At 38.9% G+C, this 259931-nt stretch overlaps 13 protein-coding genes and 2 long non-coding RNA genes across 46 annotated transcripts; 8 read left to right on the top strand and 7 right to left on the bottom strand.

The window, feature by feature from the left end:
• The first annotated feature begins 21717 nt into the window (after positions 1-21717).
• LOC101737430 (transmembrane protein 205) lies at positions 21718-52807 on the top strand. Its single transcript, XM_004923811.5, has 5 exons — positions 21718-22637; positions 41408-41577; positions 44960-45123; positions 50386-50508; positions 50844-52807. The coding sequence occupies exons 1-5, from the start codon at positions 22399-22401 to the stop codon at positions 51003-51005; spliced, it is 858 nt and encodes a 285-aa protein (XP_004923868.1). The 5' UTR covers positions 21718-22398; the 3' UTR covers positions 51006-52807.
• LOC134198970 (uncharacterized) lies at positions 27409-28347 on the bottom strand. The gene is made up of 2 exons (XR_009973277.1): positions 28268-28347; positions 27409-27849 (listed from the first exon to the last, which is right to left on the bottom strand). It is a non-coding gene; the product is annotated as an uncharacterized LOC134198970 (long non-coding RNA).
• Positions 52808-56227: 3420 nt separating the features above from the next.
• Positions 56228-62010, top strand: LOC101737571 (protein adenylyltransferase Fic). The gene is given in 4 exon segments (XM_012688463.4): positions 56228-57420; positions 57834-58031; positions 59451-59565; positions 59568-62010. Coding segments are annotated over 4 exon segments (1422 nt in total). The 5' UTR covers positions 56228-56389; the 3' UTR covers positions 59646-62010.
• A 2450-nt stretch (positions 62011-64460) lies between these two features.
• On the bottom strand, positions 64461-115537 carry MCAK (kinesin-like protein a). Of its 5 annotated transcripts, XM_038010798.2 has the most exons (17): positions 115397-115537; positions 90103-90296; positions 88739-88843; positions 83387-83423; positions 73076-73245; positions 72550-72666; positions 71912-72133; positions 71344-71523; positions 71129-71274; positions 70713-70824; positions 70266-70400; positions 70008-70163; positions 69779-69932; positions 69360-69585; positions 69162-69270; positions 68906-69080; positions 64461-66430 (listed from the first exon to the last, which is right to left on the bottom strand). In XM_038010798.2, exons 1-17 carry the CDS (start codon positions 115455-115457, stop codon positions 66300-66302), a joined length of 2430 nt encoding a protein of 809 aa, XP_037866726.1. In that variant the 5' UTR covers positions 115458-115537; the 3' UTR covers positions 64461-66299.
• Positions 92723-93760, top strand: LOC134198969 (uncharacterized). Its single transcript, XR_009973276.1, has 2 exons — positions 92723-92948; positions 93501-93760. It is a non-coding gene; the product is annotated as an uncharacterized LOC134198969 (long non-coding RNA).
• Positions 115538-115954: 417 nt separating the features above from the next.
• LOC101737714 (bifunctional arginine demethylase and lysyl-hydroxylase PSR) lies at positions 115955-120353 on the top strand. The gene is made up of 3 exons (XM_004923812.5): positions 115955-117219; positions 117659-118362; positions 119868-120353. Exons 1-3 carry the CDS (start codon positions 117147-117149, stop codon positions 120249-120251), a joined length of 1161 nt encoding a protein of 386 aa, XP_004923869.1. The 5' UTR covers positions 115955-117146; the 3' UTR covers positions 120252-120353.
• Positions 120354-132502: 12149 nt separating this feature from the next.
• LOC100134927 (cytochrome c oxidase subunit Va) lies at positions 132503-133718 on the top strand. Its single transcript, NM_001113272.1, is given in 2 exon segments — positions 132503-132685; positions 133248-133718. Coding segments are annotated over 2 exon segments (456 nt in total). The 5' UTR covers positions 132503-132551; the 3' UTR covers positions 133570-133718.
• A 3151-nt stretch (positions 133719-136869) lies between these two features.
• Positions 136870-141034, bottom strand: LOC119628534 (uncharacterized). The gene is made up of 3 exons (XM_038011053.1): positions 139333-141034; positions 138249-139117; positions 136870-136887 (listed from the first exon to the last, which is right to left on the bottom strand). Exons 1-3 carry the CDS (start codon positions 141032-141034, stop codon positions 136870-136872), a joined length of 2589 nt encoding a protein of 862 aa, XP_037866981.1.
• A 1242-nt stretch (positions 141035-142276) lies between these two features.
• On the bottom strand, positions 142277-161494 carry LOC101738034 (DNA-binding protein Ewg). Of its 23 annotated transcripts, none has more exons than XM_062668839.1 (13): positions 161361-161494; positions 158992-159155; positions 158275-158428; positions 157490-157614; positions 156815-156988; positions 154600-154762; positions 154162-154274; positions 153963-154079; positions 152935-153054; positions 152263-152385; positions 151538-151792; positions 147942-148076; positions 142277-147020 (listed from the first exon to the last, which is right to left on the bottom strand). In XM_062668839.1, the coding sequence occupies exons 2-13, from the start codon at positions 159085-159087 to the stop codon at positions 146961-146963; spliced, it is 1635 nt and encodes a 544-aa protein (XP_062524823.1). In that variant the 5' UTR covers positions 159088-159155; positions 161361-161494; the 3' UTR covers positions 142277-146960. The 23 variants fall into 23 exon arrangements, with proteins under 23 accessions (XP_062524823.1, XP_062524827.1, XP_062524825.1 ...); XM_062668843.1 differs by having other exon boundaries at positions 154600-154738; XM_062668841.1 differs by having other exon boundaries at positions 157490-157605.
• Positions 161495-161977: 483 nt separating this feature from the next.
• LOC100101152 (ubiquinone biosynthesis protein COQ7-like protein) lies at positions 161978-168854 on the top strand (the record flags this gene model as incomplete). Its single annotated transcript, NM_001099608.1, is given in 5 exon segments — positions 161978-162030; positions 162148-162534; positions 166375-166455; positions 167608-167836; positions 168130-168854. Coding segments are annotated over 4 exon segments (591 nt in total). The 3' UTR covers positions 168408-168854.
• On the bottom strand, positions 163448-183917 carry LOC692919 (Wnt inhibitory factor 1 precursor). Of its 3 annotated transcripts, XM_038010823.2 has the most exons (9): positions 183748-183917; positions 178060-178217; positions 177205-177444; positions 176378-176521; positions 171582-171623; positions 170707-170907; positions 165795-165890; positions 164659-164841; positions 163448-163658 (listed from the first exon to the last, which is right to left on the bottom strand). In XM_038010823.2, the coding sequence occupies exons 2-9, from the start codon at positions 178214-178216 to the stop codon at positions 163618-163620; spliced, it is 1104 nt and encodes a 367-aa protein (XP_037866751.1). In that variant the 5' UTR covers position 178217; positions 183748-183917; the 3' UTR covers positions 163448-163617.
• A 5018-nt stretch (positions 183918-188935) lies between these two features.
• LOC101742959 (neuroglian) lies at positions 188936-233302 on the bottom strand. 4 transcript variants are annotated; one of them, XM_038010862.2, is made up of 16 exons: positions 233122-233302; positions 232651-232740; positions 231306-231432; positions 222967-223581; positions 222441-222631; positions 211267-211542; positions 199764-199905; positions 197875-198002; positions 197186-197467; positions 196771-196993; positions 196547-196691; positions 196280-196441; positions 195006-195978; positions 194335-194545; positions 193719-193816; positions 188936-192122 (listed from the first exon to the last, which is right to left on the bottom strand). In XM_038010862.2, the coding sequence occupies exons 2-16, from the start codon at positions 232706-232708 to the stop codon at positions 191983-191985; spliced, it is 3771 nt and encodes a 1256-aa protein (XP_037866790.1). In that variant the 5' UTR covers positions 232709-232740; positions 233122-233302; the 3' UTR covers positions 188936-191982. The 4 variants fall into 4 exon arrangements, with proteins under 4 accessions (XP_037866790.1, XP_037866791.1, XP_037866792.1 ...); XM_038010863.2 differs by having other exon boundaries at positions 194335-194542; XM_038010864.2 differs by lacking the exon at positions 188936-192122 and adding an exon at positions 192505-193394.
• Positions 233303-234578: 1276 nt separating this feature from the next.
• Positions 234579-236551, top strand: LOC101738294 (uncharacterized). The gene is made up of 2 exons (XM_004923816.3): positions 234579-234749; positions 235514-236551. The coding sequence occupies exons 1-2, from the start codon at positions 234746-234748 to the stop codon at positions 236527-236529; spliced, it is 1020 nt and encodes a 339-aa protein (XP_004923873.2). The 5' UTR covers positions 234579-234745; the 3' UTR covers positions 236530-236551.
• LOC101738160 (scm-like with four MBT domains protein 2) lies at positions 236540-247454 on the bottom strand. The gene is made up of 7 exons (XM_004923815.5): positions 247107-247454; positions 245453-245863; positions 242036-242158; positions 241087-241215; positions 239985-240847; positions 237246-237430; positions 236540-237161 (listed from the first exon to the last, which is right to left on the bottom strand). Exons 1-7 carry the CDS (start codon positions 247179-247181, stop codon positions 236596-236598), a joined length of 2352 nt encoding a protein of 783 aa, XP_004923872.1. The 5' UTR covers positions 247182-247454; the 3' UTR covers positions 236540-236595.
• Positions 247455-248933: 1479 nt separating this feature from the next.
• Positions 248934-253308, top strand: LOC101738431 (CSC1-like protein 1). Its single transcript, XM_038011087.2, has one exon. It carries the CDS (start codon positions 249328-249330, stop codon positions 251563-251565), a length of 2238 nt encoding a protein of 745 aa, XP_037867015.1. The 5' UTR covers positions 248934-249327; the 3' UTR covers positions 251566-253308.
• The last annotated feature ends 6623 nt before the right edge of the window (positions 253309-259931 follow it).

Genomic DNA, 259931 nt, shown 5'->3' with positions numbered 1-259931 from the left:
TGGGCTCCTGTAACCACTTAACACCAGGTGGACTGTGAGCTCGTCCACCCATCTAAGCAGTAGAAAAAAAAACTTGAACGCCACTATAAAATAATACACGAGGAAATGTTTGTCTCCCTTCTGAGTACGTTGCGCGCACGCCAGAGCTTGAGATTTGTTTTAGTTACGGTCCATACAGTGCACTCAATCGAAATTCGATTATATATGGAAGGCGAACTATGTACACCCTCTAACCACCTAATGAACAATAACGTCTAAGCTTAAAAATTTAGTGAATTACGCTCACGTGTCGACCAGTGGGTGATGGATGGCGACACGTGGATGGTGAGGAAATCGCCGGACTTCCGTCTACGCATTAGGACTGATCTGTGAAGTATGTCGAGGTTAAACCGCTTAAAATCCTTTATCATTCAACAAACCTCATCCGAGCCCCGGATGACACAGAACTCAATCGATGCAGACGGAGCCAAGTTATCAATAAAGACAAGAAAAAACATCTTGGGCAGTGTTTATCCAGATCAAGACGTCTACTAGCTCTATATTCTCACTACGTTGCTGTGCAAGATCACGTTCACTTTCTTATTGATAGTTGTATAAAACTAAACTTTATTTCTTTTCAACTATGTATTTGCTGTTCCTTGCTCTTTTAGCAAAATCACTATATCTAAGAATGTCATTTCTTTTATTGTATATGCTATGAAAGAGCAAGATATAATAAATAAATAAAAAATAAAAACACGGCCCTCAGTATTGAGGAAACAGAAGCGAGAAGAAGAAGAAAGGTAAAGAAAGACACGAAGCCGAAACAAGCAGAAAAGAACATTGATTTATCAAATGAAAAAAATACAGTCAAACCTGGGTAAGTGAGAACTGGATAAGTAAGAAAACTCTATAAGTGAGAGTAATAGCAAGGACCCGTCATTTTAAGCTCCCAAAACCTCTATTAGCGAGAAACAGAAACCTCTGTAAGAGAGAGTCGTTTTTTCCTCATGGACCTCCGTAAGTGAGACTGGTACCTATCTATACCTCTATAAGCGACAGCCGAGCTTTATTTATTTATTTATATTATTTAGGAGGAACAAATGACAAAACAAATCACAAATTTAACATCTGCTATTTTATGACTCATTTTTAACTTTCGTGGAACTTCTTATCATTGTTTTTGTATTGTTTTCTCGTGAATATTGAACCTATTCTATTTCGTGGAACTAAATAACGTTGTTATTTTATCGTATTCTTTTATTGCATTATTTTCGAATGGACACGTGTGCCTGTGTACCATTCTGTTTGTCGGACTTACTCAGTTTATCGTTAATCAATTGCGAAGGAAAGTTCTGTTCTGCATCATGTAAAAACGGAAAATTAAAGTACTGTCATTAAAGTCATAAACTTAAAATAGTGAATGCATTTGAATGCGGATAATCGCGAATCGAAATTCAGAGTGAGCATTAGCGAGAAACTCGGGTTAGTGAGAAACCTCTATAAGCGAGAATGAGATTGTGCTCCCTTCAACTCTCGCTTATCCAGGTTTGACTGTATATACAGAGAACTAGCAATATAAAACGAAGCTAGTAGCCGCCTCCGTGTTCGTTCCAGGCGTCATGCGTCAGTTGTACTTTAATTATATTAATTGTGATATTTCGTCGGCTTATTGCAAGAAGTCATTAAGTGACATATTCATTATTTTGGGAAAACGGCATTTTAGTTGGAATTAGTTAGTGGTTATGTTGATTAGCCCATATTATCCTTCATACGTAACTACAGTGAGAAAAACTAAATGTTTTGGATTGCTTAATATGTATATTAATTAAAACAAGTGAGGGTCGGTAATCATATAACATTATATATTATTTATAAACTAAAACTAAAAGTTAATGACTTCTTGCTACTGTAAGTCGGTTTTATATGTGAATTAATTATTTCTTAAATTAAAATAAACCAACAAAATACTTATCAAACCTTATTGAAATAAACAAAAACGAATAATAACATAATAATCAAAAACATTTTTTTCATAACAGTTGACGTAAGAACTTGCAATAGCTAATATTGCCAAGTACTCACGACAACTTCGCAGTCTCAAAAGTTGTACATAATTTTATTTTTATTTTATTGCTTAGATGGGTGTACGAGTTCACAGCTCACCTGGTATTGAGTGGTTACTGGAGCCCATTGACATCTACAATGTAAATTCTCCACCCACCTTGAGATATAAGTTCTAAGGTATCAGTATGGTCACAACGCTGCCCCACCTATACAAAGGAGGGCCATTTGGATTGTTGATAATCCCATTCTCACGTATCTTTTGGAACCTGTGGGTCTGCGGAGAACTTCGGTTCCCTCTGTATTTTGTACCGTATGTTCCATGGGGAGTGCTCTGAGGAATTGTTCGAGATGATACCAGCATCTCGTTTTTACCATCGCACCGCCCGCCACCGGAGTAGAGTTCATCCATACTATCTGGAGCCACTGCGGTCATCCGCAGTGCGTTTCCAGAGATATTTTTTGCCACGTACCATCCGGCTATGGAATGAGCTCCCCTCCACGGTGTTTCCCGAGCGCTATGACATGTCCTTCTTCAAACGAGGCTTGTGGAGAGTATTAAACGGTAGGCAGCGGCTTGGCTCTGCCTCTGGCATTGCTGAAGTCCATGGGCGACGGTAAACACTCACCATCAGGTGGACCGTATGCACGCCTGCCTACAAGGGCAATAAAAATAAACCCTTGAAGCCGAAACGCATTTCTGCTTCACGGCAGAAATAGGCGGGGTTGTGGTACCCACCCGTACGGACTCACAAGAGGTCCTACCACCAGTAATTACGCAAATTATAATAATGCGAGTTTATTACACGATGTTATTCCTTCACCGTGGAAGTAGATCGTGTACATATTTTGTTAAGTACGTATTTCATCAGAAAAATTGGTACCCGCCTGCGGGATTCGAACCCCGGTGCATCGCTAGATACGAATGCACCGGACGTCTTATCTTTTAGGCCACGACGACTTAAATAATAAACTAAAAATAATTTTCTTCTCCCTGTTAGTCAATCACTCATGTATTCATTCAATCATGTATTTTTTAATGAAAATTAGGAACTGAGCTTAAACACTATACAAAAACATAAAACAAATAAAAAAGATCTAGGTTAAAAAAATCTGTATCAGAGGTTTCTTCTTCAGGAAGATAATTCTTTATCAGGTATATTATTATACCAATGGTGTAGCTCTGCAGGCTAGGTCTTTAAAATTGGAAACGTAGTCATACCTATATTGAACAATTTTAAGTCGGTTTTTCCAAGCTTGAAGCATTTAACCTTCAAACACTGTAGTCCTACAGTGTCAATTGACTTATTAAACATTAATTTGTTTCTTAACTCTTTTAGGCTCAAGATATCAGAGTGGCTCATTACTATAGGTTCATACGGCGTCTTTGCTGTTTTTTTCTTTTTTAGCTTTCTGTTCGATCTAGCCAATCTTAAAACATTACAGAGGTCTATCATAGAAAAAATTGGCATAAGACACATTTGATTCTCGATAGAACTATGCATATTATCGACCTCCATATTATGTGTGTGGCCCAATTCTAAATACTTACGTTCAACTACCTCAAGGTGGGTAACCTGAACTAAGTATAGCATTAAGCATAACAGAAACTGATTACGTTCTTGCATCAGCTCGCTGAGTTTCTCGCCGGGTCTTCTCAGCGGGTTGCGATTCCGATCCGGTAGTAGATTCATTCACGAAGCAGCTGTTCTTGAGTTGTTAGGTCTTCTTCGGAGGCGCACGGACAGCTGTTAGCAAATCCCACCCCTCTTGGCTGAGCCTTTGCTAGCCCACATGTCCTGGTGAATCTGGAAAGGCCTCCGGGCCACCAGTAATCCTTCAATCCTAAAAAAATATAAAAAAGCCTGTCTGGTGTTACAGTGATTACTGCAGCTCATAGAGATCCAACGTGAAAGCCACCACCCATCTTGAGACCCGAAATCTAAATCTAAATTGTTCCGTATGCTGCTTCGCTTCGATGATGGTACCAACTCGTACGGGCTTGCCATACGCCATATCAACCATCCTATCAGTAAATACAAGTTGGCAATCGTAGTCCACTGGTATGATTCTCAGATAACGATGTTGCCCGTTCTCCAATGTATCATTTAACATCTTCTACACCCGTGGAAAGAATGATGCTATTGTAGGTCAGGTGTTTGCTTGCTAGGTTGTGCGAAGGTTGTTCAGAACTTCAATTGCTCCAACATCTTGCTTCCTCATCCTTGTTTGAAACATTTATTTCGTTGCAATTTGTCAGAAATCATTAACTTGTATAACAGGCGTGGTAATCAATGTATCTCGCCGCAAACTGAGCGAGCGAGGCAGTACTCTTTCGTCCCGCGCAAACCCGGGTGAGGGTTCACCCGCGTTCGTCGGTTTCGTCTTATGCCCCGTGTTTCCTAGACAAGCTGTTTTGTCGCATTTCACCAAACGCTATTAATTATAACTCACTAAACTACAACCGAGGAACCACGTAGCCTGCAAGAAGTTACTATGTTCTTTTAATCGATGTTAACTTATTAAAATCATGCCATCAACAAAATGGAAAAAATAAGGAAAAAGAATAAATGATTTTATGGAAATCTTAATATTATGATTTATATTATATTAATATCGATAAAAATCATTAAGATTACTTATTGTGCATTTGTGATGAAATGATTCATTACAGAAACTAACTAAATGTAAATAATGAATTTTATCGAAATGCAATTTTAAGCTATATTATACTACACTGTTTTGATAAAATTAATTAGATGCTGAAAATGAGTTCTGTAATGTAATGTATGCTGTTTTCAAATAATTATCCATTTAATAAAAATAACTAGTGCTGCTTAGTGAGTTTTTGTAAATGCCTGACTTCCAAAGTTGCAATTATCAATTTTCGACCAAAGACGTAACGGCTAAAATTGGCCAGCTAGAAATTAGTGTGTTTTTGCATTTTGTAGAATATGCAAAAATGAGCCCATTATAGATCAAAACGCATTTAGTGATTTTTTGCAGTTAATGAGTTCTTGCAATAAGCCGACGATTTATTATTGGTATTATATATTGCAACATTGAAGTGGCAGTGGGCAGGACACATTGCTCGCAGAACGGATGGCCGTTGGGATCAGAAAGTTCTTCAGTGGCGACCGCGTACTGCAAAGCGTAGCGTGGGTAAGCCGCCCACAAGATGGGCCGACGATCTATTAAGGTTCGCGGGGATCCGCTGGATGCAGGCAGCGCAGGACCGGTCTTTGTCCGGTCCGGCGGGGCTTGGGGGACGCCTGTGTCCAGCAGTGGACGTCCATGGGCTGATAAGAAGAAGAAAGAAGAATTGTGTTATACATATATCGTAAAAGCATTAAAATTTTACCTGTATGAATTTTAATTTAAGTTGTATATAATTATATAATAGTTAAATTTTTATTATTTTTATAATTTAATCTAAGATTTTACAGCTGCAAAACGGTACAACCCGTGCGGGATCAAAATACGCCTTAACACCTGAAAACTTATTAAATCAAATAAATAGATACTTACTGGTGATAGGACCTCTTGTGAGTCCGCACGGGTAGGTACCACCTCCCTGCCTATTTCAGCCGTGAAGCAGTAATGCGTTTCGGTTTGAAGGGTGGGGCAGCCGTTGTAACTGTACTGAGACCTTAGAACTTGTATCTCAAGGTGCGTGGCGCATTTACGTTGTCAATGTCTATGGGCTCCAGTAACCACTTAACACCAGGTGGGCTGTGAGCTCGTCCACTCATCTAAGCAAAAAAAAAAAGAAGATACATATAGCTGACCTTAACACAGCTATTACACATACCGTAATATATAAACTCACTTTGTATGGATTACTATTTAGGTAAGACGTGATCCACGTGTAACTTCTCTTGACCATATTTAGATCTAGACTAGACTTATTGTAAATAAGATCCGGAATTTGGCATGTTTATAGTTCAATCCTAGTCTATCTGAGTAGTTTTAAAACGATAAAACCGATCCTGAATCAGTTCCTCTGTGCGGCGCCAGCCTAGAATGGCACTACTGTACTCCGTCTGTTTCCATATGTATCGCACAAGATGACTAAGGATTCACCGAAGAATAGGCAACGGCATTCCTTGAGTATTTCACCAACAAACTGTGAGCATATTGATTAATCAGAAGACACATCCGAACTCCACTTAACACCAGGTGGGCTGTGAGCTCGTCCACCTATCTAAGCAATAAAAAAAAAACTCGGCCTCCTCGAGCCACTACCACAACTCTTTAGCAGTAATGTTATTACTTCCTATTTTTACAGGGCAATCATAGCACGGTCCGCTCCGTATTAGACTCCAACTTGTTGCTCTACTATGAGACATTTGTTTTGTGGTGTCTATGGACTCCGGTGACAATACGCTCATCTGGCCAGAATGGCTATTAATGGTGGACATCGGTTTGGTGTCCTCAACATTCTGATGCCCATATGCGACGTTAACTACTTACCATGAGATGGACCGTATGCTCATCTTCTTATAACGGCAAAAATGCGTGCGGACTCCAGCCTTAGATACTTTCGCTGATTGAACTTTCAAATGAGCGCTAAAAACACATTAGTGACGTCAATACTATGCGAGAATGAGTGGTGGGTACTTCCCCATGCGCTAATCGGAATACCTATCAGGATATGAGAATTTTTATACATAAAACTCATATCGTTTAAATTTTATTGTAGTGTTTATTTAATCAGCTACTTTAAACGTTTTGACAAATATTTGTAACAGTTTGTTAGCTCGCGTCGAGACGTCATAACGCCGATGTCTCAATTATGTATAACTAGGTGACCCGGCGAACTTTGTTCCGCCCATGGAGTTAATAAGTACCTACAACTGGAGTGCTGTCTGATGCCGAGAAATCGGTCTCGAAAGAGAATACTTTTTGGTCGCGGTGTCCTTGTCTAATGTGGTGACCATATAAAATTTATTTATAGGATAAAATTATACACATGCATCAGTTTTGAATTTACCTTAAGTAATTCTGTGTAACCCTATGTAAATACAAAACACGTGCTTGCAACGTTTTATTTATGTAAATTCAATTCTAAACATTGCTTCGTCGTCATGGTGCCTTTTTTCGACGTTTTTTTTTGGAAGTTGCTGCGTTGTCGAAAATCTAGCACTGAGTTTTATTACAAACATCATTACCTCAGTGCTATTACTTAAACTTCCTCAAACTCATGTTTAACGTCCGAATACTCAACCGCGACTTAAATATTATGTTGAACTTAATTACGCAATTCCTACTTTAGTGTACTGGCTAAGTGGGCCGTGCAAATTAATATTTGACACACTGAGTGAGACACTGCAACACACATGGTCTGCGCGTATCGGGTGCTCTTTTCCTACATTCACATCTTCAATTGATTTAAAATTACTTGTATTTTTACTTCTGTGCTATTATCATGACACGTGTATATTAAGTCTACTAGTTACATTTTATGAAATAAAACACAATGGGTAATAAAATGAAATGAACTGAAATTCATTTATTTGTTATATGTAAACAATTAAATAACTCTTAAATGACAAGTCAATACACATAACACAATACACATAGTACTTGATCTCTATTTACAAAATATTGGTTATATTATTATTATTAAGTTCAGTAAATTTTCTGTAATCTTATAATATAACATTTCCTCTATTTATTTTTAAGTAAATTCTTTTTTTTCAACGAAATACATAATTTATTTTAATCAATATCTAAGTGGACCATGAGTATCATTAAAATTTCGCAATTTAAATTTCAATTCAATTAAAAATCGCCATTTTTCTTTAATAAATCTAAAATCGACTTTATATTTACAATCACTATTTCACGACTTTTAAGTTTTTGTTTCAATACCTTAACATCTTGTCGTAATTTTGCTTTTCTCGGGGTATTTTTTATTTCTTGCGTTTGAGTACTTGATTCTTCTTGTTTGACCTTTTTAAAGGACATTTTCCAGAAATTCCAAAGTCATATTTACTAGAAGATCCTCCTCGTTCGCTTAACGTCAGGCAAATGATATACATGCTTGCGTGCGACGCTATTCAATACAATAAAAAAAGTTCAAGAAATACCACGTGATGGCTCTTATAATATGAAAAATACATTGCAAAATTATAGTTTTCACGATTGTTTTTTCAAATTTAGTATATGACATAGATTAAGTACAATTTACAAGACAAATGGTATTAAATATTATAATGAGAAAATATATCTCACATTTTAAAAATATATGCTCACACTAGTAAAAATTTATCAATGAATCTGACATATGGAAGGATATTCCACAAACTGGAGAGGATTCTCGCTTAAAACCACTTATATTAAAAGTGTTCACCATGATTACACGGAAACTTTCACGATTTTCGAAAAAAAAACAAGCCACAAGCTGTATCAGTGCCATTTTAACTTCGCACTACAAACGTAAATAGACGCCATTTTTCTTTTAATCCATTCATAGCTCTTTTTCGGTGATGCCAACAATTAATCTGGCTTCCCACCAAATTCAACATGAAAACCATCAGAAATCTACGTACCTACCATAAAATTTTCCATTAAACAGAGTTCTTATTAATATAGAACAATATTTTTTTTGTTAATGAGCTTTATTAATATATGATGTTCTATTAAAAATCAATATATATCATATAATCAATACTTCTTATATAATTTATTTTAATAAATTGTCATCATCAGAAAATAAATTCACCATAACTTTGTACGTTTATGTTGAACCAATTTAATTTTTGACGTTGATGGAAATTCTAAATTGTCGCAATATTTTCTAGTTAAGTTTAAGTCACATCGTTTAAATAATATGTATTTAGATATATTATTGTCATAAAATGTTTAAAATCCTGTAAAGTGGATTGATTTTAACCTTTTCAATAATTTTCAACAACGCCCAAGCTACTAAAAAATCCACTAACCACTAAAAGCCATTTTTGATAACTAAGACGGGGGTCCAAATTCCGAGATTTTATGGAAAATCCTCTAAGCTAGCAACACTGCTTTTTGTTTGTAAAATGTGCGAGAGGGACACCACCACTTAATAATCATTCTCTTTTCAGACCGTTTTTCCTTACATCTTTTGCTATTTAAAAATAAACTTTAAGCCATAGAGATAAAGTATATTTTTAGTTTTTATGTCAAACGAAGTAAGCACTCCAGTTAGAATAGTAACTCTATGGTTCCGCCTTAGAGGCAATAAATGAGCAGACTTTTGATCAAGGTCAATTTTTTATTTGGATTATTAATGTACATTAAAAAAGCAAGTATTTTAATGATTCTTTATTGGCCATGTCTTTTAGTTATTATTATTATATTTTCTTGTTCTTCTTCAGTCTTTTCACTCGCAAAGTTTCAAATCCTAGTTGCATTACGGTTTCGTCGGAACGATTTGATCGTGTTGGTCGCGGCATGGCTTTCTTAATGATTACCTATCTCGGCACAATAAGCTAATCGAAACTCGAAATAAACACATCAACCAGTCAACTTCAAAATTCTACTATAATTAACCATAAATTACATTACGTTTAGCTGTCAGTTGCGTTTTGTTATACTACATTTTATGTCACATCCCACAGAAACGTGATAAAAAGTATCCTATGTAAAAAGTAATCCTACGGCCGTCTGGTGTAATGGTAAGTGACATGGTCACTACACAAGGGGGTCGCAGGCTCGAATCCCGCCAAGGGAAGGTATTTGTATGATAAATATAAATGTCTTTTCCAGGGTTATGGATGTCTCTTAAATATATGTATGTGTATAATAAAAATCTTACATTTATTTCCGTTATCTGGTACCTGTAACACAAGTTCTTTACGAACTTATCACGGGACCAGTTAACGTGGTGTGATTGTTAGTAAATATTTATTTAGTTATTTTATTTATGTCCTTTTCCTGATCCTAAGCTATCTCCTCACCAATTTTCAGCCAAATCAGTTCAGCCGTTCTTGAGTTATAAATAGTGTAACTAACACGACTTTCTTTTATATATACATATATAGATATCTACGATGTAACAACAAGTGTCCTGTCATACACAACACTAAGCACAAAATTATTATTATTATAGCCTTGACATTCGAGCTATCTGCGATTTGTGAGACTGAAATATCTACTGACTCCTAAGCTTACAAACTCTTACAAATATCTCCGAAAAGATAATGCTCCATCACAGTTGAAAGTCTAGCGGGGATAGAATAGACTTAATACAAATCATTCGAGATTCCCGATATATGTACGTAAATGTATTGTGGTGTGTTCAGTTGATGGTCTGTCTTTTTTCCAAGTTATTTGTTGGATTGGGCGACGCAAAAATTGCGTCCAGCATTGGTTAATAAAAAAAGAACTGATTGGTTTTCTACAATATTGAGTCACCGCTCTCCCTCCATAAACGCTTACTGTATAAGGTTCTATAACCTGACTCCTGAGGATGTATAGCAGCATCCCCTGCTCGTGCCTGCGGGTTCCAGTGAGACTTGAACTCATCAACACAACTAAAGCAATTATCGATGTGTAGTTTACGAGTCACGCCTACTATTAAAAAGAATTACGTGCAATACACATTCTAAAGATATTGTTCCTTTTTTTCTACTTAAGAATATTTCCTTTGAGGTAAACTTTTGTTATTGACGTACTTAACAAAAGACTTGTCTATTGTCATTGTAATTATTCTCCATGTTTGTTTGGTTTTTCAGTCAATATCCAATTTATAGGCAAAACGCACTCGAACACGGTACCGCGTGTCCTTCGACACGAGTACACGGCGGCGCGGCGGCTCGGCTATCAGGCCACGCTCCCATTAATGAAGTAAATTATTTTTGGCTTCAAATGTTATTTATAATAGTACTATATCCTACTTAGAGTTTATGTTAGGGATAGTTTCCTTTCCATCTCTTTCTCATTTTCGCTTTGAACTGTTCATACAGTAAGAAGAATATCACTCGCGTCCAGACAGTGATGGTCGTGAAGACATAACGAGACAAGATGATTCGTTTTGTAAGTGGAACGACTTCAATTTCTTCATGGGCTGTGTGCGCGATCGTGGAGTGTTTCGTAATAGATATATACATATTGCTAAAGATATCGAATAGATAGTTCTTCTTCTTCCTAGTCGGATACTCTTGGCAGATTAGTTGTGGCTGTCGATTGACAGGGTTGGGTCTCGTCGTAGCCGCTCGCTTCCAAGGCGATGTTCCTCTATTGGAGGCGGCTGTAGGTAGTTATGATTGTATAAATGTATGTACCTTGATTTGAAATAATAATACTGTTGCAGTTGTCGCTCGTGGCGCGGCGGTACGCGTGCCTTATCGACCGGTACGTAACACTCTGTCTTCTGTATTTTAAGTCATACGCCAGATTTCATGTCAGTGCTGGCGACAGGTACAACAGCATGAGCCACATTTAAATCAATAATTGGTTAACTGGGCATTAGTATCGACTAAATATAGGAAATATGGTGACGTGATTAAACTGAGCTGGACACCTATAACTTCCATAAGCATAGTAATATAATTGAAGTTATACTGCCAATAGCATGTAATATTTACACCGTAAGCTATTGACGCCTATACCCATAATCATACTAACAAATGACGGCAGTAGTTTAGAACAAACAGTAAAAGCGGATCGCGTGACAAATGCGCTCAATCGATTCGTCATGAGTTTTTGTTTAACCTCGAGACCAAGTCACGGTGATCACAGGCAGCCACACAACTGCGTCTAGGCCAGCTGCTTGCAATCTCATAAACAATCTCATATCTCACTCTAAATACTTCTATAACATGTTATTTGGGTCCAAATACACAGCTCTCCTTTTCCTTGACAGACTTCATTTTGATTTTCAATAAGAATGTTCAATAACATCCAAATTGAAATAAATGTTTTTAAATTTTTTGTTGTTTATGAATATCCTACACTCGGGTGCAATGAAATCGCACATCTGTACATTTTTTGAAAAATATTATTTACTTCTTTTTATTTAAAAAAATACATATATTTTTTAACATAGGGTTAAAGGTTAGTTCAATACCTATTCAATGATACCATATAAGTGGAGATAAGGTTACTTTCTTGAGGAAAATAAAATACAACAACAATTTAATCTTTATTACAAAATGATTACTCAACTAAACCGTTTAAAATTTGGGGATTAATAAAAAAAAAACACAAAAAATACTGAAAAATCATTTATTAGTAACAAGTATTGCCCCCTCTTGCCCGAATTACAGCTTCACACCGATTCCCCATCGACTCTATCAAGTTTCTGATAAAGTCTTGTGGCATGGCGTCCCATTCCTCTTAGAACGCATTTTGTAGCTCCTGGAGATTAGCTGGAGCACTATTTCGACCTCTAATTTTTCTTTTTAATTCGTCCCACAAGTGTTCAATCGGATTAAGGTCCGGGCTCCGAGCTGGCCACTCCATCACGGGTACATTTACTTCTTGTAAGTATTGTCTCACTATCGCAGCGGTATGAGGTCTTGCATTGTCATGCATAAAAAGGAAGTTACTTCCAATTAAACGGCCAAATGGTACGACATGTTCTTGTAGAACTTCCTCTATGTATCGTTGAGATGTTAGACCTCTTGTTTGTCGCCTAATATTGACCCAACGATGAAGACAAGCTCTGTTTTTCGTTCGAGTGAGATACCTCCCCAGAACATACACGAACCACCGCCGTATGCTACACGTTCTGTGATGCAACATTGGGAAAATCGCTCTGAGCGCCTTCTGTAGACCCTTCCACGTCCATCATTATCATGAAGACACATTCTGGACTCGTCTGAGAACAGGACTGCTTTCCACTGGTCGGCTGTCCAGTTGACGTGTTCTTGTGCGAATCGAAAACGAGCCCGGCGGTGAGCTGGCGTCAATTTAGGGCCATTTGCTGGCCTATGCGCAGTCAAACCACTTTCGGCAAGTCTCCTTCTGACTGTCCACCTGCTGACTACCACTTCACGCACCTGTTGAAGCTGCTGTGCAAGTTCAACGGCAGTCAAACGACGATTTCGCAACGCTGTCGTTACAAGAAATCTGTTGTCGCGCTGTGTTGTAGCTCTTGCTCGACCAGATCCTCGTCGCCTTTCAAAGCCACCAGTCTCCCGATAGCGCTGGTACACACGACGAACTGAATATCGGCTGATATTCAGTTGTCGAGCTACAGCACTCTGGTTCTGGCCCGCTTCAATTAGAGCGACGACTTGAGGGGCTTTTTCCGGAGTAGTATCCATCTTTTTCAGACAAATGCAATTGGAGTCACTAGAGGTCTTATCAGGTTAAGCGTTGGCTTGCAACTGATGACGTTTTACACAAAACATGCCTTTTTATACCTGCAGTTGGTCTTGCAAACTGCAGTGAGTGTAACGTAATGTTACAACTGAAATTGTCTGCAAAATAAAAAGATAAAAAAAAAACCTTAAAACAAAAGTATTAATGTTCAAAGCAGTTATTTTATCGACTGTACCGCTGAGGTGAGAACAATAGTTCCCACCTCCCCCCGAGACGTAGGTTCGGCTGGCGCAGACACTGCGCAGCCGCCGGCAGTCGTCACTAGACTTCCTTATTAGTCTTACGTTTGTATTCGAGTTCAGTTAAAGTTCGTTTTCAAACCTAGACGACTTACCTACAAATAATTTATTTAAAAAATATATTTAGTACAGCAATATCGTGTGCTGTTTAATATTAACACGATTAAAATAAACGGATTCGACCCCGCTTTTAGGGGTTCATGCCTTGCTGCCTTTCACGCTTCTTGCTTCGCTTGATAATCTGCGTCTGTGCTGAAAAGGTCATCTCCGCACAGTAACCCGTACCCTGGTGATCTAGCCAGCCCAGGAAACCTCCAGGAGTCCAGACGTGGTGCTTCAGCGGGTCAACCCACGTCCGTTGGCTGCCGGAATTCAGGAGGGTAACCTACAGAGGGAGAGTCAGATCGGCCGTACAACCACACCCTACAAATTTGTGTGCTCAACTGCCTGTTTTTTTTTTTGTAATATATATTCTTTTAACTGAGACACTAGTTTTTTTCTTTTTTTTTAAAGGAAAGACTAAGCAGTTGTCGCACTGGCGCCCTTTACGTGGTTATATCTGACTTTGCCTCTCGAGTCAAGTGGTTGCAGATTATACGTGTGTGTGTGTGTCCTTTTGTTTAACATTATTGTGTTGTGACTGTCCTAAGTGTTGTACAAATCGTCGTACTGTACATGTCCTATATTGTGTTATTTTTGTGTACCTACATTTTTAGTTTATGATACTCTTACAAACCTAACGTTTTTATTTAAGATTTGTTTCAAGCAAAAATAGGTACAATCAAAATCAAAAGTGTTAATTTTAGTTAATTTAAAATTTAATTAAACAAAAAGCTTGTTTTTTTGTATTAATACAATCCAGACGATTTTTTAATTTAAATAGTACATGTATATTTTTGCTTTATTTGCATTCTTCTGGATTTTTTATTATTTAGCCCTAGACGTTTTATTGGTGCGAACTTTGTAACAGAACGGAGTTTTTTTTTCTTAACTATATTCCTTTATTTTATTCGTATGCCATTTCGGGCTAACCCTGAGGCATCACTATGGTTTTTACGATAAAATTTTTATCCCTACAAAAAATTGTACTGGAAAACAGGCTCCAAAAAACTAAATTTGCAGAATTGTAGCAAACCATTGTCCCTGGAACATGTAAAGATACACCGTACCAGCCAGGATGAATGGAAGAATTGGTTAAAAACAATTAGTTTATTTTTTAATGGCTACAAGGTTGCTTCAATTCTGCATACAAAACCAATTAACGATAAAAGACCCTATGTTAATATTAAGATACACGATTTGACAGTTTCCGGCCTTTTGGATTCAGGCTCAGCGGTTACTATTTTAGGCAACAATGCTCATAGTGCATTAGTTAGTCGTGGGCTGGAGTTGTGTACTGATGATAAATTGACTATTATTGCAGCTGGTGGACAAAATCTTAAAAGTATAGGCTATATTAATATGCCAGTGCATTTCGAAAACCAGTTCCATATTATTCAGAGTCACGTAGTTCCAGAAGTTCAATCATCGCTTATTTTAGGGATTGACTTTTGGCACACATTTAAAATTTGCCCGAAGTACTTAAGTTTTCTTCATTTCCCCGGCCCTCCATTGGCTAATTTAGATGTTGGTAGCCCAACCAATTTTTTGCGCTCGTATGAATATTTGGACGAATCACAAAAGGCCGTCGTTGACAATATTACCAAGCAGTTTGAAGAAATATCTTTTGAGCGCAAAGGACTTGGACGCACAAACTTAATTACTCACCACATCGACACGGGGAATTCTCCTCCTGTGAGACAGCGCTACTATAGGCTACGCTATATTCACCAGAAAAACAGAGAATCCTAGTCGAGCAAGTAGACGAAATGCTCCAGCTTGATGTAGTTGAGCCTTGTGAGAGTGCCTGGCAATCCCCGGTATTGTTAGTCACTAAAAAAGATGGTCAGCCACGGTTTTGCTTAGATAGTAGGAAGCTAAACTCTGTTACGAAACGTGACGCTTATAACTTACCTTACATATCGGAGATATTGGACAACTTGCGAGACGCGCGCTATCTTAGCAGTATTGACTTATCAAAGGCTTTCTGGCAATTACCAATAGCACTCGAAGATAGGGACAAGACGGCATTTTACGTTCCGGGACGAGGGACGTTACGGTTCAAGACTACACCGTTTGGTTTGACCAATGCGCCTTCTACGCAACAGCGGTTAGTCGATTTATTGTTTGGCAACATGGATCACAAGGCGTTCGCATATTTAGATGATGTGATAATAGTAAGTAGCACGTTTGATGAGCATGTTAGTCTTCTTCTTCGCGTGTTAGACAAACTGCGCCATGCTAATCTAACAATTAATTTAGAAAAGTGTGAATTTTTTCGAAGTAAACTTAAATATTTAGGCTATGTGGTCGACGCGAATGGTTTGCGGACTGATCCGGATAAAGTTACAGCCATTCTAAATTACCCAACTCCTACATGTCGTAAGGACTTGAAACGGTTCCTAGGCACGGCAACATGGTACCGGAGATTTGTCCCAAACTTTAGCACTATCGCAGGGCCGCTTAATAGGTTGACATCGAACAAAAAATCAACACATCCCTTCCAGTGGACAGATGAGGCCGACACTGCGTTCAAAAAACTTAAGGAATCTTTGGTCTCGGCACCTGTTCTCTCCTGCCCAAATTATGATCTGCCTTTCGAAGTCCATACAGATGCAAGTAACTATGGGATAGGTGGTATGCTCACACAAACTATTGACGGGAAAGAGCACCCTATAGCGTATATGAGTAAGTCCTTATCGGGGGCCGAAAAGAATTATAGCATTACCGAACGTGAGACCTTAGCTGTTCTCGTGGCTCTCGAGCACTGGCGTTGCTATCTGGAGAACGGAAAGACATTCACGGTTTACACAGACCACAGCGCACTTAAGTGGTTCCTTTCCTTGAACAATCCTACGGGTAGGCTTGCACGTTGGGGAGTTCGATTATCGTCGTTTGATTTTGAAATCAAACACCGCCGCGGTGTAGACAATGTGATTCCCGACGCTTTGTCTAGAGCTGTCCCGGTCACTACTATCACTACTGCTAAATCACTCACGACTTCTAGTGATGATTGGTATAAGACCCTTTATAATAATTGTTTGACCCAGCCTGTACATTATCCAAATTATCATATCAAAAATGACGCTCTTTTCCGTTGTAGTAAGAATAAGTGTTATCTGACAAATGAATTTTCGTGGAAAGAGGTAGTTCCTTCAGAACTTAGAAACACTGTCATTGCTGAGAATCATAGTGAGCCAACTGCTGGTCATTTGGGTATTTTTAAGACCTACAGACGTATCGCCCTTAGATATTATTGGCCAGGCATGTATCGAGACGTAGCAAATTTTGTAGGTTCATGTTCCACTTGTCTCAAGTACAAAATTCAAAACCATGCTACTCTAGGAGAAATGGGTCGCCCCAAGCAGTGCTCTCGACCGTATCAGATGTTATCGATTGATTTAATGGGTCCCTTGCCTGTGACTCGAAAACAAAATTGCCATATTCTAGTGATAACTTGCTGTTTTTCGAAATTTTGTCACATTTATCCAATTAAAAAGGCAACTTCAGACATTATAGTCCGAATTTTAGAAGAGCAAATTTTCCTCGTTCATGGTGTGCCTCAAACAATTTTTCTCGATAATGGCTCTCAGTTCATTAGTAGTCATACAAATGCACTATTCAAAAAGTATAACATACCAAACGTATTTTTCACGCCAAAATATACCCCCCAGGTGAATACCGTAGAGCGGTATAATAAAACAATTATTACTTGTATTTCTACGTTTGTTGAGAGCGATCATCGGTCATGGGATACTTTTATTCCTAGTGTCCAGTTTGCCATTAATAATTCGGTTAACGAGGCTACTGGTTTCACTCCGTCATTTCTTGTCTTTGGCAGAGAACTAGTAGTATGTGGCTCTCATTATACTGATATTGATTTGGGTGATCAAGTTTTGTTTCTACCTCGAGATGTGTATGCCGAAAACCTAGGGTGTTTGAGCTCCATCTTCGATCAAGTTCAGAAATCTCTATATCACGCACACGTAAAAAACACTGCTAACTATAATTTACGCAGAAAGCCTTTTGAATTTAATGTAGGAGATACTGTTTATAAACGCGCTTACGTCCTGAGTGACAAAGATAAGTATTTTAGTAAGAAGTTAGCACCGAAATATATCAAGTGCAAAGTTGTCGAAAAACTCTCGCCACTTGTCTACGTCCTAGAAGACATGTCGGGTAAAAACATAGGCACTTGGCATATTAAAGACTTGAAAATATTAGGACAACACTCATAGTTGTTACGTTTCGTTTTTGTTGCCCATGCCCATTAAAATCTTTTTTTACATTTCTTGCAAAAAGTCGTAAGCCGATAAGACTTATGACTTTCGTTATGCTATGGAGTCTTATAATTATGCATATTATTTGATTTATTTTGACTGTTGGTGAAGTATGAAAGGTTGTGTGAAAGGTGATTGTAAGAAATTGATACACGCTTGAAAATTGCGGATTTTAATTTTAAGATTAAAATCCTTATGCGCGACGGGGGGTAATGTAACGTAATGTTACAACTGAAATTGTCTGCAAAATAAAAAGATAAAAAAAAAACCTTAAAACAAAAGTATTAATGTTCAAAGCAGTTATTTTACCGCTGAGGTGAGAACAATAGTTCCCACCTCCCCCCGAGACGTAGGTTCGGCTGGCGCAGACACTGCGCAGCCGCCGGCAGTCGTCACTAGACTTCCTTATTAGTCTTACGTTTGTATTCGAGTTCAGTTAAAGTTCGTTTTCAAACCTAGACGACTTACCTACAAATAATTTATTTAAAAAATATATTTAGTACAGCAATATCGTGTGCTGTTTAATATTAACACGATTAAAATAAACGGATTCGACCCCGCTTTTAGGGGTTCATGCCTTGCTGCCTTTCACGCTTCTTGCTTCGCTTGATAATCTGCGTCTGTGCTGAAAAGGTCATCTCCGCACAGTAACCCGTACCCTGGTGATCTAGCCAGCCCAGGAAACCTCCAGGAGTCCAGACGTGGTGCTTCAGCGGGTCAACCCACGTCCGTTGGCTGCCGGAATTCAGGAGGGTAACCTACAGAGGGAGAGTCAGATCGGCCGTACAACCACACCCTACAAATTTGTGTGCTCAACTGCCTGTTTTTTTTTTTGTAATATATATTCTTTTAACTGAGACACTAGTTTTTTTCTTTTTTTTTAAAGGAAAGACTAAGCAGTTGTCGCATGAGTTGAGGGAGCAATTTTTGGAGTTTGCTGTTGTCGTTTTGTTTCAGCAGGCAGGTAAACTTATCATGTCTTATGTGGTATCATTGAATAGGTATTGAACTATCCTTTAACCTTATGTTAAAAAATATATGTATTTTTTTAAATAAAAAGAAGTAAATAATATTTTTCAAAAAATGTACAGATGTGCGATTTCATTGCACCCGAGTGTAGTTCCCTTAAACTATACACTGAAACAGTGAACAACGCGCCTTAATAATTTTGTTGAAGAGGACTATTAACAAGATGATCTCACCAATACCATTTGCACCACGGGATTTGGCCAGGTTAGATCCGTTCCAAGTGTAGAACAGGAAAGGGATAGGCACTAAAATAAAAGATTTTTATTGCATAAATAAGGTGAAAGAACTGCTAGCCCATGGCCCATCAGGTTTTCAGGGGTTTAACGGATCCCACAAACACCAGAACGTGAATTCCGCCGCCCACCTTAAGATATGAGACCGAAATCTAAGCTGCTACTGTTAGTCTGTCTCGGTGACAGTTGTAACTAATTGTAGTATCCGGATTTCTCGTTCCACACTAAATCGACACGTAAAAGAGGCAGGCTATGTCACTGGACAACGGCTATGCCAGCGAACGAGCAAATAATAACGTTAGAGGAAGATTTGTATATATGATAGATGTAGACATGCATGTATTTGCTAGATAAAAACAAGACAAACTCGCCCATGCTTGTGTTTATGATTTAAGCTGTTTAGTCCTCGCTGCGAAGTCAGCGTGAAACGTTAGTAGGAAGTATAATATCCCGAGCGGATAGCAATTTGACTAATTCATCCCCCGAGATGTAATCTCTATTGTTCTAGAGCATTGCACGGGACTACGTGACCGGGGGACAGTAGACCGGCTATTTTTGTAACTGATCCAACGGGAAGTAACGAAGGCGACTTCTTCGGAGTTCTAATTAGTTCAAAACGAATGATTAACTATCGTTCAATGCGGGTGATATTTTTAGAAACTAAACTTATTGTTTTTCCTTGACGTTGGATTTCTTGCAACACTCTATCTTTTATGCGGTTTTATTTAGATTGACCTATCGACCTTTGTCAACTGTCAATAACACTGGCTCAAATCAAAGAATTAGCTTGAGTTCATGGTGGATTTCTTTTCTTAATTGTATAGATGGTCGAACGAACTCATGACCCACCTCGAGATGCGTTTCCACAGTTAGAACACGAGACTGCACCCACTACGTAGTTACTGATCAGTAGTCTCGCAGACTAGGACAGACATTACGAGGACGTGCTTTTTTTTATTGCTTAGATGGGTGGACGAGCTCGCAGCCCATCTGGTGTTAAGTGGTTACTGAAGCCCATAGACATCTACAACGCAATTGCGCCACCCACCTTGAGATATAAGCTCTAAAGTCTTAAGTATAGTTACAACTGCTGCCCCACCCTTCAAACCGAAACGCATTACTGCTTCACGGCAGAAATAGGCAGAATGGTGGTACCTACCCGCGCGGACTCACAAGAAGTCCTAAATTCAGTTAGTCAGTAAATGGTCAGTAAATTAATTTATTAAAGCACTTGCGCGCCCTACAGACGTTAAAATTAAAATTACCGAGAGAATAAAATACAATTGCAACGTCTCCCACAGGATCTGATCAGTCAGGTTATTTCGGAGAAGAAGTACCTACTGTACCAAGTCAAACTAGTTATCTGTATGTATAGATACAATTGTAGAACCCTGCCGGTGTGCGCGCGTCATGGAAGAACTATCTAAACTAGGTAGGTAACTAAACATCACGTACCAACATCTTCCTTATTCCGAAGCGAAGCAGTCATATAGTTATACTGTGAGATTTGGACTTCATAAATAAGTCCCAAGGTAGTTGGTGACACTCACAACTATGGACTTTGGTAAAAAATATTAAAGCAAATTCAAACATTGCTTCATCGCGCGTAAAACCAGGTAATTTACTTAGACCAAAGCAAATTGTTAAAACTGTCATAAAACGAAACAAACAAACATAAATACAAGTTAATTACATTTCAAATGTATCGGAAACAAATATTTGAGTGGAGTATGTACGCACCCGCATGAGCCGCGACGGAGTAAAGTACAATCTATTTATGGCGACTAATTATTAACTTTATTAATATGAAAGTCGAATCAGCAGAAATTATTAAATTTCTTTTTTAAAAACTACAACTATATACCAGTGTTGCTAACTCAGTACCGAGACATCGTTTGTACACGATATTTTACATTTTTACACGTAGATTATTATTGTAAATAAGCATTAATACTCCGAAGCTTTTAATTTTCTTGCAATTACTTAAAACGAGCATACGTACTGCTATGAGGATACTTGAGAAAGGTTTTTAAAAAAAGGATATTTAATAATACAAAATATAATTTTAGAGACAACCGTCTAGTTAGGATATTGAAATGGAACTGAAGTGGGAAGGTAGGGCCGGCGAGACGCTAGGATAGGAATATGCTGACACTACAGGATATGGAATGGGTTGGCATTAATGTATACGGGGAACCTTCGTAACAGTACGAAATGAGACGAAGCCTACAGGAGAGTGAGCTCATTGCGCTATAATGTTGAGACACAAACAAACACAATCAGGGTATTCAATAAGCATATAAGGGTTTTCACTCAAGGGTATTTAATAAACAATAGCCATCATACTTATGGATAAATCGCTTCAGGAAGCAACTCGTAGAACTTTACAATTTTGGAAGAGCAGATTTCAAATGAGTATAAGCGTACGGCTGGTATTGACAGTGCCCATGATTGCCGGCCAGCCCTTGACAAAAGCTCGTCTCGTATGGTCGTCTGTCTTTCATATAAAAAACCTCCATATTGTAATATTAATATATTTTCACTAAAACCAAATTGTATTAAATGCCATTTAAAAGAAACACGTGCGAAGCTTCGTCACGTTCCATTCCGGTACGAAATTCAAAAGGTTATAAGCCGTGATCTCTCGTCTTAAAATTTACAAGAAATAATGACCAAAACTTTAAGGAAAATAAAGTCCAATACAACTTCCCCAAAAGAAAAACGAAACGATAATTTATTTTTTAGAACACGTTGATCCTTCGAACCCAATACGACGTCACTAACCTCTCACGTACCTACGTGGAAACATTAAGAAGGAGTTGTACAGGCTTACTTTCCCATATCTTAGTTTGGATTCCAAGCAAGCGAATCGTGAAGCGCAAAGCGAACATAATTATACAATCTGTATAAACAGTCCATAATACGTCATTATTTACGAATAAGTGTCCTAAAAATATTACTGAGAACCGCTAAACACACATACACAATATAATCACGTAACTCGAGGTGATTCCTGCAGTATTTTCATAGAATGCGTTCGTTATCTGAGGCGCCGCGGGCTCGGTGGTGGGGATGCGATTTCCACGTTTTATATACACGTTCGAGTCCCGCCGTCGTTCACACGTATAGTATACGCGATCGCGTACGGACGTATTGAATAGAATGTGTAATATGTGTACTCGCGACGTAACGCTGGAGGCTCCTACGCCACCGAAAGTGTCACGTACTTTAGAGCGAATGAAGTTGAAACATAATATCACCACAGACCCTGTCAACGAGGAGAAGCAGAGAGAGGTGGAGTACCAGCCGGACCTCCTGGCCGTGTCCACTCAGTACACGAAAATTGCTTATGATGTCTTCAAACAGGCTGTCGTGAGACTACAAGAGTCGAAGGCATACGTGTGAGTATCTTTCCTTTTGTCGAACGCAACTAAACCGCGACTGTGCACAATCGATTGAATTGCAATCAGTTTTATAATTGCCACGTGAAGTTTTATATGCTTACTTTCTTTAACATTTGTTTGCTTTAATAATATTTGCCGCAATGTACTACAAGTAAGGTTACCACACGCCGCAGCAATGGAGAAACGAACGTGTGCAATTATATGCGGTTTTCATCGGACATAAGTCAATTTCATCAAAACAATGAGAATAACGAGAAAACACGCTCATAATATATTCATCACTAGGTTCTTACGCAGATGAAAAATTCTAATCTGATAAAGAAAACCTTGGTGATGATCAACCAATACAATGCGCCAGGACCTACGCAGACACTGCCTTTCAACTACTTCTAATCATATTATTTGTACATTTGAACGTAACGACAACAATTCAATGATTTTGGACCAGGACCTTTGTTAAGTCTTCGTAAGAAGTAAGAAAAGTGTGTTCATACAGACTCAAAATTTTAAAAAGCTTCATGTTCATGGCATACGAAAAGAGACAGTCAAACGAGAAAACAAACAGGTTAATGTAATGACCTCACGTGTCTGTACGCACCGCCAACTACTTATATGGCATTTCCAAGTAAGAAAAAAAAAGTAATAATATGTAAAAAGCTTTTAGGTTAAAAAATGTACCTGTATTTGTATTAACCGATGAAAGCACAATCACACAAATACACGATAATTAATTTTTTATTCAAAACCGGTATTTAAATTGAGAAACTTAATATAAATTCAAAAAACGTACAGTATTTTTTTTATTACTCCGCATGCTGCCACGACATGATCCAATACGTAACTATATTATTAAAGTTTAAGTTTCCTGTTCGTCTAGAAGTGTAGAGTTTATAAAAATTCAAAAATACCGAAGGATTCCACAGCTATCGTAAACATTTTACGTAATATACAAAATCAAACAAATAAATAAATAAAAAAGTTTTCTGGGAACCTGGATTAACTTTTTTAAGACCTAATATCTGTGAAGAATCAGTACGCCGTTTGCCTCCCTCTTTTGCCCAGTTAGTTGTATCGAGCCCAATCATTACTATTTCACTGTTTTCAGAATTTTAAGGTACTGCAAAAATATACAAAGTAGGACTAACTAGTAGAACAGCCTCCCAAAGGCTATAAAATTAGATGCAAGGGTGTGACGATATCATTATATGATTAGTGATTCAACAACTAAATATTTGTATTGTGCTCATTTTTCCAATTCCTGTTTCTTATCAAACTCTCCCCGGTACAGTCGCGGGTGGTTCGCCCATCACACGTTTAATTAACAAAATCTATTAATTTCTGAAAGATTGTGAATAGTGATTTGTGAACACACTTTTCGTTACGCACAACCCTTTATCACTTATTAAGCGTTTAGCGTATTTCATTAAAGCTGATTTATTTTGGTTCACAACACCAACGGTTGGACAAGTTCTGTCAAGCGTCTTTTTTTTTTTTTTTTTTATTGCTTAGATGGATGGACGAGCTCACAGCCCACCTGGTGTTAAGTGGTTACTGGAGCCCATAGACATCTACAACGTAAATGCGCCACCCACCTCGAGATATAAGTTCTAAGGTCTCAGTATAGTTACAACGGCTACCCCACCCTTCGAACCGAAACGCATTACTGCTTCACGGCGGAAATAGGCGGGGTGGTGGTACCTACCCGTGCGGACTCACAAGCGTCTTTTTACAAGGTTGATATCCAAGTCTCACCTACAACTAACGGACTTATGATATAGCTTTATGATATAGGTAGGATAATTTAATGTTCATTCATCACCGGTCGACTAAATAATCTAAGATTCCAGCCTAGTAATCTAAGACTAGTATAGTAACTAGCAGTATACTGCGAGAGCGTATTTTAGCTGCAACAATCATATTAATTTCTTCTTCAATTCTACAACTAAGATTAGGTTCCCACTTGATCACCGGCATACATATGATTGATTAAAGTAGATGGGTTCCGCGCTCGGGGTCTCACTCGGAGAAAACATACATTGTAAAAAAAAGCTCTCCTACTTTAGATACCGAACACCTGCAGATGCACAATATACCCTACTGTCAGTCGAGTTAGAAAGTCCTGTCTACTCGTACTCCAACTGGAAACTTATCGGCTCGTAGCAGCACCGAGTGGCCTTTAGTTTCTTTCGTTTTATTCGTGCTGTTAATCAAACCGTTAATAATTGTAATAATTGTTCACAATTGTACACATAATAATTGCGTCAAACTTTTTAGTTCAGCTAGTTTAGTTAGTACCAGCTGACGTTCTTATGTTGTTAGCACAAGTGGACAAATGCACTAACAGTCCAATGGGTGACCCAATCTGTCGATGTGGCTGTCAGCCATTAGCAGTTCTCAGACACTCAACTTTTCTAAAATGTACACAACTTGATACATCTCGAAGTCTCAATTACTTTGGGGTCAAGAGTATCCCACGCCGTGTAATGGAACGCCATTACTTTGCGGCAAGAATATATGTGTGGGTTGTACCAACCCGCGCAGACTGACAAAACTACACTTTGAGACGTAGGCTCAAGACCGTAATATTATTATATTATTTCTGAAAAGACTAAATCTAGATTATCTATGTCAAGCCGTGACGAGGTCAGCTGTCTGCACGTCACGGTTTTATCTGTGACCTCGGCTACCAATCGCCCGACGAAAGTAAATCCGGATGGAAGTCGGCGGGAACGTTGGTTTAATGCCGGACATGGATTAGAACTGTTTTATTTTATACTTAAAGAAAATTTCCTTTTCTTACCCTTGTTACATACAAAGCAGGGTCGGCGCGGTTAATCCTCTTATCATGATGCATGGGAATTTGGTAACTATTACGACCATGGGGCTACCTGACGTCAACCTTCCTTAGGCTGTATGTCCACATAATAATATCCATTGCAACATGCCATAAGCACTGACTTCTTCGTTTGGTATTTCTTATAAAAGAATAAACTGCCAATAATAAATTTGAATCATAATCTGCTATTGAGGAGTGATAGATATTCCATTAAAATTGTGTTATCGGTAAAGTGATATGTTAATTAATATTATTAACATCGATGGTCTAAAACAGAAGAGAACTAACTCAATAAACCATTACAAGCATTATAAATTACAAGCGTTACATGTAATCGTGATTTTTTTTTGCCGAATCCCAAACATGTGCCCTATTTATGAAAAGTAACGTGTAATCAGACACCAACGGTACAATATCACTTAGATAGCAATATGTAAAGCTCGCTTACTGTATACGATATAGAATTCAAATTATCCTTCTTCATTACAATAGCTTCATCGAAGACATCCCAAAAAATAGCGATCCACAACCTGTCCGCCATCGCAACGTATCTAATATAAAGCGAGAATTTTAGCAATTTATTATCTAGAACATCGATATGACCTATTTAATGCCCACATTCGTATATATTAACACATCGCTGTTAATTAAAACAAATTGCCTATAACATTCGGGTGTGAAGACGCATCAATTTTAATTATTGCATATGAAGGGGGTCGCCCCAAACAATTTATATTAATTCCGGGGGACCCGTGGAGTTCTTAACAAAAGGTTTCAATTTGATCGAAACTATGATTGGTGTTACATTATATATACGAAGGAATTCATTATATTAGTAGCCTCTTTAAACGTAATTAGACGCTATTACATAACGTTACTTAAAAGAACAGTCGATCAGAGGAGTTTTAAAGGAATAGATAATCAAATTGTGTATCTCACTGTGTCATTGCAACTATGTACAGGCTAGGATGATGTGACCAGGGTGCAAGCAGGGTGGGACTAATGACACTTCGACCTCATATGTCTCAATGTGGGTGGCGACAATCGCATCGTAACGTCTATAGACTTCAGAACCCACTTAACACTACATAGGCCATGCTAATATAGATGCTAAACCAAAAAAATAATAATACTGTTTTCGACGCGCTTTTCTTCGAAGCAATTGCCGTGTAAGCTTCTTAGGCTATGTACTTTCTTTTTCCTAAGAAGTTAAGGTACGTTGGGTCGAGACACGACAGACACATTGATCGTTAAATTGTGACTATATCTTTTGTAGCAAATGTAAAACTATCACAACATAGTGACAAATTGTTTCTCTCTTTATAATTACAATACCTACCATTAAATACATTTTAATTGACGTTACATTGTATTCACGTATGTACATTTATCTAAATACGTGTTGTAACTTACCGCAGATAAGTTGTCGCCACTCTGACGTGTGCTATTTCAATCAACTTCTAAGTTAGAAGACAGACAATGCAACGACATGAACTTATCTTAATAACATTATTTACAGTTTCCTTTATTCGTATTAGGACTGATAGACTTCTGGTTCGGCGGCAACACGAACGCCTCTCAATCAACAGGGAGCAGTTTTCAAATGGAGCGCGCATCCTGTTTGTATCTAATGTAAAGTGCATCGTCATCTGTTATTTGTGCCTAATAGCGCGCGCTGAGAAAGACATGCGGGTGTCGAAACATTTGAAAAATAACTTTAATTGTATTGCCGATCTATCAGATCGGATTAAAAACATCTTTGTATTAGTCGACATCCATATTATATATTGCCGTTCCCTCCTCCCGAACTAGTCTTCTGTGAAAACAATTTCTATAAAACATTAAGGAAAGTTTTGGCTACATCTGTATGTTTTACTATTGTTTCACGGACGTAGAGCGTTTCGATTAGAAAAATGCGAAATAAATAAGTAATTTTCGTGTATTTAGAATGACTTTTATTACTTGTAATATAAAAAAACAAAAGCATATGTCGCCGGTGGAGAAAGATCAAACACCAAACTATCTATAAATTAAAAAAGCACCGTGACAACGAGGCCGACCATCACAGAGTGACTCTTAAACCCGATTCAACTACAAATCTCTGTTTATAACAACCAAAGTGACCTAATTGAGTTATCTTCACGTGATTGTCTCACATTTTCGCACATCCTAAAGACTTGCCAGCAAATATTTTGACTACACTCCAAGACTATTCGGTTCATGCAAAAAATATAATGCGTAATGTTGGTTTTGCACGTACCTAATTGTTTATATTTACGTTGCTTTTTATTTGTATCTTTCTCCACACATCGAGTATATTTAGAAGTCTGTCGACGACACGACTGCCGGTCCCAGTTGAAACTCAACATGTAGCTGAAATAAAATGTCATGTATCCAAAACATTCTCAAGAAAACTAGGAAACTTTCAAAACAGTTCTGATAAACTGTTTGTAAAAAAGGAAAGAATATGCATTCTGGGCTGTCTCACTAGTACAATCTTTACTCGCATAAAAGGAGAAACAATCTTAATTGTTTCTCGCCTTTATGTAATTCGGACTGAAACAAGAACAAGTTTTAACAATGGCTATTTTAGACTAGAACTAACTCTACAAATCTGAAAATTACACAGTTTTGTGCTTTCAAGAACTCTTCTTTCATTTATAGTTACAATTTATAATTCAGTTCAGTTATAAATTATCTATTCAAGGTCCATTGCCCACAGCCGCATTAGATACGATTTGATGGCCCATTTGGTGTAATGTAAATATAAGACCGGCACTTATTAACTTACCTGTAATTAAATACATAAAATGAAACATGTCTGCTTCGTGCAAACGCCGGCTGTAAAATGACCAAACGAGTGCAAATTTCAACGGAAACAGTCATTAAACTAACTATTTATATACGTTTTATCGAGCAATCAATACAATTCCTTTAAATGAGTTTTTACTGCTTTTTCCCAGCACATTCTTCGCCTGCAATATTAAAAGCGGTTGATTTTATAAAAAGCCACCGCCACAAAACTTGTAATGGTTGCGTCATCTGCCTCAACAGAAACTTCTAGATTGCTTTATAAATCGATAATTTCATATCGTTCACTTTATTTGAAATATTTTTCTTCTTCTGAACTTTATCCTGTCTAAGTAGTCTAAGGGACAGCCAAACATGTATTGCTCGTCCACTCTTCTCTCTCTGTACCAATATTTAAATAGTACTCTCATATATCTGATTGATGTAATATTCACCAACACCTTTTTATCCACCTTCAAATGTAATTAATTTTTTTCACCAATAACATTATTTTACTCTATGATTAGTCAATAGTCAGTATCCAAATGAGGTATCCAGTTAGTTGTTATCAATTATTAAGGGATGTCCGTGGTGTTTCGAAGTTTCCTGCTCGTTTCATTAAATAAGTTAATTATAATTTTTTTGTTTTTTTTATACCTATGGTATTCTTTTTTTATCGTGAGAATAAGCAGCACGAGCCATTCCTCATTCACACTCCACCATACCATTGAAATGCGTCTTATCGTGATACAACAAAGGTTATTTTTCTATGGCCATCACATTGTGTTTTTCATAACAAATGCACCGATCTTCTAAACATTGTAAAGAGGTACGTGCATTCGAACACGTTTACATATGCTCGTGGATCGAACACCTGGGAAATTCTACTGCGTTCGGGATGCGTTCTCGGTATGAAAGGAGAGCGGTGGAGCGGAAGCTTTCTTACCAGGACGGGTGGACTCAGCCCAAAATGGTCCTATTAGCTCAAGGCAGCTACATCGACAAAGTATCACTAGATATTAAAGAGTTAGACATTCTTCATGGAAAATTACAATTTTACACAGTAAATGTTAACTATTTGAGTTAAAGCAATAATTGACGTGACTATAGTGATTGCACTCAGTGCAACCGTGTCCTCATTGACATAGAGGAATATTGAATTCGAAGTCAATAAACAGTTAAATGTTTTGAATAGAAAATTCTAGAAATAATAAGAAAAAGGAAAAATATACTACATCGCATTTCAAGATAAGATCATTACTGATTAAGATGCTGTGACGTCAATTAGAGACTGGCCTCATGATAGATCTGCAGATGTACACACAGATTGTTCCTACTTCAACTGATAAAGTATCAAAATTTAAAGGAAAAGACTTAGTTCTCATATTATTTTCTTATATTATACGCGTATTGATTTACTAAGTAAAGTTAATTACTAACTGAACCCAAGATTTACACAATCGTTAATCGAATACGTTTATCGGAATTTCGACCTCATTTCTCAAGGTGGATAAGTGATATTCATGTGATATTCATTCATTATGGCATTATGAATAAAAAATCGTGTGCCAATCTTCCCTAATAAAAATACATCAATGGCTAGTCTATATAAATAAATAAAAATGTTTTTTTATCAATAGTTTAAATTTTTTAAATTAATTATTAAAAAAATATATGTGCCTTTGTGTATTCATTCTACTCTTCATAATTGCTGAGGATTTTTCAAAATATAATAGTTTTTTTTTAAATAGGCTTGTTTGTGTGTTTATAAATTTTTATCATATTTTGTCTTGTTCAAATTTCAAGTTCTCTTTTGTATAAATTCTGTAAAATATGTTAGTTATCTTAAAATTGAAAGGCCTCCCGTATCAGAGATCGATCTCTTGTTAGACAGATGCGACCTTCAAATCTGCTCAGAATCAAAAGAGATTATCACCTTTTTATACGTCATTTACTGATAACACGAGATTTAAACAATTTTAATTCAAAATCGAAAGCACTGATAGCATAATTGGGTTATTGTTTTAATTATCAAGCCACATAACAGGGTTATGCCTTTTATAATTATATTTTCCAAGCTCAATACGACGCAAGCCGGTGTTATACATGAGCCACCCCCGGCATAGCGGTGCAACGTCTCTCATTACGTATAACGTTCAATCAATTTTGAAGGTCATGTTGTGACTAAAATGTGTTCACGAATACTCACAGCCAGCAGCCTTTTAATAACATATTTGTTTTGCAATTGATATGAAGCCCACAGCCACGCGCCCTACAAACGAGTAATGATGTCCATGTGATTGCATATCTTTATTTTGATTAAGTCGCGAGCTGAGTCAGATCACGAAGGGTATTTTTTCAATGATTAAAAATAAACATGGATTACTTTGATAAGCATCAAGAAAAACATGTTTGGTAAATACACAACACACAAGAAATGGAAGAGAAAGAACCGTGTGCTGGATTATTACAGTCTGTATCCATTTTTTTTTAAGACTTTGTGGAGTGGACGAGCTCTCAGCCCACCTGGTGTTAAGTGGTTACTGAAGCCCATAGACATTTACAACGTAAATGCGCCACCCACTTTGAGATGTAAGCTCTAAGGTCTCAACATAGTTACAACGGCTGCCCCACTTTTCAAACTGAAACGCATTTCTGCTTCACGGCAGAAATAGGCAGGGTGGTGGTACATACCCGTGCGGACTCACAAGACGTCCTACCACCAGTAACATTACATTTTTATAAACTGAAATGAATGTCTAGAATGCTACCTATAAGTGTTGTAGTATTACGTAGTGCTTAGGATTCGTGTACTAAACAACCAGTTACAAATGCCCTAGTAACTAGTGGGGACCCTACCGCGGTGTGCCGGTCCTTTAACACGACATATCCGTTTCTCTATCAGGCGGTCTGAGGCGAGATGGATTGCGTCTACGATTTGTGTCCGACAAAACTTTATATACATATATCATAATCGCCCACGATTTTTCTTGCCGACTTCTCGTAGCTAATGGAGGACTTAACTTTCCATCTATAACTATCAGATTCAAAGGCCTCAATATTAAAAAAATATCTGAATCGAGATGTGAGACCTTGTAATAACTATCCGTATTTCAATATATGTTTTACATTCAATTTCGTATGGAACAGACACAGCCATGCAATCATTTACAAATTTGTGGAGAGGGCGGATCTTAGAACTTGAAGTCCATGGGCTCATTTGAATTCCACGCATCATGAGTCATGGGAACAATCAGCTAAGACTAAACTACATATATAATATTTATGTCAAGTCCATAACCAAATTGCGTCTGTGTAGAAAGAATACGTTCCTTGAGTTGAAGTCAGTTCATAAACAGCCTTGAATCTGAACACGAAGGGGTTGTGGTTGAACAAACTTTAGTCAAACAATACGCTCTCACTGCCTCAGACATTTATTTACAGCATTCCTCGTTAAATTAGCAAAGGTATAAGTGCAAATGTGTCGTTACACTGTGAATCCCACACGAGTTGGCGCGACCTCACTACATATTGTTTCACGAACAGTATTTTGAAGATTTTATTTTATTATTTCAGTACGAAGTGAAGCGAGGTGCGTGGTTTTAAATAGCAGATTCTTTTATCTTTTCCTTTACTGTAACGTCTACCTTAGTGGAATAATTAAGAAAGAGAGTAAATTAACCCGTAGACACAGCCCATTGAGTTTGTCGCCGAATCTTCTCAGTGGGTCGGGATTCTGATCCGGTGGTAGATTCTGTGAAGCACTGCTCTTGCTAGGGCTAGTGTTAGCAACACCTCCTGGTTTGAGCCCCGAGAGCTCACCTACATGCTAGGGTAACGCTGATATAGCCTCTCAACGCTAGCATAGGCAGGAAAAAATTACCTATAATGTGCCTGCGAAATTGATTATATTTGTCTATCATTTATTTTCTATGCGTATATTTATATTAAAGTCGAAAAGAGGCCGTACATTACGTCATTTGTTGCCAAAGTGTTATAATACCAGGAACGATCCCTACAAATAGCATTAAAAGTAAACCATATTTTGAGTGTCTTCAAAGTTTATTTTTGTTTACTTAAACATTTAATTGGATTATTACGAAGACAATTTTAGACTTAAAGCATTCACAATATTTATATTTTCAGTTCGATCCCAATGTGTTAGTCATCATGAAATTAAATATAGGTGCTCATATTAGTGAGTTATTACAGTTTAATTTTTTCAGTTAAAACGAATCTTCCGTGTTTTTATTGGCACTGGTTTATAACTTCTGGAACGAATATCATCAATATCCAGGTGTTTGTAATAATAGTTGCAAATAGATATAAAAAATAAATGCGACACAAACAGAAGCCTTTGAATTAAGGAAAGACCTTTTTGAAATTAATTAAGAAACCATTCAATACATTAGCATGAAATTCAACAAAAAGAATTAGTCGTTAAGTTGTTCTCTTACAAACAGTATATGAATCGGTTCCTGATTTATATTCAATTAACGAGAACAAAATAAAGAAAAATAAATAAAAATCTTATTGCTAAATATTTTTTACCAAAAAAAGGTGAGCTGACAAGGACTGTAGTCACATTAACGAAAATATCACATTTTCATCTGTTCTTTTCGACTCCTGCAGAATTTTCGATAAATCGGATCGAAAAATCGTTAATTTCAGAAATCGAATAAGCATGTCTATGCCCCGGACCTAGTATCAGGTGGACCCTGAGCCCGTTCGCATTCGTAGTCAGTAACAATCACACAGGTCAAGCTAACAAATCATGTGGCCTTATAAATTTCCGTCTAATGGAAAATTTCCTGTGTCCTAAACATCGATGGTGATAAGCGACCGTGTTAAGGACCAGCCGCGACGTGTCCGACGGACGAACTGATAAGAGATAAGATTTTAGTAGGCCGGACGCCCGCGATGATAATGCGGTAGACTCTGGAATACTCGAACCTCCTAGCTGCGTAAAAGGAGGAACAACAAATCAACACATAGGTACTTTCATATGCATTTTAGATCATATCGTTTGTATTGGATGCTTAACGAAGAAGTCGATAACTAATATATCAATGTTAACGAGTTTCTTTTGATGGCAAACAAGGCAACGTTGTCACGTGCCTGCCGACTGCCAAGTATTTCCCTAATTAATGCTGAATGAACTGTTGCAACGCTTAGATTAGATTAGATCGCACTTTACTTCACACGAAAGTTTACTTTAGAAGCGCGTGTTTTCCAATTGATACACAAGGACAAGTGAGTTCTCAACGCCCCTGCCACCCCCTGTTGGAAGGTAGGCACAGGCGCCGCCACGCTTACTGCGATTTGAACAATACGAACAATATAAAAATACTGCAAACGAAATCGATGTCAGAATTATCAGAAAATGTTAAGAATGATTTCTGATATTATTTTGAAGGTGGTTTCAAAATAATTTTGTTCACTGCGTAACTGAAGCTATGTTTTTTTATTTATTGCTTAGATAGGTTGACGAGCTCACAGCCTACCCGCTGTTAAGTGGTTACTGGAGCCCATAGACATCTACAACGGAAATGCGCCACCCACCTTGAGATATAAGTTCCAAGGTCTCAAGTATAGTTACAGCGGATGCCCCACCCTTCAAAGTGAAACGCATTACCTACTGCTTCACGGCAGAAATAGCCAGGGTGGTGATACCTACCCGTGCAGACTCACAAGAGGTCCTACCACCAGTAAAAATGTAAGACCATTGTAGACACGACATAGTAACATGCTATAAGTATTAAATTAATAGTAATCAACGTTTCTTTAGTTCCGAAAGTAAAATGATATCATACTAGTTTTTAGCAAAATGACGTGATAGTAAGTTTCGTTATTTTGAAATGTCATGGACATAATAATATATTTTTTAAAAGATTACGTAAATTATAAAAACGAAAAGTTTTAATAACATAGTATTAGATGCAAGCTAAGACCTATACTTTACATAATAAAAATGATGACGATTGCGAAATTAACACAATGATCAGGGTGTAAGAAGAAACTTAAAACCTACATACTTAGCTCAGCTTTGTAAGAAATCGCTTGGGTCTTTTCTGTATGAGTAAATATAAATAAAATAGACCTAATCAAAATATCACAGTGTAGAGTCATTCTCATATATTCTCGTTAACAAGTACCTGTCTACTAGTCTCATACGTAAAGTGGACATTTCTGAAAATAACAGACGGTACGAGCTAAAAAACTAAAAGTGACATCTTTTACATTTTAATTTTATCATGATCATGATAAAATCAAAAAAATAAAATAAATAAAATCATCATTTTAATTTTATACAACAATGTAACTTAACTTTATGGGGGACCATTACACGGCGAAGATGTTTACCCGAGCGAGCGTTGCTCGGCACAGCGATGGTGGTGATGTTATTGAATTTAATTTCGAAAGAAAAATATTTAGATAATAAGTAATTAGTTTGGGTGGAGCGGGTAGACTCTGTAAGCACAGGAATGATCCATTGGAAAAATATAGGTATATTTCCTGGTGACTTTCGCATTTTCTGTGATTATTTGGCAGCCTATTAACTATATACTAATACTAGTAATGACACGCATGAAGGATTCTGTAACAATTTTCTGCCAGTAAACACTAACCAGAAAACGCAATGATTAAAATGTCGGCTTGATTTAATTGAACAAATTGTTAACTCAACACGCTTTCTTTCAAGGTTGAAAGACAAATTTTGATTAAAAACTAGTTAATCAACGATGTAACGGCAGGTGAGCCGCGATGACGTGACGCAGCACGTCACGGCGCCAACACAAGGTCACGCGGCGACGGTGTATCTCTGCACTTACTCGAAAGTCATGCTAAAATAACGTTGCCTTTTTTATGTATAGCTGCACATTTAGACACCAGCACGGAGGCGACAAAGTCTCCTTATTGGCGCTCGGGCTAGCTGACAAACAGAGACCTGGTTGTCTTCTCCTCTTCCACCGTGGCTAAAAGTAACTAATTTCAATATTAGTTTTTCCCACGATTAAGTGTTACACTGCTATTTTACGCCGTATTCATTTAGCTTTCTTCTCCTGCCTAATCGCTGGGTAGATGAGGCCACGGGCTCAGCTTGAGAGAATTGCTAACGCTGACTCTAGCAAGAGCAGTCCTTCGTTGAATCTACCACTGGAGTCGCGACCCACACACGTTAGTTTGTAACGCCGATACCTTCATCGTATTCGACGAGAACACTGACCGGGACTTTTTGCTTTTATTTTTGCTGTTGGTAATTTTTGTCATACAAATTAACAATACAGACTGTCTCTTTACGATATAAACCTATGGAAGCAACTAAAATGTTCTAAAAGAATATACATCGAGGTAGTTATCAACCATAATAATAATATATAATAAATCTAGAGTAAATACAATTATGTTAATCCTAGCGTGTGGACTGACGCAAGTTCGTATATTACGTCAATGCAGGTTATTTTAGGGTTGGCAATAGAAAGAAAAATGAAAGTGTTATTATATTCACAACTCTGGCTACGTTTTAGGCTGGTCAGAGAAATAAGTAAGTTAGATTTATATATTAAAATAAATTATAAGGGATGTTAAATATTTAATTAAAACTTGATATTTTTTTTAATACATATATTATTTTAAACGTTTCAAATACTCGAAAGTATTTGTTCGTGGACGACTGATTGGAGTGAGGAGGAAAGCGCGGGATGAGGCCGTATAAGTAAATTAGTATAATCACGCTTACGACTCGGGGAAACCGCAAAAAGTACTAAATTTAACACACGCATTCAAAGTGTCAGATTTTATAAAACCAACACAAAGTTAGCCTTGTTTTAAGGGCTCAAGCGCATTGAGATAAGTAGAGTGAGATACCAGTACCTTCGACTCTTGTCTCATGGTTCGACATTCACGTGGTGGGATACAGACGCCGCATGTCTGTATCCCACCACGGCTGCACAGGGTACCGGGCGGGCAATGAGCTGTTCATTCGCCCATCTAAGCGAACATTACACAACAGGCAGACAACGGAATGCACTCTGCGACTAATTCTCTGAGGATTTTGTTGTCTTCCTGGTCTACTGAACGACATTCCTCAAGTGCAATTGAGTCTGTCTGCAATTGAGTATTTAAAACCATTTGAATGTGCAAACTGCTTGCCATGTTTAGTCAGCATTAAAAAACACCCCAAGGCGGATGCACAATATCAGCACCCAGTATCATCGCCGCCCTCTTACCGTCCGGTTTTTGTCGTCCGGTCGTTTTCCGGTTTTGCGGTCGGCGACGATGCCGAAATAATTTAAGAGTTCAAGTTCAATGGCCTCCAGGACCGTATTTAGTGGCGCTTTCCACATGTCCTGCTCGAAGCGGTAAGGTTAATGTAGATGTGTAGTCCAATGTGTCCAGCAGTAAAGATAAATTATAGTGAAGATGAAAGTTCGGTGAACATAGCTAATAATAAATTGAATAATTACTTACTTATAATATGTTATCAAACTGTGAACAGCATCAAAGTTAGCTAGAAAGCTCAAAATATCACAATTATGCTGCGGGCGATTCTCTGAATACGTACGTAATCTTATTTGTGCGAACTTGAACGCATTGATTACAAAAACTCGTATTGTTTTCAACAAACACTTGAATGAATTATTCATTTATTTGGATTGCATTATGTTACCTGATCCGCGTGATCTTTTTGTTCTGACGAATACATTTAGGTTTATTTGTGACGCGGCGACTTTCATTTAAAATATTATTTACCGATTTTGAATCACTATTTTGAGATTTAGAGACAAGTCTCATAAAATCGATACCTTTTTTCACGACAATAAATTACACTACAGGTTTTTACATTTTTCTAATACATGAACATATAATATAATAATTTGTTTCATCTGGAAGCTACGCCGCGCGAGGTTCCCAATCGTACGTTCCTTTCCACTTTTCTCGTTTGTCATCTGATCATGTGATAAATAATCTCAATGACTTTACTGCTGCTACCGCTATTCGATGTCAACCAATTAACGAAATGAAGCTAAGATTAATCACTTTGCTTACCGCCTATTAATTGTACCACTCGTGCTTCATTCGGGACGCCGCGCCGCCGTTGATGTTCCCTTGAGAACTTGAAATTTCTGGTTAATGATTACAATTAATTATTTAACGGTAAGCGGTATATATATAGCTTGAAACATGCGATGAGAAGAACGTCATCCCGCTCTTCAAAGTGAGATGTACTATTCATTTATATCTTCGAAAATAGGCAGTACTGTGGCACAAACGCGTATAGAAGCAACACACAACACTATTACATTGCGACGGATTTTAGCAAGATTACGGTGCACTTGAGGTTAAGGAAATGCCAGTGGCTCCACAAGCACAACGGAATATAAAGATGGCATCTAAAAATGCGAGTACATTGCGATGAACCACATTATCTGCGTCGCCAACACACGTTTGAGAACTATTAGAGAATTTAAGGACCGATTATCGCATTTTGCGTGTTGAACGAGAAGTACTCTAAGGAGTTTTTTGAAATGATCCGTCATATTTTAATCTCCTTGTAAAATACCCCTACAGTAAGAATATTATAGCATTATTTATTAGATTCCGTTTAAAGGAATAATGTTATATTTTTTATAGTTAACAGTTAATACAAAATGGTAATTTTGAGAATAAGCCTCTTCTAGCATTGTCATTCTTACTTGGATAAATATCCTATTGTTATCGATAAAACCAAAAATAGATGCATTATCTTTATGATCTGTAGATTTAATCTGACTTCAAGTACCTGTTTGCTATTTTAAGAAAATGCTAAAAGAAAAATATTACACTACGACAGTGTCATGCGGTCTCATGCGTGCCCCCCGGCCAAGCAGTTGCATATTCAAGATAGAATACGTAATACTATGCATGTTTCTGAAAATCATACTCCTATTTCTAATCTCTATTATTATGCTAGCAACTTATAAGGTGTGTTGACTGTGTGGGTCACAAAGAAAAAAAAACAATATAATCTAATCAAAAACCTTCCTATTTAATGTTGAAATCGGTAAAAATTTGACCTCACCGAGAGATCATTACGAAAACTGATTAACATTCACACCAAGCCTGATCAGTGTAATGAGAGTTCTAGAGGTCATTCGCTACGCAACGGTTCTATTCTACGTCTCTTGACAGCAAGGAGATCTCAACATATCCAGTGAGCTCTCTGAGATGAGAGCAGAATTTATTGAACAGATTATGTGTTGGTAAAAGTATCTACACGCATTGGATAATTGTACTGCACAATATTGACAAGCGGTATACGCACGCAGTAATATTGTTCCAGGTAATAGTCTAGTCACCTCAACGTGCCCACGTGAGACTTAGCACGTCGTCCAACTCCAGCCGATAAGAGCCGACGTTCGCGGCCTACTGATAAAAAGAAATCGTTGCGTAATTCTCGTAAACGTTTCGCGCAATGTGGAGAAATTATTCACGTTTTGAGGCACGCGCTCTGGCTCAGTCCATGCACGCCGACACATGCACACAGGCACATGCAATGTCCTAAAATAGCTTCAATGAAGTATTAAGATTGATTTATCTGCTCTGTATTTTATCGGTCGATACCTGTTCTATACTAATACTAGCGACTCGCCCTCGCTTGACTTGTTGAACTTTCTTATAAACCAATGGGATATTTGCAGCACGTAATCTATCAATACTATGTAAAACGCCATAAGGTAACATTAGAAAATGGAATATGGTGGTTAAGTTTTCTTAAACTTTCTAATTTTCCGCGTAATTTTCTTATTTTTTTTATAGAACATTCTCCTGGCAATAACAAAAAAAAACAAAAAAAAATCCAATTCGTTGCCGGCGTTCAAAAGTTGTGTGCGTACGTACATACATCACGCAGATTCATTTTTATATATATAGATTTCGACATCGTTTTTGAGAGATATTAAATAAAACAAAAGATTTTAATGAAATTCAACATCGTAACAGTTGTTCCACCAGTACGTCGCTGCCGGGCCGTGGTCCAAACCTTGGACAAGTACAGTAATGTAGTCACTATTGACTCACACGACAAAGGAACCAATTCATTAAGCTCAACTTGACTAGAGCGCGCACGAGTTGTGCAAATTGCTGCTAGATCACCACTAACATTGATATCAATACGAACTTATCCCAGAATGATGCGTTTACTAATATAATCCACAACAATGAACCAACAAAAATCGATTTTAAACAATGTATGCACATAAGTACGTACTATAACAATCAGTGGGCGTGTCGGCTTTAAACAACAATCAAATTGCGATAGTAAATGACTGATTTCAACTGATGTTTGTCGCACGTCATCAGACACAATCGGAGCGGGATAAACAAGTTTAAAATCGGTTGCCATCGACGTGACTGAAATGTTTTCGTCATACTCTTTCCTTGAATTATATTTTTTGTTTGTACATATTTAAAAAATTACGAATTCAGTTAGATTCAAAATTAGATAAAATGATTAAAGAGATATTAATTCGCTAACTAAAGCACCACAGTAGTAGTCAATAGAATTCGTACATATTATATGCTCCTGGCGACCCCCCTCACTCAGTATCCTCGTGGATTAATATTCGAGCTGGGCCATTAATCTAGTCTCTTTCTTAGGCTCTACTTTAATTATTAATTCATATGTATTTATTATCGTCATAGCGACTAAAACTAAAACATAAACGAATTAGTGCTTAGTTGTGCAAGTAATGTGATACTGGTAAAAACGACCGACGCCACATATTATGTAACTACCACCAATATAATTTGAAATTGGTTACAGTTTTATCACTTTAATCATAATCATCACTATAATAACTCATCTACATTTTTAAGTCTCAAAATCTTATTTTTATCGGAACTTCTAAGCTTCGGGTTCTTGGCTCGGCAGGAATGTGAATGCATCTCAAGCAATTGTCATAAGTTTCAGAAAAGTCTAGGGCACGGAAATGTTAAATTTTCAAAACCATTTCTAGATTTTGTAAATGTTTTAAATGTATTGAAAAGCTTCATGATTGTCAGAAGGGAGAGGCTGTTGCTACGACACATTTAAACAGTGATTAACTAAGTTAAGGTAAACTGCTTAGCAAAATAGAATATCCTCGGAGCACAAACACACGCAGATGGTAACGCGGTGAGTACATGACGCGCCTGAGTACACATTACACTGTACCACGCCAGGTGCCCGTGTCGGCAAATATTGAATAATGCACAGTGTGTTAACAAGACGTTCTACAGTTTCATTGCAAATTCACGACTACCGACCAGACGTGACCTCGCATGACGCCAACCGCCGATAACACATCCAATCCTAGCAGTAATTTTTTTTTTTTTTTTTTTATTGCTTAGATGGGTGGACGAGCTCACAGCCCACCTGGTGTTAAGTGGTTACTGGAGCCCATAGACATCCACAACGTAAATGCGCCACCCACCTTGAGATACAAGTTCTAAGGTCTCAAGTATAGTTACAACGGCTGCCCCACCCTTCAAACCGAAACGCATCACCGCTTCACGGCAGAAATAGGCAGGGTGGTGGTACCCATCCGCGCGGACTCACAAGAGGTCCTACCACCAGTAATTACGCAAATTATAATTTTGCGGGTTTCATTTTTATTACACGATGTTATTCCTTCACCGTGGAAGTCAATCGTGAACATTTGTTAGGTACGTATTTAAATCTTCCAACCCTAATAGTACGATGACGTAGCTTGTGACATGACTATTGTTCACATGGACGGTCAAACTATTCTTTACGCTGGCTTGAACTTCTGATACTAGACAGATTTTCGAGTATAGTTGTCGTAGGAAAATCATTGTAATGACCGGTCACCGCCCTCGTCGAATCCGTCGCTTGCGACGAAGGGCTCGACGAGCGAACTAACCCATAGACACAGCCCACATTCTCGCCGGATCTTCTCAGTGGGTCGCGTTTCCGATCCGGTGGTAGATTCTGCGAAGCACGGCTCTTACTAGGGTCAGTTTTAGCATCACTCCGGTTTGAGCCCGGTGAGCTCACCTACTAGTTATGGTTACGCTGAAATAGCTCAAGGCTATCAGCTTAGGTAGAAAAAAAAATTGTAATGAAACGGTAAATAACATTTAGATATTTTGTGAACAGTATAGCGACACGGACATCGCAGCCGTTCCACGTGGCGCTGGCGCTGCTGGTGCTGCTGGCGTGGATGAGCCGGCCCGGCTCAGCTAGTAACGTCCGCGGCTGGAGGGCGCTGTACGTGGGGGCCGTGGCCACTCACCTCGGAGCTCAGATATGGATGACGCTTGTGTCCGGTTAGTATCTTTATTTCTTCTAACAAATAGTTTTTGTCTGTTTGTCATTGTGTTTGTTACACTCTGTGCACAACGCCAAAACAAACTGAATTTTCACTTACATATTCAGATTAAGTAATTAGTCTGATGTTTGTTTTATTGTGATCAATTCATAAAAACCAAATATGCTGTAATTAGAAAGTCACTTGATAATACAATCCGCGTCTTAATTTACATGTTATCCTGCATACGAATATAAGTACCAGAATCGCTTTACAGAAAAAGCAAAGCACATCCAAGTTTCCACTTAAGTAATGTTTATATCACAAAAATATCTGTTTTTGTATATTAATTACAGACGTTCACTAAATACCAGTGAACGCCTGTTAATATCACTAAACACAACGTAATTTAAGTCAATCTCCCGGTTACTGTGGCGTATAGATGGCGGTCCTCCGCTACGGGAAACAAACGCTGACTTAAAAATGTTTAAATTAACACAAAAACATGTTGCGATCTAGTTAAGCTGCTTTCTTCAATTACATATTCGTAATCAGCTTACGCATTTACGTGTGTATGTCTGTGTGTGTGTGTGATTAGGTATGCCCTCACTGTAGTCTATAAGTTATAAGTGAGAGTTTTTTATGGTGCTGGTTTAGAGATCTTCAAACGATTTTGCTACTTTGTATTACACGGTAGCTTTATGTGTTTCATTTCTAACATAACTAGCGTTGAGTTACCTAAGTACAAATTATTGAAGGGAGAAATAGCGAGTGCTTATGAATTAAATTGATGGATAGGCTCAAATATAAGTGAAAAAAGTAGCAAGTCTTTTTTCTATATCATACACGTTTGAACAACCCACGGACATCCCGGTGTTGAATGCTTACAAGATCTCAGAGATTATTAGAGAGATTAATCAGAGAGAATATTGTGAGTGCCACCATTCATATTAAACAGCTGAAAGAAAATCCAAAAAAAACAATATTAATAATTTGTGGTTTTGACAAGTTATTAAAATTTAATATCATTCGCCGAACTACTCCGCCGTATAGGGTTGCACGCTTCGTGTTGATTGCGTGTTGGACGCGACGACGTCGTTACGAGATGTGAAGTTCTCAGTAAAATTCGTCCGACCTGGGAGCCGTTCAAAACGGGTTTAAAATATTGGAAATTGTATTGTGACAAGAGTAGCGTGAGGCAAACAATAACGTGGACACACACTAGAACAAACACGAACATATTTGATCAATTCTATTCATGTGTCGACTTATTATTTTATTAGATTATGGTAGAGTTAACATTGTTATTTGTATTTTGACATTCAACAAGTGTGTCATACTGACATCTAAGTTGAAATAAATTATTTTGAATTTGAATTAATGTTAGGTATTCGTGAAGGGAAATTCAAAAATATTATTCACGAATAACAGAATACGTTTTACTACACTTCATGTCTGTCACTGTCTCGACGGGCGTTATGTTTGTGTATATCTGTACTCAAAATTGTTCATTCCAATTACCAGCATGTGTTTTTTATTGCTTAGATGGGTGGACGAGCTCACAGCCCACCTGCTGTTAAGTAGTAACTGGAGCCCATAGACATCTACGACGTAAATGTGCCACTCACCTTCAACCATTTTCAAAAAGTCACGCGTAGATAACGAGAATAGCTCACAGAATGACTTGGCATCCACGGGTGGCCTATCACTAAGCGCCCCACACTGTTAACTGTATGCACGAAGATTTCAAATTTATAAATAAAATATGTCCACATTAATTATTTAATTATAATTTGATTAAAATATGCGTATTTTTATGAGTTGTTCTGTATGATGAGATACAAATAGACTTTCCATTACCATCGTCGAGGCCAATCAAACCACCAAAATCAATACATCACGTGTTTGATGGTGAAATACCATTTAAAAATCGGTCAAAATTGAACTTAAAGAGTCTTTACATTCTCACATGTAGTTAAATTTCGAGTTCAGAACGTGAGTAAAGTCAGGTGGGCCACGACCGGCTCCAGTCTGCCCAGATACATCCATAAACAACATTTAAAGCAGTCTGAATAATAGGAATTATAACCCAGATACAATATAAATACAGACATGTTTTATCTGTCTAATTACAACACCATATTAAAGGACACCGCTAGCAGATGCATTGTTCCAGATACGTCCACAATAAACACATGTTTATTTACATTTAAGTACTTTTAATTGCCTCGGTTTACCCAAAAAGTCCAAAGATCTATTAAATGAGACTTAGAGTTTAACATTGTGTGTTTTAGTTCTTAATATGAGATTATAGTACATTATCAACTTAAATGGAATGTAGTTAAGTTTAGTTGCCCTTAAGGCTTGTCATAAATTAGTAACATTTAAATATGGGTTCAATTTCCCTGATACTCATAAAATATTCGTTACTTAACATAAAATATTAAAAACTAAATTTTATTTTCAATTGAAGCAAATCTTCGATTTAATTTCTAGAACATTATGACAATAACTTTAGAAACTCTTTATCTTAGAACATCAAAAACGGTGTACTTGACGAATTTAAGAATTAAAACCTTTCTTTTTAAAAGTAAATTATGTTTGACTTCATTTCGAGTACTCTACAATTATTTTTAAAATTCTTTTCGTAATTTACAGAGCATCTAAAGTGAGCTATGACATGAATCATTGCCGCGTTGCGTGCCAACCACCAAATCCAACCGAACATTTGGAATGACGTAAAACAAATTAGTACATAGCAGAATAATGATATAATTGCATGTAATTGTATTTCGGATGCACGTACTCGACATAAGGCGACCGTTTTCTTTTAATTGGAACCAAACAAGTACGTTTGTTGTACGGTTGAGTTTTTGTTTTTAAATTAATGATTTGAGAATTTACTTTTTGCTCTAAACGATAACCGCCGCACAACAACATGTCGATATCGGGTTTTACCGCAAAAATATATTGCTAAATTGTTTTGGTCTCGCAATAGGTGCTCTGTGAATACATTCGCCCTCCGCGGGTCATATTAATAACAGTTGTAGATACTGGGTCAAATTCAATGGACGATAATGGTCTTGGACGTAATACGCGCGGTACTGACACACTATGACCTAGAAATATAGAACTCATAGACAGTATGAGGTCCCAGACGCATAGACACCAATATGTTTTCTATTTTATACGCAAAACAATCATGTGTTCTGATTTGATAATTGTGACAAGACTACAGCCTTCCTTCTCCTCCAAGCCGGAGCGCACGAACTTTGCGGCAGAAAGTGGTAAAAAAAACATATGGGCACATGGAAACCTATTATCTTACTGGTATTAATCCAGGCCCAGCACCAAGAAAATAAGCCTCAGCACCAATAACCAATAAAACTGTTTATCTCCAGGTATCGTCCTATACTTCTCCCTTCCGAGACACGAGTTCGGCCGCGTGCAGACCATCCTGTTCCCTATCTACTACGCGTTCAACGCCTGCATGAGCTTGCTGGGACTCCTGGCGTACCTCCGCACACAGTGCCTTACGGAATTCGAGAACACCTCATGGATACAGGTCAGTTTCTTGCTTACGTTATGTGGACCTCAGCTACGGTCACCCCGAGAGCTGCGGCCAAGATCTTATGTTCATACTGTCTAAACTGTAAAAACAGTTTGCCGTTGCACTGAAAAAACAAAGACTTTAATCATGTCTCGAGGGGGGTGGCGGCATTCGCGTTGCTGATGTCTATGGGCCCCGATAACCATTTAATACCAGGTAAGTTGTTCGAGGCATACCTTCCGCGTCTAAAACGGCTCGCAACATACGTCTTCATACATTTCAAATTGTCGTATTGTCAATCGGGATGTTGCTTATTATAATATCATTGGACTGAAGTGTACACACGAGGTATAAAAATAAAAAAACTTTCCAAAATAGCGTAAAGCAAGCACTTAATGCATTTAAGTGCATTTGTTACGTCATCAGAATTTATTGTACAAAGCGAAAAGTTCACGGCTTCACTTCACGCACTTTATATACCATTTTGAACACTGGCAACAAGTCATTTGCCAGTATCTCAATATTAATGCCTTCGATCCGCTAATATCTACTAAAGGTTATAAGATGAGGTACGGGAACAGATCGCCAAAGCGACACTCGTTACGTTTACTGTTATTAAAATTTATTAAAGCGTCGTCGAGATTTATGCAGGTACATATGAAGTCTTAAATGTTAGCGTGTAATGAAGGTAGCGCGCGCATGGCTCTGACGACTTCCGACAAACTAATATCATCATAATATAACAACATATTAATCCCGTAAAAAAACATAAATTCGTGTAATTACGGAACCCAGAACATATGTACGTAAATCCGCACAAATAGTTTGCATCGTCCTCTTCATTTCTGCCGCACAGCATTCATTTAACACTGGAGGGGCTGTGAAACCGCTCACTGTGCTATTGTAATTAAAACAATAGAGATAAGCAGTAGGAAATAATATATCATAGAAACATTTAATGTGCAATCAGGGACGTTTTCTATGTGGCCCTTCCATTTGTCATAACGGCAGTAAATAAATAAGTGCACGCTGTGTACGAGGTCATTTTCTTTTTCGTGATCAGCACCTGATAAGCCTTCAGAACGAAGTCGAAGTACTTTCCGGAACGACGCCAAGATAATAACACCAAAGTTCGCCTGTCTCTATCAATCATGATAACAACAGTAATCTGTTGTTGTTCGCGCCAATACTGTAAATAAGAAATTGAGTACAAAGGTATTCAATCAAAAACAATAGACTGTTTTTCATATACAATATCTTGTTGATTTACTTTCACTAACGTATACTCAAATAACAATCTCATCTCAAAGTTTTTTGGTTTGCGTTCTGTCTTAATGTTTCCTTCTCCATCTGTTCCCCTGCCGTCTCCTGCGGTATGAGCCCCTGTTCAATTCAGTTCACACCGCACATTTCACATCTATTTATGCATCGGATATTCCGATCGTGGACAAGCAGGATCGTGTGTGCCTCATGCATGACATTACCATGGACATCAGAACATGAATATCGCCACTTCTCTTCAGGCATGAGGTTAGGCTCCTAATGTAACAACTGTCCTAGTCTTCGGAGCGTTACCCACAATTGGCTGGCGGCAAAAATAGGTAGAATTGGAAGTTTATAAAGCGAAACTAACTTTTACGCGATATAAAAAGAGCAAAATTGCAATGCTGTATCTTTGCAAAACTGTAAATTACAATAATTACAGGCGCGCCGGCTCTGAACTTATCAAAAAAACTACGATCACTGAATGAGAACGCTACCGAACAAAATAATAACTTGTGGCGTTTATTAAACAAACGACATTCGCCTTTATTCGGTGCAGGCTATATTGCTGATTTCCTTGTCACCAGATGGTACTAACGGCTTTACATTTCGTGTGTACAGTGCTGCAGGGTCTGAGATGGAGATCATATCGAATGATTCGGAATGAAATACGGTTAACAACCTGTTCAATTATGGCGCGATTTTTTTTTTATTTACCAGTAATGAAACAGAAATGTCGTAATGATCTACAGCATTGTGCTTACACATTAATGACTTTTACAATCCAAGCGACATGAGCGACAACACTCCACGTGTTGCTAAGACTTGTACGAGATTATATGGAGACTTTTAAATTCATACTCAATTTCGAAAAATAGTAATAGATAAAATATTAAGGATATATATTTGCAGACCTGTGGTATCCAGTGTATCTCTCGTGCCCTTTACAAAACTAAACAGTTGCCAATGTGGTCTCCAACGATTTCTAAATACCTAGGGATACTACTGACTTCTTTTTTATAGTTTAAATACAAAACTAAAAGTTTGGCAAAAGTAAAGAAAATAAAATAAACTCAATATTCAACGGTACAAGTTTATAGAAATTATAGTTTAGAAGTGACCCAGCAAAAACCTGAATATCGCTAACGATTTTGCATTAAATATGTGCAATCTCGGAACGATGACATTCGTGGTAGAAGAACACCTCTGTTGCACTTTCCCTGAAGATTTTATGTACTTTTGAGCATAAATTAAGATCATTTTCTCAAAGGTACAAAAATCTAAAACACAATATGTAGTTCCGCCTATATACAATTAAAGCGTTAAAAATTTAATTTCTCGTAACGAATTATATCGTTGTATTCCAAAAACAATTGCAATTCTCACTAAAATATTTACTAAGTAAAATAAAATTTAACAACCGGATCCGATTCTAACAAACATAATAGCCATTAATCAAAAATAGCCTTTGCCAAATGAATATAAAAAGTAAGTTCAAGGTCTTTAATTTTGATAAGTTAATATTTAAAAAATCTGTCTGTCTATGACCACCATTATTATATATATCGCCTTCCTTCCAGGGTTATAGGTGGAACTCTTCGATCACTTTTTTATTTATTCTAATAGATTTCAATACGTAGAATGTGTGTTCAATATCAGTACCAATTGGTGTTATCAAAATAGTGCCTCGTTATCGGCAGAAAACTAATGCCATGGTTTCAAAAGAACAAGCTTATTGTGAAATAAACAGCAATAAGTCATCGTTTCACGTATAAAACGATAAAACAACTAAGCAAACACACAAACGACTAATGATTGCGAAAATTCATTGCGATTGTAAAAGGAACGTGCAGCCTTCATAGAGACGCTGAAATAATCAGGGTTACTGTTTGTAAAAAATATCTCATTATATTTATTAACAAAATTGCATTGTAAACTTGTGATGACTATTTAATATCGGCAGCCGCTTCGCTTGTTTTGTTTTTGACACATTTGTCTGAAATTTAACAGTAACATAGAATACAATCTCAATGAGAAAGTTTGTTTTGTAAACTAAAAATAACCCATTCAGGTCTATTCCTACTTTTGTGAAAATATAATAAAGTATGCTCGCAATAATTGAAAAGTTGAATGTTTTAGTAATGTCCTTAATATATGGACGTTGTTAAGTAGAGGAACTCATGTCCCACCTATTGCTAAGTGGTTACCGTTGTCTACCAGCCGAATGCCGCTACCGACCTCACAACACAAAGTCGATGTTTCAATGTCATCGGAATATGCGTTCAAGATTAATTATGGTAACTTTGTCGTTTTGAGATTTAAGGCTATACATAGATTTAAGGTGCGACAAGACAAGACAGAAAAAGCACAAATTTAAAGTGTCACAGGTTCTGAAATATGGTAGAATTACAGAAGAGATTATATAAAGCTAAGGTAATTAAATAAATCCATCATTTGCCTACAAACGCTATACATCTCTTTTAAAATCATTGTACGAGACCGTTGAACTAGAAACCTTCAGCTCGACGGCTGAACTCTGGCCAGGGGCACTCGTCGATAGAAATTCGAAAGTAGCTTGACTGGAACAGTTCTTAACACTTAGTAAGCTTTGTCATACATTTTTCTTAACTTAAAAGGTTATCTCGTAATAAATGTCATTACAAAGGCTTAACCAAATTTACTTTCCAGAAAGGCCCATGCAACTTTTTGCAGAATAAAAAACAAATAAAAAATTGTTTTTTATTTTTGAACAGAATTACACAGTCTTACAAGCGGAACAAGAACTTATTCTTACTAAAGTTTGTGTATCCTTGAACTCCCAAATTCAATATACCTATCCAAAACATCGTAACTAATAAACAACTAATGCAAATATACAATAAAAAAATCTTACAAGCAAGTAATTCTTTAGTTAATATTTTAACTGGAAATCATATTCATCGACTCGCTATGAACAAACTATTGATTCGAAGACCACATTATTGGTTGGATCTTTCATTTACATACAACAGGGTCGCGTTGAAGGTTCTTTAACTAATAATAGGATTTACTTAAATTACATATTATTAAAATTTAATCGTACTTAAATTTTAATGTCAATCGGAAATAATAATAATTATTCATTTTGTTAGTTTAGGTCATCATCAAAAATAAAAACGGTTTTAATATTATAGAAACAGATAAACAGATAGATACATCAATGGACGTATGTGAGCACGGGTACATCATCATACCTAATAAATAAGCAGACTACCCTTTTGTTACTAATTGAACTTTTACTTTTTTACAATTTACCAATGTCTAAAATGTAATCACAAATAAAACAATAATGTTGTTAGAACGAGAAAAGTTATAAAAAAGAGTAAAATGGAACTGCAATCTATTATTATCTTAATAAACGGCAACGTCATTAAACTAAATATGAATTAAACAAAAAAGTGTAGGGATCTTTCATGAGAATAGTCCTCCAACGGATAAGTAATAATAATAGTAACAGTAATAGTATCCAACAGGTTGATATAGATATACTTTTAGGACTTCCTCGCCTCCAATTTTGAGTACATAATTGTACATGTTTGTGTAAGGAGGCTGTTTCACTACGCGGTCAGTTTCTAAGCTAGGATATATTATTATTATATCCCAACGCAAAAACCTCTCGATTACACGTCACAACTCTAAACGGTTGAAAACCTCATTTGACTGAAATGGTAAATTGAAGCGCGCTCTAAGATAAAAGCTTTCTATTGCTTCTGTTGGCTCATTAAATGTTATTGTGAACTTCCCCAACACAGAGGAAAAGTCAAACGGGTTTCTTTGCTCAAGGACTGCCGTATCTGTCCGTATATATAAATAGCTCATTGAAACTTACGATTAATGGGCAATTACTGAGCACGCGAACGAGATTTCCAACTCGTGGCCATTATGAGAGTCACTCACTACATTGATATTTCATCAAACTTTGCTAGTATCAAATCTCTAAACGACCTAACAATGTATGTTTTCCTTTTGTTACAGCTAGCACTACTGTTAGCAGTATTCAGTATAGAGGCTTACGTGAGACTGCGGCTAGTGCGGCCCATGCTCCGCGCCAAGCACGTCAAGACACAGATGGAGGAGTCTGCTGGAGGTGGCCAGGAAGTGAGTACTACTACCCTTCTAGGTTATTTTTATTACACTTGTAGACTCCACGCGGCCGATCTCATTTAAAACTGTTACCAGAACTTCACAAATGATAGAGACGCAGCTGTCCTTGAAACACGAGGATCAAGCCTTAATTACATTGGAATAACGACAATCCCTCCATCCAAACCAGAATTCAAGATCGCTTTGCATCAGAAACAAACTAAATGGTGGTGCGAGACGCCGCTTATTGTAAATAAAATATAGCATTTTTATAGAAATAAACCCGAGACTCTTATCGATAGAATTCTTCAACATTTCATTAAAGCATTTTCTTATTGTTATTGTTTCAGGTGGGACGCCTGATATTAGGCGAGCTTGCTCACTGTCCTCGCTACATCCGCGTGTTGAAGACCTTCCGCGCCTACCACTCCTCTATAGCCATGGGCACCATGATATCGCTTGGCTGCTCACTGTATTCCACTATGATCATAGTCGATTCCATGTGCCAATGATCGGCGCGGGTTCGACAACACATTGACGTTTCTATGACAGTCTGTCAAAATGAATTAGCGTTTTTTGGATTTGCAATATTCAACCGCCTATAATTCATTGAAAGTCATTTGATGAAAGCATTATGCAATTATAGGGAATGTAGGAAAGTAATGTTTACACGTCTTTTGATACATTAGTATTTATTATTTTATATCTGATTACATTTGAAGTAACAATGGATGTGCCGTAAGAAAACAGTTGACATTCAGTAAAACCATTAATTGCAGAACTAATAAATAATAAATATATTTGTTTTGATTAAAGCTAAGCTGTTTAAAATTAAATTCCTTTTATAACATAACTTTGCAACGACTTGCAGTTATGACATTCGCGGCCCACAATCAGGCTGTGCACATCTTGTCTTTCTAAGATGAAATATTATAAAAATATTATTAAAAAAAACGATGAGACAAACATGGGTATAAAATGAAATATGAGGCGCTGGTCGCATGTTTTGTTTCTATGAGAAACGCAAGAGCTATTCGAATTGTACAGACAGTAGAATAGTCGACTTACTATAACAATCGAATAATATTAATATTTAGTAAGTAGGGAGTAGGCTCTAGGTAATTTTTAAGGTGAACAATCGTTTAAAACTACATAAGCCGTAGTTTCAAAATTAAGGCATTTATTAGTTTCCAGACGTGAATGGTAACACCATAAACCAATATAAATGTAATAAACTGCATTGCCTATTTCAAGCTGCTTGATTACGATGAAACTCATGTTGTATGCTCTCTAATTTCCTGCATTACTACCATAGTAATAAATATTAAGTGTAGTTTTAATTTAGCGAAGTAATTCTATGGCATTCGTCAGGCAAAAATCGCATCTTGAACGCAGGAAATTACGAGGCAAGCAACAAGCGCCGACTATCGAACCGTTCTAGGACTCTTTATTTTACTATATTACACTGTCGACTTATTACGCTCGATTGAAACTTATTAAACTAAATACATTTTGTAATTTATATGACCAATCTAAGTTTTTCGTTATTGGGAAGGACACCAGTTTCAGGCCATCAAAATGGGTCAAAAAAATCCCTGAGAAATCCCGATAAAAAATTGTACAATGCATGAGAAACAAGAATACTTATTTTCAATTAATTTCACGAAAATCAAAAATATGGAGTGTAAATACTAAGTTAACTTGAGTTGACATTTTAAAATATTAATATATCGGTGCTTGAATGTCTGATGTGATTGTTTGTCTAGTCATTTTCGTCGGCGGTTATAGAGTACATACTGCACTAACCGTTCCAACCGTTAGTGAAACTGACTTCATCTGTTTTTTCGTCAATAAAAAATAGCCAATTTAATTTTCTTCAAGACACAATAGATTCAACAAGATTCAAATAAAATAGAAAACCGATATGTTTCTACTACTTTTTGTATGCAATTCTTTCGAAGAAGTGCAAACTATTTTTCAATGAAAAAAACATTTGATCTCAGCAAGTCAAGCAGCTACCGCCATTGTCAGAGGCGTTGCTATGTGTAAAATAAAATAACACTTGTCATTGATTTAACACTTTTGCCACTATTTAATTAAATGAGTTATTTATATTTATAACTATGTATTAATTAGAATAAAAACGTAAGTAACTAATTAAATAGCTAGGTAAATAATCTTTTTCGTATATTTATAAACGATCTGAATGCTACATAATCCATGAGCAAAATTTATTTATTTTTATGTGACACATGCAATTGACGAGTATGGTACGGCGTGATGTGAAACTACAAAAATAAAAAAGTAAAATGAACTGATTTTGATTTATTTTCTATTCCTCTATCATAATATAATATAGTATTAGTTAATATTTAATGATGTGATAGTAGATTTGAATTACATATGTAATGTTGTGATATTACATATGAGTATTGGGGGGCAATAATGGATTCGCATTGTAATATTGTGAAACGCTGGACGAAATAATTTAACATCAAAATTGTAATAAAATATTTTTGAAACACAGCGTGCAATGCCAAAATTGAAATCCAAAAATCTTGTACTTTTTCTTGAAATTAAAATGAAAAGTATCTACATATTTATTCTTATTATTACCACACAGAAAGAAAAGCAAAGATTAAAAAGCGAGAAAGAAAAAAAATTGTCCGAGATTGGTAAATAATATCAGCATGACTGTTTGAAATCTTTTTAATTTCATCTTTTTTTTTATTGCTTAGATGAGTGTACGAGCTCACGGCCCACCTGGTGTTAAGTGGTTACTGGAGCCCATAAACATCCACAACGTAAATGCCGCCACCCGCCTTGAGATATGAGCTTTATGGTATCAGTATAGTTACAACGGCTGCCCCACCCTTCAAACCGAAACGCATTACGCTTCACGGCAGAAATAGGCAGGGTGGTGGTACCTACCCGTGCGGACTCACGCAAATTATAATTTTGCGGGTTTAATTTTTATTACACGATGTTATGAAGTACGTATTTCATTAGAAAAATTTATACTCGCCTGTGGTACCTATTCGAAAACCGGCGCATCGATCAACGCGAATGCACCGGACGTCTTATCCTTTAGGCCACGACGACTTCCTGTCCATCGGCTTGTACGTTACAAGCAATATAGACTAAAACTATATAACAATACTATTAGTGCTCTTTAGGAACAACAATGGTGCTTTGAGATTCGTTTTTAAAGGGACGTGTTAAAGGGACTCATAAGCTATCCTAGTGTTCGCTCACGCGGCCCTTACACACATTAACTCTCTCCAGGTCATGCAATCCCGTTTCTGCAGGATAGCCGTCCGAGCACCGTGGTATGCGAGGAACGTAGATCTTCACGACGACCTAAATCTAGAACCGATACGTAAATATCTCAAGGAAGCGACAGAACGCTAATTTGAAGAAGCGGCATGGCACAATAACCCTATTATCGTGGCCACCGCAAACTACATACCCGACCCAGGCGACGAGGCAACGCAAAGTCACTGTCTCTCGAACCATGTCTTGCCGGATCCCCCGGATCCACTTTCAGTACTTTTAGTCTCCTCAAGCATTCCGTTCTCGTCGATCTCGAGCGAACTAACCCATAGACATAGCCCACTGAGTTTCTCGCCAGATCTTCTTAGTGGGTCGCGATTCCAATCTGGTGGCAGATTCTGCGAAGCACTGCTCTTGCTAGGGCTAGTCTTAGCAATTCTTTCAAGTTGAGCTCATCTACCGGTCTGCGTGAAGTTGGAATAGCCCCAAGTTTTTTTATGATTGAAGGATTACTGATGGCCCAGAGGCCTTTCCAGTTTCACCAGGACAGATGGGCGAGCAAAGGCTCAGCCAGAAGGGGTGGGATTTTCTAAAAGCTGCCCGAGCGCCTCCGAAGGAGACCTAACAACTCAAGAGCAACTGCTACGCGAACGAATCTATTACCGGATCGGAAACGCGACCCATTGATAAGATCCGGTGAGAAACTCAGCGGTCTGATGCATTGGTTAGGTTGCACGTCGACCTCTTTGTCGAGCTGATGGCGTCTAATGCAAAGCTTATTGGATCTGACCCAAGCTACCAACGATTAGATAGGAAAAAAGAAGAAGAGTATAATGAGGTTATTAATTTAGAAAACAAAAATGACATTTAAATCATAGATTAAACACTTATATCGTACTCAGGTTAAATGAATGGGTGATATCGATGAAGGTAGGGAGAGTAGAGGTAAAGAGAACCGTCTCCGTGTCTAAAAAGTGTCCGTTAAAATCTGCTAAATAAGGGCGGCGCTACAGTAGCAACCGGGTAAATTTGAAAAAAGGCGCTGAGCGTTATTAGAATAAGATAGAGAAATAAAAAAGGACGAAAGAACTGTAAGCACTACAAAATCACAAAAAGTATATTATTTAAAGCTGATAAGATAATGCAATCGATGTCTCCACGTTTTACCACAGCAATAGTTTTAGGTTAATTGACAAAATTAATAGGTTGGGAAAAGTCTTTTCGCATTATAGTAGGAACTTGTAATAAAATCTTTTGGCTATACTATTTGTATATGGCTGTTTTTGGTATCATTAAAAGTTTAAATTTTAAAAAAGATAATTCCAAATTTAAATTAGGAAAATGTGTGATTTTTATTTATTTTTCGTACTGTCAAGATGAGTGAATCTAATGAAGAAATTCGATACATTTTAAAAAAAATTGATTTTTGATGTCAAAGATGCACGTCGTTCTGGTCGCCCTATAACGGATAAACTGGATGCCATTTTTGAAAAAGTGGAGCAAGATCAGCATATCTGTAGTTACGACGTAGCTGAAGAACTGGGAATTGACCACAAAACAGTTTTGGCGCATTTGAAAAAAAAACTGGGTACACAAAAAAGCTCGATATCTGGGTACCTCACGAGCTCACTGAAAGAAACCTAATGAACCGTGTACTCATTTGTGATTCTTTATTACGACGTAATGAAACCGAACCATTTTCGAAGAAGCTGATAGCTGGTAATGAAAAGTGGATCACGTACGACAAGAACGTGCGAAAAAGGTCGTGGTCAAAGGCCGGTCAGGCTTCACAGACTGTCGCGAAACCCGGGTTAACTCGCAACAAAGTGATGCTGTGTATGTGGTGGGATTGGAAAGGCATTATTCATTATGAGCTGATACCACCAGGCAGGGCCATCGATTCTGAGCTCTACTGCGAACAACTGATGAGATTAAAGCAAGAAGTTGAGAAAAAGCGGCCGGAATTAATCAACAGAAAGGGTGTGGTTTTTCATCATGATAACGCTAGACCTCACATATATTTAGCCACTCAGCAAAAATAAAGAGAGCTTGGCTGGGAGGTGTTAATGCATCCGCCATACAGTCCTGACTTTGCCTTCAGATTTCCACCTGTTTCGGTCTGTTCAGAATTCTTAGAGCACGTCATTCATATTTTCAATTTATTAATAATAAAACAACAACTAGTCAATATTTAAGAAATGTATCATTTACTTTCTTAAATTACTCAATACTTTAAAAAAAAAAAAATCCAACAATTTTTTTTAATCAATGCCCATTATGTGTTAAAACGGCAGTCCCACCCTCCAAATGACTGCTCCTCGGGCAGAATTGGTGAGGTAGGGGTACCTACCGTGCGCGCTCTCGAGACCCCATACGCTCAATAATTTAATATTGTTATTGTAATTCTTTAGAACAGCGTAGAATGGAGTGTTCAAACAGCTGATTTTCAATTAAATGTCAGTAGAAGTGTCAATTTAACAAAATTGTCAACAATGCCCTTACGTGGTGCACTGGTATTTGGGTTTAGAAATAATATTGCGTATCGCAATGAAATCTAAATGTTTCGATATGATTAATGAAACACAGATGTTAACATCAGTTTCATGTTACAGTGATTACGGCCATGTTGTACTTAGGTAAAACGAGCGAAGGCGAAAAAATGAAGTGTTCGTGCAAAAATGAAATATTCACCAAAATGATAGTGGATAAGTGCAGGACCGTAGTCATACTCTCTAGTATGGTGTGTACACTAGCTGTTGTTATATCTTTACACAAATTATTAACTTATGACATTAGAATTACCAAACCATTTTCCCCTATACCAGAAGGGCTGTACGGGAACTACTTAGAACCAATTTCAGATGAGAATCCCGTACCTATAGTACCTAAGGCACAAGATAAAGCTCGGGATGCGGAAGCTGTGGTGTCTTTAAATGCTGCATTAGAAATGAAGAAACATGGAAAGTCCGACAAAGCATTAAAATTATTTCAACATGCATTCGCTCTGTCACCAAAACATGCAGATATTTTAAATCACTATGGAGAGTTCTTAGAAGATACTAAAAAAGATATAGTAAAAGCAGACCAGCTTTATACATTAGCTTTAACTAATTACCCTGATCACACTGGTGCTTTAACGAACAGACAAAGAACAGCCAGCATTGTTGAAAACTTAGACAGAGAAATGTTGAGGAAAATTGATGATAAAAGAGATGCACTATCTTCAATACCAGAAAACAATTCAGCATTACGAAGAGCAAAAAAGGAGGCATATTTCCAACATATTTATCACACAGTAGCCATAGAAGGTAATACAATGACATTGCAACAAACAAGAAGTATTCTAGAGACTCGGATTGCTATATCGGGCAAAAGCATAGATGAGCACAATGAAATTCTAGGCTTAGATGCAGCAATGAAGTACATAAATTCTACACTTCTGTACAGATTACGAGACATAACCATGGGTGATATTCTTGAGATTCATAAGAGGGTGTTAGGGCATGTAGACCCAGTGGAAGGAGGGAACTTCCGCAGAACACAGGTGTATGTTGGTGGTCACATTCCACCTGGCCCCTTAGAGATCCAAGGCCTAATGATACAGTTTATGGAATGGCTTAACTCTGAAGATGCTTTGGATTTACATCCAGTAAGGTATGTTGATACTGATCAGACTATTAAAATGTTATATTAGAAATTGGGAATGTTTCTGGATGAACTGTTAAAATTTTATATTGATTTAAATTACCAGCTAAGATTTTCAAAATAAAATTTTAATGTGAAAAGTGAAAACAAGATTAATTCTATCACAAATGAATATGCTTAAATCTTTAAAACTACGCAACGGATTTTGATGCGGTTTTTTTTTTAAAGATAGAGTGATTGAAGAGGAAGGTTTATATGTATAATAACATCCATTAAATAGTGGAGAAATACTGTTATTTTTGAGGTTTCTAATCTAATGTCGTAAATAATCAATAATAAAATTTCATGTTTCCGAATCGAAACGAGGATGGGTCGCTAGTATAGTATAAAATGAACAATATGGAGTTCACTATGAATTCCAGGTACGCAGCCCTGGCGCACTACAAACTAGTGCACATCCACCCGTTCGTGGACGGCAACGGACGCACGTCGCGGCTCCTCATGAACCTGCTGCTGATGCAGGCCGGATACCCCCCCGTCATCATCGCGAAACAACACCGCCACCTTTACTACCAGCATTTGCAGACCGCTAACGAGGGAGATGTTAGACCTTTTGTTAGGTAACTGTATCTTTTGTTTAAAAAAATATTATTTTATATTATGTCGTAATTTATATATATTATTTTATTTTTATTGCCTCTGTGGGCAGACAAGCATACGGCCCACCTGTTGGTAAGTGTTACCCTGAGGGTAAGTCAGCAATGTCAGGGACAAAGCCAAGCCGCTGCCTACCATTAGAGCAAGTTGTTTCCTCATTTCACAGCAAATACAGGCTTTTCAGGGCCCATGCGGTGTTAAGTCGTTTCGGACCGTTCCGTTGTACAGTAGAACTGAGCCGCACACGACACGCCCTACCACCAGTGATTACGCAAATTTATAAATTTTGCGCACTCTGTTTTTATTACACGATCCCAATAAAAATTCTTTATCGTGCAATTTCCAATCGTGAACATGTATTGAGTATGACGGCATTTTTGTAAAAAAAATTGATAGCTCCAGGGGTACTTGTATCTACTTCCTGTAGGTAGCGGCCTCCCCCCGGTGAAGGTCAAGGGGCAACCTGAGGGGGTGAGGCCGCGCGGCGCGCTACCAGCACTCTAGCGCGCTGCCGTGGAGTGAATAGAGCGACCGGTCGACGGTGTATCGCGTCCCGACCCGGCAGGCTGGTTCTGGTCCAGCGGGGTATTCCGGGACACCAGCGGCACCGTCTGGGCGGCCCGACGGGCTGCCGTACCGAGACAGCCGACGTTTCAGAGCCTTCGATTCGCCTCGAAGGCTCCGTCGGCTGGGCGTCCTTGGGGTGAGCCGCGCCGTCTGGTTGTAGTGTTGACCGCGGTAGCCCCCCTACCTCATCCGGGTTCTGACCTCGGAGGGGATCGGACGTCGGGTGTAAGAGTGCAGGGGAGTCGTTTAGTGGGTGGCCCCGCGGTCTGCTCACAACACCATGCAGATCGTTGAGTCTCACATACCCCGCGCGCCCCTTTTGCGCGGGGTCCTCGTAGGAGGTACGGCCCTCTAACCGAAAAAAAAAAAAAGGGGATACTTGTATCTACTTATCCTTTACGCCACAACGCTTGGCACAAGACTTTTATTTAAAACTCTTCACGTTTAATATCTCTATTAAACTATAGATATACGGTGGGGAGGTACAAACCCTTGATAATGTTTTAGCGAGTCATAAATATAATAAAAGTAATGTTGCGTTTTTCACTATCATTGTATTTTCGACTTTTCGAATGCTTTACAGTTTTGGCGGCAACGGACGACAGTTTATGAGTAAAATACACGGTACCTAAAACGTTGATTATAAAAATCACAAAGCAGTGGAAGAAAGACGATGTCCTGCTGAAAACACACTTTTCTACATTCACCATGATGATCTGCATCCCTCTGAATCTTCGCCAGGAATGAAGATTCATGTATATTCATTTATTCAATATTACCTCCTTCGGTCGTAAAGTTATATTTCTTTTTTCCAGGTTTATAGCACAATCAACAGAGCGAACTCTAAACCTGTACCTGTGGGCGACCAGCGAGTTCTCCCACACGGTCCCGGCCATCGGCAAACCTCATATACTTACCGAAGATGAATTCGACGATACAATTCTCTGACACCGGATCCAACAGAAGTACAGAACAGAATTGAAAATATCCTCAAGAGAAATGAATTTTGAACGAAACTTAACAGATTTATGTAAGGTTGGGGGGCCATACTTGGCGTAGCGGCTTGAAGACAATTTCTAATACAAACGATTCACCGGTTAGTTACAATGATGATGATGATGAATGATCAAACGAACCATCGTTTCGTTGGTGCATCTCTAACTGAACGTAATGCTTTATTACATTACGACATTAATGAAGACTTATGGCGTAAAGGAGTGCGCGTGAAATAATGTTTTTAAGTTAAATCCGTCTCTGAAGTTAATGTGTCGCCAAATACTATTTAAGATCGAACTAATTAAATTAAAAAATAAATTATCTAGCCACCCATCAACGCGCGCTGCGTGAGTTGCGTGACATGATTTCCCGCTTAGTCTAATACTCCTTTCTCGGTTTCAGAAACACTTAGCTTTTACCCTGTCCTGTTTGTTACAAAACTTTAAAATAATTTAATTCGGAGCATATTTAAGTATAACGCGCACTACCTATGTGCAGTTTGTTAAAGATAGCGATATTTTCCACATCGCCAGGTTGATTTTTCGAAAAGAACCTCATCGCAGAGACCTTTCGCGCGTATCGCGACTTGTATGACAACCTACAGTAACCATATAGCACAAAGATATATAATACTTGTGCTTGATATGCAAAGGAAATTTACAGAAATGATTTCCTAAAAATGTCAGTTTCGTTGACAAGTGTAAAATATTTTTGTCAGACGTGTGCGCAGAGCCTTCTCGGTTTGTAAAAAACTACCTACTTATTACCTACATCATCTGTATTGCGTAATCATTTTAAATAGTTCGCATAATATTTCTTATATTATTCTATAAAGATAAAAAAATGTATCTAAGTAGTATTATTAGTACAATGGCTTCCACGACCCACAGTTGAATAAAAAACAACACAATAAGGCTGAATTACTACTAAAATTTGTATTACTCTTTTATATTTTGGACACATTTAGTAGTTTACAGCACACGTGGTAAATGATTATCCAAGATAAATCTTTAACAGAACACGAATGTTTTAAAATAGTGGAAATATGTATGTAGTGTATGTGTTTAATCAATGGATGAAATATTATTTATTTTGAGTGCATCTGATCACTACGCTGAGATTGTATTTTGTTGAATGTGATAAAAGTTAAAAAAAATATTAACTCTGTCGTACAAAATAAAGTAAACTAATTCCAGATAAGTTTGAATGTAAATTGATTTTTTAATGTTTATATTTTGACAGCAAAATGCGTGTCACAAATCAGCCTTTCTAAAGTTTATTTTCAATTTGTACAACAGACGTTGAGTAGCTAGGACCTATTTATTGAATTTGATTGTTCCGATCATGTCTGTACAATATCACAGTACTAAATTAATTATATACACATACTAACAATCAATTAATTATAATTGCATTTATTTAGTCAGTCGTGATTGGATTCAATCCGTCGGTTCCTTGTGATGATTATGTAAAATTAACACTAATTTATTTAACATTATATTTAAGACTAAGTTTATGCCGCGGTTGAACTCGCATTAAACTTGGAATAAATACCTAATGGAATGTTGTAATGGGAGCTCACCTCACATTGGTCGTATTTGATTCTAAAATGTGGTTTTATTCTCTTTGTTTCCCACTATTTTAGCAAGATAAAATGAAAATATTAGTAGTTATGCTTTTAAACCGACAGACGGGTACACCCAAATTCCAATATACGACTCGACCAAGCTAAGTTTGCACCTCGCTGGAATGCGGCGATCCGCCCGTTTCCCCGCTCACCTTCCCGCGATCGCCCTGTCGCGTCAGTACGGTTAGCATCTTTGTCATACGAGTTTTCGTTTCCCTATCTGTTGAATTTTAAATTTTTTAACTGTTCTTAATAGGTTTTTTGTTGAAGTTTAGTTATATAATTGGACTATTTTTGTTAAGTTTTTGTTGAACTGTTGTTACTGAACGCTTAACGTTCATTTTTTTTTAATTCGAGAGGATTGTTGTGGGCAACATAAATGAAAGGAAAGGTGATACACAGTGAAGGGAGATACATAATCTTGAAAAAGAAACATAAAGGAAAATTATTACTGAGCAATTAGGATACAAAAATGTGCAAGAACGCCCGGGTGGTCTTAATACAAAAACCCGACATCGCTATATTCTAAACTACCTATGTATAATATATTGTTAAAAACAATAAATGCAAAGTAAAATCTAACATTTGTTTACATTTTTAAAGTCATAGCGAATCCTTTTTTCAGACCGTACCTAAGCGATAGTGTGACGTAATCGATGCGGGGTGCAAACTTAGCTTGGTCGAGTTGTACCTATGTAAACGTTTGTTTCGTACAAATTTTAAACCAAATAATATAAAACATCTTAATAGTTCCCGATGTTTTTTTTTGTCATCGATTAGGGGGATTGTCTAGTTAGATCTAGTCAGAGATAGTTCAGTTATCACAAGGAAAGAATTGAAATTATGAGTCCATAATATTTTTCTTCGAAAATGATACCGATTCGAGACTAGAAGCGAGAAAAGTAGCTCTTGAATGTCCTTTATTTCAAAGTAAGTAAAGGATGAGAATTGTTAATGTCATTTATTTTATTTATGGAAGTAGTCCACGGTTCACCCTCTCTTAGTACAGTTATTAAAACCATACCCCGCTCACTTCCTTTTTGTTTTTTGAATCCGTTTATTGTTGTAGCCCAGAGCACGCGCCCGATGTACTCGCATCAAAAGAAACCAGTATTAAGTGTTTAAATCCCGCAGATCTATTATTTTTATGGAAATATAAATGCATCTACCTGTGTTCACGAACGCGTTACACAATAAATCATCGTGAGAATATCCGGAATTCTGTTATGCAAATAAAAACCACAAAATTTACTAAGTCGTGCGCTGAATGCACTGTAAGCTCGCCCGGGTGGGTCCACGGTGTCCGTTGTTGCCGCGACGCGCTCGTGTGCTCGGGTTGACGGGTGGACTTGGACAGCCTTTCGACAATACAGTGCATACTTCGACCTCATGTGTCAAGGTGGACATTTATGTCGTGATGTCTATGGATTCCTATGGCCACTTTATGCCAGGTGGGGTATGAACTATTTCATCCAACAGACAGAACTAACATCAGAGTAGATTGCGTCGCCCTCTTTTACCTCAAATTAATTTAATCCTCTAAATGAATAATGAGTTTACAACCCTATATCGAGTGGTCAATTTCTGCCCCGAACGCTTAACTGCTTAGAATAAACAATATATTACTGGCCCGTGGGTTCTCACAATACCCTCTGCCGCCTCCAAACTCGATCGTCTTATTGTTTAAGAATAACTGTTAACTTAATTGTCAAACCACAACCAAATACTACCTCACACGAATATACGTTACATACCACTACAGTCCCAAAACGTGATGTATTTATGAATATTCAACCTTCCCCCAAAAAATAAGGTGTAATATTTTAACGCCTTCACGGATTAAGTCTGGGATGTCCAGATTACTTATGCCGCGAAACCACCACTACGTATTGTAGTTTGGGTCATTGATAAAATTAGCAGCACCTTTCAATCATAATACTTCTAATTTGAAGGCACAGGCAGGTCCATTCAAAAGTATGTTGATTGAATCAAATAAAAAACAAATATTTTATTTCAAAGAAAATGAACAAAGGAAAAGAAAACAACATAACAATTTCGATTAATTTATTACAATGTGCGATGTTAAAATATATTTATTTATTACAATAAAGCATTTCAACTAGACAACACGCCGCGCCGACTTCGAATTGTCCTTTTAACCTGATATTTTCTATACAGAATAATTGTATTCCACGCGAAATCATTACGCTTTAATCGAACTGCATAGGAAAAATAATTATACCTTAAAGCTGCATACATAAATATCATAATCGCATATCTAAAACCAAACACCGATTTTGGTCGAGGCTTCACACAGTAGAATTTTGTAGAATCGTTTACTATAAAGTCACTTTAGCTAAGTACCGTATACATTCACCTCGGTGTTAGTTATAAATTCAAGAAAAGCGCGCGTAAAATGATATTAAAATGGAATTAAACTTCAATTTGTTTAATTCATATAAATGCCACGCACTCGTATCAAAGGCTGTCTTCTTAGTTTCTTTTTGACATATCCGATTTCAAGTCTCCATTTAAAGATTGTGTATCTTGTCATTAAGGCCATAAGAACGCATTTCTGTGCATTCTAACTTTAATTTGATCACAGATCTGTACAAATCTATCAGGATAAAATTTACTTACATAAAATAAATTATTATCATATTCTCGTGGATTAACCGGGCCTTTCTCCTGATACAAAGATTTACTATTAATTACCCTTTTCTATTAAAATAACTCCAAACGCTATTAAAAAAAAAAATTACATTTAAAACTTCACATACATAATATAAGCTGTTTTTTGTTTAAATTACAGCGTTTCGAAGTTTTTCGTAGACTTTTCCTCTAATTTCGATTTGTTAAATAGTCAAAATCGATCAGGTCATTCAACTATCGATTTAAATTATCGGCAATGTCGCAATTTCCGCCTCGTTCACTAATCTTTTATATGATTAAACACTCGGATTATGATCTCACACTTTACGGACGGCATCTGAGGCCACAACTGTGACTCGTTACTTTGGAAAATGTACAGATATATAAATGCGAGATTGATACGTAACAGTACGTCATGTTTTATCGTGACTGAAAGGTTTGTCTCGATATGTTGATTCACTCTATTGAAGTGCTGAAGTACAAAAAACTTGTAAAAGCTAGACCAGAAGAAACTAGACTAGTGCAGCACCAGAGCGCAGATAAACCACAGTTTTGTCAAGTTAATTTTTATTTTACAAAAAATATTATTCACGTAAACATTTTTAAATTAACTTTGTTAAGGTTACATAGGAATTTCGCGCGTTTTTTTTTGACAACTACCATTCTATATTCCATTACCAGACAATTTGTGTTTTTTGACATCAAACATCGAATTATTACGATTAAATTTGTAAAATGGAATATTAAATGATAGTTTACAGCAAGTATGGCGTACCTCCGAGCATTTCGCCCCTGATATTAATCATAAGTTAACAAAAACTATTACACGGCAATGACAACATTTAATAGCTGAATAAAAAGTTGAACTGAAAATAAATTAGAAAATTATATTAATAGTAAGTATTTAATCGCAAGCTGAGGCAGCGAGCTGGCGCCGCCCGGGCGCGGCACGAGCTGGCGCCGCCCGGGCGCGACACGAGCTGGCGCCGCCCGGGCGCGGCACGAGCCCACAGCGATCGCTACAAGCGTCATTATTCTCGTTCGCTAACAAAATATATCACAACACAATACAAAAAAAAAATAAAGAGAAAAAAAATTAAAAATATTGACTTGAAAAAACTTATAGTTACATAAACATAGTCTTTTTGAGTCGTTTTTACTATTTTTATTAATTAATATCATAGTGTGTAAGGGAAGAATAATATTAATGAACAATTTTACGATTTTTTTTATGACAATGATGCAAATGATTAGCAAATTATGTGAATCTGTGTATAGACATTTATTTCTATGAGTGTTCGTGTGACCGCCCAGTCTGCAGCCAGAGAAAGACAACGATCCGCATTGTTCTCGTGTCATCTCTTTCTATGATTGACATAGCATTATTTTACGTCAAAATTAACTTATCTGACCTTGGATTCCGTTCAGCATAAAACTATATTTTTATTCCATGTACGTCTAAATCAACACAAAAAAAAACATGCAAAGAATATGTACCGTGGCATATCTACCTTTCTCTCTGTAGAAAACAAGGCGGGAAACGAAATGGTATTTGAGCGAGAGTTTGCTTCCACAAAAACTATTCCAACGGTACAATTTCACTACGATATAGATTACTTCCTCTTTGAAAAATTTACTCGTATTAATTACAAATATGGCCGGAAGATTTCAATAACTTCCACGTTAATGGACGCGCGTCTCCGAGTTATCGAATCGACATGGAATGTGAGTATCTCTTAATTTAATCGTCGATATATGAGAGACGAAAATTTACCTCAAACTCTATCTTTTGGCTCAAACCTTACAACCCGACCGGAGCTCCAAGGCGCGTGCGGTCGGTTCATTTACATTCGACTCAATACGCACGTTGCTGCACTACACAATGCCTGCGGTCACCGACCCCGCAGTGCCCTCACACTCTAAATATACATAAGGTCCAGATGCGAGACGGTTTTTGTTCCTCGAAGCGCGGAAGCTGCTCATCGTTCATCTAAATAATGAGTTGGAGCTCGCATCGGTCGCGGCGCCCTCGCGTGTTCTCGACAAAGTCTCTGACCTCGTGTTGTTGAGCACCGGACATTTTCACGTTAAATGTTTTCATTAGTAAAATATGTACTTAATTACCGATAGCTTCATACGTCAATATTCGATATAAAATATCGATAAACGTGACAGATGACAACGGTACTGCCCAAACATACGTATTACAATTAGATTCAATTTCAATTCTGTGGTTTAAGGCTGCGCCGGTACTGATGACCGACGCAACAAACTTTTAAGTTGTCAAAATCGATTAATCGTCTGAATAGTCACCCACAGTCGATACTGCGAGACAAGATCGTCGCCGGTACATAATATATTACAGAGCGGCTAGTGGTGGCGGCGCCCGCTAGTTGTGTATGCGGCGCGAGATGTGCTCCTCGCGCGTGAGCTTGGTGCGGAACTCTGCCACCAGGTCGCGGGACTGCGCCAGCACGGCCAGCTGCTCGTTCAGCAGCTCCTCCCACTGCGTCGCGTACGCTGCACACACACACACATCGTCAGCACGCGCACGTCAGCACACACACGTCAGCACGCGCCCGTCAGCACGCGCTCGCACTGAGCACTCGGAAGAAGCACCACTACGTTTTAATTACCAAAAATACGGACCCGCGGGTGGGCCACGTAATGTTGAACACACAAGCGAACTCGTACGATGGCTAATCCAAGTAAACATTCCTATAATATTCTCGAAAAACGTATTCGATTACTGAAAACATTTGTTCCGAGCCGATGTGTGAGGTTTAAATCGCCTTAGTAGTCGCCGCTTCATAATATAATGTGAAATAGCAGTAATATACAGAGTGCACCGCCCTGAAGTTGGGAATATTGTGTCGCCAATATTTAGAGTGGTGTACGTACAGATCTGTACATAAACAATTAACTACTATTTTTTCATGGGTATCTGAATTAAATTTCTTTTGTCTAGTGCAGGGGTTCCCGAACATATTATGTCTACTGCCCACTTTGACAATAAATTATGTTTTAGCGCCCCCATTTTTTCACCTACTTAAAAATCACAATAGCGAGAGCTCAGTCGATGTCTAAGAGTCCTTCTGAAATGACAAATCGCCTCCGAAGCCTCTACACAACGCCCCTTTTGTTTCTGGGGCTCTTACCGCCCCTCTTTAGGCCTGCAGCGCCCACAAGGGGGCGTTATGAAAATATTGATACTATAATTACTTGATTGATTAAATTGTGGCTTGATTAGTTAATATCCATTGTGGAACACCCTGTATATTGTAATGGTGGAAGAGTTCCCCAGAGCACCAGCCACAACGGTTCAAGAACGAATCGACGACAAACATTGATCTTTATTTTTCATCATAGTACCATCAACGTACAACAGATGGCGCATTAATAGTTTCAGAAACCGATTTTTTTTAATACAACTATATAGGCCGCACTGGCGAACAACAAAGGCGAGTTGAAACCAATCCTTTGTAAGGATTTTTTTGGGGTAAGTTCGGATTTTTTCCTTCTTTTATTTTCAATAATTAAAACCTAGTGGTGAATAAAAACCACACATTGTACGTGTGTGATTCAATTAATATGAAAAGCAGTTTTAAACCGTCTCCTGCGTGCAAGCGTGTTACCCAAAACATCGACATGTGAATGGTTATTAAAATTGTAACGCAACGAATATACTCATCATTACCTATTCAATTTATGTATGTGTTTACACGAATACGACTTCAAGTACAAAATTTCACACAACTGTTGTACATGCACTCAAGTGTTGCACTTGCACTCAACAGTAGCACATGCACTCAACTGTAACTCATGCACTCAACTGTAGCACATGCACTCAACAGTAGCACATGCACTCAACTGTAACACATGCACTCAACTGTAGCACATTCCCTCAACTGTAGCACATGCACTCAACTGCAGCACATACTCAACTGTAGCACATTCACTCAACTGTAGCACATTTACTCAACTGTAGCACATTCACTCAACTGTAGCACATTCACTCAACTGTAGCACATTTACTCAACTGTAGCACATTCACTCAACTGTAGCACACGCACATGCACTCAACTGTAGCACATTCACTCAACTGTAACACATTCACTCAACTGTAGCACATGCACATGCACTCAACTGTAGCACATGCACATGCACTCAACTGTAGTACATGCACAGAGAAGAATTGTGTTGTTTACTGATGTTCGAGATTGGTATTCGTTGCGTCACTCTCAGTTAGGATTTTCTCGAGTTTACTCAGACAATATATATTGTAAATGAAAAGTAAAATTGTAACTATGTATATAATTTCCATAATTATAGTACAGAAAATAAATTTCCGTGAATAAAAATTATGGTATTTATTTCCATGGTGTATTTACTTTTGCGATTTAATAAGTGGGTTTCCAAATAAGACTTGTGTAATATTACACTACAATATAGATTAATTACTCTAGTCCTCGAGTAACTCAATTGATAAAACGAGGTGAAAGTTTGTATAATTTCTTTTGATTTTAAAATTCAGTTTTTAATTAAATTGAAACAAGATGTTTGCGCGACAAGTTCTGTTCATTTGAGAACCCGCCCTTGGATCGCAAGAGGTCGGACACGGCAGTAGCGCGTTAGTGGGGAGCGGATGACGTCACACCTAGAGTCCTAAGAGCGGCGCCGCCGTAGCTCGCTCGGAACCGAACCCGCTTCCTGCGTCCCGGCGCGCCTGCACACGTCCACCACTCATACAAGCTAGAGGCCACACTGACCTCGGAGGGTCGGTTTGTGTTGCGAACATAAAATTGTGAAGTCATTGACACAGTAAAAGCTTCTCGACCACGAACGGCACAGCGTCTGAGGCCTCGAGGCAACGAGCGCCAAGCTCGGCTGCTCGGCGAGCTTGGCGTCGAGTGACTTTTAAATCTCATAAATACTTATAACACTTTAATAAATAATCACGTATTGTTCTCGTTACGTGGTCGTGCGAGTACGTACCGTCCTGGTCGTAGTCCACGTCCCTGGTGATGGCGAGCAGATGGTTGGCGCGGAGCAGCGCGTGGTGCATGTAGTCGGACACGGCCTTGTGGTTGTCCAGGACCTCCTCCTCCGCGCGCTGCAGCTCGTCGATGGCTTCGTGGAAGGTGTACATCTCGGCCGACATGTCGCCCTCCTGCGGACCAACGGCGGCGCGGTTAGTGGGTAGTGGGGCGGGGGGCAGGGCGCCGGGGGGCGCGGGGGGGGCCGCACGTACGTTGAGGGAGCGCAGGTGCGCCAGGTCGTCCCGCGCGGGCGGCATGTCCACGTCGGGCGGCGGAGACTCGCCGCGCCGGGACGGGTCCATGGTGCCGAGCTCCTTCACCCTGTAACGTGAGCACACGTGCGTTAGCCGCGCGCCGCACCGCCGCGGGGGGGTGCGGGGTGCGGGGCGCGGGGGTCACGGCGGGCGCACCTGTCGGCGTATCGGAGCGTGTTGAGGCTGTGCTCGCAGGAGGCCATGGCCGGCGAGATCATGGCGATCATGCAGGTGCGAGACTTGTCCCCGATGAAGCTGTCTCGCAGGACCTGCGTGAGCTTGGACACGCGGAAGGGCAGGTGGTTGTTGCCCTTCATGCCCAGCGCGCGGATGCACTCCTTCAGTGCCAGGAGGGACTTGTTGATCTCCGCGCTTTCCATTCCTGCGAATTTAATGGCGTTTACAATTTTATTCCGTATTCAGATATTAAAAATGTCGTACAATGAGAAATTAACAAAATAAACGCATAATAACATTACAGCAATGTTTGCGTTGAGTCATGCTGGACTCGAGTATATCTGTTCTGACAAAGCGCTCATTAGCTAAGAGTGAGTAGTGTGTGGCGTGGCACTGACTGGTCTGTCGGTTGGCGGAGGAGGTGTCGGCGCCGCGCTCGTTGCCCGCCAGGTCGATGAGCGAGAACTTCCCGTGCACGCGGTGCATGCCCGGGGACCGCACCACGATCTGGAACACGGCGTGCGAGCGCGACGAGTTGGAGTTGGCCGACGTCTGCAACAGGAGGCGGGGTCAGCGCGCGTCGCGGGGCGCGGGGCGCGGGGGGCGGGGCCGCGGGGGACGGGGTACCTGGCCGGAGGTCCGGGCGGCGTTGCCGTGCTGGATGAGCTTGAGCACCTCGTCGACGTTGTCCACCACCTTCTCGGTGAGGCCCACGATCTGCACTTGCTGCTTGCCGTCCTCCAACACCCTCAGCTTGGCCTTGTCCGCTAGCAGGTCGAACACCTGGAGACAAGCTCACTTCTAGAAGTCGCGCCAACCCAACAAGATCCCGTGTGACAGAGGGCGCGACAGAGGGCGGGACAGAGGGCGCACGGAGGGGCGTACCTTCCCGGAGTAGATCTCGAAGAAGGAGGCGGACACGATGAGGTTGAGCGGCTTGTACTTGGGGGCGCGCAGGTAGGTGAACACGTCGCGCGCCGCCATGGCGTATATGCCCTTCTTGCAGTCCTGGGTCTTGCCCTGGAATGGTAGCAAATCATGTTATATTAACTCATTACGGTTTTAATGTACATGTTGCAGAAAAATCTTTGAAAAGGATCCCAAATCAAAAATATATTTTCATTTATGCCGAACTGGCCACCTCGCCAGATATCAACATTTTAACGTTTAAAAGCTAAAAAATACCCTTTATCAACAAATTGAACTCAAATTATGTATTAAATAATTAATCATTGTTTTACCGATTTTAAAAGTAATGTAACTTGTGAAAATTTCGTTGAACGACCAAACTAAGAAAAGCAGGTTAAAATGCAAATGAATACGTTTAGAGACCTGGAAGTCTCCGCCCATGGTGTGCGTCTTGCCGGAGCCGGTCTGTCCGTACGCGAAGCAGGTGGCCATGCCGCCCTCGAAGATGGTCGCCACCAGCGGCTTGGCCGTGTACCTGCGGACGCGCGCCTCATTGTGACTCATTGTGTTTGCGACAATCTTTTCCCCTTAACCAAACTCGTGTCGGATGATCTCGACAAAGAACTACACCCTATATTATTTTATCAACAATGACTACAAATTAAGAAGGCCAGTTCTTGATGATTAAATTAATATTTTCAAAGTTCGTTACATCATTTTAACGAACCGAATGTCACAGAAACGGTCACGTATCAGGACGTGATGTTGTAATGGATTTGATTGTTGGCAGTACGGACCCGCCTCGCGAGGCGGGCAAGGGCGGCCCCCCCGAAGCTTACTTGTAAACAATTTCGTTAGTGCAGGAGTCGTCGAACGCGTAGTCAAATCGAAACTTTTGATTTTCTAAATACTTCGTGAGGTCCACTTTGTTCTTGGGCTCGTGGACTATCATCTGGTCCTTGGTGGGGACGCTGATCACGTCCACCTGGAAATGTGACAGGGTCATTAGCGGCCGCACCAACTCGTCACCCCCGAATGAGATAATCAGTCGTACCTCTTTCTTATTAAGCTCCTTCTTGTTGAGCGGCCTCTTCCGCACGCAGACCGTGATCTGGTGGTCCTCGACGGGCTCGGTGCCGGTGAGCGGCCTGAACTCGATGCTGTTCTGGTACTCCCGGATCATCGCCAGGAACTCCCAGTTCGGGTTGCCAGGGTCCAGGTTCATGAGGGCTTCCTGGTTATTTCAGTTATTCAACTATACAAATATTATAAGATTAATGATGTCAAGCTCACATCTTGTCCCATGTACAAACATTCAACACGATATGAGCCCAATTTTGAATGATTTTATATATTCACTCTTGTATGAACTAGGTAGGACTAATCAATGAAGTTCAATACATGTTGTGTGTGCTGATCAGGAGGGTATCGCTCATATACTCGTGCGTACAATGCGGCGTTATTACAATCATTTTTCTTACGCGCATTCAATTCCGATAAAGACAAGATGGATTCAAAGATAAAGCCATTAGGAAGATTTACCACATTATCAGTGTCGTCGTAAAATCCCTGCAGACTTCGCAGCCACTCTAAAATGCATTACCAGACGAGCACCCAAGTACCTTTTCTTCCTTAAGTTCCGCTTGCCTCTGCCTTCTCTTCTCCCTGTTCTCCTTGAGCCGCTCGACCTCCTTGACGACGTTGGAGCGCCGCACCGCGCCGGACGTGACGCCGGACGTGACGCCGGATGTGACGGCGGACGTGACGGCGGAGGTGGCGCCGGCGGGCACGGACGCGGTGGACGCGACGCCGGCCGCCCTACTGGAAATACCCGAACCTGAAAACTAAGTCCACAAGTTCCCCGTGAGTATCACTGCAAGTGGTTCTCGAACGTCCTAATAAAACTAGAGCCATATAAATGTTAGTGGCTTCAAATATAGGTCACGGAACGGAAGCGTAGTTGTTTGCCAAAAAATTCGTTGTAAAGGACATTTTTGAAACGTATAAAGGAATTTTGGGGAGGAGAAGGTAGTTAACGAGGATCTTTCAGTCACACAAAAGAAACGTAGAAAGTATAATATCCTACTCATTTAAGACAGTATAGTATATTCACCGCTCGTCAAACGATTTTGAAACTTTGTCTACTTTTTATAATTTACGTGATTATTTATTATAATCGCATAATTAAATTGTACACAGTACCTACATATTAACTAAATATAACAGTTCCTATCTACAACAATAAAATATTCAAAGGAACCTCCTTCAAATTTTGAGTACGTCGTTGAGACAGTAAATACGGCAGTTGAGGCGGTTGAGACACTACTGCTGCACTCGGAGTACTACCGGCGCGCATTCGACCGCCCGATGAAGGAGGCTAGGAAGGATATAGGAAATACTGGATAATAGGATTATTACTGGTGGTAGGACCTCTTGTGAATCCGGAACGCGGGTAGGTACAACCACCCTACCTATTACTGCCGTGAAGCAGTAATGCTCAAGGTGGGTGGCGCATTTACGTTGTAGATGTCTATGGACTTCAGTAACCATTTAAGACCAGATGGGCTGTGAGCTCGTCCACTCATCTACGCAATAAAAAAAAGTTGAAGAACTATAGGTAAAGGATGTTTTAAGAAGGTGGTCAACAAAAAGGTCGGATTCTACATACGATTCGAATAGGACAAGTTGAAATCATCTCGCTGCACGTAAGCGGTATGAATCAAGGTGGAGTATTGACAAGATAGTATCCTTGACAGAAGCTAGTACCAATTGAGAGGGTATGTCACCTGCTGTGTGATTCTGGAACTGGGCGGCGGCTGCTGTGGCGGCAGCTGTGCCGGGGGTACATTCTCGACGCCGCGCCGCCCCGTCGTGTCGCCGCCGTGACCGTTTGTGTAGGCGCCGCCCACATTCGACACCCGCATCTGATTGTTCCGCGTCACCCTGGTCACGGGCGCTGTCAATACATATCGACATACAGCAAAACTGTCTCAGCAGCAAGTGCCTATAGCGGGTATTTGTCACCGCACTCGGTGTGATATGTACGCAATGTCAAATGGGTTTACGGTTTGCAGTTTGTTACTGAAACACTCCTTAACTGATGCACATACATGAGATTACAATCTGGCTCCTCTACCCAACTAAGAAAAACAAAGCACACCAACAACCTTGCAAAAATTATATATCTACTTGAATTTATATTATCAATGAACTTAACCAAAATCGGTGCAATAATACCAAAACCCAAAACAGTCGAAATTTTGCTACAAACAAAACTAAAATAAATGTTTTTAATCAGAAAGCATTAAGATTATATAGGCAAAACCACTGTAATTGCCTTAAAGACATAAATATATAATAATATCCTTATAGAGCCCATGAATCATAACTTAACAAACATATTACAAAAAAAGATCGTAACTCGGTACACGTGATAAAATGAAATTTCTAAAGCGCTGTGTGAGAAAGAGAGATATATCTTCAATCCTCTTTGCGACAGAAATCGTTACACGAAACTAGACTCTAGTCGCACCCAAAGAGTTTTACTTCAAAACAGACACAAAAAGTGCGAAAGATAAGCAAAATAAACTTCTCAGGTATAATGGCCCAGTAATATAGCATTTGTCTCTTACGTGATTTTGATTTATTTTTGTCATCGACATCTTCAGGTGCTTCTCTTGAATTATCAAATGCCTCCACCGGAAGATCCGTATCGGCGTCCGCGACCCGTCTCCTCCAACGTAACCACGAGCAGCACATTTTCTCGGTTATAAGCTCATTATTTCGTTAGATTCAATATTTGGAACGGCAGCGTGCGTTGGCGCAAGGCTAGTCTGCGGTGGCCATATTAGGATCTCTTTAAGTACATACGACAATCAACCGTGACGCGCGCAACCGACCAAATGACGATGTGTGTCTAACCAACAAATGACGATCGAAATCCTCCTTTTTACCATCTTGCACCGGGTATCCCAAACAACAGAACCAAGCCAACTGTATTATAACGACGCCAGAAACAAGACTGGAAAATGAAATGAAACACGCGTAAATCGAGTGAGCAGCTAAACCAATCGAGCTAAATTGGAAAATAATGGTCGACGATTTAGTGACACGGAAAAGAGACGCCTTTGTCCCTCCCATGAAAAATTTATGAACGTGTGACGTCACTCGCAACGACTTCAATCGATAGGTTCTGACGGTTCATTGGTTCCAACTGAACTTGACAATGATACACATGTGGAATAAAACATAGCGTTTATTCAGTTTTGTTTGACAATAAAGATGAGAGAGAGAGAGAGAGAGAGAGAGAGAGAGAGAGAGAGAGAGAGAGCTTCTGAAACGAATCGACTGACCTATTGAATAATGTAGATATAGGTAATGCCTTCTAGAATTGACTAGCGTACAATTGAGTCGCGCACTAAACACCGAAAACCCAGTATTTTTAAAGTTAATTCAGAATGACAAAGATAAATGTGGCACAAGATAATTATTTTATTTTATTATGAAACTCACAAAACCTTTCTAGAGGATCGGATATACAATCTCGATATGAGCCTACATTTACTGCATTGTCATAATTTATTTGCTGTTCTAGTATTATCAAAACCCTATACAAATAACTCTTTTGTCAAATGTTTTCATATAATAATAACAAAGACGTTAAATATGAAATAACACGCCAACCTAAAACCTTACTAATGTAAACCATAAACATCATTTATGTAAATCAGAGCATGCTAACAATGTCTTAATATACATCAATTTATAAATAGCCTTGTGTTTTAATATGTAAACTACTATATTTCGACGGGCGAGCTTCTCCTGACTGATGTAGGTAAGCTGTCCATGACCTACGCCATAATTTTTACTGGTAGTAGGATGTGACGTGCGCTCGCCGGCGTGAATACAATACGTTTCTGTCTCATTCTTCACGGAGTTAATACTATTTTGGCAACATTATAGAAAATCCTTTTCCTCTTATTCTATATCTCCTGCTTCCAAACATCTAACTGGGTCGCCCCTCATATAAGAGTCTAAGCGACTCTAAACACCCGTCGGGACATGGCAGAGTACCGTCTAAGCATGACGCTTGGCCACTTCACCCCGCGAATCGTGGACTAGCAGTAACTGTCCAAAGCCCGCCTGAATCACATCCCAAGGCTACTTTCCGTCGTACCGGAAACCAGTGTCTTACGCGAACGCCGAGACCACCCTATCGCACCTTCCATACAAGGCAGTATTGGTATAGTGCAGTGAAGCCATGAGGTCGAAGTCTTCTCGAACTCTCTAAGCGATGTGCTGAGATCAGATCCTTCGCCTCCCTATTACACTCGTGCTAGGACGCGGTGCACCACAGGAGAGACGGCCACATCATCACCCCGTCATCAGTCCGCTAATAAAAGGTCGGTAGAATAGGCGTTACTCAATCACGCTCAGAGCTCAGAGCACACAATGCACAATTCTAGGAGCGATGCAAAGCGCGAGAAACGAGTCACATATTGTGTAACCCGCGCTGCTGTCGCATAACAACCGTTCTCTTGACAACGGTTGTTACTAATGTAATGATCAATCAGCTTGTGTATACAACGGTATGGACGTGAGACAAGAACACACTTGCTTATAATATTTATAACTTAAACTTTGTGAATAATTGAAACCTTCTGGTTTGAATGATAATTGCACAAATAAAGTACCTAAATATGGTTTATTAAGATGATTTATTAAGATTCATAATAATTGTTTTACTTCCTATAATAATAATTGAAAATGGTGTAACTATCATAGTAGGAGTTCAATGATATATTGTGATCGAGGCTGACTGTTGGCTAGTTTTAGCGGATCCGCCTATTAACTGACTATTTTGTCTACATTCGTATGGTTTTTCAAGACGACACTTTTTTCTTCAGTTTCAATACAAGATATCAAATAAGAATGCTGAGACACGAAATCAATTGATAGCCTTGCGTGTCGGTAATCACATATATTTTAGAACCCGTAATCGTCACGAAACACTATCAACGTATAATAACACAGTCGTTCGATCAGTAGAACATCGCTACGGTACAGGTTTGCGATTTATGAATGTAATTGGTCGGAACTTGTACATATGAGAGCTTATACCTTAAATTGTCTGGCTGGCTTAAACTGGATTCAGGCTTTTGACAAATATCTCCTGCTCTATGATAGCTATTGTTACAGAGCTACTAAGCAACTTTTCGTTTTAATCTAAAATAAGAGATCGTTTAGTGTATCTTAACACATACTTATTACTGATGGTAGGACTTCTTGTGAGTCCGCACAGGTATATACCACACCACCCCGCCTATTTCTGCCATGAAGCAGTTATGCGTTTCGGTTTGAAGGGTGGGGCAGCCCTTGTAACTATACCGAGACCTTAGAACTTATATCTCAAGGTGGGTGGTGCATTTACGTTGTAGATGTCTATAGGCTCCAGTAAGCACTTAACACCAGGTGGGCTGTAAGCTCGTCCCCCCATCTAAGCAATAAAAAAATAGATAAAGAAAACTTGAAAACGAATATTGAAAAATAGTACATTGTGCACCAAGGAGGGTGTAGGACATTTCCTCCCGCGTGTAAAATGATGAGATGTCCTACTTTTTTCCCGCGGTGCACGTACTATTTTTTCTTCTACTAGGCCGAAAGTTCGTGGAGTACTGAGTTGGGGTCCAGGGGCGGAACCCTGGCGGGGGGTAGGGGGGGAGGCGTATCCCCCCCATATACTCATAAAAAAACAATTTAACTGTTTTTTAATTTTTAAATAAACTGCTACTAATTGAATAAGAACTGTCTGATGAACCCATCTTTGTTTAATACTTCACTATTACATTTTATTGCCTTTTGTTTTCACTTTTACACTAAACACAATATTGCAAATTACCCGAGCACAACAATGGCGGAGAATTTTAGATGCGTGAGAGCATACGTAGACACTAACGCGCATGTACACTTGTGAGTATCCAGGGAGGAAAACCGAACTTTCGCCATAGGTAGGAGAAAAATGAGCTTTTTCATTTATCGTGTAAGTACTTAATTCTCTACAAAACAAATTGAGTTTACGGTCGAATTGCGTTACATAGAGATAAGTTCGATTATTATCTTAGTTAGTTTGATCCCTCTCTTGTTTAGAATAAAATTCGAAATAAAAAAAAAAAAAAAAACCCGAGAGAATTTCAACTTCAATCATAAAAACCTAGCACTACAAACGTACCTAGGTTTGTCTGTTAAAGTAATATTAGATCAGACATACTTAACCCATTAACCTATCCGACGTAAATTAGGACTGAAACTAATTCCAATTAGCTAAACCAGCCGCTCGTAATGAGATTATCTCCGGTGGTGGGTCCCACGGTGTTCACGGCCTTATAATTCCAGTGAACCATAATAATTCCGATTTAGAGTTTATATCCCAAAGTGGACAGAGCTATTATCTTGTCTATGGACTTAAGTCCATGCGAGACGTGAGCTATTGATTCACGCCAGCAGAAATGATCTGGTTCTTGAGTGAACTATTTAGCGAATGATTTGTTTTTGCGCACAATTACAGAGCACTCACCACCCTAATAGGCAAATGTTAATGCCACCGAGGATGTGACTTCATGCCGCCAACATGATTTCAGCAACTAACGCAGTGAAATTAAAATGCGCCACAACTCATATCTAACAATTCCCCAAACTATAAAATCGAGGAATAGTTTTTTAAAGTTAAGTCCCGTAAAAGATCTCCGAGGGGTCAGGCAAGGTCATTGTGCTTCACCCACACTGCTTGATTCACCGGTACGTTATCCTCATACCTCTTCAACACAATAAAGTAACTTATATTATTAATAACTCTAATGTAAACGTGCACACAATGCACGTGGGAAGAATGCTGGACGAACATTGTTCTTACAAACTTCAACTCATGCGTGCAATGAACTAAACTGAATTCCTAAATCATGAAATTTGTTCACCTCTTAGATTATACAGGTTTTGTTTTGTATTGTTATTGTATAAACGAGTGAACGTGCTTACAGCCCATTTATTATTAAGTGGTTACCGGAGCTCATGGATATCACAATATGAATACCGCCACCCTCCTCGAGAGACGAAATCGAAATCTGCATTATAGATTACGGCGGCTATCTTGGCCTTCAAAGTGTAGTTCGCATTACGGTTCCCCGGCTGAAGCAAACAGAGCAGTGGTATCAGCGCGTACGGGCTCACATGACCAATTGACAAATAATTGCCCAAATTTTATACTTTTTTACGTTTACCCATGATGAGGTTCCTTGTCTAATACCCCTATGTGCTTCTGCCATGTTTCATCAAACTTTTAATGTAGACCTCTCCTCGGACTTTTGGCGACGTTACGAAAGGTCAATAAGGCTTCATTCACTGTTCGACGAAAACAAATTTCAATGGTTCAAGGTTGAAAATTTAAAAGCACCCTTCAATATACTCGTATTTTCAACAATGACAAGTAAAATTCGTTTACAATGTAAATGCCACAACAATCCTTTTAAACGGTAATCTGAAGCATATATTTACGAAGGTATTCAATTAAGAAAGTGTCGATGATTTCCTCAATCTACATAATAATACTTTAGAAGAGTTTCCGAAAACGACAAACTTTCCTGGATATTCATCATGCATTAATTAAATGCATCTGGAATTCAGTATCCGGGAAAAGACAGATGGTCTCTAAATTCTGTAAAAATTACTTTTTCATTTAGCGACAACATCTAAATCTACAAAAGTCTCATACGATCACGTGATCAAGCAGACATAAATTATTCACAAAAGATCGATACCGCTAGAAGCAAAGGTGCGAAATCTTTGAAAAAATTAACATGATCATCCTGATCTCTTGAAATTACATGAAGGAATTCATTGTTAAACTTCAAAGTATGCAGTATTAGCAATATTCAGGAGACTCTGGGAGCCTCAAGTTAGCCTTACTCAATTTGCCAGTCGAGTTTGCCACTTACAGCCTAAGCTTCCTCGTCGCGGCTTCAAATCCATTTGAGGACAACGCTCGTACAAAACCGGCATTGTCCACTAAAATAGCAATTAAAACTTAAAATCGAAGCACTCAATCGTGACCATTAGCGTTGCTGTTATTAATAACAAACGGTGCCAGCCTATGTGGTGCGCGGCCGAACGATCACTGTCCATTCGCACCGAGCCCACCCACTCTCGAGCCGGGCTTCCACGCCGAAATGCGAGCGTTGCGTTGCGAGTACGTTGTTCGCTTTACAACCCAGGGGTAGGGCCTAGCGTGCTATGCGATTCGGGCCAAGCCAAAACCAGGAAACCAGTAATTTTTATTGCAATACTTTAAAATACCATACGCTTCATAACGTTACCTAATGCCTGGGTTTATGACCCAGGAGAAAACTAAAGTCAACAAAAACAGACCGAACAGAGCTTGTTTTTAAAAAGAGATATTGATTGTCAGGAAGAACTCTTCGTTTTCAATGCACAACAGCGTATAAAAGCTATTGGACAAACAGGTGTTTGTTCGATATGGACTTAAGGTTTGAGGCTGCATGAAACCGAAGAACAACAAAATAACATAGAGATTACAGAACAAAGCTCAGGACTATAGACTTCGCTATCAGCAAACGGCGATAAAATATAGCGCCTCCAAATGACAAACATTGTGTGTGAGAAAAATTAAAAAAATTAACCTACTTAACATTTTCAATCAAACATTTTAGTTCTTTTAAGACCACCGAGAAATTGAAAACAGTAAGAATAATTCAATATAGTCAAGTTCATGGACGCATTCTTAAAAGCTGCAGATTACAGGGCAGTTCAAATCACAAGAAAGCTTAATAACGCGAAGATTAAAGATAAACAATCTTAACACTTTTTTAAAAAGCCTATTTGGACTTAATGGAATGGAATTCGGTTCGGCCCAACTATGAACTATTTATCATTGCGTCGTAGTGGAATTCCAGCTTTACGGAGTCAACATAGCCGTTCCATGTAAAATTCAAACCCCCGAATGTCGGACGGTATCGTGTGTGTTTTATAAACGTGCGTGGTTCAATTATATCGCCATTATCACGAGCTCACTACTTGGAAATTGGGATACAAATCATGTTTGTGAGTTATTTGTTTTAGCAACTTATTACGACCAGCTGTTTATTGACAGTAAAATAGAGTGACAATTTATTTTGTTCAACAGCATAGATTAGTACCGCATTTCATACAATTTGCTCATTTGCCAGTGGGAGCTAAAATAAACATGAGTAATGCATTACGAGGTTCTGCTGGGAAGGCATACATCAGCGGTACGGATACAAACTCGGACATCCGTTTCCCGAAGAAATATAACATTCTATTCAGAAGGTTAAAGGTCAGAACGTTCTAGTTAAAGACACAATGCGGGCGGACAGCTTTAAAGTACTCGAAGAAAATCTTGTACCGATTTCAGTTTAATTTAACTAGTCGGTTCAGTTTCAGAAGAGAAGAGAGAAGAAAGAGAAGTTCTTCTGAAACTGAACCGACATGAAATTAATTAATAAAACCTTTCATACTAAACGACCCGAAAAGCTAGGCTCTTCTTGTGTTACGAATACGTAGTACATATGTAATACATGCTATGTACTAAACCAGACAAACAAGACGACAACATGTACATTTGGACCTCGAATGCAAATGGAGAGGCTTATGTCCAACAGTGGACTGCTATAGGCTTATGATGAAGATGAACCCCGAATCGAATGTCTTCAGTTCGGAACGCAAACGGGACTTCAATATCATTGGTTACGATTGGCGGTGTTGTATTATATATAGAGCATTCGAACAACGCCTTACCAAATGGTTACTGAGGAACTCAATCTAGTGTCCGGACTTAGCGTGCGATAAGCCGTGTGTGTCATTGCCGGTTGAACCTGATCCGTTACTATGTGGAACGAGCATCGACGACAGAGAAGCATTGCAATACGTGCCAATACGAAATTGCGTAATGAACTCGGAAGTTCCGAGAGCGACCGCACGAGAATGTATCAGAGCACGCGAGGGTACAATTCAATCATTTGAGGACTTTCAACACCACGTGTTGTAGATAGTTCAATAAGCGGTTGTATTAGATTATAAATATTTTAATGACGCCTTTAAGTTCAAAGTTTTAACTTAGACCAAGAAGGCCGCCTATTGATTCAGGTACGATGAACCAGCTTTTATTCAATACCCACGTTTTTATGATTTTTTTATTTTTATTGCTTAGATGAGTGGACGAGCTCACAGCCCACCTGGTGTTAAGTGGTTACTGGAGCCCATGGACATCTACAACGTAAATGCGCCACTCACCTTGAGATATTAGTTCTAAAATCTCAGTATAGTTACAACGGCTGTCCCACTCTTCAAACCGAAACACATTACTGCTTCACGACAGAAATAGGCAGGGCGGTGGTACCTACCCGCGCGGACTCACGAGAGGTCCTACCACCAGTAACAAATTCAATGTATTTAATTCACAGACGCTGTCTTGAAATATTGTACCATTAGGGTCTTATCTAAAACTAGGTGTAACATAGAAACAATTTACTGCATTGCGGTTTTCATTTCATTCGGTCTGTAAGCACGTTTGGTGTCTGGCTACTGACTGAAATAATAAAATTAAGACAAAAGCTGAATCTTGCTATCTTCAAAGAGCTTAGCACGATTGCCGCCGATTCGCGTGATCGTCCGCCTACATAGACTAAACAATCGGTCTGAGGTGGTTGACCTCTCGCAGTGCATAATTATATGAACTCCAACACGTAGTAGCCGGAGGTAAATAAAGTCAGATCAGTCTGCTCGTGACCTCATGGATACCCTTTATCATCACATCTTGCGATGATAAAGGGTATCCTTCGAACGTGTTCTTATTCAGTGCTTTCATTTTATAAAACACTCGAACGTTTTCAAATTTCAGTTAATAGGGATCAGATTTTTTTTTAAATAAGATTTAAGCTGATGGTGCAAATGAAGTATGCGACTAAGAAGAAGAAGATTTAAGGTATAAAGCGGAATGAATTTCTCTCACCACCCACTATAACGGAACGCCGTTGCTACCATCACCGCAACCCCCATAAAATATAAGGTAATGTGTATTTGTACAGAGCCTGTAGCCTCATGCGACGATTACAGATGTGATACTCAATAAGTCTCTGTTCCGAGACTGATTCTTAGGTGTATCTATTCAGCATAGAGGACATTTTTTAAGCGCTCAAAGAGGTAGATATGACTACCGTCTTTCTCTGATGACTCACTGATATTCCAAACCTACGTAAACTCAAATAGACATTGCTCGTCCGTCTGGTACGAGCTCTTCAACACAAAGCCCAAAACAAAAAGGCGAAGTAATACATTTCTATTAGTTTCCCTCTCTATCGCAGTCTCACTGACAGAAAATCGATCGCGTTTGGCGAGCAAGTCGCTCGAAACATTATCTAAATATTATGATTCATGGACTGTCTCTTGGACATATACTATACACGTGCGTTCTTTTTTTGCATTTTGCTTTTGTTTTTCTAGCACAAACGAAAACGATTTTATTGATTTAATAACCAGCCATGTAATCCATATAAGAAGCAGCCAATGTTCTAGTTTGAGCGGTGGGTCATATGAAATACAATTAAGTCTTCCACCTCATGTCTCAAGATGAGTGCCGGCTTTCTTGTTATAATTTCTTGGGGGTTTCTCTAACCACTCAACAGGTCGGTCGTGAGCTCGCATTCAGCCCTTCATGCAATAAATAAATAATGGGCACTTTACTAAAACTCGTAAATTTAGATCGTACAAATAAAATTTCATCCATTTATCGTTTATTGCTTAGATGCTTGGATGAGCTCACGGCCCACCTGGTATTTAGTGGTTACCGGAGCCTACCAACATCAATAATGTAAATGCCGTCACCCGCCTTGAGACATGAATTCTAAAATAATATTAATGAATGTTTGTACGTTCTTTCTACTATTTATTATTACTATTAGTTTACTATTTATGGACCGAAAATAAAACAACTACTTTAATCTCGGAAAAACTACGCGGTTAGAGTCGCGGGGCACACCTAGATAATTTTAATATAAAATCCAAAAGCTTACCTTTGGTCGCAACGGGTATGGACTGCCGCGTCATATCCTAAAACAGAAAAATATATAATTAAATTCAAAGCTACAAACATGAACACAAATACTGATGTATTTCAAAACAAACGAAGCATATGTTACAAAAGGTAATGTTATTGTTTACATGAGAAATGTTGAAGCATAAACATGACATGGACTTCCAATCCAACTCCCGCGGTATGCGTTTGGAATTGACAGATTTTTTAGACGCGATCAAATGTTGCAGTTCATTGCTTGATCTCTAGAAACACAAGCAAATTCTTTACGACAAATCTTATGTAAACAACTATGAACTAAACTGTATTAAAACTATGTACATAAAAGCTCATTATTGAAGTTCAGGATGGTGCTGATATCTATAAAAGGACAGAACTATCTACACGACTGCGAAGAAAGAAACAATGAAGATACATGTTTTATGTTAGCCTCCTAAACAGAAATGTGTCCAGAGTTATGTGCTAATGTTTTATTGAGCTCTCAGCAAACCCAGTATAGAACATACTAGCATCTTAATATTTACATTTTATTCATTTATTAAAATTACTAAAAAAAAATTAGAAAAATATGCGCGGGGCCGCTCGTTGGTGACTAAGAATCATCATACATATAAGCAGATAGTTCTTAAGGCACAGACACCCGTTACGCAGCCAGCCACGCTGTTGATAGCTAACAAAAAGGTAAGCAAGCAACCACAGAGGTGAGAGGTCACATATTTTTATTTCTTGTACGGTTGCTAATTTCCCGCTTCGAGCCGTAACTCGTTAAACATTAAAATAAATCTAGATTAAACATCGGAAATCGTGGGCGATTAACTACAGAGCCATTCATCTCGGTTAAATGTTTTGGAAACATTTCCTTAATCTCTTCCGCTAGGGACGAGACAATTTTCGATAATTTACGCCGTCGGGAGAGTTTCGTAAACGAGGGAGAGGGCTGTGAAGAAATGGTGGAAAGAGTTAAGAGATCAATATGATTAATAAAAACTTTTTTCTTATCCGGGTGAGCACAACTGGCTTCCAAGTACTAAGCGTGGTCCCTTGAGTGTTGATAAGTATCTGTTAATTGTAAGGTCGTGATGAGAGACTACGCGGTTTAATAATGTCGCTCTTTCATTGCTCTCGAAGAAAACGAATGGACTGTTAGCTCGATGATAGTTTCGTATCGCCTTCGTGGATCCAAATAGTATCAGGACCTAAACGAGGTGACTGCCTACTGCAAAGTCCTATTACTTTTTATGTCAAGAAGGACAATATGTTATAGCACAGACAGATATTTCCAAATTTAAATAGTAGTAAAAAGGTAAAAATGACTAGTGAAGTACTGTACGAAACATAGTTTCTAACTAATATTAAGTAATCTTCTATATATAACGGAAAAGCACATTCACATGAGTTCATGATTTTAAGCCCACTAGCAATTTCACGCTAAGATCAACACGCGTACTTGATAATTTTACAAAAAACATTCTTCTTATTTTGATTTTCCGGCACATATTTAATTGAACAGACATTAATGACCTGCATTAGTCGTGTGCCTACGATCTATGTTACTTACTGACGAATATCTTAGTCAGTCAGGAATCTGAACAAATAAAAAACAGCACATTGGACGTGCGCCAAATTACCGAACCCCTGGTGCGTTATAAAATTAAAACGATCATCACAATATTATTATAAGGTAAGACGAACATGACCTGTGGGCTTATTGCGAGTTTTTTAACGTTCTCGATCGCGTAAAAGTCAATTCAATTTTATATGCAGTTGGAACGTTTGCCTACGTTTGCCGCTAGGGGCGCTGTTCCAACTGCATATAAATTTAAGTTAACTTTTACACTATCGAGAACGTTAAAAAACTCGCACTAAGCACACAGTTCGTGGTCTTGTGGGTAGCACGGCCGGTGTACTTATGCCGAGTTATGAGATTGTTGGTTCAAAATTCCGATCTTATTTATAACTAACTGACTCTGGAGACAAACCCTCTTTATAATAGTCAACGAGGTCAAAGGTACGAGAGTGCGATCCTGCCTCTGCTAACGACTAGCATATTTTACCATCACAACAGTAATATAATCACCGTCTTATCAATCTCAGACCTATCAGTTCCATGAAAGTTTGATGACGTCAATCGATCGTGAAGATCGTAAAACTAACTCAAATCAAACTACACTGATTGATACTCGTTGAAAAACCTTACCTAGTAATGTATAGGTGAGACTTAAAAAACTCATAACATCTTGACCTAAGCCAAGGCAAGTGAATACTTCATCAAAAGGAATATTTGGTACTACTAGTCCATAACCACACTAAGTCAATAAGTACGTAGTACAGGCAAAATAAAAAAATTCTTGGAAAAATAAACAATGATAATGAATTACTGTTAAAGGCGCGAAAAAAAAAAACACGCGAAATTAATTAAAATCCAATATAAAGCGGTATCCCACACGAGTATGCAAATCCACAAAGCGATGAATGCGCGGAAGCAAGTTCATTACATACAACAACGTGCAAAACAGGGACCGATCAAGGTGAAAATGTTGAAGTGTGGGTTTTGACCACCCTATCCTTTCAATTAAAATTTAATATTAATTTAATATTAAATAGAACCCTTATAATGAGTAGGTATTTCACAAAAGTTTCAATTAGAAATTCCTACTAAAAATGGATACAATTTTAAACTTATCACGACTTTAGAGCCTCGCGAGCCTCTTAAGGCTATGGTTTAGGATCTATATCTGCTCGTAACGTCACCTAGTTAGAATGTGGAAGGCTCAAAATTTTAAATATTTAATTTAATTCTAATACTGTTTTTGGTCACAATAAATTGATACATTGCAAATCCCCGACCAAAAGCAGTTTTCACAGGGCTTACGTTGCCAAATGAGCTGTAAATAAATACTTTTAACAAACTTAAAGGTTCTAGAGTCGCTGTGGCCTAAAGAATATTTATTACGTCTAGTGTGATAGTCGAGCCGTAAGACTATGCCGGAGTTCAAATCCAATCAACAACTATTTCCAATTAAATACGTAATTTATTAATGTTCACGAATGACTTCCACGACGAAGGAATAACATAGGGTAAAAAAAATCACACCAGCAAAAATTTTAATTTATGTAATTGCGTTTATTATTATTTTAAGTAAATTCTACATAAGCAATACCACAATAAAATATTGATATACTCTAGTTGGGTAGCAGCATTCAGATGGTGATGTCTATGGGCTCCAGTAAAAACTTAACATCAGATGGGACGTGAGCTCGTTCACCTGTCCACACAATTTTAAAACAATCCCATTCTTAGTAATCGAGGACAAATAGTACATTAGGCACGTAACTGCAAGACAAAAAGTGAAATTATGTAGAGTAAGTACGTTTCCAGACTCGTAAGTTTGGCTTCCTCAATGAGAATCAAGCAGGACAAAGGCTTGGCCTAGCAAGAGCGATTTAAATTAATCTTGCCCTATTCTTACTATCATCATTAGCTATTTCGTTATCAACGCTACGTATAAACACGAACAGTGCCCCCATTCTCTAACAACTGAATACGTCTCTGTGTCGTTCTATTTCAACGGAGCGGGTTGAACAGCCACTAATGTTTACACGAGTGACTCAGCCGAGCTACGTACGCGACGCAGGTTCAATGCTGTCGCGACTTCAAAATAACGGCGATTTGTCTATTTTTAACCAATTTCAAATAAGTGGTACAGTGTTTCAGGACGTTGTTTGTTAGGTCTACTGTGTAATTGAGTGACCGTCATTTAAATTCTATTTCAAAACCTTGTAGGTACGATAGCATTGGCTTCCGTCTTATTAATTACCTTAGTTAGTTAAACCGCTTAGTTTAAACGGAATCTACATTCGTAGGCCATATAAGAAGAAATCTTTCTAGCTTTTGACATTTGAACAATGGTTTTGCAAACGTTCAGTTCTTTTGTGTGACTCAGTTTTGATGTATACTTATATAATATTATTATTATATATTATGTTTTCCTCAAATTCTTAATGTTATCGGCTCGTTGCGCTAGGGGTCAGTGACACTGGCATATTTAATATTTAATTTCGGATTTTATTTCATTCGGAGACAAATTCATGATACTTCTCAACATTGGAGACGCAAGGTCAGATAGCTCGTTCAGAATTATACTTTTGAATCTGAATATTACTATTTTAAAAAATAGGGATTTGTAAGTGATCAAAATATCTACATAATACATTAATATAGGGTCTCTAAACATATGTGATTTAGCAATAGATACCAACTTTTGCTTCTTGTGTCGGGAGTGCTCTGTATTTATGAATTCGTTTTTTTTTATATATGTGTTTCTTGCACACACAAGTACGTGACATAGGAACCCAATAGCTCAGGGCCGATGTGGAACGTAATTTTGTTCTTTATCCGTTAATCTAAAAGCATAGATGGTAGGAGCGGCACACGACTGGCCTGCTACTTATGTTGTCACCGGAGCCCAAGAGCACCAGTGTGGATGTCGCCACCAATTGAGATACAATCGAAGTCTTCATGGCACTGTGACGTCGGTGCCAGAAACGGCCAGGACGGTGATAGGCGGACTCCCTACCCACCATTTGTCATGATGTCATTACTACGGACGCATGAGAAGGCCGGAGACACATTACCATACCACACTGTACATTCTGATAAATAGTCAGACAGACCAATATCATCTGTAGTTGTCGGTCGTGTCGTAATTCCCTGGGTTCATAATGGTATTACATATTTGTATTTAAGCTCAACACTAAACATTCCCGTGGTACATCTTTTCCAATAATTACATGACATTTCGAAACACATGCATTTACCGAGAAAAAGCTTGTCCAAAAATCGATACAATAAATTACACCGAAATAGGCAATCTCAATGGGGTCATTTGCGTTTTTCTTTGGCGAGAAATAAAATATCGGCTAAAAGAAGCGTCGTCGCCCGACGTCGTGGGAAGGTGATTCATCGCGGACATGATGTCACTGATGATGTCCAAATCAAGCTTTATTCGTAAACAGGTGAACACAAACGGAGATCGAATGATGGCGGCATCGATCGGAAACGAATAGACTGCGTTGCAAATGTAATACAGCACAATACAAACACTAAATGGACCGTGGTTTTGTCAGGGGCACGACGAGCGACCGTAACCGATCGCCATCGTCGATCAGTGACAAAAGCACGTTCCACAAAAACACCATAACAAGCCGAACGTGTGCAAATCATAGATCGTGGAGCAAAACAACCGAAAAATGTGAAAGAAAATAAAATGTCGGTCCGCTCCGGGGCGTCGACGTGCGTATGTATGCGTGGAACGTGCGTGAGGGTGAGTACCGATCGTGAGTTGCGCACGGGCAGCGTGTGGCCGGAGTCTCCCGCCTCGCCCTCGCCGCCCTCCTGCAGGAACCCGCCGTCGTCCGAAGAGGAGCCCGACGGATCCTTCGTCAAATACACACGTGCCGGTCATACATCATGGTTACTGTGCTGCACTTACTCAATTTGTATCGGGACACTTGATCGCTCCGTCGATTTCCATCCGTCTAGTTCGTAATGAAAGTGAAACTGAAATGCTGGTGTTATGAAAATCGATAACCGGCGTGCGTCACAGGTGGGCACACAGGTGGAAGGTCGTTCACAACTATCTATCAGTCATTGTCATTGAGCGGCGTCCACTACTTGCTGTCCACGCACTAGACTCGGAGCGTGCCCGGCGGCCTCATCGATTAGTCTTGTCAACTAGCTGCAACATGTGCTTAACGTTGCGCGTCAGCAAACAGCAGCGTCGCCTTGGTAACCAAACTATTTAATAACAATAAACAAGCTCTAACTACAGTGCTTCTAGGTGATCACCTGCCAACTGATGATGTAAGGGAACATGTCTACATTTTCTCCGATGATTTTGCGGTGGCCGAGACTTGATAGTGTCGAGTTTCTAACCACACCACGCACGATTGATCGCTATATGACCGGCTCCGATGCTGACGTCATGATTAAAAATATAAAGCTGATGAGCGGTAACCGGGGCGCCACAAACAAAGCGCACATTCGTCTAACGTGATACTAGAGGTGCAACTGTAGCGTGGCGTCGATTAGCAACGTTCTTAGCGACCCAAACAATGAGAGTGATCGCGGCTTGGTACGCGTTCGACTCGCACTCGCGAATCGATAATGGCTTTCGATTTTTCACTAAAATTCGAAATCGATTAATATTAATCGTGAAAGCGAGCATAGATTCTGCAGTTATATCATTTTCAGCTTTCCGAGGGTCATCCTTATCGATGGACGAATTTATTGAGCTAGGTTCCGATGCGCCAATCAAACCGAGATCCAGTGAATGCGAGGTTGTTCTTTAATCAAAATGAATGCATAACCTACATGCTAACTGATTACTTTATAAATAATAAACGTATACGAATGAGGTAATGTTTTCAAGAACAAAAGATTGGCGTAGGTACGCACTATCTTAGTCGGCATCTCCGTAATGAAATCATGTATCTGGACAAATGACTCACTTATAATTTATAAACTAAACGACTTTTAAATTGATAAATCGGCATCCTACGTAGCAGCAATGCACATTGCGTGCGGCCATCGACTCTAAATCGTTGTACTTTGAACATAATCTACTACTACATCGCACTAGTTGTAAATGTTAACTAATCGGTACCAAGGTATCATAAATGGAAAAGCTAACAGACCCTGGCTAGTTTGTTGGGCATCGGCTGCAGGTGCGGAGTGTGGTGCCGCGGCCCACTCGCCAGTTCAGGGTTCAGCGCTAGGATGGCATCTATCTCGATCTCCTTGCCCTTGGTCTCGCCGCGCTCGAACCATTCCACAGCAACTGAGCGCGTCTCCAAGTTAACTGAGGCCACGATCGCAGAATGGACCCGACCTGAAACATTACATTTTACTATCATTAACATTGTAAATATATTACGTACACATACAGATTTGCTAATGCAAGCCGATAATCTTTTTAGCCAGTTTAAACTGGTCATTATATATGACGAGTAAGTCACAGTAGACAGTAAATGATTTAATGCACCTTTATGCACTTCGACAAAAGATATCGCACACTTAAACCAGGAAAGCATGACTATTTTGTAGCTAAAATATACAAGACAGCGTTACTAGCTTCGTATTAAAATAACGAGCAGAGCAAATTGGGTTGATAATAATTAGTTGTAGTAAATTGAGATAGATATAAATCAGGGTTACTGATAAGAACATGCACAGTATAGCACATCAAGGTGAAACGGCCCCCGGGACCTTGCATTTCCGTGCGGAATGTGTGGACAGAGAATAATATGCGGCTGTGACCTTCCGTGAACACTGTTCTTCATTCGTCTTTAGTTTTGTTTGAGCAGCCGTCACAATAGCAAATAGATAAGCAGCCGCCACAATAGCAAAAAGATAGAAAGTAAATCAATTCAGGGTCTTATATAGTTTCTTTTTTGTTATTTTAATCGAAGTATTTTTTCGTTATTTGTAGATAATTCTTGCCAGAACTCTGCCAATGGCGGTCCCAAGCCCGGATTGGAAAAGAGGAGGGTTGAGTTGGAGTTCGACCTTTCCACCGTAAAACGTCAACGCCGAATGTCTGGCGGCGGTTAATTAGCCGAACCCAAATAAGGCTTCAGCGGCCTTGAAGAGCTAAATCACTTCCAAAAGCACTGCCGTGGTAGGACGTGGGAACCCACCATGTGTATTTTTCCAAGAAAGCCTCATGAGGCCACGACCCTCAGGATTGAGGACTATCGACGCAAGGAGGAGGAGATAATTCTTGTAAAAATGAGGACAAATTCTAATGATTCTATTACCGCGTGTTCTCTTAGACGGCTGCGGGAATAACATCGTGAAATTAACAAAAACCGCAAATTTATTATTAATTTGCATTTTTTCTGGAAATTCATATTGTGGATACACAAATAGCACATACAGTTAGGTTCCATCACAGTCTTTTACTATAATGAAGCAAGAATTCGTTTTAATTCAAAGAGTAGGACAGTGGTTGAATTAAGACTTCCAGCTAAAGTCTCAAGACGAATGGCAGTATTCATGTCCAGGTAACCACTTCACACCAGGTGTGTTGTGAAAAGTCAAGTCAAAGCAAATGATGACGATAATAGCGTGGTTCAAACGTTTATCTACTGCAGGTGATTTATCTACCGCAGATTGTATTCTTGTATGCGACATTATTTGATTTTATTTGGTATTTTAGGTCAATGAGTATTTGGCGGACTTGGCTTTCTGCCGAGAGATCATATCTATCTAATATTCTCAATGATATTTTAAGTATTTTGAGATTCGTAGAATTTAACAAAAGTACATATACGTCAGTTTAAAATCGTGTTTATTGCACTTCTGAATACTTTCGTTGTCGCAACGAAGCGCATGTTTACCATATTATTTACTTTTATGTCATCGATTTATCGGTGATAGGTTGTAGAGAGTTCACGAATAAAACTAGTATGCTAAACCTAGTCGTATTCCTGCAGTGCGGTTTGCAGAGTCAAGTCAGAACCGTTGTATTACCGATTTTTGATGCTGCACAAATAAGTCCAGATTTGAAAAGTAAAAGACAAAAGACATTATTCTAATATTGAGCCGTAAAGCTTAGGCTGATGATTTTTAGGTAATCAGACATAATTTGGAAATTAAGACGGTGCCAAGATTTTTTTAATTGCCTCACACAATATAATTCAATACGTTCAATAAGTTTCGCCACTGCGAGTCTCCAGTACAATACGGATATCCCCCAAAATCACTTTCCGAAGGTCATTTACAACCGATTATACCGCTAGCAAAATTCATATGTTTTGGGACAAACGTTAAAAAATACAAAATCCATTGTCCTTTTTTGGGCCTATCTATTCGCCAATATTCTCGAAGTATTCTGGCTTCAAATTGTTAGTGAACTTTTTTTTTTTTTATTGCTTAGATGGGTGGACGAGCTCACAGCCCACCTGGTGTTAAGTGGTTACTGGAGCCCATAGACATCCACAACGTAAATGCGCCACCCACCTTGAGATACAAGTTCTAAGGTCTCAAGTATAGTTACGACGGCTGCCCCACCCTTCAAACCGAAACGCATTACTGCTTCACGGCAGAAATAGGCAGGGTGGTGGTACCCACCTGCGCGGACTCACAAGAGGTCCTACCACCAGTAATTACGCAAATTATAATTTTGCGGGTTTCATTTTTTTATTACACGATGTTATTCCTTCACCGTGGAAGTCAATCGTGAACATTTGTTGAGTACGTATTTCATTAGAAAAATTGGTACCCGCCTGCGGGATCCGAACACCGGTGCATCCACGGAATAGATAAATAAGGTTGGAATGGTAATGTAGGCGGGGCAAGCGTGCCACAGTTATGATAGAACAAACATAACTCGACCGATTCTTTCATTCACCGCGTTTAGTGCGCTTCGGACTACTTGGCGAACAGATCTCCGCTTTATAGTGCCGTGTTGTGCAATTATAACTTGTAAAACAAAAAATCAGACCTCAAGTATAGAGCGAGGAGGTATATCTTTCGATCGGTAAGTCGAAATTACCATTTAATTACAATATTATTTGTCTAAAACATAAAAATATACTGAGCATTATGAAATTCCAAACATTAACAATATTATTGCAGCAAGTTATAAATAGCATACATTGCGCGATGTGTACTCGCCCAATGAACGCAATGACCAAGTCAGCTTCCAATGTACTACATGCATTGCGTTCTCTACACTTCAATCTTTGAAATTTCGGCCTTTGCCCTGATTGGCCGTGCAGTTTGTCGATAGTGAGGTGACCATGTGGTAAAATCATCGACAGAATTCTCGACTATATTTACATTTGACATGGATAATTTTTGCATTATTTTATATTTAATTAATGATACCTAGTATATTCTGAGTGAGACGTATTTTGAGTAAAATAAATATGTATTATTATTATTGAATTATTATCATTGAATTAAAGTGAAGGTATAATATAAAGGGACATGTAGACCTCTAATTTACGGGTATTTACTATATTGTCTAAGACGTATTAAAATCTAAGTAAAATGCTATTTGACTTATGCAGTAAATTAAAAATTTTAGGTTTCCTAAAGAACCTAACGCCAGGGAACAATGGATTGACGTGACAGGTAGAGGAAACTGGAGACAAAGACGAGTACTATTTGCTCTAAACATTTTACTGAAAATGATTTTATCATAAAAAAAATCAGAATACACTTAGTTTTGAAAAATTCATTCGCAATTAATAGCAAGCGCCAACTGCTTAACAAATACGTTTTATTCCAGCGACAGTGACTATTTGTAATTAATAAAAGTAAAATAGTTTTTTTTTTCAATATTTATTTCATGTTTCATTTTCTCCATTCATTCATCAGATAATTTATCGATAAAGAATATCGATTTTATCAAGCACTAGCGTGTATGAACATTTTTATTGCCTTTTTGCGTGTGTGAGTGTGTATGCCTACGGGTGTTTTGTGCTAGTTTGCGAACGAATATCTGTCCTGAGATTTATGTGTGGGTGTTTTTGTTGTGTGCGAAATACTTGTAATCACAGTGTGTGTATGTGTACAAATTAAAATAGTGGGGATGAAGCGGCGACACTGGTTCTAATACAAAATTAGAGCAAAGGCCTTTCCAACCTTATTTATCTATTCCGTGGGTGCATCGCTTCAACACGAATGCACCGGACGTCTTATCCGTTAGGCCACGACGACTACTAAACTCAAAGCTTCAACGAACTTGCTAACATGCGCCCTAGCAAGAGCAGTGATTCATTAAAATCACTCACTGAGAAGATCCGGAGAGACACTCAGTGGGTTGTTGCTATCCAATTCCTCCTGCTCTTTCAGCAAGTATCAGAACAATAAAAAAAGTTAAAATTATGACTGCTGTACCGTTAAAAATTATAAAATATGTTAAATATATTCTGATCATACGTGACTAGCAATTCACAAAGCAGTCGTATTTGAACAATTGCATCGCAACGAAATGTTATTAGAACGATGTATGAAATGTTAGTAAAACATATACATATACACAATTTATATCCATTGAATATTATATTTGTATTTGCACTTAACTCAAGAATTCAGGATAAGTTACTAAGGTCTGGCGGCTGGCTATATTTCAAACAATAAAATCTTAACGCGTGCCCAAACAAATGATTACCGCTGCAACTTATGTAAGGAAAACAGAAAACAAAGTTACGTGTCCATTGACAATATCTTGATTCGAAAATAATCGTTTTGCGTCTTCACTGACTACTTTGTTAGTCTCACATATGTAGTTGGATTTTTCCGTCAAATAATAAATCGTTCATCCGAAAATGGCCAAGAAAACGCGTAGTCATGGTAATATTTCATGTTGAAAAAGCGAAATGATCTAGCATTTTGCTGGGGATGTTCTACATATTAAAACCAAGGGACTAGTGAACCATTAGCAGTGATATGCAAATCCTATCTCCTTCAGAATAAAACATTTAGTATTCATTAAATACAGTGAACTTAATGATGTTTTTTCCTCATAATTGGAACGAAATCAGGTCGTGAACTGGGTGGCGCTACGCCAAACCATGGAACTTTTTTTTCAAAAGTGGTTTTTTTTGCTCATCAGTTTTTTTGCTGTAAATGCCGACTAGCGGTCCCAGTGCGCTGGTATAATACTTAGACAATGCTACTGCCTATTCTCCGGTAGTTTTCCATGTCGCTATTTATGATACCCACGCGAAGGGAGCTCATTGTGCTTTGTTATCACTTTTTCGAAAATGGTAATTGATTGTTATAACAGATAAAATAATGTTAATCTTCATATCACCAGTACCGATTTTTCTCAGACAGAAATAAAATAGAAATAACCCAGGACCATTTTTATAGCTTCTGTCCACAGCTTGCGACCTGTACCATCGTATTGTAACAATCAATACGCAAGGGTAACCCGTCGTCTATCAGAACAAGTCCAAAAAAACCATTACAATTAAAACCAATTTATATGCAATATGTTGACGTCATTAACGCAATCCTTGCGCCGATTCATATATGTAATTATTTGCTATCATTTCGCAACACGACTCCAAACGTACAATAAAATTTCAAAACTAAAACAATTTTTGGTGTTGGTTCTTACGAAAATTTCGCCTTGAATAACGGTTTAACGATTAAAAACACTATTCATTTCAGAAAATCAGATGTCGTAATGAAAGAAACCATCAAAGGATATCGGTGTGGACCTGTTAACAACATTGAGATAAATTGAAAGTTTCACTTTGTAACGCTTTTGGAAATTAAGAAACTTCAATAAATTATAAATGAACCATCTAAAGTAAATACTATATTTCCTATCATTTTAGAAACATCCGCGGGTTGCCTAAAAATCTTTAGAATTAATATCGAGCTAAGATAGGATTGAAACAAACTCAGAAAGCTTAAAACTAAGTAAATGGCGTAGGCACAGCTTAAAGTCTATACTTAATCGGTACTTTGGAAGTATTGACGTAGTACTAATACACCAATAATAATTCGAGAACCCATAATCCTGTGCTATCATGTTACGACCGAAACCGAATTAATGTGATGGTATCGTAAGCCACGGGTGGGTACCACCTTCCAGCCGCAAAGCACTCAAGCGGTCCGGCTTAAACTATAGGATATCAGTCACACAATAAAAATGAGACTTCGATTTCATATGACACGGTGGAAGGCAGCACACCATGCGAAAATACGGATTGGTCATGTTATTTTCTTCATTACTTTTTTATACGTTTAAAATAATTTTTGAACCTTCCAAAATTTAATTTCATTTAATCAGAATTCCGATTCAGATTTCAAACATTGTAAAAAAAAAGCATTTTACAAAAAAAAAATCTGAAGTGTTTAGGTTCGATATTTTACTAATTGCTAAATGATAACGATGAGTCAACATTTTAGGTCGCCGTCTTTCGCAGTACACATATACTTATTATAATGTTCTGATTAATTAATTCCTTCACATGCATACATTATGATAATGATATCAGTTTATTGATACAAAACGTTGTATTCGATCAATTAATTTCAATGATAGAAAATAACTCAACTACTGCGAAGTTCGACTTCGATTGTGACGTCACAATACAGTACTGCACGTCAATTACGAAAATGTTTTTTTTTATCGCAATGTAAATGTATCGAGTCCTCAATACGAAAACGGATCATTACATTAGATGGTAGTACTCGGTAGCCAGCCAGCCTTCGAGATTTACGTTAGTGTATGTCAAAACAATTTTCTTACTCTCGATTATGAGTAAAGTTTCGAGTTTCGAGAACGTGACTATTCAATTGCGAAACGATAGTAAGTAAATTCATTCGCGCTGCTGAAATTATTTCTTTTTACGGCCGGTAGGGGGCGTTGTTTAAATCCTATACATTTTTTTCTCGATAGCGATACGAATACTTTTTCGATAGTCATTCGTGCTCGCCCCTCATACGTGAACGTTCGCACACTTCGGGATGTTCTACTCAGAATCATATCTATTCATGAACTGTATTTGACACGGTATTGAAGCTGAATCAGCGACAAATTTTAGACTGACAACTTCAAAGCCAAAAAAGCTTTGTGACTAACATTTGTAAGCTCATCTGCCTAGGTTCCTAAAATAAACATAGTATTCTACTATATTAAAATAAGATGTGTAATAAGATACACCCGGCATGTGGACGTCTCAATAAACCTTAAGTACGCGCGTGGCGTTCTTGATGTGGTTCCGAACCATCATAATATTCAAAATAGGTATGTTAAAAATATGGTTTACCCCTGTATTTCTTACAACAGGACATTAAAAAAGACATATTCAGCCAATTCAAAATTAATAATTCGATGACTACATCTTCATGGCCAAAAAATAAGGCCAATTGGACAGCAGGAAAATTGTGTAGAACTCCACTTCCAACAGTCAGGAAATAATACACAGATTGCAGTAGTTTACTTAATTCTGTATTGCTTTATTTGTAACTCCACTTTTACAATCTTTAGACATCTGCTCACTACCCAATACACTGATTTCTGTCCCGTTTTTCAGACGACGACCCCACTACTGGCATTGCTACCACCAACAGTGTTGCTATTTGGCAATCCGAAAATTGCCTTAACTTTAACATGATAAATTTTATTTTAATTATTTTACAACAAACCTTACAATTGTTACATGAAAAATGAGACCCGCTAAATTTATTCCGAACTTAGTTATTACTGCGTGAATCATATCATAAGGTGCTCCCGCAACAGCTATGTGCAATTTGAGAAGCAATTATATTTAGAGAATTTGCGAAAAATATTAGTATATGGAAGCCGGATGCGGCAAACGGCAACTTGAAGAGCATTGACAGGGCTGGATTTCATTTACAAAGAAACATCAGACCCGTGGCTCGCTGCCAAATATTTACTTATGTGACTTGACCGGTTTCGTAGACCTATATATATACTGAGCGATTCATACAATAAAGAGATCAAGTAACATTGGAAGGTTCCACGACACCGTCCACTTACCTAGATCTATATTTACTAGACGTTTCTTAAAGTAGAAAGTTCAAACAACAGTGGTATTGTATGCGGTAACAACTTTATTCGGACGGGTGGTGCGCGTGTCATTGACCTGTTAACGCACCGCCGCTGAGCTAATTATAAATTGGTTTCCTTTCCTTATGTGACCGACACGCGGGAGAAGTGCAGGCGAAATTTGTCCAAAGTTTTCTAATAAATGGCTAAGATCAGTTTAAGTAAGCAAAAAATGTGTACGTTATGTTTATATACTGAGCTCGATGTTATTCGGTCATGTTTATTCATTAATCAATTAAAAATATTTTACAGGACTAGGGATCAAAATATTGATATTGAACAACGAATCGGTACATTTTAAAAAAACAACCCTATTTCAGCAGCCAATACCCTATCCCTTGTCAGAGATCACTTTTTAAATTTTTGTACAATAATAACAGATTTTACTGTAGGTACCTACCAATTCTGATGCAACATATACTACTCTCTTCTCTAAATAACATATAAAAGAGTCGGTATTTGCCTGTCTGTTTCTCCGCTCACTTCTCTTAAATCAGAACCAGCCCTGAGTTTCTCGCTGGATCTTCTCAGTGAGTATAGATTCCGATCCGATCTCTTGCTACCCAAGCAGTGTTAGCAATTCTCTTAGATCAAGCCCATGAGCACCTTATCGGTCTGTGAGTTGTCGGAATAGCTCCTTAGGCTACCAAGGATTAAGTAGGGACAATCTTAAACTATGCAAGCGATTTCGATACATTTTTCACTAGTAAGATAAACGAGGTTGTATGTGTATGTGACGTGACGTGTACAAACTATGACGGTGTTATCACAAAGAAGATGTTTTCATATATTTTCACTGTAGTCGACAACATGTTATCATTTAAAACTATATTATCACGACGTAACTACGGGGCGTATAATATAACGACACTTAATAAATTAATTACACAGTAAAAGTAGAAAACGCATTTGTAAGTTCCCAGGGTCAAGTTCACAATAGGAGAGAACCGAGCAGATGGTCTTATGGTTAGAAGTAAGTACACATATTCGCTCAGACATTTATAGTACACGATACAAAATTACAAATAACCGCGTAATTTGACTGCATTCTTTTCTTTATAAAGCACAAATGCATTCTATCTTTTTTTTATCGCTTGGATGTGTGGACGAGCTCACAGCCCACCTGATGTTAAGTGGTTACCGAAGTCCATAGACATCTACAATATAAATGCCGCCACCCACCTTAAGACATGAGTTGTAGGGCCTCACTGTTAAACAGTACAACGGCTGCCCCACCTTTCAAACCGAAATCCATTACTGCTTCACGGCAGGAATAGGCAGGGTGGTGGTACTTACCCGTGCAGATTTACAAGACATCCTACCACCAGTAATTACGCTAATTATAATTTTGCGGGTTTGATTTTTATTACACGATGTTATTCCTTCACCGTGGAAGTCAATCGTGAACATTTGTTGAGTACGTATTTACGAGTACGTACGAGAAATATACGAATAAAAATAATGAAGAACAGATCTAATTTATGAATATACTAGCTGACCCGGCAGACTTCGTAGTGCCTCAATCGATAAATAAAAGACCTAAACTTTTATATAGAATAAACTTAAAACAAACAAAAGGAATCCGTCCGACGGGGGACACGTCAAAGGGAAAACAAAATTGTTATTTTTATTTAATTCCGAGAATTTTCATATTTTTATACCTTTTAAACCTTCTCTGGACTTCCACAACTAATTCAAGACCAAAATTAGCCAAATCGGTCAAGCCGTTTTCATGTTATGTCGTGACAACGGAAAACGGGTTTCATTTTTATATATATAGATAGATTTAATAAAAAAATTACATCTATGACTGGTCTTTTAAAAAATGAGGTTTGAGGTAAATGCTTTGCTATTACCCTACCATTGCTGAAGTCCGTGAGCGATCACGTCCACTAATTATCAGATGTGCTCACAAAATCAGATCAAAAAGAATCAGAATTATAATAGTTTGATAATATGAACTTGATTAAAAAATAGAAATACCTGCATTAAATAATAATAGCCGACGAAACATTTGCGGTTTACATTCAATACTACGAAAAACCTTGATACATATAACACTAACTGTTACTAATATTAAGCAATTCATGTTCTAATTACATATTTGTACTCATTTAAGAGCAGAATCAAAACCTGAACGCGCCTTCACGCATAGACGAAATATGAATTTTCTATTTAATTATATGCATACAATTTTTGTTTTTGACCTAACTTGGGCAATATGTGTAATAATTCAAATTCAAATTCAAATTCAAAATCATTTATTTCAACTTGGATGTCATCAAAAACACACTTGTTGAATGTCAAAATGTAAAAGAAAATGTTAACTCTACCACCGGTTCCAAAAAAGCCACAGTCCTGAGAAGAACCGGCGAAACAAACTCAGCGGGCTTTTTTATGTATTTTCTCAACTATTTTCTTCTTTTTTTTTTTTTAAACAAGAAAACATATTTACAGTATACAAAAAGACAAGTCAAAAAAATACAATTCAAATAAATAATAATAATAATGAAAAATGAAAAGGCCAGGAGCGAACGCCTCATTCCCACGTAGTGCCATCTAGTAAAAAATCCTTAACTTTATAATATGCCTTGTTGCACAAACGTTCCTTGACAGTTTTCTTAAATCTATGAACAGGTAGTAGTTGAACGTTTTGTGGGATCTTGTTGAAAAGTTGTACACCCAGCCCCCTGAAAGAGTTGCTTATTTTCTTAATTCGAGCCGCCGGTAACGCAAGCCTATGTTTGTTCCTAGTGTTCACATTATGCAAATCGCAGACTCTGGGGAATTCTACAATGTTTTTACGCACGTACAATAAATTTTCAAAAATGTATTGGGACGCTAAAGTTAGAATTTTGATTTCCTTAAACTTGTCCCTCAAGGATAGGAATAGGTTGGGGAAAGTCTTTTCGCATTATAGTATGTATGAACTCGTAATAAAATCTCTTTGGCTATACTATTTGCATCTGGCTGGTTTTGGTATCATTAAAAGTTTAAGTTATAAAGAACATAATTCCAAATTCAAATTAGGAAAATGTGTGATTTTTATTTATTTTGCGTACTGTCAAGATGAGTGAATCTAATGACGAAATTCGATATATTTAACAATTTTACTACAAAAAAGGTAAAAATGCAGAGCAAGGCGCGAAAAAAAAATTGCTATGTTTATGGACCTACTGCAGTCTGTAAGAGTAGCACAAATTTGGTTTAACGTTTTCAATTCGGAAATTTTGATGTCAAGGATGCACGTCGCTCTGATCACCGTATTACAAATAAAATGGAAGCCATTTTTGAAAAAGTGGAGTAAGATCGGCATATGAGTAGTTACGACGTTGCTGAAGAACTAGGAATTGTACACAAAACAGTTTTGGCACATTTGAAAAAAACTTGGTACACAAAAAAGCTCGATATCTGTGTACCTCACGAGCTCACTGAAAGAAACCTAATGAACCGTGTACTCATTTGTGATTCTTTATTACGACGTAATGAAACCGAACCATTTTTGAAGAAGCTGATAACTGGTGATGAAAAGTGGATCTCGTACGACAAGAACGTGCGAAAAAGGTCGTGGTCAAAGGCCGGTCAGGCTTCACAGACTGTGGCGAAAGCCGGGTTAACTTGCAACAAGGTGATGCTGTGTGTGTAATGGGATTGGAAGGACATTATTCATTATGAGCTGTTACCACCAGGCAGCATCGTCGATTCTGAACTCTACTGCGAACAACTGATGAGATTAAAGCAAGAAGTTGAGAGAAAACGGTTGGAATTAATCAACAGAAGGGTTTTTCATCATGATAACGCTAGACCTCACACATATTTAGCCACTCAGCAAAAATTAAGAGAGCTTGGTTGGGAGTTGTTAATGCATCCGCCGTATGGTCCTGACCTTGCACCTGCAGATTTCCACCTGTTTCGGTCTCTTCAGAATTCTTTAGGTAGTGTCAGGTTAACATCACGAGAGGACCAATTGTCGCGGTATTTTGATCAAAAGCCCCAAAATTTCTATAGCAATGGGATCATGTCCCAACCTATAAGATGGCAAAAAGTTATCAAAATGGTACCTAGATACTTTAGTTAAATGTAAATAAACTATTTTAAAAAATGTGAATTTTCTTAAAAAATGCGAAGAAACTTTTTCCCCAACCTATTATTATGTTCCATTTCTATTGAAGGAGTAGTGCACATCTGAGTGCCGGTCATACAACATAAGCTATTGACAAATATGTGGCTAACTGACCACATTCTTCTTTGGTCGATGAGAAACTTTTTAACTAGAAGTGGACTTATTAAGGATGAAACCAGTGTGCTTAGTACGAGCTTTTTAACTTCCCGATCACGTACAAGTTTGTATGGAGTTAGAACAGCGCCGCTAGCCGCAAACGTTGTTGAAACGTTGTTGTGCCGATGAGTAGGTTACATAAGATACGAAATTCATTCGGGTGTTTGTCTGTGCGCCTGTACAACAAAATTCCACAAGATGTTCAGAACCTACATATACATAGGTTTAAGAAAACTGTTAAAGAACATCTGTGCAATAAAGCTTACTATAAAGTCAATGATTATCTAGAAGATTGCACAAAGTGGGAATGAGTTGCTCGCTCCGGGCATTTCAATATTGTAGTAATTGTTACGTTATAATACTCATTGTAAAAAACTCATATTTAAAAAAAATAATGTAATATTAAAAAATTTATAAATAATAATTTATTAAAAAAAAAAAAAAAAAACATGCCCGCTGAGTTTCTTGCCAATTCTTCTCAGGACGGAGGCTAGTTCTTGTGAATTGGCGGTAGTTCTTTTGACGTTCAACAAGTATGTACTTTCATTTATGTTGAATAAAAAATTTTTTGATTTGATTTGATTTGATTTGATTTGAAAAGGCTGTTCCAACTCCATACAAATTTAAGTTAACTTTAACGTGATCGAGGAGTTAAAAAACTCGCACTGAGCACACTGGTTATTCCGTCTAACCCTTACGTAGCGTATTAAGGGACAAACTCTGCTCGTTCTGCGACAGCCTGCTACTAACGACAATATATCCGACGATTAGCTTACGACCTTCAAACGCACGAGAAGAAATTTATCACGAAAATATAATATTATAAATAACGTAATCGCGAAACCTGTCGCGTGTAATATCGTGCATTGAGGCAGCGCCGAAGGTTGCGCAAGTTACCGAACGCGTTCGTGAGTCACAGCCGAGTGCGACCAGACGAGATTCTCCCGCACACACTACTCGATGCACTTTAATTTTAAACACGAGAACTTGGCGGCACATGGTCACCCTCTTCAGACTGTGAATTTTTTGACTGAAGCCTTCTTTAAGACGTAAAGTAGGTAGGTTCTTTGTAGGAATATCGGGTTGCAGGAGAAAAAAGGGTAACATTTTAAAACTGCTGCTTAGTCAAGATATGTATTTTATAATCTATTTTTTTGCCCTTGTAGGCAGACGAGCATACGATCCACCTGATGGTGAGTGGTTACCGTCGCCCGTGGTCGTCAGGGGCCGGAGGCAGAGCAAAGCCGCTGCCTACTGTAGCGGCTACTACTGCCTATATGTAGACTGTCTCTCAATGTCCTTTACAGTCCTTGTCATGTCTTTAATTGTCAATATTAAATTATTCACAAAAATCCATCCGCCTTTACTTTAACCACTTTTTACTGAACTCAACCACCAGGGTTGCTTACAGTTATACACTAAAACAAAACTTATTAATTTGAAGAAAAAACAATGTTTTTATTTTACATTAGCATTGTTTCGTCATAAATATATAGACAGCTTCAGTATTTATTAGGTATATTGGCGGCGAATGTGACATCATGGGAATTTCCTACTAAGTAACATTCTTCCAATAAATATGGTGACGAAAGATATACAATATTTATAGAAATTACTAAATATATTAATTCAATAGTTTGTTGACAGCGAGGATGAATGATTCAATGCGTTATCATGTTGATAAAATTACAGATAAAATTATTTGAGAACGAAACCAATGTTATTGTTATTAATGTTGAATTATGATTGCAATACCCAGTCTTAATAAAAAGGAAGTCTGATATGAATCATAGATTGTGAGACATAGTATGTTAATAGTGAGTTTGCTGATAAGATACTTCAGTGTTTACTTTCAAATACAATTTTCGAACGCTTGTAACTATACTTGAGACCTTAGAACTTATATCACAAGGTGGGTGGCGCATTAACGTTGTAGATGTCTATGGGCTCCAGTAACCACTTAACACCAGGTGGACTGTGAGCTCGTCCACCCATCTAAGCAATAAAAAATAAAATAAAAAAACGCTTTGATCTTTGTATGTAACTCAAAAAGATAATTCTACGATCCCAAGCAGTGAGCTGTTTAATATTCGTATCATATGAATAGTTTTCATGGTTAAGCTATGCGTATAATAAGGAGTCATCCCGACTACGAGGATTTTAAAGTAATTCGAAAAGTCTCAAATAATAAATGCAATATTAAAATGTAAAAGCAATCATAATTACGTTTGCAACCCGTGAAAAGCGAACTAAATACTAAAATCAATATTTTTAAAGTTAATAAATCAATTAGTTTAAAATTGAATATAAAGTCTGTACCAAGAGGTAAGCATGGCACAGTGAAACCGATGACATCAGTCGGCACAACCACTAGGGCGCCCACGTGTCGCCCACAACCTACAACAGAGCCTTGCAAGACCGTGTACGCGGGATAGCAAACTGTGAGCTTTAATCCTTTATAAGACATTCTAAAACATTTAGCTAAATGAAGCTGATCAAGACAGGGCATCATACATGAATTTGAAAATGGCATTTCATACTAAAAAGAATTACGAACATGCTAAATCCCAAAAGTGCAGCTTCGCAATCGAAGAGCACGCAAGTTACCGGGTCGCTAGCGCAATTCAATCGATGAAGCTGTCCTCCTTGACGTATCCGTAAACGCATTGTTAAGTCAAGAAGTGGGAATGAAGGCGATCAACAAACTCAATTTATGCTTGTTGTCGCGTCAAGAAAACCAGCGAACGTTGACCAAAAGTAGTTGATATCGCCATTTTTATTATCAGGAATAAATATAAAACATATTAGAATGAATAAATAACAGAAATAATATCAGGAAATATCAGAAAACTGTTCGGTTAATGTTTACAAATAGAGCAATTTCGTAGAAGGTAACGTCTGTAGATGAAATTTCGATCTATTATTAAAACACATTAATAACTATCACGAAATGAAAACGCCTTAACAAATCTAAAAATGATATTTGTTTTCAAATAAATCTAGCTAACAAGGTAAGAAAACGATGAATCAACTGTCGCGAATTTACTGAACGTTATGTTAATTGGTACCGCAAATGATCACTGCCAATTGAGGATAACTACAGGCGAGTCGACGAACTGACCGCCACATACGTCACTGAGCCGACGGGCACAATGCTGATCATAAATAAACTTTTAACGGAAAATCCTCGATAACATGTACGAAGTAGTAGTCTCTTAGCCGACGTGTTGACATGGTGAATGGCCCGAGTGACTATTCGTTTTACCAACTTCTCTTCTCTGAGCACAAGCTAAGCCGGAATTACATATTTGTCAAGTTCTAAAGATACGAATCCTTGCGATTGATTTGTGCATATTAACACGCACTATGCCAAAGACGTTCTGCGTTACTAGGAGCAATATCGATTGGTGACAAGGCATATCAGCGAACGAAAGGGCTTTCAGTATGGTTAGGTAAATGGCCTAGTCATACATTTACTTTTACTACCCAATTTCATTCTGGAAAAAAGTGAAAAGATCTCACCAAGAAACACTGTCCAAATGAAAGTCCAGATATCGCTAACACATCCAAATATTACATTTTTAAACACAGCTATGTATCGTAACATTGTTCTGGTCGAAACACTATCATAGCATCGGCTATAAAGACGAGACAACTACGGAACGGATACGGGCGGTCACCTACCACGTGGGAGTCGAAGGCCTCTTGGACCTTGTTAGACTCGAAAAATATCGTATGTAAGAAACTGCTGAGTATTAGGATAAGACAACACAAACAGAATTCGTGAACCAGGTTTGGATATTTTATCAAAACTTTGAAAACCGCAAACAAATCAAATTTAACGTAGATACACTATTGATACAAAACTTCTAGGAGATGTCCTCGTTAATGGCGCTGTCAGTCGCTCAAATCAGAGCCACTATTTATCTGTCCGCCAGTATGACCTAAATATTTTAATTATAAAAAAATGTATTATACATATACTAGTATTACAACTATAGACTATATGTCGCGGCGAGCCAGCATTATCTTTGCGTTTTGATAAAAATATTCAAATCTGGTTCACGAATTCTGTATCGAGATATCTAAACCTGAAGCCAAATTTCGGATTTGAGTTCTGCGATTGTGTGATGAGTATACCAAACGAAAGCATTAAATTTATTATCACAGATTGTAAGCAACCTATTAGTTAAACTATTCGACGTACTTCTAGTATATCTACGACCTACTTGTGAACAGACAAACAAAGTTGCCCGCTGTATCGGTAACAATAGTACGTGGAATCAACCTAATAACCCAAAATAGTCGCTCCAATTTAATTCACCACTATTATTGAATCGAAATAGCTTCCGATGTGACTAATGATTTATATGGTACAATAACGGCAACCAACGCGGCTTTACAAACATTTTTTGTGTGAGGAGGGGTTATAATCGATTCTCAGCTATACAGGATGTTTTTAAATTTATATTTTCATGAAATAACAACACTGAATAATCGCAAGTTTTATAATTAAATTTACATCCAAATCGTTATCTCTACTAAGAAACAGTAACTTTAATAGTTCACGGGTTGGGCGTGCAGCTGCCCAATGCCTCACCTGCCCCGCCGCCTCCTTCTGCGAGATGGTGCACTCGCAGAAGTCGAGCATAGCCTTCCAGGATTACTATACCTTGATAGATTCTTGTGAAAATTGCTAAAGTGATTCTTTTCTATTATAGTATAACAATCGGTCTTATAAGATTTTGTCTCATAAGAATTGGTTAGATTAAATACCTTAAAACTTTAACACGAGTAGGTGGACGACAAACTTGCTTTATTTCTGTCGCGTGTCATTTTGTAGTTTGCGGATCTCCGGTAACCGTTTAAAACAGTGTTATAGTTTTGACTGATCAATTAATGTAGTGTCAAATATTTTAAAATTACCATATAAATTAATGGATAAATACGCAAAAAACGTAGATGAGAAGTTGCGCCTGCTGTTAAGAAATGCTTTGTCGTATTAATAGGGCAAGTCTATAAAATAATCTAGACTCCTACACGACAATGACGTCATCGAGAAATCGAAAGTGCGCACCGGCATATACTGTGCTATTTATGTATACATAAAATTTATTTCGTAACTCGCAGTTAAACAAGACTAGATACATTTATAGCTGGTGTAGTGTGGTGTATATACAGCTCGCATTCATAGTACCACCGCTCTGCCTCTCTTCTCTGCAGTGATGCGTTGCGTTTTGAAGGGTGACACGACGGTTAAGCCATACAATTCGAATAGAAAATCCGCGTAAGAGTAACTCTTGTTTAGGTTTTGATAATACTATTTTCGGTATTTCATATTCTAAACGCCTACCCGAACTAGAGTAGTTGCCTTATTTTAATTAATATATGAAGATTGCGTAGCCCATGTAGTCTACCGTCGCTGTCAAACCAAAATCTGTTATGTGCAAAAACTCTATTTTGAATTAACGAGTAAAAACATGTTCGTATAAAATTTTATATGAAGGTGAATTTTTAAGAACTATATCAAATGAAAGCTATATATAAATATTAAAGCGATAGACACATAACAGTCTTTTTATACGGTAGATAGATAGGGCTGTGAACTATACGAAAAGATCAAAAAGTATAAGAAAAATCTCAAAAAGTGCACATAGCAGATTTTGGTTTGACAACGACGCTATGTATTATAGAATCATTATTGTCGTTTTTTTCTTTATACAAAAGCGAAGTATCGGTTTCTTGTTGTCTGACAATTTGATCGGTCCCTAACAATTTTTTGAGGTACAATGAGCGACTTTATTTATTAGCTCAATTGCACAGAGGAGCTTGCAAGTCGCCAGCCTGGTGCTTGGCAGTTGCTGGAGCCCTAAGAGGCCGTGATTGCAATAACAAATGTAAGCTGTTTTACCCATTTGCAATAATTTTGTTAAAAAAACAGAAACATCATTATAAATCGATATCAATTCGCTGATAATCACATACGTAATCGATTTTGAAGTGTCGATACATCGTTTAGTTAACAGTCAGGCCTCATACGTCGCCCACGTGGTCATGACGCAACGTTTAAGGTCGCACACGCTAACTGGTCCTACATGTTTGTAAACGAAATGATAAACGAATAGTTCGAGAAGCTGAGTGTAAAATATAACAAACTAATTGTTAGCACTATTGTAGAGTTAACACAACATAATCACTCTCCGTTTTAAAACATCACAAATAATTCAACATTTAACTTCTGTAGCGGAAGTAACAGACAGACTCTTAATTTATCTCTTTTTTTTTTTTTTTTTGCCTTAATGCAGTTTACTATTAGGGGCCGCGGTACGCGAGGAATGGCGACGTCTGGTGAAACGCACCACCACCCGAAGTGATGACCACGACCACTCTGCCAAGAGTGAATACGATTGAGAAGAAGAATTGGTCTACTCTACGAGGATATAAAAGCTCTCAATTGAAAAACCACACGCCCTGCTCACAAATCATCAGAAACACTATACTATAGCACTTCAGCTTAGCTCATCTCTCAAATTGCTCCCTAACATAATCTTAAACGACAGACAGAGGCCACGTAAGTCATCCTATGTGAATTCCATTTTTTCAATGGATTTTAATTTACTTATATGGGTAACCGAGCTCACGGCCCACCTGGTATAAGTAAGTGGTTACCGGAGCCCGTAGACATCTACAACTAAGTCGCGCCACCTACCTTGAGAGATGAGTTCTAAGGTCTCAGTTTTTACTGTAAAACGGCTGTCCCGCCCTTTGAACCGAAACCCATTACTACTTCACGGCAGAAATAGGCAGGGTGGTGGTACCTACCCGTGCCCTAAAAACGATATTTTATAAGCTGCCTATTTTAACAAAAGATTAACCAGGCCAGGTTATTTTATTGAAGTATGTATAGAAGACAATGCGAAAGTATTACGAAGCGTCGCGTCGAACGCGTGACGAGAACGCCGTGAGTCATCAGAGAGCGGGTTCCCTGGCTCCGACCGCACCAACCGACGAACCGACCGACGCGACGGACTTACATTTCAAAAGTTCATATTGAGAGTAAACGCGTGTTGTCTTTTGTACTTATACGAGAAAATTAATGGGCTGATTTATGTTTTATGTTTGATGTCTTGTTATGGCACTTTTTAAGACTACTTTTTTGTTCCTCTATTTATTGTTGACTTAACGTGAACATATTCGTATTTATATTCTGTAATTGAGGGAGTACTATTTTATCTTTGGGCAATATTTTAATATGAAATGTTGGAAAAATCAAATAAATAATTGGACGAACAGTCATAAGAAATAGAAGCGAGAATTTCCCTTTTTATCAGTTCCCGTTTATCCGGCAAATTTAATACATTTTACAACTTAAACAAAACTGTTGAAAACGTCTCCGTTAAGTGGTATGTTCAGACCGAGCTGCAGTTTTCTCCGCGCTTCGTTCGAGGAGTCGCGCAAAATGCGGGGCTCGACTAGTTTCACGAAACCGATTCCCGCTTCATTGTTGAGAATATCGCCCATTGCGACCACACTGCTAACTCGCCGCGCTCTCCCACCCCTTTCTATTACTGCTTATAAGAAAAACTATAAGCAACGGCCCCGTCCAGATACTTGCTTTATTTTCCTATTTTTTACTACCTATTTTCTATTCCTATTTTGCTCCTGTTAGTGTCAACACGTGTTTGGAGCCCGCGCCTCCATGGTGCTATTCGTCCTCACTGTGCCGCGAACGATCACATATTCTCATCTAAAGGATGGAGCAGCCGTCCGACAATAAACCTGAGAATTCTAGAGCAGCATTCACGTTGTAATGTGATCATATTATCAAGTGTTTTAGCCATTGGTATTATATTATACCACCGGTGTATGTACGTAGATAGACTCTCGATAGATGACGTAACCTTGGTGTAACAGTTCCGTGGGCGACAAACGACTGATCCAAACATGTACCAAAGCAGGAAGTAGTTTCGCGAACGCAGAAACAATATATCGCTGGTATTTACGCTAGTTCACGTAATAAAGATTTCGATAAACAATACGTAGACCATTTACCTCGGCTTTGCCTAAAGCTCACATGGGTTTATGCTGCCCATTTCAATCTCCAATGATAATTTCAAACTTCAGCTGCAAATGCAATCGATAAGACAACATAAAATATATGTAAGTAGAGGATTTCCGAAGCGGTCACTGTTATCTGGCATTGAATCATTGTACTTAATCAGATGTACACACTGATTCCAATAATTTTGATCATTACTTTTTGACATTTAATAAAAGCGTACGCGCAATCTGTACCACACGGCTTCATTTTTTTTAATTTGTGTTACAGCTGAATCGTCTCAAGTAAATGATGTTTCATAAAAACACTAAACTAATATATCTTAATGGATACTTTGAAAACGTGAAAGAGAATTGTAAGAAGAGTGGAAAGTTATCTGATTAACCAGATGAACCAGATAATTGGTCACCGGATTGACAGAGAAACATTATGTAGTCTCCGAGTAGAATATGAGTGCCTGAAAAATATTTTAAATTGATCGCATTTTTAGCAACCTATATTAATATGTTCCTAAGGCTAAACGATCCTTTCGATACATGATAAGTCCGCGCAATCAATCAATTATCTGCGTATAATATAAACTAGTTTCTAATAAAAACGCGCTCATTGAACTTCGCTACATAATAACTGTTAAACATATTTCCTACATTTTTTTCCTTATCTAATCGTTGGTAGCTGTTCGAACTTCGAGTGGACCGGCAGGTGAGCTCACGGACTCAATTTGAGACACTGATGGTGCACCAGACGGATTTTTTTTTTTTATTATTGCTTAGACGAGCTCACAGCCCACCTGGGGTTAAGTGGTTACTGGAGCCCATAGACATCTACAACGTAAATGGGCCACCCACCTTGAGATATAAGTTCTTAGGTCTCAGTATAGTTACAACGGCTACCCCACCCTTCAAACTGAAACGCATTACTGCTTCACGGCAGAAATAGGCGGGGTGGTGGTGGCGGACTCACAAGAGATCCTACCACCAGTAATTACGCAAATTATAATTTTGCGGTTTTGATTTTTATTACACGATGTTATTCCTACACGTGGGATAACGCGCGTAATCCCGGATCAAGGCGTTCCTAAATTTTAGCAGATTCCTCAGCTCGGAGGGCAATCTGATGCGGTGGAAGAAGTCTTCCACATTCTTACTGGTGGTAGGACCTCTTATGAGTCCGCACCACCACCCCGCCTATTTCTGCCGTGAAGCAGTAATGCTTCAGTTTGAAGGGTGGGGCAGCCGTTGTAACTATACTGAGACCTTAGAACCTATATCTCAAGTTGGGTGGCGCATTTTATGTTGTAGATGTCTATGGGCTCCAGTAACCACTTAATACCAGGTGGGCTGTGAGCTCGTCCACCCATCTAAGCAATAAAATAAAAAATAAACATCTTGGTGAGACGCATTATCTATCGCGGTGGGCAAGTGATTTGTCAGGATGTCTATAGATTCGACGGTGACCTGAGAGGACGTCTGCTAAGCTGTTGCTCAGTCTCTGCCAATTCAACATGGTCCTCGAGACTGGGTCTGGGATGTAAGGACGACCGAGCTGCATGACAGGTCGGTGGTCGGAATTGATTTCCTACCAGCAAAGATCACGCATACATAGCTTGTTTATTAATTGATGTGTATTGCAATATATATTTGATCATTGCTGTGATGTGGTGCAGTTAATAGATTCCGGAGCGTAAAGTAATAGGAATGCGGGGGTGTAGCGATATGCTTGTGTTGCCTTGATCCTAACTAGCCTGTTAAGAAATTACATAAAATATTTTTACAAGGAAGTGAATGGATTATTGACAGTATTTTTAGGAATAAATAGGTAATGCCTACCCCTCACAACGATTTGATAACAACATCATACAGGCACATTACCCCGAAAGATTATGGTAAAATCTAAAAAATACAGAACTGCAGCGTCATGCGCTTGAAGAGCCTGAACCAGAGCCGTATTCGTGGTGTACGCACGGAGGTCGAACCGCGTTCCTTATATGGTAGCGACTGACGAACGATGCAAGGTCGTTAACAAAGCCGAAATAAAGTTACTTAAAATTTATATTTTAACTGTATTTAAATTGTAAAATTAATAGTTAACTTATTTAAATTTTGATATTGAGTAACTTATGGATGGTTAAAATAGCATATTTACTGTGGCGGGTAGCCATCATACAACGCAATATAATTGACAGATGCCTGAATCTCGCTTACGACATTTTCAAGATAAAGCGCATATATACAAGTTCCGAACAACAACATTAGGACCGTCGGTCTACCGAGCAATATCACCCGCACGGTGGAAGATCTTCCCTTTGTCGTATATCCCTACATTTACAATGTCCAATTTCAAGCTCTTAAAAGACATATAAGAAAAATAAATATGAGTCCTTTTGTAATAGGCCATTTATTATTTTTATAAGTTTATCGTGAAAGAAGAAAATGCAGTAATTTGAATGAAACTTACGCATCAAGATTCTTCAAAATTACACAATTCCAATAGGCCGTCGACCCAAAGCCCATATCAGCCACAAACACAAAAGAAAACCCCTCGAAATTACATCAAGCGCAGCTTCATGGGTCTCTTTACTGGGAGCCATTCCCCTCCCTTGAATTCAGAATTTGAACACGGAACGAAACCTCTGTAATTGAGAGGAACACAATTCCGCAATATGCATGCAGCCAGTCATGCAACTCATACAGCCGTTTCAACTGTCAATTCACGAATGTATATAAAAGACCAAATACATCTCTCCATGGTCTCCCAGCAAGTTTTTTCAACAAATTAATTGCTGTTACATCTTTTGAGCAGGGAATCACAAGCTACACTTTTTCGCCCGGACTTGAATCCCCTGTTCTCATGAATCAGGTCATCCCAATGTGGTAGATTTGCAATACCACCCAAAATCACCATCAAGTCCAACTCAAGGCAGTGCAATTATTTCGATTTCAGTATGAATTTATTTAAGCTATTTAATTAAATTAAACCTCACTATCCTGACCCTTTCTAAAAATATACCTAAGGGCATCATTTAGAAAGTGGGTAAATCACACTATTCAACACTGGAGTGAAGTTGACCCCTATTATCTGAAAATGCTGTGTCCTAGTGTAATTAATAAATTTAAATAACAAAAGAAATAATTCCCCTCCTAGCTACAGAATCCCTAAGATAATGAAGGCCTAATCTTTGATCCAGTTCAAGTATTGCATTGGTCAGGCATGGATAATAACAATCGCTTGCAATCTGATGAACCATAGACATGTCTTCAAAAGAACTGAAGTGATTTGAACTTTTATTTAAATATTTTTTTTATTCAAGATTATTTTTATTATTTTAAGATTATAAGATTATAAGATTATTTTATTTAAGGTTTTATTCATAATTTATATTAAATTCAGTGAGTGTAATATAATAATGGCAATAGTTAATGTAATATGTATATTATTTACATGTAATTTTCTGTGTTTTTAACCAGCTGCAATACAATAACCTATATTTTTCACAGACCCAAGAAATAAGTAGTGATTGCTAAATCTTTAATTTTCAATTAATTTAAAATTATAGTAAAATTTTTATATCTATGCATATGTAATTGTGACCCTTAACTGAATGATTCAGCAACACAGAACTTAATCTGCTGAATCTAGAAACTGGTAACTATAGTAGTCAATGCCTTTTATGTTGGAGGCATCTACTAAGAAAGGATTTTTTAAAATGTATTGTACAGAACTTTGCAGGTAAGAATCACAAAATTTCTTACATTGATTGGGGTTAGAGATAAATATCACATATATTTATGTATATCGTTTACTACTAAGAAGGCGAATTAGAGATTAACAAATTTAGAAAAGAATATTATATGTAATACATAAATATTGGTGTAATGTACTTTCAGCACAACATCAGGATTCAGCCACTAGTACCTTAAATGTATGAGAATTACTTGTCTGTCTTAATGGAGTATTATTATTAATTTGTAACTAAATCTGAAAACATAATGAAACATAGCAATTGACTATACTAGTGATAATAAAATACCATATCTAATAATGTGCTGGGTGGATATTCTCACAGACCACTGGTGGTAAGTGGTTACTAGAACCCTACATCATCATGTGACTATAACCCAATGGCTGTCTTAATCCTCAAACTAGAACTAATGATTATTTCTCAGCAGAAACTGTTGGGATGATGGCTTACCTATATGTGATCATAATATGGCCTCCCACCAGTACTGAACTCTCCAATAGTACAAATTGTGTGTAGGCTCAAACACTTTCTCTTAATAAAAACTATGGTGTTTTACATATATTTCTTTATTTTGGCATTTAATGATCTTGTTGTTCGTAAGCTTTTTAGTTACCTGCTTTATCAAGGACATCTTGCTTTTATACATTCTATATCACACATTACAATTTAAATAATAATAATTTAATATCCATATTGTAGTAACCTACAGTTTATATTTTAATACTGTGCATACACTTTATTATATGAATAAGTTATCCTTTTCTTTGATTTAGCTTTATATTATTTTTTAAATTATATTATTCTAGGTCTTGATAATGAATTGTATTGTTTGATAAATCTGAATTATAAAAATGTGTTCAATGGTTACTTAGAAATTTTGGCGAAATGACCTGTAGAGTATATAGTGTGCCTACATGAGTCAATGCCATCATCTGACTTATTCTAGAAAATTTACAGTTTAAAGGGCGGGTGAGTCTTGACCCACCAACCTCATGTTACAAGGTGTGCGGTGGTATTAGTGATATGATAAACACATGAAGCCAAGCAGGCAGTGCACTTTGAAAATTACTGAGATACAATGCATTCGGAAAGTCATAAAAGTGGTCAAAATATTTCAAAACTAACCATATATATCTAGGCTTCGCCAATCATACAACGCTCCGCTTTCCCTTTCAATACTTCAAACGATCTAGATTATGAATAACTAAATACTAATTTAATATACAATTGTCCGCTTTTATGAAGTAGTGTATCAAAAAAACAAGACAATAACCGTTAAGACTTAGAAATCCACGTATATCACTCACCATCTGTTCTTTTAATGTTGATGTTGATACCGGAGCGAATTCTAACTGTGCCGTCATCCATTATCGAACACGTTTATGCACCACATACACTATTAAACATTATTTGTAATTAAATAGCGTCCAAAACTAGCTCCAACACGTTAAATTGTTATACATGAAAACCGGTGAAAATTACAAAATAAATTCCTACACCCAGATTGACAGTTATATCAAGCTAGCTGCATACTTCAGACTAGTTCAGACTGGAACGTTTGAAATTTGTTTCACTGCGGTGTCAATTAAACTACTTTTGATCAAGACCACGGTAAAAACTAATATTAAAATTTTAATGGTATTGTTTTATGCTAATACTTTTAAAAGGAACATAAATTACTTAATTTATTTCAAACTAAATTTGGTGGTTAAAAAGTATAAAGAATCAGCAGTTTGCTCACTAGGAATCGACCACAGAGAATACGTTTTTTCGTAATTATCCAATCGAAATCTCATAGTACGTACCTACCTACCTATAATCTATAAAAATTAAATATACATATAGCCTGTTGTCAGCTGTTGTCGTTGTCTCCAACGGCAAACATATGTCAAAATGAATTTATTTTTAATATTTGACGCTCATTGACTCCTGGACCTTGTAGGTAGACATTTTTGTGTAAAAATCATAGAAAGAACATCAATAAAACGACAGGGATTTGAACACTGCGACTTCAACAAACTAGTTTAAAGAGTACGACAGGTGAGTTTTCGTTTATCACGTTTATTATTTACGTCTACATTTTTTGTTGAAGTATTGTTGAAGTTTTCAATATTTTTTTGATCTACATGAGAAATAATTAGACAGTATAAACGCACTTGTTAACAAAACGCTAGTAAATACGGCCATTGCCAGCTAACTGACAAAACCGACGCATGCGCAATGTGGGGGTGAGGTGATGGTTTGCTTATTAGATATAAAATAATTAATAATTGGGAATTTAATTGTTTTTTATGATCGAAAAATCACTAACAGTTGTCGAACAAACGATAATTGATTAAAGTTAATTAATCTGAGCGATAAAAATAAAGATATCTAGTAAAGGAGGCCAACTGAAGGATGATTTCACTTGTTTCCTCCTCCTCCTCGAGTCGTGTTCCTCATGTCTGAGGGTCGTGACCACCATCACCCATGAGCTTCAATCTTAGGATCTTTTTCCACTTTCCCCTGTCCACGGCGTCATGCAGCGCGCTGTACACTGTACTGTGTGATTTGTTTTATTTTGTCTATTTAGTGTTTTTTCAGGTTTAAATGTGTAATAACGGTGGTTTATTAACTGTTTAATATCTGTGAAAGTTCACAAATGTGGGAAAATGAAACAAAGCCGCTGGACATAACTTCTTGAGATCCTCCAAAAAGTCCACTGAAAAAATCTCAGTAAATGACCACCATTTTACTGAGATTATATTTCATCCCATGTCATCTCGTCATTTAATTTCATCCCAGTTGATTCATGTTTCAAATTAATCATATTTGTTGCATTTCACTCCATTTTATAATTTTTCATAAAAATAAGAATAAAAACTAAAATAAGACAGGACTTAAAGACCTTAGTTACCAGGTCATAAAATCCCTTGAAAAATAATCTCTAATCTATTCTCTCTGTACTCTGTGTACATAGCCCTCTCAATCTAAAGATAATCGCTGCTTAAATTCTTCAACTAGTACTTATTTGAACAGCAAACCAATTAATAAATTATACTAAAACTTGCTCATAGAATGGACAGTGAATATAAACTGTCTCACAAAACTAAGAAACGAATTAAAGAAGCGAAAAGAAAAGCCAGACCCGGTATGTGTTGATTACCACATAATGTAAATTATGAATTAGTACATATTTAAAATGGAAACTTAGAATTGTAACTTCAGCACCTACATAATATTTCAAATCCAAGCTTCACCTATTATTTTGTTTTTGTTTATAATCATGGATTCGAGAACAATCTCTAGAAAGTTTGTAACAACGGCCCTGAAATTAATATGCACTGCTTTTTACACATTGAATCGTAATAAGTCATGTAAAATCCTTTCTATGCACTTAAAACATAGGTAATAAAAAAAGGTCCGCTGGAAAAATTCAACATTCTTATTAATGGTACTACAGGATGCAGACAAATTACACTGCCATGTTTGAATAATGTTTCATCAAGGATTGCTATGATGGTTATCTGTTTAATTATGCTTATACATTGATAAAGGCAAAACAATAACAGTTTAAATTTCAATTTCAGAATTAGTCGATAAACATCAGTGGACCATACTAAAATACCACAACAACTTTACTGAGTTCCTCCAGTGCAAGGACAATGTTGACCGAATTAGTGCTATTCAAGTCACACCTGAAGAATTCATTGAGAAATATGAGAAAATATATAAACCTGTAGTCATAACTGATGTGCAAACTAACTGGAAAGCAAATTACAAGTGGACTTTAGACCGACTTGTTAAAAAATATCGGAATCAAAAATTCAAGTGTGGTGAAGACAATGATGGCTATAGTGTTAAGATGAAAATGAAGTATTATGTAGAATATATGAGAACCACCATTGATGATAGTCCACTGTATATTTTTGATAGCAGTTTTGGGGAGCACCCAAGAAGAAAAAAACTCCTAGAGGACTATGACGTTCCTTTATATTTTAGGGATGATTTGTTTAAATATTGTGGTGAAGAGAGGAGACCACCTTATCGCTGGTTTGTCATGGGTCCCCAAAGATCTGGTACTGGGATTCATATTGATCCTTTAGGGACTAGTGCTTGGAATGCTTTAGTTTTTGGACATAAAAGATGGTGCCTGTTCCCAACTCAGACTCCAAGGGAAATGATTAAAGTGACAGGGGCTATGGGGGGAAAACAAAGGGACGAAGCTATAACATGGTTTAAATTAATTTATCCAAAGACTCAGTTGGACACTTGGCCGAAAGAGTATCAACCGGTTAGTGTTACTACACAGTTATAATCAGACTATAATTTTCACAAAACAAATTAAATTATGTATGTAATGTATGGTAGTAGGAGGTTTGAAGGGTGGGGCAGCCTTTATAACTATACTTGAGACCTTAGAACTTATGTCTCAAGGTTGGTGGTGCATTTGCGTTGTGGATGTCTATGGGTTCCAGTAACCACTTAACACCAGGTGGGCTGTGAGCTCGTCCACCCATCTAAGCAATAAAAAAAAAGAGTAGTTGTGGGTTTTTAACACTTTATCAATTGCCAGCCATCAACTTTTGATTGCCATTGTTCATAGATTTTTTGCCTATAAATTGGCTCTCGACTACTTTCTTTAGATATTAACTGTATTTTGTTATTTTAGTAGCTGTATGCCAACCTCTCCTCACATAGTGTTCAAAATTAATAAAAAAGTAAACCTCTGTATTCAGTGTAACCATCTACTATTTAAACCTTTAATATGAGCAAGTGGTCTTAGTTCTGTAAACTATACTTGGGTTGGATGCTTTATTTCTTGAAGTTATGAATATATTTTTCGGATAAAGGCTATCTAAAGGAAGTCAGCTAGCCAACTAGGATCAATATTGGTCAATATTACTTTTTACTCAATAGTGAGTAATATGAATGTAGCACTGACAACCTACATTAGTAGATGACTTTCAAGTATTAAACTTATAGTCCCCATTGGTGTGATTCTCAAGCACCCTCTTGCTGCCATCCCTGCTAGCCTCTAGAAACGCCATAGTATTTCCTGGGTATATCCCACATACAATACACAGAGTACATTGTGGATTTTGTCCATTAGACTATCTGGCTATAGCAAATAATATCTAACTATCATTGTGCTACAGAGGGGTTTTAAGGGAGCCTTGTTGATTTTTTTATCTAGATGGCTGCTTACACATTAGGGATGAGAAAATCCCTAAAAATATCTATAACTCCCCATTGGTGCAGTTAATGGCCCACCTCATTTAATCGCTAGTGGCAACTTAAAGAGCAAGGGTATTCAGTGGGCATCATCCTCCAGTTCAGAGTCCATGCTAGGAAAAAATCTTTCTCATTGTCTGTCTTTTGAAACCATCTGGCTTTAGTAATAAGACCAGTTTATGATTAGGTTGTGCACTCAGGATAATTTTCATTTTGCTTATCTTACTAAAAGCTCTGTCTGAAACTTCCGGGCTGGAAAGTCTGTCAATTTAATTTAAAATGCTCCATGTCAAGTTATTTAATTTAAAATGCTCCATGTCAAGTTAACTTAAAATTAGAAAAATGTCAAATCCGATGCTTACTGTGAGAGCTTAACAATTGTAATAAATCATTTTCTTTCATTATTTAATTAAGCCTTTTTAAGAACACTTATCCATGCAAAACGATGCAATACAGATATTGAGTTTATTGGTCAATTAGAATAGCTTGTGAATGATATGAAATGTTGCTTAAAACATTTTCTTTTATATAATTTGAATGGCTTATTTTTCATTTTATATTCAGGTGGAGATACTTCAAAGACCTGGGGATACGGTGTTTGTGCCTGGAGGCTGGTGGCATGTGGTCTTGAACTTAGATGACACAGTAGCCATCACCCAAAACTTCTGCAGTCGCACCAACTTCCCGGTAGTGTGGCATAAGTCCGTCCGAGGTCGACCAAAGCTCTCCAAAAAATGGCTCAAGGTCTTGGAAGCCAAAGAACCTGATTTATATAAGATAGCAAGCAGTGTTGACGTCAACCAGAGTACTGGAGTGGCTTCAGACAGTTCATCTAACAGCAGTTCTTCAAGCAGTGATAGTGACACTAGCTCTTCAGATAGTTCAGAAGAAGATAGCGGCCAGGAAAGCATCACTGCCCACAAGAAAAAGCGGAGAAAGAAGCTTTGAGTATACGAAAACAATTACTAACTTCATCAGAACCAGACCTAATCATTTAATTAGTTAATCACAGAAGTGTTGATCTTTGCAAAATTATATGTATACTAATTATTTCATTAGCTTTTAATTATTTTTTTATTGCTTGTATGTGTGTACGAGCTCACAGGCCACCTGGTGTTAAGTGGTTACTGGAGCCCATAGACATCTACAACGTAAATGCGCCACACATCTACAACGTAAATGCGCCACACATCTTGAGATATCAGTTCTGAAGTCTCAGTATAGTTACAATGACTGCCCCACCATTCAAACCGAAACGCATTACTGCTTCACGGCAGAAATTGGCAGGGCGGTGGTACCTACCCGTGCGGACACATAGGTCCTACCACCAGTAATTACGCAAATTATAATTTTGTGGGTTTGATTTTTATTACACGATGTTATTCCTTCACCGTGGAAGTCAATCGTGAACATTTGTTAATTACGTATTTCATTAGAAAAATTGGTACCCGCCTGCGGGATTCGAACACCGTTGCATCGCTACACACGAATGCACCGGACGTCTTATCCTTTAGGCCACGACGACTTACAAGACATTTTAAACTGTGGTGATTGTGTGGCTCTTAACTGACTCGTTTGTTGGCAGGATGCCGGGTATACTTTCGGCAACAGTAAGTTGATGCTTAAAACTACATTATTATGGAATATTTTTTAAACCAATTGAAGGTATTACTTCTTCAGAGTACTATTAATATTCCGACGTATTTCTATGAAATTCTATTTCTACTGCAGTGGCTGGAAAAAAGAACATTCATTAATCTAGTGATACTTGATAAACAGTAGACGATGCTAATTTAAAAATACCTTGGTTTTAAAAGTAGAAGACCATAATCGCAAGCAATGCACAGTAACAAACAAATGTAAAAGGTGCAATTGACACAAAAGCAACATCTGAATGTGAACATATACAGGAGACATTGAATTTACATGTACTCTGCAGAAGTCTATTGGGTTCTGGACAAAATACTTATAGGCACTCGAGTATACCGCCCCCCTGATATTAAGTAGTCACTCTCACTCATGGACATCAGGAATGCCGAGGACACGGCTCGGCCGCTGCGTGCTGTACTCCATCACGTCTACAAAACGATATTGTATGCCCCACTCCACTATCCACAGTACTATAACGCAGTAGTTTTTCGCTTCGCCTTAGAACACTTCTAATAGTCAGGGCTGAGCTCTAAACCACCTGGCCCACTCTCTGGCTTGGTGCCTGACACGTGACTGTTTTCGTGAGACCATGATGTATATTTGTCCCTAGTTTCGTTACCGCTGTTGGCTGCCAGACGTCCCTCGGTCGACCGGTTCGGGTGTAACGTTACCAAAGATGCTGCACCGTATTAATTGCAGATTATTAATATGCACTAAATGATTTTTTGGATGAAGTTGTTAGGTACTGGTGGCTCTTTTAGCGCTATAAGTGGGCGATGCTCGTTAATAAAGGCTCGGGTGCCTGTCCGATGAAGGGCAGCTGCGCTGTAGATTGAAGATCTGAAAAGATCCGGTGGGAACCTGCGGGCTGGTGCTAAAGACTAAGTGTCAAACTCTTCGATGAGTGTGACCCTGAACTGATGAGCTTTCGCTTACCATAAGTTCTGTTATGGTGAGGGTAGACCTATCAAAAGAAGCGCTAATTCTTCGTAGACGACAACTTTGATCGTAATATTGAAAACAAAATTTACAATTTGATCATTCATTTTAATTTTATGTTAATTTAAGTTTCATAGTTTCCGATCGTGGCGCATACGACAATACTGACAATTTATAAAATCTAAAATTACTTAAATAAAGTCGATGAATACCTTTTGTAGGTATTCTTTTTTTTTTAAGCCTATGCTGATAGCCTTGAGAGGCTATTTCAGCTTACCCTAGCGTGTGTAGGTGAGCTCACGGGGCTCAAACCCAAGAGTTGCTAACACTGACCCTAGCAAGAGCAGTGCTTCGCAGAATCTACCACCGGATCGAAAACGCGACCCTCTGAGAAGATCCGGCGAGAAACTCAGTGGGCACGTAGGTATTCCTTACTAAGGAATGAACATTTTTATAATTAAATATGATAATGTAAAATACTTGTACATAGAACACGATAGTGCCTCGTTTTTAGTATTTATAATACAAACATTGATCATTTTATAATGTACCTAATATTAATAGGTTTAAATGAATAATCGAAGCTCTATAGTAAATACATTTAAAAATAATAATTAATATGCAAACATGTCACGCACACCGTCAGTCTTCATAGGGGCCTATAAATCTCCGATAACTGTGTGCGATGTGAACCAGACCGTTTAGCAGACAGCTAAGTACTTCCTCAGTTTGTACAAACTTTTGGAGCTCAGACTGCACCACCTGCCGGCTGTGATCGTTGGATCCCTTAGTCGCTGGGATACAGTACAGTGCCGTTGGTGGACTCGATCAGAACGAAGTTCGAAGATCAAGATTAAAGAATCGATCGTATTGCAAACATGAAACAAAAATAATCACACTTTCGCGGCTGAATTAGGCGGGACTATGTTTCTCCACTAACGGCAGCTGGTGCGAACTCGCATGAGACAATACAAATACAATCGATAATTGTCAACTTGTAACTTATTCTTAAAATTCTGCATTTAATCTTAAGGAGATATGCACTGGCTCAAAAGATCAGTGTTATACCCGAGCAATTCGTTTCCTAAATTATAATCGGGAATCATTGTATAATGTTTTCTAAACAGTGAATACTGTTGGAACCATTATTGAACCTAATGTGTACACCACTGCAGCGGGGATTTTTTTTAAATATTCCCAACGTGTTGACAAATAATACATGTTACAATAAAAATAGCACTTATTTCAATAGTGCTTAAAGGGCTGTCATCATTCAATGTTACCCATAAAACCAATGTACCAAGAGTTTGAAGGAAATAGATTCTCAAGGAATAAACCCCAATAAAACAATCTTATTAAAATAATAATGCAATATAATTATTTTTAAATGCTCTTGAATTACAATATAATATAGTGGGCAGGCATTGTTTTATATTGTTGATTTAAATTTGAATTAAATTTGCTCATAACTCATTTGATATCAGAAACACAGCTCCATCTTGAGATCAAAATAGTAAATAATTTCTGACTTAGTCTCCCAGATAGTGCTTCTAGCCTTACAAATATCCATGAGCAAATGTTATCACCACTAGGTGTTCCATTTGCTTTTTGGTCCCCAAAAACAATTAAAAATAGGTCTCCTTGTCTCCCAGCATAGCAATGTATCTGTTGATTAAACCAGTAGACATAAACAGAATAGTGATGTCAAACGGTGTGGCCCAAACAAGCAAAAAGCAACAAGATTGTAATATCTGTTTGTAGTCTGAATTGAGCTTTCAACTTTATTAGAACTAGCTGTTTTGCTAGCTAATACTAGGAGAGCACCATTTGCACTATAACAGTGATGAAATAACAACCATTACTGAATATGTGACATAATTGTGAATTTATGCTATCTAGTATCTATGCTGTGAGGTTCAAGTGTCTTTCTGAAGAATATGTCTTGAGGCTTTGAATGCAACATATTGTTTAAAATGAACTGAGCTTTAAGATATCCAATCGCTGTGTAACTTATAGTATTCTGTTTCATTACTTTACGAAATAGCTTTGGAAGAAGCATATTCTTTATTTGGCACAATTGTAATTTAAACATACAATCTGGGTGCACACTGCTTATTATAGTTTGTACTTTTGTAATGATCTTTTCTAATTTTTTAGAAACTAAAATAGTGACAGGTGGTCCGAATGTCATAAATATCTTGAAAAGTTCCAAAGATATTTCATCTTCCTTGTTCGTCTTGAGTGGTCTGATCAAGATGTAATTCGAATTAGTTTCCACATAAAATAGTAGAAATGGAAACTCATTATTATATAACTGCACATTAAAGATTGAAATTGTCCAAATATTGTCATTTTGTTTTTCGGAGTACAGGGATGTCTCGTCTTGAGTGCACACATTACAGCTCTTTAATAATGTTCTAATGCTGAGTAAAGGGACGGAATACTTTCTTGTTTTCATTTTTATGGCACGAACGTCACCATGGTCAGTTTGAATATGTGCTTGTACAATGACATCAAAACATTGTTCAGCAGATAACACTATTTTTACTCTCCTGCTGCGTTTGTGAAACAAAATTGTTTGGCAATTCTCATTTCGCAATTCGTATTTATCTGACGTTATTTCCTTATTTTTAAGTCGTTCAATAAATAGGTTTAACGACTCGGTAGAGTATAGAGGGGGTTTCCCTTTGATCTCCTTAGCAATTTTCTGTGAGATAAAATACATGTACTGGATTTTCACTTTTTCATAATCAAAATTAACAGAACAATTCGAGTTTGGTCTAAGCGTAAGTTTTTCAGATAATATGGCGTTATTTATTGATATGTTTTGCATGGTTTAAATAAACTTCATAAGTTTTATAAAGAATTAACTTCCTGTGGTGGTAATTATTTTAGTGCTAGAAAATTTTGCTCTCTTTTATTTATTTGATAATAATAGAAGACGACTATGATTTATAAACGTTATTTAGTGTTTGAACCAGCATATATATTAAAGGTAAGTCTCAGTTGTTATTGATTTTAATGTATTTGATTAAATAAAAATACATGTAAAAATCTGTTGTTTTTGGGGATATTGGGGACGTCTTAGGTACAAATAACAACGAAAAAGGGGTCAATTGGGATGAGAATACGTGAAATGGAAACGACCTAAGTATAAATAGGTACAGGTTTGTAGGGTTGTCTATGTAGTTATAACAATATTTTTTAAATTTGTTGGTAAAAATCTGGTTTATCGAAGCGAAATTGGGAATAAGTCTTTAGTTGAAATAGATAAGCAATTTAATATAAGTAAGTCGATTTTGCAGAGACATGTAACAAGATCAATGAAATCTCAAGGTGGACAAAAATGTCTAAGTAATACATAATAAAATATTTAATATTTGTTCAGAGTGGGGGTATTCATCTGATTAATCCATGGAATAACCGACACGCCTAATCTCTTAACCCAGATAGAAATATCAGCACTGTCGATTGCACCTATAATTGAGGTGATGTCTGCCATGTACTTTTGTCAGTTTTTCAATTTTTTTTATTGATGATCACTTTGTTGGTGCAATTAAATAAATAAATTAATTAAAACTATATATAAATATAAAAGTAGTGCCAACCCTAGCAAATTTCTCATTTCGTCCCAATTAACCGCAATTTTCGGGTAAATAGGGATTACACCTATTTTTGCATTTTTTGCTTAAACTGGAATGCTAGTTGCATTATTTTAAATTAGACAACAAAGATGCCCCCAAGACTCAAACATTTTGATCCTGATATAGCATTATATACATCAACAACTACCTTAAAATTGCTCATAAAGTTGGAATTTGTCCCTAATCGCCCCATTTTACGGTACCCTACTTAAATTAATTTAGGGTACGGTACAAGCCAAACAAATTAATAACCATCAACAAACATTAGGTATTTTTCAAGGGATTTTATCACCTGGTAACTAAGACCTTTAGTCATATTTTAATTTATATTCTTATTTTTATGAAAAATGACAGTATGTAGTGAAATGAAATGAGATGATATGGGATGAAATATAATCTCAGTAAAATGGTGGTCATTTACTGAGACTTTTTGTAGGATCTCGAGAAGTTACGTCCAGCGACTTTGTTTTATTTTCCCACATTTGTTGTGCACTTTCGCAGATACTAAATAGTTAATAAACCACCTTTATTACACATTTAAACCTGAAGAAACACTAAATAGACAAAAAACAAATTGCACAACTTCACTCCTCGCATTCCCGCCAAAAAGGCAACAAACATTAAAATTAAGTACCGGTAAAATGGGGCGATTAGGGACAAACTCCAACTTTATGACCAATTTTAAGGTAGTTGTTGATGTATATAATGCTATATCAGGATCAAAATTATTGAGTCTCGGGGGCATCTTTGTTGTCCAATTTAAAACTATGCAACTAGCATTCCAGTTTAAGCAAAAAAAGCAAAAATAGGTGTAATCCCTATTTACCCGGAACATGTGGTTAATTGGGACGAAATGAAAAATTTGCTAGGGCTGGCACTACTTGGTTTTAATTTATTTATTAATTTAGTTGTACCAACAAAGTGATCATCAATAAAAAACATTGAAAAACTGACAAAAGCACATGGCAAATGTCACCTCAATTATAGGTGCAATCGATTTTCTTATGTTTAATTTATATTTACTTGGGAAATGATCCGCGATAGATTTGTCCTGTAAGTTGCGAGACAATTAAAAAAAACATCTATTTCATCACTTAAAATTAGTTCAGCGCAATCGCACAAATCCGAATGAACATTGACGGAGACCATGCTACCGTGGACATTATTGTAGTCCCAAACGATTCTGTATATGGGAGAGTAAGTACCTAAATTCGAACGAGTGGGCTTTCTTATAAACGGTTTATATTTCTTCGTTCTTGGTAAGTACTTAGGGGCTGATATTTTTATCTGGGTTAAGAGATTAGGTGTGTCGGTTAATCCATGGATTAATCAGATGAATACCCCCACTCTGAACAAATATTAAATATTTTATTATGTATTGCTTAGACACTTTTGTCCACCTTGAGATTTCATTGTTCTTGTTACATGTCTGTGCAAAATCGACTTACTTATATTAAATTGCTTAGCTATTTCAACTAAAAACTTATTCCCAATTTCATAGGCTTCTATTGCTGTTTTTAATATTAAGGGATCATATCTCATAAAAGGCTTTGCACTCTTTGATACGTACACGCGAGGCATATCTAAAAATAGAAAACAATATCTAACTGATAATATAAATATTTACCAAACAATAAAATAACACATTGATAATTTTTAATAAAAGTTCTAGACAAAAACATCATGAATAAACCAGATTATTACCAACAAATTAAAAAAATATTGTTATAACTATATAGACAACCCTACAAACTTGTACCTATTTATACTTATGTCGTTTCCATTTCACGTATTTTCATCCCAATTAAACCCTTTTTCGTTGTTATTTGTACCTAATGCGTCCCCAATATCCCCAAAAACAACAGATTTTTACATGTATTTTTATTTTATCAAATACATTAAAACCAATAACAACTGAGACTTACCTTTAATATATATTGTGGGTGACTCACATGTATTTATTTATTTTATAATATTTTATATACTGTCGTCCGATGTTCCTGTACTCCGGCGCAACATACCAAAACTTCCCGATTCCGACCCGGATCCAAAACCAGATCCAGGGCCTCCATACCAGCAGACGACTCGATCGGGGAGGAAAGTACGCTTTCCCGATTATTATCGACCTAAGTAGGTCTCTGGAGGGGAGTGTTGTAGGTGTTTCTACTATATTTATGTATTTTAGTTCATATTATTTATTAATTTACATTGCACACCTACTCAATATTTAATATTATTTACACAAGCATAGTCGGGCATAACCGCTAGTATGCAGCAAAGACCCCGACTATGTATAACTACGTACGTACTGGTCGTCGCCTGCGCCACGACTCGGCCGCCGCTCGCGGCCAGTCGGGTTTGATCACAGAACACTATTACTTCTAGCGATTTGATCAACGCCACGCTAAGACTGTGTCACTCCTCGACTTACGCGTACTCTTTTGCTTCGTTACGATTTATTGCTTTCGTCTATTTTGTATTATTGTGTTTGAACTTACTACCGCTTTATCTGTGCCTTCTGTACTCCGTAATTTCTCCTTCTGAATATTGCTATACTATCTGTGATTGGAAATAAACTGTCCATCCAATTACGGACTCGTTATTGTGCCGCCCGGCACTGGTGACCTTACAACCACCATCAACGACAACTAAATATATGATGGTTCAAACACTAAACAAAGTTTATAAATCACAGTCGTCTTCTATTATTATCAAATAAATAAAAGAGAGCAAAGTTTCTAGCACTAAAATAATTACGACCACTCACGGAAGATTTTACAACGCATATAAAACTAATATTGAGCGTCGAAAGATTTTCCCGGTTTTTTCCCGATTCGCCTCTCAATCCCTAATCGCCCCATTTTACGGTACCTATCGTAGGTATTTAACCAGTCCATAGATAAGAATTAAAATTTTCTAAGGTTATAAAGTTGTCAAACGACAACTTTTTAACCTCTCTATTACACCGGTCACTCACATGCGCACGAATACGCAGCAAACCCGCAAGTGTGGGACGACATTTGCAAATGATTATGCAAAGATTTCGCTGCATTCGTGGTTTTCCAAGTTGTGTCGGTTTTTTAACAGACATCAAAGCGCGCGAACCTCGAACCTTCGCGTAATCTCCCACACATTCGCTTGCCCAGTTGCGCCGACGATTGCGAAGGTAACGGACGTATCGCCATTTTCATAGTTCGTGACGTCTACTGTGTAGCGTATCTTCATCAAAAGAAATCCCATAAAAACAGCATGGCTATTAATGATGTCTGGGAAAGAATTCAAAACTCTTTTTCTCTTCAATGTTCTATTGACGAATTAAAAAGGAGGAGACATTCATGAGACATTTATAAACAAGTGTAGGAGAAAGCGCAAACGGGTTCGCAAATTGAGTACCGAACCCATTTGCACAGCCACTAAGTTTGCGAATGAATGTTTAACGGCCCTTCACATGCGCGCAAACATTCGTACAATGTACGAATATTTGCGCGCATGTCAGTGGCCGGCATTACAATCTATTTTTTTTTTTTGTTGCTGACTAAAGTCCGTAACACACTACCGCAACGCACCTCAAGGTAGGTGCACTGCACCATTTGAATCACTCTCACTTGAAAGTGATTCAAATTTTAAACTTATCAAGAGATCCCGTGATAAAACAAAAACCTTCAGAACATTTATTTAATTACAAACTTCATTCCTTGTGACTTCCTCTTGTGACTTAATTTAACGAATTTACAATAGTTTTTTTACTTGCTACGGGATAAAACTATTTTATTTAAATAGTTCCGAAGAGAGATTTTGTCGGTATCCTTTTTCCCGAAATATCATTTCATTTTCATTCATTTTCAAAAATCATTTTATTAAGAGATAGCGACCCGCCCTCGCTTCACTTCGGAAACATAAAAACACAAATGAAACCAAAAAAAAAAAAAAAAAAGTAGCCTATGTTCATCAGGGACAATATCGGCTTCTGATGGAAAAATAATTTTTCAAATCGGTCCAGTAGTTTCGGAGCCTATTCGAAACAAACAAACAAACAAATCTTTCCTCTTTATAATATTAGTATAGATATAGATATTTATGATTAGTGTCATGATTCATGATCACAGATCAATAGATTCCGGATTTTCGATCGATTTTTCGGATGAGTGCTCCATAATGAATTTAAATATATATATTTTAGATAATATTTTGGGGCATCGACTTTCTTGAGACCCTATAAAATATGTTTTAATTATTATTTTTGTATGTTTTAAGCGGGGTAGCATGATAAAATAAGAAATTTTATATAAACGATTGTTTGTTGTTATTAAATCGATATTAAAGTCAATAAATAATGTACAACCCAAAACAGACGGCTGAACTGACGTGACAATGACATTTGGTGCGCCATGTTTAGCGAATTTTCGGCCTCATTAGACATTTACGTAGATATTCTATATTCTATAGATTTCTATATTCATGTTTCATTTTATGTAGGCACTGAAATACTGTTATATTGTTTTCCTGCGAGTTACAGTGCTGAGTAAGAACGAGATAAATACCTAGTCAGGTCATAAATTCTGTCACATGTTTAATGTAAAATAATTGAAACAAGTTTATTCGTTATGTAACCATTCATATACCAAAATGAACTTAACAAAACATAGATTCTTATGACACTAAAGTTTATTCAATATGACCTCCGTGATTTTGAATACAGGCCTTCAATCTGCGCGGCCAGTCGTCTATCGCAGCACGAACGAGGTCCATGTCAATATCGGCTGCTGCCTTAATCAAGGATGTCTTGAGTGACTCCAAATTGGGATGAGGCTTTGAGCACGCCTTTTCCTCCAAGTGTTGCCATATCTTGTAATCTAACGGATTCAAATCTGGACTGGAGGAGGGCCAGTCTTCGTGCCGGATGAAGTCGATTTCACGCGCCGCCAGCCAGTCTTGTGTGCTCTTCGCTCTATGAGCTGGCGCCGAATCTTGTTGGAATACCCAGTGCCTGTTATTGAACATGGTATGAGAAACAGGTTCCACAAGGTTCGTCAGGACTGTATTTTGATACACAACTGCATTCGTTTTTACACCTTTCTCACAAAAATGTACCTCTGTTAAGCCCCAATAAGAAACTCCCAACCATACCATGAGCGAGGATGGAAAATGACCTCGTTGGACACGCGGAATACGGTTGCTCGCTTCTTCACTACTGTGTGCGTACACCTTATCATTTTGTTTGTTGTAGCTCTCTTCTATAGTAAAAATTTTTTCATCCGAAAAAAGAATTTCCCGATTTTTTTTTTCCCCGCGTACCGCTTCAACAAAGCGCGGCATCTCTTCAGTCTCAGGTCCATTAGACGAGCATTCAAACGATGTCCTGTTTTTCTTCGATATGCCCGAAGCCCTAAGTCTTCATTTAACACCCTTTTCACCGTGGTTCTGCTTAACCCCATCTGAAGGGCCAACAGCTTCTGCTTACGTTTGGGATTTCTTTGAATTCGCGCCTTCACAGCTTTTATCACTGCTGGAGTCCTAACAGACCGAGGGCGACCACTTCTTGACCTGTCATCTACACTAGAGTCTTCATTGTATCGTTTGATGGTACGATAAATGAATCTTTTGGTTATATTCAAAATTTTCAGTATGTTAAAAATTTTAATTGGCGCGTAACCGCAACGATGCAACGCAATAACTGCAACACGGTCTTCTTTTAAGCATCCACTCCATATTTAAAAATGAGTAAAATTCTAAAAGTATACATTTTTATTTTCTTGAACAATTCGAAAATCGAATTCATTAAACTTTTTTGTGGCCAGCATTCTAAAAGAAAAGTTTTTACTGTGTGACAATACTTATGACCTGACTAGGTATATGTTTATGTGTGTGCCTTCAAAATGGGTGCTATTTATATAAGCAATTGTACGAATAGAACAATATGTCGTGTCCTACTATATAAATCTATGGGCCGCACCGATACTAATTAACTCCATGGCCGCACCCTTCTCAAACATAAGTGTATAATCTATGTTCACAAATATTAAGTGTAGATATAATCTGGCTCACTGAATTTGGCCTACATTTTTGGTTTTCGGATTTTTTTAATTTTTTTATTATTTGTTCGTTAATGTTCGAACGTAAAAATAATTTGTTCGTCTTTTATTTATTTATAATTGTAACGTGCGGAACCGAAATATAATAAAAAATCCTCGCACGCTAAGCGGAACCCAAAAGTGTCGACCAACGCCGCGCGACCGACGCGACACCTGCGCGGGATGCGTAAAAATGGAGTCAGTGAGTTTCGAAAAATTTGAATAACGCGCATGCGCCGGTCGCTGCACAAAATTATTTAATTTAAAACTATCATACCTTGTTGTACCTTAAGTTGAAACGATTAAATAAATGATTAACATTAAATAATTAATTAAACAAAATTAAATGATCACCCTTAAGTTGGCCCCGTTTACTGGACATCTTTATTTTTATCGCTTAGATTAATTTATTTTGATCAACTATCGTTTGTTCAACGACTATTGGTGATTGTTCGATCATAAAAGCAATTAAATTCCCAATTAATAATTAATTTATATCTAATAAGCAAACCATCACCTTTTACTGGTGGTAGGACCTCTTGTGAGTCCGCACGGGTAGGTACCACCCCCCCGCCTATCTCTGCCGTGAAGCAGTAATGCGTTTCGGTTTGAAGGGTGGGGCAGCCGTGAGACCTTAGAACTTATATCTCAAGGTGGGTGGCGCATTTACGTTGTAGATGTCTATGGGCTCCAGTAACCACTTAATATCAAGTGGGCTGTGAGCTCGTCTACACATTTAAGCAACAACAAAAAACGCCTACGTTGCGCATTAAAAATAAAAAAAATGCGAAAATGAAAAAAAAGGGGGCCAAATTCAGTAAGCCATATAATCTACCAGGCTATAAACTCCAAAAAAACGTGTATAATCTATGCACTGGGCAGCCATTTGTAATATTTCCCATTCGTTGCCAATTGATTGAGTACAAAAAAAATATTTGGCGAAAATGTTGAAATCCGCATCAGGTGCGTTTGCAAATGTCCTTAAAAGATCATTAGTTCCTGCCGTGAAGGTCAGCGCCGTATCTGTACGGAGATCACACGGAGGTCCAGTGGAAAGTGATGAAGAATTCGATAACAGGTTAGTAGATAGTTCGATACTAGTCATTATGTAATTGCAACTGCAAAATAGAAAAATGGAGTTAGCTCTATTATTTACATGATTATACTAACAGAAAGAAACATCACCGTTAAATAGTTAATAGAATAGAAGTCAACTTGTAAACAAAAAATGTCCATTGCTTAACAAATGTATGCTAAAAGGGCTCCAATGTTCACAAAAGTAAGTAGAAATAAATCCTGCTCCAGTTTTGCCCTTATACAAAACTTGTCATGTTTATGCCTGACCAAACGAGTGTGTCGAATTATTAGAAAACCATCCATATTAGTTTTTTTAAGCATACAGTATCATTTATGATAAATTCGTTACTTGAAAATTACAAACCTTAAATAAAAAAGTATAATTGAAAATGTAACTAATTTTCACACTTCATACAGTTGTTCAATACTGAAGATCACAATCTCTTCATGCTTCACTTGAAAACTCATAAAATTTGAGAATGAATAGTAAAACAATTATCAATTATGTCTATAATTATCTATGATTTAAAAACTGAAAATGCAATATGAACATTGTCTTACAGATATGAAGCATATTTCAACAGAAAAGACATTGATGGTTGGGAAATCCGCAAAGGAATGAATGACCTCTGTGGTATGGATCTCGTTCCCGACCCAAAGATTATCAAAGCTGCCCTTCATGCATGCAGACGAGTCAATGATTATGCCCTTGCAGTCAGGTTTATAGAAGCCTGCAAAGACAAATGTGGAAACAAAGTGAATGAAATCTACCCATACATCATTCAAGAGATCAAGCCTACTCTCACCGAACTGGGTATTGACACACCTGAGGAGCTTGGCTACGATAAGCCAGAACTCGCTTTAGAAAGTGTTTACCACATGTAAAGCTGTTGACTTATGCTGTAGTAAAATTAAAAAATAGTTTTTTGTTGTTAACTTTTATTTTACATTTGTGTTATAAAGAGCAGAGTATTCCAGAGCTACCGCTTTAAACAACTATTCTGATGTAGAAATACACTTACATTGGATTGGTATATTTTGGGTTTTATTGTGACTTCCTGTATCTCTTTATGAAATTATATTATTATCAAATCAAATCAAATCAAAAATTTTTTATTCAACATAAATGAAAGTACATACTTGTTGAACGTCAAAAGAACTACCGCCAATTCACAAGAACTAGCCTCCGTCCTGAGAAGAATTGGCAAGAAACTCAGCGGGCATGTTTTTTTTTTTTTTTAATAAGCAATTATTATTTATTAATTTTTTAATATTACATTTTTTTTAAAATATGAGTTTTTTACAATGAGTATTAAGTATAACGTAACAATTACTACAATATTGAAATGCCCGGAGCGAGCAACTCATTCCCACTTTGTGCAATCTTCTAGATAATCATTGACTTTATAGTAAGCTTTATTGCACAGATGTTCTTTAACAGTTTTCTTAAACCTATGTATATGTAGGTTCTGAACATCTTGTGGGATTTTGTTGTACAGGCGCACAGACAAACACCCGAATGAATTTCGTATCTTATGTAACCTACTCATCGGCACAACAAGCTTGTGTTTGTTCCTAGTATTTCTATTATGTATGTCCGACTGTTTAGGAAACTCCTCAATATGTTTACGAACATACATCAAATTTTCAAAAATGTACTGGGATGGCATAGTGAGAACTTTAATTTCTTTAAATTTCTCCCTCAGGGATTCCCTTGAGTGCATGTTATAAATAGCGCGTATAGCTCTTTTCTGCAGAATAAATATCGTTTCTACATCGGCCGCATTGCCCCATAGCAAAATGCCATAGGACATGACACTGTGGAAGTAACTAAAGTAAACTAAACGAGCCGTGTCCGCGTTTGTTAACATTCTAATTTTTTTTACTGCGTATGCTGCAGAGCTGAGCTTACTCGCCAATTTATGAATATGAGGTCCCCATTGCAGTTTGGAGTCCACTGTTATACCAAGAAATACGGTTGACTCAACAAGCTCCAATGATTCCTCAGAAACAATTATATCACTTTCCACTTGTCTCACATTTAAAGATGGTTTAATACATTTTAAAGTAAATTTAATACATTTAGTTTTCTTACTATTCAATAATAGGTTATTGATACGGAACCAATGAACCACACACGAAATCGCATCATTCACTTCGTCATAGACTTGTAATTGTCGTTTAATTTTAAATAATAAAGATGTATCATCTGCGAATAATACGACCTCGTGTCGGGACTCAATAAAACTAGGTAAATCGTTTATATATATTAGAAATAAAAAAGGACCCAAAATGGAACCCTGAGGTACACCCATTTTCAACAAGGTACCTGAGGATCTATTACCTTTCACATCTACTGTTTGTATCCGTTCTGATAAATAGGAAGTAATAAGTTCCAATGCACCATCCCTAATACCATAGTGATGTAGTTTCCTCACCAATGTTTCATGTTCAACACAGTCAAATGCTTTGGATAAGTCACAGAAAATTCCAAGACAATCATGTGATTCCTCCCAAGATTTAAAAATATTTTTGACTAGATAAGCACCTGCATCAGTTGTAGAGCGACCCCTGGTAAACCCGAATTGTTTATTATGAAGCAGGTTATTTGAATTAAAATGTTCTAAAAGTTGTGTCAAAATTATTTTTTCAAAGATTTTACTCAACGTAGGGAGTACTGAAATAGGTCTATAGTTAGAGGGGTCATCAGTACTACCAGATTTAAAAAGAGGAATCACTTTACTATGTTTCATTAAGTCAGGAAATACACCACACCTAATACAATCATTAAAAATGCTAACAAGATGAGAAGCAATAATGTCTATTACAGACTTCAAAATCTTTACTGATATTCCCCACAAGTCAGCTGTATTTTTTACATTAAGGCTATTAAAACTTTTTATAATATTGCTTGAATTAATTTGCTTAAATTTAAAAATTTTATTACATTTGTTGACATGTCTATGCAATAATATTTCAGCTGCTGTGGGGGATGAATTTAGAGAAGTGGTAGTTGAAACTGGAATGTCAGAGAAAAACTTTTCAAAAGCATTAGCCACATCTTCATGACTAGTTACCAATTTATCATCTATTTTTAATGAGAATTCTTGGTGGCTATTTCTGACTTTTCCACTTTCTCTACCAATGATGTTCCAAGTCATCTTTATCTTGTCAGGGGCATTTTTTATTAAATCACTTAAATGTAAAGATTTTGCCGCTAAACAAACATATATTTAAAAGGCTTTATAATAAAATGAAAGTGCTATCCCAAAGAAAAACTTACCATCTCTATGTTATAGATTACTAAATTACTCAGGTTACAGATAACTATGTAACTTTAAACAGTTATATCATTTTTAAATATAAAAACAAGCCATATTAGCCCCTAAGGCTACCAGCGAATAGGTAGGTAAAGAGGAATAAAAATGAAGTAGCCAATTTGACAATTCAACTTAAATTTTGAATCCAGAACGTAGGCTTGTTTGCTCAATTTTGTTAAGCTTCCAATTTTCCAAGCAAATAGTAAATAAAAATTAAACCCATAAAATTCATAAGATTGCTTATTAGTCAATTAGTCAATAGCCCTGGAAGGCAGACGATCATAATAATCACCTTATAGTATAGTCAGATGCTCATACCCAATGCTAGGGAATTCTGGGCCACTAGTTACTGCATAAGACTTATTAAAAACGCGTTTGAAGAAGGATGTTTTAAAGTGTTAAGGAGACTAGAAGAGTCAATTCCAGAGCAAAGAGGTAAGTAAGTGGCTGTAGTTGAAACTGGGCGTGCGTCGGAAAACCCGGTGTACGTCACCAGACCGAAAGATGCGGTCGAATTTTAAATGATTTGTATAGAGACTGCTCCGCCGTTCAAACAGCAAAGTGTTAGTTTCCGCAATGGAAATAGGCAGGATGACGACATATTCTGTCGCCTATTTCTGCCGTGAAGCAGTAATGCGTTTCGATTTGAAGGGCGGGGCAGCCATTGTAACTATACTGAAAACTTAGAACTTATATCTCAAGGTGGGTGGCGCATGTACGTTGTAGATATCTATGGGCTCCAGTAATTGCTTAACACAAGGTGGGCTGTGAGATCGTTCACCCACCTAAGCAATAAAAAAAAACTGCCTGTGCGAGTCTACAATACGGTTTACTACCAGAAATTTTAAAAGGGAAGCCTGTGCAATCAGGACAGGGCTGACATCTGTAAGATTTAAATCGTATTTGTACGACTTTTTGCAAATAGTACGCGAGTACGATAGAAGCATCGGAATCGTACTAAAAACGTACGATTTTTTTTACATTCAATCCATTGTAACATTATTTTATGCAAACAGTTCTGGCAGCAATTTTGTAACAAATCCTTTGAAGACAAGTATCCAAAACCGTAAAATCTTAAAACTCTTTTGACAGAATATTAAAATAATGAACGTTGGTAATATTGCCCAGAGTTTCGGGGAAGCCCCTTTTATTCTAATTTCCATACATGAAAGACTTCGATCAATAATACTACTAGATTCGCGATTAGCGCTTCAAAAGCGGCCCGAAAAATAAGACCACAAATAAATTTGTGGTCTTATTTCAAATTAGTATGGTCCAATCATAGCCAACACTAAGACGTCAAAACGCTGCAATGCGCGTTCAAAAACTGAGTAAAAAACCACCGTAACACCAAGGTTTTGGAAGGAATATCTTTTTTTGGTAAATTTATATTATTAAGTGTTTTTCATAAAATAATAAACACAATTATATTGTAAATAAAACACAATTTACGAATATTGTAATTGTTTGGCCAATGTTTGCAACAAGGCACCAACTATTGTAACAAACATCACCTATTCTTGGACAGGGAATGCATAGAGTAGTTTTGTTATTTTATAATGTTATTTTTGTTTGTAGATTTCCTAGTAGCCCCTTGTCGCTGTGCACAATGGATATATATTGTCGCGAAAGAAAGAGGAGAAGAAATATAGAACTCTTATGAAAATTCTAGAATTGTTCAATGGTGGTGGCAAATCAATGCAAAAAAGTATTAAAAAAAGTTTATATGTATGTGTAAATATTTTAAGCGTATATGCTGAAAAGGATTTGTTTTCTGGGGGAAACGAACACAGCCATAAAATAAGCCTAAATTAAACTGATTATAGAAAAAATCATTGATATAAGATTACATTATATTTGTAAAAAAGAAACCGCTCATATAAAAATGACTTCTAAAAGACAGCTTTATAACAAACTGAATCTGTTTAAAGGTAATTAAACCTCCCTCCTCCTTCAGTCGATCGCTCATTGCTGAGCATCGTGATGCGCCCGCCTGTGACCTTTTTTTGTAATTTGTAGCCACTTATGTCGGTCTGTGGCACAGTGAAGTGCGTGGCTCAGTCTCATGTCCAGACACTCAGACACTTGGTCACTCCATCTTTTTCGGCTACGACCTCTGGATCGTCTTCCATCCACTTTACCCGTCACTATGAGTCTCTCCAGGTTGTCAGAGGGTTTTCTTGCTATATGACCAAAGTATTGGAGCACTCTATATAGACATTTGGTGGATAGCCTCTGGTCAACTTTTAGCTCGTTGAGGATGGAAGCGTTCGTCCGGAAAGCCGTCCAAGGGATGCGTAACATGCGCCGCCAGCACCACATCTCAAACGCGTCTATGCGTCGCCTGTCAGACTCTTTCAAGATCCAGGTCTCAGCCCCATACAAAAAGATTAAGAAAACGAGCGTCTCAACAATTTGCACTTTCGTTTTCTTGAGTATGTTTCGATCTCTCCATATTTTGTTTAGCTGGCTCATAGCGGATTTGGCCATTCCGATGCGTCGCCTTATTTCGGTTTCCGATCCACCTCTATTGGAAATAATCGAGCCGAGGTACACGAAAGTCTTGACGATGTCGTATTGGCCAAGAATATTATTCTCGTTAAGAGTGACGTATTTATCCACGATCATGATCTTTGTTTTGGGCTGGTTGATCTTTAGTCCCATTTCCTCGCTAACTATAACCAGACGTCGCAGCAGCTCCTCCATTTCCTTTTCTGATGACGCCACTAATGTGGTATCATCAGCGTATCGTAAGTTCGAGATCTTTACGCCCCCAACTGTGGCGCCACCATCCCACTCCTCTAGGGTTTTGCGCATTATGTATTCGCCATAGATGTTAAAAAGTATGGGCGAGACAATGCAACCCTGGCGCACTCCTTTCTCAAATCGGAACTCTCTTGATTGTGCTGGGCCGATCCGTACCGATCCCCGTCCCGACAGGTACAGGGCTCTCATCAGCTGAATCAGATGCATGGGAACGCCCATGTCCTTAAGCACGTACCATAAATGCTTCCAACTAACGCAGTCAAAGGCTTTTTGGTAGTCGACGAAGCATAGAACGGCCGGGATGTTATACTCATAGCACTTTCTATGATAAGCCTTACGTTGAGTATCTGTTCGCGAGTACCCTTTCCCTTAACAAATCCTGCTTGTTCTTGTGGAATTTGCCAGTCTAGGAAGTGTCTAAGCCTTGAGTTAATGACATGCAGCAGTACTTTGCTAGTGTGTGATATCAGGGCAATCGTTCTATAGTTGTCACACCTCCTGGTAGAGCCTTTTTTGTGTAATGGCAGTATCGCAGAGTGAGTCCAATCCTTCGGCCATTCACAGCTTCGCCATATTGAGTTGCATAAGTCTACAAGTTTCGCAACTCCCTTCTCTCCGAGGCCCTTCAAAACTTCGGCGGTAATATTATCGATGCCGACTGCCTTATTTGGTTTCAATTTTCCAATAGCGGCAGTTACTTCTGTGTATAGAATATCCGGCTCCAGCTCCATGTTGTGTATATTGCATCCTTCCAGAGAATCAGAACCATCCATAGCGTGCTCAAGATGATACAAATCAGCGCAATATTCACTCCATCTCTCTGCAACTTTATCGATCTCCGTGATGATTTCCCCATCTCTATTCTCAATTGCCCACGACTGAGCGTTAAACTGTCGTGTTAATAGTCTTACTTTTTTAAAAAGATCCGCTGTTTGATATTTTTGCGCGTGTTGTTGTACTTCTGCACAAATACTCGTGAAGAAGCAGTTTTTGTCCTTCCTACAAAGTCTTTGGATGTCTTTGCACAAACTTCTGTACGTTGCCTTTTCGGCGGGTGTTGTAAGACCATTTGCTTTGAGTTTCCTTCTTTCATCAATGATGGTCCAGGTATCCTCACTGATCCAGCCTCTCTTTTTACCTTGTGGTTTCCGTCGCTGTTTGACACATTCAACAGCTTCGCTGATATGTCTTTTAAAGACCAGCCACTGCTGTTCAGTTGTGCGCTCCGCTACGTCTTCTGTCCCTAGAGTGGACTCTGTTATATGCTGGAAGTATTCTATCTCCCCGCTTGAAAGTCTTAATGGCTTTTTTGGTGGCTGTCTAGGTGATTTAAGACGGACGCGCACCTCCGCCATCAGCAGTTGATGGTCGCTACCGCAGTCTGCACCGGGTAGGGTCTTGGTGTTAATTATGCTCGATCTCCATCTTTGGTCAACAGTTATAAAATCTATTTGATTCCGGTACCGGTCACCTGGCGATTTCCATGTGTATAGTCGGCGTTTGTGATGCTGAAAAAATGTGTTGGTGATTGCGAGGCTGTTTCCGACGCAGAACTCCAGGAATCGTTCACCTCTATCGTTACGCGTTCCGAGTCCATAGTGCCCCACAGTTTTCCGCAGATGATCGTCTCTGCTAGTGTCGCCAATTTTCGCATTCCAGTCACCCTGGACGAAAAGCATTTCACGGCGTGGTAAAGCATTAATGCAGTCTTCCAGTGTTCCATAAAAACTGTCGATTTCTTCTTCTGAAGACTGAGCCGTTGGTGCATATACTTGGACAATATTTATAGGTAGCGGATTTCCTCTAAGTTTAATAGTCATAATACGATCACTGATAGCGTTGTATCCAAGGACCGCATATTTAAACGTCTGTGAAACTATGATGGCCACCCCGTTCTGGCTTTTACTTTCGTGACCTGAGAAGTAGAATGTATTTCCTTCCGCCATTGTGAAGTATCCTGAGCCCTTGACATGTGTTTCTGACAGTCCAAGTATAGTCAACCGACGAGTGATCATCTCCTTTTCGACGATTTCCAGTTTTCCCTCCTGTACTAGACCTCTTACATTCCATGCTCCAATTCGGTGTGGATGTCGGGTCGGAAGCTTTCTCTTATGGTCATCAGTAGCATTTGCAGTCGTCCGGGCCTGATGCCGAGCCCGTACGGTGCCTTCGGTAGCCAATTTCACACGCGATGACCCGGGTATCACCGAGCGCCGATTGTCAGTCGGATCATCCGACCTCGCATATTCATTTACTGTACTCATCATTTAAGGTCGGGACATTCTCTAGGGAGATAGTCGTAGTGGTTTCCCCTTGCCTTCTACGCCAGGTTTTTTTGAAGATTTTTAGTTCTTCTAGGCTACAGGGGCCTCTCCAAAGTGAGTTTCCCCAGTTTGGGGGTCGGGTTATCAGAGTCCGCCGCCCGAAACTCGGCGTTGTCAAGCTCGTTTTGCACCACCCGGAGGACACGTGCAGGGTATTGAAGGTATTTCCTGCGGACGCGAGCGACTCCATCCTCCATTATTCACATCCACATAAACCTACATTATTGTTTTAATTACTTCTGTATAAAGAATACGTGGAAAACATGTTTCGTGTTTCCTTTCATATTTTTTTTACTCTATTCAATTTTATTTTTTATCACCTATTTGTTGTAATAGCGGCAAAGTAAAATATTATCTACTACTTTTTTGAATCGGTCAAAAATAGTTGCGACCATACAAAACAAACCTAAAACAAATATGTATATTCTGCAACTCTATGTCTTTCAATACTTACTGTGTTCTGAGCATTGAAATGTAATACCAAGAACTACCTCTAGTTCCACAATACAATAAGCACGAAATTTTAAACAAATATTTTTAACCTTATAAATTAGGCTTTAAGTATCATTTTAGAATAAATATTTTTGTACTGATGACTTTTTATGTTCAAGTGACATTTTAAATGTATTCCATAATATTCTTTTTCTGACGAAAGGACCTAAATACATATATTTTGCAATGGTAATTAAACTTTATGTTTAAGTATTAAGGTTTATAATCAACTGAAGTCGTTAACATTATTAAACTTTTTTCTAAGAAATGAAGATGTTTTCGTGTCTGCAAACGTGGCCACTGGAGCGTCTTATTTTTGTTCCTGATCCGTAATCTAGTACTATTATTGATCGAAGATGAAAGAAGACTTTCCTTCGAAATAAATAGAGACCATATTTGTTTAACTTTATTTTAATTATTCCTGTAGCTGGAACGAGTACGACGAATGATGATCTATTTCAATCTTGTTGTTTGTATGTACCTGTGTAAATATCTATGTATCATTTATTTTTAGAATTTTCCTTAGGCGTACGACTTTTTTTGCGCTGTGGTATGATTGCGGCATTTTTTCACCTGGCACCACCGAATCAGGTTAAGTACTCAAGTGGACTCAACCACAACCTCAAGCAAGTAAGAAAGTTATCTAAATTAATAATAGCTTATCATGAACAGTGAAAATAATAAAAAACATGATGTACATAAATATTTTAATAATTGCCATATTCACACAATCATACCGTTATATACACTCACAAACTATATTACTTAACAACAAAATTGTGCTTTTAATTATTTCTTGCATTCAAACATGAATTCTTTGGTAGTATTTAAATAAACAAAAACAGAGCAGGGACAGTAAAAACAAAAAAGAAGTAACTAAAGCTATCGCAGAAATAGTATCATAAACAAAAAATATACAGTTTATTAACATGACCTCGCTAGTTTTTGTACTTCTCTATAAATGTTTAAACCATTGACTAGTATCGATTGTTACAATTTAAAATTTATCTTAACGTTAAACGTGAAATTGAAACCTATCCTAATAACGACATTTTCTTATTTAGCTTTGAATTCAGGAAGTATTTTTAAAGACTTATCTATATTCAAATAAGTTATATTAAACATTAAGCTTTGATGCTACCATTTTTGTTTTAGATTGAGGAATGCTCTTTGTCAAATTCTACATAATATTGCTTTTTAAATCCCATCAACAATGTCAACGTCCTAGTGAATCGTAACCTACGTATAAGGATTTAAAATATACATATTTGTGTATATTTACAATTACAATTTCTTTCTTTTAAAATTATTAATCTCTATTTTCTTATATTAAGAATCCAATACGAACCAACGAGATATTTTCGCTATAACTACTTTTGACATAACGGCCTCAATCCGTAATAATCACTTGCATCGAATCCTGACATTATCTGTATTAAACACGAATGCGATTCCTAGGTTGTATCAATAGCATGGAGTTACTATTCTAGTTGTAGGTACTTATTAACTCCATGATCAATAGCAAGAAAAAAAAAATCACCATTACTACTTGTAAGCAAGCGAATCATTGTCTAAATTTAACCCATTACCGAATATGAAACTGAAATTTGAGCGCCACAGAATCCTATGTTTATTTAATGAATGCGTAATGTGAAACCTTAGACAAATCAATTTATGTCAAGAGGTGAAATAATATTCACAATTTATACAACTTATGTAACACACTCAGTACATACATATAATGGAAATTAGTTTCCATCATATCCCTTTCCTCCACTCACTTCTTCCATTACAAAAGTTACAATAAACAAACATGTCAGGATCGATTTTCTAAATTTGATGAGTTTCAAAAAACTGCGTCCGAGGCCGAACCCTGATATCGACTTTTGACAGACCTTTTTTGTTTTATTTTATTGCTTAGTTGGGTGAACGAGCTCACAGCCCACCCGGTGTTAAGTGATTGCTGGAGCCCATAGACATCTACAACGTAAATGCGCCACCCACCTTGAGATATAAGTTCTAAGGTCTCAGTATAGTTACAGGGGCTGCCCCACCCTTCAAACCGAAACGCATTACTGCTTCACGGCAGAAATAGTCAGGATGGTGGTACCTACCCGTGCGGACTCACAAGAGATCCTACCATTTTAAAACAAATCTTCCGTAATTCGAGCTCACTACGAGAAGCATCTTAGAATACGTTCCTAATTACAAATTCACATGTATATGTCGAGATGTCATAACTACTTACTTTCTATTGCTTCGTTGCGAGCCCGAATAAAAAAAGGATAATGAACTAATAAATACTCCACAGAGTCAGTCTGGGTAACTTTTAATGCTGTTGATAACAATTTTATTATATTTAGTGTGAATTATAATCGCAAGAGCTCGAAACGCATGTTTTAATGCGTGATTCCTGATGTTCAACACATGATCTAACGCACGCATTAAACAAAATCCCACCAAACATTTAAAATCAATGGAAGCGCATTCAACGCCTCGCGGTATAGTAAATCGGAACGTAAAAACGTATTTAAAATTATTTTGTAGCAAAGTGAAAATAATGTTTTTGAGCTCGTGTCATATTATTAAAATAGTTGGCGTCTGGAACGTCTATGTAACTTTATTGATCTTATCCTTCATAGTTCTGAACTATGTTATCTGTCAACTTTTCAAAAGTGTCTTTTGACAATTCCTATTTCGTACTAACAATCAGAAGTGTCAGTGTCAACCGCAAGAACTATAGTTACCCAGACTGACCGTATTTCAATTATAATTAAAGAATTTACGCACATTCCACGTACCAGACAACAATTTAATGATTTGAAATCCACGAAACCTTATGCGGTACACAGAAGTGTTAAATTACTATCTATCTATAAGTACCTATAAATACGAAAAAAACTAATTTCCAATAAATATTTCTATTTGTATATTTTACTATGTATCGTGTCTACTCTCGACTTACGGACTAGATTCGTTCGACAAGACTAGATAAAGTACTCACTAACAAACTCGACGACAAATCAATTACAAAACCAACAACTTATAACAAACACTTAAATAAAAGGAATGTTTTTTTTAATTGATAATGGTATAATTTATTTCTAAAAGTTATACTCTATCTGGCATTTTGACAAAACTACTTGTCACTGTAAGATTTAAAGGTCGCGTTTTTTTTTTTTTTTTGTAATTAAATACTCTTATTAAACTCAATATTATACCTTTGCTAGGATTTCACAGTCTTCACAGCAGGTGTAAGTAGACTTTTAATCAGCATATTCCATAGCACCAGACAGCATAATCTCAGGAGAGTGTACATTAATTTTTTTCCTTTCAACCTAATATTTTGACGCTTTTATATACAAAAATCGTAGACTTGTGTGCTCTTAGTACGAGTTTTTTAACCTTCGCGATAGCGTAAAAGCTAACTCAAATTTGTGTGGAGTTGGAACTTTTGCCGCTAGGGGCGCTGTTCGAACTGCATACAAATTTGAGTTAACTTTTACGCTATCGAGAACGTTAAAAAACTCGCACAATGGTATGGTGCATGAAAAAGTATTAAAGCGTAAAAGTGACAAATTCCATTAACTCAATTAATTAAAGTCACGCCTTGCGAGTATAACTATTAAAGTAAATATTTAAATACGCCATTTTACCAATATTATGTACGGCACTTCCAATACACACTAGCGAATCGCGGTAATATCCAATATAATCTACCTAATAATATGATTCGCATATAAAATCAGCCAATAAATAAAACAGCATTTAAAATTTATAAAATAAATACGGGTTTAGCTATTCGTATATTGCACATTTCATTAAAATAATAAAATAAATACCTAGAGTTTATTTTACCGTTCGATTTTGAAATGAAATCCATTTAATGGAAAAATATTGCTACTATTTATTATTTATTTATTGGATTGTCATGACGCGAGTCGGGTATCGTTTCCAGCTTTCTTAGTGTACAGCGACCACCTCGCTCAACAATATCGATGGCTGACACAAGACTAATTAATAAACTCTCCGATACAAATGTACACGTTGCGCTCTCCAACGAGATATGGGCTGTGACCGCTGGGGCACTCCGACCCTATCTATTCTGTAAGCTTGGTCTACCACTTCATATCACAGGACAGCAATACGTTTTAGCGGATATTACAATCATACACACACAAGTGTTGCCGACCTGCACCGGTGTACTGAACAATATTTGCTTAAAACTCGAGATGTTTGATTAAAATATTTTTTAGGGGTTTGGTTGGTTAATAAATTAACTTTTATTCATCAGTTAAACGGCCGCAAACGTTATAAAGTAAAGCGGGTTGCCTTTTGTATATAAATGTGCCCCTGCTCTCTACTTGGATAATGCGACACTAAGTAAGTAGAAGTAGTAACTAGTAGAAGTAAGAAAATACACCATATATGTTAGTGGACACGGCGTGAGCGTGCCTGGGGCCGATGGATACGCTCGCGAGGGGTCGTCCAAGTGTTAGAATTCCTTCAGAGGCGCTCGAGCAGCTGTTAGCCAAAGGTTGAGCCCTCGAATCTAGCGATTCGTCCCAGTGAAACTAATACACCTTCTGGGCGACCAGAAATTTCTCTATCCCAAAAGAAACGCTCGGGGCAAACCAGTCGATAAGTGATTATTCATCATCATTTGATCTGTATGTCTACTGTTACGATAGATTGTGTTTAGTCACTTTTGGGTAAAACCAAATAAAGCAATGCGTACATGTATCACCAGTTAATTTTCATTTGTTTCTATAATAAACTGAGTCCGATTTGGGAGATCGTACTAGAGAGCAATCGAGGCACATTCAAATCACTCGGAATCGTCCGGTTCTTATTTCGTCATTGGCTTAAATCAATTAATTGTAAACATTTGCAATTATTGTCAACGGCGACGTATTGTATGGCGGTACCAGTTATTTCAATTACTACGGATGAAAACAGGCGTTTTAAAAAGAACTAATTGAACCTGTCGGTAATAACGATTTGTTTATATGCAGTTCATCTCCACGTCAGAGACGAAGGACGGGATTTTGTTTATTCCATTTTTTCATTTTCGTGTTAGAATGTACGGCGAACAGGTCACAGTTTCGGGTTAACTATTTGTTAAAGTAAATAATGACTTATGAATTAATTAATTTTAGCAAAACGTGACAATTATTATAACCTCTTAGCTCTGATGTCAACAATCCGCCATTAGTTCGTGCAGCCAGTGTTTATAAATATGTCGCTCTGCCGTCAGCCACTAGTTGGGTCGGTGCGTAGTGGAGTGCGGGGCGCGGTAATACGGGGCGGAGCACGCGAGGGCGGAGCGCTAGGTGCGAGAGTCAGGTGGCGGAGTCCCCACCAAACGCATCAGCTACGAGTCTGCCACCACCGCCTCCCGCTCAGCCTTTACCTGTTGCTGTCGACAATAAGTCTGCGCTATTATTGCACATCGTACGGCAGTGAAACCAACAAACAGGCTTAGTGCAGAATCCACCGGGATATAAAAAAAACGTGACAAAAAAATCAAATATTAATACAAGAGTCGAGTCGCCGCGTTTCATGTGGCGACTCGGAGAATCATGTGCAACGTCCTTAATTTTATTAAACTACAGTAAAAGCGCCATATTCGCTATTTCACTATTCGCAGATTAAAAACATGCGACCCCATTCTTACGTTCGGGGATCTAATCGGTACCTACAGTACATACACATGGATACAAAGGAAGTAGGTGTCCGCAAGTTGGATAATCCAACCGAATATCCTTTGTATGCGCGTCGTCGAATGTCGTCGTTGGCTAATAAAAAATAGACCTTATTACAACTACCTACTGCCTAAAGTATGTAGTTATATGATGACGCCGGTGGCGCGGTGTATTGATTCCGCCTTTGACACAAGCCGCCTTTGCCTTCAAACAATAAAAGGAATCTTCATCCCCTATAATCCCATTTACGTAAATTACAATTTCATATTCACGGTTTCTACAGTCGCGGCATATTTACGGAACATAAATAGCCTGCGAATAAAGAGCTTTACTGTAGTCAACAAAAAAAAGCTCAATTGCGTTTCTAAAATTGTTCTCTTTTGTACAAAATTAGTAGTTTAGTATATAAAATTTAATTTTGTTTAAGTCGCCTAATAGTTCCAGTACTACCAACGGTTAGTTTGGGAGGATCGAGTCAGGCCCTGCGCCGGCTGGCGTCACGTCACCTCAAGTCGAGCACGGAGGGCCACGATCCCCATCGAATACCTTTTCGTTTTGCGGTCACTTTTCTCTTCGTTTACTTTATTTTAAGCTCGGAGCTCAACGCGAGATTACAGATTGTTTGTCATTTAATAAATAGAAATAGTTACCATATGTTTGGTGAGGACGGTGGCGTCCTTGAGACTGAGGACCTGCAGCACCTGCGTGTCTCCGTTCTGCAGCATGACCTGCGCCACGCCGCCGCCCAGCGACAGCGCCTCCAGCGTATCGCCGCCCTGCTCCACCTGCCCGGGTAGCAAAGCTTCACCAAGCTGGACACGCACAACACGTGCCAGTCTGCACTATATGCGCATTGTTCACGAGTGCTCACGCTGCACGTAACGGTGTTGCATACGGCCACGACCCTTGCACATGAGCTCTATTGTTATTCAGACATTTCATTTCTATACTTTAAAGATCGTATGGGTGAATTGTTTTATGTTATCCCCTTTGTGTACACTTCCCTTCAAATTGTTTTCATTATTGTATTCATTGGAGATTCATTATGTACAGCTTTTACTTAGATAGTTCTCAGGTGTACCTTAAAATGTGTAATAAATCATGAAGTACCGTCAGTGCTAAGGACGTTCCTGATATTTCGAGTTAAGGACTACCGGCTAGGTAGCCGCGGGCTCTTCGAAGACTACACCTCAAATTTTGAAGTTCAGAGTTACGGTGATTTTTGAAGTAAAACTTCTTTAAGCGCGTTGAGTAAAATTTTACTTGCGACAGATTCATTCGTTACGGCTAGAGAGAAAAGATACAATTTAGGACAAGTGAGAGTGAGAAAATAGATAGAGCGTCTCGCGAACCACTCGACAGTGAAGGGAAACAACAAAGCGAGCTAATTCATTTTCCTTATTTACAGCGTTCCCTATTACAAGAGAAATTTCATTTAATAATGAAAAATTGAGAATACCACATTACTACACCGCAAAAGAAGTTTCATTTCTTTCACGTGCACTAAGTTGCGCGCGCACCATTGTTTTGAGTTTAATGGCTGGTGTCTGTACTTGAGGTTTCGCCACTCATCATGATCCGTTTCTCTCACAATGTAAGGTGATCACATTGAAATTTACATTTAAGTTCCGTAAAAAGTTTTTTTTTAATTTATGATAATATTCACCAATTAAATGATTTCCCACAATATACTCTCAGATCAGTACAGCAGGACTATCGCAATGCTAAAACAAACCTACAAACACGTGCAAATAGCCAAATTATAAACAAAGCGCGCTGCGTGCGACACACGAACACACACACAAACTATAATCATAATAATAAAATAATGTATTACCTTTTACATAGAAAACACTTAGCGTTTTCAAATAAATAAAAGCTAAATAAGAAAAAAGGCAAGAGGAGGTGGCTAATGCTGTTGGAAGTGGCTGGCTCAGTTCGTTCCCTACAAACTGCAAGCTACAAACAACAAACAAAAAACAACACAAACGTAGATCAGCGTTTATTGGTCGCGTTACACGCACACATGCAAACGTAATAAGCTCTAGCAACACCCGGGAAGTTATACGAGACGTGTCGGCGCTGTCCACGGACTCGGCGGCGGCAATGTATCTACATAAAACTTGATTAGGGATAAAGCTCCGCGGCTCCAGCGGCGAGTATGTGACGCGGTGGTAGAGGGGCGGGGGGTTGGGGGAGCGGCGCGGGGCCGGGGTGGGGCGGGGGGCGTGGCGGCCGCCGTCGAGTCCGCTCGGGCATCTCGTTAATTCCCGAGCGTAAATAACAACACAACAAATAAAAATAAAACAGATGACTTTTACAAAACATTTCATACACGCAACATAACAATATTATTTGTTCAACGATATTTAAAAATAAATAAAAAGTCGAATGCTAGCGCCACTACAAACTAAACTTTGAACAAATTTTATGGCAATTTATTGACAAGCAATACTTGGATGTTCAATTTAAAAAAAATATAATCTCTATATTGACTGCACCGGCTGTGGGGGTTGGTGATGTGTATAGTTTCTGCAGATTTTTTTAGATCTTTTAAACTGAACAACAGTTTCATTGTTGGTCCCTCAGGTTCCGGGGCCTGACTTAATTTCCACAGTTGACATCTACAACATGAACGAAGTCCACCATGTCTACGGAATGTTTAACAATAATTTAAAAAAATGGTGAATCAGTCTGCTTTTGGTACAGTGCACGCTGACAGTCAAACATCCAAATATTGACAAAACACACAAAAACATTTGGCACAATCACAAACAGCTAATTAAAACATAACGTGGGGTAAATTTAAAATATTGTCAATAAAACTTTTAAACTAAAATTTAGATTTGATTATATATATAATTCATCACAAATATAACAAATTTAAGAGTATATTGTGTATGAGGTCCTAATTCATTTTTTAATTGAACTTTTTTATATAATTCAGCAGTACTATATTTAATTATTTGGTCCTTGCCAAACAATTCCTACCCCTGCTCTGATGCTGGTGATACCAGCATCCTACCCGCGTTGACCCCGTGGATAAAGCACATTATACAAGACCGGCCCCCTCGTAGGACACTTCCAATGTTATCCAAGTTCGTATCGAGCCCAGCGGTGTACATTAACATTTGAAGAGAGAGCAGCAGTCTCTAATGAGTTAGTTTCCCCGGCGGGTCTCCCACCAGCGACGCTGCACCCCACAGATAATCAGACAAGAAGTGAACGTGCGACATTGCATGTCTCGTGCGTTTCACTTTTATTACCATCTTTGAACTAATATCTCAAAGTAGATGGCGGCATTTACATTGTAGATGTCTATGGGCTCCTGTAACCACTTAACAGCAGGTGAGCTATGAGCTCGTCCACCCATCTATGCATTAAAAAAATGTCGCTATAATTATATATCTATATTATCAACACATTTAAATATATAAAAAACAAAACATAACAAAATTAAAAATATAATATTGTCTATTCTATTAATATATTATGCTTTAATAAATTTAAGGTACGTAGTGTCCAACACTAGTTTCTTTATGGATTTATTCATTACTTAAGTAATTTGATTTAAAAATAAAGTGTTATTTGGCAACGTTATACTTTGGGATCGGGTTTGTTTGAGATCCTAATTATATTATTTATTAATCGATTATGATTTTATTTTATTTTTAGTATTATCGATTGAATATTAAATAGTTGAACTATTTTTATAATTTACTACAGCGACCTCTGGCGGTGTATCACCTGGCGAACCCAACGCTTTGGGTTCACATATTGCACCAGTTCGCTCCGATAGGAAACAATAACATTTATTTTGCAGACTTTCAAAATAATTATTTTCTTATTGAATCTTAGTGCATTGGTGCTCTACCAATTGATATGTAGCGTCGGTACGTATGGTTACCAATTTATTACAAATGGCACGTCCGTTGCATTGCACATTGTTTTAATGGTAAAAGTGTCTTGTTTGTCTTCGCTACCAGGACGTAATTGAAGATTAAATTAAATACCAAATTTATTGTGGAAACTTAAAAACAGGACTGTGTGTAGAAGACAAACAAGAGACATAAAGTATTGCGACTTTGGCACATTGTGGACTAGGGGAACTAGTTCTGATAGTGTCGAGGCGCGCGTACATTGCGACGTCGACATTTCAGTTATTAGTACCACAGTTTAAACGTCATTACATCGATAAATATAATCTTTAACATAATGACACTGGTAGTCAGTGTCGCAGCGTGACCTGCACGAGCGGCGCCACGCAGACGGCCTCGTGGTGGTGCATGGAGGCGACCATGGACTGGTACACGGAGGCGGACACGGGGACGGTGATGACGCCGGACACGGACACGGGGTAGCCGTGCCCGTCGTCCGCCGTGAGGATGATCTGCCCCTCGTGGTTGAGCGTGGCCTCGGCGACGGCGTTGAGGTCCACGGCGACGGCGCCGTCCGTGTCCAGCGCCCCCACCACGCTGGCTCCGCCTTCGCCGGACTGGATCTGTACGGGGACCACAGAGAGAGCTCAGTGTGTGACCGCGTATGAGAAGATAGACGGGAAGTGTCAGTAGACCAGTATTTTTCCTTTACGACCCTCGGTAGTTCTATCTACACTTTGCATTATATACATTATTTTATAATTTTGAGAGTGGGAGCTTCCAAGTGTGCACGCAGACACAGCTGACGTGACGTCACAGCGTGAAACATGAGATCTTGTCTCGTTTGTTTTTTTTAACGATTGTCCCACCCTTCCGAGCGGGCACAGTGAAGCCTGTCCTCCACTAATTATGTGCAAAATATCCATATAATTATTTTAGTGGGTTCAATATTTATTGCACGCCGTCCTTCACAGTGAAAGTAGTTCAGACTACTTGGAAGTGAATATTTCATTAGAACAACCGGTTGCCTTGCCGCGGTGTGTCAGTAAGGTAGCTATTAGAGCTTGTGTTGCAGGAGTGAGCAGTGACTGACCACGTGCGCGGTGGTCCCGTCGGGCAGCGTGATGATGGGGTTGTTGGGGTCCACCTGGATGAGGGAGACGCTCCCGTCGGGGTTGGTGATGGTCTGCAGCACGGCGGGAGCGTACTGCGACATCTGTGCACACCACACCGTCATTGTTTTAAGTCTTATTGCTATGATATCATTTATGTGTGTTTTTAAAAAAAAAAACTAACTATGTATATTTAGTAAGCACACAGATTCTGTGGCAGTTTTAAAATGTTCATATGTAGGCGAGCGTAACTCGGCCCATTAATATATCCTGTCTGAGATGCTCCTAACAGTCCAACCCCATTGTCCTAGACTAGAACACAGATAACATTTTTGAAACTTTAAGTTTAAACTAAACCTGCTCGGGACCCGTGACACGCGGTGACACGCGGCAACACGAGGTGTAAGGGAAACGCCCCCGAAGCCGGACACACAGTAAAGTGTTCTCGAGGGCACAGGCCGCATAGGGCATAGGGCGTGGGGCGTGGGGCCACATTCACTCGAGCTCACATCGACGCCGAACAACTGTTCGTGTTCGTGTAAGGTCATTGACCTCGCGAGCTAGCTGACTGTTATTGAGGTTACGTTGTGTTTAAACAAAGCTAAAAATATTGTTGCGATCGAAAGGAAGGTGACGGGCGCGGTTGTCCGTACATCGACGTCGGCGAGCGTCATCTGGTCGATGCAGACTTGCTGCTCGGCGAGCGCGTGGTGCGGGCGGGAGCCCCCGGGCTCCGCCCCCGCGGACCCCGCGCCCGGCATGCACGCAGACACCTACTCCGGCAGCGTGCGAGGAACCAATATGTTATACTCACAGTTTCAATGTCCAGGATGTGGAACAAATCATCTCATTTGATTCTCCAGTACAATTTATAAACAAATTGGTTAGTGATCAAGAAATAAATGTTATAAGAGCTTATGGAGTTAACGTTCCAACTCGCAACTTTAATAATGATTTCAGTATTAAATATGTTTGTATTTATCTATCTTAACTGATTTTTTGAAAAAGATATGAAATGTGCATATTATATATGAGAGTTGAAAAGTTAACAATATCCCCCCTATACAAATACAAACAAATTAGAATATTATTGGGATTTGACAAAAACATTTTTAAATTAATATTTCTCAACACGGGACTTTAGTCCAGGAAAAAAATGTGTAGAAAATATTTTCTCAAACTACCCTCTGGTTTAAAGATTCCGATATGGATCAATAGATGGCAGCATCGTCGTAGATAAGAAACAGCTTGTTGAAACAAGACAGAACCATAGAACTCTGTCGTTATTCCAGTCAACTAAAACATTAGCTTCACTTGAAATAAAAATCTCCAAAACATTGCTTGTACTAAACGCAGCAAACACATTCTAATACAAATCTATTTAAATCATAATTTAATCAATGCAAATCAGTTTATTTGATCTTCTTGATGTCTAGATTTTTTGGAACCAGTCGAATAACTAACCTAGTTAAAACAGTTTCAACTTTAATATTATATTTACTCACTCCCTGCGCAAATTTTAGTTTTTCCCTGATCATTTTTATTCTTAATAGTATAATCTCTCACAATCTGCTGTTAATTACAATGTAGCTAAGATGTAGATAGACACCCGCCCTGAAGTGAAAACCCATAGTTCGTGAAGTGGACATATATGCAATAGACACGCAATGAATCTACGTACGGGTTGTGTCGGAGGTCCTTTCTCGTCTTCTTCAGTAAAAGCTGGCAGGAGATCCTCTCTTCCGTGGTACTTGTAGCAGTTGATCACAATCTGTCGCAGAGCGTGGGTCCATGACATCTGGAAGAGGTCGGTCGTTGCACTTGCATTAATTATTCTCGTGGTGCGTGCGAGTTGCGTATAATTAATGGCGTGCAGTTACCTTCTGCTTCTCATCTTCAGACCGAGCGTCCATGCGCACGTTGGCCCAGGGCAAGTCTTTGGGCCACCAGGGCGGCCGGGTCGACTCGCGGCCCCAGCCCGGCTTGCCGCGGACTGCTCGACAAGTGTTCAATGTGTCACAGATACGTACATACATACATGATTAGCTTTTGGTTATTTTTAGATAACCCTGTAATTTTACGGTAATCAAATAGTTAACATCAATGGTTTATGTTTCTTGCAATTATTTTCTTAAAAAAGATCAGTGACTATTACATTCTACAAGAAAGGCAGGAGGCGATTCAGCAGGAAATTGCATTTATTTCTGTCCAACGTGTTACGGTAATAATATTTCAGTTAAAAAAACTGAAAAGTGGGCCAAGGATTTCCTGTATGATATGAAGGAGGACCTATAAGGTATAAGGTAGACGAGACTCACCCATCGAGTACTTGAGCATAAGCGGGATGAAGGCTCTCAGCTGCGCCTGGGTCATCTTCTCGACGGGGGTGGGGATGCCGTCGATGATGAGCGGCGGCAACTCGAACAGCGAGGGATCATCAGCAGGAGGAGGCGGCGCCTGCGGGACCGAGCCGCGCCCGAACTGACGCTCCTTATATACTCGCTTACTGACGCGTCTCGCTCTATCCACTGTACTGTGGGACCGAGGCACGCACGATCTGACGCTCCTCACACACTCGCTTACTGACGCGTCTCGCTCTATCCACTGTACTGTGGGACCGAGGCACGCACGATCTGACGCTCCTCACACACTCGCTTACTGACGCGTCTCGCTCTATCCACTGTACTGTGGGACCGAGGCACGCACGATCTGACGCTCCTCACACACTCGCTTACTGACGCGTCTCGCTCTATCCACTGTACTGTGGGACCGAGGCACGCACGATCTGACGCTCCTCACACACTCGCTTACTGACGCGTCTCGCTCTATCCACTGTACTGTGGGACCGAGGCACGCACGATCTGACGCTCCTCACACACTCGCTTACTGACGCGTCTCGCTCTATCCACTGTACTGTGGGACCGAGGCACGCACGATCTGACGCTCCTCACACACTCGCTTACTGACGCGTCTCGCTCTATCCACTGTACTGTGGGACCGAGGCACGCACGATCTGACGCTCCTCACACACTCGCTTACTGACGCGTCTCGCTCTATCCACTGTACTGTGGGACCGAGGCACGCACGATCTGACGCTCCTCACACACTCGCTTACTGACGCGTCTCGCTCTATCCACTGTACTGTGGGACCGAGGCACGCACGATCTGACGCTCCTCACACACTCGCTTACTGACGCGTCTCGCTCTATCCACTGTACTGTGGGACCGAGGCACGCACGATCTGACGCTCCTCACACACTCGCTTACTGACGCGTCTCGCTCTATCCACTGTACTGTGGGACCGAGGCACGCACGATCTGACGCTCCTCACACACTCGCTTACTGACGCGTCTCGCTCTATCCACTGTACTGTGGGACCGAGGCACGCACGATCTGACGCTCCTCACACACTCGCTTACTGACGCGTCTCGCTCTATCCACTGTACTGTGGGACCGAGGCACGCACGATCTGACGCTCCTCACACACTCGCTTACTGACGCGTCTCGCTCTATCCACTGTACTGTGGGACCGAGGCACGCACGATCTGACGCTCCTCACACACTCGCTTACTGACGCGTCTCGCTCTATCCACTGTACTGTGGGACCGAGGCACGCACGATCTGACGCTCCTCACACACTCGCTTACTGACGCGTCTCGCTCTATCCACTGTACTGTGGGACCGAGGCACGCACGATCTGACGCTCCTCACACACTCGCTTACTGACGCGTCTCGCTCTATCCACTGTATTGTGGGACCGAGGCACGTACGATCTGACGCTCCTCACACACTCGCTTTCTGACGCGTCTCGCTCTATCCACTGTACTGTGGGACCGAGGCACGCACGATCTGACGCTCCTCACACACTCGCTTACTGACGCGTCTCGTTCTATCCACTGTACTGTGGGACCGAGGCACGCACGATCTGACGCTCCTCACACACTCGCTTACTGACGCGTCTCGCTCTATCCACTGTACTGTGGGACCGAGGCACGTACGATCTGACGCTCCTCACACACTCGCTTACTGACGCGTCTCGCTCTATCCACTGTACTGTGGGACCGAGGCACGCACGATCTGACGCTCCTCACACACTCGCTTACTGACGCGTCTCGCTCTATCCACTGTACTGTGAGACCGAGGCACGCACGATCTGACGCTGCTCACACACTCGCTTTCTGACGCGTCTCGCTCTATTAATTTGTGTTATGACTATTTCAAGCTAATTTTATATCGATGTGAATAAGATATGTACATCGCGTAAACACCTAACATATTTATGATTTTCTGATCACACAGTATGGAATTTTGAAGTTATAAAGCTATATATTAAGCTAATTTTAAGTACTTAGATTACGTACTAGTAATGAGATTTGGGTCGCTTGTAATGCATCCACTTCCTGTGTGCACGACTGCTTCAATATAAGTGGATTTGCCAACAACAGACATGTATTACCAAATGTAGTCTGTCTCTAAGTATACATTATTATTAATAGAGGACATATAAACAGTACGGGAAGGCATTATAGTTACCTGCTGCGCCAAAGCGTTCTCCAGCTCCTCCATGATCATGCAGCGGAGGTTCCTGACGACGTCCTCGAGCGGCTTGGCGCCGAACACACGATAGGAAGTGTTGGGCTTGCCGGGAGTGGCCACCAGCACGACGGCCTGCTGACCTACTCGTGTCGCGAACTCTTCGATTGTTTGCTACCAGATAATCGTTAATCAAATGTATTTCTTTTGAAGCCGGTGTTACTATAAAAATGTCTTAAGAATTATAATTATAACTACTTTAACGATTTAAGATTCCAGTTTATTATTGTAGTTTTCTTGGTATCGGAGTAGCAACCGTCGACGAATGTAATGCTTTGTCTCCAAAAAGCTTGCGAACTATTTGCAGTCTCTCGGGGATTCCATAGAATGGCAGCTCCGATAAAATGCCCTATGCCAGAAATTGTGAATAGGGGGTTTCTTGGACACGAGCGGTCTTTCGCGAAAACGGACCCTAGTTGGTGCAACTGGACGAGAGGCGATAAGACGCGTTAGTGCGGGTGGCCATTCAGGAGCTCACGTCTTAAACACCACTGCGAGGCTGCCCGCTTCACCTATGGGCGCTAAAGAGGCTGCCCGATCACACACTGCGTGATATATTGAATGCGTCACATATGGTGGTCGATGGTAAGTATTAGAACAAATTCATAAACTCACTCTAAGTTTCCTTAATAATCTGTTCTGGTGTCGCTTCCTGACGGATGGGTTGGTCTCGAAGGAGTGTGGGCGCTTGCGTTTCTTCGACGAGGCGATAGCCGCGGCCGCCGCCATGCCTACGGGGCCTGACGACGATCTTTACGTAACTTGGGTCTCACATGCACGCCGCCGACCTCGGCGCGGTTTGTGATGTTTTATGTATAAACGTTACATATTTTGGAAATTTTATGATTGTTCAATTTATAACAAACAAACATAACACCTAATTATCATCGAATCATGTACTTAACTTATTACTTACTAGTTTCGAAAATGAAATAGTGATTAATCTAGAAAACATAATTTTCTACAATTCTGTAACGGTTTAAGTTGGAAGGTACTTACTATATACAAAAACGAAAATAAATGAAGTAAGATAATTGGTTGAGACACTGAGGGTGAGGCATATTGTAAATCTTGATAGGTAGGTTGGTACCTGTTCTGTCAGTTTCAGAGGTGAAGATATAATGCCTTTCGGTTTGAAGTGTGAAATTATCACTTTAATAAATAAATACTACTACAAACTCAACTACAAGGTCTAATTTGGTTTTGGTGAGTTCCTTACAATGATTTTTGCCTGCCTGCCCTGCACATCCCAAATACAATTTACATACATACTATATATGTAATGTTAAATAAATAACATGAAAATCCAGAAACCCCAGTTAGAAGCACCCAATTTGATATGAACTAGCATAACTAGGTGTTGACGGCTTGTGAGAAATAAATTGAAATGAGATACGGACCGGCGGCTGCAAGTTGCTTTGTAACTTCATCGCTCATGGCATTCTTGATGATGTCGTTTCCGTCGTCATAGTTGGAGCCGGCCGGAGACGAGGCGCACTCGTCCTCGTCCTCCGAGCCGCCGCTCAACCCGCAGCCCTCCACCTGGGACATATCCTGTGAACAGAATGTTCTTGAATAATTTACATTAGACTCAATTTATACTTAATAACATATGGTGTGTCATATACGTGAGTAAACTGTTATTGAATACACCACATGATTGCTACCCACCTTGAGATATGAGGTTGAAACATCCCATTTTATAATAATTCAGCTATTGCTTGTCTTAAAATCTTAGATTAACTTAGTGTAACTTTTAAATTGTAATTTAAATTATTAAATTAAATTTAATTATTTAAACTAAATTTAAAAAAAAAAAAAAAAGTTTATACTTTGTTTTTTTTTTGCAATCTTCATCTTTAGCAACTGTAATTATGTTCTCAATCTCACATTGTTCTATTTGTTGTGACTTAGGGTCTTATACACCATCACTACTTAACGTACTTTGTCAGGACAGATACTTAGAACCATCTTTCTTTTAAAGTGATGCAAACAAAACAAGACAACACAGGTAGGTAGGCAATCTTGGCCATAAATGAATGTCCTTTTTGACAACCAATGACGGCCATTATCTGTTGGCAACTAGTGATGAATGCTAACCTTCTTAAATAACATACCTCCTCAGTCATGTCCATGGACTCTGTGCTGACGGCGGCGTTCATCTCTGGTTTTATCTCCCCCACCTCCTTTGATGATCTCAGTTCATGGACCATTTGTGTTTAATGTATCTAACTGCACACTTTAGAAACTTAGCTCAGCTTGTTCGTTTAGTATTTAAAGCCTGCAAAAAAACATAACATTTCCTCACATTCATAGTCTATAATTGGAACATGTGATATTGTTATAAGCTTACTAAATAGTTTTATGATGGTAGAGTAGGTATTTTAAGTAGATATTTTAAACCTTTACTTTGCCTATTTCTTTAAAAAGCTATTATGCCAAACAATTTGAAGATAAAGGATAGCTATTCAACAATTTCATTGAGCTTTGACTGCAGGTGAGTAAGCCACTTAAGACTTAACTTTCGGATTAGTCAACCGACCTTAACTAAAGGGCTGTTAAAATTTGAAATTAAATTAATAAATCCTAAATTAAGTAATAAAAGTAGTTTACTATATTAGAGGACAGAAAAAAATGTGTTTTTTGGTTTAACATATGTCAATCATATATAATTGCATATAGACATGCTTTAACAAAAACCGATTTCAGATAGAAAAAAAAAAGATATTCCAAAACAAATTAATATACACTAAAAATAATCATCATCGAAATCGATTGGCGTGATATTGAGTTATTCATGTATTTGTCTCGTACATACTTAATTGCAAATTTAAAACTGCAAATTATATGGTTTTCTCATGGATACCATTATCAGAACAGGATTAAATTGATATGGGACCACAAAAAAAGCGTCAGCTTTCTAATAAAAAAGAGCCATCGAAATCAAATCACAAGTAAAAAGTTATGAGGTAACAAACAAAATAAAGAAACCATACAGTCGAATTGAGAACCTCCTCCTGTTTTGAAGTCAGTTAAAAACCTTGATAAGGTTTATTCCAAAATAAGACATTTTCTTAATTTTAATAAATCTTGTGTTGGTCTTGGTACAAAAATTCAATTAAATGAGAGGATTAGATGCCCTCACAGCCTTTAAATCACCAGTACCCAGAACCTGTAGGTACCATGAAAGTTACTACTATCCCAAAAAGAATTATGAGATTGAAGTCTCAATTATTTTGATACATCAGCTGTCCTGGTCCTCACCACCAAATGCAAAATTGCAAGCAATGATTAGTAGTTATTTGATGGAAGCTATGGGCCCTCACATGTACAACTAGTACTTAAGACTCAATTTGTTATTTCTCTTTTTTTTTTTATTGCATATTGTTAGTTACATTACATTCATTGTTTTTTTTCCATTCAAATTAAATTTATTTTGTCATCTTCTATTAGTCAAAGGTCATTGACCTCGGTAAAGTATAAAAAGCTATAATTTTTTTATTTGTTGTTCTACCTAGTGTTGAGTAATAAGGTTATGTAGGTGAATATTGTTTATGATCTTTATTTCCTGATAGCTGTGGAATTTATACTGGCAGTTTATATTTATTTATTTATTTAATATCATCAATAAGTTTGTATGACTCAGGAACCTATGCAGAAAAAACCCGTTTTAGTTAGAATTCATTAGAGGTGATGTTTTTCCAAAATGTTTGAGTATATATTTCATTAGGGTAGGACAACTATGAAAAATCAATACTTGTCCTACCCACACAGTTGATGCCATTTACCTAATTTAGTTAAATATCTGATCTTAAATCTATATTGTTTTGGTTTCTCGTGCATTCATTAATGAAACTAAAATTACATATTGTTGCACTTTATTGCATTCATTGGTCTCCGTCACCGAATGTTTCGGGTGCATCTCGTAAGGGTATGCAACTAAATGACGCATTCGGCGGATGTTTTGTTTGCACGATGCATGTCAGGCTGCGACAGGTCAATTTTGAAGACGCACGACGCGAACTCTTTGCGGCGGCGTAAAGGATAAGCTCAAATGAATGGCTACCATGGAGGGCGGCCGCGCGTTCGAGCAGGCCCAGACTGGATAGGAAGACTACGGCTGCGTACGCACCTGCGTGATTTGAGACACATTTTGCGATCCAAATCCTAGTTTCGGGAGTCCGCTGTGATGTAACCCGTTCCAAATAACACTTTTTATAGCATTCACACTCGGCGGAACACTGATTTCACAAAAACTGCGGAGTGCACGCGAGACCCCGAAAATTCTGAATCCTCCATTGGTATCGATCGGTGATCCCGGTATGTAGACCGTATACACTTTGTATCTTCGGGTCGCCATTTTGTACGAGTCTGCGCGGTGTGATTTTCGCATGGAGTGGGAAAATACCCCTCAGCCCGAGGGGGGATTCAAAATAATTCGAAATATCAGTTTTGTACAACTAAAGCTGATTAGAGAAATACTTACCGTTTTTTAGATCAAATTATGGTCGCATATGAATTTAGTGGCCTTCGACACGGGCTGTACAGGAAAAATCTCTAGTTTATTTTCGAAATTGATCAATTCATGTCACGGTATAGCGCCATCTAGAAAGATTTTCTTCAACTATATTTGACAGTGCATTTTGTAAATAAACCTTTTTAAATCGATTGCAAGGTAATTAATAAATTACTGTTGTTATTCGAAGGTTTTGCTGTAACGTAGTGTATATCTGGGAGTGGAATTAGTTCAATGAATTTGATTCAAAAAGTAAGTCATGAATACATCGGGGCTAAATGGTTATTACCTATTTTATAAATCAATATTTTACCATACGAAGTATAACCTCTTTCTTTAATAATACCTAATAATAATTAAATACATAAAATAGGTAAATAAAATAAAGGCAAATAAAATGGGTGAGAAATTACTAATAATTGTTATCAAAACGTGTTGTTATGCCACAAATTGTTAAGATGTAATAAATTTCTCCTCATGAAGAAGAAATTACGAAATTAGCAATCGCCATTTCGAAGATAGTAACCGTAAAATTGTCTTTTATTAGATATTGCTTAAAAAATTTACTAATAGAAAAATGAAGATAGAAATGAGTCGTCTATTATCAAAGGTGGCAATCTGTGCATTTGGACAAAAAAAAATTATTGATATGTCAATACAGATTGATTTGAATATAATCGTCTCCTTCAAAGAATTTATTTATTTATTTATTTATTTATTTATTTATTTATTAATCTGTGCATTTGGACAAAAAAAAATTATTGATATGTCAATACAGATTGATTTGAATATAATCGTCTCCTTCAAAGAATACGGTTCAAAACCTGCATTAAATAAAGGTTAATAGTTAACCTGTTATTTATCTAAGATGTCGTTCCGAAGAGTTTTGTGACTGCCGATGGAATACAAAGTCAATAATTCGTTTTTCTGATTTACCAATCATTGTCCAAAAGTCAGATTGCCGCCTTTGATAATAGTCGACTCAAATGACAAGTTCAAAATCATGAATGGTTTTCTTGCTTCTTCTCTTGCTTATCAGGAACTTAGTTAAATATCAATTACAAATTTCCCCCGAACAACGAGCATGCAATGGGCTTTGGGCCCTTCCTTTTAATTCTACTATGGGATACTGACTCACTTGATGGTGAGTCGTATTGTACTGTACTTATGCTGATGCTTATTGACACCAATAATGTAATAATCTTCTGAAACATTGTTTTAAAGAGGATATGTCATAGAATTAAAAAATTCTAGGATAAACTTATTTTAGTCCTAGATGAAATGTGGCTAAAATGATATTTAGAAATGCATTGTGTATGAGTATAGTTATTAAAGGTAGTAGGAATGAGCTTTGCGCTATTGCTGCAAAGGGTGGGTGGACTGTATTTACAGATCCTGACTGCCATTCATCTTTATCAAAAATATTGATAACGATCAGCTACCCAAACTGGATCTTATGCGTATAGTGTCAGATTATCACATCATAATTTGCAGCCCTGACTTATCTGTCAAATCAGTGAAAATTACCTTACCAATAAATATAAATAAAATCAATTTATTTTGCTTGCACACCATAGAGGAATAAATGTCTAACAAATAAAATGGTATAAAAAATGGCCATAAAAATTGTTGTATCATCAGATTTTCTAATGAAATACGTACTCAACAAATGTTCACGATTGACTTCCACGGTGAAGGAATAACATGGTGTAATAAAAAAAAAAAAAAAAACCGCAAAATTATAATTTGCGTAATCACTGGTGGTAGGACCTCTTGGGAGTCCGCACAGGTAGGTACCACCACCCTGTCTATTTCCGCCGTGAAGCAGTAATGCGTTTCGGTTCGAAGGGTGGCGTAGCTATTGTAACTACACTGAGACCTCAGATTATATCTCTAGGTGGGGGGCGCATTTATACTGTAGATGTCTTTGGGCTCCAGTAACCACTTAACATCAGGTGGGCTGTGAGCTCGTCCATCCATCTAAACAATAAATAAAAAATTAAAAAATTGTTATGTAATTGGAAGATTTTTTGCATAATTGTAATAAAACACAATAATATATTTATAATCTCAATATATTGCATATTTCTACATTTAAGTATACAACTAAATGCTGTATGTTCTACATGACTAAATTATAATAATATGTATATGTATGAAAAGTACATATCATAGTTTTGTATTTTAATAATAAAATCACATTAAGTATTTGTGTTTAACCTATATATTATCGTGGCTTTTTGTATTCGCCTGATTCCTCTGAAGAACCTGGAATTAAAAGTATTCAGGTTAGTGAGAGCTTTTTATAGTAATCATAATTTCGTGTGTCAATTTACAATATGCTACTATTACTACTACAATAAGTATTAATTGTGAAAATTCATAAATATTGCAAATTTTAGTAGACATACTACAATTTTCCGCAGCAGTTTTAGTGAGTTTAAATTGTGATATTTATCTCAAAAAAAAAAAAAAAGCGATGAATGTTATTCCAATACAATTGGGGTAAAATTGTACCTTTCAACCTTATTCATATTGTATTTCTGAGTTCAGGTATTATATTTGTCTAACGGGCAGTGTCCTACAGAAAAAAATTATACTTTTTGCTTTATTAAAAATAACAGTGAAATGAATCATAGCTTGCGGGCTACAGTTATGAATTTCTCTGGCAATTGTGTTCAAAGTCGAATGTCAATCCGTTAATCTATTTGTTGGTACATCAAGCTTATTGATATGGATTTATTTATTACCAATACAAAAGGATCCCCTTTTATGTGAAGCATGTATTCCATGAAAAAAGCTTTCCCAAAGCATTAAGGCTCTGAAATCAATCATATTTGAGTGTAAGATAGAGCATAAATTTTTATGAATATAAACCACAGGGGTCTTATAAAAGGATCTCAGATAATGATAGTCAGCCTGGCTTAGAATCAGGAGACACTACGCAACCCATTGGTTGTTAGTCCGTTACAGTTTAATATACATTTTCATCTTCCCCAGACGGCAATCGTTTTTTTTATTAATTTTAGCTTAAGGCCTTTTCTTTTAATGTAATTGTTCACTAAATTACAATGACAAAATGAAACAAATACGCGTTGTGTATAATATGAATGAATTCGGTGAATAGGGTCTAATTGTATCCTGTAATTGTGACGGGCTTTGAACACAATAATTGTACATTCCATAACCGTGGATAAGATGACTAACAAACCTATATAACAATATCAGGTATGGATTCGGTGCGGTGGATGTGGTGGGGGCTACACACCAGGAGGTCGGTGGCAGGCTCGTCCCCGCCAGCCGGGCTCGCGACACCGGCCGCGGCGACACGCCCCCCTGCACTCCCCGCGCCGCCCCACCTCGCAGTGGTCGCCGCCCAGCCCCGCCGGGCACCGGCACTTGTTCACGCCGACACAACGACCGCCGTTCAAGCATGGGATTACACATTTTGCTGTCGAGAAAACATTAATTCAACATACTAGCTCAACTGTCGTATCGCTGAAGTGTAGACGGGTCTGGGCACGAACTACGGACACGGTGTTTCCCGAGCGCTATGACATATCCTTCTTCAAACGAGGCTTGTGGAGAGTACTTAACGGTAGCAGCGGCTTGGCTCTGCTCCTGGCGTTGCTGAAGTCCATGGGCGACGATAACCACTTACCATCAGGTGGGCTGTATACTCGTCTGCCTACAAGGGCAATAAAAAAAAACAATCTAATATGATTGCCAATAAAAAAATTATTTACTTAATTGATATTAACAATGACGCGGATGACAGTTGCATTGTAGTTTGGGAGTCTTAACGACGAAAGGAAAGATCTTCCACCGAGCGGATGATATTGCTCGGTAGACCGACGGTCCGCATGTTGTTGTTCGGAACTTGTATATAATAGGTATGCGCTTTATCTTGAAAATGTCGTAAGCGAGATTCAGGCATCTGTCAATTATCTTGCGTTGTATGATGGCTACCCGCCACAGTACTAAAGCAACCCGATCTTACAGCGATAACCAACATTTCGCTGGGCGCTCTATGTCCGTTTATTAAATCTTACGATCTTTCTAATGCTTCTCGAACTGCTTTCTCTACGTTTTCTATAATCACCCGAGACGTACACGTAAGAAACAAGGTTATATTTAGATTCCAAAAACCCGAATACCATTTGTTATAACAAGGAGGCTCCGGTCGGAAACCGAACATGGACTCCGCAGAATATTACTGAGCGTCATTGTACACTTGAACTGATCACTAATATAGCGATAATTTCTCTAAATAATATATGTACAATGATGTTTATCCCCAAACCAGTGTTGTGATGCGGACATTTCTATTAATATCGTTATAATTTCTACAATAAGTAAGGCAGGCCGAGCCTCCTAATAACCCAAACAATTACAGATACGTACAAAATTCGCATCTCCGTCCGTAATGTCCTTTAGGACAGAAACAGGTATCCTTCTGGATACATTTTCCACCGTTCATACATTTCTGTGCACATATACCTGAAACAAAAGACGACACTGATAAGATGCGTAATGAATTGTTAGTAGGGTGCTTTGTGAGCTCAAACGAGTAGGTTCAGTGTGCTGGTGTACAAGGAATAAATTTTTTAAATGTCGAAAAAATGCAGTTCGTAATTATTCATTGAAGAATATTGAAATATAATACAAAATTAAAACACTCAAAATCGTCTCCACGATTCAATAAGATCTCGGGAAATGCCAACCAATAATTATGTAGCTACCAATGATAACTTGACAAATTTCACTCCCCCCTCTAAATATAGTCATAGTTAGAACTTGTAGACCTAACGTGAAATACTCTTGTGCCACGTCAAACTTTCAATCATGATGAGCTTTTTAAATTCCATAAATTATACGGTGAAATTGTGAATCTATATTTGAGCGTCGTGACAAATATTTATTATTTAAAGGCATTAAAACATTCATTGTTTTCATTAATTCACTCTTGTGGTCGGGCTTTTAGATAAACATGCGATCACCACTGATTCAACACATCAGATTGGCGCACAGCAGCAGTCGACCTTATTGGAAGAAAAATCCACACGTGAGTAAAATTAATATGCTTTTATTAGGTTTATTAGCTTTTAAGTCGTCGTGCACTAAAGGATAAGACGTCCGGTGCATTCGTATCTAGCGATGCATCGGTATGCGGATCCCGCAGGCGGGTACCAAATTTTCTAATGAAATACGTACTTAGCAAATGTACACGATCGACTTCCACGGTGAAGGAATAACATCGTAATAAAAATCAAACCCACAAAATTATAATTTGCGTAATTACTGATGGTAGGACCTCTTGTGAGCCCGCACAGGTAGGTACCACCACCCTGTCTATTTCTGCCGTGAAGCAGTAATGCGTGTTGGCTTAAAGAGCGTGGCCGCCGTTGTATTATATGTAGAATTGAGATTTAGAACTCATGTTTCAAGATGGGTGGCGAAATTTACATTGTTGATGTCTATGGGCTTAGGTGATCACTTAGCACCAGGCGGACCGTGAGTTCGTCTACCCTATTTATATGTAATTTATTGAGTAGCATTATTCAAGTGGTAGTATTGATTATTCATTGAATAAATAAATTTACGCTGACATTGTTAGTCCACATTTAAATTTGGTTCAAAACACAAAATAAAAATAAATAATTCACACTACACCAGTAGGTAGGTATTTACATTCTCATAAGTTTCCGATTTTGTCAACTAAAGCAGCTTTAAAAACTCACTACATTGTAAAGGTTAAAGTTTTCAATAAAAAACATATTGAAATGGGAGCCTTATTTTCCAGTTAATTGGTGTCCCCGAAATCCTAGCTATAAAAAAAAAAAAAAAAAGCAAAGACTTTTGTTCGTTTAAACTTTGTTCTCAAGTTTTGTCTCCGTCGTCACCGTGTGCGCGGTCTTGTATCTCTACTAATAGTAATTCGAGGTCATTACTACTCAATTAATTGAATAATTTGTTCGAGCAATAAATGTATTTCCAATACAAATCAATGTTTCATATTCAATTTCAATATGTACTAAAAAGCAATAAAAAGGGTTGACAACTAATAAATCTGTTTATTAAACTATTTGAGTATTATATCACGGAAAACTATCTCGAATTTTCTGAATGCCAAGGTTCAGTGGTACTGGCCCCAGGATACTTATCCCCCCCCCTCCTAAAATATCAAACAGTTGACAAAAAGTTGTGTTTGAAAAAGCTTGACCAGATAATCCGAGTGGATCACGCCGGTGAATTGGGCGCGGACCGCATCTACGCGGGACAAATGGCAGTCTTGGGCCGCACAGCTGAAGGACCCCTCATCCAGCACATGTGGGACCAGGAGAAGAAGCACAGGGAGAAATTTGAGCAGCTCATCAATGAGTACAGAGTGAGACCTACTGTACTCACTCCGATATGGAATGTGGCAGGATTTGTATTAGGAGCTGGTCAGTTTATTCATAGTAATAGTAATTATTATTTTGCGATAAAGTAATTGTTTCCTAACTTGAATTAAATTAATTTCACCCCAATTGAAGACCTGGCCCAGAACATTATACTTTATATTCAGTGCAGTAAAATTGTAAATATTTCATCCTTAAAAATTTAATATAGTTGATTTCTTTATTTTATTATGATAAAATATTATCGCATTTGTACTACACTTGATTTCATTTGAACAGCTTTGAATTGGCTGGACACAAACGTGTGTCGTCTCAACAAGCCGACCTCAACGTTTCAGGCACAGCGCTCCTCGGCAAAGAGGCGGCCATGGCCTGCACCGTCGCCGTCGAAACGGTAATCGTTGACCACTACAACGACCAGCTGCGTACACTGATGCAGGACCCAAACGTGGACAAAGAGATCCTGGAGACGATCACCAGGTTCAGGGACGAGGAGCAGGAGCACCACGACGCGGGGCTGCAGCACGGCGCCGAGCAGGCCCCCGGCTACCGCGCGCTCACCGAGCTCATCAAGGCGGGCTGCCGGGCCGCCATACAGCTCTCCAAGAAGATATAGGACCGGGCGTCACGCAGAGCGGCAATACAAATAATAAACGAAACCTTGTAAATATTGTACATACGTCGTGTGGGCGCCGCCGCCAGCCGATAGCGTAGTCGTCAGTGAACTTGAAAATCACATATAACGGATTTTTTTCAAGGCATCATCTACTAACTAAGGAAACACTGGCTTCAAAATATTGTCTATCTTATTTAATTAGATTCTGATACAGTTAGAGAGCTAGCGGGCCCGGCACTGCCTCGGCAATCTAGACTATTTAGGAAAAGTGGCGTTTGAAAAACATCTAAACTAAATACAATTTTAAACATATGATATGGTATATTATATCATTCGCCCAGGACTCCCACTGGGTTCCGCCACTTGTGCGTGTGGCGTCACCGAGATTGTTCAACCCGGGACTGCACAGTCCTGGGACTGTCCGGGCTATCGGGGCTGGTGCTGACGTCAGCGCGCTGCTGGCACTCGCCTGAGAACCGAATCTGTCACAACAATACATAAGCACTGTTCTCTGTGGTCACAGAAGCAGAATGTTTCTTTGAGATATAATCATCATCCCAGTCCGTTCTCAGTATTACAATATATAGTAGTGCGTCACTGAACACTAATACTGTCGTTCAGAATGAATAAAACACGTTGTATCATCCCGGGTAAGAGTGGCTCTCCTCACTGTGGTCGATGCACCACTAGTGGACATCGCGAGCTCGCGGACACACTCGTACTTACTATTCCGGATAGAGGGGGCGTTGCCCGGGTCATATTATTTACCGTGAACAAAAGTATCCCACCAGCTAGTTAGTCCGGACTATGAATAATATATCTGCGAAATGTCATCAAAATTTTCACATTTATGTATATTTTAGTATCGATTTTTTTCTCTGTTTATAAAAAAAACATAACTATTATTAAATTTGATTAATAAACAGTATTCGTTTTGTTTTTTCTAAAATACACTTCTAAGCCACGCGTAATTTTTAATATAAGATGCTGTTTGAAGTCGTCGTGGCCTAAAGGATGAGTCGCCCGGTGCGATCGTGTCAAGCGATGCGACTATGCCGGGGTTCGAAACCCACAAGCGGGTACTATTTTTTGTAATGAAATACGTATTTATTAAATGTTCTCGAATGACTTCCACGGTGAAGGAATAACATTATGAAATACAAATCAAACCCGCAAAAATTATACTTTGTGTAACTACTGGCGGCAGACGTGCTGTGAGCCCGCGCGGGTAGATACGACCTCCCTGCCTATTTCTGTCGTGAAGCAGTAATGCGGTTTGTATGGCGGGGCAGCCGCTGTACTATAGGATTAAGACTTAAAACTCGGGACAGCATTTACGTTGTTTATGTCTAAGGACTCCGCTGAACATGATGATGAAAGGCGATTGCATGCAGCAGAGATGCGAATGTTGCGATGGATATGTGGAGTAACGAGAATGGATAGAATAAGGAATGAATGTGTTAGAGGAAGTATGAAAGTGGCACCTGTGACAGAGAAGCTGAGAAGTGAGCGTTTGGGATGGTATGGACATGTGATGAGACGAAATGAACATGAGGTTGTTAACAAAGTGCTAACTATGAATGTGGAAGGCTTTAGAGAAAGAGGTAGACCTAAGAAAAAATGAATGAATTGCGTGAAAGACGATATGTGTAAGAAGGGAGTGAGCGAAGAAGTGGTATATGATAGAGGAGTATGATAGGAGAAAACATGTTGCGCCGATCTCAAGTGACTGAGAGAAGGGCAGGAGAATGATGATGATGAATGACTCCGCTAAAGACAGCAGGTGGGCTGTGAGCTCAACCACCCATCTGTACAACAAGGAAAAGTTCCGTTGCACTTGTAACTCACTGCGAGTTCACAAGAAGCCCTATTCATCGCCCTGTATACATAAGTTTCCTGGATATCTGGACTCGCACAGTCGTCAACTGAGTTGGATATTTTTACTCGTAGGTTAGTGACGTTTATAAATGTTCAAGGGCATCCTCCATGTTAATAATAGGTAGGTTAATGTAATTGTTTAACGTATAATGTTGTGAGTAAAATTATTTCCTTACATTATAAGGTATGTTGTATAGTTGTAAGGACCATTGTTTACAAGTTCAGCACATTTGTCTTGCTTAGTCGTATGTGCGCACGATTTGCTTATATGTTGCAAGCCAGTTTTTTTTTTACTTGTTGTTATTTATTGTGTATCTTTTTAGCTTGTGATGTGTATTGTGTGCCTAATAAACATATAAACATCGTGAGTCGATCGGGAGACGATCGGGAGAGTAGTGGTGGTGGTGGTGGTAGCGCCTACCTCCCTCGCAGTGTCGGCCCTGGTAGCCCTGCGGACAGGAGCAGAGGCCGGGCGCGGTGCAGTTGCCGCCGTTCATGCACTGCGGGTAGCACAGCGCCGTGCGGCAGTGCTGCCCCATGTACCCCTCGGGGCACTGGCAGATCTTCTCCTCGTTGCACCAGCCCTGGTTAGCGCACTTCTTGTCGCACTCCGGGTCCGGCCCTGAATGTACACGTCATCAACATCAGCGTCCTTATTAATGGTCAAGGTCATTACGACGGCTCAGATGAACTCACTGACCGATTGGCCATTAACCCGGTACATGCGTTTTATCAAAACAATTGCATATTTGTCCTTAGTTTCGTCTTTTAAAATAATCTAGAGCCCTTAACATCTCTGCAGTCAAATAGGGTAGAAAGAAGCGAAGAGCAGTGGAGACTTAATAACTTCGGTTCATTTTTTTTTTTCAGTATACAAAAAATAATGATAGTGTTCTAGAATTGTGTTTTGATGTTACGAAACTTTAGGACTAAAATAAGGCTTTGCTAAAATTGGAAGTTTAAAGAAAGAAAGAAGATTTAGGCGGCCAGTACAAATATGTTTCAATTATCAGTAAATAATAATGACATTTTATTGTGATCGAAAAAATCACTTTCATAGTTCAATCTTTCGTTTATTTAATTCAGTGTATAAGCACAGTCGTAGTAACTTACTGCACGTACAAAATTACTTGACCGATCTGCACATCTTGGTATGATTAAGAAATTGCGCGAATAAAAGTTTTTTTCATTTATTCGTACATTTTTTCCATAAAAACATTTCGTTTTCTTTTATATATTAATAGGTCTCAGAGAAGTACAATGTCGTTCACAATAAGTCAAGCAATCCATACAAACCTAAAATCGCAAACGTAGTGAGCAGAGGCGTCGCAGTCCCAGCTAAACAGCAAGCTCGGGCGAAGCGTCCGGAAAATAATGCAATTTGTTAAGGCTGACTTGAACTTGCACTGGTATTTGACGGCTTAGTACAAGTTACGAGACAGCATAGTTTAGAAAAAATATCTTTATTAAATAATGTCGTTTTTAGATGATTGAAGCGAGTTATAGGTATGGAATGTATGTGAAATTTAAAAAACACTGATATGGAAGTATTTTATTGTGAATGTTTATTAGTAAAATGTGTTTGGCAGGGATATCTCTAAATTGTAGCACAGTTTTTAACTGTCACAACACGAGTAATTTAAGAACATTACTATTAAAGTCTTAATTTTAGGTCAAAGGATCGTGCACGAAAAGGTTCTTCAGTTATTTATTTATCGAAGTATAACTGTATAAGATATCTTACTATTACGCTTTTCCCATCAACTGTATGTCCTGTCATCTGTTGCAGCATGTGGTGTGGCAAGAAATTTATATTACAGAACTCTCTAACAGTTATCTCAGGAGTTTAATGTGGGTCCGCACCGGTAGGTAGGTATTACCAACTTGTCTATTATCATTGCAAATACGTGCTTAACGTAATTTAGGGTAGAGACGGGCCGACCGAGTCACGCGGCTAAAATTGGCAATGTAAATGGAAAATCGGCGGGACAGCAAGTGAATAAAATCATTTGGTTGCAGAGCCTTGACTATTTGCCATCGAGTTTGGAGATTGCAAATTAGTAGCCATACCGACCAAGAAAACAAGATTATAGGAATCTCAAAGTGACCCAGTTATTTTTAATTGTGGTGGTTATGTGAAGGAATTTGTCATACGACCAACCGCTAGGATGAAATCGATGTAATGATCCATTTCTCTTAAAATAAATATCAACAATCTCCAAACGCTTGAAGGAGGTTACACATGATGCTAAGGCTGGCTGGTACTTTGCACAGAGAGTGAGTCTGGCTGTCCAACGAGGCAACGTAGCCAGTATCTTGGGAACTGTGCCTCCTTCAAGCGCGTTGGAAGATCTGTTCTACTGTGTGGGTTGATGTATGTTAAATTATTTTGATTTGACTTTTTGTTAATAATAAACGATAAATTAACTTAACTTCTAATATCAACAAATGAATTTTAATATAATGAAGAAAAATATTCATTACATTAAAATTATCAGATAATTTCCATTTTATTATCTTTTAGTTATGTTAACAAGTGAATGACGCATGACGATCCCTGCCCAACAACATTTTCTTTTGCGACTATCCCACTCACTACCCATTAATGTGTTAATACTTAGTTAAAGCGAAAGCACAATATGCGCTAATTATTTTATGACTGTACAAATAAAAGTTATAAATGATTTGCTACAGTAAACTTGAACTACATTGGCGGGCCACGTCTCGGCACATTGGACTCAAACTTATGCGTCGGTGCATATTACACGTCTGCCCGGTTCGATATGAGGCCGATGCAGCGCATACCCCTGCTATTCATTAGTTTCTAACTTCACCCATCGTTCATCCTCATTTAAAGCTCTTGTTATAGACCGAACCAGCACTGACATATAATACGTAGCTGGGCTTAATGTTAACTATAGTCTGTCGGATAATCTAGTCCAGCTATATTAGAGGGGTGCCAGAGGTGAAAAGTGAAATGGCAGTGCATCGTACTGAAATATAATCTACAAAGCCATTTTATATCGGCCAGCAACTGATAATAATCTTGGAATGGTTCACACAGCTGGCGTGAAACGACGCATGTATCCAATGTAGTTCTAGCTTTTTTCTTAAGCGTAAAAGCAAAGAATGACACACGAACGGGTAGCACATGGTAATAGAAGAGATGTTATTTAAAAATTACAACGATGAAACTTAATTAAAGCGTTATGCTTGTGTTTTTAAAGTTGTAAGTTTAGATCAATGTAAGCTTTTGTAGTAAAATATTGGATCACATAACAACGAGAATTGATGCCAATTTTTTTTAATTTGCGTACTCTATTTTGCCTTTAATTATTTGGTTCCGTCTCCTCCTCAGTACCAACCTCTCTGGGCGCAGCTGTAGGTGAGAGAGAGAGAGAGAGATAAAGCTAGGTATACTCTCTTCAATATTTTAATGATTAAATCGACTTTCCCACCACTGTATAAAATTATTCAATATTTTATTTTTTAATACACATAATCTTTTTATTTCATTTTTTATTATAATATTTATATTAATCAATTTGAGAAAGAATTTAATTCAAAAATTGACATTCAAGGCTCATGTTTTATTGCTTTATCCAAGAATTTGTTATAATAACGAATAAAATTGATTGAAACGGCGTAGTCCACTGGAACACGTGTGGAAAGAAAAACTTATTTAAAGACCAAAATGCACATGCAAATGGTTTGGTTTTTGCCATTTTTCTATCTGACACAAATTGAGCATAAGGGCTGGGACAGAATATCGAAATATTTGAATTGTGTTGACGTAGTTTCTGCATTCCGCAAGGTTCATACGACAAGCAACTGTACCTTCAATTGCTAACTTTTCACAAAGACTATCTAACATTTGCCTTCCGCATGTGCTGCAATACTTTGGTCATATAACAAGACTATTTATTGTATAATTGAAAATCCTAGCAGTCGTAGCCGTTAAGACAGCCCGACCACATATCTCTAGTTCACAGGCGCTTGTACTACTCCATGGCAAAGACCGCAATAAATGGAACCATCTAGAGTAAATAAATTAATAAGTGCAAGAGGCTGTGTCGCGCACGATACGCACATAATTATTTGAGCTAAATTCCCCAATTAAATATAATACCTATCTAACTAATCAAATGTAATCACTATTTTTTTTCTAGTATGTGTAGACATTAAATTTTTTGTTACTTAGTGATAAAGTATTTTTCAGGATTTCATATTTCTTAAAATTATACATTGTATTTTTTAATTTTAATTTCATTGATGTAATTTTCTAATTTCAAGATGTTTTCAATTATTGCACTGTCGAATATACATATTCATAGACCTAGGTTTCATACTTCAGCAATGAAGTAGGAAACCTATGGAAATGAAACGTCAACCAAAATTTCGTGCCACTGTGACGTCATCTGGCCACAAAACATGGCGGCTTTAGTGCTGTACAAAAGATTTCAATGTTATCAGGTTTTATCGATAAACGTTCTTGGCTCATTTTATTTTAAATATTGTTGAGTATTATTTATTTGTAGAATTTATACTTTAATGGGAAGTAAGTAGGTATATTGTTATGTGCAAATATGATATGATTTAGATGGGTGAAATCTAAGACAAGTTCGTCCTTCGAATTTGCCAAGTAAACGATATGATGATTTTTAAAAGTTGCTACACTGATTTTATAAAGTTGTCGTTTGTCGCAAAACATAAAGATATGGCGTAGTTCAAAGCCATCAGCCCATTTCTAGCATGCTAAATGTTATCGTATTTTGAGTACGTGTTTTTCTTAGACTATTACAATCTATTTTAATTGTTTTGCTGACTCTAAAGTCCGTAACATACTACCGCAGCGCACCCCAAGGAAGGTGCGCCGCACCATTTGAATCACTTTCGCTTGAGAGTGATTCAAATTTTAAACTTATCAAGGGACCGCGTGAAAAAAAAAAACACCTACAGAACATTTATTCATTAATTACAAACGTCATTCCTTGTGACTTCCTCTCTAAAATCACTTAAACACTCACTGTGGAATAAAACTATTTTATTTAAATAGTTCCGAAGAGATTTTGTCGGTAGCCTTTTTCCCGAAATATCTAAACAGAATGTCTAAATATGTTTTGATGACATATTTTAAAGTGGTATTTATGATTAGTGTCATGATCAATAGATTCCGACCGAAAAATGGATTTTTCGGGCTCCATAATGAATTTAAATACATATAGATAATAGTTTTAGGACATCGACTTTCTTGAGATCCTATAAAATACGTTTTAATTATTATTTTTGTATGTTTTAAGCATGATAAATTATGAAATTTTATATAATCAATCATATTAAATCGATATCATAGTCAATAAATAATGTACAACCCAAAACAGACGGCCGAACTGACGTGACAATGACATTTGGCGCGCTAAACATGGCGGATTTTCGGCCTCATTAGACGGAGACGGAGATATTTACGTATATTCATGTTTCATTTTATGTACGCACTGAAATACTGTTATATTGTTTTCCTGCGAGTTAAAGTGCTGAGTAAGAACGAGATAGATATATGTTTATGTATGTGCCTTCAAAATGGGTGCTATTTATATAAGCAATTGTACGTATAGAACAATATGTCGTGTCCCTACTATATAGGTCTATGTACTTCAGTGAATATACATATTTATAATTGAGGTGACATCTGTCATGTACCTACTTATTGTCAATTTGTCAATGTTATGTATGACCACTTTGTTGGTGCAACTAAATAAATGAATAAATGATGGAGAAGTTAGATCCCACAGACTGACCATTACGGCCTATCAACTGATGATTATTATTTAAAACAGTCATGTTTTAGGTCACAGGAATGTCGATATATGCTGATAGTCTGTTCGGTTATTTATTAATAGAAACGATAATGGTGTTTGACCCCGGTATAAATTCCCGTTGTTATTTTATATAATTTTAATGACAATAATATGATTGTTTTTTTGTTTTGTTATTACTATTGTATGTATGTACGAAACAACAAAAAAAAACACAAGCAAGTAATGGTTAAAAATGCGTTGGCGATACAATACCTGTCCTTTCTAAATACACACCTCTATGTGCGCATTCCTTCTTTAGGTTTAATCTTAAAGGGGTGCCTTTTAACGGCAGTCCACGTGCGTTTTTCAGCACTAAACCTATCTCAAATGTTGCTACACCGCTGCTGTTGCCCACGCACGGCAGTATTATACTGAATTCTGTAAATTTTCATTTTTATATTGCCGTGATAAACAGAAGTAGAGTACCGACTAGGCTTTTTTAATTTTTTTTTATTGCTTAGATGGGTAGACGAGCTCACAGCCCACCTGGTGTTAAGTGGTTACTGGAGCCCATAGACATCTACAACGTAAATGCGCCACCCACCTTGAGATATAAGTTCTAAGGTCTCAGTATAGTTACAACGGCTACCCCACCCTTTAAACCGAAACGCATTACTGCTTCACGGCAGAAATAGGCAGGGCGGTGGTACCTACCCGTGCGGACTCACTATAGGTCCTACCACCAGCACTCACCGAGACAAGCTGTCAACTTTTCAATAATAATATTATCTTAATAACAGCTGTCCTGCTATTCAATTCGGTACACATGAGTGTTTTGTAGCAGTAATATGCGGATGTGGTCTCACAGGTATTTCGGCCTTTAGTCCAGAGAGTCAGTCGGACTCAAGTGGATTGTAATAGAAAATTAAGAACCATCGAGATGTTTTAAATTCTTAAGCATCTTGTTTTTTATGATCGAAGGACTACTAACCGTTACCAGGAGTTTATCTGAAATACCTATATAATCATAGCCGTCGAATTGTTGTCACAATGTATTAACAATGTCATTGGCATCGGCGCCTATGCTCATAAAAGACCAGCATATAATTTGCAATTCTCACCTTTAGCCGTTTTTGGCACCCGCCCCTGCGTCTTTATCGACAGCACAGGTGCTTTCAATATTTTGAGATCAGATGACTTCAAGGTGTCGAAATTGTAGTAATATCTCTTCTTCGATTTCCACGTGAAGTTTACGTAGCCAACTTCGGAAGGTATGATCGGGAGCTTATTGGAAAAGTTCGGGTCCAGCACGTAGGGCGAGACGTGACCGTTCACAATGGCGAACACTTGCATTGATATACCTTTAATTTAGAACATGGTTTCGTGATTAATTTCTTTCGTTCAACCTCTCCATCAGCGACATCTCACAGTTATCTGTAGTCTACAGAAGTTCGACAGCATAAAGATATTTATTTAAATATAAAGCGCTGTATATTCACCAGGACATAGGCTCATTTCTTGATGATATTATTGGCGTTAGCGAGTCCCATCTGGTTCTACAAGTAGCGAGTCCACGTGAATGCTGTCGCTTTTTTGAAATACGAGATGAACTTACAATTCTCGTTGCCTTCAAACAAGATTTGGTGCTTATTTTGCTACAGAAATGTGCATTAGTAGTGGTAGCAACCAGTACAGGATCAGTGTGCTTAGTGCGAGTTTTTTAACGTTCTCGATAGCGTAAAAGTTAACTCAAATTTGTAGGGAGTTGGAACGTTTGCCTATGTTTGCCGCTAGGGGCGCTGTTCCAACTCCATACAAATTTCAGGTAATTTTCCGAACGCTATCGAGAACGTTAAAAAACTCGCACTAAGCACACAGAAACTATGTACGTAATAACTACTTCAGCTAAAAAGTCCTAAATATGTATGGCAGTTATAATGTTATATTTGTCAGTTTTAATGTCAATGTTATCTTACCACTGAACATCCGGACCTGCCTCTCGTCGATCCACAGCGAGATGTCGTGCTGTTTGATCGGATCCCTGAACTCCCGGCGACCGGCTCCGAGCGTGAGCGACATCACCAGCACAGCTCCTGCGCAGAGCCGCGCCCCCATCGAGGCCGATCGCCACATGCTAAGCAAACATTACGTACGTGTTATCATTAGAACACGTTCTGTGTCTCTTGTTACATGACGTCTGCGCCTTGGAACTGTGCGAGTTTTTAATACGCTTTTATTAGCTTCAGACGTATGTATGTTAGTATGTAACGGAATCTTTGAACATGATTTTGACCCCGGACTAACTCGAAATTTGGTATACTTATTAGGGACCGATAACAATACAATATTTAAAAAAAAATTAAAAAAAAAATTGGAAAAATTGAAATTTAACTACAAAAAGAAAAATAAATAAAAGTTAAAAAAAACTAACAAAATACGCTTTTATAGAAAATCCAACTAAAAAAGAGAAAATATAGAAAATAAATTTTAATAAATTTGAATTAAAACTAGTGTAAGAAAAAATGATTTTATTGTAAAAAAAAGCGTGGGGTGCATGGTATCAGTAGCTATAAATATTTTATGAACAGATATGAGTAAAAGGGTTATAACTCATGTCTCATAGTGGGTGGTGACATCTAAACCTGGTCCAGAAAGGGCGAATTCGCCGCGAAATGTTTCGCGCGAAATCATTGGCGCGTTAGTGAGATACTAGGCACCAATACATCGCGTCCACAAGCATCGCGCGAATTCAAAATACCCGCGTAAATCGCTTGCACTATGCCTTACGTTGTTGATGTCTATAGGCTCCGATGACCACTTAATACCAGATATACCATTAGCTCGCTCACCCATCAAAACAATAAAACTTTGTCGTCTCACTCGATGGTTATCATTAATCAGTGTTTAATCAAAATTCTACGTTTAATGCTTATTGTTAGCCTTCTCAATTTTTTAACATTTGAATTATCAAAGTTCCATCAATTCATCATAACTATTATTAATTTAAAGTATGAGACACTTGAGACTCAGCACAGACTACGTAAAGAATATTATTTGGTGAGATTTAATTATATAGGTACATATGAGTTTCTAAGGTTCCCACCTTTTAACTTCACCTTGAGAAAATCTGCTTTTTTGTGATTGGAATAGACGTAGATTGAGTTATGCGTGACATATTACAAGCTGCTTAGAGTCAAAGAGACTAAAATTTAAATCGAATTGATTATTCAATTCGTATTTAACTGCGCATCGTGAACGCTCATCCCAATATGGAACTTTATTGTACACACGCAGTGGTCCGGCTCGTTATTCTAATCAGTTTTTCGATTCGATTATGTAATCAAAAAAATTCTCGAGTGTGTTCATAGAACCGTTTGCAGTTAACCTAACATCAATTATGCGCGTATAAGCGGCGTGTAATCTGTTTGTCGACCGCCACACAACGGACGAGGAGTCCCATCGAAAACGTGACAGAAAAAACACTAAAATTATCACATTTAACATAATTGATTGGAGCATCTGGGACGTGCCCCGATAGTACAATACTAGCAACGTGAGAAACGGACACGGCCAGTAAAAACTGAACAACTTCATTAAATATCTTCTGTCAAAAACTTTACGGTTTTTTTTCCTCGCTCCCGATGTCAAATTATACGTACAAAAGGTGTTAACGAAAAAAAAAAAAATACAGTCACAGCTCTATGGCTTAAAGGGGTGCTCAACCATTGTGTACATTATTAGTTTGATTGTTTTTAATTTGATTTTGTGGTAAAACATTGTACTCCTTGTACAATATTTCTATACGGAATTCAACATTTATTAGATCAAGTTTCTTTTTTATCTTTTAGGAGAGCATGTGAGCACGCAAATATTTCGTATGTTTCATTAAAAATTCATAGATCCATTAATACTCCTATTATAAATACGAAAGTAAATTTGTCTGTCGCTATATAGGTTCAATTATTCAAATATTCTAGATCCGGCTTGTACGAACTCTGGTTTTTCCCATATTTCCAAGTCAAGTCGGCAGTTGACGGTTGTTTACATAAGTGTATCAGGCTCACCACAAACAGGGAGAATTGGCGATTACTTGTCAGGCACAAAACGTCTGCCCACAGCAATGATACTGAATGACAACTACGACCACTCTGACAAGAGTGATTTGACAAATAATCTAGGTTCAAACCTAAGGAATAATATTCTTCTCAGCGTGACCATCGGTCACGGCCAACGCGATAAATAATGTATAGTAGTCCACGCGGGCGAAGCAACTGGCAAACAGCTAGTGTTTCATTTTAGATTCAAAAAACCAAATTAAGGCTGTAATTTAGTTTATACTTGTACTTTAAACTAAAACAGTAACCACACGTTTTTAGGTTGCATTTGAATTTTTAGTGAACCAACAAAATATATCTAATTTTAATATTTATGATAGATTTTTATGAGCACAAGAATTTAATTTCAATATCAAGTTTAATATCAAGCCTTTCAACATTACCCATGTTATTATTAAAATAATATGAAATAAGCGATACGTGCCACAGCGGGTTTTCGTAGCTCAGATGGGTTTTTTTTTCTGATAACATTAATGTCACGCTTTATAATCAAACATATTTTAACTACATTCTAAAATTTTGAATACATGTAATTACAAGAAATAATGATAACCGTTAAACAATTTTACGACGTCAAGCTATTAGATCATTATAACGAAAGAAAGAGTTTGTTTGTTCGTACACTGGACTCCAAGTCTCATCCAGATCATTAGCTGCTCATTTCAGACAGTCAACCTTTCATATGAATATAGGAAAACTATTCGTGGGACGGGGGACGTGTGAGCCCCAACCTGTCTATTTGTGCCCCAAAGCCGAAATGCTTTCCAGTTTCCAGTTTATAGTGGGACAGACAAATTAAAATTAAGGCTTAGACTTCATGCTTGAAGACCGGGTGGCGGCATTCACGTAGCCTATGGGCTTCGGTAACTTAAAACAGAGTTAACCGTGGCTCATTCGTGGCTCATTCTCCATTTCAGCAATAAAAAAGAAGAAAAAAGAAATATGATTTTGTAAATGTTCATATTAATAAATGAGAAATTTAATCCCACTAACTAATAACATATTGCATTACAAAACCACAAACCATTCTATATTTGGGTTGTGTTAGTGTGTGTGTGTAGTGTGTATAGTTAGATTTTGAGTTAAACAATATTACTTTAGTGGGAATCGTGTCGATTGCACTTAGTGTGTTAGTCTTAATTTATTTATCGTACCTTATTTATATTATTATGTACTTGACGTTTCGAATCACGTCGTAATTAGTAATTACCTATTGGCATGGCAATTAGATGTCTTTGCGTTATAACGAAAATAATTGTGACCCCGTTGCTTATTAGTCGCGGTAGGTAATCGAAATTGAAACGAATTACTTCGCTCCGCAGGCTGTATCAATTAACATTCATTAACCTCTGGTCTGTTTTACTTATGAACTTAAGCGCAAGAACATTTTTACACACTTAAATATATAGGTAGGCAGCGGCTTGGCTCTGCCCCTGGCATTGCTGAAGTCCATGGGCGACGGTAACCACTCACCATCAGGTGGGCCGTATGCTCGTCTGCCTACAAGGGCAATAAAAAAAAAAAAAAAAAAAAAAAACTTAAATATATTCTTAAAAGTATAAAATAATTCGATTAACTACAAAAAACAGCAGTACTTTAGCCATGATTAATTTTGAAATACACAAACACGTAAAAAAAATACTATGTACACGTCTAGTATTAAATGGAGTGCTGTGAATTAAAATAAAACGGAGAGATCGGTTCAGGAGGCAGCCGCGGTCGTTCACACATCCTGCTGCGAGATAACATATAGATATGTACACATGTCAGCACATTGCAGTTTACCTAAGCCGATGTCAGCACATTGCAGTTTACCTAAGCCGTGTTTGCATAGTGACACATACACGGCGGGTGTGCAATATCATATCGGCTTGTATTAAAAGGACACGGGTTAATGCTTACGAGCAAGCCGCGTGTGGGAAGGTTACGTCATCAAACCAGAAATCAGTGTGCCGAAAGGCATCTATCAGCCTATCTTATAAATAAAATGAAGGTATAAGTGCAGCGGTAGAATGCCCGTGCCCAGTAATGGAGACGCAACTTTGTTATAACAAGTAGGGCTGTCTCACAACAAATAATCTCGTCGCTCTTATCCCGCTAATTAAAATTAGATTTCGTTTGTAATGCCTGTAATTTTAAGCGCTCATAAGTGAACAGGAGGTAGGTATATATGTTTCTAAATAATAGATACTCTTTTGTCAAATATGCATGAATTAAATTCTGAACTCTTGCTTGTAACAATATAATATACAGTATGAAACGAAATTGTTTTCTAATCAAACAAACAGGAAAATAATAATTGTTAATATAAAATATATGTATAGTGTCCATTGCTTGCTCATTATGTCTGTAATAACTTAACGTTATAAAAACACTAAAGTCTATAATTAACTACATTTGATGAAAATAAGAAAAGTCCAAGCTTTAAATGAGATTTAACTTTTTACATTACAACTTGATATCCCATCGAAATTTGGAAACATTTTTAAATTGATATTTCGATAACGCGCAAAGGTACAGTACCCCTGGCCAGTGCACTTGTTAGCTTCACCCGCACCCGATACCCGTCCGGGGAACAGGTAACAGACAAAAAATAAAATATATATAAAGTGCGCCTGACGACAGGCACCCGTCCCGTCCGCGGTTAAGGACCGCTGTTCATTGTAAGATTTTTTTCTTTTATTTTATTGATTTGCTATCAAAACGGTTTGTCTTCATAATAGTTCTTAAAATGAAACCGATTAGTTAAATTCTATTTGTTTAAATATTAACTTATGTCTTTGAACTACTACAATTTTCTTATTTCAATTAGAAGTACAGTATTATTCAAATCGAAATTCAACTTCAAATTACAACCGAACCGAAACGAAATCAATTAGAGTCGTAAATAAATAACTGCCAAGATGCAAAACCATAAAGAGCCGGTTTGTGGGATCCTTCGGCTCTGGAGTTATAATTACTACGCTTAACAATTTGGCGGGTCGTTACACCTGACAAAATAGCTTTTAATGTTATTTAAAAGTAAAAAGGAATCAGCAACATGGTTTCTTTTAAGATTAAGAATTATCGAATGCAGACAAACAATTCCGAATAATTGTGACGACCTTTTTTAACGTGACCTTTATAAAACTTTTAAACGATGTTTTAAAGGTGGGTATTAAATTAGAATAAAATACTTTGTTTGATTGTCGGTTCCGGAACAGTTTGCTTTTCTAATTCATGGTGTCGGTTCACAACACCATCACGATCCCGTGAAGGCAGCCCTCTAATAATAACGTTCCTTGTTTACATTTGGAAGATAGCAATGTTTACGTTTATCACGCTTTAATCTTTTCCTATTATTCAACCCGCGGGGCATACGCACTATTAATATGATAAATAAATGTTTTTAACATTGATCTAATATTTAAGCAATATTATAATTGGTTTTTTGAATTGAATAATATCTGTGAATAAAAGATTTCTATATTTTATGGAATGGGATCAATGATCGTTCACGAAATACTCTGACAGTTCGCAATACCGCCAAAAGTCTCGTTAAGACAGTACCTGAACTTGTTCGTCCTATTATTTATGTTTAATCCCGGAGAGCACTGCACAAGTATTCATAATTGTTGAACACGGCACACCTCGCGAACTCACTACTGCTTTAATTACAGAATCTAGCAACGTGCCGCTTTGTCGACGGTTGAGCGCAGACTGTCCACGCGTTGTACTTTGAATTCAAACTTTTGCCGATCCCGAACCGAACTAACTTGATTCACGTTTCTTAACTTCGACCGTTTTGAACTTTAACGCAAAAGGAATAACGTGTCATATGAGACATCGAAGGACGAGGGTGAATTCTTGCATAAATCATTTTAATTCGTGACTCAGTTTTGGCAAGTTTCAGACTTCGCAAATCAATTGGAGGCGTGCATTGAATGCAAACGAGGTGCATTAATGCAACTTTGTAATGTGTAAATCTGCAATATTTTGTAAAATGAACTATAGCTATATCCGATATTTATCAGTGGATTGATTCATTCTCCTGGGTGGGAACCTCTGCGTCTGTGGAGGGATTTCGGTTCCCTCTGTATTTTGTACCGTATGTTCCATGGGGAGTGCTCTGAGGAATTATTCGAGATGATACCATCATCTCGTTTTTACCATCACACCGCCCGCCACCGGAGTAGAGTTCGTCCATACTACCTAGAGCCACTGCGGTCATCCACAGTGCATTTCCAGAGGTCTTTTTTGCCACGTACCATCCGGCTATGAAATGAGCTCCCCTCCACGGTGTTTCCCGAGCGCTATGACATGTCCTTTCTCAAACGAGGCTTGTGGAGAGTATTAAGCTGTAGGCAGCGGCTTGGCTCTGCCCCTGCCATTGCTGAACTCCATGGGCGACGGTAACCACTCACCATCAGGTGGGCCGTATACTCATCTGCCTACAAGAGCAATAAAAAAAATACTAATTTAAACTGAACTTCTTCTTTCGATGTTTCGATAGCGCATATTTGAAAGTAGTCATCGTCATAATTCTACAGAAGAAGGACGTAGAGCTTATCCGGTATGAAAGCTCAGGAACTATGGACAAATTTCTGTCTTTGTGGCATAATCCGTATGTTTGTCCCACAGGTACTGTTCTGAAGGCTCTGCTCTGGATGTCGACCTAATGTGGGCTAGATATGAAGAAATATGTACGGTCAGATAGATCTTAATTTCGTCTGAAATGGAAACCAAAATTGCCACCTGGAAACCTATTAAGCTTCACCATAAACAGTCGTCGAAAGGGCTCAGACGGTAAGGACGTTTGCTTAGCCTACTGAGTTTCTCCCCGGATCTTCTGAGTGGGTCGTGTTTCCGATCTGGTGGTAGATTCTGCGAAGCACGGCTCTTGCTTGGGTTCGTGTTAGCAACATCGTCAGGTTTGAGCCCCGTGAGCCCCCACAAAGAACCTACTAGTTAAGGTTACGCTGATACGGTCTCTCTAAACCATCAGCTTAGGTAGGAAAAAAAAGCGTTTACTAATAACTGTTAATGCCCGAGCCCAGCTGCGGTTCGGACTCCAGGCTCGCTGAGAAGATCTCGTCAGAAACTTACCGGGTTGATGGTATGCGTTGAGTACCACGTGTAACTCATCGACGAACATATCGAGTGCAATTAACCTGACCTGAGCTTTAGATTTGGTTGCTACTCGCTTTAGAACTAGAAGCGTCTAACAGCAGTGCGTGTGGATCAGGTGAATCCAACAGGACGGATGACTAATCTACGGAGCTGGTGGTAGGACGTCTTGTAGTACCTAGGGTAGGTACCACTATCCTGCTTATTTCTGTGTTTCGATTTGAAGGGCGGAGTATTGTTCATGTAACTGGGATCCGATAACCACTTATCATCGGGTGATTCATGAGCTCGTCCACGCATTTACGGATTAAAAAAACAAGTCTGCATTTTAAAAGTTTTTAGTCAATAAAACAGCACTCACGGCAGACGCTGTTGTAACCAAAATCAATACTAAAAAGAAGTTTCTAGACTGGAGAATGTGTTCCACTAATAGTTTGTACCAAGCACCGTACAATAATACGCCTATTGTTCCATTCCTATTTTAGGTCACAGCTCAAACCCAGTCTAAACAAAACGTAATAATTATAACAATGGCTCATACTAACAGGTTAATGGTATTGTAAAGTACGTTCTTACTGGTGGAGTAAGATTAGATTTCGTCCGGTGTGTAGCGTACAGCAGCTGCGTTTCGGGGGAACGAGAGCCCTATATCACACCGAGGCGACGGAGACTTCAGTGTCAAAAATCTCGGAGGATCTTAATTATGGTTATGGTTTGAAGCTTCTTTTTTTTTTTCTTTTTTTTATTGCTTCGATGGTTGGACGAGCTCACAGCCCACCTGTTGTTAAGTGGTTATTGGAGCCCATAGACATTCACAACGTAAATGCGCCACCCATCTTGAGATATAAGTTCTAAGGTCTCAAGTATATTTACTAACAATCACGCCACATTAACTAGGCCCGTGCTAAGTTCATAAAGAACTTGTGTTACAGGTGCCAGATAACGGAAATAAATGTAAGATTTTTATTATACACATACATATATTTAATATACATCCATAACCCTGGAAAAGTCTTTATATTTATCATACAAATATCTTCCCTTGGCGGGATTCGAACCCGCGACCCCCTTGTGTAGTGACCATGTCACTTACCACTACACCAGACGGCCGTTAGTTACATTGGCCGTTAGTATAGTTACATTGGCTGGCCCACCCTTCAAACCGAAACGCATTACTGCTTCACGGCAGAAATAGGCAGGGTGGTGGTACCCACTCGCACGGACTCACAAGAGGTCCTACCACCAGTAATGCTTCTGTGGCGTGACGGGTAAATCGCCAAATGTACTCGTCTTAATTGCCATGATTGTGTCGTGTTCAAATCGCACTGCACCACACGTCTCGTCGCGTTGTGCCACTACAACGTTCAGTCCGCGAACAAGACCGTAATTTTGGCTTCTGAAAAGGTGGAGCTCATGCAAATATTTTTCACGAAAAACGGAGGTTTGTATTTATTTAAGGCCATAGCAAACCCGGCATAGCTGTGAAAAACAAGCTCTCAGAGTAAGGGACCCATGTTGTCGTAAAAGGTATTTGAACGAATGAAGAAGCAATGTAAATATATTGTTCAATTTAAGTTACACCAAATTTTAGTATTTCCCCTATTGACTAGGACTTGACTCCCAAAGTCGTCGTGGCTTAAAGGATAAGACGCCCAGTGCATTCGTATCTAGCGTTGCACTGGTGTTCGAATCCCGCAGGCGGGTACCAATTTTTCTATTGAAATACGTACTTAACAAATGTTCACGATTGACTTCCACAGTGAGTCAGGTCATAAGTATTGTCACACAGTAAAAACTTTTCTTTTAGAATGCTGGCCACAAAAAAGTTTATTGAAATTTTTAACATACTGAAAATTTTGAATATAACCAAAAGATTCGTTTATCGTACCATCAAACGATACAATGAAGACTCTAGTGTAGATGACAGGTCAAGAAGTGGTCGCCCTCGGTCTGTTAGGACTCCAGTAGTGATAAAAGCTGTGAAGGCGCAAATTCAAAGAAATCCCAAACGTAAGCAGAAACACCTGGCCCTTCAGATGGGGTTAAGCAGAACCACGGTGAAAAGGGTGTTAAATGAAGACTTAGGGCTTCGGGCATATCGAAGAAGAACAGGACATCGTTTGAATGCTTGTCTAATGGACCTGAGACTGAAGAGATGCCGCGCTTTGTTGAAGCGGTACGCGGGAAAAAAATATCGGGAAATTCTTTTTTCGGATGAAAATTTTTTTACCGTAGAAGAGAGCTACAACAAACAAAATGATAAGGTGTACGCACACAGTAGTGAAGAAGCGAGCAACCGTATTCCGCGTGTCCAACGAGGTCATTTTCCATCCTCGCTCATGGTATGGTTGGAAGTTTCTTATTGGGGCTTAACAGAGGTACATTTTTGTGAGAAAGGTGTAAAAACGAATGCAGTTGTGTATCAAAATACAGTCCTGACGAACCTTGTAGAACCTGTTTCTCATACCATGTTCAATAATAGGCACTGGGTATTCCAACAAGATTCGGCGCCAGCTCATAGAGCGAAGAGCACACAAGACTGGCTGGCGGCGCGTGAAATCGACTTCATCCGGCACGAAGACTGGCCCTCCTCCAGTCCAGATTTGAATCCGTTAGATTACAAGATATGGCAACACTTGGAGGAAAAGGCGTGCTCAAAGCCTCATCCCAATTTGGAGTCACTCAAGACATCCTTGATTAAGGCAGCCGCCGATATTGACATGGACCTCGTTCGTGCTGCGATAGACGACTGGCCGCGCAGATTGAAGGCCTGTATTCAAAATCACGGAGGTCATTTTGAATAAACTTTAGTGTCATAAGAATCTATGTTTTGTTAAGTTCATTTTGGTATATGAATGGTTACATAATGAATAAACTTGTTTCAATTATTTTACATTAAACATGTTACAGAATTTATGACCTGACTAGGTAACATCGTGTAATAAAAATCAAACCCGCAAAATTATAATTTGCGTAATTACTGGTGGTAGGACCTCTTGCGAGTCCGCACGGAAAGGTACCCCCCCCCCACCCTTCCTATTTCTGCTGTAAAGCAGTAATGCGTTTCGGTTTGAAGGATGGGGCAGCCGTTGTAATTATCTGAGACTTTAGAACTTATATTTCGAGGTGGGTGGCGCATTTACTTTGTACATGTCTATGGACTCCAGTAACCACTTAAAACCAGGTGGGCTATGAGCTCGTCCACACATCAAAGCAAAAAAAATTGGCTAAAACTGCAATTTTTTGAGAAAGGTTTTTATGCACTTTCTTCAGAATATTTTATAACCGTAGAATTAAGGGGAATCACATTGTGGTTATTAATGGCTGTGATAACCGCTCAGCACGAGGTTTTTTTAGGATAAAAGGATCATGTTTGTTCAATCAAGCGTTAACGCTTAGCCGACTCGAAGGTTCACCAGGTGGGGAAGGTTTGCTAAGAGCTGTCAAAGCGCCCTTAGAGGTCCAACAGCACAAGCGAGTGCATCTACTTCTGGAATCGCGACCCGTTGAGAAGACGCGGCGGGAAACTCGGCTGATGATATAGGCTATCTTGGTCTTAGTACCCGGGAAGTGTTTCACCTTAAGCGGTGTTGCCAATCCGTTATCACAATTTAGATAGAAATAAAACAAATTATTTAAATTTCTTAAACTGTATTTTCTATGCAACATAAAAAAATATTTATCATAGTTACAATAAATTACAAGTTACATACTTAATGCAAACTAATAAAATATTTTTTAAGATTCACTTCACGAAATCAAATCAAGTCTCCGCACGAGGACAGAACAGAATCGAGTCATTACGTAAACAACAGATATTGTCATATTGACATTGTCATTGATATTGACACGGGCGGAGTCGGCGACTTTACCTTCCGTCACCGCGACGATCAAAACTATCTCAAAGTAAAAGTTTGATTCCCGTTACATAACTACACAATTTAATTACGCAAATAAACGTAACACTTTGAACTTAGCTTGCCATGCAAATTATACGAATATATCATTAATAATACATAATCAAAGACCTTACGTTTCCAGAGGAAAGTAAACAGATCAAACTATTAAAAACAGTAGTTGCCCTTCCGTCAACCATAACTCGACGTGACGTCATCAGACCGTCGACAACCTTACAGGTGGAACAAAGACACTTATTTTCCTCTAGATAAATTCAATATATTAATTCTAAGAGACAACGTGACTGTAAAACAAAGCGCTCCCGTCATCCGCACAACAACCATAGACAAACAACACTGCAGCTCAACAACGAGCGAGACCAAACTGATTGGTGCCTACGCGGGCGCCGGACTAGTTCCCGCCGCCACTAACATCAGAGCGAACTCTGTCCAAACGTTTCTAGAAGAACAGCAGAACGCACACAATACTGAACTGCTGGGATCTCAAGTTAATGCAGGGTACCGCGGGAACCCCCCTACTCTGACCCCGGACGGAGATCGGACGTCGGGTGTGAGAGTGCTGGGGAGTCGTTTAGTGGGTGGGCCCTAAAATTCCTTGGGCTCCCGGTCTAACACCTTGCAGATCGTCAAGTCCCACATACCCCGCGCGCCCCCTAGGCGCGGGGACCTCATAAGAGGTTCGGCCCCCGGCACGAAAAAAAAAAGAAAAAAATGGGTACTCGCACAAAAACGTCTTTTGTCAATTCAAGATCAGATTTACAATAAAAAGGCGAGTTATTTTAGTGAATGCAGACAAGAGAACTGACTTCGAACGCGCAGTACAATAAAAACCGACCGTTTTTCGTAATCCCATCAAAAAACTGTATCATCTAACAAGCTCACGTGAATCAACAAGTCTTCAATTATTATTGGACTTCGAAGAACGATAGTGAAAATTAAAATAGTGAACACATTTAACTTTGTGGTCTACGTGAAGACGGGCAGCGCGCTATGGGCAGTTAGATACGCGTGCATACATACATTACATTATAATAATTAATAAATACATTCATAAAACAGGTATATAATAAGATAACAGAGCGATCGAGATACGCTATTACTATTAAATGGGGGGTACATTCACATTAGTTATGACAAGCTGTTAGTGGGGGGGTGGAAGTTGAAAGATTACAAGTGCTCGAACGACTCATTGGATCGACCGTCGACTGCTAACTGCGAGAGCGACGGACATGCCTTACTAATTATAAATTAAATTACATAATTTAAAAACTGGGGGTAACTGGAAATTTCGAAATATAAAAAAAAGAAAAACAATGTGGTCACACCGTGTGGAATGTACAACGAGGACTGAAACCTTACAGGCGGACGCCCAGTCGACTGGCGTGTACCCTCATACGATTTGTGTCGACAAACAAATAAAATTAAATCTCCTTAAGTAAAAAATAAAAATCGTGCGATTTAAAATTCGTGTCCCCTCGTGTTGCCAGCGTCGAGGACGAGTGCTTTCGAACAAGCGACAAACTTTACGGAGATAAAAAGCTTATATTAAAATACTTACAAAACTACGCGAGAGCGACTTGCATGAGATTTAGTCGAAGTTACAATATGTGAGATTCAATACAATATCAACACGTACAGTGCAACTATACCGCGTGCCGCGACGCAGTGACGTCACGGCCGCAACACTGTCGCAAGCCGTGACGTCACGGCACCAAGGCCGGGCGCCAATTACCTTTGACTGTCTCGAAAGTGTTTGAGGGTAATAATCTGGGCTAAAGTGCAATTTTAACTATACAATAATTATTTTCAAAACCGTTCGTGAAGACGCGTCTCCCTTCGCCACCGCAAAGCACCAGAGTACGTCCAGTGGTCACACCGTGCAATAGAAAAATATTTTTTTGATGATGTAAATTCCCAATTAAAGTCCTCATAATTCATTACAGAGTTCTTAATAACTTTGTTTTGAATAAAATGTAAAATTCAAAAGATTAGTTTTAATTTTTAAACAGGGCAACCCCTCCATATTTCCTTCACATTTTTATGCAAAGGTATTTCCGTCCGACCGTCGGGCGTGACCACCGGACCCGTAGCCCTAACCTTATCAGAATTTGACAAAAATAGCTTTTACTTAACGCCTTAAACGTACATTACAATTGATATCGAACCGAGCCGCCTACGGGAGGGAGGGAGGTAGCGCAATACTGCACGCCATCCCTCTCTAATCACTTAAGAGAGAGCTAAACAGTAAATAAACTGAAACACAACGACCGATGTCAGTACAAACACATTACTTAAAATCAGTCTCATAAAGAAATAATTGTTTTCTGAATTCCAATTCAACGAACAACCAAATATAGAGATAAAACATCGATACTCTAGTATTGTTACCGACACTAGTCAGGGCCTGTATAGAGCGAGCTTTACTCAGCTTAACTTAACGGCCCTAAGCTCAATGAAGGTTTTAACTAAAAATTACATGATTCATTCCACATTTAGATATTTAGCATCGATACAATTTAATGAATTTTCATAAGAAATAATAAACATACTTAAACTAGGAAATTCTTTAGTCGAGTTCAGCCATTCGCTTCGTTATAAAATCAAACGTAACAAGCAAACGTTCAATGTGTCGACTTCGAATTTTTGTTGACGAAAATGACTGACATTCAATAGGTACCAGTATTCGGTTACATTAATTAGCTGTCAAATTTAAAACAAAAGAGATAAACGCCGTACGAGATGTGGTCGCCGGGCCGCGCGGCTACACGTAGGTGGGGGGCTGCGAGGAGGCGGGGGAGGCGGGGGACGCGAGGGCGGGCGCGGGGGGCGGCGGCGGGGGGGGCAGGGCGCGCGCCCCCGGCACGTACTGCCCGATGAACGAGCCGTCCTCAGTGAACCGACCTGCAATATACGCTCCTGTTAATGGCTTTAAGCACTGCGCCTCAGTCTGTCCCCAGGGGCAAGGGGCCGGGACCGACATGGATAGTAGTACAAGCTGGGCGCCACTTGTGGTACGATACAATTGATACTTGGACCTCGCGTATTTTTTATATTACTGCTGCAGACGAGCGTACGGCTAATGATGAGCGGTTACCATTACTCATCATCAACCCCAAGGGCCTACCGCTTCCAAGTCTTCAATGTTTTTTTTTTGAAATAATACATAAATATAATATTTATGACAACACAAATTTAAAGCAGATGAAAAAAGCAAAAAAAACATACCTCAAAAACAAAAAAACAAAAAAAACCAAGAACGTCGCTCGTGCTTCGAATGATAGTGGAGGGAAAGGGAGAGGGAGATGAAGAGGAAGAAGGACGGAACAACAACAGTATACAACACTCGCTGCCAAACACAATCACGTGCGTAAAACGAACCTACTCTAAGAACCCTAAGACTTATTGTGTACTTTATAAAAATAAAAAATAAAAACACGATAAACAGGATTTACTCCATATCACCTTTCATATGATATTTACTGCACTCTCCTGACGCGCGGGACATGCTTTAATATACATATTTTTTTTTAAATATAAATAGCTTTCTGAGTACTTAAATATTAATAAACATAAATTTGTAAATTAATCTGTTAAAAATAACATAATTACCCTGAATAAATATGTATACTAATTGCTCATGAAGAACTTTCAAATTCTGATTGTGGCGCCAACAACATGTCCCAGCGAAAAATCAAAATGAAAATAAATCTTAGCATATGGAACGTGCGATAATTTTATATCTTTATTTGAAAACTATTTTTGAAATAGTACAATAAAGATTATGAACGCCCGTTCTTTTTAACAATAAACGCTAATATAATCATGTAAAATATTAAAAAAAAAATCACAACTCAAGTTACTAATTAAACCAATTATGGCAGGAGTCGGGATTGTCATATTAACAACACTGATCAGAACTCATAACGTGATCCAATTTGTAAGTCATTAGATACGTACGAAATTTGAATTAATTTTTTTTTTTGTAATTATTTTTAGAGTCGATCAGGCAAAGGTTTTAAGGAATATACAGGCTAGGCTAATGATGGATCTGGGGAAATGATTTTTAAACGAGCGTTGCAAATGCTTGCGAGGCTGAGTCCGGCTGGCCGGATGTTGGCGGACGTCGTTTCCGGCCGTACTGTCCGATGAAGGAGCCGTCCTCGTTCATGCCGGCTGCAAGCACACATGCGTACAGCCACACAACACAAGACCACTATGGCCGGGACACACTGACGTGACCGACACTAACAGAACATGCTTAAAAATGTCGTTTAAAAAACAAAAAAACAAAACACAAACATAGCAAGCGCCTTAGCGAAACAAACTTAGCAACTGTCATATTTTTTTTGTAGTTGTAAATAAAGTTAAATCATTAACAATATTTTATTTAAATATGAATACTGAAGTTGTACTAGGACTAGCACTAGCACAAGTAAATCCAAAACCAATGAACATGGACATCAAATGCTTAGAAAATAGATCGCAGTTGTGGCTTACCCGTCTCTCCGTCGCCGTACTCCGCCATCGAGTCCGTGTCGCTCTCGGGCCCCGGCTTGGTGCCGCTGCTCATCGAATGGCGAGACTTGTTGTCCAATCTAAGCAGAGCAACAATACTGTATATAGCACTGCGGAAGGACTCACAAGGACACGGCTACGTGGGCTTTTTGGCGGGAACGCGATGAGTGAAGTTGTGTGATTTGTTTTATTTTGTCGATTTAGTGTTTCTTCAGGTTTAAATGTGTAATAACGGTGGTTTATTAACTGTTTAGTATCTGTGAAAGTGCACAAACAAATGTGGGAAAATGAAACAAAGCCGAAAGCTGAACGTAACTTCGCGGGATCCTCCAAAAAGTCCACTGAAAAAATCTTAGTAAATGACCACCATATTACTGAGATTATATTTCATCTCATATTTTTTCATTTAATTTTATCCCAGTTGATTAATATCTCAAATTAATAATATTCATTTCACTCCATATTATCATTTTTCATAAAAATAAGACATGACTTAAAGGTCTTAGTAACCAGGTCATAAAATCCCTTAAACTGCCACGGCTAGGTCTGCGGGCGGGTAGAGGCGGGTAGAGGCGGGTAGAGGCGGGCGGGTACGTACGGGTGCGTGTACTCGTGGAAGCCGGCGTCGGGGTAGTCCCTGCGGCCGTGCGCCAGCTCGCGGTCGTGCACGTCGTACTTGCCGCCGCGGTTCCTGCGCAGCACGCACACCAGCACCAGCAGCAGCAGCAGGAAGGCCAGCGCCAGCATCACGCCGATGAACCAGCCCGCGGTCGCGATCTTCTCGTCCGGCTTCACTATCGGTCCGTCTACTTGGCACACAAGCGAAACGCACTATGTATTTTAGATTTTAATAGCTGACCCGGCAGACTTCGTAGTGTCTCAATCGATAAATAAGATCTAAACTTTTGTATAAAATAAACTTAAAACAAACAAAAGGAATCCGTTCGACGGAGGATACATCAAAGTAAAAACAAAATTGTTATTTTTATTTAATTCCGAGGTTTTTGATATTTATCTACCTTTTAAACCTTCTCTGGACTTCCAAAAATCATTAAAGTGCAAAATTAGCCAAATCGGTCCGGCCGTTCTCGACTTTTAGCGAGACTAATGAACGGCAATTCATTTTTATATATATAGATTTTCCAATTTTTAAATCACGTATCTGTTAATTGTTTTCTTTGAGCGTGGAGAGATTAATTAATAAGAATATGACTATTTCGATAAAACGCCTTTTGTGCAAAGGTGCGTCGTGCGCCGAATGCAACTCACCTATGGAGGTGTCGACCGTCCGCAGCTCGCTGGTGCTGAAGTAGTGGCCGTCGTGCACCGTGACCTTGACCTCGTACAGCTGGCCGGGCTCCAGCCCCGTCAGGATCACGAAGTCGTCCTCGGTGATGTCGTTGGTCCGCTGCCAGTCGGGGTGCCCCTTGAGCCGGTACCAGGCCACGAAGTGCGTCCCCGCGTGTCCGTCGAGCGAGGGGATCCAGCGGACTATGACGTGGGCCGTGCCCTCCTTCCCGGGCAGCGTCTCGGTCTCGAAGGCGGGCACGTCGGGCTGCGCGGTGAGCACGTTGTTGGTGGACTGCTCCACGTAGTAGCCCTTGCCCTCGCCGGCCTTGGTCTTGGCGCGGATCTCGATCCTGTACTTGGTGTTGGGCTCGAGGCCGGCGAGCTTGGCGCGGTCGAACTTGGGGTCGATCTCCTTCTTGCGCTCCTTCGGAGTCTCCACGGCCGTGGCGATCACCTTGCTGTAGTAGATCTTGTAGCCGGTGAGGACGCCGTTCTCCTCCATGGGCTTCTCCCACTTGAGCAGCATGGCGGAGGAGCCGATAGGGTAGGCCTCGAAGGAGCGAACGGTGGAGGGCTGTCCCTCGGGGGTGACGAAGCTGAGGGTGTCGCTGGCGGGCCCGTTGAAGCGGCCGTTGTAGGCGAGGATGCGCACGTTGTTCTTCTTGAAGGGCTTGAACTTGTTGACGAGGGCGCTGGTCGCGTCGGACTCCACAAAGATCTCCTTGAGCCGGTCCTCCTCGGCGTCGGTCCAGGTCTGGATTTTGTATCCTTTGAAGTGCCCCCGCAGTGACTCCGGCGCCACGGGAGTCCAGCTGAGCACGGCGCTGGTGCCGGACGTCACCTGGGACAGGCTGAGGTTGCCCGGAGCCTGAGTGGGTCGGTCCTCTCCGGACCAGCCGATCACTTCAATGGGAGTCACGTTCGATGTTCCTTTGAAGTTCACCGCCGTCACCTACAAATCATGCAGATCCTTTTAAATCATTGTTTTAACAACAAAACATAAGTTCTATATAGAAAAGTGCGAGTTTATCGTCGGTTCCTGCCGCCACAGACGTGCGACTTAGGATAGTTTTTGTATTGTTATGTAAATGTGTTTAAAATTTTGAATTTCGTTTTAGATTACGAATTTAAAAAAGCTCCACGTGCAAGTAAATATGAGCCCCTATCGATTTCGAAGAAACTTGTGAAAGCTTAATTAAAAAAATTATATCAGACTAAAACTAAATATATGTTATTGCAAGCAGCGTACGCACCTTGATCTTGTAGGGCTGGAAGGTGGGGGTGTTGGTCACCAGGTGTTCGGTTTGCTGCCAGTCCCGGACCTGGTGCTCTTCCCAGGGTTGTCCCGTGATGTTCCGGCGCCACGACACCAGATAGTAGAACCCGGGGCCGTTGTGTTCGATTTGAGGCATTTTCTGACGGATATAATGAGACGGTTGAAACAGATTGGCGCAGGTCCACTCTTACGACAATCTGCATTGTCGCGTTAGCAATGTACTGTGTGTGGTGGAGAGCGTTACCGTCCACGATATGAGCATGTTGGTGGGGTCGGTGCCCTCGCCCTTCACGTTGTCGGGGTTCTTGTAGGGCACGTCGGGCTGCGTGGTGCACACGTCGGAGTGGCCCGAGGGCGCTGACGGGCCGATCTTGTTGTGCGCCACCACGCTGTCGGTAGAACGTTGTAATGTTTAGCTATGTGTATATTATGTAGGTGTGTGGTGGTGGTGGCGGCGGCGGGACTGACCGGAAGGTGTAGTTGGCCCAGGGGCTGAGCGCGGCGGTCCAGGCGGAGTCTACTGGCGGCACGGCGGCGGCGGCGACGGCCCACACGTGCGGCGTGAAGCTGGTGTTGTAGTGCAGCGAGTAGCGCAGGATGGGCGCGCGGTTGTCGCCCGCCGCCCGCCACCGCACCGTGGCCGTGCGCGCGCCGCACTCCGCGCCCGTCAGCACCGGCGGGTTCGGCTTGTCTGCACACACACTCACACTCAAATACCAAGCTCCACACCCTCAATAATGAATTTCAGATCAGACTGAGTCCCGGTTTGAAGAGTCGGATATTAAAACCGTTTTTGCATATTATTGAGTGCCAAACCTGAACGGCGCTAAGCTAAGCTAAAACAAGTCCTTTCGTTTGTATCTGTAGTGAGGGCGGGTCGAACCTTGGACGGTGAGCGTGGCCTGGGCGCGCGCCTCGTCGACGGGCGTCCTGGCGATGCAGGTGTACTGGCCGGAGTCGAGCTCGCTGGTGTCGGAGATGAGCAGCGAGTAGTCGTTGGTCATGCGGAAGCGCGGCTGGCTCTCGAAGTCGATCTGCTGGCCGTCGTTGAGCCAGATGATTTGCAGCGGCAGCGAGTCGTCCGCGTTGGCGTTGCAGCGGAACGTGGCCGACGAGCCCGCCGCCACCTCGTAGTGCTCCGGCTTGTCCGTGATCACCGTGTGCTCTGCGGTCCAAACGTACAACCGTTACTTGGCGCTCCGTGGTCGCAGTGAGCGGCGAGCGGGCGCGGGGGCGGACACCTCGCGCCACGTCGAGAACACAATTCAAATCGGTTTGAGTGGTGTTATTTAAGAGTATTTCTTAACAGTGAACACTTTACGTGAAATATCAACAGACGATAAATGTGAGGATACTGAATTAGTGTTTAACAAAGTTACTACAAGAGTCCAGAATTCTTGAATAACACTTCGAAGGCCCGGGTCCGCGGCGGTGTTCGATAGTGGTTGGCTACTTATTAGCTAATTCACCACTAATAGCACTTGTCGACAATATTCGTTCCTCGACCGTGCGTGAGCGGGCCGCGACTACGAGTGTATGGTGGAGGTTCAATTGGAGGGCACGTGTCCTTACTCTTGACCACCAGCGATCCGTAGGCGGAGGTCTCGCCGAACTTGTTCTTGGCGTAGCACTGGTACGTGCCCACGTCAGTGAACGACACGTCGCGGATCACGAGGTCGCCCTCCGCCGTTATGTTGTATCTGTTCATTGGAAATTATGTTTAAACTAGGATTTTGATGAAGAAGTGGAACTTATTTCTAGTGGCTGGGAGTCGCGAGCTCGCAGGGAATTTGCTATCACTACATAGTATAAAACAAAGTAGCTTTCTCTGTCCCTATATCTGTCTGTCCCTAAGAATGCTTAAATCTTTAAAACTACGCAACGGATTTTGATGCAGTTTTTTTTATTAGATAGAGTGATTGAAGAGGAAGGTTTATATGTATAATAACATCCATTAAATAGTGGAGAAATCAATAATAAACTACAGTTTCGAAGCGAAACGAGGGCGGGTCGCTAGTAACCTATAATTGCGGAGGATGACATTCAATTGAGTTTCTCCAGAGTCCTCATCAACATAATTCTCTATATGTCAGCATTGAGTTTAGCATAGTAAATTAAGAGTAATTCAGCAAAATAAATTGTTATCTTGGTATTAAACGAAACCATCGCTATTATCCATGTCAATACGAGACTATCAGTACAACTGTGAAGCAATAGAACTTACTAATGTCAAGTTCATTATAAAATAAATATAGGACAATGCAACATTATGAATGCTCTGGCAGCGACATGTTTTCTTTGTCTCGCAAGTGTGACATAACGGAGCGCCCAATACAAAATTCGTTTCAATCAAAATGACCCACAACACTCCGGCGAAGTAACAGAATGCCGACTAAATATAAAAGCCGGGAAAGGTCTCGGTAAAGGTCAGATACGAATTAAACTCTTTAAAGGGAAAACGGGTCGAAAATGATTATAGAATTTAAATCGAGTGACAATATTTAAGGATGTATTATTGATTTGATACTATATCAAGCCCTGATTTAGTTGCAAATGTTCGGTTTTGTTGGTAAACATTTTCTGTTACACAATAAAATAACAAAGACACCGGTCTCATTACGTATGGTAAGTGACGAAATATAAAATATATGTGTTAATGCTGCAATTGAAGAATAATTTCGAAACTAGTCGTAGCTTGTATGTTGTATTTATTGTTGTGGAATATCTCGTATATCGTCGTACTTCCTTGCCTTCCTGAGTAGGAGTGGGCTCTGTAGATACCATAGCTTCCATGTACCATTCAGCCGAAAAGCGTTGCAGATTCTAAATGTTGAAATGAAGTCGGGTCTGATCTGATGTTGGACGGTTACCAGATCCCATAGACACCAAAGCCTGAATTTCGATCCTTGTCGGTCGCAACAAGAGGTAACCCCGGGCGGGCTGGCGGAACTGTTGATTACCTTGCAGTATAATCAAGGCGCCGGGAGAGATCAGAATTCGCCTACGGAAATCTTACAATAAAAATACTACCAACATTCATGGAAAAGTGTAAATAAGATATCGCTGCCAGCAACGCTGTCTGCTTTTGACGATTTCAATAATTTTTTTTTATTACTTAGATGGGTGGACGAGCTCACAGCTCACCTGGTGTTAAGTCGTTACTGGAGCCCATAGACATCTACGACGTAAATGCGAGACCCACCTTGAGATATAAGTTCTAAGGTATCAAGTATAGTTACAGCGGCTGCCTCACCCTTCAAACCGAAACGCATTATTGCTTCACGGCAGAAATAGGTAGGGTGGTGGTACCTACCCGCGCGGACTCACAAGAGGTCCTACCACCAGTAAAAAGTGGTATTCTTCAAACACCTTATTATTTCACTACTGCATAGTGGCGGGTCGGAAGCACCATGATCACGCGTCGCGTTTCTCCTCTGCAAACGCGTGCGAAGATTACTTACTTCCCTCCTGTGACGTCGACGTTGTCCTTCATCCATTTAACGATAGGTTTCGGTGCTCCAAAGACTCTGCACTTGAGCACAGCCTCGGAGCCGTCCACGTTGGTCAGGTTCATGGGACCCTCCTTGATTTCAGGGGGAATGGCTGCAAGTTCAAATAATAAATTAATACATCAAATGTGCGGACACAAACACACACACAGACAATGAAAGTTATGATTCTTTTGTCATCATGAAATTGAGATATATAAAAACACAAACTCAGCGTTCTGAGAAATTATATGTATGATGTAAACACATATCATCTTTCTTAGCATTGTACCAACTTCAATAGTCTTCTTACCGCAATCATTTTTACCATTTATAATCTAATTTTTAAACCTATAGTACTTTGTTCCCTTAGTGCTGACATGTTCTTCTTCAAGCGGGGTTTGTAAATAAAGGGCCTCGGTTGTATCTCTAAGATTCTAGATGGCCATTAGCCACGATAACTCCTGGCCTGACCTGTCATAGGCCTTAAGCTCATCTGCCTTCGAAGTCATGCGACGTGCTCAAATTTGTCTATTTATGCATTATTCATGTCTTTCATATGAACTGATTAAATATAGCGAATTTCTATATAAGCTAAGGGAAATTAACGTAGTTAACGAACACACATCGCGATAAAGTTCTCATGCATCTTGATTGCCACAGAAAATACCACATAGTTTAAAATGGTGGTGACCATTTATTGCCGCTTCGTCAACAAGTCCCCTTTTTCCTACACCAATTACTAATCGTATGTTTATAAATCGATATATACAGATTAGTATCACGAATATTTCTTTGATCTTTGAACTTTACAAAGGTAATTTTTTTTAGAAAAAAACACTACAAAATCGTTATAAAACTTTTACTGTCTACTACCTACTTCAATTTCTGTTTCGGCAACAATATTGTTATCAGGACTTATTTTCTCGAAAGTAGTAATCGTAAGCCTGTATTTATATAGCTTCCTACACTGTAACGTTAAGAATGATAAAATCTGATATTTAAAAAAAATTGTAGCTTCAACTTTGACCCGCATAGATTAATTCCAATCAAGGCAAGAATCAAATCATAACGTAATAGGGACGTACAAATTTCGTGCGTTTTGTTGATGTGGGCGTTCTAATGTGAGCCGGGCAAGCGGCGCGGCGTCAGGATGTGCCCAATAGAGGCGAACTAGTGCCGAGGAACTCGTTTTGCCCGTTCGACCAGTCGTAACGGAACAATTTAATCTGTACGGACTGATTGAGAATCGTTTGGACATTGGAAACATGCAAGGATAAGACAAAGATTTTGGAGACTCTCAACTGAACCGTGGTTAGCTATTGGGTTTTTTATTTTCATATCAAATGCACACTTGTCTACGATCAATCAAAACAAAAATGAGATGACTGGATTATCTAATAATGTGATTATGTCCTTCAGTATATTGCTCATTGTTGAGCGACAAATCAGTTGTTACACGGTGGATTTGTACGGTAACACCGTTCTACGCGTGAGCTTACTATTCATCATGGCTAAATTAAAGTCTTAGTAAAAATATCGTCATTAAATGAGGTCCTAAATAAATGACAATAGGAAAAGTTAAACAGCATTTGAGACCGGATTTCAATGAAAATTCGTTTAAGAAATCTGAGAGAAATCTCAATTCAGTGAAAACTGTAATATTTTTTTATATACATTACGATTTGGTGTTAATTTATATATTTGTTAGTTAAGTTGAAACTCAAATAAAGACAATATGTGACCATTATTTATTAAAATAAAATAAAAAATCACCAAGTCTTGCAGTACAGTCCATTAATTAAAGTAAACGAAAACCACTCAGTTAAACAGGACGATCGTCGATACAGCTTCTAACAGCTTAAGGGGTCTAAATTCAAATAAACCGATATCCGTTTCCGGGTTGACTACCCTACATTAGCCTGTATATTGGATTCCCGAATTGTGGAACATTCCGGTGACTCACCCCCGGGTTGTCGAACTCTCCCGTGCGGTGTGAATTTCGGGGATCCTGTTACGTGCGGCACGTGATTGTCTCGGTCCATGTCAGGGGTCGAAACGCGATGACGTCAGAGGCTCTTATATACGACGATGGCTGTTTTTTTTGGTCAAGACTTATTGAAATTAAAGAAACGCGAGTCATATCTTTCAGGATAGCCTATATACAGTTTTACGTGATTACAGTCATCAACTCAATGGAAACGTGGACATTTTTGATGAAACTTGACCACCTGGTGTAAGTGATTACCGTAGTCCATGAGAAAACAAAATTAATGCCGCCACTCGCCTTAAGACTCGTGTCTCAATTGTATAATAATTACGAAAATTAAATTATAATTTCTGTGGGTTTAATTTAGTATTATTCCTTCAACATCAAAATTATTTGTGAACGTATTTTGTTAAAAAAAAAAAGGTACCTGCCAGCGGAATTTGAGCACCGGCATGGGCACGGTCGCGTTAATCGATATGAGTATACCGGGTGCCTTATCTTTTAGGCCACGTCGTACATACTGTTATTTCTCTATCGTAGTAGCACAAATGGCGCTTAATCAGCACCTTACACAAGACTTTTTTGCTCTCGCGTGTGTAGCCCGGCCAGTGGGCCCCATAGCTTTGTGTGAGACACGACTTCTTTAATATAAATAAATACTTGTTAAAACATACAAATTCCTGGATCCCGTATTAAAGTCCGCAAAAAAGGTTTTACACAATTCATTGTATAATTGTGTTTATACTAAATATACTAAAAGCGGTCCAAAAGACGACATGTTTTTATTTTTTTTAAAAGGCATTTTTGTAATTATAAAATATGAGAAAACGTATCGAAGTAATTAAGAATTTTTAAACAATGAAATTATAAATGAAAATTGAATAGTTATCGATCAAACGTAAAAAAAATTTGTTTTTTGTTTTTATTGCTTAGAAGGCTTAGATGGATGAACGAGCTCACGGCCCACCTGGTGTTGTAAAGTGGTTACCGGAGCCCATAGACATCTACAACGTAAATGCGCCACCCACCTTGAGATATAAGTTCTAAGGTCTCAAGTATAGTTACAACGGCTGCCCTACCCTTCAAACCGAAACGCATTACTGCTTCACGGCAGAAATAGGCAGGGTGGTGGTAGCTACCCGTGCGGACTCCCAAGACGTCCCACCACGTTTGATTTTGATTACACGATGTTACTTATTCCTTCTCCGTGGAAGTTAATCGTGAACAATTGTCAAGTACGTATTTCATTACAAAAATTGGTACCCGCCTGCGAGATTTGAACACCGTTGCATCGCTACATAATCGAATGCACCGGACGTCTTATCCATCAGGCCATGACGACTTCTAGAATATAAGTGTTTACGAACGTCATTCACCGCCCTTTCTGTAATAACTAATTTTAACAATTAAATTCGATAATATCGAGTACGGCGTCACAACCAATTCAATAATTTAGTTTAAGTGAGTCGGTTTGAGGTAGAGTGATGTCACTACAATATGTTTGCAAGCAGGGCGGTGCGGCGTTTTTCGAACTAAAGCTCTGTAACAAATCGTGACTCAAGAAAGTGAGCTGCAAACTGTTCATTGCAGGACTGCACCGGAGCCACTACGGACCGCGGGAGATGTAGCGGGGCTCGTGATCTTGATCCAAATAACAATTACATAATCACGAAGGACGCTCTGTGAGGCGTGTCAAGAACGCACGAGATAGTTTGGTTTATTTAGGGTAGGCGAAGCTGCGTGTACCTAGTCACCTTTAGTCTTGGAATAAGGGCAGTGCTGCCTTTCAGATTGGTACACATGATGGCTTTGCGATGCGATATAACTAGGTTAGGTGATTAGTTAGAATAGGGAGCTACAGTGACCAAAACGTTTTAACATTTCAAAGCTTTGTCCGACCGATCGTGACCAAGACTGAATAGCCTCGTTCTATTGTTTTCTTTCGATAATGATAATAAAAACTTCGTTTGTCTCAGCAGTATTAAATCAAGGCAAACATTCAATTGTGGACCGGTGACACCACTCTTATGTAGTGTCATTACTAGGACGTCGCCAGGGGCGTGACGAGCTCAGGTATCTCCGGGGGAACCGGATCATGGTTGCAATGTGCGTGATAAAGCCGAGGGACACAAAACTACCCGGGAAATATTTCCGTGAAAGATCCGTTCTTATATACACAACATTCTCTTGTTGTAAAGAGTTTTAAAACGGTCGAATGTCTTTTTTTCATCAAAATCTGTCAATCTCAAGGGCCACTTAATAATATTAAGTGACCTCAGTCAAGCAGCAATCCCTCGTGACCCAGAGTCGGTATTTCCGTTACATTACAACAAAGTTAGTCGTAATCCATGACCCTGAATCATTGCACAGGGTCACAAATAAGAAGACCTCTGATACTCAAGATAATAATTGGTGGATGATAGGGAACCAGGTATACGAAGAGGGCGTGGTCATACTATATGAATACGTGTAAATTCTTTTCGTATGAATCTTCGAGCGCGTCAGATGATGCCATTAGCTTCAAGTTACCCAAACTACTCGCCAATTCAAATACCCGATTCGAGCTCCGCGTCGAATCTATATTAAGTGATATTTAGATCAAGGTCTTTGTCTCTCCAGGCGTGGCGATCTAGCAGACTCATATTTATTTACTAGTCAGGTCATCGATCGAAATATGCTTTTGAAATACGCATTATCGAGCTCGGTTCTCGATTACGTGAACCACAATTCCGTTGGTTCGCTAGTATCGAAATATGAAAATATTTGAAACATTGGAAGATAAATTAAGATGAAAATAGGAAAGTAATTATTTCATAAAAAATTCTGTAGACATTAATTCCGGTCGTAAAACTCATGCCAAGTCCCACATGATAAGATGACTGTCGCGACACCTATTCAGACTCCTCTTTTCAAAAACCGACGTGAACTCTTTACAGAACCGTTTTCCGCGTTTCTAATCCATTGCATTCTAAAGGTACGTTCACGTTTTTTAAAGTACGACTAACGTCATATGGTACCTATATATTTTCCACACAATGTCCCTTACATTTCCCAGGTAATTATGGTAACATTTATACTGCTACCTTCTTATTGATAAGTGCGGTTTTGGATGATGTGCAATCGAATGCGGTGTCTTGCAGTTCATCGACCTTAAGAAGTAAACCGACTCATAAGAGAGTGCAAGCCAACCTTTTGTTTGTTTGAAAAGCTATAAATTGTTCTCCATAAATAATCCCAGAAACTTAACTGACTCACTGGAATCAAAGTATACTTTACTGAATACTTGAAGCACACGAGAAAAAATCCAATTGAATGATATAAAACAACCCAATAATGGAACCTACTTATAGTTACATAAACTTCTTTCTGTCGCGACAGTTTTTGTGCTTCCATATACGCAACGAATAAACCTAAGTCGAACCTTTTGATACATTTATTATAAACTTTATAGCTTTTGTGTTGAAGGTCATTTTTGTTCGCTCAACTTGCGAAGTTAGACAGTTATGGCACTGATGTGAATTAATTTATATTTACTGTCCTGAACGAAAGAACCTTGAAACGATTTGTGAAGCTATGTGTATCTGCACAGAAATATTTAACGATTTGTCGTAACGTTTACATATCGACGCTTGAAAGGCAAACGTGACTAAGCGACAATGCGTGAACTTTACAGTAGACTAATTTAAAGTTGAAATACCTTAAAAAAAATACATTTTAACGAATCTAGCTGTAGGATTGAAATGATTTTAATAGACCTAGAAATATTTTTTTTGCGCATCGAATATGGTTATTGCCTATCATTTATGTACAAAGCAGTTATTGTCGCTTAGTCACGTTTGCCTTTCAAGCGTCGATATGAAGGTACTCATCCTGGCTCAAAAAACTAGCTTTTGTTACTGCCTATCTGATTCGGAGGATAAATAATTGATTCACGTTGTAGAAAAGTACTGCCGAGCAGGCGAAATGTTCGTTCTCTAAGACGTTCCGTTAAGTAGAGTTATGGTCATGAATGCATCTTACAGTAAGATTTGCAACCATAAGGCTTTTAATTTGATTGGACGTCATTTTTTACAATATGTGTCTCCGAAAGGGCATTAAAAGCAATGCACTAAATGTTTGGATGTCGTCACTCGCTTATTTATTGCGTACATACATATCTATACTAATATTATAATCTATACTTCTATATTATAATATTATAAAGAAGAAAGATTTGTTTGTTTGTTTGTATTGAATAGGCTCCGAATCTACTTAACCGATTTGAAAAATTCTTTCACTGTTTGGAAGCTACACTATTACCGAGTGACATAGGCAATAATCTTTTTTTTATTTGGGATCCTTACTAAAACTCTTATAATGTAACCCAAGGTGTAAAAAAATTACTTAAAATATTCTTTACATCGCGTGCCCTGCGAAAAATATTGATGATAGAATAAATTAATGTACTACAACTTGTAGAACACATTATTATTTACAAAAAGTGTCGCGACGGCATAACATGTCTAACTATTATATGTTATGTCGCAATAAGTGTTCTTTTATTTAAAAAAATAAAACGTCAAATATCGTTGAAATTTTTATTAAAGACCCGAGCGGAACCGGAGCGGGCCGCTAGTGTTTTATAAGAAAAGTACTGCAAAAATCTGCGAGTGGAATATTCAAGCGTGCACGATCCTTAATTTACGAGACCCAGTTCATAAATAACACACAAAAGCTGTTGCACCGAGGTAGGGGAGCGCCACTAATGCACTTCCGTGTTGCAGACGTTCGTAAACAAGAGTAATTCAGGGCGAAATGTATTTTGAAGTGTTTTCTTAAGGAGCCGATGCGGTTGTAAGATAAAATGAAAACAAACATGTAAAGCGTTCTAAATCTCACAGGACAGAGATTTTATATCGTTTTTTGTCTTTAGCGTCTTTAAAGGGAAGCGAACATACATTTTACTGGTGGTAGGACCTCTTGAGAGTCCGCGCGGGTAGGTACCACCACCCTGCCTATTTCTGCCGTGAAGCAGTAATGCGTTTCGGTTTGAAGGGTGGGGCAACCGTTGTAACTATACTGAGACCTTAGAACTTATATCTCAAGGTGGGTGGCGCATTTACGTTGCAATGTCTATGGGCTCCAGTAACCACTTAACAACCAGGTGGGCTATTAGCTCGTCCACCCATCTAAGCAGTAAAAAAAATACAATCCGTGTGACGATGAATGGTCATCATCATTCATAGACACCAGCAATGAATGCACTGTCAAGCCGTTGACTACCCCTGAGGGGACCTTTCATACTTCGTTTGAAGAAGCACACGTTGTAGCAAAGTGGAGTTAAGTTCAATCCCCAGCCGGTTAATATTCTGATGACACAAGTCTGTGACCATGGTCTCCTCGTCCTACTAACTTTGAACTTTTACATGTTTTGTGTATCTTCACCTTCTTTTTACCTATTCTCCTAGTTTCTTTGTGGAATATCTATTCTAGGGTATTCCATGAACCCCCAGGAATAGTTCACACCCATTAAATGAGTTATTAGGTATTATTCAATAGTGGCTTCACTTAATAATTCAAGGTGCACGCGCGGGAGTATTTAGAGGTGAAGAGCGGCTTGGCTATGCCCTGGCGTTGCTGAGGTCCATGAGCGACGAACTGCTCACCGTCAGGTGGGCCGTATGTTCATCTGCCCACAAGGTCAATAAAAAATGCACGAAGCGAATGCTTACATTTTTAAATTCTTTCGATTAGATTTTCTGGTTTTTTCGCAAACTCCAGACTTGATTACAATATAATTTAGTGCTACGATTGAAAATTCTTGATGTTTAGATTACATTATAAATACAAGGGTGACCACAAAAACCGTAAATAAATCTACAAATTAACTAACTTATTTTAATTATTTAATTAACTTATTCTTCTTAGTAAATCCGGAAGTTCACTTAAAAGTCCATTCACGGACCAGCTAAAGAGGTAGGAACGCGTTAATCTAGTTCCAAGTCCATTGCTAGTTCCTTTCCAGTGGCAAATAATGCCTCTCCTAACAGCGTCTTATTAAGAACGCATAAGGTTCATTTTGATTAGCTCTTGTCCGACTGCTAATTGATTTTGAGTGACAGTTACGCTCTCAGCAACCGAGAGTCGTTGGATACCAGTAAGTTTCTAAATGACTGCTGGTTAAACGTGTTGATTTATGTGTCTGGCGTGGCGGTTTAGGTCCGTCGGGGGACTTTATAACTTTCCCTGACTGTTCGAGACTAACTATAGATATAGGTATGAGGAGAGTTGACGTCAGACAGGGAATTTCCTCATAGGCATTACGTATATGCAACCTCACATGATAGTTAAAGCAGTCCCTAACCTTTTCTTTATTTTTTTTCCTACCTAAGCTGATGGTCTTGAGAGACTATTTCAGCGTAGCCTTAACTAGTAGGTGAGTTCACGGGGCTTAAACCTGACGTCGTTGCTAACACTAGCCCTAGCAAGAGCAATGCTTCGCTTCGTGGTAGATTCTACCACCGGATCGGAAACGTGACCCACTGAGAAGATCCGTCGAGAAACTCAGCGGCCTGTCTCTAACCAATGACCTTTTAAACTACATTTTAGGGACTGCGTCGGCAAGTCGCTCGGCCCAACGATCCGGAAGGATCTTGAGCATCAAACCACTAGAGGTACCAGACGCAAGTTTATTCTGATACGCTGTGGATTAACAAACGACGAGGGAACAACATTGACCGAGGTTTATTAAATACAACACAATATTAGTTTCTAACAATGCATGTTAATTAAAAGTATTTTTGTGTTTGTTATTCCGCACACACGTCGCTGGACAATAATCGAGGAACAAAAGGAGATATGAATATTGAACAATGTCGCGACCGCAACCTCGGCAGAGCTAGCAACTTTTAATTCTCCGATCATATGTTCAATGTAATGGTCAACGACAAGGCATGCGCTCGAAGCATTGTTTACACGATTGTTATATGCATTATGAAAGTGAATTCATTTCATTTTCTATATAGATTATTGTAGTTTTTAAATTACACTCAAATCTTATTATATTCCATAACTTGTGTGCTTAGTGCGAGTTTTTTAACGTTTTCGATAGTGTAAATATTAACTAAAAATTTGAATGGAGTTAGAACGCTTGCCTACATTTGCTGCTAGGGGCGCTGTTCCAACTGCATACTTTGAGTTAACTTTTACGCTATAGAGAACGTTAAAAAACTCGCACTAATCACACTGGAGTCTAAACGATACAGTCCTCGACGGTATTATGCTGGTTTATTTTTCAAAAGATTTGTTTCAGTTGGTTTTTACATAATTTTGTTCAACGTCACGCTATCAATATGTTTACTCTTATAATGCGGTTTAACGTTGTTTTGTTTAGTTGATTCTAGTAATATGATTCGTGTGAAATGATAACTATAAACATGTTATTCCGGCTCATGTGGACCTGTTGTTTGATTGAACGTCAGCGAGTAGCCCAAATATTTTTAGTGCACTATTTGGTGTAAAAAAAACATCGGATAATAAATCGGAATCAGCCGAACGCGACTTCACTAAGCATGACGTCACATGAGGCCATTATGCGAGAGTAAATCACCCATAGAGCATATATGTAGGTATATCTGATAGCCACACATCATACAACATTATTGGTGTTCAGGCCATAGGCATCATAGAACGCAAAATATTTGACAGATGCCTGAATCTCTACTACTAAGTCACGGCTCTATTGAATACCGACAAGAACGTAAGACGAGATAAGTCGAGACGTGAGGACGCGCCTTTATTGGTGGTAAGACGTCTTGTGAGTCCGCACGGGTAGGTACCACCATCCTGCCTATTTCTGCCGTGGAGCAGTAATGCGTTTCGGTTTGAAGGGTGGGGCAGCCGTTATAACTATACTGAGACCTTAGAACTCATATCTCAAGGTGGGTGGCGTCAGTTACGTCATTACGATGGGTGCTCAGCACCGCGCTCCTGGCCCCGGCCCACGTGAGCACCCACTAGCGACCAGACATCAAGTCCCGATAACACTAACAGTAGGTTTCGTATCGATTTCCCGACGCCCACACACAGCGATAATGTCTCACGCAAACACATTCTTGTAGGATGCGATTTAATATTGTTTTAATTACACATTTACGCTGCATTAATATTTTATTAGTTAGTCAATAGACAAATGATAATTGTATGTATATTAAGTACTTATTAGTGGTCCGGCCGTAGTCGAAATTCGACTATAATTAATGGACATTATAAGTTTGAACATTATTATAGTTCTATTGTCAAAGAGTATTATTATTATACACTATTATACTTCTATAATCACAGATTTCGCCAATACTACACTATGGATAAATAATATTAACGACAAACAATAATAATCTATTTTGAATTTGACCACAGACTATACAACAAAAATTTGACAATGAAAAAGAGTACATATGGGTTGTGTCAAATACATGTTAGTGTGTGTGTGTAATGTTTTTTTAATTGATTTAATGTGTTTTTTATGCATAAAAAAAAGCAATTAACATTCTGCACTCCTTCTGTATATTCTCTGTAAGTGTGGGAAATTTCATATATTTTCCGTCTGCGCAATTTTCGTAGAAAGAGTTACAAGGTTTTTGCTTTGTAAGAACGTATACGCTGAAAACCAGAACACGCTACCGATGCACGGTGGAACCACCTCATGTGCGCTGTGCCTCAAACAAACTCTGAACCTCTCAGTTTTAGTTCAAAATTTAGTGGCACCCGTAAAGCTTACAGCATTTATGTATATTAAACTAGTTGATGTCGTTAAGACTAGTCGCGCCCTGACTGCGCGGCGAGGTTCTTGACTTAATAATAACTTTGTTTCTTGGTTCATAATCAAAACACTTTTGTGGAAGCGCCAACGATAAAAGTACTAGGTATCTATCTACCTAGCGGGACAAAACGCGCGAATATAAAGCACAGAACATAGTAAACGTATTCATTTTAAACACTAGAAGTACTAATTATAAATACAGAAGGTGAACGTGGACGATATTGTGGTGGAATCCTTGAGACGAGGGGAGCTTTTTGTTTTTATTTTATTGCCCGCGTATGCCGACCCACCTGATAGTGAGTGGTTACTGTCGCCCATCGACTGCAGCAATGCGAGAGACAGAACTAAACCACTGCCTACCGTTAAGTACTCTCCACAAGCCTCGTTTGAAGAAGGACATGTCATAGCGCTCGGGAAACACCGTGGAGGGGAGACCTCAAGCACCGGTCACCGTCCTCGTCGAACCCGTCGCTTACGACAAAGGGCTCGGCCAGTGAATTAACCCATAGACAGCCCACTGAGGGTCGCGTTTCCAATCCGGTGGTAGATTCTGCGAAGTACGGCTCTTGCTAGGGCCAGTGTTAGCAACACTCCCGGTTAGAGCCTATCAGCACAGGTAGGGAAAAAGTGGAGGGGAGCTCATTCAAAAGCCGGATGGTGCGTGGCAAAAACAGACGAGTACTCACACTGCACGTTGATGTAGACGTCCTTGTAGACGTAGCCGATGGCGCTGGTGGCGTTGCAGCCGTAGTTGCCCGTGTCCTTCTTCACGAGGTCGGTGATGACGATGGAGTTGGCGCTGACTTGGCGGCGCGGGTTCAGCTCGGCCTGCTCGATCGGCTTCCCGTTGTGGATCCAGGATATCTTCGGCGCCGGGGTGCCGTCCGCCTCGCAGCGGATGACCGCGGTCTCGCCCTCGGCTAGGTTCTGGATCTCTGGTTCCACCGTGAAGAATGGCGCAGCTGTGAAAACGGACTTATGTTCAATATGACTGTTTGAATATTTTGTGTTATTACGTAACCAGAATATGAATTTTATTGAGAAATAATCTTTAAAATAGTGATTTTTACACGAATGTCGGCTCACAATCCACTTTTTTGTTGTTTAGTTGTTTTGGACGAGCTCAGGACCCACCTAGTGTTACACGTAAATACCTATCTTAAGACATGAGTATCAGTTTTTACAGTACAACAGCAGTTTCACCTTTGAAACCGAAACGCATTGCTGCTTCACAACCGTAATAATATAATAACCGTAGTAATAAAAACAAGACACCCTACCACCAGTACAATGACAGTAAACGATGCTCGGAGCTCCAACATACATCAAACACATACAGCTTGAGACATAGTTTGAAACCTCAATTTCATGGGTACAACACAAAATTAAACTGAACCGTATCTTGAATTCCGCAAACCAGGCCATTATTAAAGCATCAGTATTTTCTTGTCACATTTCACAAACTACAAAAAGATTTGAAATAATCATAGACTAGTGAAACCGGGACTTATGATTATGTAGTATGTAGTACACGCGATGGTTAAGATTGAACCGACAGAAAAGCTCTTTGTACGGTACTGCCACTCGGAACCTACAGACTAGACGACGGGGCGCATAATTATGAAAATAAACCAATCTAACCTCCATAGCTCGTCTTATGGTAAATTAATAATTATAAGCCCGGACATTTGAATCCGCATAGAACTTTGAATTATTACAGAACGGAGCTATAAACATTTCATGGCATCTGTTTTATACGGCACTGAAGCCACGTGCGCAGGTTAATTAAGCCATAAAATTCGTTATGCGGCTCCCGGAGAGCTATCAGATATTAAATTTAATAATATATGCAATATTTTCAAAGCGGTATTAAGTTACTTTAGGCGTTGACTATGTCCTCAATTCTTTCTTAATCAAATAGAAACGCAGTCGCCGAAAAAACTAAAACTAAGCATTGAATACTTTTTTTTATTTATTGCTTAGATGCGTGGACGAGCTCACAGCCCACATGGTGTTAAGTGGTTACTGGAGCCCAAAGACATCTACAACGTAAAAGCGCCACTCACCTTGAGATATAAGTTCTAAGGTCTCAGTATAGTTACAACGGCTGCCCCACCCTTCAAACCGAAACGCATTACTGCTTCACGGCAGAAATAGGCGGGGCGGTGGTACTTACCCGCGCGGACTCACAAGAGGTCCTGCCACCAGTAACTGTATAAGGACTTAGGTTATGACTGTAGGTTCAGCTTTTATGTTGTTTTATTCACCATGAGCTGGTAGAAATAAGCCATGTCGAGAGCAAAATCTTTTCAAGGTCAAGGTTTCCAGTCCAGTAAGATAGTTCGGAAATAGAATTGTATAGATGGCAGTAAAAGAATATGTATCTTCATCTTTCACCACTATTCAACGCATTCTCGTGTCGGGCAGTCGTATTACAACCCTGAACCATGAATATCTACCAGCAACGGTCGCACCGGAACAATAAAAAGGACGTAGTACGTGAGGTGGACATCCCGGGCCGCGGCGGGATCCGGACCGATTATTTACGTTCGTGACCTAACCGCATTACGTCACACGTACGTACGCCCTGTACATTACGGAACGGTTAATGAGTTTGTACTCGTGATCGTTTCTGACCTAATGCCGGGACGGTTCAAGGTCTGGACGCGATCGGGAACTGTTAGACATTGATCACGTTATAAAAGCAACGAGCGTGATTCGAAGACTCAAGTTGTTAACTCGAAATTAAATGGCACTACTAGCTACTACAGCTAAGGCAACATCAACTTTAAGTTTATGAAACTTGAGTTTGATTTTACTCAAACCGGAATTGATCGTTAAGTTATAACAGTAGAAACAAAGCTATCATAGCTGACATGTTTCATCACAACCTTTGCAATGAACTGTAGAGCATATTCCTTGAGCCAACGAAACGGCTAGCACTACCCAAAATTGGTCACGATGGGTTTTTTTTCGATTTTTATAGGTGCCCTGTGAACCTTCTGTCGTTACCGCCTGGTCCTACCCTGCCTACTCAACAAACTCCTCAGTAATAACACTTCACAAAAACCTCTCATTCTAATTCCATCTCCCAAATGCGACAGTTATGTTCTATTTATTAAATCTAATTCTGTTTTTGTTCTATTTTTTACTGTGTACCTACCAAAATAAGTATTTTTTTATAAATACTCCCAGAAACTCATAAAAGTTCTAACTAACATTTTTGTTAACTCAGAAAAATTGTCGAAAAATCGATACTCGAATACTGAGATTTTTGTTTTAAACGACGGAGTTTGGTTTTTAATTTTTCAGAACTTTTAGACTCTCATACCCTCAATTTATTCCTGTACGCATTAAAATAGTAACACAGATCCGACCTGACGACACCATACGGGAAGAAAAATCTTACGAAACAAGGCTAGCCATTGACTAAAGTCGGAAACAAACAATTGTATAGCTCACTAATGAGAATTCTTTGATGCGTTCAGAATAAATTTAAGCAAACCTCGATGGAATTTCACAAAGATTTTCTTGATTTGAAACGTTTTATTTTTGGGAAACAAACAGAATACGAGAGAATACAAGACGATACGAGAATATGAGTTCAATAAAAAATTACGATTTACAAATCACGGATATAAAATTCGTAATTGTTGTGTCATATACATACGCATTAATTGAGGCGGAATTTAAAAAAGTAAGAAAACCATAACTATAGTACACCAGACACAGCCCACTGAGTTTCTCACCGGATCTTCTCAGTAGGTCGCGTTTCCGATCCGGTGGTAGATTCTGCGAAGCACTGCCCTTGCTAGGGTTAGTGTTAGCAACTCTCCGGTTTGAGTCCCGTGAGCTCACCTACACACGCTAGGGTAAGCTGAAATAGCCTCTCAAGGCTATCAGCATAAGTAGGAACAAAAAAAAAAAGAAAAAAATTAGAATTCGTCGGGACAGTTCTTACCCACAATCGGGACCTCTAAAAAACGAATGAAAATTTTCATTTTAGCCAAAATTCCTAAGATAACATTTAAGAAACAAAATCGGTAATTTTATAAAACCCTCAACATTCATTGATTTTAGATCTCTATTGCAAGTAGAAACCGAGTTATTGATCTTCGAAGGACCGGATGAACTTTCATAAAGCACAACTGAGAGACTAGAACGTTATTAATAACTAAATTGCAAATTGAATATCAAAATCAATCGAATTACTATGTTTATAATGGCCGCGATGTAATAAATACAAAAAATAAATCAATTAAATCGGCCATTCAAATGATGACTAAAACAAATAAACAATGGTTAACATTAAACGGCGATTTACACCAACACTCTTAAACTCAATCGGGACAACCTTCCCTTTAAAGCTTAATTCCTCCTTGTTGTTTCAGGATCACGTTCCGCACACGACACGATAAATGTTATATATAATTTGTTTTGACCTCATGATACCTAATTTTTTTCTATCAATCACAGTTTTATCTCTGAAGATTATATTTTAACCGTTTGGTTCATTAGAAACTCAAAGCACGAGATAAATTAAATTAACAAACATTTTAAGATTTCATATTATGTAAATAATACATTTATATATGTTAACGGAAATGTATGTAATCCGTCATTGTATACAATTCCTAGGAAATGTATGTAATTCCTAAAATCGCACGGAAATGTGTGAAATAAATTATATTATACTTACACATTACACATTTCCTAAATAGCAATCGGAAATGTAAAACATTTAAGATATTGGTGGGTACGCGGGGACAGCGGGACGAGTCTTGCACTACGGTCAGTTGCCAACTTGCAATCCACTGGAACCGGCCAGGGATTTAAGAAGTGCCTTTGCAAGAAAAACTGTGCTACATCAAGATGTATGTGTTTTAAAAATAAAGTATTATGTACTTTCAAATGCCATTCGAGCTTACCCTGCAAAAATAAATAGCTATATGGACTGACAAAGTATTATCATATAAAGATTTACTTTTATACTTTGACATTTATAATTATTTAATTATCAGACTGATTACTTGCCAAATGAAAATTTGATTTTATAAAAATAAATATAAGTTGATTTTGTGATACGTTAAAAGTTAATAGATAGTTGATTTTAGAAGTTTTTTTTTTTTTTTTTATTGCCCTTGTAGGCAGACGAGCATACGGCCCACCTGATGGTGAGTGGTTACCGTCGCCCATGGACTTCAGCAATGCCAGGGGCAGAGCCAAGCCGCTGCCTACCGTTTAATACTCTCCACAAGCCTCGTTTGAAGAAGGACATGTCATAGCGCTCGGGAAACACCGTGGAGGGGAGCTCATTCCATAGCCGGATGGTACGTGGCAAAAAAGACCTCTGGAAACGCACTGTGGATGACCGCAGTGGCTCCAGGTAGTATGGATGAACTCTACTCCGGTGGCGGGCGGTGCGATGGTAAAAACGAGATGCCGGTATCATCTCGAACAATTCCTCAGAGCACTCCCCATGGAACATACAACATGGTACAAAATGCAGAGGGAACCGAAGTCCCTCCGCAGACCCAGAGGCTCCAAACGATCCGTGAGAATGGGATTATCGACAATCCGAACGGCCCTCCTCTGTATGGAGTCAAATGGAAGAAGCTGGTATTTGGGAGCCCCGGCCCAGAGATGGGAGCAGTACTCCACGCGAGGCCGGACTTGTGCTTTATAAAGCAAAAGCCTTTGTCCAGGCGTGAAGTACCGCTTCGCTCTGTTGAGGACTCCCAGCATTTTGGACGCCAACTTGGCTTTGCCTTCCAGATGACTCCGAAACTGGACATCGCTCGAAATGTCGACCCCAAGTATCCCAATACTCTCGGAAGGTTGCAGGGATACTCCTTGGAATTGCGGCGCCATGACAAAGGGGTCCTTCTTCGCAGTGAACGCGCAAACTTGTGTCTTTAACGGGTTGAATTGAATCAAGTTCAATTCACCCCATTTAGAGACTCGCCCCAGAGAGTTCTCCACTTCAGACACAAGTTTTGATCGTCTCTCCTGCACCACGCTCCGAGAGAGACTCTGATGGCCGATATATCGCGCATCCCCCGTGCTGTCATCCGCATAGCAATGCATGCCATCAATTGACAGCATGTCATTGATATACAGGATGAAAAGCGTGGGGGAGAGCACCGAACCTTGTGGAACGCCAGCGTTAATGGTCATGGTATCAGAGCAATCGCCGTCTACAACGACCGTGATGCTCCGCCCATCCAAAAAGCTAGCGATCCACTTGCAGAGACCCTCGGGGATTCCGTAAGATGGTAGCTTCGACAGAAGTGCCCTATGCCAGACCCTGTCGAAGGCCTTCGCGATATCAAGGCTCACAGCAAGAGCCTCGCCCTTGCTCTCCAAGGCTTCAGCCCACCTGTGAGTAAGGTATACGAGAAGATCGCCAGCTGAGCGACCGTGACGGAAACCGTACTGTCGGTCACTGATCAGCTGGCGATCTTCAAGATACTTCAGGAGTTGTATATTTATTATTCGCTCCATCACCTTGGAAAGCAAGGAAGTTATCGCGATAGGCCTATAGCTCGATGGGTCCGACCGGTCACCCTTCTTGGGGATAGGGTGGACGTGGGCGGTCTTCCATGAAGACGGAACCCTGTTAGCGCAATAAGAGAGGCGATACAGACGCGTTAGCGCAGGCGTCAGCTCAGGGGCGCACGTTTTCAGAACCACTGCGGGGATGCCGTCTGGCCCACTCGACTTATGGACGTCCAGGAGTCGGAGTTCCCGCCTGACTGCACACTGTGTAAAGCAGATCTCCGGCAGGGAACTATCACACCGGGGGATGTTCGGTGGTGTAGCACCCCCGTCGTCCACGGTCGAGTTCGAGGCGAAGAGTTTGACCAGAAGGTCAGCCTTCTCTTTCGCACTATGGGCCAGACTGTCATCGGACTTTCGCAGTGGTGGGAGACTAGACCTGCAAAAGTTTCCTTCTGCGGCTTTGGCGAGCGACCAAAAAGCACGGCTCCCAGAGGGATAGCTCTTTAGTCGCTCGCCAACTCTAGCAACGTGCTCCGACTTCGCCTTGGCAATAACCTTCTTGTAGGACCTGGAAGCGGCGTTATATTTCCGCCTTTCCTCTGAGATGTTAGGGTCCTGACGTCTCCTGGCATTATCCCATGCCACGTATGCGGACCGCTTGAGGTGTGCAGCATCCCTGCTGGCATTGTTATACCAGGGTCTGCTGCGACCCCCAACGGGCACTTCAGAGGAGGGAATAAACAATTCCATCCCCTGGAGCACCACGTCTTTAAGACGGTCCGCACAGACGTCAGGATCAGCAGAGGAAAAGCAGAACCGCCCCCATGGGTAGGATGCGTAAAATTCACGCAATCCATCCCAATCTGCTGACAAATACTGCCAAACTCTTCGATACCTGGTCGTCGTTCGACGACCAGGACGAGAGAGTGGTGTGGCAGCACGGATAAGGCAGTGATCAGACGATCCAAGCGGAGCGTCGACCACCACACTGTATCCGGCTGGATCGGTGGTCAGCAGAAGGTCCAACAGAGAAGGCTCGTGCCCCTCAATATCTGGGACACGGGTGGGCTGTGTCACCAGCTGGGAGAGGCCGTAGGCCAGGGCGAAATCGTAGGCAGCCCGACCCGGGAGGTCAGTGGTTCTGGACCCCAGCCACTCTTGGTGGTGAGCGTTAAAATCTCCAAGAACCACCACCTCCGCAGATGGGTACTGCTCAAGCACGCGGTTAGTCCCCTCTTGCACATGCTCTATCAGAGCTGAACCTGCATCACTGCTCTGGGACCTGTACAGGCACGCGTAGACTCGGGTACAACCCCCATGGTCTACGCGCAGCCACAAGAGGGATAGGTCCCGTTGTTCAAGGCCTCGTAGACGGCGACAACAGACATCAGCCCGGACGAATACACACACCCCGGCTTTACGCAGGAAGTTGTGCTCCAATACGTAGCCGGGGTATTCAAGGTACGAAGTATCATCCGGAGCAGATATCTGCGTCTCCGTCAGAAAAAGGAGGGCAGGCTGCGCCGTCTCAAGATGGTGGTGTACGGCGTCGAGGTTGCTGTGTAGGCCCCTGACATTGCTGAAATCCACATTAAATGTGGAATGGGGCATCGCCGACAAAACCCTTTTCCTTTTTTGTACTGTCATGTTTGATTTTTTTTTTTTTGTTTGGAGAGTGGGAATGGGTGGGGTAGGAAGTTCGAAGCGAAATCATGACGATACCTGAATAAAGCGCGGAACACAGTACGTGCTCGACCACGGGTTGCGTGAGAGACTGACGCAGGGCATGGAAGGGCCCCCAGTCCACCCTGCGTGCGATCGCCGGGATCCACTCCGGTCTCCGACTCCGGCACGACGACCGCACGGCAGGATTTTACACCGGTTGGCGGGACAGCTTCCCGGGGCGGAGTTTAGTAGAGACACCCGGGTTCAGGTCCCCAACTGACCGGCGGGCGGCGGCGAACACCGTTTCACTGGGTCTCCCTATACCCCCGTCAAACAATCACGCCCCGCGAGCTTGCACGCACGTCTGCTCCGCATGTTCCAGGCATCATCAAGATTCACCCCGAACAAGGAAGAGGAAAGGGAAGGAATAAAAACTGGCTCTCCAACCCACACGCCGGAACACAGCTAGGCTATTTGGCGGCGGACTCTAGTTGGAGGGTGGTCGCCAGCCAGTCGGACAAGTCCTACCACCGATTATGTATTCGGCTCCCGTTTTGCACCACCCAGGGGTCACTTGTAGGGAATCGCGGGTTAAACCTACGGAAGCGGGAAACAATCAACCCCCAAAATAATTAGTAAGATAATATGAATATATTATTATTATTTTACGGTATGACTGTTACCCGATTGTCTCAATAAGTGTCATATTAAAAAAATATTATTAACAACGTGTTTTATTACAGAAAGCATTTACTTTATACATTTCCTAATACGATATTGGAATTTATATACAATTCCGAGGAAATTTATACATTTCCTAGGATATCTATGCATTAAATAGTTTTTCAAACAATATTTTATACATTTCCTAAATAGTATCGGAATTGTACACATTTCCTAGGATTTGTATACAATTCCTTGATTTCATACATTTCCGGTAACATATACACTGATCATAAATCAAGTTTTTACACGTTTAAATATGACAAGGGATGTAGCATTTATTTTTGTAATTTATGTACACATGAGCCTGCTGCGACCGGGTTCCACTAATTTTTTTAATACTTAGACGGGTGGACGAGCTCACAGCCCACCTGGTGTTAAGTGGTAACCGGAGCCCATAGATAACTAAAACGTAAATGCCGTCACCCACCTTGAGATATAAGTTCTAAGATCTTATGTATAGTTACAATACATAGGAATCGCATTCCAGTTCAATGTGATATAATTCTAGTAGGTTACTGACATGGACAATGCTAGTGTGTAAGCCAAGACGGGACCCGTCGCGTACGGATCGGTACAAAGGGAAGTGACACGCTTCCTTACGAATTCAGGAGACGTTTAGTACGCAATAAGCCCTTATCACAGACATCGGTATTCTTTATGTTCGGAGGAAGTCCTTAAGTTAGGCGCCTCCGCACATTATGAGCCACTTACGAACCTTTATTGGCACAGTGGAGCGTTCTCTTCATTATTGTATGGATCAATTTACATAACACGAACGTGGAGGTGGGTTTTGTTAACGGCTGCGATATATGCACGCGGTCCTTTTAATGTATTTGGGAGCTCGACCGGGTTCGATTGTTTTTCGAACCGATTCCAAACAAAAAAAAGTTCTCAATACGACTTTTCTTTTACGTATATTCAGTCATATTTTAAATGTTTTTATTTGAAAGCTAATGCTTCCCATGTGGTTGTGACCACAGTTCATTTTAATTATATTAAACTAACATCTTAATTTTTTGAGTGTACTGTAATATTGAATGTTATATGAGTTCGACTACATTGATGATATTCTCATTAGATTATTGGTCTCCTTTCTTGAGGTTTGAAACACAAACGATGTTATCAATAGGTCGCTATCGATTTAACAGTTTTGGCGTGGTGGTTGATGGTATCGCCGGTGAGTCCACGAGTGAACACCCGGGTCAGCCCCAATTTATTGGCAATCGTACGAGAAAAACCTTTTATTTAGACCTCAAATTTTAAAACACTTAACCTCAAGTGTGCACCACTCTGCTTATTTAAGATTTTCTTACCAAAAAAAATAATAATAATCGTAAAAACAGTCAAGATGACTTTTAATTACGAAACAACAGTGTAAATGTATCGCCCGGCGACTGGATTGTGGATCTTCCAAAAACTAAAACTTGGCACTACGTACATGGCGCGTACCAGTTCTTAGTAATGATAAAGGTACACGAATGTACATGACATGCTGTGTATATATATATATGTCTATAGGTACTAGCGGACACGACAGAAGTTGTCCTGCATACACAAAATGAATGAAATAAATGAATGAATGCATGCACAAAAATTCATTTAAGTCAATCCAGCCGTTTAGTTACAGTACAGATAAATAACCTAGATACCGACTGCGACGCCATCTGCCGGGCTGGTTTGTGAATCTAAACCATCTAGGGCGCTACCCAAACGCATACAAAAAAAATTATTTACATCGGTCCAGCCGTTTAGGAGGCGTTCAGTGAGATACACACGTACAGTAGAATTACATATATAAAGATATACTCGTAATATTTACGAACGCATCTATCACAGGACGCCACAGGTAGAACGACATGTGTGCCTCGCGGTTTCGGTCGCGTAAATTTTGCACTACATAAATATACCATTTCTTAAAAGATGTTTTACTAGCTGCCTATAATGAGTTATTTACATATTTCGAACTGCTTGTATTTTTCTGGATAATTTATATTTGTTTTGTTAAACTGTATTTGAGTACACCGATAATTCAATATTTCTATAAAAAAAATATGAACTTGCCTTTAATTAATATGTACAGTGGAATGTATATTACGGTAACGGCTTAGCATCTGGCGGGCCGTGAGCCCTGCTAGTGGTAAAAAGATCCATGATCGTCTATGCCTTACAGCATTTCTCAAGCGAAACATGTGTATAACTTCCGTTTTTTTGGCCATCTAAATCTAGCTATGAAATTATCTATTTATATGTTTTATATGTGAATAAAATAGCGTTATAGATAATCATGCCATTTGTTTTGAAAACTTTTGACAATCTCATGAATAAAACTTGTTTTCAATGTCATTATTTTTATCTACCGAGATAATATTATGTTAGAGGCTTAGGTCATTGGATCATAAGAATTAAAAAAAAAGATGATAGATAGATAGTTTCCCTACAAAAAGACAATATACTGTAATCATTTTACAGCGAAATATTAGAATATAATATTATGTAGACTAGTTACTTCAATAATATTGTAACTTTTCTTTATATATTATTTATGTATATTACTTTTCTTTTTTTGCCTATGTCACTTTTAATTTAAAATTGAATACTCAAACTAAATTATTATATTGTTCAATTAATCATTTTGCTTTTAATACATTTCCTAGAGAGGCTTCAATCTGAAGCGTGTTACTTTGATTTAATTAATCGCCCCGTGTTCTTTTTTATACAATAACAGCCCGGCACACATTATTTCTAGGTTTTTTTTTTGGGTGAACCACCCTTAACATTTTGGGATATGAAAAATAGATGTTGGCTGATTCTCAGGTCTACCTGATATGCATACCAAATTTCATGAGAATCGGTTGAACCAATTCGGAGGAGTTTGGCAACAAACATCCCGACACGAGAATTTTATATATTAGAAGATTATTAGTCTGGCGCTAAGTGAGTGCGGCGGCGGGTCCTACTTTTGGCCTACCTTCGATGTTGAGTTGGATGGAGTTGGACTGCGCCGAGCCCACACCGTTGCTGACCTCGCACGTGTACGTGCCCTGGTCGTCGTACGTCGGATACTTGATCACTAAAGTCTTCCCGTAGTTGTCCTGGGTGATGCTCTGAGACCACAAGATGCTGCGCCCGTTCTTCTTCCATACGATCTGAGGGAGCGGCCTGCGGAGAGGAGACCGAGTGAAGAAATCTATTGATTTTTACACTGCTCGTCTTGAGGTATGACCAGCCCCGAAGCCAGACTACAAGCAGAGTGCTCGCACATGGCACAGTTCAAGATCTCACCCACCCTCAATGAAGCGATACTTCTACAAACCAAACACAGAAGAATAGAATACGATCTTTTTTTTAAAAGCAATAAACTGTCCTTTAGCTTTATTGGCAGTGTCAGCCTCCGGACCAGTAGTAACTAGTTTGTTTAAACTTGTATACATTACCCTTAACTCCGCTGATCTTAACAATGGTAACAAGAAGGAGAGAATTAAGTATAGACTCACGTTCCGCCGTAGATGCAGTAGAGCTCCACGCGCTGACCCTTGAGGCCTCTCTCGATCTTCCTGGTGGTGTACTGGCGCACAGGCTCGTGTCGGTTGAGTGTCGGCGAGATGCCGGTCGGGATGACCTGAAGGTAGATCTTGTTCCCAACTTTGTATTCATTTCTGAAGCCGGAGTTGGCCGTGCAGATGTACGCGTAATCTTCGCTGGCGTCGTTTTGGGTCACGTTGGAGAACCAGAGGTTTCCTTCCGGGTCGAGTGTCATACGAGAGTTGTTGATCGTCTTCAGCTGACCCTGGTCCCCTTGCAACATCCAGTAGACCTTGGGCTTCGGATGACCGTCCGGGGGCTCGCACGTCAGCTTATAAGGTTTACCTTCTTCAGCTCTCACAACTTGCTGACCATCGGTTTCCTTGAAGGAATTGAGCTCGGCTCTCCTTACAAAGACCGAGTTGGATGCAGCGGTTCCCCACTCGTTGTAGGCGAAGCACTGGTACTGTCCCAGATCTTCCTCCTTGGGCTTGCTGATGACGAGAGTACCTCGACCGGTTTGTTGCGAGATACGGTTGTCGTAGCTCGAGTATTCGAATGATTTGCCGTTTTTGATCCATTTGTACCTGTTGACAAATTCAAGATTATGTAAAGTAAAAGATTCAAATGATTGAAACTATTTCGTCAATTATTTCTTTACAGGACAATATTGTGTGTCTGTAAGCAATTACCAAAGGGGGTGCGAGCGCATCTGATGCGCCCTTTATAAACCACTGATGCTCGTAAATCTCCATTATTCGTATAGAAGGGTTAATTTTGGTGTCATACGACTTCCCGTGGGTTAACACTAACGCTAATTGACTAACCGTGGTTACAACGCAATTTCGAGCTGATGCTTGCCACTCCTTAGCCACGAGCAGTGCATGTCAGCGCCGGGCCGTAATCGCAATACGCACATGCAGAATAAGTCAATGTAATGCCTTCAGGGCCACTCATGTGTGATAAGACACGTCGCTACTCAACGATTAAGTAAGTATTTCATTTATTCGCTTTTATGGAGTATCGTTCTACTCTATATAAACGCCATTTAAAATTTATATTTGGTTAATAGCAATTAATAGTTACAGTTAGGTAAGTATAAGCTTTATCTACAAGTGACGTCATAACCAGGTCACTTCTGTGTCAATCGATAAGCTTCGTAGGTAATCGCTGTAGGAGCTTCTGTGGCAATTTCTATTGTATAGCTCACACTTCGAACCGAAAGCTTCGATTGTGCTCAAATAGGACTCATAACCTGCACCGCAATAATATCGAAACTGTCAGAATTAGAATTTTGCGGATTACACTTTTATTACCCACTAGCTGATCCGGCAGACTTCGTAGTGCCTCAATCGATAAATAAAAGACCCAAGCTTTTGTATAAAATAAACTTAAAAGGAATCCGTCCGAAGGGGGACACATCAAAGGAAAAACAAAATTGTTATTTTTATTTAATTCCGAGCATTTTCATATTTATTTACCTTTTAAACCTCCTCTGGACTTCCACAAATAATTAAAGACCAAAATTAGCAATTAATTTTTATATATATAGATAGAAGATAGATTGTTCCTAGACTACTGAAGGATACATACAATTAACGTGTATATTCGTAGCCGTACCATTTTTTGGGGTTGGTGTACGATGAGGTATTTGCCGAAGCCTATACCATAACATGTATGAGGCAGACTCACTTTTTTTTTTTTTTTTTTCCACAGTAGAAAATCGCCGGATCCCCACCCGCGCGGCAGGTGGGGTATGTGGGAGTTGAACCTCACTAAAAACTCCTGCCGCTCACAACCGGCGCCCTACCTCGGACCGGGCCGGAGCCCAGTCGGGGCTATTGAAACGGCGGGGCAGGGTTGACGCAGAGCACATTACATCCATCCCACCGTCCCACGGACGCCGGACCGGTGGCCGCCAGCGACACGACCACCGGTTCCCTCGTTCAGCGGGCCGAGAGCCCGCTTTGATGGCGCCGCGTTACACCTTCCCCCAGAGCGGTCGGGGGAACGCGGTCTACCATCACCCGGCTTCCTATTGCGGGTGAGCGTGCAAAGCACGCCACCCCACGTCTGGGTCTCTCCCCGCACAAAACGGGTGGGACCCCTAGCTCTTAGGGGGCCAGGTCACGGATACGACCCCGGTCCCGACCCCCTGCTCGGCGGCGGCGGGTTTCTGCGTAGTGAGGAGAGCTTTCCCTCACTCGCCCCGCCGCCTCCTTCTGCGAGATGGTGCACTCGCAGAAGTCGAGCATAGCCTTCCATGACTCATCGCTGCCAAGCATCGACGCCACGACGCCAGGCAGCGACAAGTCAGGTTCTATCTTTGCGACCAGGACACGGCGCTGCACCTCCCACGCGGGACAGACAGCGAGCGTATGCTCCGCCGTGTCCAGGTCGTGTCCACAATGGTGAAGGCCGACTCACTTAACTTGACTTCGAAAATTCATTTGTATTCTTATCTCCGGTAGAAATAATAAAGATCGGGTCGCATACCCATTGCTAATTCACAATACGCCCTGCCACTAATAGTCATTACTTAAAGTTCGATATCATTGCTCCATCGTATAAGTTGTTGGTAAAAGCCTTATTACATATATATATGTACGTATTTGAGTAGAAAAACTGGTATTTGCCTTCGAGTTCGAACTGGATAGTCGGCACCACTTACAACTTATTATTTATTGTGTTTTTATTAATTGTGTCATTGTAGAAATCAGCCAGCGATATAAATATGACTAAAGTCTATTTTAGTTCCTGTTTTTCATACTGAACTACAGTTCGTATTAAATTATTCATGGTTATGACTAAACATGAATGATGATATACATAGGTTCGTTGGGAGAGCAAATATAGTTTTGTATATAATTAATTTTATACACGGATTGATTTTATATTCAATGAATTATAAATTAACTTAGCGTTATATCGAAACAATAATCGAAATAATGTCGTTTACATGACTGAATGCTTTATTCGTATACGAACTATGGCCACTAGCGGCTCGAGACAGGAGTCGGCTGCGATATATGATGAATATGTTGTTTTACTTACAGCGTAGACCGGTATAGGATCTGCCGATCCTCTTGCTCCACATCCAGCGTAAGATACTCTTTAATGCCTTCGAAGGCAGACGAGCTTAAAAGCCCACTTTATTTGTGGTCAACATCGCTCATGGACATAAACAATCTTCAAACATCGATTAAGGATAGAATAACTCTCAGTACACTGCTTAGCTGAGTGGTGAGTGTCTACTGGTGGTAGGACCCCTTGTGAGTCCGCACGGGTAGGTACCACCGCCCTGCCTATTTCTAACGTGAAGCAGAAATGCGTTTCGGTTTGAAGGGCGGGACAGCCGTTGTAACTATACTGAGACATTAGAACTTATATCTCAAGGTGGGTGGCCCGTTTACGTTGTACATGTCTATGGGCTCCAGTAACCATTTAACATCAGGTGGGCTGTGAGCTTGTCCAACCCATCTAAGCAATAAAAAAAATATATTACAGGCCAAATGAATTTTAAAAAAAACACTAGTTACTAATAACGTCCCAAACTTTCGAATCCGGATAGCTTAGTGGTTCGGCAGGAAGACAGTACCTACACAAGTGCACGTTGAACACAGTAATATCATTAACCCGTACTAAATTACATTTTGAAGTCTATAATATTGTTGTTTGGTTGATGCTAGCTTTCCGCCCACAACTCCGACCGCCGCGTTCAATACCCGTTATATCGCGTGGTCGGAGCCCCCTGATGAGCAGCGGGATTAAAAGCAGTTTCCCGGTGTTCAAAGTATTTCGAATTCCACCAACATCGGTTTAGCCATTTGAGTGTGAAAACATAATAAAATTAATTTCTTCTTTATAATATTAGATTGGGTGTTTGTTCCGTCTTTGATTGCATTTCGACTCTCATTGGCATTTTACTGGTGGTAGGATCTCTTGTGAGTCCGCGCGGGTAGGTACCACCACCCGCCTATTTCTGCCGTGAAGTAGTAATGCGTTTCGGTATGAAAGGTGGGCCAGCCGTTGTAACTATACTGAGACCTTAGAACTTATATCTCAAGATGGGTGGCGCATTTACGTCGTAGATATCTATGGGCTTCAGTAACCACTTAACACCAGGTGCGCTGTGAGGTAGTCCACCCATCTAAGAAATAAAAATAAAAAAATGAAATCGTCAAAAGCAGACAGCGTTGTATCTATTCAATAAAAATACGTTCGATATAATACTCTTTTTGTTTCAATTTGTCTTAAATCACCGCTATATGGACACAAAAGCTTCGTACATGCTTTATAAACATCAAGTAAAAGATAAACTTTATAAATAGCTCCAAAGTTGTTAGCATTGATGTGTGACACAATCTCGGTACGAGTGAGGATGACTGCATCTCAAACTTGGCTGAGTCACCGCTTGAATATATTAATATTAAATTAACTTTAAAATCTCATATTTTTCGTATTTACTTATGCTTCCACGACGTAGACATAGTAGACATGATTACAAAACCGAATTTCACGATGTAACACGGGTATCGTCTCGGGTTGAATTATCTCTGATATCTGTAATGTGTTCGGGGCGACGTTCAACTATCAACAAGCAACGACCATGACCAAAAAAAATACAGCGATAATTATACAATCAAAACAAAGGTTGGGCATCATCGGGTCATGATCACCAACTGGATTATTTTAAAATCACAAATTTGATTACAAGATAAATATAAACAATTCTTTGACTGTACAAACGCGCCTTAAAAACGTCAGAGTCCCAATACAGCGTCCAATAAGAGGCCAATAATAAATATGACGAAACTGTTTTACTCATCGCGGCTTACTTACGCGACCTCACCTTTATAACCGTGCTTTAATATTCTCAACTTACTTTAACTAAACGAAAAATAAATTCTGAGAAACTTTAAGATAATTGTGACAAAATAAGTAAAGGTGGTGGTAGGACCTCTTGTGAGTCCGCGCGGGTAGGTGCCACCACCCCGCCTATTTCAGCCGTGAAGCAGTAATGCGTTTCGGTTTGAAGGGTGGGGCAGCCGTTGTAACTATACTTGAGAGCTTGGAACTTATATCTCAAGGTGGGTAGCGCATTTACGTCGTAGATGTCCTTGGGCTCCAGTAACCACTTAACACCAGGTGGGCTGTGAGCTCGTCCACCCATCTAAGAAAAAAAAAAAAAAAACGAAATCGTCAAAAGCAGACAGCTGGCAGCGACATCTTATTTACACTTTTCCATGAATGTTCGTAGTATTTTTATTGTAAGATTTCGGTAGGCGAATTCTGATCTCTCCCGGCGCCTATCTGATTATACTGCAAGGAAATCAACAGTTTCACCAGCCCGCTCGGGGTTACCTCTTGTTTCGACCGACAAGGATCGGCATTCACGCTTTGGTGTCTGTGGAATCTGGTAACCGTCCAACATCAGATCAGACCCGACTTCATTTCAACATTTAGAATCTGCAACGCTTTTCGGCTGAATGTTACATGGAAGCTATGGTATCTACAGAGCCCACTCCTACTCAGGAAGGCAAGGATGTACGACGAGAGATATTCTACGACAATAAATACGACTACATTCGAAATTATTCTTCAATTGCAGCATCAACAAATTAACATAATATTGTCCCATAATGATCACCTAATAAGTAATAATTTACAATTTGTAACCTAGTATTGAATAATTGTAGCCTAGCTTAGTGCTCCAGTTCTGAGGGACAGCTGGCAGATTACCAAGGACAGAGAATTTGCCAAAAAGAATTACATCACTTGTTATTTAATAGCGATTTGGGAATTTGAGATTTACGAGGCAAATAATGAAATGTCGAATGCAGACACCATACGTTTCAACTGGGTAGTAGATTCATAATAAAAGAATAATGCGTATGTTTAAAACGGGATGACATAATGTTAGTACGCCGTACGTCAATACGCTCACTAGGAATACAATGTGGATGTTACCAACACCCTGCGCATTTTTTGTTTAAGGAAAAAAAATCCGATCCCTACATTTCCTGTTAAAGTTCTTCACGAAACTAAATGGAAAACGACTGCTCATTTCTACGCTATAATAAATACGGCCACAGTAATTAAAACACGCGAAACGCAGGTCACGTCCGTCGCCAATCCCACGAGTGGCACTGGAAGGGACCGCATGCTCTCACTTTTAATTACGGCTCTCTAATTACAAACTCGTTATAAGGCTTTGTGTGTGGCCAGGGAAACCTAAAAGGCACTACTTGCGTACCTATGTGTGAACTTAAATTTAATTACCAAATGGCATTTAATATAAGATGTCTATTTTCCAGGGCGACAAACATCGACCTCAAGATGTATGCAAATAAAAAAAGTTTACCGCTAATGTCACTGCTGTAAAATTGTCGGGCAGCAATCATAATGTCACAAATATAGGAGTAAAGCGAAGACTTCTAAGTAGTCTAGACAGACGGGCTAGGACTCTAAGGAAGACGCAACAATGCTATCCTGCATTGAGGACAGGGAAGTGATTAAATTATGAGCCTAAAAGGATTATTTGTCGAGAACGATGTTTTGCAAAGTCTATGAATACTTTGTACATTAAGATTTTCGAATCTTTCTACAAGGCAAATTCAAAATTATTTATCAAACAAAATAAAGATATTTAAAGTTTGAAAAATATTAAATTGTATTACTTAATATACCCAACATGATCAGACCGTCTCGTTGATCTCATGGTTAATGAGACTAGGTATTGTAAACAGGGTATGAGTTCAACTCATTGTCGAAATTAATATTTTATATTGGCGATATATTATATTCAATGTTATTCTGTGTACTTATTCTTGTTTAGTGTGTCCCTGGCACATATAGAGCATGGGATTGCTAGCTTGAGACTGTTAAATATTCGTTTGAAATGATCTTTCAGATCTAATGTTTTGATTTATGTATTTCATAGTTTAGGAAACGTAATTCATTTAATTCCGTATATGAAAAGTAAAATTAATATAACAACCAGATATTTTAATGTGGTTTTTATTAATTATGCGAGTCATTTTTTATTTGAATTTTTGAAATGATTTATGGCATGATTGCATTTCTGTTTTCATTTTACAAGTTGCAACGGTTCAAGAGTTATGTGCAAAAAGGCGGAACGAACACTACCTATTTAGATTCATATTTAGAGGTGGCGACAGTTATTTCGTTTGACATTCGATTTTATTTTATTGAAATAAGCACTAGCCAGATGCAACATTAAAATTATTTTTTTATTTTTATAACCTAGCACTGTACAGGCAACCGAGCTAGTTAGAACGGTGGCATATTGTCCTGCAAGCCTCTTACCTCTTTGAATGTCTAAGTTGCGGCCAGGTTTATGAAATTTCCTCTTTACAGTGACGTAAAGGAACGCTAAAATGATCACACTGTACTTGACGTATAATAAGCTACAAAAAACATGGATAGTACATTAAGAAAATCATACCTTTACTTTAACTAGTGGTTCCCCTGTAGTCTATAGACTATAATTAAGCCCCAGAAATTAGACTAAAATTAATTGAAATTATAAGTTTGAACATTATTATGGTTCTATTGTCAGACTATTAAGCTTCTATTATATAAGCACAGATTTTTTCCAAGACTACATAATAGACAAATAATATTAAAGACAATAATATTAATCTATTTTGAAATTGACCACAGAATTCATCAATAAACAAAAGAGTATAAATGCGTGTGTGTAAAATAGATGGGAGTGTGTGTTTTATTTTTAATGCAAAAATAAAAAAATATATTAGCATTCTGTACTTCTCTCTTCTCTATAAGTGTAAGAAATTTCATACTTCTTTTTCCATGCAATTTTCGTAAAAAGGGGTACAAAGTTTTTGCTTCAAATATTTTAAAATATAGATATAGTATAACTAATAAGTATATAATGCGTATACAAGTCTGCATAAATATAAATGCTATACATATTAGGTTACTTAGATGAAAAATTTGTTCTGTGGAGAAAGGTATCTACTATCATTATTTAGATATGATAATTGTGTAAAAAAAACCAACTAGATATGCCATTGCAGATCATATCAACAGCTGACCTGCTATTGAAGTCAGTGATGTAGTTAATATAATCACTAACTCAGTCTGTATCTTTCTATGAATTTGATACAGTGTTCACACATATAGAATGTGAAATTTGGCAGCTGACGTGCTATTGCAACTACACAAAGTTTAAAACCTTAAACCACCTAAGTAAAGGGGATAAATTTTAATTCCTAAAGATTGAGTTCTACAGTTTTATAAAATAAATAAAAATAAATGTGCGTACTTAGGTGCTGGTTCTCCTTCAGCCTCGCACTCTATAATAAAAGGTTTATCCACTTCTCCCTGTTGCGCCACTTGGAACAGGATTTCTTCCTGAGTCGGTTGCTTCACGATTTTTGGTGGAGATGTTACTGTTGGCAAAATATTTAAGTTAATCTTTAATTTTTGCATATACAGCACAAGTTTTTAAAAGAAAAGCTTCATTTATTTGATAAATTTACATTCAGTTAGTATTATAGATTGCTAACACCATTACATGATTCTAGATACTGAAACTTTTGCTTGACTGGGAAGATGTGGTGTTTTTTTTCTTTTTTCCTTTCTAATGCAGCACCAGGCTGGATGGTGAGTGATGACCAGTCCTCACTTATATAGAAATGTATATCACTTATATAGACTATGTGGGAGTTGAAATCCACTGTCACGTAGATTTTTTAAGCAAATATATACCGATCACAAATAACACCACGAAAAAGTGATGATGTTGTAAATATAAAACTTACAAAACTATGTAATTTACTTATTTAGAAAAATTAAAAAAACGTACATAATACAGTAAATTAATCATGTTTTATCTGTAGATATTTAAAAAGTGCAATATTATACTCATATTTTTAAATAATAATTAGTTTTAAAAACTTTTCCAATCTTTTTCTTTTAACTTAACAAAAAATTACTTCAATTGGTGTATAACACAAGTGAATCCATCTGATATTAAAAAGATTCAAACTGTTGTTATTTATTTAATCAGATATCCAGTGTACATACAGCATACAATATACATACAGACAGACATACTGCCTTTATGTAGGATATGTTCAATGGTAATCAATAATAAAGTAATTAGGAAACTTAGAACACCAATTTAGAAATTATTTTCATTGTAATGTATTAAATAATATCTTTATTATATAATGTTTAGTAATAGATCCAGTTCCAAGCAGAAACAGAAGGGATTTCCATTCATTCAGGGACTTGTTTCACAATAAGAAATAAAAGTGTGCTTGAACTATTATTTCATATTGTTATTACTCTTCTGTTGGAACACGTTTTTATTTTATTTAAGGAAACTCAAATATGTAAAATTTGTTATTAAAAATCAATTTACTATGATTAAATACCTAAAAACAGACTTTTAATTTAGAATATAGAATAATAACTAAGAGCATAGTTGTTGGAAAGGGCTTCGTGTTAAATAGACTGTGAAATCTAGCTACAGGACAGTGAAAGGGACCTAAGTTACATTGACTATATCACACGAAATTCTGCAAACATATATGTTGCTAATATTTTTAACGGAAATTTATACTAGATTGAGAGATGTACAGATGCGAATATATAATACTCACATAAAGCAGCGGCCTGCGAGACTAACGCTATGAAACACAGAATTCTGCTCGTATCCATTGTGAGGACTACGTCGTTCACAACTCGTTTATCTAACAAGAAACAAAATAAACAACTTTAAAACATAGCAAAACACATTTCTCCAGCACACATGTTCGCCGCACTCGATGACCTAATCCGAATAAAGAATACAGACACACTACAATGACAACACCCACTAAAAATAGTTGCCGGGAATTCAATCAATTCCCATACGTTTTGTGACACAATAACATTTTAAACATACTAAAACTATAAAGATATCGTAAATCTTTCTCTGGATAAAGTATTACCGGCAAAGAATGCCTTAAAGCCGCGACAAACTAAGCTATTTATTTCAGTATGCGACAAATCGATAATTACATTCCAGTAAGAAAAGTTTGCTTGTTTTAAATAAGAAAGTAACGGTTTTTACTTAACAAATTCGTTATTACCTAGATTTCTTGTTTTAATACAATAACATCGCGAAAACTAACAAACTAAAAATATTAATGTAAAGGCGGGGCCTCTGAGATTCGCTGTCGACTCTCGTTCGTTCGTACTTCGTTCATAAAAATTGATGAAATTGACGGTTCAACGTCGGTTCGGTTCAATGACTGTTAAGCCAACGCCATAAATATATTTTTATTCGGCTTTGCAGCCTGTATAGGCAAAGGGTATCGTAGATATTTTATACGTGACAAAGCAAAGGAAACACAGCCTATACTTCCAAGCTTCTATTTTATGAAGGTTAAAGCAGTAAACGATACCCGTAATGAAATTTAATTACTACACATTTCACAGTAAATTGGTGAGAACCTACTAAGCTATAATGGAATTTTTGGAAGAAACCATTTTCGGGTTTTGTTCTATCTTCTCACCTTTATGTATTTCATTTAAATATCACTTCTCTACTTTGAAAAAGCGGCGGAACAAGATAACCTTCTTATCGTGGTCACCGCTAACTACATATTCGAATCAGGTGATGGAATAAAGCAAAGCCGCGGTCGCCCAAAACATGTCTTGTCGGATACGCTGGATCCACTCTCGGTGCATTTAGGCTCTGCAAACATCGGTCACCGTCCTCGCAAGATTAATATTTAAATTATTAGTCCTCGTCGAACTCGTCGACTACGACGAAGAGCTCAACATGTGAACTAGTCCATAGATACAAACCACTGAATTTTTCGCCGGATCTTCTCAGTGGGTCGCGATTCCGATCCGGTAGTAGATTCAGAGAAGCAATACTCTTGCTAGGACCAGTGTTAGCAATTCTCTAAGGTTGAGCCCGTGAGCTTATCTACCGGTCAACGGGAAGTTGGGCGAAAGAGGCGAAAGAGACTCAAGAAGATGTCGCATAAGCTGCTCTGCACGCACCTTAAGAACAAATTTGAAGTCGTCGTGGCCTAAAAGATAAGACGTCCGGTGCATTCGTATCGAGCGATGCACCGGTGTTCGAATCTCGCTGGCGGGTACCAATTTCTCTAATGAAATACGTACTCAACAAATGTTCACGAGTGACTTCCACGGTGAAAGAATAACATCGTGCAATAAAAATCAAACCCGCAAAATTATAATTTGCGTAATTACCGGTGGTAGGACCTCTTGTGAGTCCGCACGGGTAGGTACCACCGCCCCGCCTATTTCTGCCGTGAAGCAGTAATGCGTTTCGGTTTGAAGGGTGGGGCAGCCGTTGTGACTATACTGAGACCTTAGAACTATATCTCAAGGTGTGTGGCGCATTTACGTTGTAGATGTCTATGGGCTCCAGTAACCACTTAACATCAGGTGGGCTGTGAGCTCGTCCACACATCTAAGCAATAAAAATAAAAAAAAAGAATAACGGCATTCCATAAGCCATCCTCTTTTTGCTACCTACTTTTAGTTATATTATGTTATGTGATCCGTTGTCATTGATTCTATATTTTTGACAACGTCAGAAGGGCGCGAATTTAAAATGATATTTTTGAAATTTTGAAAATTATTTTATTTATAAACCTGCCATAAATCATCAATAAGTAATTTCAAACTATTTTTTTTATTTCAAATTAATTGATGTGTTAATGATTAGCCCTGAAAATGCGTAAGTTATTGATTAGCTTTGCAACAATTTATTTTAACATATTAGCTAAAACATGTAGCATTGTATATTAAATTTATGAAAATTAAATTAGCAATAGCGAATTAAAGTACGTATGGATCTCTGTCTTTCAAATAACCGTTAGGTGTTTAAAATAATGAAAAGAAATTTTATAAATTGCGATCTTATTACGATTTAAGCTACTGAGTTTTCACCAGATCTTATCAATGGGTTGCGCTTCCGATCTGGTGATAGATTCAGCGAAGCTTATTAGGGTAAATGTTAGCAAACTTTCTCAGGCTGAGCCTCGTCACTTTGCTCACTAATCAAGAAGACGCCAAAATAGATCCTCGAAGCTACTGGCAGATTACTGGTGGTAGGACCTCTTGAGAGTCAGCGCGGGTAGGTACCACCACCCTGCCTATTTCTGCCGTGAAGCAGTAATGCGTTTCGGTTTGAAGGGTGGGGCAGCCGTTTTAACTATACTTGAGACCTTAGAACTTATATTTCAAGGTGGGTGGCGCATTTACGTTGTAGATGTCTATGGGCTCCAGTAACCACTTAACACCAGGTGTGTGAGCTCGTCCACACATCTAAGCAATAAATAAAAAATTGTAGGCTAAAAAATAAACAACACTTATAATTTGCAGTAGGTACTTATTAAAGTATACATATAATGATAACAATAACTACTTTAATGGTGAATTTTACAGGTGTATTATTAATAACCGAAATATTTCGATACATTTGCGTTTCATTCCTTGCAGCTAACGCCTGTGATCTTTACTTGAAGACCCGGCACAGTTTCTGTTCTCCACGTCAAAGAGCGCCCATCGTCTTTAATTCAGATGTGAACGTTTCGAAAAGTTCCTCACAGTCCCACGAGTATTCATCTCCAAAGTATTACGAACGATATGAGCACGATGAAGTGCCCGTTAGGGAATCCGATTTAAGTGCTACCACCGATAAGGATGTCATACTAACAAATTCAGAACTCGACAAAATCGAAAAGAGAGTTTATGAGACTGTTTCACAAGAACTGCAAACCGACGAGAGCTCATCTATCAGTCTCGACTCGAACATAAAATTCTTTAAGACGACTGTAGAAAAGCTATTTGAGAACTTTTACACCAGCATGAGAGATTTTGACCTCTACAAGCAGCGGTTTAACGAAATCTTAGCCAAAAATAAAGAGGAATCCTTGGTCGACATGGAGGACTTTATTAATGACATGTTCCAGAATATGATGTCTTCGGTCGACATTAAAGTGACCGGCTCAACGACCACAGCTAAACGTTCCGGAAATTGTGACGCATCCACACCCACCAACTCGCAAGGGTCGGAAGGATACGTTACGTTTTACAATGGAAACCTCAATACGGACTCTTCGTTTAACGAACAGTCCTCAGCTACGAGGAGTTCAGGAGACGGAGGGGAGACCTTTAACCTATATTTGGTCGAGGGGACGTCTTGCGTACAAATTAACGTGGTGGAAAGAAGTCGCCTCTCGGAGATTAATATCAGAAACTTGGATTACGAGTCGGTCCGAAATAAGTTCGCGTCTGCGGAGAATTTGAAAAAATTGGGAGACGAGTTCGATGAGGACAGCTGGGCGGCCGAGCGCCGAGACCGCGTCCCCAGCGACCTGGACATCCGCGTCAAGAAGTGCTCGGCCAAGAAAAACATTTACTCCAACGAAGACTTCACGGTCAACGAGGGCGGTGACGCTAAATCGTTATTAACCAAAATCTGCAGTTACATTTGCAAAAAGTTTCGAAAATAAAATGCTCGAATATTCAACAAAACATAGTTTATTACGGACTAGAAGTACACGGGCGGCGGAGGGAGATCACGAGCCGCAGTTCTGCTCGAAGTTGTGCGTGTACCAGCGCACGATGGCGATGTGCTTGCTGAGCTGCAGCGCGAACTCCTTCTTCATGTGCAGGAAGTCTCTGATGACGGGCAGGTCCAGCATGACGAAGGCCTCGCCGTCGATCTCCTCCCGCTTCATGCGCTCGGCGACGGGCTTGCAGTCGTCCGTGCTGCTCAGGTAGGCGTACACGTCGTCCACGCTCCAGTCCAGCGGGTTGCGGGACAGCTTCAGCTCGAGGGCGAGGTCCCGCTCGAAGGGGCGGGGGGCGTCCCGGGCGCCGCGGAGCTTCTTGAGCTCGGGCTCCTCGGCGTCCGACACGTCCGAGATGCGCTTGTCGCGCGACGTGGAGCTGGTCTCCGTGTCGCTGTCCGGGGACGCCCGCTTGCGCACGGCGCGCACCGGCCGCGGGGAGCACTCGCCGGGCTCCTTCTCGCGCTCCTGCGAGGGCTGCTCCTTGTCTCGCTTCTCGTGCGCGCCCTTCTTCTTCTTCTTCTTGCCGTTGACGCTGCCCTTGGGTCGGCCGCGGCGCTCCGTGCCGTTATCTGCAACGCAAGGGGCGGAATGATTGAGCGGCGGAGTGTGCAGGGGCGGGCGCGGGTGCGAGTGCGGAGGGTGGCGCTACTGACGGAAGGTGGCCTTGTCGACCTGGTGGCAGGCGTGCGGGCAGGCGGCGCGGGGGCGGGAGTAGTGGTGGGTGCCGAAGAGCGCGGGGCAGGCCTGCAGACGCACGCAGGCGGCGCGGCAGAAGGCGGGCACCTGCGCGCGGCGCGTGGCGATGGGCACGTAGGCGTGGTACGTGCTGCTCTTCAACCTGCGGACACGAGCGCGCTCTCAGACCGTGCCACTGTTGTCTCGACACCGGACCACAACAACATTACCTACACTCGGGCGCAATGAAATCGCACATCTGTACATTTTTTGAAAAATATTATTTACTTCTTTTTATTTAAAAAAATACATATATTTTTTAACATAAGGTTAAAGGATAGTTCAATACCTATTCAATGATACCACATAAGACATGATAAGTTTACCTGCCTGCTGAAACAAAACGACAACAGCAAACTTCAAAAATTGCTCCCTCAACTCACTGCAGTTTGCAAGACCAACTGCAGGTATAAAAAGGCATGTTTTGTGTAAAACGTCATCAGTTGCAAGCCAACGCTTAACCTGATAAGACCTCTAGTGACTCCAATTGCATTTGTCTGAAAAAGATGGATACTACTCCGGAAAAAGCCCCTCAAGTCGTCGCTCTAATTGAAGCGGGCCAGAACCAGAGTGCTGTAGCTCGACAACTGAATATCAGCCGATATTCAGTTCGTCGTGTGTACCAGCGCTATCGGGAGACTGGTGGCTTTGAAAGGCGACGAGGATCTGGTCGAGCAAGAGCTACAACACAGCGCGACAACAGATTTCTTGTAACGACAGCGTTGCGAAATCGTCGTTTGACTGCCGTTGAACTTGCACAGCAGCTTCAACAGGTGCGTGAAGTGGTAGTCAGCAGGTGGACAGTCAGAAGGAGACTTGCCGAAAGTGGTTTGACTGCGCATAGGCCAGCAAATGGCCCTAAATTGACGCCAGCTCACCGCCGAGCTCGTTTTCGATTTGCACAAGAACACGTCAACTGGACAGCCGACCAGTGGAAAGCAGTCCTGTTCTCAGACGAGTCCAGAATGTGTCTTCATGATAATGATGGACGTGGAAGGGTCTACAGAAGGCGCTCAGAGCGATTTTCCCAATGTTGCATGACAGAACGTGTAGCATACGGTGGTGGTTCGTGTATGTTCTGGGGAGGTATCTCACTCGAACGAAAAACAGAGCTTGTCTTCATCGTTGAAGCCAATATTAGGCGACAAACAAGAGGTCTAACATCTCAACGATACATAGAGGAAGTTGATTAGTAGCCGTTTAAGCCGTTTATTAGAAGCCGTTTAATTGGAAGTAAGTTCCTTTTTATGCATGACAATGCAAGACCTCATACCGCTGCGATAGTGAGACAATACTTACAAGAAGTAAATGTACCCGTGATGGAGTGGCCAGTTCGGAGCCCGGACCTTAATCCGATTGAACACTTGTGGGACGAATTAAAAAGAAAAATTAGAGGTCGAAATAGTGCTCCAGCTAATCTCCAGGAGCTACAAAATGCGCTCAAAGAGGAATGGAACGCCATGCCACAAGACTTTATCAGAAACTTGATAGGGTCGATGGGGAATCGGTGTGATGCTGTAATTCGGGCAAGAGGGGGCAATACTTGTTACTAATAAATGATTTTTCAGTATTTTTGTGTTTTTTTTATTAATCCCCAAATTTTAAATGGTTTAGTTGAGTAATCATTTTGTAATAAAGATTAAATTGTTGTTGTATTTTATTTTCCTCAAGAAAGTAACCTTATCTCCACTTATATGGTATCATTGAATAGGTATTGAACTAACCTTTAACCCTATGTTAAAAAATATATGTATTTTTTTAAATTAAAAGAAGTAAATAATATTTTTCAAAAAATGTACAGATGTGCGATTTCATTGCACCCGAGTGTATATCATGTTGCCCATTTATCTACTTTCTTTTTAATATACAGTTCTTTGATCTGATCTAATTCTGTGAACCAATTCTGGATCACTTCTAAGAACTATAGCGTACCGAGCCGCTAGTGGCGAATTCGGCAATAGGCCCTAATAGCTTCGAGCAAGTTATGATATGATATGGACTAAGTCGCATTATTATTGTAAGTTATGGGATGGTCATCCCTCCCGGCAACTCCTGTGTGCTTACCTCCACAGCAGCAACCACACAACACTAATTTGCATAATGAGATACAGAGGGAACAATCAAAATGGTTGATGCTGTAAAGCCTTTTGGCCAGAAACTAAGAAAATTTGAATTTTTTTTCTATTAAAATAGGCCTTCACAGACGCTTTTAAAGCAATAATGTTAATACTAATTTGTAATCCACATTTACCACTGAATGAAACAACAAAGAACTGAGATTTAGATTAACATACCTACTCCAATCGGCACTTTTCCATGGCTATTTATTTATTAGAATATTCTATTTCCATCCAAAGATCACTCAATCACCGGGAGAAATAATTCATACTTGTGCAATTTATTGTAGTATTTAAACTTTTTTAGTGTGAGTCCGATATTATGGCTTGCACTCGACTATGCCATGTTCGCGTAAATAAAACAACATGGGTACAACCTGACATTGCCTATGTCCAAAAGCAAAAGTTACCACCTATGACTAGTAGGACGGTAAGCCTGTGTGCCTTCAGTACCAGCCACACTTGCATGTTGAGGGATCATTACAAGAACATTAAATGTACACGTGGACAGAGACAAGTTAATTTGAATAATGTTCGTACTTAGCTCTGAGCATCTCCAGTCGCATGCCTTCCTCGGGGGGACCCTCGGTCTCCCAGTCCTTCAGGAGCTTGGCAGGCTTGTACGACGCAGAGATGATCTTGTTGAGGACTTCCTTCAGCACCAAGGTCAGCGGCCCCGGACCCACGTGCTTGGGCAACTGCGACAATTTGTTCCTGCTGATAGAGGGGCCGGCGTAGCATTTGTAGTTAAAGTATATTCTGTCGCACCACTCTTCGGAATTCTTGATGTCGTCTTTGATCAGTTTGACCTCCTCGACGGGTTGTTGCTTGGCGGCGCTGACGTCGGGGATGTGCAGCGCGTAGTTGTTGGCGTCGCACCAGCCGGCCGGCAGCAGCAGGTCGCTGCGCTGCGCGAACCAGTACTTCTCGCCCAGCGGCAGCAGCTCCACGCACACCATGTGCTCCGCGACGCAGTCCACGCGGGCCACGTGGATCTCCTCGTGGTTCTGTGGGTTCACCGCTTCCAGCTTCATGTTCACTTCGATTCCCTTCAGAGGCTGTTTGGTTCCGAAGCAGTAGTCGGGGGCCGGCACGGATGACGTGGCGGACAGGTACTCGTCCCAGTCGAAGGGGCCCTCCTTCCACGCCTTGGGGCTCTTGAAGGCGAGGCCGTGTCTTTGAGCCCAGCCTATCGGGTAGATGTAGGGGTGCATGGAGTCGCACAGCCAGGCGGCGTTGGCGTCCTCGTAGTCGTCGGCGTGGTCGTCCAGAGCGACGAGGAAATGGAAGTTGTTGAACACCTTGGAGACGGTGGCCGGTCGCACCGTCCTCATGTCCTGAGGGCACAGGGCCTCTAACTTCATACCTGTTACGAAGTTATGCGCCTCCAAGCTCTGATTTGGCTGAAAATTAAAACATAGTCTAAACATATTATTATTATCACCTTTGACAGTCACATTAGGGCTCGCGGCCTGCCTGCTTAGATTTATTGATTCCGCAAACTCATTAGAGTTTCGTGTGACCATAGCTTTGCGGAATGTTCTTACAAGGAATATTACTGTAGTGATGCTATGATTTACGAACTTCGTCACATCCCATGGTAGTCGATCATCCGTTCGTTAGTTTTGCGTAGAGTCCTTACCACGAAGAGATCAGGCGGCGTGGGTTCCTTGATGGCCTCCTCGGCGCTCTGTCGGAGCTGAGCGCTCAGTTTGTTCTTGCACGAAAACTTGTTCACTTTCCCGGGGTATTTGAACTGCCACGGTGAGCCCTACAATTAGTTTTAACTGTTACTATTTCTCCCAATTGAACTAGTGGATTTCTTAAAATACCGTCTTAGATCCTTGATGTAATTACTTGGATTCGCCAACAGAATTAGTGAACTTAGGTTGACTACGAACAAAACAAAGTTAGACTCGGGCACCTCCCCCCTCCTAATAATAAATAAGGCTTTTATTTTATAATTAATACCTACGCGAAGCAGAAACTTTGTACCTAGCCCATTTTACGAAAATTGTGTGGACGCAGGAGTATGAAATGTCCCACACTTATATAGAATATTGAGAAGGAGTGCATGGAATGCTAATATTTATGCCTAAAAATACAGTACATCATTAAAAATACCATTACACACACTACCATGTATTTGACATACACACACGCATTTATACTCTTTTGTTTATTGTTAAAATCTGTGGTCTTATTGAGAATAGATTAATATTGTTTGTCTATGTCTATAGTGTAGCCTTGATGAATTCTGTGATTATAGAAGTATAGTCCTTGACAATAGAACCATATTAATGCTCAAACTTATAATTTAAATTAATTATGATCGACTACGACCACTGGGCGACCACTACTTTTATTTTATTTTATTTGGAAGACAAACAGTGAACTTAAGCTATGTAAAGACTAACCTTCCAACTAAACACCATATATATATATTTATTTATTTTTTGTAAATGCGCCACCCACCTTGAGATATATGTTCTAAGGTCTCAGTATAGTTACAACGGCTGCCCCGCCTTTCAAACTGAAACGCATTACTGCTTCATGGCAGAAATAGGCAGAGATTATAGATAGCACAATACCTTATTCGTGACGTAGCCGAAGCTGCTCAGCCGTGGGTTAGAGAAAAATATCCAGAGCTGCTGTAGGTCCTCGTCGCAGCCGTCGTACCGCACCAGCAGCCTGCCCCCGACGTTCTCGCACACCTGAGGAGGACGCGCGTGTTGGTATGGGTGTCCAATGGGTCAGGCTAGCTGACCTTCGATTTTGGTACCCAATTAGCGCCAAGTGAGGGACGGAGACGTTTTGGCTGTTGATATTCCTTTTTTTTTATTGCCCTTGTAGGCAGACCAGCACACGGCCCAGCTGATGGTGAGTGGTTACCGTCGCCCATGGACTTCAGCAATGCCAGGGACAGAGCCAAGCCGCTGCCTACCGCTTAATAGTATCCACAAGCCTTGTTTGAAGAAGGACATGTCATAGCGCTCGGGAATCACCGTGCCTCAACCAAACTCTTGGAGTTTACAAGTTTTGATAGTATTAGTGTTTGCATTTGTAGCTACTCAGTTTAGTAGTGCCTACATGTTTTAATGAAATACAGAAGATAATTGAGTAACCTACTCAGGGATCTGTTTCTTTATGATTTGTTAAAGTATTAACCTGAAGAATGACGTATACGAGAGCCCCGCTTTACCGCCTTTACAAAAATCGCGTAAGTAATCACAAAGAAATGTAAAAACGGTATTATTATTTTCAGCATTCTCTTACAACTAACTTTGTATGATAATTTATTATTTCCCTGAAACTTCATCTAATGGTATCCCTTCTGTTTCCCTCGTGGTATTGTGTCCAACTTTCCTGCTGTGGTATTTTTTTGATCGCAGGAGCTCAACACCAGGTTTGGCGTCACCGGTTTTTGCTCACTTCTTGGGCGAAGATGTTTGAGCTCGTTCATTTATTTTGAGGGATACCCTTCATGATTGAATGTGACGGGGAGCTCCTGGCATTCTGGAGGGCATCTTTATTGACACGCCATCTCCGTATGGACGCCAGCCCTGTGCGTTCACAGTTTGGATCCATGAGCTACGTGCGTGTGGGCCTGGCCGCTGCCCAGTTCAGTACACATGGCGAGTCCCGGCCCTAGTGTACTTTGTAAGAACCTAGCCCCTTGTTATTTGTTCCCCTTAAGAGGAGGAGTACTGAGCCCTCGCCTCATAAGTAGGAACCTCATTACCTATTAGTAGAATGGCAAATAACTTTGCCTGTTAACACGACGTGAACATTGAAAAGTAGGATTGAATCTCGAAATATGGATACTTCGAGATACTTCGGATTAAAGATTACTTGAATATGACGAACAAGCTATTCTCCTGCCAACCTTCGAATCATGTTTTACATAAAATATCGTAATATGTTTCGTAGTGAAAAATAAGGTTGGCAACAATCAACATTTTTGTTAGTGTCTGTTAGTGGCACATCTAGTGCTAAACGGTTACCTGAGCCCACAGAAAACGTAAATATACCGCCGCCCACCTTGAAATATAGTTTCTAAGTCTCAGTTATTACAGTACTACGGGTGCCTCGCCCTTCAAACCGATATGTATTACTGCTTCACGGTAGAAAGAGGTAGAGTGGTGGTAGCTACCCCTTCACGAGACGCCCTAGCACCAGTCAGTAACACCAGGAAGTAAACGTAATACTGAGCCTACGATATGAGCGCGCACATTGTCTCTGTGATGGATATCGGTTTAATTAAGCCCTCTTTGCCACATGACCGCGAAGCTGTGTCTTCTAGGTAGAGGTTACGTAAGTGATAGCTTGAATAGCTTTTAACTTACAAAAAGATCCGTAACCTAAGTTTAACGGATAAAAGAGTAAAAATAATTGTAGGAATCTCAATAACTTCGGATTGTTTTCAGGCCCGTCGGCCTAATGGAGTTTGAAAAACTAAAAACGGTCACGTGATGTCAGCTGATCGAAATACACACATAACCACTCCGGCATCCATTTCGAAAAAGGGGCACGATACGAAAACTCCCTCATCATGACCGCCGGTAAATACATTCCCGATCCTGCGAACCGAATGGTAAATAGTTCTTTTTTTCCTACTTTTTTCTGATAGCCTTGAGAGGCTATATCAGTTTCTCCTTGACGTGTAGGTGAACTCAAGCCAGGAGTGTTGCTAACACTGGCCCTAGCAAGAGCAGTGCTTCGCAGAATCTACCACCGGATCGGAAACGCGGCCCATTGAGAAGAACCGGCGAGAAACTCAGTGGGCTGTGTCGATGGGTTAATTCACTCGTCGAAGGGCGGTGACCAGAACTGGTAAACAGTCGACATCGCCCAAAACACGTCATTTCGGATCCTCCCGATCTACTATCGGTGCTTTTAGGTACCTGTCATCGTTCTTGTCGAACCCGTCGCTTGCAACGAAGGGCTCGCTGAGTAAATTAACCCACAGACACAGCCCACTGAGTTTCTCGCCGGATCTTCTCAGTGGGTCGCGTTTCCGATTCGGTGGTAGATTCTGCGAAGCACTGCTCTTGCTAAGGTTAGTCTCAGCAAATGTCGTCAGATTTGAGCCTCGTGAGCTCACCTAGTAATTCGGTGAATCTAGTATAACCCCTCGAGGTTACTAGAATAATAGGTTGGAAAAAAAACCCCGCCAGCGCCGGCACGTCAGTTTCTTTTGTTTTTGCTATAAAAGTAAAATTTAGTGGCATTCGCCGTAATAAAATTGAAATTTTTGAGTTTAGTTTATTAGCTTCGATTTGAATTTTTAAGTTTTAGGCCCTTACGCGCACCACGTAATGTAGTTGATTATTTTGTCGTAATTATTGTTTGAAATTAGTTAAATGAATGAATCTGTTATTGTCTATCTCGTTCTGACGCGTAGACTGCACGGCATAGCGGTATTTTTGTTATATAAATTCAGGGCTGTCACCGAACAGTTAAAACAAATAATAAATTAGTTTTTGTATGAAACTACTAATTACGTTTAAGATGTTTTTTAACCTTTTTAACTTGATCTACATTTTTGATACTATAGCTTCGACATTTCGACTTGATATACCCATTGTGGAACACCCTGTATAAATACCTGGTTTCGTTAGCACAAGGAATCGAATTTTGGGGCTGGACATCCATGGGTAATTTGTCCACGATTATTTATATGTTTACGAGGGAGGATTAATATCATGAAATAATAAGTCTTTGAAACTTTATCAATTTGCATAATCACCAGTTCTAGGGCGTTACGTGACCCTGCATGAGTAGGTTACAGTATCACTCTGCTCATTTCTGCTGCGAAGCAGATACGCATTCCACTTGAAGAGTTAGGCAGCTCTTATAAAATAAAATTAAGACTGACCTCATATCCCGTGGCGATGAGATTTATTTTGTGATGTCTATAATTTGTGTATTCGTAATTAATTAACACCAGGTTGGTTGAAAGTGTGTTCAACCACCCATGTAATAAAAATAAAGCAATTAATACTTACAGTGGCTATCCAATATCTGTATGGATCGATGAGATTCTGCACTTCAACCTTCATGCCAACTTTGATCCTGTCTATTGGAGATAGTCCTTTATTATTTAAAGCCTCTATGGAAACAGACTGGCCATCCATCAGAGCATTTTTCATTATATCAATAATCTTATCTCCATATTTCTCATTTATTGCATCAGGGGGCTCAATCAATTCATCATATTTACCACACCATCCTAAAGGATGAACTTTTGTATTGGATATATCACACCAGAAATCACTCTCTGCTCCAATGAACTTGATCCTAAGGACATGACCACATACCATCGTGATCTCTGCTATCCAGTATACATCTGGATTGTTCCTGTGACAGACCTCAAGAAGCATGTTCTGTTTGATTCCATTATAGAGGCTGGTTTCCACCTAAAAACCCATTGTAGTTTTATTTGTAAATCTCATTTACTTTTTCCTACATAACATAAAAAATATAACAGAAACAATCAATAAGGCTGGTAATTATTAATATTATACATATATATTAAATAATATGTAATTAATAATTTTATTGACAAACCTATTTCCAACTTTATCATCAGAAACTATTCCCATGATTTTTCTCAGGCAAAATAGTCAAATATTAAATCTGATTGCAAGCCTGTATATGGATGTGGTATAATTAGTATTTCTAGGATCTCTAAAAGCACTCTGCTTGAAACAAACAGTACAAGACATTGAGAAATAAAGTACTTTAAAGATCTAAAGGTTCCTTATATTGAGACTTGTTGTAATGTACTAGAGCATGCCAGCCCTTCAATGAAAGTAAACCCTCAAGGGTTCACAATGTGTGTAGTCTATAGTTAATGGTGGTATTCTACTATGATATATTTGGTATTATAAGTTAAAAGTTTGATTTTTATCATAGAACTTTATTCTTTCATCTTAGAAGTAATTCAATATTTTCTAGCGATATTATATTTTAATTTATATTATATTTTTATCTTCAATTATATTATTAAGTATTGGTTTTATTTCCTACTACTTCTGGTTTAGTTTACTGTTTTTCAATAGATCATATTATTTTTTAAATCAAATTAGTCTATTTATAAAGAGATAAATAATAATAAAAATTACAAATCCAAACAATGGGCAAAATTAAAGAATTTAAGGAGAAATAAAAAAATTAAAGAGTTTCCTATTATTAAAAATAATGGTTTTATTGCAACTGGCAGAAACAAATATAATTGACATTGAATTGGATATTAAGATGAAACACGCATTTGATATGTTATAATTAAAGTATGCAAGTTATATAAACATAAAACAAGTAATTAAAACAGTTACACCAACTTTTTCATATTTATATGTTATGTAGTTAAAATGAAGAATTATATCGAAATAAATAAGATATGTAAATTCAACATATTAGATCTTCCTTAGAAACACAATGAATGGTGTTTAAAAATAGACTACGTATTTTTTTGTTCATGCGTGGTATTTTATGAAAATTCGTATCATATCTACTGATTAATTAATTTCATAATTTTCAAATAACTATTTCACTATTACATCTTTCAACATAACATAGTATCGGTAAAGCCCATAAAATATTTATGAATATTATTTAATTTTTAAGATCATCGAAAATAGTTCGCAAGTCGCAACTTACATGAGAAAATAATTCTTCTGGCACTGCAACAGATTTGCTTGTCTCCAAATAATTGTTCCAATCGAATTCAGCCATAATTAAAACACTTTAAAACCAAAACCCAATTACATTGTAATTAAAATTAATTGAAATATGTTCAATAAAAGTAGTCTAATCGGTAAACAGCCGAACTTGCACGAATAATTTTCTTTGAATCGTACATTTCGTTCCCTCTTATTTCTATCTCAGCTTATAAAAGTGATCGATGACTGTTTGTCTCTGTCTTGCAATTTAAAAAAACAAACCGTAAAGGTGCGATTGCACTAAAGTAAGAAACCTATAGGTCTATGTGCGATTGACACCCGATTATTAGTGTCATGCTGTTGCTAAATTCATAGATAATTCACTTAATGCCTCATTATCTAGAACTTGTCCCGATAGTCACGGCAAGTGTGGTGGGTTCGTTGATCAGTGTTCTGACCAATTTATATAGCTATAGCGGCTTTATTGTCGATAAACTAACGACTAACAACCTCATGTTTCCACGCGAATATGCACCCAAATATTTAGTTATTTAGATGAATGCAAGACCTGTATAAATATTTTGGCTTATCCTTGAACTACCATTTAATGTTCACACGCAAATGGAAGTGCATTATTAGTAAGTAATATGGGCACTTCGCAAGTAGTTCTCTGGAACATCGAACATTAATGTAAATTGAATTTTTACTCTTCGCAAGCTTGTGCCCTGATTTCCTTTTTTAATTCACTACTTTTAAGTCTGTGGGTCCGTTATATTCGGTCATGAACAAGGAAATGATTAGAGGACTACAACCTTACATGCATAATGAAGTGGAATGTAAAAATGCGGAGGTAGAATTAGTTGCAGTCAAATCGACTAAAATACCTTGTCGTAAAACAAAAGTATGTCTGGGGATTAAAAATACTGAAAATAAAATTATTTTAAATTGGCTCAATTCAAAGAGCTTAAATTTTCCATCTTTAATCATTTTCGATCTATTTAGCTTTACTAAAACTATAAAACTGCTTAGACTGATGAACGATCTCACGGCTTATGAGATGATGAAGTGGCTGCTGTAGCTCACAGATATTACAACGTGAATTCGGCCTCCTACCGAGTCAAACGAAATGAATAAATTAAAAATGGACGTTTCGAATTCTCATTTGAATGAGAAGAGAGACAAACTGAAACGCTTAGGAGTCGAAATTGGTAATAGAGGGGTACCTACCCGTGTAGGCTTACAATACGTTTTAAACAAATACAAACTTGTTGGCGTTCCCAGTACGCTAGGATAGGAGTTAGGTAGTCGCCTTTTACAACAACTAAGGAAAGACATGGGCGGTGCTATCCTTGGCCAGTGTGCGTTTTGAAGTGATAAATTCTTATAAATCGATGAAAGCACGTACGAAAAACTGTCACATTCCGCTTGAGCCTGAACATGCTAGCGAGAGTGCGGAACAAGCGATAGAGAGGTACGATGGGTCCAAGCGTTAATATAACGAATAAATTGTAATTTTCAATTAATTCCATCTTTGTATTATACAAAATAATTATAATTTACTGATAATAATTCAATTCAATTCATAAAAGTATGCAATTTTTCGTCAATATATCTTCTTGAGACGTTATGATGCAAAACTAATCGTCCGTAAACCGACTTTACACACACCCAATTATTTTATTCAAATTATTTATAGTGTTAATTTTTCTCCGAGATAGAAAAAAATAAAAATGCATCGTTTTCTACTGTTTAGGATCGACTCACTAGTTATTATCAATTTACAAAATCAATCGTCATTTTACTCAAAATCGATTTTTTCATGAGTTGTTCTCAAATCTATCTCATTGCCTGCATTCTTAATTAAGGAAAATACAGGACCTATTAAAGTGAGTGAATATTGTATCATTCATAGATGTTAAATCGTTCCATTTGCTGCTACTTATGTAGGTACTACAGGCCTATAGGTTTTGACGTTTTCGTGCTAATTGACGAATTAAAAAAACCTATAAAACGTCATCGGTGGTTGCTTTGTGTCAGTGCCTTGTCTTATCTTCACGAACAATTTATCTAAACAATAGAATTTCCAGATGGTACCGTTTTGTATGTGTACAAAAATACAAAAATAAGTGTCAGTAAACGTTTTTGAAGTGTTGTCCGTGATCATTATGTGATTACTTTCTCTTTTATCGCTTCAGTGACTGTGAATTGCGACACACAGAATGAGTCGTTCTACCAACGAAATGTTATTCAGCCTATCGGACACCCCGAATGGGACGATCGATGATAGCTGCATGCTAGTGAACACATCGCAGAGTATTATCATCACGGGTGCCTACAATGGAATCCCTCAGACTTTGATCCTAAATTTGATAGCATGGTCGTTCCTTATTTTATTGTTTACTGTGCTTCGAAGGACGGCATGGAACTACGGGAGAATGGCACTCGTCCAGCGCACCAGGGGTCGCTGGACAAACTTATTCTATCGCGCTCGAGATGGTGATGCATTGGTCGAGCGCCGCCGCAGTGCAGACGAGTCTTCAAACATTGACGAAGGGCTCTTTACGTGGGTGCCGGCCGTGTTTCGCATCACTCGTGAACAGGTTCTCATAAAGTGTGGTCCTGATGCTGTGCACTATCTTTCCTTCCAGAGACACGCTATTACACTAATGTTCATCATAACCTTAGCATCCATTGGTATTATCTTGCCCATAAATTTCCAAGGGACCAATTTAAATGTGGACACTGGAACATTTAGTCGAACAACACTTTCCAACTTAAATGGAAGATCTTACTGGCTTTGGGTACATACCTTACTGTGCATCTCTTTCTTACCTATATCAGTGCTTATCATGAGAAGATGCACTGGGCGCAAACCCGTCCCTACATCTATGACTGGGACCATCATGATAACGAACATAGCCAAGGCTGACAGAAATGAGTCAACCATTCGAGCCTATTTTGCTCACAACTTTCCTCATATACAAATTGTAGACCTTCGCTTAGCTTATAACATCAACAAGCTCAATGAAGTTTTAGAACAAAAAGAAATGGTAACTGAAGCTTTAATCTACACTGATACATATTTCAAGAAGACTGGGAAACGTATTGCTGTTAAACCAACTTTGTGTGGACCTGAAATTGATGCTTTGGAATTTTACACAAATGAAGAAAAGAGGTTAAAAGATGAAGCTAAGAGAAGTCGTGCCATGGTCCTCAATGATCCTTTGGGAGTTGCCTTCTTAACTTTACCCTCATATCAGCTAGCTGAACATGTGATGAACCACTTCAGTCTCCATCGTGGCTGGGTGCTGTCACATGCTACTAACCCTGCAGATATTATTTGGGAGAATCTAAGTGTGAAGCCTGGAATCTGGTATGTTAAGGCCATCATAGTCAACTTTTTCCTCTTTGTTGTTTTGTTTTTCTTGACTACTCCTGCATTTGTTGTTAGTTTGTTCAACAGGACCGTGGTCAAACCAGATTCTCCTAACAAAATTACTTCTATCATCTATGATTTCTTGCCCACATTATTATTATGGACCATGGCTGCAGTGATGCCAGCCATTGTAGCATTCTCTGATAAATTCTTGTCACACTGGACCAAGTCACAGCAAAATTATTCAATTATGACAAAAACTGTATCATATCTCCTACTGATGACCTTGATCTTGCCATCATTAGGTCTCGCCAGTGCCGAGGCCTTCCTTATGTGGACATTACAACACCAGAATAACACAATGCGTTGGGACTGCGTGTTTCTCCCTGACAAGGGTGCTTTCTTTGTGAATTATGTTATCACCTCAGGCTTTATTGGTACTTCATTAGAGTTGATTCGTTTTCCGGAATTGTTCTTATATGTGTGGTATCTATTGCAATCAAAATCGAGAGCGGAAAAAAGTTACGTGAAAAAGGCTATATTGTACGAATTCCCATTCGGCGTGCACTACGCTTGGAGCATTGCGATATTTTCCATCACCACGGTGTACAGTCTGGCGTGCCCGCTGATCGCGCCGTTCGGGCTCATCTATCTAATGCTGAAGCACGTGGGGGACAAGCACAACTTGTACTTCGCGTACGGGCCAAGCGACATGAGCGGCATGGGCGGTGGTCGGATCCACGCCACCGCTGTCAGACTCATACGAGTCTCCGTTCTCCTCTTACTGATCAGCATGGCCGCCTGGGCTGGTCTCCGGGCCGGCTTCGAAGCTAGAACTATAATATTGATAATGGCCTCGATTGTGGCTTTCGGGACGTTTTTGCTGTTGAGTCCGTTTCCGAGTTGCACCCCACCCGCGCCCCTGCAGGCCGAGTCCAGTGTGAGGTTCCAAGAGTACATCGCCCCCGTGCTACTAAAGCCGGTGGATACGCCCCCGACAACGACGCCGACGACCCCGGATTACGGGGCATCATCGCCTGTTAACAACAATTCATACAATTCGGGCCCCATCAACATTTAAAATATAAATCGTTACTTGCAATCTTATTTTATCACGTGATAATTATTACATTTTCGTTAAAAGATGGATGCTATCTCGCGATAATAATGAAGAAAATGATAGCTATCGATTTTTTGTCGATGTCGATTTGATAAAAAGTATTAATGTGTGATTAAAAATATATATCATTGTAAATAAATGTGCAATATTTTTGTATTTAATTTAAAAACAGGACTTGTATCCAAGATATTTTAGACAAAAATACACATCTACAAAATAAATAAATAAATAAAATAAATGTAACGAAATTTTTGACTGTTTACGTTTCATACATGCTTTTTTTTCGTGAAAATTCGACTAATTTAATATTTCAAAATAGTATGAAAACATCAGATTGTGTTTTATATAATAGTAATGCACTTCTTATTCGAACTAGTTACATTTACAAAAATGCAAAATTTTAGATTTTAGAGTGAGTGTGTTAATCAATTGGAATTACTCAGTATTGTCACGCCGCACACGCGCGAGTTTCAAAGGTCGTTCATTAAAAACGAACTTCCGAACGGAAAATTAAAGAAAATTCCACTCTACTAGAGAGATTGATCTAACTAGTTTGTTATTGTATACGCTCTCAATATTATTGTTTATCGCATGTTAGTTTAACCTGTGACTGGCTGTGATCATGAACACAAAACAGAATTTGAAAGTACATAAAAATATTCTTTTTATGTTCTTTCGTCCTTATTATTTTTTTATTTTTTATTGCTTAAATGGGTGGACGAGCTCACAGCCCACCTGGTGTTAAGTGCTTATGTGGCCCATGGACATCTACAACGTAAATGCGCCACCTTGAGATATAAGTTTTAAGATCTCAGTATAGTTACAACGGCTGCCCCACCCTTCAAACCGAAACGCATTACTGCTTCACGGCAGAAATAGGCTAGGCGGTGGTACCTACCCGCGCGCACTCACAAGAGGTCCTACCACCAGTAAAATTACTTACTTGCATAATATAAATATTACTAATATAAATTTGCATAATAATAATTTAAAAAAATCGCAGTATTTAATAATGATCCACATTAACACGGAACACAGATTTATATACCGACGACGGCCGGTATCCCACCAGGTCCGGCCTTTGTCAAAGCACTCATCCATCTTGGTTATCAACCCAAGCTTCCCGTGTGGCACCTGTTACCGATCCAATCATTTGTTATTCGCTTACTAAACACCGAGATCTATTTAGCTCGTATGACGCATTATCAGCGCCCATTAAAAAGTCCAGGTATCACACTTAAACAACTCATCGAGTCTTTATAAAGGCGCTTATATTATTTAGTTACGTTTTAATATTGTGATATTTCTTTCACTACCGAACTATTTAATCTATTTCTGTACCTAGATTTTGTTTTGGCCAAAAGTAATACTAATCTGAAATGTACATACCTACTATGTACTCAGTACGTTTTTTTTGTACCTTTTATTTATAAAAGATCTATTATGTAGTTACATTGTATAGGGAGAATTGTGGTAGTTCTATGAAAAAGTTTTAATTTTGTTATTTTTTATTGATGAGATTTTATTTGTTGATTTATACTGTTATATACAATACCCACTATTCAGTTATGTACTAGCCAGATGTTTTGTATTGTTACCTTAAAGTTTTTAATAACTAATAGAAAAATCAATACTTAATAAAATAAATCAATGTTTTACGATATCACGTACCATTAACGAAAAATAAATGTTTTTCAACTATAACAAGTTTTTTCATTACTAATTTCAAAGGGTTTTGTTTTAGTATATATTTTAAAACGAATAAATTACTATACTCCTGCAAATTTTTAGTACATATACCTATAATACTATAAAAACTAATAGGATGTTAGAAATATTTGAAGGTAAATAAGATAATTTCAACAGATTTCAAAAAAGCATGTTGTAAATTACACTTTTGTTTGTATACCTCAGAACTCTTTCCTAGTGAACCGATTTTGATGATTGTGATTTTTTATTTGAAAACTGGTGCTTATCGTGTGGTCTTATTATTAATCTTGCAAGATCTGACCAGTAGTTTTTATGCGATATCGACTACTTTAATGATATTTTCATTTTATTTTAAAGTTGGTATCATTTTATTGTTTTTTTTTAGTACTTTTTAAATACACAGTACTAAATCAAACATTGAACTGACTACTTGTGTGTGCGTGTAATCACACTAATTATTGAATTTATAATGCCACCCTGCTAACACGAACTCAGCTCTTCTGATAGAGTGGGTGGTTACCGTGGCTCATGGAAGTGGGCTACGACAGGGGCGCACCCAGGCCGCTGAGCACCGACGGCCCACCTGATGGTGAGTGGCTACCGCCGCCCGTGGACTCCAGCAATGCCAGGGGCAGAGCTAAGCTGCTGCCTATCGTTAAGTACTCTTCACAAGACTCGTGAAGGACATGTCATAGCGCTCGGAAAACACCGTGGAGGGGAGCTCATTCCAAAGCCGGATGGTACGTGGCAAAAAATATATCTGAAAACGCACTGTGGATGACCGCAGTGGCTCCAGGTAGTACGGATGAACTCTACTCCGGTGCGGTGGTAATTCGAGCTACAGAATATTTACCTAGTATTCCAATGAAAACGGTGAACGTGCTATACCTATAGCTTCGCAAGAGCGTTAAAACAATTCAAATGTGACATAATACATGACGCTACCTACGGTTAGCGTGGCTAGAAATTATTAATTTAAACGTAATTTATACCTATATTGTAATTAATTGAATTCGAACGATCCTCTTACGAACAGGTTTAACTTGAATGAATTAGAACGACTGACCGCTTTTATAACGAAACTGAATAGGTAAATGGTAATAGGAATGCCAAATAACAATATATGTAATAGGTAATAGGAACGGCAAATAAGTGTGCTCGGTGCAATATGACGTCTTAACAAAATTATTTCTACGCGAGTTTTTCTAACATCTCTCTTGATTATAATTTTTCCCAAACTAACTTGTGATACTTAAGAAAATACCTATATAAAAGACGATGAAATTTTAATAGCTTCAAACATTAAACATCCTATAATAGACGTTACAGTTTCGCTTCGGCTTCCTACTAAATATCGTATAACATCAATTATCGCGTCGTGAATATTACAATATTACACATGTCGAAATTCGTAATAAATATTTGTGATTAATTACCGACATATTGATTAGTAACAATGTGATATTCAATATCATCGGGGCCTAAAGGATAAGAGGGCGTGTGTACCTACTCGTATCAAGCGATGCGACGCGGCGACGATGCCGCGATGCCTTTGTTCAAAGCCCGCAGGCTGGTAACAATTTTTGTAATGAAATACGCGTCTGGGCTCCGGCGACCACTTGACAACGGATGGGCCAACCATCTTAGCAATAAACAAAATAAATTAAAAATATTTCGTAACATTTCATAATAACCAAATTACAATAATTATCTAAAACCGGAACTTTTACGGCACATTCTTTAATTATTCTAAGCATAATGTAACATCTAGATTTTCTATATGCTATTTATTCTATGTATATCCTTCAAATGGGAATTAAAAAAGAAAAATAGTAATACAAAAAAATCAATGTTCAGTTCACATTTGGCAGAAGTGGAACTTTCACAAATATTCTAATCCTCGCGCAGGCTAAATTATATACATACATGGATATGCTTGTGTCGTTTTAACACAATTTTATTAGCTTGAAATGTATGTTTGTTCGTCTGTATCGGAATATTTGAACGTCATTTTCACCGACTACGCGACTTCAAGACGTCTGATTAACTTGAAAATTTACACAGGCATCAATGACCGTGACAATACAATCATTTTATAACTTCGCTCTCATATCATGACTAATATCAGGATTAAAAAATATGAAATAAATTGTTAGTTTGGTTTGCTATGTAGGTATTTGAGCAAAATAATCCAAACGTTTCTAATATATACTCGCATGTATCTACTAGATAGCTATCGCATCGTGAACACCCACTTTGACAGCGGTTTAGCTGGGCCCTGGCATTGCGGATGCCCATGAGTGACTATGACCACTCATTGCCAGGTGAACCCTACGGTCGTCGGCCTTTAGAGATAAAAACAACATGTATTAGATATCTGCTGTATGATTTAAATCCCTGTATAGTAACGTCACTCAGCACTTGTACATATTATTATGTCGACTTGTTAGGTTGACCACGGAGCTCATTCGAACTCATTACCTTTGGCAAGACCTTTTATCGGAGTCAGTTTTATATCGGTTTAATCACTATGTTCAGAAATTCTGAATACATAAAACACAACGTGTGTCTATATTTGGAAAGCTCGGTGTTTAACATTGCCTTACGTCACGTGACCTTGCTTCGTAAACTACTCGGTTCCGAATATTTTATACAGAATTTGTAAAACGCGATCTCAATCCTGTTTTAATTTTATGTTATCACTTTGAAATTCGTAAGCCGGGTATTTTCGCTAGTCGTGTGTATGAAGTATTCCTTTTGATATCTACATTAAAGTACTTATTCAAAACACTGGAAGGAAAAAATATTACAGATGGAGAAAAAAATCGTGTTAATCAAATCAAGGGCAATCAAACATCATTTCGGCACTCAAGAATTTTTTTAATTTGCGTACACAATAGCAGTCGTTAAAAAATCGGTTATCTGTAAAGTCGGTTTACTGACGATAGTTGAACATAAGAAAATACTGATGGAATGGTTTCAATTTTCAAAAGAAAATTTTAATTTTATTTGTTTGATAGATATTTTGAATGGACAATTGACACCACATTCACTTTTCACTGAACTTCATACTTGACGAAAACATGTAAATGTATTATTGTATAGCAGCTGTCCACGCGGAGGCCGATTGTGCCTCTTTGTCGCTCGTTGCGCTCGCTTGCACTTCAAGCCTTAAATGGAACGCCTCAGAGCGAGGTAACGCCGCATGATTTATGTTTTTTCGTGCGTGCAGCCGGCTCCATCGAATTATAAGACGTTGTCACGTCAAAAATTATATAATGATATTAAGAAAGTTTATTTCAAAATGAAATCTATTCTAGAAACCCTAGAAAAGGAGAACAAACTAAAGGTCGTATTGAAAAAAAAAGTTACGTAAAGTGCTTTAATATGTTTTTCCTTTTCTGTTACACAGCGGTCAGTTCAATCAATCAGTTCAATAGAAGGTATTTCTTACAAGTTGTTATATAAAAGATTAGCTAATGGGATTTTATCGTTATTCGGAGGATTTAGGTCACATCAAGGTGACACATAAGTGAGCGGGGTGAGGCCGTGAATGCAGGATTAAAATATAAATATGATATCTACCTTAGTTACGTTAGTTATATATAAGAAGTAGGAAAATAATAAGGATATTAGAGGAATATAAATAGAGCTCCAGTCTCGAGTCGTCTGTAACGATCTATTAGTGAAAGAATGAGTTACCTTTCAGTAATATATTGCTTAGTTGGGTGGACGAGCTCACGGCCCACCTGGTATTAAGTGGTTATCGGAGCCCATAGACATCTAATGTACGTTATTCACCATCGTGGAAGTCAATCGTGAACATTTGTTAAGTACGAATTGCAGTAGAAAAATTGGTACTTGCCAGCGGGATTCGAACTCTGTTGCATCGCAAGATACGAATGCACTGGACGTTTTATCCTTTAGGCCACGACGACTTCAAATTGTTTTAATCCATGCGCGTCCATTAATTATGTTAAAGATAAAACTATAATAGTCAATAGTTGTAGTTTTTATTAGAAGCTCAATGAAAGTGCAGAATGCTAATATTTTTTATAAATTATGCATACAACGTAAATGCACCACCCACCCGAGATATAAGTTCTAAGGTCTCAGTACAGTTACAACAGCTGCCCTGCCCTTCAAACCGAAACGCATTACTGCTTCACGGCAGAAATAAGCAGGGTGGTGGTACTTACCCGTCCGGACTCACAAGAGGTCCTACCACCAGTAATTACGCAAATTATAATTTTGCGGGTTCGATTTTTATTACACGATGTTATTTCTTCACCGTAGAAGTCAATCGTGAACATTTGTTGAGTACGTATTTCATTAGAAAAATTGGTAACCGCCTGCGGGATTCGAACACCGGTGCATCGCATCGGTACATACGAATGCACCGGACGTTTATCCTTTGGGCCACGACGACTTCATAAGTGTGTGTAAGAGTGTGAGTGTCAAATACTTAATTGTGTGTGTAATGTTCTTTTGATTGATATATGATTGATTTAATATATTAACGTCCGGTGCATTCGTATGTACCGATGCGATGCACCGGTGTTCGAATCCCGCAGGCGGTTACCAATTTTTCTAATGAAATACGTACTCAACAAATGTTCACGATTGACTTCTACGGTGAAGAAATAACATCGTGTAATAAAAATCGAACCCGCAAAATTATAATTTGCGTAATTACTGGTGGTAGGACCTCTTGTGAGTCCGGACGGGTAAGTACCACCACCCTGCTTATTTCTGCCGTGAAGCAGTAATGCGTTTCGGTTTGAAGGGCAGGGCAGCTGTTGTAACTGTACTGAGACCTTAGAACTTATATCTCGGGTGGGTGGTGCATTTACGTTGTAGATGTCTATGGGCTCCAGTAACCACTTAACACCAGGTGGGCTGTGAGCTCGTCCATTCATCCAGGCAATAAAAAAAAAAAAGTAGGTAATTCAACGTACTGTTAAGTGTAGTATTTAAAAAGTTTTGGTAACTTAAGTTTTTTCTTAATAGTACTAATTTCCATATTCAGCCATAAGTTGCGTTTATTGTGAAATTATTGACCACACTGAATAAGCTTCTCCATTGGAGGTTAAAACGACAAATTAACTTTTATGGCGATAAGCGCGTTAATAAATAATACTTAATATTAAAAAAAGCTTATTCCTATTCAATTATAAGTTTAGCACGTAGAAAACTTTAGAATTGATAGCTGTGTAATTTAATTAATTATTCAGTCTTCAGCATCGCTAAATGAAAGAGATAATAACTAGATCATAATCTTATAAACACTATTATTTAGCGGGTTTTTGCAACAATTAGCACATTTCACGATGTCCTGATATATTTGTGCTGTTGCATGCACCATGATCATAGGTAGGCAGAAAACTGTGGGTAGGATGTTATTTGCAGACAAATCTGTCTACCCTCTTTCTTGCCAGTTCTTGGGTGTTGCCAATACAACTGTTCATGTACCTCTAGATTTTATTTGTTATTGGGATATGATTATTAATTGCTTTTAAAAATAAATCAAATTCTGAGTAATATATAAATACTATCTGGCGCACAGAAATTTTTATTCTAAGCTGTAACATCATTAGTTTAATGTATAACGCAGAGTGCTTCTAATATTAAAAAAAAAAACTTATTTGTAACTTTAAAAAGACTAGAAATTTATTTTCGTTGATATAATTTAATTTTAATGTTGGTCAGTTTGTGAACAAGATGCCACCCGCAGTCTCAATCACAGTAGGTACGTTGAAACGTATTATTTTCAAAATAAATTAAACATAACGAGTGCTAAGATACCTACCTCTACATTAATAAACTACATTAAATGAGTCGACTAGTATCAAAGCCGGCAATGTGACTTTTGGACAATTATTGGTAAATCAGAAAAACGAATTATTGACTTTGTATTCCATTGGCAGCCACAAAACTCTTCTGAACGACATCTTAGATAAATAACAGGTTAAGTATTAACCTTTATTTAATGCAGGTTTTGAACCGTATTCTTTGAAGGAGACGATTATATTCAAATCAATCTGTATTGACATATCAATAAATTTTTTTTGTTTAAATGCACAGATTGCCACCTTTGATAATAGACGACTCAAATATAAAGAAATGGTGTATATTTTAAAAGTAGTTCCACCATCCAAGCCTCTCTGTCCGGTGCCGTGGATCGAGCCGAGGAGACTGCAGGTAAGACATGAACAAAACAAACGGTGACTAATCGGTTTTAAAACTCATGAGTTCATTAACATAATATTTTACACTACAGATTATACTGGTATTTTGATAATAATTTCAATATATAAATTCTCGTGATGATGCCCGGTTTTAAGTAGGTCTAATAGATCAATGAACTATTGCCGAACCCATGTATATACGTCACAATATGAATTCCGCCGGTCATCGTTCTTGTCGAATCCGTCGTTTGCGACGAAGGGCTCGGCAAGTAAATTAACCCACAGACACAGCCCACTGAGTTTCTCTCCGGAACTTCTCAGTAGATCGCGTTTCCGATCCGGTGGTAGATTTTGCGAAGCACGTTCTTGCTAGGGTTCGTGTTAGCAACATCGTCAGGTTTGAGCCCCGTGAGCTCACCTACTAGTTAA

This window comes from Bombyx mori, chromosome 5, assembly GCF_030269925.1.
Source record: "Bombyx mori chromosome 5, ASM3026992v2".
In the NCBI taxonomy this organism is placed as follows: Eukaryota; Metazoa; Arthropoda; class Insecta; order Lepidoptera; family Bombycidae; genus Bombyx; species Bombyx mori.
This window is presented reverse-complemented; position numbering and strand designations above follow the sequence as displayed.

Excerpts from the sequence above, each read along its gene's own strand:
- LOC101737714 (XM_004923812.5), top strand. The coding sequence starts at position 117,147 with ATGGACAGTGAATATAAACTGTCTCACAAAACTAAGAAACGAATTAAA. Across the intron at positions 117,220-117,658 it reads GAAAAGAAAAGCCAGACCCG|AATTAGTCGATAAACATCAG; the intron begins GTATGTGTTGAT and ends TTTCAATTTCAG. Across the intron at positions 118,363-119,867 it reads GGCCGAAAGAGTATCAACCG|GTGGAGATACTTCAAAGACC; the intron begins GTTAGTGTTACT and ends TTTTATATTCAG.
- LOC101742959 (XM_038010862.2), bottom strand. The coding sequence starts at position 232,708 with ATGGATACGAGCAGAATTCTGTGTTTCATAGCGTTAGTCTCGCAGGCC. Across the intron at positions 223,582-231,305 it reads GAAGGAGAACCAGCACCTAA|GTACAAATGGATCAAAAACG; the intron begins GTACGCACATTT and ends ATTTGTCAACAG. Across the intron at positions 198,003-199,763 it reads GTCGACGTCACAGGAGGGAA|ATACAACATAACGGCGGAGG; the intron begins GTAAGTAATCTT and ends TCCAATGAACAG.
- LOC119628534 (XM_038011053.1), bottom strand. The coding sequence starts at position 141,034 with ATGAGTACAGTAAATGAATATGCGAGGTCGGATGATCCGACTGACAAT. Across the intron at positions 139,118-139,332 it reads CAACTCAATATGGCGAAGCT|ATACTCAACGTAAGGCTTAT; the intron begins GTGAATGGCCGA and ends ACTCGCGAACAG.
- LOC101738034 (XM_062668839.1), bottom strand. The coding sequence starts at position 159,087 with ATGGTCCATGAACTGAGATCATCAAAGGAGGTGGGGGAGATAAAACCA. Across the intron at positions 153,055-153,962 it reads AAGGACCTCCGACACAACCC|GTGTCTGCGTGCATGCCGGG; the intron begins GTACGTAGATTC and ends CTGCCGGAGTAG. Across the intron at positions 152,386-152,934 it reads TGACGCTCGCCGACGTCGAT|ATGTCGCAGTACGCTCCCGC; the intron begins GTACGGACAACC and ends TGGTGTGCACAG.
- LOC101737430 (XM_004923811.5), top strand. The coding sequence starts at position 22,399 with ATGTGTAATATGTGTACTCGCGACGTAACGCTGGAGGCTCCTACGCCA. Across the intron at positions 22,638-41,407 it reads CAAGAGTCGAAGGCATACGT|TATAGCGACACGGACATCGC; the intron begins GTGAGTATCTTT and ends TTTTGTGAACAG. Across the intron at positions 45,124-50,385 it reads AGAACACCTCATGGATACAG|CTAGCACTACTGTTAGCAGT; the intron begins GTCAGTTTCTTG and ends CTTTTGTTACAG.
- LOC692919 (XM_038010823.2), bottom strand. The coding sequence starts at position 178,216 with ATGTGGCGATCGGCCTCGATGGGGGCGCGGCTCTGCGCAGGAGCTGTG. Across the intron at positions 171,624-176,377 it reads GAAGGAATGCGCACATAGAG|CTGGGACTGCGACGCCTCTG; the intron begins GTGTGTATTTAG and ends CTTGCTGTTTAG. Across the intron at positions 164,842-165,794 it reads CGGACGGAGATGCGAATTTT|CAAAATGTGTAATCCCATGC; the intron begins GTACGTATCTGT and ends TTTTCTCGACAG.
- LOC101738160 (XM_004923815.5), bottom strand. The coding sequence starts at position 247,181 with ATGGCTGAATTCGATTGGAACAATTATTTGGAGACAAGCAAATCTGTT. Across the intron at positions 245,864-247,106 it reads CAGAAGAATTATTTTCTCAT|GTGGAAACCAGCCTCTATAA; the intron begins GTAAGTTGCGAC and ends ATGGGTTTTTAG. Across the intron at positions 242,159-245,452 it reads ACAGATATTGGATAGCCACT|GTGTGCGAGAACGTCGGGGG; the intron begins GTAAGTATTAAT and ends CGTCCTCCTCAG.
- LOC101738431 (XM_038011087.2), top strand. The coding sequence starts at position 249,328 with ATGAGTCGTTCTACCAACGAAATGTTATTCAGCCTATCGGACACCCCG.
- MCAK (XM_038010798.2), bottom strand. The coding sequence starts at position 115,457 with ATGGATGACGGCACAGTTAGAATTCGCTCCGGTATCAACATCAACATT. Across the intron at positions 88,844-90,102 it reads TGCCCAACAAACTAGCCAGG|GATCCGTCGGGCTCCTCTTC; the intron begins GTCTGTTAGCTT and ends TATTTGACGAAG. Across the intron at positions 73,246-83,386 it reads CATACCCGTTGCGACCAAAG|CGCCCGTGACCAGGGTGACG; the intron begins GTAAGCTTTTGG and ends ATGTATTGACAG.